At 44.6% G+C, this 288358-nt stretch overlaps 2 protein-coding genes across 2 annotated transcripts in view; both read right to left on the bottom strand.

Moving 5' to 3' along the window:
- Nucleotides 1–10536, bottom strand: part of LOC138671739 (baculoviral IAP repeat-containing protein 5.1-like) — a 24189-nt gene extending 13653 nt beyond the window's left edge. The window contains exons 1-3 of the mRNA XM_069759891.1: nt 10399–10536; nt 9357–9466; nt 6165–6282 (exon numbers count right to left, since the gene is read on the bottom strand). Coding sequence (XP_069615992.1) covers nt 6165–6282; nt 9357–9466; nt 10399–10536 — 366 coding nt within the window. The remainder of the gene's footprint in view (nt 1–6164; nt 6283–9356; nt 9467–10398) is intronic.
- Nucleotides 10537–102691: 92155 nt separating this feature from the next.
- Nucleotides 102692–261131, bottom strand: RAPGEF3 (Rap guanine nucleotide exchange factor 3). Its single transcript, XM_069758690.1, has 28 exons — nt 260901–261131; nt 260080–260740; nt 194133–194186; nt 183869–183975; nt 177878–177999; nt 175177–175354; nt 172959–173043; nt 172196–172256; nt 171025–171101; nt 168462–168608; nt 168237–168352; nt 168054–168142; nt 167669–167747; nt 166105–166255; nt 165602–165684; nt 164493–164532; nt 164240–164321; nt 163088–163234; nt 162853–162950; nt 162474–162599; nt 160532–160713; nt 159059–159149; nt 156669–156719; nt 125163–125250; nt 124071–124135; nt 117874–117928; nt 109824–109895; nt 102692–103475 (listed from the first exon to the last, which is right to left on the bottom strand). Exons 2-28 carry the CDS (start codon nt 260242–260244, stop codon nt 103354–103356), a joined length of 2733 nt encoding a protein of 910 aa, XP_069614791.1. The 5' UTR covers nt 260245–260740; nt 260901–261131; the 3' UTR covers nt 102692–103353.
- Nucleotides 261132–288358: the final 27227 nt, after the last annotated feature.

Genomic DNA, 288358 nt, shown 5'->3' with positions numbered 1-288358 from the left:
GCACCCCTCAAGGTGCTCAAAACCACATTCAAGAAGTTTATTAACCCTTCAGGTGCTACACAGCAGCAGAAGCAACATTGAAGGAAAAAAATTAAAGTTAAATGTTAATTTATTTTTGTCACAAAAATGATCTTTTAATTTACCAAGGGTAAAAAGGAGAAACTGGACCCCGAAAGTTCTTGTCCAATTTGTCCCGAATACGCCGATACCCCATGTGGGGGGAACCAATGTATGGGCGCACGACAGGGCTCGGAAGGGAAGGAGCACATTTTGAATGAAAAGTTGGCTCCAATCTTTAGCGGACACCATGTCGCGTTTGGAGAGCCCCTGTGTGCCAAAAGATTGGAGCTCCCCTACAAGTGACCCCCATTTTGGAAAATAGACCCCCACCCCCCCCAAGGAGCTTATCTAGATGCATAGTGAGCACTTTGAACCCCCAGGTGTGTCACAAATTCTCACAACAAAAGCTCTTTTAGCCTCAATTTTTTCTTTTTCACATGGGCAACAGGAAAAAAAATGGATCATAAAATTTGTTGGGCAATTTCTCGAGTACACCGATACCTCACATGGGGGGATAAACCACTGTTTGGGCACACAGCAAGGCTCCGAAGGGAAGGAGCGCCATTTGGAGCTAATTTTTCATTCAGAAAGTCAATCATTAGTGGACACCATGTCGTGTTTGGAGAGCCCCTGTGGGCCTAAACATAATGGAGCTCACCCACAAGTGACCCCATTTTGGAAACTAGACCCCCCAAGGAACTTATCTAGATGGGGGTTCAAAATGTTCACCATACAAGTGCTTCACAGAAGTTTATAACGCAGAGCCGTGAAAATAAAAAGTCATTTTTCTTTCCTCAAAAGTGATTTTTTTAGCCTGCAATTTTTTATTTTCACAAGGGTAACAGGAGAAATTTGACCCCAAAAGTTGTCCAGTTTGTCCCGAGTACGCCGATACCCAATATGTGGGGGTAAGCCACTGTTTGGGCACACGTCGGGGCTCGGAAGGGAGGGAGTACCATTTGAATTTATGAACTCAAGATTGGCTGGAATCAATGGTGGCGCCATGTTGTGTTTGGAGACCCCTGATGTGCCTAGACAGTGGAAACCTCTCAATTCTAACCCCATCACACCCCTAACCCCAATTTCAAACCCAACCCCATCACACCCCTAACCTTAAGGCGGTGTCCCCATGTTGCGGATTTGTGTGCAGGTTTTTTTCGCACCATTTTTGAAACATCCGCAGGTAAAACGCACTGCGTTTTACTGCAAATTTTCTGTGTTTTTTGTGCGGATTTCACCTGCAGATTCCTATTGAGGAACAGAAGTAAAACGCTGCGGAATCCACACACAAAGAATTAACATGCTGCGGAAAATACCAAGCGGTATTTTCCGCACCATGGGCACAGCGGATTTGGTTTTCCATAGGTTTACATTGTACTGTAAACATGGAAAACTGCTACGAATCCGCAGCGACCAATCCGCATAGTGTGCAGATAGCCCAATTTTAACCCTAACCGCAACCCTAGTGGAAAAATAAAAATAAATATTTTCTTTATTATGTTCCCTACCTATGGAGGTGATAAAGGGGTGTAAAATATATATATATATATATATATATATATATATATATATATATATATATATATATATATATATATATATATAATTTTTAATTTTTTTTCTGGTCACTGTGATAGGTTCTATTACAGTGATCAGAATCTGCTGGCCGATTCGGTGGGCGCTCTGCGCATGCACCCGCCATTTTGGAAGATTGCAGCACCCATAGGAGAAGATGTAGTGACACCGGGACTCTAAGTTGGGGGGGTGGGATCGGACAGCCAATGGGGCAGAGGGCTGGACGGAGGGGTAGGAAACACTGATGTCGGCTGCAGATTGCCACTGTCAGTCGGTGGCGGGGTCAGATCAGGGTCTCCAGCCGTGGCCGATGATATTGCAGCATCGGCCATGGCTGGATTGTAATATATTTCACCAAGTTTCATAGGTGAAATATTAAATTGCTCCGATTGGCTGTTGAAAGTGAAACAGCCAATCAGAGAGTGATCGTAGCCACGTGGGGGCAAAGCCAACCCCCCTGGGCTGAAGTACCACTCCCCCTGTCTCTGCAGGTCGGGTGAAATTTTAGTTAACCTTTCACCCGATCTGCAGGAAAGCGATCCTGCCATGATGCCACAGGTCGGATCGGCACAGACTCATGACGCCTACGTGGCGTTATAGGTCGGGAAGGGGTTAATGATGCGTCCCTTAACACCCAATGTAGTGTACCCAACAGAGTGCATTCAATGCAATAGACAACATGATGGGGCACAGCTGAAGAAATAATCAGTTCTGTGACTGGCACCAAACAAAAATTTAATAAAAAAAAAAAAAACACACTTAAGCTAACTGACATACATTACATTGATTTTCCCCACACTTCGAAAAGCCCTTGAGAGAGCAAGGTGGGGTTAGGAGAACCCTCCTGAAAAAGGCTTGGAGAAAGGGTATCCCCTAAAGATGTTTCACAACATAGCGACATCCATTGTTCAGCATGTCCCTCAGAATATCATCCTGGTTAATAACAGGCAAATATTTAGCAATAATATTTTTAATTTTGTTAAATTGAAGACTAAATGCCATCTACTATATAATAGTCTAAGGGTCACTTCCGTCTGTCTCGGATATTCATTGGTCACGGCCTCTGTCTGGTCATTGGCGTTTTGCCACGACCAATCAGCGAAGGGTGCAGTCCGGCGGCAACATGTCCGCTCCTTCCTCCCCGCAGTCAGCGCACACCATTAACACTGCTATTAACCCTGTGTGACCAACTTTTTTTTTTTTTACTATTGATGCTGCCTATGCAGCATCAATAATAAAAAGATCTAACGTTAAAAGCAATTTAAAAAAAAAAAAAAAAAAAAAAAATCATACTCACCTTCCAGCGCCTTTCCCGCTCCTCACGACGCTTCCGTGACTGGTCCATGCATTGCGATCTTGCGAGATGACGTAGCGGTCTCGCGTTACCGCTACGTCATCATCTCGCAAGACCGCAGTGCATTCGAGACCGGAGCGTGCGAGGAGCGTCGGTAAACCTTTCCTGGATCCAGGGGCCAACAGAAGGTGAGTATATAACTATTTTTTATTTTAATTATTATTATTTTTTTTTTTTTTAACGGGGATATGATGCCCACATTGCTATATACTACGTGGGCTGGGCAATATACTACGTGGACATGCATATTCTAGAATACCCGATGCGTTTGAATCGGGCCACCATCTAGTGGATAATATAATAGGACAAGATGACTGTTGGTATAGAGGCGTTCTTCCCCAGTTCTTTTATTGACTTTAGTTAATGTTGACTGCATTGCAGAATTACTATACTTTATATTTTCTTTCAAGATTTAAAAAGAAATTGTCCCTTTCTAGGTTAAATGCTGCCTCATGTGAACAGGCCTGTTGAGCACAAGCTGAAGGATCTGGTGTTATGGTATGGATGACAGCTTGAGGCTAGCAATATTATAGCCAGATAATTCCTTTAAGTACAGTGCAGCATGCACATTGATCTTTCAAGGGTCGCCATGAATGTACAAAACAAGAAAAGCAGAAAGTCAGAAGGGGGACAGTTTGTGAACCTCAGATTTAAATTGTTGATGTAAGAAACGAATGTCTGCATAAACCAAATGACAAACCTAGACTCTTTAGCGGGGCATAGACAGAATTAACATTAGCCAATGAGAGATTTATGTATGCTAATGCCACCACATATTTAGAGATAAATTGTAAAATTAGAATTGGCTCACATTATGAATACCAATAGACTATAAAGACTGACCAAAATTTGTAATAAAGAGATCGGCTTTGATAATCAGAGTAGCTCTTCCACGCATTTGAAGGTTACAATTTTACTTGGAATAGGCAGAACATCCCACATTATGTGGTGACTACACAGCTTAAGAGGAACCTGTCAGCAGAACTGTGCACAGTGTCAGGTCGGTGCCGTTCTACTGATTAAAATGATACCTTGAATGATGAAATCCGTCTTGTGGTTGTTGTTTAACCTTTATTTTCAGTTTTGAGTTAATGATATGCTGTGTTCCGGCGGCTTGTGGGGGTCTTTATGGAGCGCTCCTGTAGGGCAGTGGGGTACTCTGTACCAGAGCCTTCGGTTCTCAAAGGGGGATGTCACGGTGGCTGACCCGGTCCGTGGCCCTCGGGAGGTCCGATGTAAGAGGGTGAATGTTTGTGACGCCACCTGTGGTAGTCGGTCAGGGTGACCGACGCTGGTTAGGGGTCTGCTGGGGTGATGTTATGGCAGCTAGATGGTATACCTTCCCACAGGTGAGGTTTGTCCCCAGGGCTTCCCAATGTAGTGGTGGTGGATGGTGTGAGGCGCAGTGAATAACGAGAACACAAGGTTGCAGTCTCTTTACCTTTTACTGAAGGCTTCAGCATCCACAGTCCAGAGCACCACATCACAGGGTAGGCAGAGTCCGGACGGTTTGAAGGCAAATCCAGAGTCCCCTTATCCATGTGGAAATCAGTAGCCTTCCTCTAGCCTGGGTGTTGTAGTACCTTATTGCTGAGCCTCTCATAAGGTCCTCACAACTTTTGTAGATGTTATGTCTTTCTCTGCCCCCCAGATGGATAGGACAAACCCATATGACTGGTGGCCTGAGGCTTTTTACAGGGACTCTAGCATGCCCCAGCCCCCACAAGTTGCCACCGTGCCTCCTGGGTATAGGGCGGATCGGTAACTGAAATTAGCTGTCTCTGGAGCAAGGCATAAAGGACTGTTGCTCCCTCGGTTTTCCGGCTACTGGATCCTGCGCCTCAGAAGGAGGCAGCCTGTGCAAGGCAGAACTCCTTCTGGTTTCCTCTCCTTTTGCTAAGACTTCTTCTCACTCTCTACAATACAGTTCGCTGTTCGTGTCTCTTTCTTGGTAACTGCCGCACGTGGGGCAGGCGCAGTTCCGTGTCCTTCTCTCTAGGCCTCTGACAGGATCCCACCCCTGTCAGGGACCAACTACCTGAGCGGAGCCCAGATAGCAACTGTCCTGAGCCGAGCTCAGTCAGCGTCTGCCTGAGCAGAAACCCAGCTAGTATCTGCCTTACTTCCTATCCAGACCACCAATTTACCCAATTGTGAAGAGTGCCCTAAAATAGGAGCATAGCTCCCCCTGGTGGACCGGAGTATGAAGTGTGTTGCATGTTGGTGTTACCTGGTAGTGAGAACTCCTTTATTGCCTCCAAAGGAAACATCACTCCTCCCTAGAGGAGAACGATATTACTGCAACGACCAGGACCCTGGGGCGCTGCATTTATGTGGTGCTCTGGTTATATATTCATAATGAAGACTGCTGACAGGTCACTGATCCCTCAGCCATCTCAGAGCTGCTACTAAGCAGGCGGAGCCATCTTGGAGGAAGAATTTTCTCTTCTACAGCAAGATGGCACCGCCGGCGCATGCGTAGTAGCAGCTATTAGATCACAGCTATAGTGCAAGCGCCATTTTCAAATTGATTTTTTTTTATTCTTTTCCCCCCCTAACTGAATAACATGATTAGAATGTATTATTGGCACATAAAACAGGCGATTATGCTGCATATTATGCTGTATATATATATTCATTATCTAAACTATGGGGGCAGGTCAGTGAGGGATCAGTGACCTGTCAGCAGTCTAGATTATGAATATATAATCAGAGCACCACATGGAGACCACCCCCTTCAGACCCACCTTAGGACACAAGCATATCATTAACTACAAAGTGAAAACAACGATTAAAGAACAACCACAAGATAGATTTCATCAGCCAAGGTATCATTTTAGTCAGTATAACAACGCCGACCTGACACTGTCTAAGTTAATGTGCACAGTCCTGCTGACAGGTTCCCTTTAAGTGTCCCAGGGGGCGACAGATTCCCTATAATACTTTTCGATTTGTTAGAACCTCTCCTGGATCCAAAGAAACTGCCTTCAATAATAATAATAGTATTTATATAGCGCCAACATATTCCACAGCGCTTTACAATTAGCTACAACTTTTTACGTTATTGGTTTCATAATTCCAAGTCTGATGAACAAAGCTCCATATAAAGCTTGTTATGGGAAGCGTCTGGTCACACATTATGCACAGATTTAAAAGGTGTCTCATACTTCCTTACATAGAATGTCTTAATACGAAAAACCTCCAGCCGCAGAAACTCTTCCATGGTCAGGTCATCTATCGTCTTAGTCAGGGACAAGAAGCCACAGGTGACACAACGCTTGGAGTGTTCAGCCCTGTAGAAGACAGTAACATATGCATTCTATTACACAGGGCTAAAAAAGAACCTTTCTCCCCAAGGCAATATAATATACAGGGCTCAAACTAGCTGAAATAAAAGTTTTATGGACTTAAAGGAATCTGTCAGCAGGTTTTTGCTAGTCCATCCGAGAACAGCATGATTTAGGCTCAGAGACCCCAATTATACTGATGTATCACTTAAATTCCTTTTTTTTTTTTTTTTATCAAAACTGCGGTATCTGCTGCAGATCAAGCAGTTGTCTGAATGTCAATCTCTGTATAATGCCATCCACACCACTGATTGAACAGTGCACATGGGCCGCTTTTTGCCTACGACAGCTCTCATTGGCAGGGGTGGGTTATACAGAGCTAATGAATATGGAGGACTACATGGCAGCAGGTTTACTACTCTACAAGTGATAATCTCCTGCTGATTTTATTATTATTATTATTATTTATTATTATAGCGCCATTTATTCCATGGCGCTTTACATGTGAGGAGGGGTATACATAATAAAACAAGTACAATAATCTTGAAAAATACAAGTCACAACTGGTACAGGAGGAGAGAGGACCCTGCCCGCGAGGGCTCACAATCTACAAGGGATGGGTGAGGATACAGTAGGTGAGGGTAGAGCTGGCCGTGCAGCGGTTTGGTCAATCGGTGGTTACTGCAGGTTGTAGGCTTGTCGGAAGAGGTGGGTCTTCAGGTTCTTTTTGAAGGTTTCGATGGTAGGCGAGAGTCTGATATGTTGTGGTAGGGCATTCCAGAGTAGGGGGGATGCACGAGAGAAATCTTGTATGCGATTGTGGGAAGAGGAGATAATAGGGGAGTAGTTATTAGTAGTTAGGGGAGTTAATAGTTATTAAAACTATTTCAAACAGTGAGTCCTGAAATCATGGACTTCCCCTGCACCATGCTGCTGTCGGATGGCAAAACCTTAACGGGAACCGGTCATAAAATATATATATATATATATATATACATACACACACACTATTAACTTGCAGATATGGTGTTACTTGGCAGGTTAGTCGCGTTACTAAGCTGCCCAGCACAAGCATGTAGTGTTAGATAGCGTACTTTATTCTCCCCATCAGCATTTGGGTTCAGTCACCGCTCTGACTGTATTGACCGGTCTTCACTGACATCCAGCCCCCCGTGCAGTGCAGAGTGAGTGCCAGTCAGGGCAGGGAGTGTGATTACATCCTCTATTCTGTACTCTTAGAGTGGTAACTGAAGCAGCGCCTCCTCCATGACTGAAACAGAATGATGCCGTGGAGAAAAAAAAGCTTGTTTTCTCCCTGCAGTGTTCAACCATGTGCAGGTAAGACTAGTTTCACACTAGCATTTTGCTGAGCTGCGGACTTCCTCTGTGAAGCCCCGCCCACACCTCCGCCTACCTATCTTTAACATTAAGTACGCAGGTCTTGCGATGTATCCGCATGCGTCGTTTTGACGATGGGGAAGAAAACATTCCTACCAGCTGCATTCGACGCCGGTCACTGCATCGTCAAAACAACGCATGCGGAGGCATCCACATGACCTGCGTACCTAATGTTAAAGATAGGTACGCAGGCCGCATGCAGGCGTAGGCGGAGCCGAGTGGCGGCGGTGCAGCTTCACGGAGGATGTCCACAGCTCAGCAAAACGCTAGTGTGAAACTAGCCTAAGAATCGCTATTAAAGGGACACTGTCACCTGAATTTGGAGGGAACAATCTTCAGCCATGGAGGTGGGGTTTTTGGGTGTTTGATTCACCCTTTCCTTACCCACTGACTGCAATATTGGATTGAAGTTCATGCTGTGTCCTCCATAGTACATGCCTGCGCAAGGCAACATTGCCTTGTGCAGGCATGTACTACAGAGGACAGAGAATGAACTTCAATCCAATATTGCAGCCAGCGGGTAAGGAAAGGGTGAATCAAACACCCCAAAACCCCGCCTCCATGGCTGAAGATTGTTCCCTCCAAATTCAGGTGACAGTGTCCCTTTAACCTGCAGGTTAACAGCATTTGTTTCGGGTAACCGGCTCCTTTTAAGTTTGTTTGAATCACCCAGTGTGTATAATCCTCAGTTTCAGATTCTCCTAGAGATCAGTGTCTGACCCATAGCCCTGAACAGCTTATTTATATGCAATAAAAAAAAAAAAAAAAAAAAAAAAAAAACACGACATGCATTTCAGCTTCCTACCCACACGCCCATATAGACGGCTTAGGCTACTTTCACACTAGCGTTATTTTCAATACATCGCAATGCGTCGTTTATGGGAAAAAATGCATCCTGCAAAGTTGTCTGCAGGATGCGTTTTTGCCCCATAGACTAACATTAGCGATGCATTGACACGTCGCAACCGTCGTGCAACAGTTGCGCCGTGTTGTTGCGGACCGCCGGGAGTAAAAAACGTTACATGTAACTTTTTTGCTGCCGACGGTCCGCCATTTCCGACCGCGCATGCACGGCCGGAACTCCGCCCCCACCTCCCCGCACCTCACAATGGGGCAGCGGATGCGCTGGAAAAATGCATCCACTGCTAGCGTCGGTACGACGGCCCGACGCTCTGCGATGGGCCGAGTCTGACACTAGTGTGGAAGTAGCCTTAGGAGGGACGATCCTACTGACAGATTCCCTTTAAAGACTGCAGTAAGTTAGAGCTGTGCTAGATTTAGAGTTTAGATTAAGGGAAAAAAAAAAAAAAAACACTGCATCTAATGGAGGTCATATGTCACTTACAGAACAGTATCTAAAGGCAAGATTTTACAGTGTAATTTGTTAGAAGTACGATAAGAGGTGCAATTTTTTACTGTACTGTATTTTCCATTACTGGCTTGTAGAGATGAGCGAATGTATATTATGCCTAAATCCCTGCTGCTGCACAACCTCAACACATGCGAGGTCTAACTCCGATCACACCATTTGCTCATCACTACTGGCTTAGCTTAATGATACAAAGTGCTGCCATGTGAAAACCACCTTACAGCTACAGGATGATAAGACGTTTGCACTTTTTTTCATTACAATTTCCATAATTGCGGCAAAGTATCCATGCGATTGGGAGTTGTGTACTCACAGGGGATCATCATCCGGCTCCCAGCCCTCCAGCTCTTTTAAACAGAAAAAGCAACAAGCCACATCAGGCTCATTCTCAGTCGGGCAATGCACAAAACCAGCTTTGGCCATCTAAAAAACACAAATATTAAGGTTTTTTTTTTTAGTTTCCTTGTGCCCCACTTGTTTTATCACTATATACTAACGTTCCCTGCTAAAACCCTTGTGATTTTAAAGCAATTCCACTAAAATGGGCACAGATCTCAACCAACCATCAGATGTACGATACACTAAGGGTATGTTCACACGATGCGGATTTGGCTGCGGATCCGCAGCAGTTTCCCATGAGTTTACAGTTCAATGTAAACCTATGGGAAACCAAAAACGCTGTGCACATGCTGCGGAAAAAGCCACGCGGAAACACAGCGGTTTACATTCCGCAGCATGTCACTTCTTTCTGCAGATTCCACAGCGGTTTTACAGCTGCCCCTATGGAAAACCGCAATTGTAAAACCACAGTAAATCTGCGAGAAATCTGCAGTAAAAAACGCAGCATTTTTGCCCTGCAGATTTATCAAAACTGCTGCAGAAAAATCCGCAATGGCTAAGAATACGTGTGCACGTAGTCTAAAGAGTGAGAGGAAACATGCAAAATGGGAACAGTAAAGATAGTCAGATGTTATAAGGGGGTGAATAGAGCCAAGATATTTAGGCCAACAAATGGAATCCATCCAGTCAGCTGTTATTAGGTCCCATCGGTCACCACCAGTATTTCAGTCTTATACAATCCCCCTTTAACAAAAAAAAAAAAAAAAAAAAAAAAAAAAAAAAAGAAGTGAGTGATATGGAAAAATTCCACAGCGCAGGGCCTAAAAGCGCAGCGTATGGTGTATAATAACCTGTTTTCTGGGGAATTGATGAACTGGTTTATTTTTATAGCAGTGTGAAGATTTTTGTAAAATCTCATCCACTTCACTGGCATTGCAGTTGACTGTGTACCTAGCACATGTGCCACTTACTCTACCATTGCTAAGCCCTAAGTCACGCCTTAGCCCCACACTTACATTCTCAGGGGTGCACTTGCAGTTTTCTGTGAAGGGCCAGTCTGTAAATGTGCTCAGCCGCTTGTTATAGTCATACATGATTCTGAAGTCCTTCAGGCGCTGCAAGACCCGCATGACCCTTTTCTTTGCCCCATGCATATTTGTAATTACAGTGCTCTGCCTTCTCCTGCACAGACTTTATGGAGCCGGTCACTTGACACACCCATTTTGTGAGCAGCTGTCAATGTGTGGCTCTCTCACACCTCATCACACCCAGGTGCCCATGATCACCCACTCCTGGTTTTGGCTACAAATACTGATGAAAAATCCTGACCAAATCCTGATGCAATCCTGAACGTGTGCACATACCCTTAGACTGCTTTCACACTAGCGTTGTACGACGCACGTCGCAATGCGTTGTTTTGCAGAAAAAAACAGATCCTGCAAAGTTGTTTGCAGGATGCATTTTTTCTCCATAGGCTTGTATTAGCGATGCATTGCCACACGTAGCAACCGTCGTGCGATGGATGCGTCTTGTTGTGACGGACCGTCGGCACCAAGAAACGTTGCTTGTAACATTTTTTGGTGCGTTGTGTCCGCCATTTCCGACCGCGCATGCGCGGCCGGAACTCCGCCCCCTCCTCCCCGCAACTCACAATGGGGCAGCGGATGCATTGTAATAATGCATCTGCTGCCCCCGTTGTGCTGCATTGATACAGGATGCGTCGGTACGTCGGCCCGACGGACTGCGACGGGCCGATGCTAGTGTGAAAGTAGCCTTAGGCTACTTTCACACTAGCGTCATGCTACGCATGTCGCAATGCGTCGTTTTGGTGAAAAAAAGCATCCTGCAAGTTGGCTGCAGGATGCGTTTTTTCCCTATAGACTAACATTAGCGACGCATTGCGACACATTGTGACGCATTGCCACACGTCGCAACCACCGTGCGACGGTTGCGTCGTGTTGTGGTGAACCGTCGGAACAAAAAAAGTTACATGTAACTTTTTTGTGTGTCGTGTCCGCCATTTCCGACCGCGCATGCGCGGCCGGAACTCCGCCCCCTCCTCCCCGCAACTCACAATGGGGCAGCGGATGCATTGTAATAATGCATCCGCTGCCCCCGTTGTCACAGGATGCATCGGTACGTCTGCCCGACGCACTGCGACGGGCCGACGCTAGTGTGAAAGTAGCCTTAGGGTATGTGTCCACGTTCAGGATTGCATCAGGATTTGGTCAGGATTTTTCATCAGTATTTGTAAGCCAAAACCAGGAGTGGAACAATTAGCGGAAAAGTATAATAGAAACATATGCACCACTTCTGTATTTATCACCCACTCCTGGTTTTGGCTACAAAAACTGATGGAAAATCCTGACCAAATCCTGATGCAATCCTGAACGTGGACACATACCCTAAGAGTATGTGTCCATACGCAGTTCCGTCCAAAGCGCTGCCGGCTTTTGTACGTGCGGCAAGTCCACATGTGTTCATTGAACCATGCGGAATCACCATACATAGGATGGTGATATTTATCTTGCAGACACTGAGCATCTCAACAACATAAATTGACATGCTGCAGTCTGGAAAGACGCGCCGTATGTCCGTCTATGCAGGGAAGCCAAAGGCGTCCGTGCATGCATAGTGGAGATTGGATTTGATAAATGCCTATCCACTATGCTGTAACATCTGGCCGCTGTGGATTGGACGCTGTGCGCAGCGTCCAATCCGCAGAGTTTACTGACCGTGGGAATATACACTTAGGGTCTAGTCACACAAAGCTTTCTTTATCTGGCATTTGAAGCAGATTCTGAGCCATAATCCATGTGAAAAAAAAACTATTGAAGGCTATGTTCACACGTTGCGTTTTTAATGCAAATTTTAAGCTGCATTTTACAGTATCAGCAAAAGCTATGAGACTTCAGAAATCTCATGCAGCTTGTTTACCACCCAGGGAGCAAGCAAAAAAAACACAACGTGTGAACATAGCCTAAATTTGCTTTTAGTATGCTTCCTGTTGATTTCAGTGGGAAAACACTTCTATAGTGCACACGGTACTGTACTCTTCCTGTACTCTTCTATGTGGAAAAAGAACCGACATGGCAGCTCTTTAGGCTTTTAAATGCCTCAAATTTCACTATTAAATCAAGTGAAGCTGAAAAAAACACACTCAAAAACGCTTTAAAAAAATACTCCAAAAAACAGTATTTTTTCATGTGGATTATTAAGACAGATAAACTGTGTGATAACATGTAGTGTACACATTTCTTATAGGGTGTATTCACACATAATAGCAAAGCTGAATTCACGCAAGCATATAAAAAATCATCCAATTTTCATCCAGAAAAAATGGTCAATTTTCATCTCAATTGTCATCTGTATGGCATCTGTTTTTAGGGTATGTGCACACGTTGCGGATTTGGCTGCGGATCCGCAGCAGTTTTCCATGCGTTGTACAGTGCCATGTAAGATGTAAACCTATAGAAAACCAAATCCGCAGTGCACATGCTGCGGAAAGTTCTGCGCAGAAACACGGCGGTTTTTTCTCTGCAGCATGTCAATTCTTTGTGCAGATTCCACAGCGTTTCCACCTATTCCATAAAAGGAATTTGCAGGTGTAAGAACGCAGGCGAAATCCGCAGAAAATCCGCAATGGAATCCGCAGTGTGTGCACATACCCTTACACATCATTTATCAAAATTAAGACCAAATACAATTTCCTATGTTAATAGAAGCAATGTGTCCATAACAATCGGATGCGATACGAATACGATGCAATTTTTATTTCACAGACTGATACGATCCGTGGAAAAAAAAACGCTCATCTGAATAACCTGATTAAATAACATTGATTTGAGTGCTGTCCGTGTGATGTCAGTTTTCTATGGACAGCACTCAGGCTAAAAATACAGTCGCGTGAGCTTGTCCAATGGCAGGATTCACACAACAGGTTTTTTTTTCTCATAGTTGAAAAAAGTCCAAGTGTTTCATTGTGCCGGAACCATTTTTGGGCTACGTATTAGTTGTTACAATCCTTGTTGCATCTGATTTTCTCATATTCAAAAAATATATATTTATTTGTCCTACCGTTAAACAATAAAATCTGGACAGTACACAGATTTTTTTTTTCAGGATCATTGACAAGTTTGATCCCAAACATGGATCAAAAGAGGAAATGTCTCTGCTTTTTTGTGTGTACAATCATTCCACAAAAAATATCATGTCAATAGGCACATTGGATTTAATGGGTCAATGAGCTATCCAAGAAAATATCAGAATTCATATGCACCCAAAAAATCGATGGGTGGAACCAGCCTTAGGGCTTGTCTAGACGAGCATATAATACAGATGTTTGTTGGCTGTGTGCACCATGGACCACACATGGATTTATTACAGGCAGTGCTCCAGGTCACATGGTCAATCTCCCATTCGGAGCAACAATCTGCATGGTAAAAATTACAGCATGCATTTGTGGCACCCCTAGGGGTATTTGCCACAAAAATAGTTACTGACAGTAAATACAAATACTAAAATAGCAAGACTGCACTACCACCTCCGGCCAGAAGGGGGAGCTCCAGAGACTCCCCTTGATCCATTCTGGTCTGAGAGAAGAAATGGCAGTTGGGCTAAGGAGCTGAAAGTGAGAGGTCATACAGCTGAATTTCTAACAGCCCTATGACGGTTTCCAGGCCTAAATCACCGGCCTGAGGAGAAGAGGGACAGAGAAAAAGGACATTGTGAGAACCGGGTAGCATTAATCACTACCCAGAACAGGCGCAAAGACGGATACCGGATCCGTGGCTGTATTCATTATATATAATACAGCAACCGGAAAAACGTGAGGTGATATCAGCTTCACTAGGGCCGGACGCAGCAACAGACACAGAGTTCAGCGGTACTCCCGGAGGGGGTAAGCTGATAAAAGGACTCGGGTTGCCCGTCGAACCAGGACCCGGAGGGGACAGATTGGGCCGGCAGCCAGTTCACATACAGCAGCAGGGCCACACAGAAATTGCGTACAATAAGAGGCGAAGACCCCGGCAGGGTCAAAGTAACTCAGAGTTCCCATACAGACTCCGGTGACAGGACTGGTTGTAGATCCCTTTATGTTAAAGTAAACTGGTTAAACGTTTCAGTGCCTCAGTCTTTCATTTGGACAATAGCCAATATCCAGGATCGGGATCATCGCCGCTGGGAGAACCTGCTGCTGATCAAGTAAGTGCCTGCTCCCTCACGATACCCCTTACACTGTGCATTGCCTGAGGCTACAGCACCGGGTCAAGCCACCCGTGATATCCCCCTTAAGAGACAGACCCCATTGGTCCGGGGCTGGGTATCCCGGTCTCCTGGGCGTCACAATTGGCGTCACGAACAGGATCTAGCCAGCCCGTATACCGGGTATTGTGTGCCGTGATTGGAGCCCAAAACTGTGAAAACTTGGATGAAAAATCTTGAAAATTGACTTTATTAAAGAAAAATCCATTCCCCATTGAAAACTATTGAAAGTGACTTTTCCCCATTGGTTATAATGGAGTAAAGATGGCCGCCAACCCCTGAGGTAATCACCTCATAACCGTTAGGCACGAGACTGTTAATTGAGCTACGCCATCACCTGAACCCCAGTCTGACTGAAAAACTTCAGAATCCGCCATTACAGAGCGCGGCGGGCGGGAGCAGCAGGGGGCGTGTCATTGTGGGCGGCACCAAGCTGAGCGCTCTGACGTCAGAGCAAGGGGAAAACTGATCCTGCTGCACAGCGGAACGAATCTACACTATCCCGACGGAAGCGGAGGACCGGAAGGGTCCGGATTAACTAAGGGGGCACAGTATGTCGCAGCACGGAGACGCCGCAGCACCCGGCGACGCTAATGCAGCTGAAAGACAGAGTGTCGATAGAGAGTCCGGTAGCGCAGCGGTGCAAGGAGTGGCGCCCATCATGCCAGTGCTGATGCCATATACCCCGGGTGGCCCGTGGCTTCCAATGTATGAAGGTGAGCCTAATACCCTTGACGATTTCAGAGAAAAGATGCTGGCCCATTTTGACATGTTCCCCGTGGGTGAAGTTCAGCGTGTTAGTCTCCTGATGATGCAGTTAAGTGGCCATGCTAAGCGAGAAGTCACAGCATGGGCAGCTGATCTGAAAGGCACTGTTGAACGCATATTTGCTGGATTAAAAGCTACATTTGAAACCACTGCCAGCAGCAAAGCTAAAGTACGATTCTTTAATTGCAAACAAAACGTTAATGAGGGCGTGAGAGACTTTGCCTTAAACCTGCAGGAAGCCCTTAAATCACTTACACTGGCTGAACCCATTTTTAACACCGGAGCGGATAAACTGCTAAGAGATCAATTTATTGAGGGACTCTACACCCCTTCTCACCGGGGGCATGTGAGCATGCTTGTTTTTAAGAACCCTGAATTGACATTTGCCCAATTAAAGGAGAGCGCTATACGTCTCCAGCTGGCAGAGGCACCTCGGGATCAGGAGCCTGCGCAACCCATGGCAGAGGCTCCTCAACAACAGGGAGTGCCAGTGACATCAGCTATGTCCGGGGCCATTGCTAAGCCCCTGGGGCCCAGTACTAATGAGGCTCTTCAACAAAAGCTTGACTCTTTAACTGATGTTGTTGCTTCAATGGCTAAAACCATGCAGGAGATGAGAGGACCCAAGATGGAGTTGGCAAACCGTAGAGAAGATGTTCCATGGATGAGACCCCGGAGATACCCGACATGGAGAGGACGACCCCGCGACCGCTACCAACCGGATGGACAGCCCATTTGCTGCCGTTGCCAGCAGCCAGGCCACTTTGCACGAGATTATGATTTAAACGGGAATCCCCTGGGAATGCGGGCCGCTTCGCAGGAATGAACTTTCAAGGCCCAACACCCTGGCACGACAGGTACATCGGAGGACGACCCATTATCCCTATCGTGCTGGACGGAATGCCCCTCAACGCTTTGCTGGACACAGGTTCCCAGATTTCATCTATACCATATATCCTTTATAAGAGGTACTGGGCTGATGCAGATATTGATAAAGGGCCCTCTGATGTTGAACTAGATATATGGGCCAGTAATGGTAAGTTGGTACCGAAACTAGGTTTCAGGGAGATGACCATAAAGATTGGTAAAGTAGAATTGAAGAAACAGGGTATAATTGTTGTTGATGTTGACCGGCGGAACTGTGAACCAACTGTATTGATAGGAATGAATGTGTTAGAGAACTGCTTTTCCGAAGTCATTTCTGTCTTACAGCAAATTGCTGAAACTGCCCAATCCTGCCAGCAGAGAGTTCTCCAGATGGAAATAAAAGTATTGATGTTAAGGCAACAGGTAGAAGTTGCAGGTGGAGAAATCGGCAGTGTGAGGGTAAGTGATCCAACATCTATTGTAATCCCACCAAAAACAGAAATGCTGGTATGGTGTAGAGCAGCCATTGGTACTAAGGGACGAGATTATCAAGCCTTAACAGAACCAGTGTACACCGACAGCAGGCCCACTATACTCACAGCACGAGGGATAGTCGAGGTACACCGAGGACGGGTGCCGGTACGACTTTTGAACTGTGGAGAGGAAGAGGTCACTTTGCCAAGGTATGCTACAGTGGCAAAGCTATATACTGTTGACAACAATGCCATCACAACCATTGAGCCCTTAGAACCAACCTGTCAGGTGGAAGGCAACGGCTCAGATGGAGAAATGGAGGATTGGTGCCAACAGCTACACGTGGGCATAAATTCAACACCTACCCATCAAAAACAAGGGGTGTATAGGCTAGTGACGGAATATGAACAAGTCTTCAGTAAACACCCATTGGACTTCGGACGCATAGAAGGGGTAGAACACACAATCCCCACCGGTGACCATCCCCCAATAAAAGAAAGATATAGACCCATACCGCCCGCTCACTATCAATGTGCAAAAGATATGCTGAGGGAGATGAAACAGGCCGGGGTAATAAGAGACAGCTGTAGCCCCTGGGCGGCCCCTCTAGTGATTGTCAAAAAAAAAGACGGAACCATGAGAATGTGCGTAGACTACCGGCAGATTAATAACATCACCCATAAAGACCCCTTGCCTAGGATAGAAGAGTCCTTGACCGCTTTGAAATCTGCTAATTATTTTTCCACCTTAGACTTAACAAGCGGGTATTGGCAAGTCCCTGTGGCTGAGAGAGATAAGGAAAAGACGGCATTCACCACACCAATGGGTCTAAGTGAATTTAATCGCATGCCGTTCGGACTCTGCAATGCATCCGGTACCTTCCAGCGGCTGATGGAATGCTGCCTTGGACACAAGAACTTCGAGACCGTCCTCCTGTACCTAGATGATGTGATCGTCTACTCAAAGACTTATGAACAACACTTAAAAGACCTGGCAGAAGTGTTCGAAGCCTTATCCAGGTATGGCATGAAAATCAAGCCATCCAAATGTCACCTTCTCAAGCCAAAGGTACAGTACCTGGGACACATTGTGAGTTCGGAGGGAGTAGCACCGGATCCCGAGAAAATAACCGCCATAAGGGATTGGCCGAGACCTACCAGCGCAAAAGAAGTGAGGCAATTCCTGGGATTGGTGGGTTACTATCGCAGATTTATAAAAGGATTTACCAAGTTGGCAGCACCATTGCAAGACGCCTTGGTAGGGCAGACGAAGAAACCTTCAAACCGAAACCCTCCTTTCCAGTGGAATGACGAAAGGGAAGACTCCTTTGAACAACTAAAGAAGGCACTAACCGGAGAGGAGGTTCTGGCATACCCAGATTACCATCAGCCTTTCATCCTCTACACCGATGCCAGCAATGTGGGACTAGGAGCGGTGCTGTCACAAAAGCAAGAAGGTCGGGAGAAAGTCATCGCCTTTGCAAGTAGAAAGCTCCGGCCTACTGAAAGAAATCCAGAAAATTATAGCTCCTTCAAATTGGAACTACTGGCAGTAGTTTGGGCTGTGACTGAATGTTTCAAACACTATCTGGCCGCTGCAGAATTTATTGTCTATACTGACAACAATCCGTTGACCCACCTGGACACAGCCAAATTAGGTGCGTTAGAACAGCGATGGATAGCCCGGTTATCTAATTACAACTTCAAGATCAAGTATCGAGCAGGTCGCAAGAATGGAAATGCCGATGCCCTATCCCGGATGCCACACTTGAGAGATGTAGAAGAAGAAACGGGGGAGCTTGAAGAAATTGAACTACCAGCCTTCCATCATCCCAAGACGAAACATCATCAGTCAAGTACCTATCAGAAACAACAAGAGGTGAATTTTAATCCGTTAGCACACCATAGATGGGCTGACACCCAAGACAGCAATCCAGCTGTGAAGTTGGTGAAGGAACTGTTAACTGAGCAAAGTGCATATCCCGATGAGGATGCCCCAGAAGAGACGCATCAACTCTGGAAAGAGAGAGGCAAAATGTTCCTGTATCAAGGGAAGCTCTGTAGAAGGTACACCAATCCGAAAACACATGAATTGGTTTGGCAGATTATCGTGCCTAAACAAGATGTGAAGATGGTCCTCGAAGCTTACCATAATGGTGCTGGTCACTTCGGTTGGAAAAAGTTAGAAGTACTTCTAAGAGAAAGATTTTATTGGGTCGGGATGAGAAAATCAATCGAACAGTGGTGCAGAAATTGTGGCCCGTGCAACCTCAGAAGAAACGATCAAAAGAACCAAAGAGCACCACTGCAGCCCATAATCACCAAACAACCACTTGAACTTGTAGCCATAGACCACGTGAAGTTAATACCAAGCCGGTCCGGCTATGTCTATGCCTTGACCATCGTGGACCATTATTCATGCTTCTTGGTAGTAGTACCCGTAAAAGATCTGACAGCAAAAACAGCAGCCAAAGCGTTCCAAACTTACTTTTGTAGACCCCATGGATATCCGGAACAGGTTCTCACCGACCAAGGTACAGCCTTTGAATCAGAGATCTTCAGAGAATTCTGTAATATGTATGGTTGCAAAAAGATCCGGACGACGGCCTATCATCCACAAACAAACGGCTTATGCGAGAAGATGAACCATATTGTAATAGACCTACTAAAGACTTTACCTGAGACAGAAAGGAATCAATGGCCAGAGAAATTGCCTGACTTGGTGGATCTGTATAATCATGTCCCGGTGAGCTCCACGAACTGCACCCCAGCTTACCTTATGCGTGCAAGACCCGGCCAATTACCAATCGATCTAGAAATGGGAATTCTGAAACCAGACGCAGAAGTTCAAGACTCCAATTGGGATATCATACGGCAAAAGCAGTATCGCCAAGTGCAAGAGAGTGTGGAAAGAAGCCTTCAGCAAACTAGAGAAAGACAAGAGCGAACTTTCAACCAGAATGCTCTAGCGACCCCATTAAGACCGGGTGATCAAGTGCTCAAGAGAAACCGTCGAACCAATAAACTAGATAATCAGTGGGAAGCCGTACCCTACACAGTTTTACCAACAAGAATGGATAATCCTAAAATGTTTCTCATTAGCAAAAACGGAGGCTTAACATCTGTATTAGTGTCAAGAGACAATCTTAAATTGTGTCCGGAAGCATTGAAAGAGCCAGAAGTTGTCCAGCCAGAATCAGAAGTTATTCAACCCATTCACGGTGGACCTGCCAACTCCATAGTCATGGAATTATCTTTAGCAGAGCGGGCAGATACTACATCCGCAGTAGACAGTAGTACACCACATGAAGAGATACCGCTATTACGTAGATCACAGCGTAGTACCCAGGGTCAATTACCGGCCAGGTATGCAGATTACCAATTATAAAACTATAGTCATTGTTATCATTCTGCAACGTTTAAGCCCAGTACCTACAGAGACTTGTCTGTATGAACTTCTTGCATATTCTTGAACTTGTTATCAGCCCGGAGGCACTAAATCAAAGCTCCGGAAAGACTGCTTTTTGAACTTTGCTTTTTGCTCTTTTTGAACTTTCTTTAGACTTTATATTGACAACTTCGTTGGAAAAATGGAACTAAATTCCTGGACACAAAGTGCAGTGCCTTTCCTAGTACCTTCAAGGATAGGACTGTATTAATGGACGCTATTTGAAGTGACTTTTTACAGAACTCTATTTTTGTTTCCTTGAGTGGTTTTTGTAACTTTTCACTTTTAAGACTCTGTACATATTAATTGTTATTTCAAAATGTTATCATCCCACAGTCCCGGAGTACTGTTCTTAACTAAGGGGGAATGTGGCACCCCTAGGGGTATTTGCCACAAAAATAGTTACTGACAGTAAATACAAATACTAAAATAGCAAGACTGCACTACCACCTCCGGCCAGATGGGGGAGCTCCAGAGACTCCCCTTGATCCATTCTGGTCTGAGAGAAGAAATGGCAGTTGGGCTAAGGAGCTGAAAGTGAGAGGTCATACAGCTGAATTTCTAACAGCCCTATGACGGTTTCCAGGCCTAAATCACCGGCCTGAGGAGAAGAGGGACAGAGAAAAAGGACATTGTGAGAACCGGGTAGCATTAATCACTACCCAGAACAGGCGCAAAGACGGATACCGGATCCGTGGCTGTATTCATTATATATAATACAGCAACCGGAAAAACGTGAGGTGATATCAGCTTCACTAGGGCCGGACGCAGCAACAGACAGAGTTCAGCGGTACTCCCGGAGGGGGTAAGCTGATAAAAGGACTCGGGTTGCCTGTCGAACCAGGACCCGGAGGGGACAGATTGGGCCGGCAGCCAGTTCGCATACAGCAGCAGGGCCACACAGAAATTGCGTACAATAAGAGGCGAAGACCCCGGCAGGGTCAAAGTAACTCAGAGTTCCCATACAGACTCCGGTGACAGGACTGGTTGTAAATCCCTTTATGTTAAAGTAAACTGGTTAAACGTTTCAGTGCCTCAGTCTTTCATTTGGACAATAGCCAATATCCAGGATCGGGATCATCGCCGCTGGGAGAACCTGCTGCTGATCAAGTAAGTGCCTGCTCCCTCACGATACCCCTTACACTGTGCATTGCCTGAGGCTACAGCACCGGGTCAAGCCACCCGTGATATCCCCCTTAAGAGACAGACCCCATTGGTCCGGTGCTGGGTATCCCGGTCTCCAGGGCGTCACACATTATTTTAGTCTGATTTACATGTAATAGCAGGCAGCTCCTGCACACATCCGATGTGTGGATGACCACACAGAGCCAGTCAGGTCTGCTATTTTAGGCCGGGGTCACACTTGTGACTGCAATGCGAGAAACTGGCATCAATACCCAGCACTGCTGCAGAAATACATGCAGCCACACGTTTCGGTCCCGAGTGCCGTCGGCAGTGCCGGGTATTGATGCAAGAGACTCGCATTGCACTCGCAAGTGTGACCCCGGCCTTAGTATGACCTTCTGAGCCTGGCCTAAGGCCGAAGTCACACATGCGAGAAACATGTCCGTGTCTCATATGTGAAAAGCAAGCTCTGGCTCCGACACTCCAGAGCGGAGCGTGCGGCCGCATAGCAACACATGGAGCCGCACGCTCCGCTCCCAAGTGCCGGCGCCAGAGCTTGGATTTCACATGCGAGACACGGACGTGTTTCTCGCATGTGTGACTCCGGCCTAAGACTTGAATCACACCAGCACATAGCATCGGATGCGATAAGCTAATGACCCTCGGCTTCTGCTCCGCTGCGAGTGTGAGCCGATCGTCAGTGCTCTGTCCTCCGAACCTCTCATATGAGAGAATCTCAGTACAGGTGCAGAGAAGACCATCTCCTCTATTGTATGTCTCGGCTTATACCGCATGCACTCCGAGTGTAGTCCGATGTTTCACACGCACCCCTAGACTTGTATGGGTGCAAGTGACCTGAGTCTCGCTGCCAATCACAGCATGCTGCGATTGTTCTCTCATGACGGATCAGCATGAAAAAATAATCGCAGATCTGCACTGCCCCATAGAGAAACATTGGTGCCAGTGCAATTGATTGTTTATTGGATTGCACTCATCCGATTGCATCACTAGTGGGAATGAGCCCTTAGGCCGGGTCACACTTGCGAGTTCAGTGCGAGAAACTTGCACGAGTCTCTCTCATCAAGTCCTGTCACTGCCGTCGAAACTCGGGACCAGAGTTTGTGGGTGCATGTATTTCTATTTTATGTTTCTCGCATTTAACTCACAAGTGTGACCCCGGTCTTAGGGCTCATACTCACTTGCGTGAAATACGGCCAAGTCTCGCAGGTTAAAACCTGGCTCTGCCGCCGGCACTCCAGAGCGGAGCGTGTGGCTGCACAGCAATACATGGAGCTGCACGCTCCGCTCCCAAGTGCCAGCAGCAGAGCCGGGTGTTACCATGCGAGACTCGGCCGTATTTCACGCAAGTGAGTATGAGCCCATAGACCGAGGTTCTTTCAACGCAGTAAAAAAATGCACACGACAATTAGCAAACCAAACTCACTTTGGGCAAACATTGTGATTTGTTTGCCCTTGGGTTATTGGCCACTCTGTAATAACTGTGTGCACATGCCAAATGGAATTGCGATATCTTATGTAATTGTGGTATATGGGATAGCATGAAACCACATGCGGTGAGATTGGTTTGTGATATTGTGGCTGCAAAAACTACAACAATTTTAGTTCTTGTTTTTCCATTTTCATACAAAATAAACTGAAGTTTCTCCCCTTTGCTGAAAAGCATAACTGAGGCTATGTGCACACGTTGCGGATTAGGCTTAGGAATTTCTGGTGCGGATTCTGCCTCTCGTGGCAGAAAACGCACCTGCGGATTTGTCTCGTTTTTTGTGCGGTTCCGCAGCGTTTTTTGTGTATTTTTGCTGCAGTTTTCTTGCGGATTTGCTGCATTTTTTACCCCTGCGGTTTTCTATAATGGAATGGGTACAGGTTAGATTCACACTTGTGATAGAACCTCATTCACACAAATGTAATTAAACGTCTGTGTGCTGCCTATATCGCTCTTCTGGGCAGAGGAGGAAGCAAAAGAAAGTATACAGGCAGGACAGGAGCTGCTTTCTGTGCGGTAAAACATGTTTAAAAACAAGCAGCTAAGGCTTTATCTTACAGAAAAAAGTTAACTGTGATCCCAGACTTTAATGTCTGTATAGTTTATTTTGCTTCCTCCCCTGCCCAGGAGCTGTGTTATGATGATCAGACCATGTCCCTGTACGGTCAGACACGGCCATTACACAGTACACAGCAGGGGCACCTTCATAAGATTATCTCAGCACAGGAACATTTTTTTTTTTTTTTAAAGACCTGTGTTGTCTTAAGCTGCTCTACACTGGCTATTCACAGGCGCAATCGACATAGCCCAGTGCAGCCAGCCTCGAACTCTCGGACTCATGCAGTCCACAGGCCTCAGCCTCCCTGGTAACTGGGATTACAGGTGCACGCCACTGCACCTGGCAGGAACATTTTTTTTAACACTTCCAATGCTCATGGATTGTAAGCTTGTGAGCAGGGCACTCACTCCTTTTTAGTATCTGTTGAGTTATGTGTATTCTGTAATGTCTGATATTGTTTGCACAAGTCCAAATTTAAATATGTTTGCACCATAGAAATAAAAATTATTATTATTATTATTATTATTAATTGTGGAACTTTTTTTTATTCCAAGACCTATTCATTAAATTGTACTTTGTTTGTAAGAAAACCCCTGTTATATAGTGTGTATGAACGCCTTTAGGGTCACTACTTGGTGGAGAGTGATGGGGGATAAATTATCCTGTAATTTGATATCCAAATGTTTAGATTTATGGATTTGGAGCAGATCAACAAGTAACTTTGTCATCAGATGTCCAATCCATTTTGGTCTTTTCTAAATTTAAAAAAAGTGTTATTCTAAGCTGTGGACATTTGCTTTCCAATGTTAAGAGGGTAAAGTGATGGTAACTTGAGCCTAAATTGAGCCATCTGGCGAGCAATGGCGCCTCCAGGCCTAACGTCATTGTGCCCTTCCCTCTGTGACCCTGTGGGGTCAGACATATGTCATTCACTAGACAATCTGCCTGCTCCTAGTCCAGGATCTCACTGAGGTGATGTCTGAGGAAAATTATTCATCTGCTCCAAAAAAGATGCTAACAATCGTATATACGTGTGTTTTCTATAGTTTTGTAATATTATATTACATATCTTTCATACAGGAGTCACTGGTCACCTGGACAACCTGACATCTGAAGTAAAGATGTCTGGCAAAAGACAAGGACAAAGAGTAAAGATGTGATCAGCAATGGTAGGTAGGTACTTTTTTAAAATATAAGTTATGTGGTAAAAAATTGTTTTATCCTATGCAATATATAATTAGAAATGAAAGAGCAGGTAAACTTGAAGGATTGCGTTCATTTTGGTGGAGTGCAGACCGACATCAGGACATACCAGTCCGCATGTGTCGTGCAATAGGGCGGCATCTTATTGTTATACAGCACCCGAAAGGGTATAATGGTGTTTTGCAATAAGTTTTTCTTTTTTGTTTGTGGCCTCAATGTAAAAAAATGACATTATACATTATATACATCCATTCACCTGACAAGTGACTTTTCGCCTCTGTCAGGGTGGGATTCATCAGCATATCTTTTCTCAACTATATAAGAAAGTAAAGCAAATTGAGTTTGACTGCTTGGTGAACCCAGAAATGCGACATGACGCCTCAAGTATGTACGTGTATGTATGTGATATATGGCACTTGTATATAACTGCATGCATACAGAGAATATCCAGCTATTTATATAGTATTATTATATTATTGTACAATCCTGTGTGGCTCTTATACACGGCTCCAGGCCGGCTCTTATACACGGCTCCAGGCCGGCTATTATACACGGCTCCAGGCGGGCTCTTATACACGGCTCCAGCCCATCTCTTATACAAGGCTCCAGGCCGGCTCTTATACACGGCTCCAGGTGGGCTCTTTATACACGGCTCCAGGCCGGCTCTTATACACGGCTCCAGGCGGGCTCTTATACACGGCTCCAGGCCGGCTCTTATACACGGCTCCAGGCCGGCTCTTATACACGGCTCCAGGCCGGCTCTTATACACGGCTCCAGGCCGGCTCTTATACACGGCTCCAGGCCGGCTCTTATACACGGCTCCAGGCCGGCTCTTATACACGGCTCCAGGTGGGCTCTTTATACACGGCTCCAGGCCGGCTCTTATACACGGCTCCAGGCCGGCTCTTATACACGGCTCCAGGCCGGCTCTTATACACGGCTCCAGGCGGGCTCTTATACACGGCTCCAGGCCGGCTCTTATACACGGCTCCAGGCCGGCTCTTATACATGGCTCCAGGCCAGCTCTTATACACGGCTCCAGGCCGGCTCTTATACACGGCTCCAGGCCGGCTCTTATACACAGCTCCAGCCCGTCTCTTATACACGGCTCCAGGCCGGCTCTTATACACGGCTCCTGCGCGGCTCTTATACACGGCTCCAGCCCGTCTCTTATACACGGCTCCAGGCCGGCTCTTATACACGGCTCCAGGCCAGCTCTTATACACGGCTCCAGGCCGGCTATTATACACGGCTCCAGGCGGGCTCTTATACACGGCTCCAGCCCATCTCTTATACAAGGCTCCAGGCCGGCTCTTATACACGGCTCCAGGTGGGCTCTTTATACACGGCTCCAGGCCGGCTCTTATACACGGCTCCAGGCGGGCTCTTATACACGGCTCCAGGCCGGCTCTTATACACGGCTCCAGGCCGGCTCTTATACACGGCTCCAGGCCGGCTCTTATACACGGCTCCAGGCCGGCTCTTATACACGGCTCCAGGCCGGCTCTTATACACGGCTCCAGGCCGGCTCTTATACACGGCTCCAGGTGGGCTCTTTATACACGGCTCCAGGCCGGCTCTTATACACGGCTCCAGGCCGGCTCTTATACACGGCTCCAGGCCGGCTCTTATACACGGCTCCAGGCCGGCTCTTATACACGGCTCCAGGCCGGCTCTTATACATGGCTCCAGGCCAGCTCTTATACACGGCTCCAGGCCGGCTCTTATACACGGCTCCAGGCCGGCTCTTATACACAGCTCCAGCCCGTCTCTTATACACGGCTCCAGGCCGGCTCTTATACACGGCTCCTGCGCGGCTCTTATACACGGCTCCAGCCCGTCTCTTATACACGGCTCCAGGCCGGCTCTTATACACGGCTCCAGGCCAGCTCTTATACACGGCTCCAGGCCGGCTATTATACACGGCTCCAGGCGGGCTCTTATACACGGCTCCAGCCCATCTCTTATACAAGGCTCCAGGCCGGCTCTTATACACGGCTCCAGGTGGGCTCTTTATACACGGCTCCAGGCCGGCTCTTATACACGGCTCCAGGCGGGCTCTTATACACGGCTCCAGGCCGGCTCTTATACACGGCTCCAGGCCGGCTCTTATACACGGCTCCAGGCCGGCTCTTATACACGGCTCCAGGCCGGCTCTTATACACGGCTCCAGGCCGGCTCTTATACACGGCTCCAGGCCGGCTCTTATACACGGCTCCAGGTGGGCTCTTTATACACGGCTCCAGGCCGGCTCTTATACACGGCTCCAGGCCGGCTCTTATACACGGCTCCAGGCCGGCTCTTATACACGGCTCCAGGCGGGCTCTTATACACGGCTCCAGGCCGGCTCTTATACACGGCTCCAGGCCGGCTCTTATACATGGCTCCAGGCCAGCTCTTATACACGGCTCCAGGCCGGCTCTTATACACGGCTCCAGGCCGGCTCTTATACACAGCTCCAGCCCGTCTCTTATACACGGCTCCAGGCCGGCTCTTATACACGGCTCCAGGTTAGCTCTAAGGCTAATTTCACACTAGCGTTGGTAAGGGGCCGTCGCCATGCGTCGGCCCGACGTACCGACGCAAACCGTGAAAAAAATGAACAACGGGGGCAGCGGATGCAGTTTTACAATGCATCCGCTGCCCCATTATAAAGTCTGGGGAGGAGGGGGCGGAGTTCCGGCCGCGCATGCGCGGTCAGAAATGGCGGACATGACGCACAAAAAAACGTTACATGCAACTTTTTTTGTGCCGACGGTCCGCCAAAACACATGCATGTAACTTTTTTTGTGCGTCGTGTCCACCATTTCCGACCGCGCATGCGTGGCCGGAACTCCGCCCCCTCCTTCCCGGACCTTATAATGGGGAAGCGGATGCATTGTAAAACTGCATCCGCTGCCCCCGTTGTTCATTTTTTTCGCAGTTTGCGTCAGTACGTCGGGCCGACGCATGGCGACGGCTAATACAAGTCTATTGAAAAAAAAACACATCCTGGGGGCAACTTTGCAGGATGTGTTTTTTCTCCAAAATGACGCATTGCGACGTACGTCACACAACGCTACTGTGAAAGTAGCCTTATACACGGCTCCAGGCCGGCTCCCACAGCTCCAGGCCAGCTCTTATACACGGCTCCAGGCCAGCTCTTATACACGGCTCCAGGCCGGCTCTTATACACAGCTTCTACGTCAGCTAACTAATTCAGCTTGTTTGTGGCAGGAATATCAGTGGCCACCAGACTCCAGTGTTAAGCCCTGTGAAAGGGTGCCACAGGTAGGCATCAATGTGTATGGCCAATCCATACACATTTTTTTCACTTTAACTTCCATGTTAAACTATTCTGAATTTCTGAGTTTTCTCTGAAAGAATTGTATATTGTAATATATCTGTGTGTGTTACTCGAAGAAAATAAAAAAGCTATCAATTCAGACATATGAAGTGTCGGCATCTATTTTGTAGATGACCCAATGTGCATGTTTACACTTATGGTCATTTCCATCTTTAGCCCTTGCTTGTATCATCAATCTAATCAGTTATTGGTGCATTCACACCTAGCAGCTGTTTGCCACCTCAGGCTGTGGTCATACTTTGTGTTTTATGCTTTTTTTTTTTTTGTTACAGTACCAGCAAAAGCTATGAGATTTCAGAAATCTCGTGTACACACGTGTGGGTTTTTTTTTCTTTTTACCAATAGAAAGCAATGAGTAAGTGCAAAAAAAAAATGCAGGTATCATCAGGTTTTGGTGCAAAAACCTAATGAAGTTGCATCATGTGTGGAGTGTTTTTTTTTTTGTTTTTTTTGGGGGTGGGGTGGAGTGGGGGGAAGGCACTAAATCAGCATGAGCAAGAGAAAAGAAAACGCAGCAACTGTTTTTTGCCTGCAGAGAAATACAGTAAGGGTGTGTGCACAGTATGTGTCCGCAGCAGTTTTCCATGAGTTTACAGTACAATGTAAACCTATGGGAAACCAAAAACTCTGTGCCCATGCTGTGGAAAAAAACGCGCTGAAACGCAGCGTTTTATTTTCCGCAGTATGTCAATTCTTTGTGCGGAATCCGCAGCGTTTTTACATCTGCTCCAATAGAAAACTGCAGATGTAAAACTGCAGCGGCATCCGCAATAGAAAATGCAATAAATCCACAGGAAAAGCCGCAGCGATTTTGCGCTGCGGAAAAATCCGCAGAGGAGCTTTTTACATGTGAACATAGCCAAAAGCAGGTATCTAGTTTTTCCTGAATCGCCCTGTTTTTTACTGTAATTTTTGATCAATAGTCACGACGAATTTATCAAGATATTGCCTTTTTCCAGCATTTTATTTAAAAAATAGCTCATCTGTTGTGGGACTTATTTAGGGGGAACCTGTCACCTCTAGAAAAGCTTTTGCAGCAGATGTAGGGGTAAATGGCATATAAATCCTGCCTGCCTTGCTGAAGCAGTGACAACAGCGAGAAAGTAGTTATATTCTTCATGTAGCAGCTCCCTTCCAATCATCAGGGTGGTGCATGGCCTGTAATTGTTACCCCGGCATGTTGAAGGCATGTATGTGCAGTGTAGGCTGCCAGTCAATGTGCTGGGGAATGAATAAATCCCTTTTACTGCGTGTGGTGACTGTTGCAGCCCCTGCACTGCCCCGATGCTTTTAAATGAGCAGCTGCAGGGAGAATATAACTTTTCTTCCTACAGCCTCACATCCAGTTAGGCAGCCAAACATTGTATAAATGCTATTTACCTTCATTTTTAGAATATTATACAGTATGTTTCCATGTGATATTCAAACAAATCATTTGAGCTGTAATTTACCATTTATAGCTAAATTATCTGATAAATTCAGTGTTGCCAAATTTTTTAGCAAATTTTCTTTTGTTTCCACTCTTCCCTGCACAGACTAATAGTTTGGCATGCTCTTCCTATTTAGTAAATTGTTGTTGTTTGGTTTAGCTAAATATTGTTTTATTTGGATGTCATTATATAGGAAAATTCTGGTCAAAAACTACTGCAATGGATCCAGGAAATCACACTGCATACTTGCTGGCTATACTCATCTGCATCCTTCTCCTGCTTCTTGCTGTGTCTGCGATACTCGTATGCTACTTCAGGTAAAGTTGGACAAGGGGGCTTTTGATGAACTTCGACTTCCGATAAATGTGTCATGGGGGTGGGGAGGGAACCTCATAATTCCCATCCCCCTTCTCATTTGTAATGGAATAGCACTGTGTTGGCCTTTTGTTTGAATAGGGACTATACCTGTGTACTAAGCTTCATATGTGCAGCCAAGGAGGTATTGGGGACTGTGTGACAGGTTGTTTAATGAAACAAAGCAACTCTCATTCCAGGTGACTGGTGATGGGCAGTGAATGGCATAAATGGACTAAGGTCGGAGTCACACATGCGAGAAACACGTCTGTGTCTCGCATGTGAAATCCAAGCTCTGGCGCCGGCACTTGGGAGCGGAGCGTGCGGCTCCATGTGTTGCTATGCGGCCGCATGCTCCGCTCCACAGTGCCGGCGCCAGAGCTTGGATTTCACATGCGAGACACGGACGTGTTTCTCGCATGTGTGATCCCAGCCTAAGGCTGGTTTCCCACTTGCGGAGGGCTGCGTAGTTCCTCCATTAAGCCCCACCCACTGCAGCACCTCTTCCATTCAGCTCTACCTACGACTGCATGCATTCTGCATACCTATCCTTAACATTGTGTACGCAGTCCATGAGAATGTATGCGGATACCTCCACGTGCGTTGTTTTGACGCTGCACCGACCGCAACAAAATGCAGCATGTTGCATTCGGAGGAACTATGCAGCCCTCCCCTATGCAAGTGTGAAACCAGAATAATAGGTTTAACTGTAACTGAACAGTCATTTTGGCGAATCTTGGCCTGGTGAAGTCAGAGGTAATCCATCTCTGATATACTGTAAATGGTTGTTGTGCCAAAGGAAATTCATAAAGGTTACCTGATTTTTAGTAATAAGCCTTTCCATAAGAAAAGAGCTGCATTGTGACTATGGCCATTATGTGACTTAAGTTCGCTCGGTGGTGCTGCTGCTCGATCGCAGCACCATAAATGAATGGGGGTCATATTGTGGCACCTACATAATCGCAACAAGCAAGTTGCCCCCCAAAAAATTACTTAGTTAATAATCTTTATTTTATAATCTTTATTTTTATATAGCGCTAACATATTACGCAGCGCTTTACAGTTTGCACACATTTTCATCACTGTCCCCGTTGGGGCTCACAGTCTAAATTCCCTATCAGTATGTCTTTGGAATGTGGGAGGAAACCCACGCAAACGCGGAGAGAACATACAAACTCTTTGCAGATGTTGTCCTTAGTGGGGCTTGAACCCAGGACTCCAGCGCTGCAAGGCTGCTGTGCTAACCACTGCGCCACCGTGCTGCCTTAGTTGGAATTTTTGCAACTTGCTTATCGCAGTAGTATAGGTGTCGCAATGCAACGCCCTCATTCATTTATAGCGCAGCGATGTAGCAGCCGCGGCATGGTTATGGTCTCGCAACGACCAGTGTGACCAAAAGTACGCTGTAGCCTTATACTTGCTGACTCTAGAAGCTCCTGGCCTTGACTAAAACAAAACCATCAAAACTGTACAAATGGCCAACAAATAGTGTTTTCAACTCAGATTTCCAAGTTTAAAATGAATCGATGTAGCAGCCATCATCTTCTAGATCCCAGTCTCCACTACACTGTTCTGTTTGCAATGAAGATGCAAGGGCTCATGGGGTTGAGTGGCACTGCTGCTTGATGCCACTAAACTTTAACTTAAAGGGGTTGTCCAAGATTGGAATAAGTGTCTGGTTTTGTTTCCCATCATTTAAGGGTTATTTCTGGTATTGCACTTTCGTCCCATTTAGGGGAAGGGGGATAATCATTAATACTAAGCAAAAGCTATAGACAAAAGCAGCACTTTTTCTAAAAAATGAATGTGCCTTCTAGTTTAGGACTCCCAAAAATCTAAATCTATTTATGTGATATATGAAGCTCCTCTGCCTACTATAATGATCGCTATCTGCCAATAACTATATTTTATCTAATATTTTTTATTGCTATTCATATATAGTTTGTTACTTTATTACAGGAGAAATGGCTTTAATAAACCAAACAGAAAATCTGCCAAGAGACTTGAAACAGCCTTAAGAGATCAATCAACTTCCATGACCAGTTTTGCTTCGAATTTTATGGACCCAAAGCTTTCTATTGACGGTGACCTCAATGATCCTAGGAAAATGTCATTACCACTTACAGTGGATAAAGGCAAACAACCAACATCTCCCTTATCACTTGATGGTTACACTTTATGCATAAGTAATGATGAGGAAAGTGCTCAAACTTCAAGACTGGGAGGCAAATCTGTGAGGAAGAAAAGTGAGACCTTGGGCCAGTATTCAGCTCTTAAGTATATGTTGTCTTCTGGGGCTTCCATTCTGGGCAGTATGTTGGAGAAGAGTTCAATGTTCAGTCTGAAGGGCAAAAGACGAAGCTCTTCCCTTAAAAGTGGTATTAATTCCGATATATTGATGGTTCCATTGGAGTCTCCAGTGCATGTTTCCTCTATGGCCACTGATGCATATCAAGCAGTAAGTATACCAATAAATCTGAGCAGGAAAAGTACCCTACTTTGTGAGAATTCCAGTGAGCAGCAGTTTACCTGGGACACTTCTTATCTGTCCACTCATAGTGATCATTTAACTGTAAAAGAAAACTGTTTTGTTCACAAATCACCAATTCCTGAAGAAGGGGCTGTCAAACAGGCCCTGGTTCAGTTAAGAAATCCTGACTTCCTGAAGCCAAAGGCTTGGTTTGTATCTTTCGGAAACAGACCAGTATCGGATGGAGTTCCACTTGAAAAGAAGGAACTAAACAATGTGGCAAGCTTAGACTCTGGAGTAGATACCATGGATGTACTATTGAGGCTTGGATCTGGTGGCCTCAGTATTATGCCCAAAGTATTACCAACACATGAAACTGAAATCCAAGTTCCTATTAGCAGTTCCCCAGGACACCTCAAATCAAGTTCGGTTGGAGAAGAAAGGCAAGAGGTAGAGGAGGCTCAGGAAGAGTGTAACAAACTGTATATAACACATCAAGAGGCAGCCAGAAAGCTTAATCCAGGATATCCTGGTAGAACTTTGTGGGAGAAAAGGGAAGAGCGGCCGTTATTGGGTTTTAACTAAAGTTAGTTTTTGTAAAAACTGCAGTTCAGTGTTATGGATTGATTGAACCTGATGTTTGTGTTCTTCTGACTTCGTGTACCAATCCTCTTAAGACTGTTGTAACAAAGTATATGCACTCAGCGCATCATGGCATGGCCAAACATTTCATTGCACCTTCCCACCTACTTGTTTTCCTTCTCTCTGCCTTTCTCTGTCTCTACCAAGCCAGAGCTGCAAATCAAAGAGGGGATTCAGAAGATGGAGATAAATTGGCCCCACCTTGGTGCACCGAACGTCTGTACTTGGTTTGAATAGTCATTCTGCACTGACGGACTCCCTTAAGGTTTTCATTGTCCTATTTCTATTGAGAATTTACATTTTATCTTATTTAATTGTACATTTTAACAACTAACATTTATTTAAAGGGAACCTGTCACCCCGTTTTTTCAGATTGAGATATAAATACTGTTAAATAGGGCCTGCGCTGTGCGTTACTGTAGTGTACCCTGATTCCCCACCTATGCTGAGAAATACATTACCAAAGTCGCCGTTTTCGCCTGTCAATCAGGCTGGTCAGGTCGGGTGGGCGTGGTGACATCGCTCTTTTCTTCCCCAGCTTTCCGTTGGTGGCGTAGTGGTGTGCGCATGTCCAAGTTCCGAATTCCCTGCGCGCACGTGAAGACACAGCGCGCGATCTGCGCTGTCATCCCTTTCATCGGTGGGGCGGCCATCTTCCTGGGGCCGCGCGTGCGCAGATGGAGTGCTCTGCTGCACGGGGCTTCAGGAAAATGGCTGCGGGATGCAGCGCGTGCGCAGAAGAGATCGCGGCGGCCATTTTCCCAAAGCCGAGTTTGCATCTCGGCTTTGGGAAAATGTCCGCCGCGATCTCTTCTGCGCACGCGCGGCATCCCGCAGCCATTTTCCTGAAGCCCCGTGCAGCAGAGCACTCCATCTGCGCACGCGCGGCCCCAGGAAGATGGCCGCCCCCACCGATGAAAGGGATGACAGCGCAGATCGCGCGCTGTGTCTTCACGTGCGTGCAGGGAATTCGGAACTTGGACATGCGCACACCACTACGCCACCAACGGAAAGCTGGGGAAGAAAAGAGCGATGTCACCACGCCCACCCGACCAGACCAGCCTGATTGACAGGCGAAAACGGCGACTTTGGTAATGTATTTCTCAGCATAGGTGGGGAATCGGGGTACACTACATACACTATAGTGACGCACAGCGCAGGCCCTATTTAACAGTATTTATATCTCAATCTGAAAAAACGGGGTGACAGGTTCCCTTTAAAGTGTTTCTGGTCCCTTTTTCTTTTTTTTTTTTTTTTTTTGTGTTGCTTTAGATGCAATGATTGCGTTAGATGGAACAATGGGTATGCTGGCCCTGGTGGAGGTATGCCTACCTGTCACACACTTATGACTCTTTGCTATAATGAAATGTGACTTTTTACAAATACTTGTCATGGTATGCTTTGTTTGTTTGTTTGTTTTTTTGTTATTTATGATAATAAATTTTTATCCCTTACTTTGTTTGTCAGCATATATTATTTTATTTTTTTAAGTTGTTGCAGGCTTTGTGGTTTATGTAAGGAGGTTTTACATGACCATAATTCTAGTATTAGTGCGCTCACTGTAGGGGAGGTGTGTGGGGTTTTTTTTGTTTTTTTTTTTAAACAGCACTCAGACTAATATTGTTAACATGGCAGTTCAGCTGACTGTTTTCCTTTATTCACACGGACTGAAGGCGTGACAAATTTTTACCGTGAACTATCCTCTTCTGTGTTCTGGATGAGACTCAGTTGAGACAAATCATCAGGTTTTTTTTTTTTTTTTCTTTTTCTGGGTGTAAAATTTACTTTTATACACTAGTATGATCTTTGCCTGAGCAGTCAGGAGATGAGCATACAAATCAGGTGTGTGCAATCCAATTTTTTGATCAGATAGTCCACTGACCTATATTATTCAGTAAGGCTGTCTTATGAATGATTCTTTTTGCTCCATCCAACTGTCCTGTGAGTAGAAAATTGCAGCATATATCACTGCAACACTGAAGACGCGTGTAATAGTCAGCAAATACAGAGGTTAAATTTAGGCCGGTTTCACACGTCAGTGGCTCCGGCACGTGAGGTGACAGTTTCCTCACGTACTGGAGCCACTGACACACGTAGACGCATTAAAATCAATGCATCTGTGCAGATGTCATTGATTTTTTGCGGACCGTGTCTCCATGTGCCAAACACGGAGACATGTCAGTGTTCGTGGGAGCGCACGTATTACACGTTGTCCATGTGCAGTCCGTGTGCCGTGCAGGAGACAGCGCTCCAGTAAGCGCTGTCCCCCCCCCCCCCCCCACATGGTGCTGAAGCCGCGATTCATATCTTCTGTGCAGCAGCGTTTGCTGCAGAGAAGATATGAATAATCCTTTTTTTTTTTTTTTTTACGTTTATCGTGTATGAAATAAAGGTCCATGTCCCCACCCCCTGTGCGCCCCCCTGCTGTTCTGAAAATACTCACCCAACTCCCTCATTGGCTGTCGCTGCTTCCTCTCCTGGCCGCACCTTCTACTGTATGCGGTCACGTGGGGCCGCCGATTACAGTCATGAATATGCGGCTCCACCTCCCATAGGGGTGGAGCCACATTCATTACTGTAAATGAGCAGCCCCACGTGACTGCTCATACAGTAGAAGGTGCGGCCAGGACAGGAAGCCGCACCAGCCAGCGAGGGAGCCGGGTGAGTATTTTAATAACAACAGCGGTGGGAGGGGGGTGGGGACATGGAGCTTTATTTTAAACACGATTATTCATATCTTCTCTACAGCAAACGCTGCTGCAGGGAAGATATGAATCGCGGCTTCAGCACCAGATGCAGGGGACAGCGCTAAAGTTTAGCGCTGTCTCCTGCACGGTGCATGTGGTACCCAGTGGGCACACGGGTGGCACACGTGTGAAGGACGTGTGCCACACTGATGTGCCACAAACGCACCGGCACACGGACACGGATAATTCCGGTACCGATTTTTCCGGTACCAGAATTATCTGGACGTGTGAGACTGCCCTAACCATAACCCTAACCGCAAGCCTAATCTTAACCCTATTTCCAACCCTAGTCCTAATTCCAACCCTAACCCTATGTGCCCACGTTGCGGATTCGTGAGACTTTTCCGCACCATTTTTGAAAAATCCGCAGGTAAAAGGCACTGCGTTTTACCTGCAGATTTCCAGTGTTTTTTGTGCGGATTTCACCGCACAATGAATTGACATGCTGCGGAAAATACAACACAGCGTTTCCGCGCAGTATTTTCCGAACGATGGGCACAGCGGATTTGGTTTTCCATAGGTTTACATCAGAGGTGTCAAACTGCATTCCTCGAGGGCCGCAAACAGGTCATGTTTTCAGGATTTCCTTGTATTGCACAAGGTGCTGGAATTATTCTGTGCAGGTGATTAAATTATCACCTGTGCAATACAAGGAAATCCTGAAAACATGACCTGTTTGCGGCCCTCGAGGAATGCAGTTTGACACCTCTGGTTTACTTGGTACTGTAAACCTGATGGAAAACTGCTACGAATCCACAGCGGCCAATCCGCTGCGGATCTGCAGCCAAATCCGCACCGTGTGCACATAGCCTAGTTCTAACCCTAACCCTAGTGGAAAAGAAATATTTTCTTTATTTTATTATTGTCCCTACCTGTGGGGGTGATAAAGGGGGGGGGGTGGGTTCATTTACAATTTTTTTTTTTTTAATAGGTTTTATCACAGTGATCAAAATGTACCTGGAACGAATCTGCCGGCCGGCAGATTCGGTGAGCGTACTGCGCATGCGCCCGCCATTTTGGAAGATGGAGGCACCCATGGAGGAGACGGACGGACACCGGGAGGCTCGGTAAGTATAAGGGGGGGGGAATCGGTGCACGGGGGGGGGATCGGAGCACGGGGGGCAGCAGACAGGACGACAGGGGAGCGGAGCACAGGATGGAGGACTGGGGAGGAGATCGGTGGCGGTTGGGGGGTAGATCAGGGTTTCCAGCCATGGCTGATGATATTGCAGCATCGGCCAAGGCTGGATTGTAATATTTCACCAGTTTTCATAGGTGAAATATTACAAATCGCTCTGATTGGCTGTTCCACTTTCAACAGCCAATCAGAGCGATCATAGCCACGGGGTAGTGAAGCCCTTCCTTTCACCCGATCTGCAGGGATGCGATCCCTCCATGACGCCACAAGTCGGGAAGGGGTTAATGTATGGAGGCTACAGAGAGACGTTACACCACTATCGGGACAAAAGTGGATTGGCGTTTAAAAGGGACATAACCATTACTATTGTATGTGGGACACAAAGGAACATTGCTACAATAACACAGCCCAACAACAACAAAAATCTTTGTTTTTCAGCCAGTTCCTTGGATTTTCTTGGAGTGCTGACTCAGAAAATTGCAGTGGATGGCTAGCATCAGCTCTAGCTTCTTGGGCGTGTGTGTGTGTGTGTGTGTGTGTGTGTGTGTGTGTGTGTGTGTGTGGTTTTTTTTTTTTTTTTTTTTTTTTTTTTTGTTCTTTTACCAAACATAACTTATCATTTCTGCAATATCATCAAAAACCTTCCTGGGACAATTAGTCTTCTGGAATATAACCCAGGTGAGTTGCGTCTTTTCATCGTCACTTCAAACTGTTTGAAATAAAACCACATTGGGCATCATTATTTCAATCTGATACTCCCACCAGAATGAAGAGTACAAGGCTATCTCTTCAGTCTTGGAAATGATAAATTACCAAGAACATTCATGGGTGATTTGTGAAGATGGTTAATTTTCTTCTTGACCAACAAATTGGCTACACAAAGTATCCTTGACTGTTTATACCCTTTGTGAATACTAGAGTCAAACTTGAACATTGGGCAAAAAGATGGAATATATGATGGCTGGATTCAAAATATAAATGAAATCTTTGGTAGCACTAGATGTCATCAGTAGGGTTGAGCGAAACGGGTCGTTCATTTTCAAAAGTCGCCGACTTTTGGCAAAGTCGGGTTTCATGAAACCCGATCCGACCCCTGTGCGGGGTCGGCCATGCGGTACGCGACTTTCACGCCAAAGTCACGTTTCAATGACGCGAAAAGCACCATTTCTCAGCCAATGAAGGTAAACGCAGAGTGTGGGCAGCGTGATGACATAGGTCCTGGTCCCCACCATCTTAGAGAAGGGCATTGCAGTGATTGGCTTGCTGTCTGCGGCGTCACAGGGGCTATAAAGGGGCGTTCCCGCCGACCGCCATCTTACTGCTGCTGATCTGAGCTTAGGGAGAGGTTGCTGCCGCTTCGTCAGAAGCAGGGATAGCGTTAGGCAGGGTCCATTAACCACCAAACCGCTTGTGATGTAGCGATTTGCACTGTCCAACACCACCTTCGGTGTGCAGGGATAGTGGAAGCTACATTTTTTTTTTTTTTCTCAGCGCTGTAGCTCATTGGGCTGCCCTAGAAGGCTCCCTGATAGCTGCATTGCTGTGTGTACGCCGCTGTGCAAACCAACTGCTTTTTTCAAAGCACAAATCCTCTTGTTCCTTCCTTTCTGCACAGCTATCTTGTTTGTCTGTCCACACTTTTTATTTAATTTGTGCATCAGTCCACTCCTTATTGCTGCCTGCCATACCTGGCTGAGATTACTGCAGGGAGATAGTAATTGAAGGACAGTTCCTTTTTTTTTTTTTTTTTTTTTTTTTTGGTGGGAGATTAAGATTGGCATTTCTGCTAGAGTGCCATCCCTGTCTGTGCCATCTCTCAGTCAGTGGGCCATAGAAAGCCTATTTATTTTTTTGCTTGATTTGGGTTCCAAAATCTACCTGAAAAAATCACTACATCAATCAGTGGGAGAAAAATATTGGCCTCAGGGCTTGTGTGCCACTCCTGACTCCTGTGTGCATCATCACTCACTCAGTGGGCCATAGAATGCCTATTTTTTTTTTTTTTGCTTTATTTGGGTTCTAAATTCTACCTGAAAAAATCAATAAATCAATCAGTGGGAGATTAATATTGGCCTTTGGGCTTGTGTGCCAGTCCTAAGCGTGCCATCTCTCTCTCTCAGATAGTGGGCCATAGAAAGCCTATTTATTATTTTTTTTATTGGGTTTATAAATTTTCCCTGAAGAAAAAAAAAAAAAAAAAAAAAAAAAAAAGGGAGATAAATATTGGCCTCTGGGCTTGTGTGCCACTCCTGACTCCTGTGTGCGTCATCTCTCACTCAGTGGGCCATAGAAAGCCTATTTTTTGTTTTATTTTGTTTCTAAAGTCTCCCTGAAAAAAAAAATAAAAAATAAAAAAAAACAGTGGGAGATTAATATTAACATTTGTGCTTCAGTGACAGTCCTGCGTGTGTGGCATCTCTCTCATTTGGTGCCACCAAAAACAGAGTGTGTAACATTGTGCCTGATTTTCGTTGTGGTCTCACCCACCTGTAAAGGGGTAGCTAAATCATACTGAAGTTATAGCTCACCGTGTAAGTTGTGTGACAGCAACAAATACCGTTAGTTTGGTTACGTTTTTAAAACAATGAGGAAGTCTGGTGGAAGAGGTCGTGGCCGGGAGCGTTCATTGTCAGCTGGTAATGAGGGTAGTGGTAGTGGTGGAGCATCAGGTGGTCGTGGGAAAAAAAATATTGCACCTAAGTCTGGAGCTGTGGAGCCAGGTTCGTCGTCTGGCTACACAAGGCCTCGAACGCTCCCTTTTCTGGGAATAGGAAAACCGCTTTTAAAGCCGGAGCAGCAAGAGCAAGTTTTGGCTTATCTTGCTGACTCGGCCTCTAGCTCTTTTGCCTCCTCTCGTGAAACTGGTAAATGTAAAAGCAGCGCGTCGTTAGTGGATGTTCACGGTCATGGACAAGTCGCTTCCTTGTCCTCTTCAGCAAAAACAACAACAGAGAAGAATGCAGCAGGCGACACAACGGGTTACTCCATGGAGCTCTTTACACATACCGTCCCTGGCTTAGAAAGTGAAGCAGTTAACAGTCCATGCCCATTACAAGTTGAATCTGACATGGAGTGCACTGATGCACAGCCACAGCCAGACTACTATGCTGGTCATTTGACTCAGACCACAACATTGCCCTCGCAGGGTAATGATCAAGAATCAGACCCTGATGAGACTATGTTGCCCCATCACGAACGCTATACCACCGACCGACACGGTGACACAGACGAAGTTGCACACGAGCTACAAGAAGAGGTAATAGATGACCCAGTTCTTGACCCCGATTGGCAGCCATTGGGGGAACAGGGTGCAGGCGGCAGCAGTTCTGAAGCGGAGGAGGAGGGGCCGCAGCAGGCATCAACATCGCAACAGGTTCTATCTGCCGGGCCCGTATCTTGCCCAAAACGCGTGGCAAAGCCAAAACCTGTTGGAGGACAGCGTGGCCATCCGGTTAAAGCTCAGTCTGCAATGCCTGAAAAGGTATCCGATGCTAGAAAGAGTGGAGTCTGGCATTTTTTTAAACAACATCCAATTGATCAGCGCAAAGTCATCTGTCAAAAATGTTCAACTACCTTAAGCAGAGGGCAGAATCTTAAAAGTCTCAATACAAGTTGCATGCATAGACATTTAACCACCATGCATTTGCAAGCTTGGACTAACTACCAAACGTCCCTTAAGGTTGTAGCACCCTCGGCCAATGAAGCTAGTCATCAACGCAACATCCCTTCCGGCAGTGTAGGGCCACCATTTTCCGCACCACCTGCAGTATCTGTGCAGGTTTCTTTGCCAGGCCAAAGCAGTCAGGGTCAGGGAATCACCAGTTTCGTAGTAGGAAACACTGCATCTAGGGCACCGGCGGCAACAATACCATCTCCCATCGTCTCTGTCTGCCATGTCCACCGGCACCCCCGCTAGTTCCACGATCTCCAGCTCTCCAGTCCAGCTCACCCTACATGAGACTATGGTTAGAAAAAGGAAGTACTTAGCCTCGCATCCGCGTACACAGGGTTTGAACGCCCACATAGCTAGACTAATCTCGTTAGAGATGATGCCCTACCGGTTAGTTGAAAGCGAAGCTTTCAAAGCCCTGATGGACTACGCTGTACCACGCTACGAGCTACCCAGTCGACACTTTTTTTCCAGAAAAGCCATCCTGTTGTGAATTCTGTGGCTGAGTTCACTTCTGTGGTCACAAGTGGTATTGCAGTCTCTGGGCTTCCTCCCTCAGGTGTTTTGGTGAGCTCGTTGGCTGCCTTGCTATTTAGCTCCACCTGAGTCTGTCTTCCTTGCTCCTTGTCAATGTTCCAGTGTTGGATCTGAGCTACTGCATCTTTCCTTGGGCCTGCTGCTCTGCTAGATAAGTGCTTCTAGTTTGTTTTCTGTTTTTTCTGTCCAGCTTGCTATTAACTTTTGCTGGAAGCTCTGAGAAGCAAAGGGGTGCACCGCCGTGCTGTTAGTTCGGCACGGTGGGTCTTTTTGCCCCTTTGCGTGGTTTTCGTTTTAAGGTTTTTTGTAGACTGCATAGTTCTCTTTGCTATCCTCGCTCTGTCTAGAATATCGGGCCTCACTTTGCTGAATCTATTTCATTCCTACGTTTGTCTTTTCATCTTGCTAACAGTCATTATATGTGGGGGGCTGCCTATTCCTTTGGGGTATTTCTCTGAGGTAAGTCAGGCTTGTATTTCTATCTTCAGGCTAGTCAGCTCCTCAGGCAGTGCCGAGTTGCATAGGTAGTTGATAGGCGCAATCCACTGCTGCTTATAGTTGTGTGAGGATAGATCAGGTACTGCAGTCTACAGAGATTCCACGTCTCAGAGCTCGTCCTATTGTTTTTGGTTATTGCCAGATTTCTGTATGTGCGCTGATTACTGCACGCTGTGTTGCCTGATTGCCAGCCATAACACCATCCCACCCCTCCACCAGCATGTTAAAGAGCGCATCGTCCATGCACTCAGGCAATCTGTGAGCACAAAGGTGCACCTGACAACAGATGCATGGACCAGTAGGCATGGCCAGGGACGTTACGTGTCCATCACGGCACACTGGGTGAATGTTGTGGATGCAGGGTCCACAGGGGACAGCAATTTTGGGACAGTTCTGCCTAGCCCACGGTCTAGGAAACAGTTGGCTGTAGCCGTTCGCACCCCCTCCTCCTCCTCCTCGTCCTCCTGCAGAAGCGAGAGCTCATCCACAGACCGCAGTCGCACAACCACTCCATCCGCAGCTGCCACTGTTGCACACCAGGTCTCCCATTATGGGGCAGCTACTGGCAAACGTCAGCAGGCTGTATTGGCTATGAAGTGTTTGGGCGACAACAGACACACCGCGGAAGTTCTGTCCGAGTTCTTGCAGAAAGAAACGCAGTCGTGGCTGGGCACTGTAGATCTTGAGGCAGGCAAGGTAGTGAGTGATAACGGAAGGAATTTCATGGCTGCCATCTCCCTTTCCCAACTGAAACACATTCCTTGCCTGGCTCACACCTTAAACCTGGTGGTGCAGTGCTTCCTGAAAAGTTATCCGGGGTTATCCGACCTGCTCCTCAAAGTGCGTGGACTTTGCTCACATATCCGCCGTTCGCCCGTACACTCCAGCCGTATGCAGACCTATCCGCGTTCTTTGAACCTTCCCCAGCATCGCCTAATCATAGACGTTGCAACAAGGTGGAACTCAACACTGCACATGCTTCAGAGACTGTGCGAACAGAGGCGGGCTGTTATGTTTTTGTGGGAGGATACACATACACGGGCAGGCAGTAGGATGGCAGACATGGAGTTGTCAGGTGTGCAGTGGTCGAAGATTCAAGACATGTGTCAAGTCCTTCAGTGTTTTGAGGAATGCACACGGCTGGTTAGTGCAGACAACGCCATAATAAGCATGAGCATCCCCCTAATGCGTCTGCTGATGCAAAGTTTGACGCACATAAAGGATCAGGCGTCTGCAGCTGAGGAAGAGGAAAGCCTTGATGACAGTCAGCCATTGTCTGGCCAGGGCAGTGTACAGGACGAGGTAGCGGGCGAAGAGGAGGAGGAGGACGAGGAGGATGATGGGGATGATTATATTTTTAATGAGGAAGCTTTTCCGGGGCCACTGGAAATTGTTGGCGCGGCAAGGCCGGGTTCTGGTTTTTTGAGGGACACAAGTGACGTGGATTTGCCTGAAACTGCCCCTCAACCAAGCACAACCGCAGATTTGAGAACTGGAACTTTGGCCCACATGGCGGATTATGCCTTACGTATCCTCAAAAGGGACACACGCATTACTAAAATGATGAACGATGACGATTACTGGTTGGCCTGCCTCCTTGATCCTCGCTATAAAGGCAAATTGCAAAATATAATGCCACATGAGAACTTGGAACTAATATTAGCAACCAAACAATCAACTCTTGTTGACCGTTTGCTTCTGGCATTCCCTGCACACAGCGCCCGTGATCGTTCTCACACGAGCAGCAGGGGCCAGCAGACCAGAGGTGTTAGAGGGGCAGAAATCAGAAGTGGCATTGGCCAGAGGGGTTTTCTGACCAGGTTGTGGAGTGATTTTGCTATGACCGCAGACAGGACAGGTACTGCAGCATCAATTCAAAGTGACAGGAGACAACATTTGTCCAGTATGGTTACAAACTATTTTTCATCCCTTATCGACGTTCTCCCTCAACCGTCATTCCTATTTGATTACTGGGCATCCAAATTAGACACCTGGCCAGAATTGGCAGAATATGCATTGCAGGAGCTTGCTTGCCCGGCAGCTAGTGTCCTATCAGAAAGAGTATTCAGTGCTGCAGGTTCAATACTAACAGAAAAAAGGACTCGTCTGGCTACCCAAAATGTAGATGATCTAACCTTCATTAAAATGAACCACAACTGGATTTCGAAATCTTTTGCCCCACCTTGTCCGGCTGACACCTAGCTTTCCTATGAAAAGGTCTTGTCAGTGGACTATTATGAATGACTTTTCCAATATCGTAATTTGCTGCACCTGATTGTTTAGCATACGACATGTTTACACCTCCCTAAATGGCCAAACTCCCCACATGGGGCCGTGGTATCGCCACTTGGCGCCAGCACCCGTGAGAGTGCTGTTTTTTTTCTGAAGAGGTGGGTGTGCCCGCTTTTGGTCGACTGCACTGCCACTGGGTCCCTCATAGTACAATAAAGTGTCTCTGGCGGTGTTGGTGCGCACCCAACGTCAGACACACCGTTGTAATATGAGGGGCCCTGGGCCTGTACTGCCGGCCACAAGACAGTTCCCCCCCCCAGCTCAAACAGTGCTCTACCACTTGCAAAATTATCTCTCACAGCTCCACCAATGTTTAGTCTATGCGCTGACATCCTTCAATGCCTGGCACTGACAATACCATTGTCTTGACATTTTTGTTATGTTAGGCCTTCGAAGCCTGTCTGCGGTCCCTCCTTCCACTAGGCCTCCACTGACCATTGTACTGCTGCCCGTGTACCCCTGGAACCAATTTTAAATTGCCAACAGCCCAATTTTGCTATGTTAGGCCTTCGAAGCCTGTCTGCAGTCCCTTCTTTCTACTACTACTACACTGACCAGACCACTGCTGCCCGTGTACCCCTGGAACCAATTGTAAATTGCCAACAGCCCTATTTTTTTATGTTAGGCCTTCGAAGCCTGTCTGCGGTCCCTCCTTCCACTAGGCCTCCACTGACCATTGTACTGCTGCCCGTGTACCCCTGGAACCAATGTAAAAGTGCCTACAGCCTGTCTTTGTTATGTTAGGCCTTCGAAGCCTGTCTGCGGTCCCTTCTTTCTACTACAACTACACTGACCAGACCACTGCCGCCCGTGTACCCCTGTAACCTATTTTAAAGTGCATACAGCCAATTTTTATTCTCTATTTTACAATTATAAAGCCCAGATGGACTACGCTGTACCACGGTAAGAGCTACCCAGTCGTCACTTCTTTTGCGAGAAAAGCCATCCCAGCACTACAGCATCATGTAAAAATCTGCATTGTCCATGCTCTCTGGCTATCTAATAGTAGAAAGGTGCACCTGACAACAGATGAATGGACCAGTAGGCATGTCCACGAAAGGTTAGATGTCCATTACGGCGCACTGGGTTAATGTTGTGGATGCATGGTCCACAGGGGACAGCCTACAATGTCTGTCTGCAGTCCCAAATATAAATTGTCCTCCGCTTACCACACCAATGCTGCCTGTGTACCCCTGGAACATTTCATAAACTCCATTGACCAAAATTTGGGGTTTACAGCCTACTACCAGTGTCTGCTGCTCCAAGGTGTTCCCCGGGTTGCCTTTTCTGAGCTTTGATCTTCAGGCTCTTCTTAAGTAGTTGTTGAAAACTACACTGCATTAGGCCTACAAATTGGGCATGGGGTGTAGAGAGACGGTGTGTTACACTCCAAGGTGTTCCCCAGGTTTCCTCTCCATTGCTTCGATCTTCCTGCTCTCGTTTAGTAGTTTTTGGAAACTACACTGCATTAGGCCTACAAATTGGGTATGGGGTGTAGAGAGATGGTGTGTTCCACTCCAAGGTGTTCCCCAGGTTTCCTCGCCATTGCTGCGATCTTAATGCTCTCGTTTAGTAGTTGTTGGAAACTACAGTGCATTAGGCCTACAAATTGGGTATGGGGTGTAGAGAGATGGTGTGTTCCACTCCAAGGTGTTCCCCAGGTTTCCTCGCCATTGCTGCGATCTTAATGCTCTCGTTTAGTAGTTGTTGGAAACTACACTGCATTAGGCCTACAAATTGGGTATGGGGTGTAGAGAGATGGTGTGTTACACTACAAGGTGTTCTCCAGGTTGCCTTTCCTGAGCTTCTATGTTCAGACTCTCATTAAATTGTGGTTAAATGGAACAACTGCATTTGGCGTACTAGTTGGGTTGGGGCCTACTATCGGTGTCTGCCACTCCTTGCTGTTCTCCTGGTTTCCTGTCCTGAAATTCAATTTTCAGGCTCTCGTTAAGTAGTTGTTAATGTTAGACTGCATTTGGCCTACTAGTTGGGTTGGGGCCTACTATCGGTGTCTGCCACTCCTTGCTGTTCTCCTCCACTGAACAAAGCTGTGCCACCTGTTTACTACGGTTGCCAATTTTGAACTGCATTTCGACTACTTACTGATTTGGGCCTACTCTCTGTGTCAGCCTCTCATTCCAGTTGTCCTCCACTGCAATGCCCCCTGGTTAGTCCTGTGTTACCAATTTTGAACTGCATTTAGCCCACTTTATTCTTTGGGCCTATATCTGTGTTTCCTCCTCATCCTGCCCATTGCCCAGCCAGTGATAGATGAGTCTGCTGGTACATTGACCCATAACACTAAATTCCCCGTGCACGCTACACAGCAAGATTGTGACCCTGCTGAAAGTCAGGTTCCTCTTCCCGTATACCATACCACCTTACACGGGGACAAAGAGCAAGGTGCAGATGAAAGTGCAGGTTCCTTCATCAGGTGGGGGGAGGAATACTAGTTGGCGACGTCACTGGCACAGGGCCTCTCATAGTACGCAAAAGTGTTGCTGCCGGTGGGAGGCGCCTCCGCCGTGCAAACACACCGCTGTACTTTGAGGGGCCCTGTGCCAGTGCCAGTGCCAACGAGTGGGCCCCCCCTGCTTGCTCAGGATCACAGCACTTGCAAAGTTGAAATACTTTCCTCTCCCTGCTCCACTGCCGTGACGCGTTCCAGATTTCCTGGGCCCACTAATTACTTGAACCAGCCCTACCCCCCACAACTTTAGCCAAATGGCCCCCAATTTCAAATGCCTTCCAATTATTATAAGCTAAATTACGATTGACAAGCTTCAGTAAAAAGAATGGATGTTTTTGCCATTAAAATGGGCAGTGTAGGTGTTTTCCTGGCCTCCACTCACTGCCGACTATGCTCCCCCATTGACTTGCATTGGGTTTCGTGTTTTGGGCGATACCCGACTTTTCGCGATAATCGGCCGATTCCACTCGACTCGACTTCTAAGATAGTCAGGTTTCGCGAAACACGACTCGACTCTAAAAAGGTCAAGGTCGCTCAACCCTAGTCATCAGACTGCCACCACTATATTTAAAGATGGGGGCAGGAGTAGGGCGCAGCTAGATGGAGGCCCCCCATGACTGCTTTTGGCCAGGCAGTCTTTTTGAATAATGCTACGGTCGTGATAGGAGGATTGTTGTGGGGGGAGGAGCTATGAGGAGGAGGGAGTTGGTAGAAAAAGTGCGGGGAAAACCGCAATTCCATACCTTAATCCAGGCCGAGGCAAACGTACCTTATGGAGTCTACCGAATCAATGATGTCCCGGCTGCAGGAGATGGCTCGGTCCAGGAGGGGAGGTTGGCTTGAGGCCCAGCTGTCCTCGATCCTTGGAGCTGCAGACAGATCCGGAGTGAGCGCACGGAGCATGAGGACCAGGCCCCCAGAGAGACTTTCCCCCGAAGTCGCGGCGCGTGGCAGGCGCAGGCTCCGGAGACCCTCTAGGGACTCTGAAGGTGATGAGTCCAGCGGCGCTGCCCCCTCCAGGCGCCCCCGCTCCGGCAGGAATCCATCCACCCGGCCTGCAGGCGCCAGGCATCAGACACAGGACACAGCCGCTGCTGGGAGCGCCAGACCGGAAGTGCAGCCTGAGCGAGCCAGGCTGCGCGCAGCCGCCGCTCCCCCTGTTTCCATCCGGTCCCAGGCGCCCAGGGGGCGCCCAGCGGCAGCTAGAAGAGGAGTATAGCAAGGTCGGGCAGTGAGGAGTGTGGACCCTTCACCGGCAGCAGGCACCCCCAGCGCAGCTCCTCCCAGGGTGCCTGCTGGGATCTCCACCAGACGCGCACAAGCAGCAGGCAGGCAGCAGCTGGGAGCCCCCCTGCTGCCTGCATCCAGGGAACGGCGATGTGAGGAGAGAGATGCAGGCAGCAGTGTTGAGCTGCCTGCCGGTCAGTGAGGAACTGTATATGACCGGGCTGTCCCGTCCGGGTCGGCGCATCGGGATCGGTCGAGGTCGCCCGTGAGGTCTCCAGAGTGAAGATCAGCACGCACCCGGAATCCATCGAATGGCGAGGTGGACAGGGATACTGGCCGCGAACAGAATAGTGGGGTGGTCCAGCAGCTTCAGCAGAGAGGGCTAGCGGTGCCAACACGCATGGGTTCCCCCTGGTGACGAGGAGGCCAGGGGCGCGGGCCTGGGGCAGCGACATAGCAAGGAGGCATCGTCATGCGGGAGCGATCGTCACGGAGGGACGGTAGCGACAGAGATCCGGAGGTCTGGCTGGGGGGACACAGCACCCGTGCAGCGGTGTGAGTATAATTCCATGTCTTGTTTGTTACCCACAGAGGCCGGGTTGCAGGAGGCTAGGGGGGCCGGGTGGTAGGGAGTGAGGACCGGCAGAGGGGTGGGCCGATTGTGGCGGAGGTGCCAGGCCTGCAGGATTTATTGCAAGGTATGTCGCAAATTTTGCGCAGACTAGACGTCGGGGCGGCAACTGGGGTCGCTACATCGCCAGTCGGGGCGTGGATGTCAGGGCGGGGGGTGGAACTGCCGTCAGGGAGTCGGTTGTTGAGTCCTGGTCGGGTGTTGGAGGTAGCATCGTCAGGGGTATCAGTTTTGGTTCAGACAGAGAAGGAAAAAGGCGATACGGTTAAGTTGGATGACAGAGCAAAAGGGGAAGTTTATGTGTCCTTTGAAGGCCGTTGGGAGCTCATTTGAAGAAGGAGGTAAAAGAGAAGATTTGGCGGGATGAGTACGTGGAAATTTTTTCCCTGCTTCCTTTGGAAAAGTTTAACTTAGATAAAGGGAAAAAAGACGATAGCAAAAAGGAGGAGGAGGAAAAGCGGAGGTGGAGGTTAATTCTGCAGACATTTGTGAATTGGTTGCAGGCATTTGCAATATTGGCGAGTGTGGTGGGGGAGAAATCGCCTGAGAATTGCTCGGGATTGTTTTGCTATTTAGACTCGATTGGGGAAGCGCATCGTACATATGGCGGGCAGACGTGGCTGTGGTATGATGAGCAGTTTATGCAGAGAAAGGCGGTGAGGCCAGAAATTAGGTGGGACCAGAAGGACATAGGCCTTTGGTTGAAGGTTATGTCCCCAGCTAGGCATGGGCAGTCCTTTCACGGGGCTGGAGGCGGCGGCAACCAGCAAGCGGGACACGGAAGCGGTAGTCAGGGTGCACAGGGATCAAAGGAGAAGTCCGGAACCTGCTGGCAGTTTAATGACGGCCAGTGTAAATACGGGAATACCTGTAAGTTTAAGCATGTGTGTTCCCACTGTAACGGAAGCTCCCATGGGGCTTCAAAATGTTTCAAGAAGGGAAAAGGAAAGCCAGCATTGGGTGCCGGTCAAGGGGGAGAGCCCGGTGAGACTTCACGAGATGGCCCCCTTTCTAAATAGGTATCCTGATAAAGTGAAGGCGGGTATTATTTTTCATGGTTTTGCGGATGGTTTAAGGATTCCTCCCCCGGGTCACGAGGTTCCTTTCTCGATTAAGAATTTGCGGTTGGCAATGTTGCATGCCGAGGTTGTTGATGCTAAGCTCAAAAAAGAAGTGGAGCTGGGTAGGATTTCGGGGCCGTTTTCGCACTCGCAGACGGAAGGGATGGTTGTTTCCCCTTTGGGGGTAATGCCTAAAAAAGAGCCAAATTTCGGTTGATTCAGTATTTGTCATATCCAAAAGGCCGGTCGGTAAATGATGGCATCGCCCAAGAGCTGTGCTCTGTTGAATATACATCGTTTGACGTGGCAGTGCAGTGGGTGAGGAGACACGGCCCCGGGGCTTTGTTGGCAAAGACGGATATTGAATCGGCCTTCCGTTTGCTTCCGGTGCACCCGGACAGTGTTCCGTTGTTAGGTTATTTTTGGAATGGTGGTTACTATTTGGATAGATGTTTACCAATGGGTTGCACCATTTCTTGTTCCTTGTTTGAGACATTCAGTACTTTTTTGGAGTGGGCGGTTAGGGAAGTCGCGGGAGTTCAGTCAGTTATCCATTATTTGGATGTTTTTTTGTTTATTGGTCCACCTGATTCAGCAGTATGCCGGAATGCGTTAACGGCTATGTTTTGGGTTGCGGAGCGTTTTGGGGTTCCGTTAGTGGCGGAAAAAACGGAAGGTCCCAGTACAGTTTTGAGTTTTCTGGGCATTTTAATTGATTCCGAGAGAATGGAGTGTCTGTTGCCGGAGGACAAGCTGGCCTTCCTGCAACAAGAGGTGGATAGAGCTAGGAAGATGCGGAAGCTGACTTTGAAAGAGTTGCAGTCTTTGTTGGGTAGGTTGAATTTCGTGTGCAGGATCATGCCCATGGGTAGGATATTTTGTCATAGGTTGTCGGTCGCGACTGCGGGGGTGAAGGTGCCGCACCATTTTATTTGTTTGAACAAGGAGCACAGGGATGATTTGTTAGTGTGGCAACGTTTTTTGAACAATTACAATGGACGGTCATTGATTCAACAGGAGGTTTTAACCAATTTTGACTGCGAGATATACATGGACGCAGCTGGTTCAGCTGGTTATGGGGCCTATTGCAAGGGTCGGTGGTGTGCTGGACGTTGGCCGGACCATTGGAGGGAGTTGGGCCTTACCAAAAACCTGGCTTTGTTAGTTGTTTCCTATTGTCGTAACGGTTTCCATTTGGAGGGGAATGTTCGCTAACAGGAAGGTTCGTTTTCATTGCGACAATATGAGCGTCATGTCGGTGACTAACAGTTTATCGGCCTAGTCTCCCCCTGTGATTAAGTTGGTGAGGGAGCTGGTTTCAGGTGCTTGGAGCTGAATGCTTGTATTTCGGTGGTTCATGTGCCAGGTGTCCAGAATTCAATTGCGGATGCGCTGTCTCGTTTTCAGTGGGACCGTTTTCGGGAATTGGCGCCGGTCTCGGGAGAGGAATGCCCTTTGCATCTATGGAACGTGATTATGGACGAGCAGGCCAGTTGATTCAGGAGTCTGTTACGAGCCAAACCTGGTCATCATACGAAGCCTCGTGGCGGGTATGGCAAAGTTGGGTGTCTGTTTGGGGCCATTTGGTTTCCAAAGAAGATAGGATGTTGGCGGTTTTATTTTTAATTGGCAAGGCGGCCAAGGTAGGTTGGTCGGTTTCTAAAGTAAATAAATTTGTTGCTGGGCTGGCTTTTGCTTTTAAGTTGCAGGGGTTAGTGGACGCTACAAAACATTTTTGGGTTAGACAGACACTAAGGGGTTTTAGGAGAGGTAATCAGACGCTTGATCGGCGCTGTCCCATTTTTTTTTTAGCCTTTTGGAACGGTTGGGCGGAGTTTTGGAGACTATTTGTTCTAATTTTGAGTCGGCGTTGTTTCGACTTGCTTTTTCTTTAGCATTTTTTGGGGGCAATGCGTGTTGGGGAGCTTGTGTCAAGCTCCAGGGACAGGGCAGGGGGTTTGTTGGCAGAGGATGTGGAATTTTGGATGGGGGGTATCGTTTTTTGGATTCGGCGTTCGAAGACTGACCAGTTTGGGAGAGGACAACGCGTGGTGTTTGGGAGGGTTAACGGGTCATTGATGTGCCCTAGGGGATGTCTGGAACCGTACTGGCGATTGTGGTCAGGCAGAGCAGGCCCTTTGTTGTGTCACGCGGAGGGGTCATTTCGGTCTCGTTTTCAGTTTATTGCGGTATTGAAAAGGGGTTTGCGGGAGTTGGGCCTTTCCCCGGATTTGTTCGGGTCGCATTCCTTTCGGATCGGGGCTGCATCGGAAGCTGATAGTTTGGGTTTGGGCGCGGAGGACATACGGAGAATTGGCAGGTGGACTTCGGATCGCTACTTAAGTTACGTACGTTGTTAATTTTAGGTGGCGTGTTACGATTTTGTATTTGATTTGAGTGTTTTCTTCATGTATCTTGTTGCAGGTGGTTTCCCCTACTTAGCCTGGATCTTCGGACATTCGTTCGTTCATTGGGGGGCGCTGCGCGCTGATGTCAGGCCGGACAGTAGGCAACTGGGTTTTAGTAGGTGGCAAGTGGTCATTCGTTGGCTGAGATATAGGGGGATGGTTTTGAGCAGGGCCCTTTCTGAATTTTCCAGCGCTGTTCGGTTGGATAGGCAGCCTGACATTTTGATTATGCATTTGGGGGGGAATGATTTGGGAGTATGGCCTGTCAGAGAGTTAATCAGGGACATACGGTTCGATTTTTTTTTTTTTTGAGGTTGCGGGTATCGTTTCCTGGTGTGTTGATCGTGTGGTCGGATATTGTGCCTAGGAAGCGGTGGAGGGTAGCTAGATCTTTGAATGGTATTAACAGAGCTAGGGTTAAGTTGGACAGGGCAGTATCAGGTTTCGTTTCCAGAAATGGGGGTATTAGCGTCAGGCATTTTGAATTGGAGTCGGGGGATGGTAACTATTGTTTGGAGGACGGAGTTCACTTAAATGCGATTGGAATTGATTTGTGGACTTTGGCATTACAAGAAGGGGTGGAAAGGGCGTTGGTGTCGTTGGGGCACTCACGAGCCTGAGGTGGTCAGGGCTGTTCGTGTGTGGTTGGGGGGTGGGGGTTCTTGGAGTTGACGCTGATTGGTAGGGGGAAGGAATTGGAACATAATTACAGGCAATTTAAAATGTTGTGGGGTTTGATCTGCCATTTTTTGGTATGGGCTCTGGACGGGGTTTTACCCAGGGAGCTGTTGGTGGTTTTTCTCTTCCCGGAACGGGATGTACGGTGCCCTCGAGCTGGTGATGTACGGCTGAGGGTAATATGGTGGTCGCTCTTCCTTTGTGGGGTTTTGCCAGATCTTTTTAGCTCCAAGAACCCTCCCCTCGAATTGATATATTGTTGTATTACTGTTTATGTTATTTTTGTTAATAAAAAGTTGGCCGCTGTGGCCAAAATATCCAAAAGAATATAATTGTTTGTGTTTTTATTTAAGAAATGGGTTGGGACAGTGGGTCAGAGTTTGGCGGTTTAGGATTACACACGAAGGAAAAGACCGTACTCGGCATACGCGGTCAAGCTAGGCCTAATAAAACAATTTGTAAAGGCTTTGAAAAAAGACAGTTCATGTATTGAATTCAAGGCATGTAAGTTAAATGGACATAACGTTCAAAAACAGAAGGCACAACTTTTCGATGGTCCTCAAATCAGACAACTTATAAATGACACACATTTCACAACATCAATGAATGAAATCAAATCATGTACCTGTTCTTGTCGTGAAAAAAGTTTCTTGGCAACAGGAAGGCTTACAATTAGTAGACATTTTGCCTCTAGTAGTCACCTAAAATCCAACTCTGGAGGTGCTAAGGGGAGCTGCACGGAAATTACAACCTTTACTACAAAAAAGATGCCCGCTTACAATCCATTTTCCCAGAACACTCCCCCCACTACTGTGTTTTAGGTAGCCCCCAAATCTAAGAAGCATCATTATCAAAAGCTCCCTGTCCTCTCCAACAGCTGCAGGTACATTTCCTTGTAATCAGAAAAAAATGTAAAACCTGCCCATTTATAAGGACCACGGACAAGATTAAGAACCCCAATTCACATCAGGACTACAAGATACCAGGTACTTTCAGCTGCGTCACTTCTAATGTGGTGTACCTAATTATTTGTACTAAATGTCCAACTGGGGTCTGTATGTGGGGGAGACAGGGCAAAAACTGAGGACAAGGATGAATTCTCACTGCCATACAATAAGAGAAAAAAGAATGGATCTACCTGTGGCAATACATTTTGGTCTCCCCAATCATAACATTATGGACCTTATGAAATTACTTGTTTTAAAAGGTCACTTCAAATCTCAAAGAGACAGAAGAATATGGGAATATAAACTGATGATGACTAGTGTTGAGCGATACCTTCCGAAATCGGAAAGTATCGGTATCGGATTGGATCGGCCGATATTCAAAAAATATCGGATATCGCCGATACCGATACCCGATACCAATGCAAATCAATGGGACCAAAATATTGGAATTAAAATAAACCCTTTCTTTCCTTGTAGGTTCATTCTACATGAAGGAAAACAACTAAGAATAATGTAGGATGTATTGGGGGAGGTGGCGGAGACATTAAAGGCATAGAGGTTTAGCCCAATCAAATAGAATAGCAGGAATTTTATTATTTTTTTTTAAGACATTCGGAGTTACAAAGATATTGACTATGTTAAGATATTTTTTATTTTGGCAGATATTGATGTTTCACTACTTCCACGCCCTTCACCTTTTTTTTTTTTACTTTTCCCACACTTTCTTCTTCTTCATCATCATCAGCATCTTTGACATCAACTTCTTCTTCACCTTATTCATCTTCTTCTTCATCTTCTACCTATTTTTTTTGTGACATTCTTCATATTCTTTTTATTCAACTATTATTATTCATATTCTATTTCTTCATCATATTCTTATTTGTGACAGGCATTCCCGTAGTTATCTATAAAAGTTTGAAGATTACACCTTCCGTTCTGCCTGTCACAAAAGAGTTACATTTGTCCGCGTTCAGTTTGGCCTGCAGCATCAGGCTTTATCCAGGGACACCACGAGGAGGAACGGACTCACCCCCATACACTGCTTAGTCTTCTTCTGCATATAATTTAGATAATATCTTTTGCTCTGATATTAAGTGTTATGCTTAATGTTCTTCTGCTCTTTGTTCTGCAGCCTCTTGTTCTTCTGCTTCTCGGTCTTCCATGTCGTCGTCTCCAGGGACGTCGTCTCCGGAGTCATCGTCATCGGGGTGGTCTTCAGGGTCGTCGTCTCTAGGTTCTTGAACTTGGAAATGTAGCAGAAGGTACAAGAAGGCTGAGAAAATGCTGAGAACCAGCTGATGGAACTGGAACTCGGATGGCTACCCGAAGGTCCAAGAGCCAATGGAATTACCGAGGACCAGCTGACGTTACTGGAACCCGGTTACTAAGCAGGAGGTACCCGTGCCAGAAAGCCCTACCAAGGACCACCTGACGTTGGTGGAACTCGGATACCCAGAAGGAGGCACCTAAGCCAAAGGCTCTGCCCGGAACCAGCTGACGGTACTGGAACCAGGATGGGGAGCAGAAGGTACAAGAGCAAAAGACAATGCCGAGAACCAGCTGACGGTACTGGAACCCGGATGCGTTGGCCAAGTGTGCAAGAGCCAATGGCACGACCGAGGACCAGCTGACGGTGCTGGAACCCGGTTACTAAGCAGGAGGTACCCATGCTAAAAAGCACTACCAAGGACCGCCTGACGTTAGCGGAACTCGGATACCCAGAAGGAGGCACCAAAGCCAAAGGCTCTGCCCGGAACCAGCTGACGGTGCTGGAACCAGGATGTGGACCAGAAGGTCCAGAGGAGAGGAGAGAACAGCTAGGCCGCAAGGCTGACACAGTTACCGAACACCAACAGTCCTACAGGGGGAGCTTGGCCTACTGGCACTACAGAACCAGCCTTGATTGACAATTCCCGCAGCCCACATAGGAAGCTCCTAAACTGGAAGCACCATGGAGTTGGCTAACCTGACCACAACACGACGGGACAACATATAGGCGTGTAAGTGACCTTGACACTACCCGGAACCAGCTGACGGTGCTGGAACCAGGCTGGGCAGGAGGGAGTACCCATGACAAAGACACTGCTGAGAACCAGCTGACGGTACTGGAACCCGGATGCGTTGCCCAAGTATGCAAGAGCCAATGGCACGACCGATGACCAGCTGACGGTGCTGGAACCCGGTTGCTAAGCAGGAGGTACCCATGCTAAAAAGCACTACCCGAAGGTCCAAGAGCCAATGGAACTACCGAGGACCAGCTGACGTTACTGGAACCCGGGTGCGTTGCCCAAGTATGCAAGAGCCAATGGCACGACCGAGGACCAGCTGACGGTGCTGGAACCCGGTTGCTAAGCAGGAGGTACCCATGCTAAAAAGCGCTACGAAGGACCGCCTGACGTTGGCGGAACTCGGATACCCAGAAGGAGGCACCTAAGCCAAAGGCTCTGCCCAGAACCAGCTGACGGTACTGGAACCAGGATGTGGACCAGAAGGTCCACAGGAGAGGAGAGAACAGCTAGGCCACGAGGCTGCCGCAGTTACCAAACACCAACAGTCCTACAGGGGGAGCTGCAGAACCAGCCTTGATTGCCAATTCCCGCAGCCCACATAGGAAGCTCCTAAACTGGAGGCACCATGGAGTTGGCTAACCCGACCGCAACACGACGGGACAACGTATAGGCGTGTAAGTGACCTTGACACTACCCGGAACCAACTGACGGTGCTGGAACCAGGATGTGGACCTATTGAAGATTGTCTTCCTAGAGCCCCAACTAGCGGTGTTGGAGCAAAGGGTCAGCAGGGGGAGCAGAGTGTAGGCCGAAGCCTGCACTGGAAGCAGCTTTATGTCTGCGTGGCGTTTGCAGGACACGTTGCCAGCTACACAGCAGGGGAACAGCTGGCGTTGCTGAACACCACTAACACATTGGCGGGTGTTTTCCTCTGTGCAGCTAGCACTTCCGGGCACCAACTGGCGGTGTTAGAGCCCAGGGACAGCAGGAGGAGGAGAGGAGCAGAGTGTAGGTCGAAGCCTGCACTGGTGGCAGCTTTAGGTCTGTTGTGCCAGCGTGGCTTGTGCTGGACACGTTGCCAGCTGCACAGCATGGGAACAGCTGGCGTTGCTGAACCCCACTGACACATTGGCTGGTGTTTTTCTCTGTGCAGCTAGCACTTCCGGGCAAAAACTGGCAGTGTTAGAGCCCAGGGTCAGCAGGAGGAGGAGAGACGCAGAGTGTAGGCCGAAGCCTGCACTGGAGGCAGCTTTGTGTCTGCTTGGCGTTTGCAGGACACGTTGCCGGTTACACAGCAGGGGAACAGCTGGCGTTGCTGAACCCCACTGACACATTGGAGGCATTGGAGGTGTTCTTCTCTGTGCAGCCAGCACTTCCGGGCACCAACCAGCAGTGTTAGAGCCCAGGGTATGCAGGAGGAGCAGAATGTAGGCCGAAGCCTAATTGAACCAATTTCAAAGGTAACCTTTAACACACCCTCAGGTGTTACAAACTAGAAGAGCCACACCTTGTGTAGCAGTAATGCTGCACAAGTAAAAGGTTGCTCTTTAAATTTTGCTCATTGCACACGCTGAATGAAACACGTATAAAATTTAGTCCCTTATACAGTCACACTGTCTATGAAGGCGTGACTTGCCTTCTTAATGAGACGCAGCACAGCTGTCACAAATCCCATCTTGGTGCTGGGCGCAGCCTCCTGAGCGTCGTTATTTGCTGTACAGGAGTCTGCGCTGCTGTGTTATCCCTTGGCCATGCGCTGTTAGCGCTGCCCGTCTTCTGACCTCATTTCATGTCGGCCGGTGCGGCTAGCGACGCCAATGAATCCCAGCCCTGCAGTGTCTTGTCATAAATTTACACTGCGGGGCTAGGATTCATGGCCTTGCGCAGTAAATAGGTTCGCTTGTCGCTCATGTCCTTACACCTGCTTCAGACTGGGCTGCCTCTGCTGATCCCTTATCGCATGCCACGGCCATGAGGCCGCACAGTCTGAAGAAGGCAGAAGGAGATGAGTGAAGACAGGCGTAGATATGCACTGCTCATGCCCATCAGTCACACCCTCGCAGTCAAAATAAATAAGACACCGAGGGGCGTTGTGTCGGGCAGGGCAGATGCACAGGCGCAGCCAGACAAACAATGATGTCAGAAGACAGGCAGCGCTACCAAGGGGGTTGCTGCGTGTCATCACAAAGGAAAGTCACACATCAGGGACGGGGGACACATTTTAGACGTGTTGAGTTCGACGTGTGCAAGGAGAATAACTTAATGAGCCACCTTGTACAAATGCAGCATTACTGCTGTACAAGGTGGCTGTTATACAGTGGGGCAAAAAAGTATTTAGTCAGTCAGCAATAGTGCAAGTTCCACCACTTAAAAAGATGAGAGGCGTCTGTAATTTACATCATAGGTAGACCTCAACTATGGGAGACAAACTGAGAAAAAAAAATCCAGAAAATCACATTGTCTGTTTTTTTTAACATTTTATTTGCATATTATGGTGGAAAATAAGTATTTGGTCAGAAACAAAATTTCATCTCAATACTTTGTAATATATCCTTTGTTGGCAATGACAGAGGTCAAACGTTTTCTGTAAGTCTTCACAAGGTTGCCACACACTGTTGTTGGTATGTTGGCCCATTCCTCCATGCAGATCTCCTCTAGAGCAGTGATGTTTTTGGCTTTTCGCTTGGCAACACGGACTTTCAACTCCCTCCAAAGGTTTTCTATAGGGTTGAGATCTGGAGACTGGCTAGGCCACTCCAGGACCTTGAAATGCTTCTTACGAAGCCACTCCTTCGTTGCCCTGGCGGTGTGCTTTGGATCATTGTCATGTTGAAAGACCCAGCCACGTTTCATCTTCAATGCCCTTGCTGATGGAAGGAGGTTTGCACTCAAAATCTCACGATACATGGCCCCATTCATTCTTTCATGTACCCGGATCAGTCGTCCTGGCGCCTTTGCAGAGAAACAGCCCCAAAGCATTATGTTTCCACTACCATGCTTTACAGTAGGTATGGTGTTTGATGGATGCAACTCAGTATTCTTTTTCCTCCAAACACGACAAGTTGTGTTTCTACCAAACAGTTCCAGTTTGGTTTCATCAGACCATAGGACATTCTCCCAAAACTCCTCTGGATCATCCAAATGCTCTCTAGCAAACTTCAGACGGGCCCGGACATGTACTGGCTTAAGCAGTGGGACACGTCTGGCACTGCAGGATCTGAGTCCATGGTGGCGTAGTGTGTTACTTATGGTAGGCCTTGTTACATTGGTCCCAGCTCTCTACAGTTCATTCACTAGGTACACCCGCGTGGTTCTGGGATTTTTGCTCACCGTTCTTGTGATCATTCTGACCCCACGGGGTGGGATTTTGCGTGGAGCCCCAGATCGAGGGAGATTATCAGTGGTCTTGTATGTCTTCCATTTTCTAATTATTGCTCCCACTGTTGATTTCTTCACTCCAAGCTGGTTGGCTATTGCAGATTCAGTCTTCCCAGCCTGGTGCAGGGCTACAATTTTGTTTCTGGTGTCCTTTGACAGCTCTTTGGTCTTCACCATAGTGGAGTTTGGAGTCAGACTGTTTGAGGGTGTGCACAGGTGTCTTTTTATACTGATAACAAGTTTAAACAGGTGCCATTACTACAGGTAATGAGTGGAGGAAAGAGGAGACTCTTAAAGAAGAAGTTACAGGTCTGTGAGAGCCAGAAATCTTGATTGTTTGTTTCTGACCAAATACTTATTTTCCACCATAATATGCAAATAAAATGTTAAAAAAACAGACAATGTGATTTTCTGGATTTTTTTTTCTCAGTTTGTCTCCCATAGTTGAGGTCTACCTATGATGTAAATTACAGACGCCTCTCATCTTTTTGGAACTTGCACTATAGCTGACTGACTAAATACTTTTTTGCCCCACTGTATATTCTAACGCCTGGGGGAGGGGACAGGGGGGACAGGTTCCCTTTAATTTCAGTTCTGGTGTCTGCGTGGTGTTTTTCTCTGTGCAGCTATCACTTCCAGGCAAAAACTGGCGGTGATAGAGCCCAGGGTCAGCAGGAGGAGGAGAGGAGCAGAGTGTAGGCCAAAGCCTGCACTGGAGGCAGCTTTGTGTCTGCGTGGCGTTTGCAGGACACGTTGCCGGCTACACAGCAGGGGAACAGCTGGCATTGCTGAACCCCACTGACACATTGGCTGGTGTTTTTCTCTGTGCAGCTAGCACTTCCGGGCAAAAACTGGTGGTGTTAGAGCCCAGGGTCTGCAGGAGGAGCAGAGTGTAGGCCGAAGCCTGCACTGGAGCAACTTGAAAGGGAACCATTAACCCCCCCCAGGCGTTTGTTGCTGAAAGAGCCATCTTGTACAGCACTAATGCTGCAAAAGGAAAAGGTGGCTCTTTTAATTATGCTCCTTGCAAACACTGAACTAGACACTCATGTAATGTGTCCCCTCACACCGTAAAACCGTGGTGGGACCTTCCTTTGTAATGTGATGCAGCACAGTCGTCATTCCTACCCCCTTGGTGCCATGCAACGCCTCCTCAGCGTTGTTTTAATCTGTCCCGGAGCCTGCGCTGTAATGTTATCCCTTGGCCATGCACACTTAGCGCTGCCCGTCTTCTGACATCATTTGGTGTTGGGCTGGCTGTGCCTGTGCATCCACGCTCCCCTCCTTCCGGCTTCTTCAGACTGTGCGGTGTCACGACCGTGGCATGCTATTAGGGATCTGAAGAGGCCGGAAGGAGGGGAGTGAGAGGCGAGGATATGCACTGCGCATGCCCATGGATCCCAGGCCCGCAGTGAAATTAAATTAGACGACACTGCGAGGTGGGATCTCGGGCAGCGTGGACGCACAGGCGCAGCCAGCCCAACATCAAATGATGTCAGAAGATGGGCAGCGCAAACTGTGCATGGCCAAGGGATAACATAACAGCGCAGGGTCCGTGACAGAGTCAAACAACGCTGAGGAGGCGGCACATGGAGCCAAGGGGGTAGGAATGACGGCTGTGCTGCGTCACATAACAAAGGAAAGTCCCACCTCCCGGACGGTTTAACTGTGTGAGGAGACACATTTCATAAGTGTTAGGTTCAGCGTGTGCAAGGAGCACAATGAAAATAGGCACCTTTTCCTTGTGCAGCATTGCTGCTGCACAAGGTGGCTCTTTCAGTAAAAAACACCTGGGGGGGGGACAGGATCCCTTAAATTTTAGTTGTGCCAGCGTGGCGGTCGCATGACACGTTGCCGGATACACAGCAGGGGAGCAGCAGGCTTGACTGAACCCCACTAACACATTGGCGAGGTGTTTGGCTCTGTGCAAACAGCACTTCCGGGCAGCAACCAGCAGTGTTGGAGCCCAGGGACAGCAGGAGGAGCAGAGTGTAGGCCGAAGCCTGCACTGTAGGCATGTCAATGTCTGTTAGTGTGCCAGCATGGTGGTCGCATGACACGTTGCCGGATACACAGCTGGGAATCAGCTGACGTTACTGAAACCCAATAACATGGCAGCAAGTGTTAACTGTGCAGCCAGCACTTCCAGGCACCAACTGGCGGTGTTAGAGCCCAGGGACAGCAGGAGGAGCAGAGGAACAGAGTGTAGGCTGAAGCCTGATTGGAGAAAGTTGAAAGAGAACCTTTAAACCCCCCCTCCAAGGCGTTTGTAGCTGAAAGTCATCTTGTACAGCACTAAGGATGCAAAAGGAACAGGTTGCTCTTTTAATTATGCTCCTTGCAAACACAGAACTAAACACTTATAAAATGTGTCCCGGAGGTGGGAATTTCCTTTGTAATGGGACGCCGCACAGTCGTCATTCCTACCCCCTTGGTGCTGTGCGCTGCCTCCTCGTCCATTGACTCCTCATCCTCCTCACAAAGTGTCCCCTGCCTACGACTTTGTGAGGAACCACGTGGCGCTGACTGTCCAGAAGCTGATGGAAGTGGTGACTCCTCATCCTCCACCTCTTCCACAACATCATCCCTTAGCGCTTGCAGTGTTTGTTGAAGCAGGCAGATAAGGGGGACAGTCATGCTGACTAGTGCATCATCTGCACTTGCCATCCCCATGGAATAATCGAAGGGACGCAAAACCTGGTAGACGTCCTTCATAGTGGCCCACTCTGTGGTTGTGAAGTCTGAACGGCGCGGAGTGCGACTTCTTTGCGCCTGATGCAGCTGGTACTCCATTACTGCTTGCTGCTGCTCACACAACTGCTCCAACATATGTAACGTGGAATTCCACCTGGTAGGTAGGTCACATATGATGCGATGTTCCGGAAGGCGGAATCGGCGCTGCAGACCTGCAATGCGCGATCTTGCCGTGCTGGAACGCCGCAAGTGAGCACACTCTAGGCGGACCTTGTGCAGCAGTGCATCAAGATCCGGATAGTCCCTCAGAAAACTCTGCACAACCAAATTGAGCACATGTGCTAGACATGGAATGTGAGTGAGGTTGCCAAGAGCCAAAGCTGCCACCAGATTTCGGCCATTGTCACACCATACCATGCCTGGCTGGAGATTCGCTGGCACAAACCACACATCGCTCTCCTGCTTGATGGCATTCCAGAGCTCCTGCGCTGTGTGGCTTCGATTCCCCAAAGAAACTAATTTCAAGACGGCCTGTTGACGTTTGGCCACGGCTGTGCTCATGTCGGTCGTAACAGGTAAACATTCACGGGTCCATGTGGAGGTGGACTGTGATGTGACTGCAGCGATGATTCTGAGGAACTTGTCTATGAGGAGTCAATACGTACAGACTGGATTCCTGCAATCCTTGGAGTGGGCAGGACACTTCCTGCGCCACTCGCACGATCTGTACCCGGCTCAACAACATTAACCCAATGGGCAGTGAGGGAAAGGTATCGCCCCTGTCCATGTTGACTGGTCCACGCATCAGTGGAGAGGTGGACCTTGCTACTGACGGCGTTCAGTAGCGCGTGTTTTATGTGTCCCTCCACATGCTTGTGCAGGGCAGGGACAGCTTGCCTGCTGAAAAAAAAGTGGCTGGGCACATTGTACTGTGGGACTGCCAATGCCATCAAGTCACGGAAGCTGTCAGTCTCCACCAGCCTGAACGAGAGCATTTCCAGTGACAGAAGTTTGGCAATGCCTGCATTCAGAGCCTGTGCTCGGGGGTGGTTTGCTGAGAATGGCCGCCTTTTCTCCCATGCCTGTACTACCGATGGCTGTAGACTGGGCTGGGAGTGTGAGGATGACTGGGAACGTGGTGCTGTGGGTGGAATTACAGTGGGTCTCTGGACAACAGTGCCAGAGGTTCTTCCATGGCGATCCTGGGAGGAAGCCGAACCAGCTGTGTGTGAGCTGGAGGAAGAGGCAACACGAGCTGAAGAGGTGGTAGCTGCCGCTGTTGGTTGGCCTAGGTCTTCAGTGTGTTTTTGTAACTCCACCGCGTGCCTGTTCCGCACATGTTTCCACATATTTGTGGTATTGAGGTTGCTGACACTTTTCCCTCTTTTGACTTTCTGATTACACAGCTTGCATTTTACAAAGCAAATGTCATCTGCAACTGTGTCAAAAAAGGACCAAGCACTGCAAATCTTGGGAGCACCCTTTTTGGCTTTTGGAAGAGACTAGCTCCTAACGGGTGCCAAAGTGGAGGCTACAGGCTCCGCAGTCTTCCCCCTCCCTCTCCCTCTTTGGCCCGTTCGGGGAATCTCTTCCTCAGAGCTGCTCCCACCACCTTCCTGTACCTCACGCCACGATAGGTCAAGGACCTCATCATCTACACTACCCTCTGCCACCAACTGCTCCTCCTGGGTAGTCTCGGCAGCACAGTACGCATCATAAAGCGGCACCTGAGTTTCATCATCAGATGCGTACTGCGCTGTAGTGACCGGAGGCACTGGCCCACCTGCCTCTTCAGAGTCAGAGAGACAAAGCTGTTGGGCATCACTGCACACTGCCTCTTCTTCCATTTCTCCAATGCTGCTTGGCTGGCCACCTGTTTCCAAGCCAAGAGATTCAGAGAACAGAAGTAGAGACGGCTCCTGTCCTGGGCTCTCTGACTGCCTGGCCAATTTGACAGGTGGTGGTGAAGAGACAGATGGCTGCTCTCCAGTGCTCGGTACCTGAGAGGATGTGGCACTAATTGAAGTTGATGCGTTAGCTGCCATCCATCCGACAACGGCTTCAATTTGATCTTCACGCAGCAGCGGTGTACGGCGCTCTCCGACAAAGCTGCGCATGAAGGACTGTTCCCTGCTGAAACTGAGTGATGATGAGTCACCGGTGCCCGCAGCAGGCACAGAATCACCACGTCCTCTCCCTGCTCTGCGCCCACGCCCACGTGCCTTACTCCCTGCCCTCTTCATCTTGGTTGACAGATAAAGATAAGCAGAAAAGTACTAAGGGCTTGGTGTGCTTATTCCTGAACAGCTCCTCCTAACAGGTATAAGAAACACTAATTTTCTAAAGTGTGGACTAGACTTTATTATGAGCTAACGTGGCCTACACAACTGTGAAGTGGTGTGTTTGGTGAACTTTACTTTTTTTTGTTTTTTTTGGGCAGATCTGACTACAGAGCGAGTTTCACTCACACGGAGACTGTGCAGGCAGCCGTAAACGGCGCTGCAAGGCCCAAAAAATCTCCTCTATGTTATCCTATGTAGTGTTTTTCCACTATTTTGCTGTATACGGGTGGAAAGCCACTAATTGGATATATTTGAAAAAATGTGCACCAGGATGCATTATATTAGCAAAAAAGGACAATGTATTTTATGGTATGAGTCAGTAACGCACCCTGAGCTGAATACAACCGGCTGTGGCTGCACACAGACTACAGGGCGAGCTGCACTCACACGGAGACCGTGCAGACAGCCGTAAACGGTGCTGCAAGGCCCAAAAAACCTCCTCTATGTTATCCTATGTAGTGTTTTTCCACTATTTAGCTGGATACGGGTGGAAAGCCACTAATAGGAAATATTTGAAAAAAATGTGCAGCAGGCTGCACTATTAGCAAAAAACGACAATGGATAGAACAGTATGAGGCAGTGTGAACCCCCCTGAGCTGAATACAACCGGCTATGGCTGCACACAGACTACAGAGTGAGCTGCACACACACACACACACACACACACACAGAGACCTTGCAGAACGCTGTTAAAACAGCGCTGCAAGGCAAGAGCAAGGTGAACACACAGCGGTTGCTAAATTAGCCTGGGAAAAGCACAATGAAGCAATTCGCTATCTCAACTGGCCCTCAGTTAGAACACAGCGTCCTGTCCCTAACTGAAATCACAGCAGAGTGAGCGCAAAATGGTGGAAGCGTTTTTTATAGTGCATCATGACATCATTTCAGCAGCCAATCACAGCCTTGCCAGTAGTTACATGCCCACCATGCTGAACAGGATGTGCCCACACTTGCAATCATTCCTCATTGGCTGAATTCGTGCAGTTTGAATTCTGGGGCCTGGGCACTTCCGATTCCGGTATCCAATATGCGGTAAATATCGGAACTCGGTATCGGAATTCTGATACCGCAAATATCGGCCAATACCCGATACTTGCGGTATCGGAATGCTCAACACTAATGATGACATTTGACAGTCTTAGTGCAGGAATGAATGTGTCGCATGGATTTGTCGTTTTACATCAACTAAGGAACCAAGGAATTTGCCCTTCAGACCATGTGGGGTCCTCACAACAGAACCAGACCCCAATCAGAGGACAATAAAACATTCCCTATCTAAGAACTGGTCCAATATTTATGGACATAACTGTTTATCACCCATGGTAATTCTGCTTCATGTCACGTGTCTTATCCATGTTTTTTTGTTTGTTTTTTCTGTGAAGTTTTGTGCATAAATGTGATTCTCCAGAATTTCTTTTAGTCTATGCCTGATGAAGAGACCTGAGTAGTCTTGAAAGCTTGCAATTTGTTACCATCTTTTCAGTTAACCATTAAAAGGTATCAACCACTGAGGACTCTCAATTCTAAATATTTTTCTATCCACTGGCTAACACGGTACCAAGATGTATATCTTTCCTGTATCAAAATGGAGGATACCAGAATGTACGGCATCTTTATGGAACTAAAACCACTTCTGAAGAAACGTGCACAAATGGACAGCGACATTTTTTTCCTATCTGAATGCAAAAAGGAGAATCTAATTCCCAAAGGACTCTGGATTACAAACCCAATTCTTCATACCTACAATACCCAATATGCACAAAACCTGTGTCACAGGACTTCTGAGAGATTAAGGAATCACCTTTTGCATGTCTACTACAGCATAAAGAGTAAAGTCCAAGGGCAATTTGAAACTCAGGGGAAAACACTTATAGAAGACACAGAACAAAAATTACTACAATATTACAACAAACTACGGGCCCTTCTAATAACATAGTAACGTAGTTAGTAAGGCCGAAAAAAGACATTTGTCCATCCAGTTCAGCCTATATTCCATCATAATAAATCCCCAGATCTACGTCCTTCTACAGAACCTAATAATTGTATGATACAATATTGTTATGCTCCAGGAAGACATCCAGGCCTCTCTTGAACCCCTCGACTGAGATTGCCATCACCACCTCCTCAGGCAAGCAATTCCAGATTCTCACTGCCCTAACAGTAAAGAATCCTCTTCTATGTTGGTGGAAAAACCTTCTCTCCTCCAGAAGCAAAGAATGCCCCCTTGTGCCCGTCACCTTCCTTGGTATAAACAGATCCTCAGTGAGATATTTGTATTGTCCCCTTATATACTTATACATGGTTATTAGATCGCCCCTCAGTCGTCTTTTTCTAGACTAAATAGTCCTAATTTCGCTAATCTAACTAGGTATTGTAGTTCTCCCATCCCCTTTATTAATTTTGTTGCCCTCCTTTGTACTCTCTCTAGTTCCATTATATCCTTCCTGAGCACCGGTGCCCAAAACTGGACACAGTACTCCATGTGCGGTCTAACTAGGGATTTGTACAGAGGCAGTATAATGCTCTCATCATGTGTATCCAGATCTCTTTTAATGCATCCCATGATCCTGTTTGCCTTGGCAGCTGCTGCCTGGCACTGGCTGCTCCAGGTAAGTTTATCATTAACTAGGATCCCCAAGTCCTTCTCCCTGTCAGAATTACCCAGTGGTTTCCCGTTCAGTGTGTAATGGTGATATTGATTCCTTCTTCCCATGTGTATAACCTTACATTTATCATTGTTAAACCTCATCTGCCACCTTTCAGCCCAAGTTTCCAACTTATCCAGATCCATCTCCAGCAGAGTACTATCTTCTCATGTATTAACTGCTTTACATAGTTTTGTATCATCTGCAAATATCGATATTTTACTGTGTAAACCTTCTACCAGATCATTAATGAATATTTTGAAGAGAACAGGTCCCAATACCGACCCCTGCGGTACCCCACTGGTCAAAGCGACCCAGTTAGAGACTATACCATTTATAACCACCCTCTGCTTTCTATCACTAAGCCAGTTACTAACCCATTTACACACATTTTCCCCCAGACCAAGCATTCTCATTTTGTGTACCAACCTCTTGTGCGACACGGTATCAAACGCTTTGGAAAAATCGAGATATACCACGTCCAATGACTCTCCGTGGTCCAGCCTATAGCTTACCTCTTCATAAAAACTGATTAGATTGGTTTGACAGGAGCGATTTCTCATAAACCCATGCTGATATGAAATTAAACAGTTATTCTCATTGAGATAATCCAGAATAACATCCCTCAGAAACCCTTCAAATATTTTACCAACAATAGAGGTTAGACTTACTGGCCTATAATTTCCAGGTTCACTTTTAGAGCCCTTTTTGAATATTGGCACCACATTTGCTATGCGCCAGTCCTGCGGAACAGACCCCGTCGCTATAGAGTCCCTAAAAATAAGAAATAATGGTTTATCTATTACATTACTTAGTTCTCTTAGTACTCGTGGGTGTATGCCATCCGGACCCGGAGATTTATCTATTTTGATCTTATTTAGCCGGTTTCGCACCTCTTCTTGGGTTAGATTGGTGACCCTTAATATAGGGTTTTCATTGTTTCTTGGGATTTCACCTAGCATTTCATTTTCCACCGTGAATACCGTAGAGAAGAAGGTGTTTAATATGTTAGCTTTTTCCTCGTCATCTACAACCATTCTTTCCTCACTATTATTTAAGGGGCCTACATTTTCAGTTTTTATTCTTTTACTATTGATATAGTTGAAGAACAGTTTGGGATTAGTTTTACTCTCCTTAGCAATGTGCTTCTCTGTTTCCTTTTTGGCAGCTTTAATTAGTTTTTTAGATAAAGTATTTTTCTCCCTATAGTTTTTTAGAGCTTCAATGGTGCCATCCTGCTTTAGTAGTGAAAATGCTTTCTGATTCATAACAAGAAACTACACAGATTGCGCCTCAATTCAGGACTCTATACAGACAGATACAAAACAAAGCCTGACTACTTGGACAACCACTCCATTCCAGACACAAAAGCATCTAATTGTGTCATTAATCTCTCACATTATACACCCAACAAAGTGGAGCTGGCCGTGCTTTCCAGAGGACTCTCCTACTAAGGCCCTGGATAAAACTGAACTCTGCAGTGATATGGAGCATTTTTTCCCTTCCCCCATGACGGCACACCTGAGAGGAGATCCGCCCAGTCAGGACATGAAACCCTACTGAAAATAAAAGGGTGGTACCTCTCTGTCGCTTCAGTTGGGTTTCCTGTCCTGACAGGAACACTCATTAAGACATGGCGGAGAAGTTTTCACTTACCCAGTACCCATCCTGGCATGGAAGAACAGGCAGCGCCTGTGCGTCGGTGTTCGGGTTCTGGATGCACCGTCCGCAGGTCCTCCGGGGTTCTGTGTCCAAGCGGGCATCCATGCAGCACGGTCGGATGGCCGTGCTTCTTCCGTGGCTGCCACTCCGCCCTCATCTCTCTGCCGACGTCCAGGTGCGGCGGCCGCTTCCGGGTCACCTGTCTTATGTCATGCGCAAGGCACGCGAATGGGCGTGCCCACGTGACGTCGGACGCAGGCGCCGGATCCAAGATGACAGCACCCATGAAGAAAACGCCGCCCAGTGGAAAAGGACTCAGGTGGCGCCGCAGAGAAGGGGAGTGGCCACCATTGGGAACCGGAGTAGGTGGAGAGTGCAGTGGATCCCCCATAAAAGGGGGCATGACCACAGAAGACGCGCTCATGCCCAAAAGCTTCATCATGGAAGTGGAGCAACAGGAGCAGCAGCAGCAGCAGCCACCGTAACAGCAGCATCAGGAGCTCTCGCCAGATGCCTTGCCGAGCCACCAGCATACCAGGAGCAGCCGCCCAAGTGGTAGGAGCAGCAGTCGTCCTGTCCGGCAAGACTCTTCGGCGTCCAGAAGGGACAATGCACATGCATCTGTCCAGCCTCTGAAACGGGTACCCTTGACTGTCAGCGGTGGTGAGTGATCTACGTGAATGTCACCCTTATGGTAACAGGGTCCATTTTTTCTGTTTGATCACTAGGGGTCGAGGAAATCTAGCGGCAAAACAAAGAACCGAGAATGTGCCCTTTGTAAAGATCCGCTTGCAGTTCAGTGGCAGAAGGACCTCTGCGCTGACTGCATTAATAAAACTATACAGGATGAGACCTCTAATTTCACCACTAGCCTTAAAGCCAAAGTACAGGCAGAGATAAAAAGACTCCTTAAAACTGGCCCTTACAAAACAGGGAGGAAAAGCCGCAAGGTGTCTTCAGATTCGGATGCCTCTCAGAAACAGGAGGGTCATAAATCATACCGGTCTCCCTCTACCTCCTCCGCCTCCATCCAGTCTTCAGATTTCTCCTCAGTCAGTGATACAGGGGGTTGACCATGTTTTCCAACTGAGGATGTAGAAAAACTAGTCAAAGCGGTCAGGTCTGCAATGGGTCTTAAAGAGGAAAAGACACCAAGGTCACTTGAGGGTGTCATGTTTGGCGGGTCAGAAGAAAAAAGCAAACGTACGTTTCCGGTCAATGCAAAAATCAAAGCATTGATGGAAAAAACCCGATAAAATGGGTACCTTGCCTTCTTCATCAAAACGGAGATATCCTGTTGAGGAAAAAGACTCAGAATTCTGGGAGAAAATCCTTAAAATTGACGGTGCGGTGGCCAAATCTTTGTAAAAATCGTCCCTTCCATTAGAAGATTCAGGTGTCCTAAAAGACCAGCTTGACAAAAAAGCAGATAGTTTTTTGAGACATATCTGGAAAGCTTTGGCTGGGGGCTTGAAACCAGCAATAGCTGGGACATGTACGGCTTGTGCTCTCATGGTCTGGCTACAGCAGATAGAAGATCAGCTAAAGGTACCTTCACACTCAGCGACGCTGCAGCGATACCGACAACGATGTCGATCGCTGCAGCGTCGCTGTTTGGTCGCTGGAGAGCTGTCACACAGACAGCTCTCCAGCGACCAACGATCCTGAAGTCCCCGGGTAACCAGGGTAAACATCGGGTTACTATGCGCAGGGCCGCGCTTAGTAACCTGATGTTTACCCTGGTTACCAGCGTAAAAGTAAAAAAAACAAACACTACATACTTACCTTCCGCTGTCTGTCCCCGGCGCTGTGCTTTCCTGCACTGACTGTGAGCACAGCGGCCGGAAAGCAGAGCGGTGATGTCACCGCTGTGCTTTACGGCTGGCCGGCGCTCACAGCCAGTGCAGGGAAGCACAGCGCCGGGGACAGACAGCGGAAGGTAAGTATGTAGTGTTTGTTTTTTTTAACTTTTACTCTGGTAACCAGGGTAAACATCGGGTTACTAAGCGCGGCCCTGCGCTTAGTAACCCGATGTTTACCCTGGTTACCAGTGAAGACATCGCTGAATCGGCGTCACACACGCCGATTCAGCGATGTCTGCAGGGAGTCCAGCGACGAAATAAAGTGCTGGACTTTCTGCAGCGACCAACGACATCACAGCAGGATCCTGATCACTGCTGCGTGTCAAACTGAACGATATCGCTAGCCAGGACGCTGCAACGTCACGGATCGCTAGCGATATCATTCAGTGTGACGGTACCTTAAGGGATAAAGTTCCTAGAAGTGATATCCTTGCATATACATCCTTAGTGCAAGGAGCAGCAGCTTTTTTGGCAGATTCCGCTGCGGATTCTGCAAGATTAAAAGCTAGAGCAGCGGGCTTGTCCAATGCGGCAAGGAGAGCCCTATGGCTTAAAGGTTGTCCAGGGGATTTGCCGTCTAAACATAAACTGTGCTCCATCCCATGCGACGGTCAATTCCTCTTTGGCAAAAAGCTAGAAGAGATCTTGGAACATGCAGGATATAAAAAGAAAGCCTTTCCAAGTTTCTCTAGAGATCCCAAAAAACATTTCTTTCGGAGAAGATTTAACAGAGGTCGTCCCCCAGGAGATAGGAGAAATTGGGACTTTAAAGATAAAAGGGGATCGGGCTATATGTTCAAAGGGCCCGCTGCATCAGCAAAAAAATCCCCCCAATGACATTACATCAGAGGTTGGAGGAAGAATCTACCTCTTCTTTCCGGCCTGGATAAACATTTCCCCGAGCCCCTGGGTTTTAAACATTATCAAAGACTGCCTAAAAATAAAATTTATCTGTCCACCCAGGCACAATTTTGTAATAACTCCCCGGAGGAAGTCCCAGCAGGAGCAATCTGCTCTGGAAACAGAAGTCCTCTGATTTGTTCAAAAAATGTCTTGCAGGAAGTCCCGGCTCGGGAGGAAGGAAGGGGGTTTTACTCCCCTTTCTTTCTGATACAAAAACCAGATGGCTCCTGGAGAACCGTAGTCAATCTAAGAAAGCTCAATCAATCAGTAGAGAACTACTCCTTCAACATGAAGTTCATCAACACAACCACAAAACTTCTGTTCCCTCACTGCTTCATGGCAGTAATAGACTTAAAAGATGCATGTTATCATATCCCAATACATCAGGAATATCGGAAATACTTGAGAGTAGAGCTCTACATACAAAACCAAGTGAAGCATTACCAATATACAGCCCTTCCATTCGGCCTGTCTACAGCTCCCAGGGTCTTCACCAAGGTGATGGTAGAGGTAATCTCATACCTCCGATCCCGGGATGTACTGATTGTCCCATACCCGGATGACTTCCTTGTGGTAGGGAGGACAGAGACCCATTGCTCCCATCAAGCAACAGTTGTAACATCAACTCTAATAGAGCTGGGATGGATAATAAATATCCCCAAATCAAAGTTAGTTCCAGTAAAAGTGCAGTTCTTTCTAGGACTAATACTGGACTCCGAGCATCAGCTCTGCCTCCTTCCGGAGAACAAAGTAGCCAGAATAATCAACTTGACCAGTACAGCAATACATCAGCCAGCGATGACCCTAAGAAAAGCAATGTCCCTATTAGGCTCATTAACGTCTTGCATTCCGTCTGTAGGATAAGCACAATTTCACCTGAGACAACTGCAGTGGGAAGTTCTGTCAGCTCATAAACTGTTAAGAGGGCATTTGGAAGGAAATCTATGTCTTTCTCAGGGCATAAGAGATTCCCTAATTTGGTGGAATGTGAGGGAACATCTCACATTGGGGGTCCAGTGGCAGAAACCAGTCGAAGACATCATCACGACCGACGCAAGCGGTATAGGTTGGGGGGCTCATCTGAGGTCTCATTCAGTACAAGGAACCTGGTCCTTCCAAGAAAGGAACCATGGCTCAAACGGAAGAGAACTATGGGCAGTGGAAAAGGCCTTGAAACATTTTCTCCCCTTGCTCCAGGGCCGCCATACTCATCATGACGGACAATCGAGCAGTGGTTGCTTATATCAATCACCAAGGGGGGGACGAGGTCCCGGGGCCTCGTGGAGGTGTCAAATCTACTTTTCCAGTTGGCAGAACAACACCTGTCATCCCTCACAACACTACACATAAGGGGTGTAGAAAACACACAGGCAGACTTCCTGAGTCGCAGAGGTCTGAGACAGGAGGAATGGTCCTTGAACCCCGAGGTGTTCCAACAAATAATACAAGCCTGGGGTACACCAGAAATAGACTTATTTGCCACCTCACACAACAAAAAATGTCAAAAAATTTTGCTCCCTAAGCCCAAGAGAACATCCTTTTGCAGTAGATGCCCTGCTAATACCATGGAGGTTCTCTCTGGCCTACGGATTCCCCACAATAGTGATGATTCCAACAGTAGTCCGAAAGATCAGAGAAGACCGAGCATAAATAATACTCATAGCTCCATTCTGGCCAAGAAAGCCATGGTTCTCCCTTCTAAGGCAGATGTCATTAACAGACCCATGGATTCTGCCAGAAGTTCTGGACCTGTTAACCCAGGGACCAGTGACCCACTCTCAGGTGAAGGGCTTTGGTCTGGCAGCCTGGAATTTGAGAGGACGTTACTGAGTTGCCAAGGATTCTCGCCAGGGTTAGTCTCCACCCTTTTGAAAAGCAGAAAGCCTATAACATCTAGAATCTACGGTAGGATGTGGAAAAAGTTTCTTGACTTCCTGGGTGAACCGTTGGGGAATGTAGCCCCAGTGGGACCCATCCTAGAGTTCCTGCAGGCAGTGTTGCAACTCGGGTTAGCAACTAGCACCCTTAAGGTTCAAGTTTCAGTCTTGGGGGCCCTATACAACTGCAACCTAGCATCAAATAGGTGGTGTCACGCCGTTAACGGCGATAAAGGGGCAGGACGGCGTACTGGGACTCGCACCTGTCCCTGCCACTATAATGGGGCCCTGACTTTCCCTTATCTCAGGGGTACCTATAATGTGTGATGCAGCGATAGGACCATACACAGTGAAACGGCAGTGACCCAAGCAAGTTCAAATAAAACGTTCTTTTATTGTGTTACATCACACAGTCAATATAGTATTTAGCTTCTTCATACAGTCCATTAATAATGCATGGCTATATGACGCAGTCAATACACAGGCCGAACTTCCCTCTGTCCAGTTTCCCTGGGTGACCGCACGCCGGTAACAAGTCTCTGTACTCACTCAGTGCACTGCATTCTTTATCCTCTGGAGTGCAGCCGGGTACACATAAGACAGCCCAAGACGCAGGGTGTCAGTCTCTCCGGTTCCTTTAGCCTCTGTGTTGCTCCACACAGAGAGAGCTCTGCAGACAACTGCCCTGTCTGCTTCCAAGAACACACTGACACCCCCCCACTACTACAGAGCTTTTTAATCAGTCACTGCTTCACTATTCTAAATACAGCCACAGCTGTGTATGTAGTACGCCCTCATGGCTTCACTATGCTTCTTTGCACATTCTGGAGAGCACATACAGCGCCCCCTAGCTGTAACAGGGGTCACTGCCTCACATATCCTCCCCCCTGTTCATACCTGTGGGGTTGAACAATTGTTACCCCGTAAGGGCGAAAGACAGGTCATCCGTATGCCCCCCTGACATCCCCGCTCACTACATTAAGAAACCAAAGTAGGGACCGGAACCATCGCTCAACGCACGCATCCCTCCCCTTTGCGTTTCTCCTCTATATTTCATTACGGGACCACCCACCCTGATCTCCATTGCAGAAGCCAAACCCTCTTTTCTGATTAACCACAGATTTGGGCCAGTTTTGGGTGGTCTTTACTTTGTTTACTTCAGGTTCACTAGCCCCACGGGTCATCCTGTCACCTAAGTATCTGCTTTCGGGCCCCTGGTACCGCTTCCTCTGTACCCGTGCCTCAGGGACTATATCACGCTGAAACGCCACGGACCGCGCTGGCATCTCTGGGCATATATCTGTACTACACCGCACCCAAACTGGAGCCTCCCGACAATGCTGTCTAACGAGCACTATCAAATTTACTCTGACCCCCAGCCCCTTCCTTGACCGGTGCCAGAGGGTTCCTCGTGCGCACGTCCCCAGTCGCCTCTGCGATCGTACACTCTCAGCTCTTCTCATACCTGCGTCTTTTATATCTGCGTCTCCGAAAGAGACCCTGGATCAGAGCTGTCCCAACCTTACCAGGGAACACCTCCAGCTCAGGGTTCAATGGGGTCCCCACAACCTCTACTGCCACAACCTCTAGAGGGAGCCTATCGGGATTATATTCTAATCCTAAATTGGCGACCCCTGTGGCATACATCTTATGATCTTCGGGTTCTACGCCCGAAACATCTTTAGCTTCTCCTACTATTACCTCTAGGGGGAGCCTATCAGGATTACACTCTGTCCCTAGGTTGGCGACCCCTATGGCAGGTATTTCAACATCTTTGGGTTCTGCAGCCAGTATAACTTTTTCCATGAAAGGGTTTACCCTGGTCTCCCACAGGGACCAAAACAGGGGAAAATCTCTTCCCAACACAGTCCCATAGGGAAGGGTCTTTGCCACTCCCACCACATGTCTAATGTCTCCACATGGTGTAGAAACATTGACCTCCACGGTCGGGTACTCTCGGATTTCCCCATGGATACCCATCACCTCCACTTTCTGTCCGTTGGTGTTGTCCACAGCAACAAGGGAACGATGGACCAGAGTCACCTTACTCCCCGTGTCCAGGAGAGCCTCTGTTTGGCATCCATTCACAAGTACCTGGCACAGCTCTGGTTCGCTGCTAGCTGTGCCCCTAGTGGTGATACAGACAGGCTGGGCACACATAGACTCCTGACCAGTTTTCCCACAGTCCATGGGCTTAGATGTTACTGAACAGTTACTAGCCCCATGACCGGGCTCTGGTGCCACGACCTGAGTGGACTTATACCGCTCAATCAATTGTATCAGCAGTTCCAGGTGGCCTAGGTCCCTCAGCCCGACCCAACGCTGCATGGCGACCGGCAGAGCCCTCACCATCCGATCAGCCACGATTCTCTCCATTTCATACGGAGAACACAACTCAGGCTGGAGCCACTCCTCCACCAATTGCAACAAGTCACTTGCTTGAGACCTGGCAGACCGAGTCTCTACATAGGCCCACTGGTCCACCCAATGATCGCCCCTTACCTTTGGGGTCTCTTCAGGACTCTGCTGTTCACCCCTCACATTAGAGGTCTCTACTTTACATCATTGAAGCTCTGCTAGCTCCCTCTGCATTGTCTCCTGCTGCCGCTGCCGCTGCTGCTGCTGGAAAACCTCTTGCTGGGAATGTTGAAACTGCAGCGTCTCTTGTTGAAGCCTTTGCTGACTGAGCACAACCTGCTCCAAAAGTTCCTCCATTTTTCCAGCTGGCTCAAACTGTAGCCTTGCAGGCTTAATCAGTGACATGCAGCACGCTCTGGGTATGCCTCAGTTCACATGGCCCGCATTCTCCATTATATGTGATGCAGCCATAGGACCATACACAGTGAAACGGCAGTGACCCAAGCAAGTTCAAATAAAATGTTCTTTTATTGTGTTACATCACACAGTCAATATAGTATTCAGCTTCTTCATACAGTCCATTAATAATGCATGGCTATATGACGCAGTCAATACACAGGCCGAACTTCCCTCTGTCCAGTTTCCCTGGGTGTCCGCACGCCGGTAACAAGTCTCTGTACTCACTCAGCGCACTGCACTCTTTATCCTCTGGAGTGCAGCCGGGTACACATAAGACAGCCCAAGACGCAGGGTGTCAGTCTCTCCGGTTCCTTTAGCCTCTGTTGCTCCACACAGAGAGAGCTCTGCAGACAACTGCCCTGTCTGCTTCCATGAACACACTGACACCCCCCACTACTACAGGGCTTTTTAATCAGTCACTGCTTCGCTACTCTAATTACAGCCACAGCTGTGTCTGTAGTACGCCCTCATGGCTTCACTACGCTTCCTTGCACATTCTGGAGAGCACATATAGCACCCCCTAGCTGTAACAGGGGTCACTGCCTCACAAATGGTTAGGAGGCCTGAGCCACCAGCGTATCCCTGTCTCCTGTGCAGGCCCTATCAGTGGCCACCTCTCCCCCCCCAAGGGAGGTGGACTGCACCAGTGTATAAATACGACAATTAAACAGGGTATGCAGACAAGGTAACTAAAATCTCAACTCACCAAATGCTCACACAACCACAGAGGAAGCACAGAGAAGGGAAGACAAGGAAAAAACTAGGAAGGAAAACAGGTTTAGCATGCAACTAAAACAGCAGACACCAATCTCTGTAAATAAACTTCAAAGCTCCGAATACCACGCTCCTTCCACTTCAAGCCAGGCAGCAGAACTGATCACTGACAACTAGGGTTGAGCAAAACAGATCGGACAAATTAAAAAATCGCCGACTTTCGGCAAAGTCGGGTTTCATGAAAACCGACCCGATCCTAGTGTGGGATCGGCCATGAGGTCGGCGATCTGCGCGCAAAAGTCACGTTTCGTATGACGCTTTCTGCGCCATTTTTCAGTCAATGAAGGAGGACGAAGAGTGTGGGCAGCGTGATGACATAGTCTCGGTCTCCATCTTAGAGAAGGGCATGACAGTGATTGGCTTGCTTTCTGCGGCGTCACAGGGGCTATAAAGGGGCGTGCACATTGGACGCCATCTTACTTCTGCCGATCTTAGCATAGGGAGAGGTTGCTGCAGCTTCATCAGAAGAAGGGATATAGTTAAGGAGGGATGATTAACCCCCAAACTGCTTGTGCTGCAGCGATTTCCACTGTCCAACACTACCATTTTTTTTGCAGGGACAGTGGAGGCTATATTTTTGTGAATCAGCTCTGTAGCTTATTAGGCTTCCTTATAAGGCTCCCTGAAAGCTGCATTGCTGTTTGCACGCTGCTGTGCAAACCAACTGCTTTTTTAAAAGCAAAAATCCTGTTGCTCCTCTCTCCAGTTATCTTGTTTATTTGTTCACACTTTTGTGTGCAGCAGTCCTTTTTATTGCTGCCTGTTGTGAATTCTGTGGCTGAATTCACTCCTGTGGTCACAAGTGGTACTGCAGCTTCTGAGCTTCCTCCCTCAGGTGTTCTGGTGAGCTCGTTGGCTGCTTTGTTATTTAACTCCGCCTGATTCTGTCTTCCTTGCTCCTTGTCAATGTTCCAGTGTTGGATCTGAGCTTCTGGATCTTTCCTGTGGCCTGCTGCTCTGCTTAGATAAGTGCTTCTTTGCTTTTGTTGCTACTTTTTCTGTCCAGCTTGTCAATTCGTTTTGCTGGAAGCTCTGAGACGCAAAGGGTGTACCGCACGGCACGGTGGGTCTTTTTGCCCCCTTTGCGTGGTTTTTTGCTTTAGGGTTTTTTGTAGACTGCAAAGTTCTCTTTGCTATCCTCGCTCTATCTAGAATATCGGGCCTCACTTTGCTGAATCTATTTCATCCCTACGTCTATCTTTTCATCTTGCTAACAGTCATTATATGTGGGGGGCTGCCTTTTCCTTTGGGGTATTTCCCTGAGGCAAGTCAGGCTTGTTTTTCTATCTTCAGGCTAGTCAGCTCCTCAGGCTGTGCCGAGTTGCATAGGTAGTTTTAGGCGCAATCCACAGCTGCCTTTAGTTGTGTTTAGGATAGGTTCAGGTATTGCGGTCTACAGAGATTCCACGTCTCAGAGCTCGTTCTATTGTTTTTGGGTTATTGTCAGATCACTGTATGTGCTCTGATTGCTGGCACACTGTGTCACTGGATTGCCTTCATAACAGTACAAGGAGCCGACCTAATGATTCTCAATAGAGGGAAAAAAGAAGTTCTGACATCATTTTTTTTTCTCAGCTCTGTGTTCAGTCTTTTTTTTCCCCTAGACATTTGGGTGTTTCAGGACACAGGTGTGGACATGGATATTCAGGGTCTGTGCTCTTCAATGGATAATCTCGTTACAAATGTACAAAGGATTCAAGATACTATTGATCAGAAATCTATATTAGAACCAAGAATTCCTATTCCTGACTTGTTTTTTGGTGATAGAACTAAGTTTCTTAATTTCAAAAATAATTGTAAGCTATTTCTGGCCTTGAAACCTCATTCTTCTGGTAATCCTATTTAACAGGTTTTGATTATTATTTCTTTTTTGCGCGGCGACCCTCAGGACTGGGCATTTTCTCTTGCGCCAGGAGACCCTGCATTGAGTAATGTCAATGCGTTTTTCCTGGCGCTCGGATTGCTGTACGATGAGCCTAATTCAGTGGATCAGGCTGAGAAAAATTTGCTGGCTTTGTGCCAGGGTCAGGATGATATAGAAGTATATTGTCAGAAATTTAGGAAGTGGTCAGTACTCACTCTGTGGAATGAATCTGCGCTGGCAGCTTTGTTCAGAAAGGGTCTCTCTGAGGCTCGTAAGGATGTCATGGTGGGTTTTCCTATGCCTGCTGGTTTGAATGAGTCTATGTCTTTGGCCATTCAGATCGGTCGACGCTTGCGCGAGCGTAGATCTGTGCACCATTTGGCGGTATTGTCTAAGATTAAACCTGAGCCTATGCAGTGCGATAGGACTATGACCAGAGTTGAACGGCAAGAACACAGACGTCTGAATGGTCTGTGTTTCTACTGTGGTGATTCCACTCATGCTATTTCTGATTGTCCTAAGCGCACTAAGCGGTTCGATAGGTCTGCCGTCATTGGTACTGTACAATCCAAATTCCTTCTGTCCATTACCTTGATATGCTCTTTGTCATCGTATTCTGTCATGGCGTTTGTGGATTCAGGCGCTGCCCTGAATCTGATGGATTTGGATTATGCTAAACGTTGTGGGTTTTTCTTGGAGCCTTTGCGGTGTCCTATTCCGTTGAGAGGAATTGATGCTACACCTTTGGCCAAGAATAAACCTCAGTACTGGACCCAGCTGACCATGTGCATGGCTCCTGCACATCAGGAAATTATTCGCTTTCTGGTGCTACATAATCTGCATGATGTGGTCGTGTTGGGGTTGCCATGGCTGCAAACCCATAATCCAGTATTGGATTGGAACTCTATGTCGGTATCCAGCTGGGGTTGTCAGGGGGTACATGGTGATGTTCCATTTTTGTCTATTTCGTCATCCACTCCTTCTGAGGTCCCAGAGTTCTTGTCTGATTATCAGGATGTATTTGAAGAGCCCAAGTCCGATGCCCTACCTCCGCATAGGGATTGTGATTGTGCTATCAATTTGATTCCTGGTAGTAAATTCCCTAAAGGTCGATTATTTAATTTATCCGTGCCTGAACACGCCGCTATGCGCAGTTATGTGAAGGAATCCCTGGAGAAGGGACATATTCGCCCATCGTCATCACCACTGAGAGCAGGGTTCTTTTTTGTAGCAAAGAAGGATGGTTCGCTGAGACCGTGTATTGATTACCGCCTTCTTAATAAGATCACTGTTAAATTTCAGTATCCCTTGCCATTGTTATCTGACTTGTTTGCTCGGATTAAGGGGGCTAGTTGGTTCACTAAGATAGATCTTCGTGGTGCGTATAATCTGGTGAGAATCAGGCAAGGAGATGAATGGAAAACTGCATTTAATACGCCCAAGGGTCATTTTGAGTATCTAGTGATGCCGTTCGGACTTGCCAATGCTCCATCTGTGTTTCAGTCTTTTATGCATGACATCTTCCGTGAGTATCTGGATAAATTCCTGATTGTTTACTTGGATGACATTTTGATCTTCTCAGATGATTGGGACTCTCATGTGAAGCAGGTCAGAATGGTTTTCCAGGTCCTGCGTGCTAATTCTTTGTTTGTGAAGGGATCAAAGTGTCTCTTCGGTGTGCAGAAAGTTTCATTTTTGGGGTTCATCTTTTCCCCTTCTACTATCGAGATGGATCCGGTTAAGGTCCAAGTCATCCAGGATTGGACTCAGCCGACATCTCTGAAAAGTCTGCAAAAATTCCTGGGCTTTGCTAATTTTTATCGTCGCTTCATCTGTAATTTTTCTAGCATTGCCAAACCATTGACCGATTTCACCAAGAAGGGTGCTGATTTGGTTAATTGGTCTTCTGCTGCTGTGGAAGCTTTTCAGGAGTTGAAGCATCGTTTTTGTTCTGCCCCTGTGTTGTGTCAACCAGATGTTTCTCTTCCGTTCCAGGTCGAGGTTGATGCTTCTGAGATTGGAGCAGGGGCGGTTTTGTCACAGAGAGGTTCTGGTTGCTCAGTGTTGAAACCATGTGCTTTCTTTTCCAGGAAGTTTTCGGCTGCTGAGCGTAATTATGATGTGGGCAACCGAGAGTTGCTGGCCATGAAGTGGGCATTCGAGGAATGGCGTCATTGGCTTGAAGGAGCTAAGCATCGCGTGGTGGTATTGACTGATCATAAGAACCTTACTTATCTCGAGTCTGCCAAGCGCTTGAATCCTAGACAGGCCCGTTGGTCGTTATTTTTTGCCCGCTTCGATTTTGTGATTTCGTACCTTCCGGGCTCTAAAAATGTGAAGGCGGATGCTCTGTCTAGGAGTTTTGTGCCCGACTCTCCGGGTTCATCTGAGCCGGCGAGTATCCTCAAGGAAGGAGTCATTGTGTCTGCCATCTCCCCTGATTTGCGGCGAGTGTTGCAAAAATTTCAGGCGAATAAACCTGATCGTTGTCCGGCAGAGAAACTGTTCGTCCCTGATAGGTGGACTAGTAAAGTTATCTCTGAACTTCATTGTTCGGTGTTGGCTGGTCATCCTGGAATCTTTGGTACCAGAGAGTTAGTGGCTAGATCCTTCTGGTGGCCATCTCTGTCACGGGATGTACGTACTTTTGTGCAGTCCTGTGGGATTTGTGCTAGGGCTAAGCCCTGCTGTTCACGTGCCAGTGGGTTGCTTATGCCCTTGCCGGTCCCAAAGAGGCCTTGGACACATATTTCGATGGATTTCATTTCTGACCTTCCCGTTTCTCAAAAGATGTCAGTCATTTGGGTGGTCTGTGATCGCTTTTCTAAAATGGTCCATCTGGTGCCCTTGGTTAAATTGCCTTCCTCCTCTGATTTGGTGCCTTTGTTCTTCCAGCATGTGGTTCGTTTGCATGGCATTCCTGAGAATATTGTTTCTGACAGAGGTTCCCAGTTTGTTTCAAGATTTTGGCGAGCCTTTTGTGGTAGGATGGGCATTGACCTATCTTTTTCCTCGGCTTTCCATCCTCAGACTAATGGCCAGACCGAACGAACCAATCAGACCTTGGAAACATATCTGAGATGTTTTGTTTCTGCAGACCAGGATGATTGGGTGTCATTTTTGCCGTTGGCTGAGTTCGCCCTTAATAATCGGGCCAGCTCGGCTACCTTGGTCTCTCCATTTTTCTGCAATTCTGGGTTCCATCCTCGTTTCTCTTCTGGACAGGTTGAGTCTTCGGACTGTCCTGGTGTGGATTCTGTGGTGGACAGGTTGCAGCAGATCTGGACTCAGGTAGTGGACAATTTGACCTTGTCCCAGGAGAAGGCTCAACTTTTCGCTAATCGCAGACGTCGTGTGGGTCCCCGACTTCGTGTTGGGGATCTGGTTTGGTTATCTTCTCGTCATATTCCTATGAAGGTTTCCTCTCCTAAATTTAAACCTCGTTTTATTGGTCCGTATAGGATTTCTGAGATTCTCAATCCTGTGTCTTTTCGTCTGACCCTCCCAGACTCCTTTTCCATACATAATGTATTCCATAGGTCGTTGTTGCAGAGATACGTGGCACCTATGGTTCCATCTGTTGAGCCTCCTGCCCCGGTTTTGGTGGAGGGGGAATTGGAGTATATTGTGGAGAAAATTTTGGATTCTCGTGTTTCTAGACGGAAACTCCAGTATCTGGTTAAATGGAAGGGTTATGCTCAGGAAGATAATTCCTGGGTTTTTGCCTCTGATGTCCATGCTCCAGATCTTGTTCGTGCCTTTCATGTGGCTCATCCTGGTCGGCCTGGGGGCTCTGGTGAGGGTTCGGTGACCCCTCCTCAAGGGGGGGGTACTGTTGTGAATTCTGTGGCTGAATTCACTCCTGTGGTCACAAGTGGTACTGCAGCTTCTGAGCTTCCTCCCTCAGGTGTTCTGGTGAGCTCGTTGGCTGCTTTGTTATTTAACTCCGCCTGATTCTGTCTTCCTTGCTCCTTGTCAATGTTCCAGTGTTGGATCTGAGCTTCTGGATCTTTCCTGTGGCCTGCTGCTCTGCTTAGATAAGTGCTTCTTTGCTTTTGTTGCTACTTTTTCTGTCCAGCTTGTCAATTCGTTTTGCTGGAAGCTCTGAGACGCAAAGGGTGTACCGCCGTGCCGTTAGTTCGGCACGGTGGGTCTTTTTGCCCCCTTTGCGTGGTTTTTTGCTTTAGGGTTTTTTGTAGACTGCAAAGTTCTCTTTGCTATCCTCGCTCTATCTAGAATATCGGGCCTCACTTTGCTGAATCTATTTCATCCCTACGTTTGTCTTTTCATCTTGCTAACAGTCATTATATGTGGGGGGCTGCCTTTTCCTTTGGGGTATTTCTCTGAGGCAAGTCAGGCTTGTTTTTCTATCTTCAGGCTAGTCAGCTCCTCAGGCTGTGCCGAGTTGCATAGGTAGTTTTAGGTGCAATCCACAGCTGCCTTTAGTTGTGTTTAGGATAGGTTCAGGTATTGCGGTCTACAGAGATTCCACGTCTCAGAGCTCGTTCTATTGTTTTTGGGTTATTGTCAGATCACTGTATGTGCTCTGATTGCTGGCACACTGTGTCACTGGATTGCCTTCATAACAGCTGCCATATTTTTCCTGAGATCATTGTAGGGAGATTGAAATTGTACTACAGTCAGGGCCGCCATCAGGGCATGACGGCCGTGACTGGCGTATGGGGCCCGGTGAGCAGAGGGGGCCCGCATCGGGCCCCCTCTTATCTGCTCACCGGGCCCCTACCGGCAGCCGCAGGCTAACCGGGCCCTTAGCGCCGACGCTGCAGCTGTTTAAAGCTATTGACGTGCGGGCGCGGGCCCGCACGTCAATAGTTAACAGCCGCGGCGCCGCCAGCCAATCTGAGGCTGGCAGGCGCTGACGTCAGCCGCACCGTGCGTGCATGTCGCCGGCGTCTGACATCATTGTCAGTCGCCGGCGAGTGCATGCACGCTGCAGCTGCGTGGAGACTTCGCCCACCGCAGGACCGCGGCAGGTAAGAAGAACTTTTTTTTTTTTTTTTCTTGAGAGCGGCGATCCGGGGGCCCAGGGAAGAACACTGGGGCAGAGTGTGCTGGACGCAGAGGGGGCAGAGTGTGCTGGACGCAGAGGGGGCAGAGTGTGCTGGACGCAGAGGGGGCAGAGTGTGCTGGACGCAGAGGGGGCAGAGTGTGCTGGACGCAGAGGGGGCAGAGTGCTGGACGCAGAGGGGGCAGAGTGTGCTGGACGCAGAGGGGGCAGAGTGTGCTGGACGCAGAGGGGGCAGAGTGTGCTGGACGCAGAGGGGGCAGAGTGTGCTGGACGCAGAGGGGGCAGAGTGTGCTGGACGCAGAGGGGGCAGAGTGTGCTGGACGCAGAGGGGGCAGAGTGTGCTGGACGCAGAGGGGGCAGAGTGTGCTGGACGCAGAGGGGGCAGAGTGCTGGACGCAGAGGGGGCAGAGTGTGCTGGACGCAGAGGGGGCAGAGTGTGCTGGACGCAGAGGGGGCAGAGTGTGCTGGACGCAGAGGGGGCAGAGTGTGCTGGACGCAGAGGGGGCAGAGTGTGCTGGACGCAGAGGGGGCAGAGTGTGCTGGACGCAGAGGGGGCAGAGTGTGCTGGACGCAGAGGGGGCAGAGTGGGCTGGACGCAGAGGGGGCAGAGTGCGCTGGACGCAGAGGGGGCAGAGTGCGCTGGACGCAGAGGGGGCAGAGTGCGCTGGACGCAGAGGGGGCAGAGTGCGCTGGACGCAGAGGGGGCAGAGTGCGCTGGACGCAGAGGGGGCAGAGTGCGCTGGACGCAGAGGGGGCAGAGTGCGCTGGACGCAGAGGGGGCAGGATGGATACGATGGAGACAGATGGGGCAGGATGGGGAGATCATATGGGGCAGAATGGATACTCATGAGGGCAGGATGGGAGAACATATGGCTGGAGCCTGCAATGAGACACACGGGGGTTAGGATGGCGAATATTACCATAGGGGCTAATTAAGGGATATTATTATTGCAGTGATGTATTTATTTTATTTTTTGAGTATACTGTTTTAAATGGGGGGAGGTCCTGTTACTGTGCAGAGTGATACTATGTCACCTTCTTTATGTGGTGTAATGTAGAGGCTGTGAAAATTAAGTAATGTATTCTGCAAGTGGAACTCAAGATAACTGTGTTATTTCTGCAGAGACGAGTCCTGGCTGGCTGGAAGAAATGATGGCGGTCTGTGCTGGATGAAAGATGAAGGACTTCACCTAGAGACGTCACTGGTGAGTCAGTGTTAACTATACACTGACACTATACACTGTATACTATATACAGAGCTCCTGTGTATAATGTCACCGGTGATCACTGTATTACCTGTAGACACTGCTTACTAATTACAGATCTCCTGTGTATAATGGCACTGATGGTGATAGTATTGTGTTTTTTTTTTTTTATTACTGATCAGTATTGTAGTATTCAGTCACTATGTGGTGGTAATATGCGGTCTGGTCATGGTGTTGTGGTATTTGTTCCTTGTGTTTGATATTATTCGGTCACTGTGGTGGTAATATGTCATCTGGTCATAGTGCTGTGGTATTTGTTCCTTGTATGTAGTATTATAGGTCATTTTAAAAATTGAAAAATAAATAAAAATATACCTAAATTGTATTGCATATTTTAACAAATATTTAGTAGGTTACAGTAGAGTAGGAAGAAGAAGAAGACACAAAAGAGAATAGTAAAACCAAAAACACTCAGTTTGAAAAAATGTTGCAGTAATCCGCAAGTGCTAGTAAAAGATGTAAAAAACAGGGTATTTGGTTGATACGTTTTTTGCAAAAAATGTATACTAAGCTGCTCTACCAATCTTCACGGTATACCCTTATCAGAGCAGTCCTAACTAATGTATGCAATCCCTATCTGATGTATTTAAAAACCTGATCATCTGTATATAACCTGTGTGAACAGGGTTCAGAGAGGAAAAATCCATGTGTGCATACAGGGTAGAACAGCTTTTGTGCAGATAGCCCAAGAGGAGTGGTGGAACTCCCCAGTCTTGTAAACACAAGAGAACAATTATGGAAACAGGAACACATGGGCTACAGTAGAGTAGGGCACGGCCAAAAGTGTCTACCGTGTTCTGGTGGCGGCTTAAAAAATCTTTTGGCCAAAACAAAAGCTGCTGGCTATATGTGTGATCTGGTGATGGGAACTGTTAATGTGTGATAGGTGAGAAGTGGAGATTTTCCAAGAGATGGCGGTGGGACTGTGGACAGTTCGAGGGGTGGAGCCTGGAGGCGGGGCTGGGGTGGAGCCTGGGCGGAGTCTCAAGGGGGCCCCGAAAATTTTGCCAGTATGGGGCCCCGAAATTTCTAGTGGCAGCCCTGACTACAGTCCTTGTATTTTTTCATATATCTTCCAGCCACTTTCTGCCACTTACATTGTGTTGTTTTATACACTAGGCCTGAGTTTTGGTTCAGTCTCCCCCCAAAAAAGTGAGATTCAAATTCTCAAAAAGTGGATATACTGCAGTCCTGTTAGTTTGTGGTATGTCAGCCAGCCACTTTCTGCCACTTAGATTGTGTTGTTATATACACTGGGCCTGAGTTTTGGTTCAGTCTCCCCCAAAAAAAGGGAGATTCTAATTCTCACAAAGTGGATATACTTCAGTCCTGTTAGTTTGTCGTATATCAGCCAGCCACTTTCTGCCACTTACATTGTGTTGTTTTATGCACAGGGCCTGAGTTTTGGTTCAGTCTCCCCCCTCCCAAAAAAGGGAGATTTAAATTCTCAACAAGTTTATATACACCTTCTACCTTGTTTTACAGTTCCATATAACGGTTGTTATTTTGGTTAGATTTTCCAAAAAATGAGGAAGTCTGGTAGAAGAGCCCGTGGGCGGTGGTTGCCAGCTTTTACATCTGGTGGTAGTGGCAAAAGCACAATAGCACCTAAGGCTGGAGGTGTTGAGCCAGCGTCATCGCCTGGCTACACAAGGCCTTGAAGGCTCCTTTAACTGGGAGTAGGAAAATAGCTTTTAAAGCCGGATGATCTAACCATCATTAAAATGAACCATTCATGGATTTCAAATTATTTTGCCCCACCTTCCCCTGCTGACACGTAGCTTGCCTGAAAAATGTTTTGCTTTTGGCCTCCTCTTACTGACTTCTCCAATTCCTCTATTTGCAGCTGCTGAATGTCCACCATAGGCCATTTTCATACCTCCCAAAATGGGCTGACTCCCCCCACAGGGCCGTGGTCACCACCTGGTGCAAGCACCCGTGCCGATGCCGTTTGCCTGGACAGGTGGGTGTGCCCAATCTTGGGCGACGGCACTGGCACAGGGTCCCTCATAGTACAATGAAGTGTCTCTGACGGTAGTGGTGCACAACCAACGTCAGACACACCGTCGTAATATGAGGGGCCCTGTGCCAGAACCGCCACCCACGAGAGTGTTCCCCCCAGCTCGAACAGTGCTCTACCACTTGCAATACTTACCTCTCCCTGCTCCACCACTGTGTAGTCTGTGCTGTTAAATCCTTCAATGGCACTGCCAATACAAATTTGTTGAAATGATAGATGATAGTTAAAATATACAGGGGCCCTGGCCTCCATTTAGACCAGTTAATACTTTGTGCCTACTACCACTGTCTGCTACTCAGCAGAGGAACCCACCCCTGTACCTAGCTATGCCACCTGTTTAGTCCTGTTACCAATTTTGAACTGCATTTAGCCTACTTTATTATTTGGGCCTACTAACTGTGTCTGCCACTAGGGTTGAGCGACTTTTACTTTTTTAGGATCGAGTCGGGTTTCACGAAACCCGACTATCTCAAAAGTCAAGTCGAGTGAAATCGGCCGATTATCGCGAAAAGTCGGGGATCGACCGAAACACGAAACCCAATGCAAGTCAATGGGGAAGCATAGTCGGCAGTGAGTGGAGGCCAGGAAAACACCTACAGTGCCCATTTTAATGGCAAAAACATCCATTCTTGTTACTGAAGCTTGTCAATCTTAATTTAGCTTATAATAATAGTTAGGCATTGGAAATTGGGGGTCATTTGGCTAAAGTTGTGGGTGGTAGGGCTGGTTCAAGTATTTAGTGGGCCCAGGAAACGTGGACCACGTCACGACAGTGGAGCAGGGAGAGGTAAGTATTTCAACTTTGCAAGTGCTGTGATCCTGAGCAAGCGTGGGGGGAGGGCACTCGTTCTCATTGGCACTGGCACAGGGCCCCTCAAAGTACGGCGGTGTGTTTGCACGGCGGGGGCGCCTTCCACCAGCAGCGACACTTTTGCGTACTATAAGGGGCCCTGTGGCAGTGATGTCGCCAACGACTATTCCCCTCCACCTGATGAAGGAACCTGCACTTTCATCTGCACCTTCCTCTTTGTCCCCGTGTAAGGTGGTATAGTATGCGGGAAGGGGAACCTGACTTTCAGCAGGGTCAGATTCTGGCTGTGTAGCGTGCAAGGGGAATGTAGTGGTCTGGGTCAATGTACCAGTAGACTCATCTAGCATTGGCTGGGCAATGGGCAGGATGAGGAGGAAACACATATATAGACCCAAATAATAAAGTGGGCTAAATGCATTTCAAAATTGGTAAAAGGACTAACCAGGCGGCATTGCTTTCTTCAGTGGAGGACAACTGTAATGAGAGGCTGACACAGTGAGTAGGCCCAAATCAGTAAGTAGGCTAAATGCAGTTCAAAATTGGTAACAGTAGTAAACAGGCGGCACTGCTTTGTTAGTGGAGAACAGCAAGGAGCGGCAGACACGGTTAGTAGGCCCCAACCAAACTAGTAGGCCAAATGCAGTGTAATCTAAAAACTACTTAATGAAAGCCTGAAGATCGAAGGTCAGGAAAGGAAACCAGGAGAAAACCTTGGAGCGGCAGACACCGTTAGTAGGCCCCAACCAAAATAGTAGGCCAAATGCAGTGTAATCTAAAAACTACTTAATGAAAGCCTGAAGATCGAAGGTCAGGAAAGGAAACCAGGAGAAAACCTTGGAGCGGCAGACACCGTTAGTAGGCCCCATGCAAACTAGTAGGCCAAAAGCAGTTGTCAAATTCCGATAGGCTAAAAACCTGACAATTGAAGCTCAGCTTTTTTAAGATGAGGACAGCTGTATTGAGTGGCGCAGACAGACACAGGTAGTAGGCCTTAAACCAAAAAGTTGGCTCAAAGCAGTTTAAAAAGGGTTCCAGGGGTACACAGGCAGCATTGGTGTGGTCAGCGGAGGACAATTGGAAGGAGGGACCGCAGACAGACTTACTAGGCCTAAAATAAAAAAAGTAGGCTCTATGCACTTTTAAATAGGTTCCAGGGGTACACAGGCAGCATTGGTGTGGTCAGCGGAGGACAATTGGAAGGAGGGACCACAGACAGACTTACTAGGCCTAAAATAAAAAAAGTAGGCTCTATGCACTTTTAAATAGGTTCCAGGGGTACACAAGCAGCATTGGTGTGGTCAGCGGAGGACAATTGGAAGAAGGGACCGCAGACAGACTTACTAGGCCTAAAATAAAAAGTAGGCTCTATGCACTTTTAAATAGGTTCCAGGGGTACACAGGCAGCATTGGTGTGGTCAGCGGTGGACAATTGGAAGGAGGGACCGCAGACAGACTTACTAGACCTAAAATAAAAAAGTAGGCTCTATGCACTTTTAAATAGGTTCCAGGGGAACACAGGCAGTATTGGTGTGGTCAGTGGAGGACAATTGGAAGGAGGGACCGCAGACAGACTTACTAGGCCTAAAATAAAAAAGTAGGCTCCATGCACTTTAAAATAGGTTCCAGGGGTACACAGGCAGCATTGGTGTGGTCAGCGGAGGACAATTGGAAGGAGGGACCGCAGACAGACTTACTAGGCCTAAAATAAAAAAGTAGGCTCTATGCACATTTAAATAGGTTCCAGGGGTACACAGGCAGCATTGGTGTGGTCAGCGGAGGACAATTGGAAGGAGTGTCTGACACAGTTATTAGGCCAAAATAATAAATTGAGGTTAATGTCTGGCAAAAAATTTTTTTAACAAATAAACAGGTGGCATACCTAGGTTCAGGGGTGGGCTCCTCTGCTGACTTGCAGACAGTGGTATTTGGCACAAAGTATTAGCTGGTGTAAATGTAGGACAGAGTCCCTGAATATTTTTACTAGCATCATATATGTAACCAAATTGGTTTTGGCAGTGCCATTGAAGGATTTAACCACATAGACTAAACAGTGGTGCAGTGAGAGATAATTTTGCAAGTGGTAGAGCACTGTTTGAGCTTGGGGGGGGGGAACACTCTCTCGTGGCCGGCAGTACTGGCCCAGGGCCCCTCATGTTACAACGGTGTGTTAAACGTTGGGTGCGCACCACCACCGCCAGAGACACTTCATTGTACTATGAGGGACCCTGTGCCAGTGCCGTCACCCAAAAGTGGGCACACCCACCTCTTCAGACAAACGGCACTCACGGGTGCTTGCGCCAAGTAGTGACCACGGCCCCGTGGGGGAAGTCAGCCCATTTAGGGAGGTGTAAAAATGTCGTATGCTGGACATACAGCAGCTGCAAATGGAGAAATTGGAACAGTCAGTAAGAACAGTTCAAAGGCAAGACCTTTTCACAGGAAAGCTAGGTGTCAGCCGGGAAAGGTGGGGCAAAATAATTAGAAATCCATGATTGGTTCATTTTAATGAAAGTTAGATCATTAACATTTTGGGTAGCCAGATGACTCCTTTTTTCGGTCAGTATTAAACCAGCAGCACTGAAGACTCTTTCTGATAGCACACTAGCTGCTGGGCAAGCAAGCTCCTGCAATGCATATTCTGCCAATTCAGGCCAGGTGTCTATTTTGGATGCCCAGTAATCAAATGGGAATGACAGGTGAGGGAGAACATTAATAAGGGAGGAAAAATAGTTAGTAACCATACTGGACAAATGTTGTCTCCTGTCACTTTGAATTGATGCTGCAGTACCTGTCCTGTCTGCGGTCATTGCGAAATCACTCCACAACCTGGTCATAATACCCCTCTGTCCAACGCCACTTCTGTGGTGATTTGTGCACCTCTAATACCTCTGCCATGTTGCCCCCTGCAGCTCGTGTGAGAACCATCACTGCCGCTGTGTGCTGGGAATGCCTGAATCAAACGGTCTACAAGAGTTGCTTGTTTGGTTGCCAATATTTCCTCAAGGTTCTCATGTGGCATGATATTTTGCAATTTCCATTTATAGCGTGGATCCAGGAGGCAGGCCAACCAGTAATCGTCATCGGTCATCATTTTTATAATGCGGGGGTCCCTTTTTAGGATACGCAAGGCATAATCTGCCATGTGGGCCAATATTCCAGGTGTCAATTCACTGCTTGTGCTGGGTTGAGGAGCACTTTCTGGCAAATCAACGTCACTTGTCTCCCTCAAAAACCCTGAACCTGACCTTGCAACGCCACCAGTTTCTATTGCCCCCTGAGAAGCTTCCTCATCCCAAAAATATTCATCCCCATCATCCTCCTCGTCCTCCTCCTCTTTGCCCGCCACCTCGTCCAGTAGACTTCCCTGACCAGACAATGGCTGACTGTCATCAAGGCTTCCCTCGTCCTCGGCTGCAGACCCCTGCTCCTTTATGTGCGTCAAACTTTGCATCAGCAGACGCATTAGGGGGATGCTCATGCTTATGATGGCGTCGTCTGCACTAACCAAGCGTGTGGATTCCTCAAAACACTGAAGGACTTGACAAAGATCTTGTAGCTTCGACCACTGCACACCTGACAACTCCATGTCTGCCACCCAACTGCCTGCCCGTGTATGTGTATCCTCCCACAAATACATAACAGCATGCCTCTGTTCACACAGCCTCTGAAGCATGTGCAGTGTCGAGTTCCACCTTGCTGCAACGTCGATTATTAGGCGGTGCTGGGGAAGCTTCAAAGATCGCTGATGGTTCTGCATACGGCTGGAGTGTATGGGCGAATAGCGGATGTGCGAGCAAAGTCTGCGCACCTTCAGGAGCAGGTCGAGTAACCCCGGAAAACTTTTCAGGAAGCACTGCACCACCAGGTTCAAGGTGTGAGCCAGGCAAGGAATGTGTTTCAGCTGTGAAAGGGCTATGGCAGCCATAAAATTCCTTCCGTTATCACTCACTACCTTGCCTGCCTCAAGATGTACACTGCCCAGCCATGAGTGAGTTTCTTGCTGCAAGAACTCGGAAAGAACTTCCACAGTGTGTCTGTTGTCGCCCAAACACTTCATTTCTAACACAGCCTGTTGACGCTTGCCACTAGCTGTTCCATAATAGGACACCTCGTGTGCAACAGTGACAGCTGAGGATAGAGTGGTCATGCGACTGCGGTCTGTGGATGAGCTCTCGCTTCTGCTGGAGGACGAGGAGGAGGAGGGGGCCAACACCTACAGCCAACTGTTTCCTAGACCGTGGGCTAGGCAGAACTGTCCCAATATGGCAGTCCCCTGTGGACCCTGCATCCACCACATTAACCCAGTGTGCCGTGATGGACACGTAACGTCCCTGGCCATGCCTACTGGTCCATGCATCTGTTGTGAGGTGCACCTTTCTACTGACAGATTGCCTAAGTGCATGGACAATGCAGTCTTTTACATGCTGGTGGAGGGCTGGGATGGCTTTTCTCACAAAGAAGTGTCGACTGGGTAGGTAGTAGCATGGTACTGCGTAGTCCATCAGGGCTTTGAAAGCTTCGCTTTCAACTAACTGGTAGGGCATCATCTCTAATGAGATTAGTCTAGCAATGTGGGTGTTCAAACCCTGTGTACGTGGATGAGAGGATGAGTACTTCCTTTTCCTAACGAGAGTCTCTTGTAGGGTGAGCTGGACTGGAGAGCTGCAAATGGTGGAACTAGCGGGGGTGGTGGTGGACATGGCAGACTGAGAGAGGGTTGGTGATGGTATTCTTGCAGTTGGCCTACATACAGTGTTTCCTACCATGAACCTGGTGATTCCCTGACTGCTTTGGCCTTGCGACGAAACCTCCACATTTGCTGCAGGTGGTGTCGTAAACGGTGGGCTTACAGTGAGGGAAAGAATGTAGCATTGCTGACTAGCTTCATTGTGAGAGGGTGCAACAACATTACGGGACATTTGGTAGTTAGTCCAGGCTTGCAAGTGCATGGTGGTTAAATGTCTACGCATGCAACTTGTATTTAGATTTTTCACATTCTGACCTCTGCTGAAGGTCCTTGAGCATTTCTTACAAATGACTTTGCACTGATCATTTGGATCTTGGTTAAAAAATTGCCAGACTCCACTCTTCCTACTATCGGATACCTTTTCAGGCATTGCACACTGAGCTACTTTAACCGGATGGCCACGCTGTCCTACAACTGTTTTTGATTGTGACACACATTTTTGGCCAGATACAGGCCTGCCTGATGAAAGCTGTTGCGATGTTGATGCCTGCTGCGGCTCCTCCTCGCTTCAGAGCTACTGCCAGCGGCACCCTGTTCCCTCAATGGCTGCCAATCGGGGTCAACAACTGGGTCATCTATCACCTCCTCTTCTATATCCTGTGCACCTTCCTCTGTGTCACCATGTAAGCCGGTGCTAGAGCATTCGGGACGGGGCCCAATATTCTCATCAGGGTCAGATTCTGGCTCAGTACACTGCAAGGGCAATGTTGTGATCTGAGTCAATGGAACAGCATAATAATCTAGCTGTGGCTGTGCATCTGTGCACTCCATGTCCGATTCATCTTGTAATGGGCATGGCCTGTTAACAATTTCCCTTTCTAACCCAGGCACGGTATGTGTAAAGAGCATCATGGAGTAACCTGTTGTGTCGCCTGACGCATCCTTCTCTGTTGTTCTGGGTAAAGGACACAAGGCATCGACTTGTTCCTGACCGGGAGCATCCACTGACGATGCACTGCTTTTAAATTTTGCACTTTCCGAAGAGGAGGCGAAAGAGCTAGAGGCAGAGTCAGCAAAGAAAGCCAAAACTTGTTACTTCTGCTCTGGCTTTAAAAGCTGTTTTCCTACTCCCAGAAAAGGGAGCGTTCGAGGCCTTGCGTAGCCAGACGATGACGCCCGCTCAACAACTCGAGACTTGGGTGCTATATTGCTTTTCCCACGACCACCTGATGCTCCACCACCACTACCATCATTACCAGCTGGCAATGACCGCCCACGGCCACGACCTCTTCCACCAGACTTCCTCATTCTTGGAAAAATGTAACCAAACTAACAAACGTTATATGGTACTGTAAAACCAGTTATAAGGTGTATGTAAACTTGTTGTGAGTTTAAATCTCCCTTTATAGGTGTGTGATACTGCTAGGAAAATCAGGCCCACTGTATTACACTAAACAGTTTGAGTGGCAGAAAGTGGATGACAGAAGCCAAAAACAGGACTGACGCACTCAGTGGCAATACAAATCTCCCATTTTTATGTGTGGGAGACAGCAGGAAAAAATCAGGCCCACTGTATTACACTACACAGTTTGAGTGGCAGAAAGTGGTTGACAGATATATCAAAAAATACAAGGGCTATAGTAGAATTTCAATCTCTCTACAATGATCAAATGACAAGTATGCCAGCAATAAAAAGGACTGCTGCACACAAGTGTGTGGAGAAAGAAACAAGAGAACTGTGCAGAAAAGGAGGAGCAACAGGATTTTTGCTTTGAAAAAAGCAGTTGGTTTGCACAGCGACATACAAACAGCAATGCAGCTATCAGGGACCTTATAAGGCAGCCTTATAAGCTACAGAGCTGATGCACAGAAATCTAGCCTCCACTGTCCCTGCAAGGAAAAGGTGGTGTTGGACAGTGGAAATCGCTACAGCACAAGCTGTAATATTCCCTTCCTAACAATATCCCTGCTTCAGACGAAGCTACAGCAACCTCTCCCTATGCTCAGATCGGCAGAAGTAAGATGGCGGTCGGCGTGCACGCCACCTTTATAGCCCCTGTGACGCCGCAGAAAGCAAGCCAATCACTGTAATGCCCTTCTCTAAGATGGTGGGGACTGAGACCTATGTCATCACGCTGCCTACACTCTGCGTCCACCTTCATTGGCTGAGAAATGGCGCTGAATGCGTCATATGAAACGCGACTTTGGCGCGAAGATCGCCGACCGCGTGGCCGATCCCACACTGGGATCGGCTCGGGTTTCATGAAACCCGACTTTGCCGAAAGTCGGCGACTTATGAAATTGACCGATCCATTTCGCTTAACCTTTCTGCCACTCATTACAGTTGTCCTCCACTGAACAAAGCAATGCCGCCCGTTTAGTCCTGTTTCCAATTTTGAACTGCATTTAGCCTACTTTATTATTTGGGTCTACTAACTGTGTCTGCCACGCATTACAGTTGTCCTCCACTGAACAAAGCAATGCCGCCCGTTTAGTCCTGTTAACAATTTTGAACTGCATTTAGCCTACTTTAGTATTTGGGCCTACTAACTGTGTCTGCCACTCATTACAGTTGTCCTCCACTGAACAAAGCAATGCCGCCCGTTTAGTCCTGTTAACAATTTTGGACTGCATTTAGCCTACTTTAGTATTTGGGCCTACTAACTGTGTCTGCCACTCATTACAGTTGTCCTCCAATGAACAAAGAAATGCCGCCTGTTTAGTCCTGTTACCAATTTTTCCTCGACCCCCCGAGGAAGCCAACGCGAAACGCGCGTCGGGGCCTCCGGACGGACGCTGGCACCTAACAGTGTAGGTAAGACAGGCAGAGTACCGTTTATATATCTGAACTGGGTTGGATGTCACTGATATAGTATGATATAGCTTTACCGGGTATGTGTAGTCGGCACTATGCACTTTTATGAGAGAGGAAGTTCTTAAGACTGACATATTCCTGGTGGCTTTTGGTTTATGCATTGTCTGTACCCTAGGTGTTATATGCAGCGGTTCCTGTCCGCCGTACATGAACTATATGTGTACACTGTATGTCGAGTCTGTTATTTTTTGTAATCTTGTGTAATCATGTAAGTATGAGATTTAATAAAGTTGTTACTATTTTTACTTCTGGGTGTTTTTATACTCCGTGGTTGGCTTGTAGGATTAATCTAGTAGTGGAGTTTACCCTGTAATTGGCTATGTCCATGATAGGGAATTTCCCTGTATCTGGTTTGCATTAATATGCATCAGTGGTATCTGTATTTTGAACTGTATTTAGCCTACTTTATTATTTGGGCCTATATCTGTGTTTCCTCCTCATCCTGCCCATTGCCCAGCCACTGCTAGATGAGTCTGCTGGTACATTGACCTAGACCACTACATTCTCCTTGTACTCTTCACAGCCTGAATCTGACCCTGCTGAAAGTCAGGTTCCCCTTCCCACATACTATACCACCTTACATGGGGGCAAAGAGGAAGGTGCAGATGAAAGTGCAGTTTCCTTCATTAGGTGGGGGGGCATACTCGTTGGCATAGTCACTGGCACAGGGCCCCTCATAGTATGCAAAAGTGTCTCTGGCAGTGGGAGGCACCACCCACCATCAAACACACCGCCGTACTGTCAGGGGCCCTGTGCCAAGTGCCAACGAGTGGGCCCCCCCTGCTTGCTCAGGATCACAGTACTTGCAAAGTTGAAATACTTACCTCTCCCTGCTCCACCGCCGTGACGTATTCCGCGTTTCCTGGGCCCACGAAAATCTTGAGCCAGCCCTACCTACCCCCCCCCACATCTTTGAGTATTTGTAAGTGCTCGGAGATTTAGTTTTTGTTGATGCAGCTGCATGATTTACAGCTGCTAGCCAGCATAATTACATGTGGGGGTTGCCTGGTCGCTAGGGAATCCCCACATGTAATCAAGCTGGCTAACAGATGTAAATCATTCAGCTGCAGCGATAAAAACTAAATCTCCGAGCACTAACAAATACTCGGAGGACACCCGAAATCTCGAGTAACGAGTATACTCGCTCATCACTAGTAAGGACGTCTGGTGTAACAGAGTGAATAATGTCTGTGATTCTCTGTTTTAAGTAATTAATGCCGCTGATACGTTCAATGTAAACGTTGCTTCACATAACCCCAAAAGTAAAAGTCTAATGACGTCAGATCCGGGAATCGTGGTGGCCATGGCTTGACAGAACCCCTGCCTATCCACCGTCAGGGGAATGTTCTATTCAGAAACTAACGAACAATGGTGGCGTAGTGTGGAGGAGCGCCGTCCTGTTGAAAGATGACACCTTCTGGAAATTGGGGCACTGCATACAATTCCAAGATGTCAAAATACGTGTTTGCTGTCACAGACCGCTCCGCGAAAAAAAAATGGACCTATCACTTTATCATGCATCAGGCCACACCACACGTTCACTTTAGGCATGTTACATTCGTTATAAACGCGCTGATATTCACGTAGCACTTTGGTCACGGATTCAAATTTAGCGAGCCACAGAACACACTGAACTTTCCTCTGTACCGCCCACATCTCAACTGGCATGCAAAACCACACAGTTGGCATAAGCTTGTGGTTGCATGATGTCACAGACCTGGCAGTGTATTAATCAGAGTTCAGTTTATCAGGGGTCAATCTGACTGGGGGCTCAGCAACAACTTAAATAAGTTTGTGTTGTTTGTTTGGTTTTTGTTATCTCTCCTCATGAACAGTGATATGATTGGACCAGAGAAAGGGCACCAAAATGTAAACTATAAATAGATCCTGCGACTGGTCAAAAGTGCACCATGACTTTACGAACACACTGTATAGTCAAGCTTGGAGATGCATTCAGATCTGTTCAAACAAAACAAAAAACAAAAATAAAAACAAAAGGAGCATATAGCCTACAGCAAGTAAATAGTAATGGTACTTACAAACAATATAAAGTACTTAGTTAACACTATTTTAATAAAAAAAGAAGTAAAAGCCAACCCACCATGAAAAGGTGTGCCCATCAGGATAGTCCTAACTTGTCATGATTAGGTTTAATACTAGAGATGTTAACGAAGTACCCTACGTTATTTACGTGCACAATTACTATTTACTTGCTGTCGGCTATATGCTCCTTTTGTTTTTTTCTTGGGTTTTGTCTTCAAAATGGATACAGTGTGAATGTGCTTTTAGTGTTTGCATGTATACCAGCTTACAGTGCGGCTTATTTCTTTGGTTTTGCCGTAATCTTTTGTACTTTCTACAATCATACCCCATTAACTGAGCAGCCCAGAAGATTAAGAGCTGTTCTGTTGATATGAAGCAGCAAAAAACTTCAGCAGGAGCACTCTGTGTTCCTGAGGAAGTTCGAGTGAAACGCGAGTTGGAGTGAGGAGCGGTGCAGTCACATCCTCAGCATGAACCCGGGTCAGTAACTTTTTCTTTGCCTACTTAGGCATTATAATTTTGCATGTTATTTCTCAGTTACTCACTTAGCTTTATACTGTGGTATATCTTTAATCACCCACTACTATTATTGCATATTAGGTTAGGCTATGGTTGCAACATGTTAGGTTAGGCTATTGGTTGAACTAGATGGACTTATAGTCTTCCTTCAACCTTAATAACTATGTAACTATGTAATTAGTCACTTTTTGTGCGCTTGCACTTTATCTGTTACCTGGCATTGTATGCTCTTGTCCGTGCTGCTGATGCTTCTTCGCCTCCTCTTTTTATCCACTTTATGTCATTTTTATCTGATCTTGTATGTATATGTTTTTTATCTTGTTTGTCAAGTGGTGTCTTCAATACAAATATGGATTTATTCTACCTTGATATCTTTATTTTATATTACCCCAAGCAGTTTGTATTTGGATATGTATAATTGTGTCTGCTTGGGTTGCGCTGTCAATTGCACCTCTTATATCCATTTATTTTGGGATATACTCCTTTTATTATAGGTTTAAGATAGTTAGCAACTACCTGCCTGTCCGTTCTTGGCCCAATAGGAAAAAAATTATCTAGTCCCGGAAACCACCTTTAACCCCTTTCTGCCATTAGACGTACTATTGCGTCCATGTGGGGTGGGCTTTACTTCCCAAGGACGCAATAGTACGTCATATGCAATCGGCAGCGCTCACGGGGGGAGCGCCGCCGATCGCGGCCGGGTGTCAGCTGTTTATCGCAGCTGACATCCGGCACTATGTGCCAGGAGCGGTCACGGACCGCCCCCGGCACATTAACCCCCGGCACACCGCGATCAAAGATGATCGCGATGTGCCGGCGGTGCAGGGAAGCACTGCGCAGGGAGGGGGCTCCCTGCGGGCTTCCCTGAGCCCCCCGCAGCAACGCGATGTGATCGCGTTGCTGCGAGGGTCTCACCTCCCTCCCTGCTCCCTCCAGCCCCGGATCCAAGATGGCCGCGGATCCGGGTCCTGCAGGGAGGGAGGTGGCTTCACAGAGCCTGCTCAGAGCAGGCACTGTGAAGGCTGCAGCGCTGCATGTCAGATCAGTGATCTGACAGAGTGCTGTGCAAACTGTCAGATCACTGATCTGTGATGTCCCCCCCTGGGACAAAGTAAAAAAGTTAAAAAAAAAAATTTCAAATGTATAAAAAAAAATATTCCAAAATAATGAAAAAAAAAATAAAAATATTATTCCCATAAATACATTTCTTTATCTAAATAAAAAAAACAAAACAATAAAAGTACACATATTTAGTATCGCCGCGTCCGTAACGGCCCGACCTATAAAACTGGCCCACTAGTTAACCCCTTCAGTAAACACCGTAAGAAAAAAAAAAAAAAACGAGGCAAAAAACAACGCTTTATTATCATACCGCCGAACAAAAAGTGGAATAACACGCGATCAAAAAGACAGATATAACTAACCATGGTACCGCTGAAAACGTCATCTTGTCTCGCAAAAAACGAGCCGCCATACAGCATCATCAGCAAAAAAATAAAAAAGTTATAGTCCTGAGAATAAAGCGATGCAAAAATAATTATTTTTTCTATAAAATAGTTTTTATCGTATAAAAGCGCCAAAACATAAAAAAATTATATAAATGAGGTGTCGCTGTAATCGTACTGACCCGAAGAATAAAACTGCTTCATCAATTTTACCAAACGCAGAACGGTATAAACGCCTCCCCCAAAAGAAATTCATGAATAGCTGGTTTTTGGTCATTCTGCCTCACAAAAATCGGAATAAAAAGCGATCAAAAAATGTCACGTGCCCGAAAATGTTACCAATAAAAACATCAACTCGTCCCGCAAAAAACAAGACCTCACATGACTCTGTGGACCAAAATATAGAAAAACTATAGCTCTCAAAATGTGGTAACGCAAAAAATATTTTTTGCAATAAAAAGCGTCTTTCAGTGTGTGACGGCTGCCAATCATAAAAATCCGCTAAAAAACCCGCTATAAAAGTAAATCAAACCCCCCTTCATCACCCCCTTAGTTAGGGAAAAATTAAAAAAATGTATTTATTTCCATTTTCCCATTAGGGCTAGGGTTAGAGTTAGGGCTAGGGTTAGGGTTAGGGCTAGGGTTAGGGCTAGGGTTAGGGTTAGGGTTAGGGCTAGGGTTAGGGCTAGGGTTAGGGCTAGGGCTAGGGCTAGGGCTAGGGTTAGGGTTAGGGCTAGGATTAGGGCTAGGGTTAGGGCTAGGGTTAGGGCTAGGGTTAGGATTAGGGTTAGGGCTAGGGTTAGGGCTAGGGCTACAGTTTGGGTTGGGGCTAAAGTTACAGTTAGGGTTTAGATTACATTTACGGTTGGGAATAGGGTTGGGATTAGGGTTAGGGGTGTGTCAGGGTTAGAGGTGTGGTTAGGGTTACTGTTGGGATTAGGGTTAGGGATGTGTTTGGATTAGGGTTTCAGTTATAATTGGGGGGTTTCCACTGTTTAGGCACATCAGGGGCTCTCCAAACGCGACATGGCGTCCGATCTCAATTCCAGCCAATTCTGCGTTGAAAAAGTAAAACAGTGCTTCTTCCCTTCCGAGCTCTCCCGTGTGCCCAAACAGGGGTTTACCCCAACATATGGGGTATCAGCGTACTCAGGAGAAATAGGACAACAACTTTTGGGGTCCAATTTCTCCTGCTACCCTTGGGAAAATACAAAACTCGGGGCTAAAACATATTTTTTGTGGGAAAAAAAAAGATTTTTTATTTTCACGGCTCTGCGTTATAAACTGTAGTGAAACACTTGGGGGTTCAAAGCTATCACAACACATCTAGATGAGTTCCTTAGGGGGTCTAGTTTCCAAAATGGTGTCACTTGTGGGAGGTTTCTACTGTTTAGGTACATTAGGGGCTCTGCAAATGCAATGTGACACCTGCAGACCATTCCATCTAAGTCCTCATTCCAAATGGAGCTCCTTCCCTTCCGAGCCCTCCCATGCGCCCAAACAGTGGTTCCCCCCCACATATGGGGTATCAGCGCACTCAGGACAAATTGGACAACAAATTGTGGGGTCGAATTTCTCCTGTTACCCTCGGGAAAATACAAAACTGGGGGCTAAAAAATAATTTTTGTGGGAAAAAATTTTTGTTTTATTTTTACGGCTCTCCATTATAAACTTCTGTGAAGCCCTTGGTGGGTCAAAGCGCTCAGCACACATCTAGATAAGTTCCTAAGGGGGTCTACTTTCCAAAATGGTGTCACTTGTGGGGGGTTTCTACTGTTTAGGTACATTAGGGGCTCTGCAAACGCAATGTGACACCTGCAGACCATTCCATCTAAGTCTGCATTCAAATGGCACTCCTTCCCTTCTGAGCCCTCCCATGTGCCCAAACAGTGGTTCCCCCCACATATGGTGTATCATCGCACTCAGGACAAATTGGGCAACAAATTTTGGGGTCCAATTTCTCCTGTTACCCTCAGGTGCTCACCACACCTCTAGATAAGTTCCTTAGGGGGTCTACTTTCCAAAATGGTGTCACTTGTGGGGGGTTTCAATGTTTAGCCACATCAGGGGCTCTCGAAACGAAACATGGCGTCCCATCTCAATTCCAGTCAATTTTGCATTGAAAAGTCAAATGGTACTCCTTCGCTTCCGAGCTCTGCCATGCGCCCAAACAGTGGTTTACCCCCACATGTGGGGTATTGGCATACTCAGGACAAATTGTACAACAATGTTTGGGGTCCATTTTCTCCTGTTACCCTTGGTAAAATAAAACAAATTGGAGCTGAATTAAATTTTTTGTGAAAAAAAGTTAAATGTTCATTTTTATTTAAACATTCAAAAAATTCCTGTGAAGCACCAGAAGGGTTAATAAACTTCTTGAATATGGTTTTGAGCACCTTGAGGGGTGTAGTTTTTAGAATGGTGTCACACTTCATTATTTTCTATCATATAGACCCCTCAAAATGACTTCAAATGTGATGTGGTCCCTAAAATAAAATGGTGTTGTAGAAATGAGAAATTGCTGGTCAACTTTTAACCCTTATAACTCCCTAACAAAAAAAAATTTTGGTTCCAAAATTGTGCTGATGTAAAGTAGACATGTGGGAAATGTTACTTATTAAGTATTTTGTGTGACATATCTCTGTGATTTAATTGCATAAAAATTCAAAGTTGGAAAATTGCGAAATTTTCATAATTTTCGCCAAATTTCCGTTTTTTTCACAAATAAACGCAGGTACTATCAAATAATTTTTACCATTGTCATGAAGTACAATATGTCACGAGAAAACAATGTCAGAATCACCAGGATCCATTGAAGCGTTCCAGAGTTATAACCTCATAAAGGGACAGTGGTCAGAATTGTAAAAATTGGCCCGGTCATTAACGTGCAAACCACCCTTGGGGGTAAAGGGGTTAACTGTGACTGTCTATAGCACAAAGTGTGTGTGGTACACTTTTTTTTTGCACATTTATTTTGCTAGTCAAGTTTTACATTTCAACTTCCCACACATACAGCACAATTTTGCATATGATGGCCAAAAATAAAATATTTTATTATATGCCCACCAAGTATTTCTTTTAATTTTTGGGAACAGGGTTGAATTTTGTTTAAAAAAAATGTAGACATTTAACTGTGCAAGTCTGCTTTTGCACACATGTTTTACTAGTCCAATTTAACCGTAAATGCTTGCTGCCATATTTTGCTTTCTGTACTTGTACTTACTTAACCTTTTTTTACATCCTTTTTTGACAAGGGTTGAATAAGTGGTTTTGAAAAGATTGTCAAAAGTTAAAGTATAGTATTGTAAAAAAAATTGTTTGATAAAAATAAATGTTTGGTAAAAGTGGTATTGGACAAGGAAATATAAAATAAAAAAATATCATGACTTCTAAGAACGTGGGAGCCACAAACAGCAGCAGAAGCACCACCACCGCTAGCAACAGCTGTCACGACAGTAATATTACCAAACACATATTCATAATTGGGCTTCTTGTCTCCAGGAAGCATTTTAGTTCAGAGGAAGCATCACTCGTCTTAGTCACAGCAGGATGATGTTACCTCTGATAGCGACTCTGTCAGTTTGTGTCAGAGTCCTTAATAAAACTTCCAGCCACTCACAAATAACAAAATGTTAATTATTAACAGTTTTTAATTAAAAACAGTGTGCCTGTAAATAAGTTATTAAATGGGCTGCTAATTAATACATGGTTACCATCCTTATCAATAGTGAGGTCACTTTCACATTGCTAAGGCTGTATATGTGTTAAAAAGATTGAATATAGTCCTACTAGAGTGCTACATATGTCTTTTCGACAATTCGAGGCTTTGCAGTACTTCTTGATTATTTTTTTTAAAATGTGTTGAACCTGGTAAATTTGAATTTCACAAGATTTGATCATATCTATTCATGATAATAATCTAATACATCCATTTATTTATGGGTAATACTTAGTGGTTGTGGAACAGAGATTTTGATGTTCTATGGAATAAGACTGTTTGAAAAGTGATGGCTAAATACAACCTTGTAATTTGAAGTCTTGCTTTTTATGATTGAAATTTATTTTTCATTTTTCCATTAACCAGCATTCTCTACTTACAATATCAGAAAAGTACTGTATGTATTATCTCTCTAAGTAAAATATGTAACAAAATGAATTGCAAATGCTATAGTTCTACTTACGGTAGTCATTAAGACCAGCACAGACAATTCTCCTTTATATACATTCATGCATGAAGCCGAACAAAAGATCAGAAAACTATTCCAATATTAAGTTAACAAGATAAAATATTGTTAAAAAAATACAATAAAATACAGTTTGGCCAAAACAGTTGACCACACATACAATTGTAAAAAGTCAATGAATTCCTTAGTAGAAGTCAAGAATAATTTTTAACATGTGTTCATGTGTACATACTGTATGTTACCCCGATACTTGATATTATGAAGCCTCAAAACTTTGTATCTTGTCTTGTTTTGGAAATCTCGGAGAAATATTGTATACAGTATCATTGGAGTGGAGGGTAGTTTGAGTTAGTGTACACATTCTACATAGGAATAGTCCAAATATTGGACTGGCTGTGGTCCATTGTCAGTCTCTGTCCCTGATACAGGGATTAAGTTATTGTCCAATCTATAGCAGCTCTTCCACACCATTATTAATTCCAGAATTATTGTACTGACATCTCAGGATGGCTCTAAACTCCGAGACAACTCCATTAATTTCTTTTGATTGTCTATCACCTTTAGGTTCTGCACATAGGCCCATGTGGCAGCTGGACTTCTGAAATTAATTGAATATTCTGAACCTAAAAAAACAATATAAACACATTGGTTTTAGCATATATATTATATACGTACAGTCATGTCCGAAAGTGTTGGCACTCTTGAGATTGTTCCATAGAATTAAGTATTTCTCCCAGCAAATTACTACAATTACATATTTTTTTGTTATATACAGTACAGACCAAAAGTTTGGACACACCTTCCCATTTAAAGATGTTTCTATATTTTCATGACTATTTCACACTGAAGGCATCAAAACTATGAATTAACACATGTGGAATTAGATACTTAACAAAAAAGTGTGAAACAACTAAAATTATGTCTAATATTCTAGGTTCTTCAAAGTAGCCACCTTTTGCTTTGATGACTGCTTTGCACACTCTTGGCATTCTCTTGATGAGCTTTGAGAGGTAGTCAAATGAGACCAAGACGCTGAAGCTGGAGCGGCACCGGAACAAAGTCAGGTGAATATTGAAAGTGCTGGTGGCCTGAGCAACGGAGAGGTGAGTATGTGATTTTTTTTTTTTTTTATTGCAGCAAATGGGGCAAGTGTCTGTATGGAGCATCTTGTGGGGCCATAACGTTTGTGCAGCAATATATAGGGCAAGTGTCTGTATGGAGTATCTTATGGGGCCATAACATTTGTGCAGCATTATACGGGGCAAATATATTTATGGAGCATCTTATGGGGCCATAATTAACGTTTGTGGAGCATTATATAGGGCAAGTGTCTGTATGGAGAATCTTATGGGGCCATAATCAAGGTTTGTGCAGCACTATATGGGGCAAATATCTTTATGGAGCATCTTATGTCGCCATAATCAACATTTGTGCAGCATTGTATTGGGCAAATTTGTCTATGGAGCATCTTATGGGGCCATTATTAACCTTTATGCACGATTATATGGGGCATATTTTAATATGGAGCATCTTATGGAGCCTATCATAAACGTTATGGAGCATTATATGGGACTCCTGATTCTATGGATATTCAAAAACACTTAACCTACTGATGTCTCAATTAATTTTACTTTTATTTTTATCTATTTTTATTTTTGACATTTACCAGTAGCTGCTGCATTTCCCACCCTACTAGGCTTATACTCGAGTCATTAAGTTTTCCCAGTTTTTTGTGGCAAAATTAGGGGGGTCGGCTTATACTCGGGTCAGCTTATACTCGAGTATATACGGTATGTGTATAACAAAACGTGTGTAATCGCATTAATTTTCTGGGAGAAATACTTAATTCTCTGGAACAATTTCAAGGGTGCTAACACTTTCATTCATGACTGTATATTTTTTTAATGAATTAAATCCTTGTATGATTTGGGAACATCTTATGTAAAAAGAAAAACTCTATTAATGCAGATATTTGGTTAATTTGCAGCTTAATAGCGTTCTAAGACCTTTGTTGCTGGGAGGAAATTAACCTTATTCCTTGTGGCATCCACCGGCTTAGTTATAGAGGCACGATTTCAGTCACTGCGCAATAAATAGTGAGCAGCAACTGTAACCATACCCTGGCATTATCTGATAGGTGGCTCAGCAATCATGCATCAGTCAGTGTCGGGGTATGGTCAGCGCACCCTCTCACTATGTACTGAGTGGTGACTGAAGCCGTGTCTGCCTACCACTATGATAAGAATCCTAAGGCTACTGGAAGGAAAAAAGTTAATTTCTTCCCAAATGAGGGTCTCTTAGTGAGGGCGCCAGGCAGTTTCTGAATTATATTAAATTGCCGATTAACCCCATATCACCAGGTTAATATTTTTTTTTTTTTACATGACAGGTACCCTTTAAGGCCACATTCACATACTCAGTATTTGATCAGTATTTTACATCAGTATTTTTAAGCCAAAACCAGGAGTGGGACAATTAGAGGAAAAGTATGATAGAAACATATCATAACTTCTGTATTGTTCACCCACTCCTGGCTTTGGCTTATAAATACTGATGTGAAATACTGACCAAATACTGAACATCTGAACATTTGAATGTGACCTTAGAGTGAGTATACAATGCACAGATGTGGTCATACAGTGGGGCAAAAAAGTATTTAGTCAGTCAGCAATAGTGCAAGTTCCACCACTTAAAAAGATGAGAGGCGTCTGTAATTTACATCATAGGTAGACCTCAAATATAGGAGACAAACTGAGAAAAAAAAATCCAGAAAATCACATTGTCTGTTTTTTTATCATTTTTTTTGCATATTATGGTGGAAAATAAGTATTTGGTCAGAAACAAACAATCAAGATTTCTGGCTCTCACAGACCTGTAACTTCTTCTTTAAGAGTCTCCTCTTTCCTCCACTCATTACCTGTAGTAATGGCACCTGTTTAAACTTGTTATCAGTATAAAAAGACACCTGTGCACACCCTCAAACAGTCTGACTCTAAACTCCACTATGGTGAAGACCAAAGAGCTGTCAAAGGACACCAGAAACAAAATTGTAGCCCTGCACCAGGCTGGGAAGACTGAATCTGCAATAGCCAACCAGCTTGGAGTGAAGAAATCAACAGTGGGAGCAATAATTAGAAAATGGAAGACATACAAGACCACTCATAATCTCCCTCGATCTGGGGCTCCACGTAAAATCCCACCCGTGGGGTCAGAATGATCACAAGAACGGTGAGCAAAAATCCCAGAACCACGCGGGGGGACCTTGTGAATGAACTGCAGAGAGCTGGGACCAATGTAACAAGGCCTACCATAAGTAACACACTACGCCACCATGGACTCAGATCCTGCAGTGCCAGACGTGTCCCACTGCTTAAGCCAGTACATGTCCGGGCCCGTCTGAAGTTTGCTAGAGAGCATTTGGATGATCCAGAGGAGTTTTGGGAGAATGTCCTATGGTCTGATGAAACCAAACTGGAACTGTTTGGTAGAAACACAACTTGTCGTGTTTGGAGGAAAAAGAATACTGAGTTGCATCCATCAAACACCATACCTACTGTAAAGCATGGTGGTGGAAACATCATGCTTTTGGGCTGTTTCTCTGCAAAGGGGCCAGGACGACTGATCCGGGTACATGAAAGAATGAATGGGGCCATGTATCGTGAGATTTTGACTGCAAACCTCCTTCCATCAGCAAGGGCATTGAAGATGAAACGTGGCTGGGTCTTTCAACATGACAATGATCCAAAGCACACCGCCAGGGCAACGAAGGAGTGGCTTCGTAAGAAGCATTTCAAGGTCCTGGAGTGGCCTAGCCAGTCTCCAGATCTCAACCCTATAGAAAACCTTTGGAGGGAGTTGAAAGTCCGTGTTGCCAAGCGAAAAGCCAAAAACATCACTGCTCTAGAGGAGATCTGCATGGAGGAATGGGCCAACATACCAACAACAGTGTGTGGCAACCTTGTGAAGACTTACAGAAAACGTTTGACCTCTGTCATTGCCAACAAAGGATATATTACAAAGTATTGAGATAAAATTTTGTTTCTGACCAAATACTTATTTTCCACCATAATATGCAAATAAAATGTTAAAAAACAGACAATGTGATTTTCTGGATTTTTTTTTCTCAGTTTGTCTCCCATAGTTGAGGTCTACCTATGATGTAAATTACAGACGCCTCTCATCTTTTTAAGTGGTGGAACTTGCACTATTGCTGACTGACTAAATACTTTTTTGCCCCACTGTAATTACCGGTACCTCTTTTACTTATTTATTTTACTCACTTATACGGCACCAATAATCTACAGCACTTTACAGATCTTGTCATCCCTAATGGGACTCACTATCTAAACTCCCTATCAGTATGTCTTTGGCATGTGAGAGGAAACCCACATAAACCCCAGAAGAACATACACATTCCTTGCAGATTGTGTCCTTGGTTGGATCTGAACCCAGCACTGCAAAGCGACCGTGCTAGCCGCTAACGTTCTTTGACCAAAGTTTTTAGCGGATATTTATCATTACCTTTATGCCAATTTTCTAAAAATGCACTCCAGAAATCTAAACAAGCTTAGCAAGCGTGCGACTCCTACTAAATTTCCCCAATTATTCCAATGTGATGGGTTAAGCCCTTATGGAAGGACTACAGATAAATTGAATGTTTACTCCCATACTCGCTCTTTGAACCAGACTCCCAGGAGAACATTTTGTAATCAGCCTATTGGAGGGGTGTCAAACTCATTTTCATCAAGGGCCACATCAGCATTATAAGTGACTTCAAAGGGCCACTTGTAGTTGTAAGGGCTCATGCAGACATCCATGCAACACGGTTTGCGCATGGACTGCAATGCACAGAATGGCCAGGGCTAGAAGAAAGCTGTCCCTGAGTAGTAGGGCTATAAGACAGCTGTCCCTAGGTAGCAGGGCTATAAGACAGCTGTGCCTTTGGTAGCAGGACTATAAGAGCACTGTCCCTGGGTAGGGAAGTTACAAGCGCTGTCCCTAAGTAATAGGGCTAAGAGGGCTGCTCCTGGGTAATGAGGATAAGAGTGCTGTTCCTAGTAGGGAAAAGAGAGTTGTTCCTGGGTAGGAGGGCTAATAGAGCTTTCCCTGGGTAGTAGGGCAAAGAAAGCTTTAACTGGGTACTGGGGCAAAGACAGCACCCCCTGGGTAGTAGGGCAAAGAGAGCTTTCCCTGGGTAGTAGGGCAAAGAGCTGTCCCTGGGTAGGAGGCCTAATAGCGCTCTCCCTGGGTAATGGGGCTAAGTGATCTGTCCCTGGGTAGTAAGGCTAAGAGAGCTGTCCATGGGTAGTAAGGCTAACAGAAATGTCCCTGGGTAGTAGAGCTAAAAGTGCTGTCACTGGGTAGTAGAGCTAAGGGAGATGTCCCTGGGTAGTAGAGGTAAAAGAGCTGTTCCTGGGTAGTAGAGCTAAGAGAGCTGTCCATGGATAGTAGGGCTAACAGGGATGCTGGCTGACTGTGATCATTGCATTCACTGTTTATCCAGGCTGACTGTGATCATTGCATTCACCGTTTGTCCAGGCTGACTGTGGTCACTGCATTTACCGTTTGTGCTGGCTGACTGTGATTACTGCGCTCACCGTTTGTGCAGGCTGACTGTGATTACTCCGTACACCGTTTGTGCATGCTGACTGTGATCACTGTGCTCACCATTTGTGCAGGCTTACTGCGTTCACGGTGTACACTGTTCACTCTGACAAAGATTGTACCTGCTTCCTGTGCTGGCGCCGTCCCCTCTTTTTAACTCTCTGCTCAGATTCATAGATCGCATCAGCTTCCTTTGTCATCTCTGCCCCCTCTGCTAAGCACTGGCTGTTTCGACATAGAATGCATCCAGTACTTAGTTGTGGAGGTGCCACCAGCACATTGGGCTCTGCCATCGAAGATTTTGAGCTCCCGTGCACAATGCAACACTGCTCCGACCGGCTCTCTGCTTTCTCTATATTGATAGCTGATCGGAGCAGTGTTAAAGTGCGTCCTGGCTTCTCGGGCCGCACAGAATGACAAGGCCAGTAGGACTTGAGTTTGACACTTAAGGCTTATTGAATAAGGAGCCTTCCAAAATATACATCTCCACTAAATTAACACTAGGAGGTGCAATTACTTCTTGTCCCAAAGCGGAAAAAGAAGAAAAACTCCTTTTCGCGTGATCACTCTCAGAATGTGTGCAAGTCCCAAAAAATGATAAATCATGCCATGCAGTGTTTGACTCAACTTTGAAAGAACTTTCACAGTTTGAGTGGCTGAGGTGGATCATGTAATATAAGCCTGAATCAGAGTCATAATGCTGGATCGCTGAAATTCAAAGTTCATTAGACCAGTGGTTGGGTCTAATTTTCAGCTATATTAGGGCCATATATAAATGAGGCCTTACTATTTTCTTCCACAAAACAGAAAGTGATTCTCTTTAGTTTGTTTACTGTAGATCAATTATCACCTGCCCTGAGGTGAATGTACCAGATGTGACATTACCTGGAAGGGCTTGTGTACTTACTGTAAAAATCTCTGTTAGAATGTTTGTATAATCCTACTATTAAAAACATTTTTTTCAAAATAGAGTGAAAGAGCTCATAAGTCCAAGTGTATTCAGGTATTCAGTCTGTTCACCAAAGATTGACTGACAGCTGCAGCTTATACAGAGCAGTGTGAGATCTTGGAAGTAGATGGACTCTGAGAGTTGGACAAGTCTGCTCTCCTATTAATCAAAACAGTGCAGAAAATATTGTGCCACTGGACACATAATTTAAGTCCAGAGTGTTCATGAGGCTAGCAATGCTGTTTAACTATTTGGCTGTTGTGTAATTCCATACACAGCAGTCCACAAATTACATTAGTGATGTTTCCTATAAAAACATCATCCAGTCCCATGAATGTACAGACAAAATACAGAGAACATGTCTATATTTTACACTTATTCTACATTGCACAATGAAAATCAATAATAGGAGACTTACATGTGGATACCCGAACATGAGTGGCTTCCTCAAGAATATGTAGTGGTCGTGACCGGAGAGGAGAAAGAGGAACTGCAAATAATAAACACTTACATGACAAACTGGTCACAAAGATATAATGTTATGCTCTATTGTTCCTATATTTTTAATCCGTTTTTGCCTCTACCAAATTATGGCTGGATTTACATCTTGTCATGGTTTGTCTGGGTCGGTTCTTCAAGGGGTAATTCCTGTAGCCTCACACTGATCCTGGGTGGACTTTTTATAGCCTCTATCTGCGAGTTTCCTTTGTCAGTGATACTTCCGACCTTGGCTAAGTGTGTTGACCCCTGAGTGTGTTTTGTGCCGTGTGCTGGTTTGCCTGGTTTCTTGGTTTTTGACTCGGTCTGTTCTCTGGATACTGTTTGTTGGATTCCGTCTCTGTACTTTCTCTGTCCATTTGGCATTGACCTCTGCTTGGCCGCCCCTACTATCCCCTCTGTCTGTACCCCTTGGTAGTTCTGTCCTTTAGTTACCTTTCTATGAGTTTTTGTCAGCTCCTATGCCACGCCCCCCCCCCCCAGCAGTCAGGTGATTCGGGTCCTGTCAGGCCTGAAACAATCTCCCTCCAATCTCGCTTGCCCTGCGTTCCTGGGAGCCTGTGGCTCTCTTGAGGTCCTGTCTTCACGAGAGACTGCATCGGTGAGTGTCACTTTCAACTCCCTCTGTGATAGTATCACTGACCACTAAGTTATTTCTGTTTCACTGCTGAGTTAGGGGCACGTGTTGTGGGGAGGGTTATGGATCCCATACAGTCTTTATCTGAACAGATGAAAATGTCACTGAGACTGTGCAGGGGGTTTGTCTTCTGGTCTTTTCATCATCCCAAGAGACCTTTGCGGCCCAGCGGCGGAACTCAGTACAGAACCACTTGGCTAAGTGCTTCCCCTGACAGACACTCATCACCATGTCCTCTGCCAATCGCACTCGGTCAGGCTCATCATATATGTTCCCGAGGGCCTGTCAAAGTGGCTGCAGGATGCCCTGGCATTACACCCCCCACCAAACTCTCTCAAGGAAGCCATGACTCAGGCCGTCCGGATGGACCGCAGGTTGCGAGCCAGGGGGGTGATGCAGGTGGAGACTCAGTTGTTTCCCAGTGGAAAAGAGACTGTTCCTGAGCCCATGGAAGTAGGCGCTCTCACCTGAAAGTAAAAGGAGAGAAAACGCCAGTGGGAAAAGCAGTTATGCTTTTACTGCGGTGTAGCTGGACATTGGAAGGAGTGTCCTTCCTGCCCATCGTCGACCCGTCAGCGGGAAATGACTAGGTCGGGGTAGTTATTGAGGAGACTACTCAGACTCGCAATTACATTTTTCCTCATTTTGTAAGGTGTTGCTTCAGGTGTAACTGTTAGTGGACGGTTTTTTTTTTCTCTACAGCGTTTGTGGACTGCAGGTCATCCATCAATTTGATTGACTCCCAATTGGTCACACGCTGCAAGATAGGGACAGCTAGGCTCTAGACCCCAATCAAGGTGGTGGTCATTGATTCCTCCCCCCTCACGAGAGAGGGAATTCTATTTATGTCTGATTTGTTTTTGCTCAGAGTGGGCGCTGCGCACGAGGAAATTTAAGTTGGTTAGTTCTGGACAATTTGCCAGCGGGGTTGGTGTTGGGCATGCCTTGGATACAACGCCATAACCCAGTTATTAATTGGAAAATAGGGGAGATTGTTCAATGGGGGTCTAATTGTTCTTAATTATGTTATAAATCTGCACTGTTGGTTGAACCTGAAAAATCTGTGTCTGTGCCATCTGTTGAGCTGAAAGGTATTCCAGAGTACCTGATAGACTTCGAAGATGTGTTCTCAGAAAGCGAGGCCGAGATGTTGCCGCCACATAGACCTTTTGATTGCGCCATCGAGTTAGTCTCCGGGGCTAAACTACCTAAAGCCCATCTGTTTAATTTGTCTGGCCCGGAGTGCTTAGCTATGAAAGATTATATTGCAGAAAGTCTTTGCAAGGGACATATATGCAGCGCCCCAGGGTTCTGGTCGTTGCAGTAATATTATTCTCCTCTAGGGGGGAGTGATGTTACGTTTGAAGGTAATAAAGGAGATCTCTTTACCAGGTATCACAAACAGGCAACACAATTCATACTCCAGTCCACCAGGGGGAGCTACAGTATGCTCCTATTTGTTAGGGCACTCTTCGTAATTAGGTAAAACTAATAGTCTGGATAGGAAGTTAGGCAGAAGCTGGCTGGGCTTCACCCAGTTAGCTGCTATCTGAGCTCTGCTCAGGTAGTTGGTCCCTGACAGGGGTGGGATCCTGTCAGAAGCCTAGACAGAAGGCCACGGAGCTGCGCTTGCCCCACATGCGGCAGCTCCAGAGAAAGAGACACGAACAGCAAACTGTATTGTAGAGGGTGAGAAACGAAGTCTTAGCAAAAGGAGTGGAAACCAGAAGGAGTTCTTCCCTACATAGGCTGCCTCCTTCTGAGGTGCAGGATCCGGTAGGTGGAACACCGAGGGAGAAACAGTCCTTTATGCCTTGCTCCAGAGACCGGCAGGACAGCTAATTTCAAGTTACTGATCCGCACTATACCCAGGAGGCACGGTGGCAACTTGTGGGGGCTGGGGCGTGCTAGAGTCACTGTAAAAAGCCTCAGGCCACCAGTCATATGGGTTTGTCCTATCCAACTGGGGGACAGAGAGAGACAACATCTAGAACATCTACAATAGTTGTGAGGACCTTATGAGATGCTCTGCAGTAAGGTACTACAACACCCAGGCGCTAGAGGAAGGCTACTGATTTCCACCTGGATAAGGGGACTCTGGATTTGCATCCAAACTGACTGGACTCTGCCTGCTCTGTGATCTGTGCTCTGGACTGTGGATGCTGAAGCTTTCAGTAAAAGGTAAAGAGACTGCAACCTTGTGTCCTTGTTCTTCACTGCGCCTCACACCATCCACCATCTACACTCTGGGAAGCCCTGGGGACACACTTCACCTGTGGGAAGGTATACCATCTAGCTGCCATAACATCACCCCAGCGGACCCCTAAGCAGCGTTGGTCATCCTGACCGAATACCACAGGTGGCGTCACGAACCTTTCCCCTTTAAAGACCTTTCCCTTTTACAACGGACTTCCCGAGGGCCATGGACCGGGTCAGCCACCATGACATCCCCCTTGAGAACCGAAGGACCTGGTACCGAGTACCCCACTGCCCTACGGGGACGCTCCATATACGTCCCTCTGTCTCACTTGTGGCAGTGAGGTTCTGTTTTGAAAAAAAAAGCTGGCGGTTTACGTCCCTGTTTCATCTTTCATGAACTTAATAAAGATAACAGTTCGGAATATGTATCCCCTTCCGTTGATTCCTGATTTATGTAACCAACTATCAGGGGCTGAATGGTTCGCCAAACTGAATCTTCCAGGAGCATATAATTTGATAAGGGTCTGGGAGGGGGACGAATGGAAAACTGCGTACCTCATGTCCGAGGGACTTTTTTAAAATGTAGTCATGCCATTTGGGTTGATTGTGTCCTGTGAGGGTTTTTGGATGGACCCCAAGAAGGTGCAGGCTATTGCTGATTGGGTGCAACCCCGAGATCTTAAAGGGCTCCAGAGCTTCTTGGGGTTTGCCAATTATTGCCATAAATTTATTCTGGGGTTTTCGCAGGTGGTCAAACCTCTAACAGATTTAACATGAAAAGGTGCAGATGTGAAAAATTGGTCCTCGCCCGCAAAAGAGGCCTTTACTGCTCTAAAGAAATGCTTTACTACCGCCCCAGTTTTGGTACAGCCAGATCCGTCCAAACCATTTATTGTGGAAGTGGACGCCTCTGAGGTGGGGGTGGGTGCTGTGCTGTCCCATGGGACTGTCACTCTAACTAACCTCAGGCCGTGTGGATTTTTTCCAGGAAGTTCTCTGCTGCCGAAAGGAATTACGATGTAGGCAATAGAGAGCTTCTTGCGGTCAAATTGGAGTTTGAAGAATGGAGGCACTTTTTGGAGGGGGCCAGTCCCCTGGTCACCGTAATTACCGACCATAAAAATTTATCTTATATCTAGTCTGCTAAAAGACTAATGCCCAGACAGGCCTGTTGGTTGCTTTTTTTCTCCCGTTTTCAGTTTACTATTACGTTTCGTCCAGGGTCAAAGAATATCAAGGCGGATGCCTTATCTCACAGTTTTCATCCGGTGTCTCCCCCTGAGCCACCGTCCTTCATTCCTGAGGTGGTGTTGGTAGGGGTCTCGTCTGAGTTGGAACGGGAGATTGAGGGGGCCCAGTTTCTGGCTCCTGCTGCCAAGCCAGGGGGTAATTTGTTTGTCCCATTGCAGCTTCGGCTTAAACTCCTGCTGGAGTTTCATGAAATCAAGCTTAGGGCTCACCCTGGTATCTCGGCCACGCGCCTGGCGGTGGCTAAGATCTTTTGGTGGCCTACTCTAAGTTCTGATATTAAAAGGTTCATTTCTGGTGTGGGGTCTGCACTAGTTCTAAAAACTCACACAGCCAGCCGGCTGGGGAACTTATGCCCTTGGCAGTTCCCGAAAAGCCATAGACTCACTTGTCCATAGACTTTATTACCAGTCTTCCCCTGTCTAGGGGCAGTATGGTGATATGTAGGCTTGAGCGAAACGGATCGGACAAATTCAAAAGTCGCCGACTTTTGGCAAAGTCGGGTTTCATGAAACCCGACCCGATCCTAGTGTGGGATCGGCCATGCGGTCGGCGATCTTCGCGCCAAAATCGCGTTTCGTGTGACGCGTTTGGCGCCATTTTTTCAGCCAATGAAGGAGTGTGGGCAGAGTGATGACTTAGGTCTTAGGGGCGTGGACGCCTATCGCCATGTTGTCGCTTGTGCGCTGTAGCGATTTGCAATGTGTAAAACCAGCTTTTCTGTTCGGGGATGGAGGGGAGAGAGAGACTGACTTTGCATTGGGTTTCGGTCGATCCCCGACTTTTCGCCATAATCGTCCGATTTCACTCGACTCGACTTTTGAAATAGTCGGGTTTCGCGAAACCCGACTCGACCCTAAAAAAGTAAAAGTCGCTCAATCCTAGTGATATGGGTAGTGGTGGACAGGTTCTCGAAGGAGGCTCATTTTGTACCCTTTACCGAACTACCCTTAGCTGAGACTTTGTCCAGATTGTTTGTGCAGTATGTGATCCGGTTGCATGGGGCACCTCTAAATATGGTGTCTGATTGTGGGATGCAGTTTGTGGCAACGTTTTGGCATGCTTCCGGTAAGAAATTTGGATTTCTCTGTCCTTTTTGTCTGCATACCACCCAGAGAGCAATGGTGAGACGGAACGCAGTAATCATTCTCTGGAGCAGATCCTCAGATGTCTCACTTCTGCGAGACAGAATGACTGGTGTGATGTACTGCCATTGGCGGACTTCGCCTTCAATAGTCGGGTGAGCCTTTTATGATCAATTATGGATTCATTCCACATTTCGGTGAGTTTTCCCATTTGGATTCTGGGTGTCCTGGGGCTGAGGGTTCTGTTCAGCGTTTAAAGAATACGTGGGCAGAGGTCCAGCGGAATATCTCCGGGTCGCAAACGAGATATAAGTTTTTCGCTGACAGGAAAAGAACCCAGGTCCTGTGTTTCGGGTTGAGGAGAAAGTTTTGCTCTCCAAGTGAAACATTAAGTTCAAGGTTCCATCAGCCAAGTTGGGCCCCGAGTTTATTGGCCCCTATAAGATTGTGGAAAAGATCAATACAGTAGCATACAGGTTGTGTCTATGAGTCTCATTCAAGATCCCTAACGTCTTCTATAAATCACTACTAAAACCTTTAGAGGCTGTTCGGGGGGAGTCCAGGTCCGCTGCTCCTCCTGTTTTGGTTGAGGGACATATGGAATATGAGATTGATCACATCGCCGGAGGACAGGTCCTGGGTTACGGCCCGTTTGGTGCATGCAGATCGCTTGGTTCATGCATTTCATTCTAGGTATCCTGGTAAGCCTGGGGGTCCAGTGGCTCCTTGTTGAGAGGGGGTACTGTCATGGCTTGTCTGGGTCGGTTCTTCTAGGGTTAATTCCTGTAGCCTCACATTGATCCTGGGTGGACTTTTATAGCCTCCATCTGGGATATTCCTTTGTCAGTGATACTTCTGCCCTTTGCTAAGTGTGTTGACCCCTGAGTATGTTTTGTGCTGTGTGCTGGTTTGCCTGATTTCTTGGTTTTTGACTCTGTCTGCTCTCTGGATACTGTTTGTTGAATTCCGTCTCTGTACTTTCTCTGTCCATTTAGTATTGACCTCTGCTTGGCCCCTACAATCCTTACTGTCTAGTCCCTTGGTACTGTTACGCTATCCCTTGCTCTGACCCCGACATGATCTGTTTATGTCTCTGTCTGTGCCCCTTGATAGCTCTGTCCTTTAGCTACCTTTCTAGGAGTTTTCCTTCATCTCCTAGCTCCCTGGAGCTTAGGCCATGCCTCCATCAGTCAGGTGATTAAGGTCCTGTCAGGCCTGAAGCAATCTCTCTCCAGTCTCGCTTGCCCTGCGTTCCTAGGAGCCTGTGGCTCTCTCCAGGTCCTGTCTTCCCGGGAGATTGCATCAGTGAGTGTCACTTTAAACTCCCACCGTGATACATCTGATATGTTCAGTAAAGTGTCAGTCAAATAAAAGTTAACATACAGCACTGTTTGTATTATAAATTATTCAAAGCATTTTACTAAAACACTTGCAGTCCTCTTTCATTATATTCATTGTACCCAAATACAGTACACAAAAAATATGGGGGGCAAATTGGTTTCTATAAAACGCTCTCCATGCATGTGTTGTGACTGTCACATAACCACGACACATGCTTCTTTGGCGCTGAACAGCTGATAAACAGGAGCGCTCAAGGTATCCGGGTTCCCGATGCAGCTATACAGTAAGCGCTATAGCTATTCGAATAAGGAGTTATCCGAAGCTATTTGCTCATCCCTAATTGTTACCCAAACAGTTTCTATAGAGCTACCAGTCTCTGAAGCTTGGATCTCTGTGGAGATATATGTTTTCTTAACATACAATGCATCACCTCCTCTCCTTGTTATTCCTGTTTCTAATAAATAAGTTGTAGCCTTCAAGATTTGTATTCCTATCATTTGTATCATCCCACCAAATTACAGTGATGCTTATGACATCATATCTCTCTTCCTATGTTAGCAGCTCCAATTCTCCTTATTTGTCTCCCATGCTCTGTATAGACACATTTTAGTTTATAGTCAGTTTGTCTTGCTCCTCTATTCAGAATTTGTGGTCATGCAGGTCATAGGAAGCTGAATAAATTGAAACCTTTATATCTGCGATCTGATGTTTTATTTCAAAGAAATACATGTTTTCCTGTCTGTAAATGACCTCTTCCAGACTCTGGGGAGGATACTGCCTGGAAGATAACTCTGCCTCCAGTGCTTATTTTACATAGTATGTGGAAACGTTAAGTATCTGCAGCAGAAATTTTTGCACCAAAACTGTTGCAGTTTACAGTACCATCAAAATGAATTAGACTTCTGAAATCTGAAGCACACACGGCTTATTTTATCTTTGCAGCTTTGAAGCAGTTTCAAATCTGCAGCATGTCATTTCTTTCAATGTTTTTGCAACATTTTTAACCCATTCAAATGATTGGTCTAAAAATCATCAATAGTGCTTGCAAAAACGTGTCAAAAATGCATGTATTTTATGCACTATTTTCCTGCCAAGAGGATTGTTTTTGGTGCAGAACTTTCTGCTACAAATAACGTGTGCACTTACCCTTAGCCTCTGGTGGATACTATGGGACCAGGTATTACATAACTATCTATTCATCTGAATTTGAGCCATATAACATCCCATTTTCACTGCATGAACTGTAGAATGAAAAATGTCCTTTCAAAAAACACCATTGATCCCCAGCAGATCCTTTAATGCCGCGATCACCCATCGTGTCTGCTTAAAGCTTTTTTAATATCTGCCATATGTCCTCATCACATAATCCTCCCGTGTATGTATTGTCTACTAATAACAAGTCCTACAGGAAAAGATTACTGTATATGAATAGTTAATAGTATGTGAATAAATGCACGTACTGTAGCTCTGGCTGCGATAAGTGTGAAACATCTGGATAGTCTTTGCAATCATCCGCTGTGAAAATAAAATCAACAGATAAAAATACAAGTTATGTAACATACAAACAATATGCTATGACATAAGACCTATATGTATTTCCTTCAATCTTTTACTCATATCACAAGAGTAACGGCTCCACCCCTCAGTGTGTTTAGGATACTGTTATTAACGGCTCAGCCATCCAATCTGGTACAGGGGTGTGCTGAGCTGTCAGTGTGTTGATTGAGAGCTCAACTATACAATTTTAGACTGGGAGGCGCTGGCTGTCTCCAGGTGTTCACTGTCCTAGGTGATTGCCATGTTGCTTAACTGAGCTGTTTTTCCCAGACATCTTCCAGATGTACATTCAGCTACTGTGTGGTTTGTTTCCTTCGTGCCTTAAGTTCTGTTTGTAGGTCTTTCATTTCCTGACCTTGGACCTTGTTTTGACCATCTGTCTGTTTAACCCCTTCTGCTCTGATCCGCTATCCTCCTGGTATTCTGACCTCGGAACATTTCCCGACTACACTTTTTTCTCTTCCTTCTGTTTATAACATGCCCTCCTGGCTTCTGACCTTGGACTCCTTGACTATTCTGACTCACAGCTTGGCCATCATTATCAACTATAGGGATCGTGCTCATGATCGTAAGAGAATCGGGCCAAATATGCAATTGACACTCTGTTCAGAGTTTGATCATAATGTGATCCGATTCTGCTGAATGAGGAGAAAATGGTGAAAACATTTTTTAAATCTTCTCAATTCTGCTAATCTGTGGAAAGTGGACTGCACTAAGATGTCATCCAAGTGCAGTCCGATGATTTCCATGCACTCATTCAATATATATGTAAAGAGGGGTGCACTAATTGAGAAAAAATAAAGAAAGAAGAGGGGTGTGCTCTACCTAGTCTACAGTATATATGGCAAATACATGAGCAAGAGAAAAAAGATATACTAAATGGGGTAGGCACAGCCACAAATATATGAGTGAGTATCAAAAGATCCTTTATTATCACCTCACAAAATACCATAAAAACATTTAAAATACATGAAAAAAGCAAGAATTCACACCCCCACTCATGGGTTAAGGTCAAACCCTGAGCCCTGGAACAATCATAACAACAATGCCATTTATGGGATTTTATTGTATTGTTAAACATTTATTCATGCTTTCCACATTTATATACTTTCTATTGGATAAAACATATTAACATGCATACCTTTTTCTTCAGTTTGGGACCCTCTACGCAAACAAAGTCTTATTTAATATATTCCACCTGTTGTTTCTGTGGATTTTACATATTCTTTATCCCCCATCCACTTACTCTGGGCACATGCCTGCATATACTTATCCTTTATTCATTTCCCTTCCTCCCTTTGGCTGGTACCAGCACTCGTGATCTTTCCCTCCCCTACTCTTCTCGCCGTCCACAACAGCGCATGCGCAACGCGACTTTGGATTGAATCGCGGTGTTAGCACGTGCAGTCACCACCATGCACACTTCCGCTTTTGTATTGAATCATGCAGACAGTGTACCCTCCTCCATTCCTGGTGCATCTGATCTCTGACATAGCGGTATGTAATTAAGACTATTCTCTGGGATATTTAATCCTGATGTATCTACCTCCAGGCCACTTCCCCTGACGAAGCTGCTGCGGCAGCGATATGGGTGGGGCCTGTCCTTCACACCCCCCTCTCCTTAGGGCTATCATACCTGGGTTTCCCATTTGGGAACTTTATCCCTTTGAGCCTTGTTTTGGATCATTCTCTTGTGCACATCTCTGGGTCGTTCGACTTATTCAGCAGTCGCAAGCACATGCGACTCTGGACTATGACTTTACCACTCAGTAACATCCAGGTCGTATTTTTGCTGGATCATATTGTGTGTCTTTTTGGCTATTTATCTTACAATATACAGTGCCTACAAGTAGTATTCAACCCCCTGCAGATTTAGCAGGTTTAATAAGATGCAAATAAGTTAGAGCCTTCAAACTTCAAACAAGAGCAGGATTTATTAACAGATGCATAAATCTTACAAACCAAAAAGTTTTGTTGCTCAGTTAAATTTTTATAAATTTTAAACATAAAAGTGTGGGTCAATTATTATTCAACCCCTAGGTTTAATATTTTGTGCAATAACCTTTGCTTGCAATTACAGCTAATAATCGTCTTTTATAAGACCTGATCAGGCCGGCACAGGTCTCTGGAGTTATCTTGGCCCACTCCTCCATGCAGATCTTCTCCAAGTTATCTAGGTTCTTTGGGTGTCTCATGTGGACTTTAATCTTGAGCTCCTTTCACAAGTTTTCAATTGGGTTAAGGTCAGGAGACTGACTAGGCCACTGCAACACCTTGATTTTTTGCCTCTTGAACCAGGTCTTGGTTTTCTTGGCTGTGTGCTTTGGGTCATTGTCTTGTTGGAAGATGAAATGATGACCCATCTTAAGATCCTTGATGGAGGAGCGGAGCTTCTTGGCCAAAATCTCCAGGTAGGCCGTGCTATCCATCTTCCCATGGATGCGGACCAGATGGCCAGGCCCCTTGGCTGAGAAACAGCCCCACAGCATGATGCTGCCACCACCATGCTTGACTGTAGGGATGGTATTCTTGGGGTCGTATGCAGTGCCATCCAGTCTCCAAACGTCACGTGTGTGGTTGGCACCAAAGATCCCGATCTTGGTCTCATCAGACCAGAGAACCTTAAACCAGTCAGTCTCAGAGTCCTCCAAGTGATCATGAGCAAACTGTAGACGAGCCTTGACATGACGCTTTGAAAGTAAAGGTACCTTACGGGCTCATCTGGAACGGAGACCATTGCGGTGGAGTACGTTACTTATGGTATTGACTGAAACCAATGTCCCCACTGCCATGAGATCTTCCCGGAGCTCCTTCCTTGTTGTCCTTGGGTTAGCCTTGACTCTTCGAACAAGCCTGGCCTCGGCACGGGAGGAAACTTTCAAAGGCTGTCCAGGCCGTGGAAGGCTAACAGTAGTTCCATAAGCCTTCCACTTCCAGATGGTGCTCCCAACAGTGGAGACAGGAAGGCCCAACTCCTTGGAAAGGGTTTTGTACCCCTTGCTAGCCTTGTAACCCTCCACGATCTTGTCTCTGATGGCCTTGGAATGCTCCTTTGTCTTTCCCATGTTGACCATGTATGAGTGCTGTTCACAAGTTTGGGGAGGGTCTTAAATAGTCAGAAAAGGCTGGAAAAAGAGATAATTAATCCAAACATGTGAAGCTCATTGTTCTTTGTGCCTGAACTACTTCTTAATACTTTAGGGGAACCAAACAGAATTCTGGTGGGTTGAGGGGTTGAATAATAAATGACCCTCTGAAAAGACTTTTCACAATTTAAAAAAAAAAATAAACAAAGAAATAACATTCTTTTTTGCTGCAGTGCATTTCACACTTCCAGGCTGATCTACAGTCCAAATGTCACAATGCCAAGTTAATTCCAAATGTGTAAACCTGCTAAATCTGCAGGGGGTTGAATACTACTTGTAGGCACTGTATACTAGTAGGGGTATTTAATCCCCATGGGCCGTTGATATACAAATCTCTGTTAGGGCTGAATACTTATACTACTTGGATTAATATGTTGGTGCACATAGGGATCTAGCATGTAACTGCATACACAATATTGTTCATGTTATTTACATTGTTGTTATGATTGTTCCAGGCCTCAGGGTTTTACCTTAACCTATGAGTGGGGGTGTGAGTTCTTGCTTTTTTCATGTATATTAAAGGGAACCTGTCACCTGAATTTGGCGGGATCAGTTTTCGGTCATATGGGCGAAGTTTTCGGGTGTTTGATTCCTTACCCGCTGGCTGCATGCTGGCCACAATATTGGATTGAAGTTCATTCTCTGTCCTCCGTAGTACACGTCTGCGCAAGACAATCTTGCCTTGCGCACACGCAGTATGCTTTGCCCAACTGCGGGCAAAGCTGAAAAGCATTAGCGCGCATGCGCCGGCGTACTATGTCCCGGAACACAGCAAAATACTTCTGGGACATAGTGCACCGGCGCATGCGCACTAATGCTTTTCGGCTTTGCCCGCAGTTGGGCAAAGTATACTGCGTGTATGCAAGGCAAGATTGTCTTGCGCAGGTGTGTACTACGGAGGACAGAGAATGAACTTCAATCCAATATTGTGGCCAGCATCCAGCCAGTGGGTAAGGAAAGGGTGAATCAAACACCCGAAAACTCCGCCCATATGACCGAAAACCGGTCCCGCAAAATTCAGGTGACAGGTTCCCTTTAAATGTTTTTATGGTATTTTGTGAGGTGATAATAACGGATCTTTTGATACTCATATATTTGTGGTTGTGCCTACCACATTTAGTCTATCTTTTTTCTCTTCCATGCACTCATTGATTTGCATGGCCAAGTAGGATAAGAATATAGAAATATATGAAAAATAAAATGTAAACGTTGCAAAAAAACATACTGTATATGTAACAAACAAAACAGTAGGTCATTTTCCGATCATACATTCCTTTTTATTTATTTTTTATATGTGCTATATACAGTTAGGTTCATATATTTTTGGACAGAGACAACATTTTTCTAATTTTGGTTATAGACATTACCACAGTGAATTTTAAACAAAACAATTCAGATGCAGTTGAAGTTCAGACTTTCAGCTTTCATTTGAGGGTATCCACATTAAAATTGGATGAAGGGTTTAGGAGTTTCAGCTCCTTAACATGTGCCACCCTGTTTTAAAAGGGGCCAAAAGTAATTGGACAATTGACTCCAAGGCTATTTCATGGACAGGTTTGGGCAATCCCTTCGTTGTGTCATTCTCAATTAAGCAGATAAAAGGCCTGGGGTTGATTTGAGGTGTGGTGCTTGCATTTGGAAGGTTTTGCTGTGAAGTAAACATGCGGTCAAAGGAGCTCTCCATGCTGGTGAGATAAGCCATCCTTAAGCTGTGAAAACAAAAAAAAACCATCCGAGAAATTGCTACAATATTAGGAGTGGCAAAATCTACAATTTGGTACATCCTGAGAAAGAAACAAAGTACTGGTGAACTCATCAACGCAAAAAGACCTGGGCGCCCACGGAAGATAGCAGTGGTGGATGATCGCAGAATAATCTCCATGGTGAAGAGAAACCCCTTCAAAACAGCCAACCAAGTGAACAACACTCTCCAGGAGGTCGGCGTATCAATATTCAAATCTACCATAAAGAGAAGACTGCATGAAAGTAAATACAGGAGGTTCACTGCACGGTGCAAGCCACTCATAAGCATCAAGAATAAAAAGGCTAGACTGGACTTTGCTAAAAAACATCTAAAAAAGCCAGCACAGCTCTAGAAGAACATTCTTTGGACAGATGAAACCAAGATCAACCTCTACCAGAATGATGGAAAGAGAAAAGTATGGCGAAGGTGTAGTGCTGCTCATGATCCAAAGCATACCACATCATCTGTAAAACACGGCGGAGGCAGTGTGATGGCTTGGGCATGCATGGCTGCCAGTGGCACTGGGTCACTAGTGTTTATTGATGATGTGACACAGGACAGAAGCAGCCGAATGCTCAGTTCCAGACAAATGCAGCCAAACTGATTGGTCGTCGTTTCATACTACAGATGGGCAATTACCCAAAACATAAAGCCAAAGCAACCCAGGTGTTTATTAAAGCAAAGAAGTGGAATATTCTTGAATGGCCAAGTCAGTCACCTGATCTCAACCCAATTGAGCATGCATTTCACTTGTTAAAGACTAAACTTCAGACAGAAAGGCCCACAAACAAACAGTAACTGAAAACCACCGCAGTGAAGGCCTGGCAGAGCATCAAAAAGGAGGAAACACAGCGTCTGGTGATGACCATGATTCAAGACTTCAGGCAGTCATTGCCAACAAAGGGTTTTCAACCAAGTACTAAAAATGAACATTTTATTTAAAATTATTTAATCTGTCCAATTACTTTTGGTCCCTTTAAAAACAGGGCGGCACATGTTAAGGAGCTGAAACTCCTAAACCCTTCATCCAATTTTAATGTGGATACCCTGAAATGAAAGCTGAAAGTTGGAACTTCAACTGCATCTGAATTGTTTTGTTTAAAATTCATTGTAGTAATGTCTATAACCAAAATTAGAAAAATATTGTCTCTGTCCAAATATATATGGACCTAACTGTATGTGAATTGTTTAGAATTGATTACTAACTTACCATCTTTTCAAAGTTCACTAGGTTGTCCAAAGTGCTTCTATTACCCTCATGGATAAATGTAAGGTCTGTAAAATAATCAACAATAACCATAATGTATTCTAGTGCACGGGTATGCTCACACGCATTTTTGCTGTGTATTTTACATCGCACATTTGATGCGTAAAATACACCGCATTTTACAGTCCCAAATTATTCAATTACATTTCTGAAATCTCAGATATGCACTATGTGTATTTTTAACCTTGCTGTGTCCTTGCCAGGACACAGCAAATAAATTATTCAGTGCTTTTCACCCATTCAAAGGAAAGGTTGAAAAATGGAAGTAAAAACGTTTTAAAAAAATGCAATGTGTGAACAGTCCCCTACACTTTTGCGGAAGTATGGCCATAACAAAAATGTTCAGGGAAAGCAGGGACAGATCCCGCGTTGCAGTCAGTATTTTTCTGGGTGCTGCTGATTGTATCAGAAACTGAAGCAGAGCTTTTATGGGGCAATATCATCTAGTATATGACATAGCACTGGTGAAAGAAAACAGTTCACCACCAGCATGCAGCATATCGTCACATGAAGGTCACGCTTTATTTCGGTTTGCATGCAATATGGATCACAAGTATGCCTGGTCCCAGATCTATTGCTGTGCCCATATTATTCTGCAAAATAGTATGGGAAATTATCACTCCTGTACTGTAGTCTCCAGGATGTAAAGAGAGTGACTCAGTACATCTTACTCTGGTCGTAAGAACACGTGACCACTGCAGCCAATCACTGCACTGATAAGCTGCGAGAAATCACATGTCCGTCCACTGGAAGAGGAAGTACAGAAACTGAACAGGAACCTGGGCAGCATCTTAGGAAGAGCAGAGAAGGATCAGCTAGGTGAGTGTGAATTATGTTTTAAAGATTGGTGGATAGTTTAAAAAACAAGGGTTAAAACCCCTTTAACTATAATATTTTTACACACATTTTATATATATATATATATATATATATATATATATACTGTATATATATATATATTTTTTTTTATTTATTTTTTTTTAAGTATGCATTATTTAGTTATTGGCCACTTTAAGTCAAGACTTCTCATAATACCTTTCAAAATAAGAGGAAGAAAAGGAATGAGAGGAGGGCTGAGCTTGGCTACTGCCAGTCTGTAGGCTCTATGATTCCAAGACGGGTCCTGCAACAAGAAATACACAGTATTAATTGAAACTTAGTTTTATAAGATTATTAATTCATTGGTTTTATATAGAAGTGATCTATGTGATATAAGGCTATGCTCACACGTTGCATTTTTGATGCATTTATTTAATGCAAATTTTCAGCTGCTTTTTAGGGTATGTGTCCACGTGCAGGAAACGCTGCGTGTCTGACGCTGCATAGAGCCGCAGCGTCAGACACGCAGCGTCCAGATGTTACAGCATAGTGGAGGGGATTTCACGAAATCCCGTCTCCACTATGCGTGGTAACACGCACGCGGCGGCCCTGCGACTCCGGACATGCTGCACGTCTTTTCAGATCGCAGCATGTCCGTATATCTTGCGGCGACGCTGCGTCGCCGCAAGATATAGCACAGGGCCCTATGGTGGGGAGCGATGATCCCGGATGTGTGCTATGAACACATCCGGCATCATCGCGTCCCAGAAAGGGGGCGGGGCTTACCGCAGAACGGCTAAGCCGCTCCGGCGATACCGCCGGCCATCCTGAAAGTGGACACATACCCTTACAGTCCCAGCAAAGTCTATGAGATTTCCAAAATCTCATGCACACACCTTTGGTTTTTTTGTTCACAGTATTTTGTGCAATACCTTGGTTTCTGCGAAATGCAGCTTGATACTTCTTTCAGCGTTTTTCACCCATTGAAAGCAATGGTTAATACAAAAAAAAGCTGAAAAAAACACTGCAAAAACGCAGGTATCAGTTTTTGCTGTGTTTTTTTTTTTAGCTAAAACCTGATGAAGTAGAATCAGATTTTTTTTTTATGCACTAAACTTTATCAGCATGCAGAATAAACAAATGTATCATGAGTCATGACCGAAACGCAGAAAAAAACACCAAAAACGCAGCAAAAAACGGAACAAAGGCTATGCAAAACCTGCTTTTTTGAAACAATTTTCTTACTGCCAAGAGAGCAGGTTTTGCCAACATACATGTTAAAAAACAGACATACTTTATCATGCATACATTTCCTTCAGATTTTTTTGTTAACAATGTTAAAAAGTGCAGTTGTCCAAAATGGCAAAAAATGTGATGTGAAACAGGCCTTTAACCCCTTCATGACCCAGCCTATTTTGACCTTAAAGACCTTGCCGTTTTTTGCAATTCTGACCAGTGTCCCTTTATGAGGTAATAACTCAGGAACGCTTCAACGGATCCTAGCGGTTCTGAGATTGTTTTTTCGTGACATATTGGGCTTCATGTTAGTGGTAAATTTAGGTCAATAAATTCTGCGTTTATTTGTGATAAAAACGGAAATTTGGCGAAAATTTAGAAAATTTCGCAATTTTCACAATTTGAATTTTTATTCTGTTAAACCAGAGAGTTATGTGACTCAAAATAGTTAATAAATAATATTTCCCACATGTATACTTTACATCAGCACAATTTTGGAAACAAAATTTTTTTTTGCTAGGAAGTTATAAGGGTTTAAATTTGACCAGCGATTTCTCATTTTTACAACGAAATTTACAAAACCATTTTTTTTAGGGACCACCTCACATTTGAAGTCAGTTTGAGGGGTCTATATGGCTGAAAATACCCAAAAGTGACACCATTCTAAAAAATGCACCCCTCAAGGTACTCAAAACCACATTCAAGAAGTTTATTAACCCTTCAGGTACTTCACAGCAGCAGAAGCAACATGGAAGGAAAAAATGAACATTTAACATTTTAGTCACAAAAATTATCTTTTAGCAACAATTTTTTTATTTTTCCAATGGTAAAAGGAGAAACTGAACCACGAAAGTTGTTGTCCAATTTGTCCTGAGTACTCTGATACCTCATACAGTGGGGCAAAAAAGTATTTAGTCAGTCAGCAATAGTGCAAGTTCCACCACTTAAAAAGATGAGAGGCGTCTGTAATTTACATCATAGGTAGACCTCAACTATGGGAGACAAACTGAGAAAAAAAAATCCAGAAAATCACATTGTCTGTTTTTTTAACAATTTATTTGCATATTATGGTGGAAAATAAGTATTTGGTCAGAAACAAAATTTCATCTCAATACTTTGTAATATATCCTTTGTTGGCAATGACAGAGGTCAAACGTTTTCTGTAAGTCTTCACAAGGTTGCCACACACTGTTGTTGGTATGTTGGCCCATTCCTCCATGCAGATCTCCTCTAGAGCAGTGATGATTTTGGCTTTTCGCTTGGCAACACGGACTTTCAACTCCCTCCAAAGGTTTTCTATAGGGTTGAGATCTGGAGACTGGCTAGGCCACTCCAGGACCTTGAAATGCTTCTTACGAAGCCACTCCTTCGTTGCCCTGGCGGTGTGCTTTGGATCATTGTCATGTTGAAAGACCCAGCCACGTTTCATCTTCAATGCCCTTGCTGATGGAAGGAGGTTTGCACTCAAAATCTCACAATACATGGCCCCATTCATTCTTTCATGTACCCGGATCAGTCGTTCTGGCTTCTTTGCAGAGAAACAGCCCCAAAGCATGATGTTTCCAACACCATGCTTTACAGTAGGTATGGTGTTTGATGGATGCAACTCAGTATTCTTTTTCCTCCAAACACGACAAGTTGTGTTTCTACCAAACAGTTCCAGTTTGGTTTCATCAGACCATAGGACATTCTCCCAAAACTCCTCTGGATCATCCAAATGCTCTCTAGCAAACTTCAGACGGGCCCGGACATGTACTGGCTTAAGCAGTGGGACACGTCTGGCACTGCAGGATCTGAGTCCATGGTGGCGTAGTGTGTTACTTATGGTAGGCCTTGTTACTTTGGTCCCAGCTCCCTGCAGTTCATTCACTAGGTCCCCCCGCGTGGTTCTGGGATTTTTGCTCACCGTTCTTGTGATCATTCTGACCCCACGGGGTGGGATTTTGCGTGGAGCCCCAGATCGAGGGAGATTATCAGTGGTCTTGCATGTCTTCCATTTTCTAATTATTGCTCCCACTGTTGATTTCTTCACTCCAAGCTGGTTGGCTATTGCAGATTCAGTCTTCCCAGCCTGGTGCAGGGCTACAATTTTGTTTCTGGTGTCCTTTGACAGCTCTTTGGTCTTCACCATAGTGGAGTTTGGAGTCAGACTGTTTGAGGGTGTGCACAGGTGTCTTTTTATACTGATAACAAGTTTAAACAGGTGCCATTACTACAGGTAATGAGTGGAGGAAAGAGGAGACTCTTAAAGAAGAAGTTACAGGTCTGTGAGAGCCAGAAATCTTGATTGTTTGTTTCTGACCAAATACTTATTTTCCACCATAATATGCAAATAAATTGTTAAAAAAAACAGACAATGTGATTTTCTGGATTTTTTTTTCTCAGTTTGTCTCCCATAGTTGAGGTCTACCTATGATGTAAATTACAGACGCCTCTCATCTTTTTAAGTGGTGGAACTTGCACTATTGCTGACTGACTAAATACTTTTTTGCCCCACTGTATGTGGGGGTAAACCACTGTTTGGGTGCACGGCAGGGCTTGGAAGGGAAGGAGCGCCATTTGACTTTTTGAATGAAAAATTGGCTCCAATCTTTAGCGGACACCATGTCGCGTTTGGAGAGCCCCTGTGTGCCTAAACATTGAAGCTCCCCCACAAGTGACCCTATTTTGGAAACTAGACCCCCCAGTGAACATATCTAGATGCCTAGTGAGCACTTTAAACGCTCAGGTGCTTCACAAATTGATCTGTAAAAATGAAAAAGTACTTTTTTTTTCACAAAAAAATTCTTTTCGCCTCAATTTTTTCATTTTCACATAGGCAATAGGATAAAATGGATCATAAAATTTGTTAAGCAATTTCTCCCAAGTACGCTGATACCTCATATGTGGGGGAAACCACTGTTTGGGCACACGGCAGGGCTCGGAAGGGAAGGCGCGCCATTTGACTTTTTGAATGGATAATTAGCTCCAATTGTTAGCGGACACCATGTCGCGTTTGGAGAGCCCCTGTGTGCCTAAACATTGGACCTCCCCCACAAGTGACCCCATTTTGGAAACTAGACCCCCCAAGGAACTTATCTAGATGCATATTGAGCACTTTAAACCCCCAGGTGCTTCACAGAAGTTTATAACGCAGAGCCATGAAAATAAAAAATAATTTTTCTTTCCTCAAAAATGATATTTTAGCCTGGAATTTCCTATTTTGCCAAGGGTAAAAGGAGAAATTGGACCCCAAATGTTGTTGTCCAGTTTGTCCTGAGTACGCTGATACCTCATATGTGGGGGTAAACCACTGTTTGGGAGCATGGCAGGGCTCGGAAGGGAAGGCACGCCATTTGGCTTTTTAAATGGAAAATTAGCTCCAATCATTAGCGGACACCATGTCACGTTTGGAGAGCCCCTGTGTGCCTAAACATTGGAGATCCCCCACTAATGACCCCATTTTGAAAACTAGACCCCCAAATGAACTAATCTAGATGTGTGGTGAGGACTTTGAACCCCCAAGTGCTTCACAGAAGTTTATAACGCAGAGCCATGAAAATAAAAATAAAAATTATTTTCTCAAAAATGATTTTTTAGCCTGCAATTTTTTATTTTCCCAAGGGTAACAGGAGAAATTTGACCCCAAAAGTTGTTGTCCAGTTTCTCCTGAGTACGGTGATACCCAATATGTGGGGGTAAACCACTGTTTGGGCACATGCCGAGGGGCTCGGAAGTGAAGTAGTGACGTTTTGAAATGCAGACTTTGATGGAATGCTCTGCGGGCATCACGTTGCGTTTGCAGAGCCCCTGATGTGGCTAAACAGTAGAAACCCCCCACAAGTGACCCCATTTTGGAAACTAGACCCCGAAAGGAACTTATCTAGATGTGTGGTGAGCACTTTGAACCCCCAAGTGCTTCATAGAAGTTTATAATGCAGAGCCGTGAAAATAATAAATACGTTTTCTTTCCTCAAAAATAATTATTTAGCCCAGAATTTTTTAATTTTCCCAAGGGTAACAGGAGAAATTTGACCCCAATATTTGTTGTGCAGTTTCTCCTGAGTATGGTGATACCCCATATGTGGGTGTAAACTACTGTTTGGGCATATGCCGGGGCTCAGAAGGGAAGTAGTGACTTTTGAAATGCAGACTTTGATGGAATGGTCTGCGGGCATCACGTTGCGTTTGCAGAACCCCTGGTGTGTCTAATCAGTAGAAACCCCCCACAAGTGACCCCATTTTAGAAACTAGACCCCCCAAGGAACTTATCTAGATATGTGGTGAGCACTTTGAACTCCCAAGTGCTTCACAGACGTTTACAACGCAGAGCCGTGAAAATAAAAAATCATTTTTCTTTCCTCAAAAATGATGTTTTAGCAAGCAATTTTTTATTTTCCCAAGGGTAACAGGAGAAATTTGACCCCAATATTTGTTGTCCAGTTTCTCCTGAGTACGGTGATACCCCATATGTGGGGGTAAACTACTGTTTGGGCACATGCCGGGGCTCGGAATTGAAGTAGTGACGTTTTGAAATGCAGACTTTGATGGAATGCTCTGCGGGCGTCACGTTGCGTTTGCAGAGCCCCTGATGTGGCTAAACAGTAGAAACCCCACACAAGTGACCCCATTTTGGAAACTAGACCCCGAAAGGAACTTATCTAGATGTGTGGTGAGCACTTTGAACCCCCAAGTGTTGTGAGTTCTGTTTTTGGGCTCCCTCTGGTGGTTACTGATGGTACTGGGTGATTTGTGTTCTGCTGTCTCTGGTGTCCACCTGTTCTATTAGGATTTGGGAGTTTCCTATTTAACCGGGCTTTCTTGTCATTTCCCCGCCGGCTATCAAGGTTATCAGAGTGTTTTGTTACCTCAGCTTCTGGCTTCAGTAATCTTCAGGACAAGCTAAGTTTTTGATTTTCTTGTTCCACGTTTTGCTTTATTTTTGTCTTGTCCAGCTTGCATGTAATTCTTTCTTTGCTGCTGGTTGCTCTAGTGGGCTGTAATTGCTCCTCATGTTCCATGAGTTGGAACATGAGTTCAAGTAATTACAGGATGGTTTTTTGAAGGGTTTTTTGCTGACCGCGCAGTTTACTTTTGTATCCTCTGCTATCTAGTTTTAGCGGGCCTCATTTTGCTGAATCTGTTTTCATACTGTGTATGTGCCTTCCTCTCATTTCACCGTCATTATATGTGGGGGGCTGCTATTTCTGTGGGGTATTTCTCTGGAGGCAAGAGAGGTCTGTGTTTCTTCTAATAGGGGAAGTTAGATCTTCGGCTTGTGCGAGACGTCTAGGATCAACGTAGGCACGTTCCCCGGCTATTGTTATTTGTGTGTTCAGGTTCAGGGTCGCGGTCAGCTCAGGTTCCATCACCCTAGAGCTCGTTGGTGCTTGTCCTTTTGTGATTCCCTGCCATTGGAATCATGACAGTATAGCCGGCCTAAAATGTTTGGGCTGAAGTAGGAGGAAAAGTAGTCTGAGGAAGTTTTTTTTTTTTTTTTTCCTCTGAGGTTGCTGCCTAGCCTTAATTGCAGCCTGGCTGAATTTCTTTTTTTTTTTCTCCTCTTAATCCTTGAATGGCTCTGACCTTAGCTGTTTATCATGGACGTCCAGAGTTTAGCTTCCAGCTTGAATAATCTTGCTGCTAAGGTTCAAAATATACAAGATTTTGTTGTACATGCTCCTATGTCTGAACCTAGAATTCCTATTCCAGAGTTCTTTGCTGGAGATAGATCTAGTTTTCTGAATTTTAGGAACAATTGCAAGCTGTTCCTTTCTTTGAAATCTCGCTCTTCTGGAGACCCTGCTCAGCAGGTTAAGATTACTATATCTTTCCTGCGGGGTGACCCTCAAAATTGGGCATTTGCATTGGCACCAGGGGATCCTGCGTTGCTTAATGTGGATGCGTTTTTTCTGGCATTGGGTTTGCTCTATGAGGAACCTAACCAGGAGATTCAGGCTGAAAAAGCTTTATTAGCTCTCTCTCAGGGGCAAGATGAAGCAGAAATATATTGTCAAAAATTTCGGAAATGGTCGGTGCTTACTCAGTGGAATGAGTGCGCCCTGGCTGCAAAGTTCAGAGATGGCCTTTCTGAGGCCATTAAAGATGTTATGGTGGGGTTCCCTGCGCCTACGGGTCTGAATGAGTCCATGACTATGGCTATTCAGATTGATCGGCGTTTACGGGAGCGCAAACCTGTGCACCATTTGGCGGTGTCTTCTGAACAGGCACTTGAGACAATGCAATGTGATAGAGTTCAGTCTAGAAGTGAACGGCAAAACTATAGGCGAAAAAATGGGTTGTGCTTTTATTGTGGTGATTCAGCTCATGTTATATCAGCATGCTCTAAACGCACAAAAAAGGTTGATAAGTCTGTTGCCATTAGTACGTTACAGTCTAAGTTCATTCTGTCTGTGACTCTGATTTGCTCATTATCATCCATTTCCGTCGATGCCTATGTAGATTCAGGCGCTGCCCTGAGTCTTATGGATTGGTCATTTGCCAAGCGATGTGGGTTTAGTCTTGAGCCTCTGGAAGTCCCTATTCCTTTGAAGGGAATTGACTCTACACCTTTGGCTATGAATAAACCTCAGTACTGGACACAAGTGACCATGCGTATGACTCCCGTTCATCAGGAGGTGATTCGCTTCCTGGTATTGTATAATTTACATGATGTTCTAGAACTTGGTCTGCCATGGTTACAAACTCATAATCCAGTCCTTGACTGGAAAACAATGTCTGTGTTAAGCTGGGGATGTCAGGGGGTTCATGATGATGCACCTCCGATTTCTATCGCTTCATCTACTCCTTCTGAGGTTCCTGTATTTTTGTCTGATTATCGGGATGTTTTTGAGGAGCCTAAGCTCAGTTCGCTTCCTCCTCACAGGGATTGCGATTGTGCTATAGATTTAATTCCTGGTAGTAAATTTCCTAAAGGTCGTTTGTTCAATCTGTCAGTGCCAGAGCATACTGCTATGCGGGATTATGTTAAGGAGTCCTTGGAAAAGGGACATATCCGTCCATCTTCGTCCCCTTTGGGAGCAGGTTTTTTTTTCATGGCCAAAAAAGATGGGTCCTTGAGGCCTTGTATAGATTATCGTCTTTTGAATAAGATTACCGTAAAATATCAGTATCCTTTGCCATTGTTGACTGATTTGTTTGCTCGCATTAAGGGGGCTAAATGGTTCACTAAGATTGATCTTCGGGGTGCGTATAATCTTATACGAATAAAGCAAGGTGATGAGTGGAAAACCGCATTTAATACACCTGAGGGCCATTTTGAGTATTTGGTAATGCCTTTCGGACTTTCTAATGCTCCTTCAGTCTTCCAGTCCTTTATGCACGATATTTTCCGTGAATATCTGGATAAATTTATGATTGTGTATTTGGATGATATTTTGGTTTTTTCTGATGACTGGGAGTCTCATGTTCAGCAGGTCAGGAAGGTGTTTCAGGTCCTGCGGGCTAATTCCTTGTTTGTAAAGGGCTCAAAGTGTCTCTTTGGAGTCCAGAAGATTTCTTTCTTGGGATATATTTTTTCCCCTTCTACTATTGAGATGGATCCCGTCAAGGATCGGGCTATTTGTGACTGGACGCAGCCTGCATCTCTTAAGAGTCTGCAGAAGTTCTTGGGCTTTGCTAATTTCTATCGTCGTTTTATAACTAATTTTTCTAGTGTTGTTAAGCCTTTGACGGATTTGACTAAGAAGGGTGCTGATGTTGCTGATTGGTCTCCTGCGGCTGTGGAGGCCTTTCAGGAACTTAAACGCCGGTTTTCTTCTGCTCCTGTGTTGCGTCAGCCTGATGTTTTGCTTCCTTTCCAAGTTGAGGTTGATGCTTCCGAGATTGGAGCAGGGGCGGTTTTGTCACAGAGAAGCTCCGATTGCTCGGTGATGAAGCCATGTGCGTTCTTTTCTAGAAAATTTTCGCCCGCTGAGCGGAATTATGATGTGGGTAATCGGGAACTTTTGGCCATGAAGTGGGCATTTGAGGAGTGGCGTCATTGGCTGGAGGGTGCTAGACATCGTGTGGTGGTCTTGACTGATCACAAAAATCTGATTTACCTTGAGTCTGCCAGGCGTCTGAATCCTAGACAGGCTCGTTGGTCACTGTTTTTCTCTCGTTTCAATTTTGTGGTTTCGTACCTGCCGGGTTCAAAGAATGTGAAGGCGGATGCTCTTTCTAGGAGTTTTGTGCCTGACTCCCCTGGAAATTCTGAGCCCACTGGTATCCTTAGGGATGGGGTGATTTTGTCAGCCGTCTTCCCAGACTTGCGACGTGCTTTGCAGGAGTTTCAGGCGGGTAAACCTGATCGTTGTCCGCCTGAGAGACTGTTTGTTCCGGATAGTTGGACCAGTAGAGTCATCTCCGAGGTCCATTCTTCTGCGTTGGCAGGTCATCCTGGAATATTTGGTACTAGAGACTTGGTGGCCAGGTTTTTTTGGTGGCCTTCCTTGTCGAGGGATGTGCGTTCTTTTGTGCAGTCTTGTGAGGTTTGTGCTCGGGCTAAGCCTTGCTGTTCTCGAGCCAGTGGATTGTTGTCACCTTTGCCTATCCCGAAGAGGCCTTGGACGCACATTTCCATGGACTTTATTTCGGATCTCCCTGTCTCTCAAAAAATGTCCGTCATCTGGGTTGTGTGTGACCGCTTTTCTAAAATGGTTCATCTTGTACCCTTGCCTAAGTTGCCTTCCTCCTCTGAGTTGGTCCCTCTGTTTTTCCAGAACGTGGTTCGTTTGCATGGGATTCCGGAGAACATCGTTTCTGACAGGGGATCCCAGTTTGTGTCTAGATTTTGGCGGACGTTCTGTGCTAAGATGGGCATTGATTTGTCCTTTTCGTCTGCATTCCACCCTCAGACGAATGGCCAGACGGAGCGAACTAATCAGACCTTGGAAACTTATTTGAGGTGTTTTGTTTCTGCTGATCAGGATGACTGGGTTACCTTTTTGCCGCTGGCCGAGTTTGCCCTTAATAATCGTCTGCTACCTTGGTTTCTCCTTTCTTTTGTAATTCGGGGTTTCATCCTCGTTTTTCCTCTGGTCAGGTGGAGCCTTCTGATTGTCCTGGAGTGGACATGGTGGTGGATGGGTTGCATCGGATTTGGAGTCATGTGGTGGACAATTTGAAGTTGTCCCAGGAGAAGGCTCAGCAGTTTGCTAATCGCCGTCGCCGCGTGGGTCCTCGACTTCGTGTTGGGGACTTGGTGTGGTTGTCTTCTCGTTTTGTTCCTATGAAGGTCTCTTCTCCTAAGTTCAAGTCTCGGTTCATCGGTCCTTATAGGATCTTGGAAATTCTTAACCCTGTGTCGTTTCGTTTGGATCTCCCGGCATCGTTTGCTATTCATAATGTGTTCCATCGGTCGTTGTTGCGGAGGTATGAGGTACCTGTTGTTCCTTCGCTTGAGCCTCCTGCTCCGGTGCTGGTGGAGGGAGAATTGGAGTATGTTGTGGAGAAGATCTTGGATTCTCGTGTTTCCAGACGGAAACTCCAGTATTTGGTCAAGTGGAAGGGTTATGGTCAGGAGGATAATTCTTGGGTGGTTGCCTCTGATGTTCATGCTGATGATTTGGTCCGCGCTTTTCATAGGGCTCATCCTGGTCGCCCTGGTGGTTCTCGTGAGGGTTCGGTGACCCCTCCTCAAGGGGGGGGGTACTGTTGTGAGTTCTGTTTTTGGGCTCCCTCTGGTGGTTACTGATGGTACTGGGTGATTTGTGTTCTGCTGTCTCTGGTGTCCACCTGTTCTATTAGGATTTGGGAGTTTCCTACTTAACCGGGCTTTCTTGTCATTTCCCCGCCGGCTATCAAGGTTATGAGAGTGTTTTGTTACCTCAGCTTCTGGCTTCAGTAATCTTCAGGACAAGCTAAGTTCTTGATTTTCTTGTTCCACGTTTTGCTTTATTTTTGTCTTGTCCAGCTTGCATGTAATTCTTTCTTTGCTGCTGGTTGCTCTAGTGGGCTGTAATTGCTCCTCATGTTCCATGAGTTGGAACATGAGTTCAAGTAATTACAGGATGGTTTTTTGAAGGGTTTTTTGCTGACCGCGCAGTTTACTTTTGTATCCTCTGCTATCTAGTTTTAGCGGGCCTCATTTTGCTGAATCTGTTTTCATACTGTGTATGTGCCTTCCTCTCATTTCACCGTCATTATATGTGGGGGGCTGCTATTTCTGTGGGGTATTTCTCTGGAGGCAAGAGAGGTCTGTGTTTCTTCTAATAGGGGAAGTTAGATCTTCGGCTGGTGCGAGACGTCTAGGATCAACGTAGGCACGTTCCCCGGCTATTGTTATTTGTGTGTTCAGGTTTAGGGTCGCGGTCAGCTCAGGTTCCATCACCCTAGAGCTCATTGGTGCTTGTCCTTTTGTGATTCCCTGCCATTGGAATCATGACACCCAAGTGCTTCACAGACGTTTACAACGCAGAGCCGTGAAAATAAAAAATCATTTTTCTTTCCTCAAAAATGATGTTTTAGCAAGCAATTTTTTATTTTCACAAGGGTAACAGGAGAAATTGGACCCCAGGAATTGTTGCGCAGTTTGTCCTGAGTACACTGATACCCCATATGTGGGGGTAAACCACTGTTTGGGCGCACGTCGGGGCTCGGAAGTGAGGGAGCACCATTTGACTTTTTGAATACAAGATTGGCTGGAATCAATGGTGGCGCCATGTTGCGTTTGGAGACCCCTGATGTGCCTAAACAGTGGAAACCCCTCAATTCTACCTCCAACACTAACCCCAACACACCCCTAATCCTAATCCCAACTGTAGCCATAACCCTAATCACAACCCTAACCACAACCCTAATTCCAACCCTAACCCTAAGGCTATGTGCCCACGTTGCGGATTCGTGTGAGATTTTACAGCATTATTTTTGAAAAATCCGCGGGTAAAAGGCACTGCGTTTTACCTGCGGATTTCCAGTGTTTTTTGTGCGGATTTCACCTGTGGATTCCTATTGAGGAACAGGTGTAAAACGCTGTGGAATCTGCACAAAGAATTGACATGCTGCGGAAAATACAACGTAGCGTTTCCGCGCGGTATTTTCCGCACCATGGGCACAGCGGATTTGGTTTTCCATAGGTTTACATGGAACTGTAAACCTGATGGAACTCTGCTGCGAATCCGCAGCGGCCAATCCGCTGCGGATCCGCAGCCAAATCCGTACCGTGTGCACATAGCCTAATTCTAAAGGTATGTGCACACGCTGCGGAAAACGCTGCGGATCCGCAGCAGTTTCCCATGAGTTTACAGTTCAATGTAAACCTATGGGAAACAAAAATCGCTGTACACATGCTGCAGAAAAACTGCACGGAAACGCAGCGGTTTACATTCTGCAGCATGTCACTTCTTTCTGCAGATTCCGCAGCGGTTTTACAACTGCTCCAATAGAAAATCGCAGTTGTAAAACCGTAGTGAAATGCGCAGAAAAACCGCGATAAATCTGCCATAAATCCGCAGCGGTTTAGCACTGCGGATTTATCAAATCCGCAGCGGAAAAATCTGCAGAGGAACAGAATACGTGTGCACATACCCTAACCCTAACCCTAACCCTATTCTAACCTTAGTGGAAAAAAAAAAAAAATCTTTATTTTTTTATTGTCCCTACCTATGGGGGTGACAAAGGGGGGGGGTCATTTATTATTTTTTTTTATTTTGATCACTGTGATAGATTATATCTCAGTGATCAAAATGCACTTTGGAACGAATCTGCCGGCCGGCAGATTCGGCGGGTGCAATGCGCATGCGCCCGCCATTTTGGAAGATGGCGGCTACCAGGGAGAAGACGGACGGACCCCGGCAGGATCGGTAAGTATGATGGGGTGGGGGGAGCACGGGAGGGGGGATCGGAGCATGGGGGGTGGATCGGAGCGCGGGGGGTGGAACAGAGCAAGGGGGGGTGGAACGGAGCACAGGGGGGTGGATCAGAGCATGGGGGGGTGGATCGGAGCACGGGGGGTGGATCGGAGTGCAGGGGGGTTGGATCAGAGCACGGGGGGGTGATTGGAGCACGGGGGGAGCGGACAAGAGCACGGGGGAGCGGAGCACATGACGGAGGGGAGCCGGAGCAGTGTACCGGACAGATCGGTGGCTTGGGGGGGCGATCGGTGGGGTGGGCTGGGGGCACATTAGTGTTTCCAGCCATGGCCGATGATATTGCAGCATCGGCCATGGCTGGATTGTAATATTTCACCAGTTTTAATAGGTGAAATATTACAAATCGCTCTGATTAACTGTTGAAAGTGAAACTGCCAATCAGAGCGATCGTAGCCACTGGGGGGTGAAGCCACCCCCCCTGGGCTAAACTACCACTCCCCCTGTCCCTGCAGATCGAGTGAAATGGGAGTTAACCCTTTCACCCGATCTGCAGGGACGCGATCTTTCCATGACGCCACAGAGGCGTCATTGGTCGGATTGGCACCGACTTTCATGACGCCTACGTGGCGTCATGGGTCGGGAAGGGGTTAAGATTTTATAATATGCTGTATGTGTTTTAGAAGTTCAGTTGAAACATTAACCCCTTCACTCCAAAACCTGTTTTCAACTTCCTGACCAGGCCATTTTTTTCAATTCTGACCACTGTTACTTTATGAGGTCATAACTCTGAAACGCTTCAACGGATCCTGGTGATTCTGAGACTGTTTTCTCGTGACATATTGTACTTTATGACAGTGTTAAAATTTATTTGATATGACTTGCGCTTATTTGTGAAAAAACTGAAATTTTGAAAATTTTGCAATTTATAGGGTATGTGCACACGTAGGTTGGATCTCTGCAGATTTTTCCGCACCTGTTTTTGTAAATCCGCAGGTAAACTGCACTGCGGATTAACTGCGGATTTACTGCAGACTTAACGCGGATTTACCGCGGCTTTTGTGTCGATTCCACCTGTGGATTCCTATTATGGAGCAGGTGTGAACCGCTGCGGAATCCGCACAAAGAATTGAAATGCTGCGGAATAAACAACGCAGCAATTCCGCGCGTTTTTTTCCGCTGCATGTGCACTGCGGATTTTGTTTTCCATAGGTTTACATGGTACTGTAAACGCATGAAGAACAGCTGCGAATCCACAGAATCAAAACCGCTGAGGATCAGCAGCAAAATCCGCAGAGTGTGCACATAGCCTTAAACTTTTCATTTTCATGCCCTTAAATTAGAGAGTCCTATCATACAAAATAGTTAATAAATAACATTACCCACATGTCTGCTTTACATTACCACAATTTTTGAAACATAATTTTTTTTGCTAGGAAGTTATAAGGGTTAAAAGTTGACCAGAGATTTCTCATTTTTACAACAAAATTTGCAAAACCATTTTTTTTAAGGACCACCTCACACTTGGGCTGCTGTCACACTAGCAGTATTTGGTCAGTATTTTACATTAGTATTTATAAGCCAAAACCAGGAGTGGGTGATAAATACAGAAGTGGTGCATACGTTTCTATTATACTTTTCCTCTGATTGTTCCACTCCTGCTTTTGGCTACAAATACTGATGTAAAATACTGACCAAATACTGAACGTGTGATGGCAGCGTCAAAGTGACTTTGAGGGGCCTATATGACAGAAAATACCCAAAAGTGACACCATTCTAAAAACTGCACCCCTCAAGGTACTCAAAACCACATTCAAGAAGTTCATTAACCCTTCAGGTGCTTCACAGGAATTTTTGGAATGTTTAAAAAAAATAGAACATTTACGGTAACTTTTTTTCACAAAATTTTTATTTCAGATCCAATTTGTTTTATTTTACCAAGGGTAACAGGAGAAGTTGAACCACAAAAGTCGTTGTACAATTTGTCCTGAGTACGTCGATACCCCATATGTGGGGGTAAACCACTGTTTCAGCGCATGGCAGGGCTCGGAAGGGAAGGAGCGCTGTTTGACTTTTCAATGCAAAATTGGCTGGAATTGAGATCGGACACCATGTCGTGTTTGGAGAGCCCCTGATGTGCTTAAACAGTGGAAACCCCCACAAGTGACCCCATTTTGGAAAGTAGACCCCCTAAGGAACTTATCTAGATGTGTGGTGACCATTTTGAACCCCCAATTGTTTCACTAAAGTTTAGAATGTAGAGCCGTGTAAATAAAAAAAAATCATTTTTTTTCCACAAAATGATCTTTTAGCCCACAATTTTTTATTTTCCCAAGGGTAACAGCAGAAATTGGACCCCAAAAAGTTGTTGTACAATTTGTTCTGAGTACGCAGATACCCCATGTGTGGGGGGGACCACCGTTTAGGCGCATTGGCAGAGCTCGGAATGGAAGGAGCGCTGTTTTGGAATGCAGACTTTGATGGAATGATCTGCGGGCGTCACGTTGCGTTTACAGAGCCCCTAATGTACCCAAGCAGTAGAAATTCCCACAAGTGACCCCATATTGGAAACTTGACCCCCCAGGAACTTATCTAGATGTGTTGTGAGAACTTTGAACCCCCAAGTGTTTCGCTAAAGTTTATAACGCAGAGCCGTGAAAATAAAAAATATTTTTTTTTCCACGAAAATGATATTTTAGCTTCCAAATTTTTATTTTCACAAGGGTAACAGCAGAAATTGGACTGCAAAAGTTGTTTTCCAATATGTCCTGAGTACGCTGATACCCCATATGTGGGGGGGGGGGGACACCACTGTTTGGGCGTACGGCAGAGCTTGGAAGGGAGGGGGGCACAATTTTACTTTTTCAATGCAGAATTTGCTGGAACTGAGATAGGATGTCATGTCGCATTTGGATAGCCTCTCATGTGCCTAAACAGTGGAAACCCCCCCAATTCTGACTCCAACCCTGACCCCAATGCACCCCTAAGCCTAATCCCAACCATAACTCTAACCACACCCCTAACTCGACACACCCCTAACCCTAATCCCAACCCTAACCATAACCCTGACCACATCCTTAACCCCAACACACCCCTAACCTTAATACCAGTCCTAATCTCAACCCCAACCATAACCCTAACCACACCCCTAACCCTGACACACCCCTAACCCTAATCCCAACCCTAACGCCAACTGTAAACATGATCCAAACCCTAACGTTAGCCCTAACCCTAATGGGAAAATGGAAATAAATACATTTTTTTTAATTTTAGTATTTTTCCCCTAACTAAGGGGGTGATAAAGGGGGGTTTGATTTACTATTTATAGCGGGTTTTTGTTTGGCAGCTGTCACACGCTAAGAGACGCTTTTTATTGCAGAAACCACATTGCATCACCACATTTTGAGAGCTATATTTTATCCACATTTCGGCCCACAGAGTCATGTGAGGTCTTGTTTCTTGCGGGACGAGTTGACGTTTTTATTCGTACCATTTTTGGGCACATGACATTTTTTGATCGCTTTTTGTTCTGATTTTTGGGAGGCAGAATGAACAAAAACGAGCAATTCCTGAATTTATTTTAGGGGGGCGTTTATACCGTTCCGCGTGTGGTAAAATTGATAAAGCAGTTTTATTCTCCGGGTCAGTACAATTACAGCAATACCTCATTTATGTCATTTTTTAATGTTTTGCCTCTTTTACACAATAAAATCTATTTTATATAAAAAATAATTGTTTTTGCATCGTTTCATTCTGAGGACTATAACTTTTTTATTTTTTGCTGATGACGCTGTATGGCAGCTTTTATTTTGCGGGACAAGATGATGTTTTTAGCGGTACCATGTTTATTTACAGTATATCTGTCTTTTTGATCACATTTTATTGCACTTTTTGTTCTGCAGTATGATGATATAGCATTGTTTTCTGGCTCGTTTTTTTTTTTTGCGGTGTTCACTGAAGGGGTTAACTAGTGGAATAGTTTTATAGAGCGGGTCGTTATGGACGCGGTGATACCAAATATGTACTCTTATTGTTTTTTTTTATTTACATGGATAAATGGATTTATTGGAAAATATTTATTTATTTTTTTCTTTATTTGGGGATTTTTTATATTTTTTTTTTACTTTCTAACATTGTCCCAGGGTGGGACATCACTATATTACATCACTATATGACACTTTGCATAACACTGTGTCAGATCAGCGATCTGACAGGCAGTGCCGGAAGCTTTCCGCCGCCTGTTCTCAGCAGGTGCCGGGAAGCCACCTCACTTCAGGACCCAGAAGGAGCCCCACAGCCATTTTGGATTCGGGAACTCCTTTGGAACACCGGAACAACACGATCGCATCACATTGTTCCGGTGGGAGAGGGCAGGGAGCCCCCGTCCCTGCGCGATGCCCCTCTATGTCGCTGTCACTATTGACAGCAGCATCAGAGGGGTTAAATGCTCACGATCGGCGCTAGCGCCGATCATGGGCATTGCTGCGGGGTGTCAGCTGTCACATACAGCTGTCACCCGAACGAGATTGCCGCGGTGCTCACCGTGAGACTGCGCGATCGTGCCGCCGTACTAGTACTGCGGTTTGCGGGAACTCAGTTCTCGTAGATCAGTACTAGTACAGCGCATGCCGGGAAGGGGTTAAGGATGTTTGTCAATGCACCATTCAATTATAATGCAGGTTTTAACTCTTAGACTTGATGAGACTAGTGTACTTACTTTGAAAATCCATGTCAAAATGGATGTCGTTCTGTCCAGCCAAATAATTGCTGTCTAGAAAGTTTAGACATATTTTTTTATGTCTCCGTTATTACAGACATTGTATTTTTATGTGTAGTAATCCTTCCTATATTTCATATTGTAAGGTAACAGCACCATCTGCTGGCCGTTTAATGCGTAGATTCTAGTTTAATTTGCAATGTGTTCTGGGAAGTTCCTAGGGCATTGTGAGATTATTCCTGTTGCATTGTGGTCTTAATATGGTACTGTGAAGGGAACAGCAGCCATTGTTCCTCCGTGCGTCTTAGGAGAAACCACACCATTTGTTTTCTTCATGCTCCTTAACCCCTTCATGACCCAGCCTATTTTGACCTTAAAGACCTTGCCGTTTTTTGCAATTCTGACCAGTGTCCCTTTATGAGGTAATAACTCAGGAACGCTTCAACGGATCCTAGCGGTTCTGAAATTGTTTTTTCGTGACATATTGAGCTTCATGTTAGTGGTAAATTTAGGTCAATAAATTCTGCGTTTATTTGTGATAAAAACGGAAATTTGGCGAAAATTTTGAAAATTTCGCAATTTTCACAATTTGAATTTTTATTCTGTTAAACCAGAGAGATATGTGACACAAAATAGTTAATAAATAACATTTCCCACATGTTTACTTTACATCAGCACAATTTTGGAAACAAAAAATTTTTTTGTTAGGAAGTTATAAGGGTTAAAATTTGACCAGCGATTTGTCATTTTTACAACGAAATTTACAAAACCATTTTTTTTAGGGACCACCTCACATTTGAAGTCAGTTTGAGGGGTCTATATGGCTGAAAATACCCAAAAGTGACACTATTCTAAAAACTGCACCCCTCAAGGTACTCAAAACCACATTCAAGAAGTTTATTAACCCTTCAGGTGCTTCACAGCAGCAGAAGCAACATGGAAGGAAAAAATGAACATTTAACTTTTTAGTCACAAAAATTATCTTTTAGCAACAATTTTTTTATTTTCCCAATGGTAAAAGGAGAAACTGAACCACGAAAGTTGTTGTCCAATTTGTCCTGAGTACGCTGATACCTCATATGTGGGGGTAAACCACTGTTTGGGCACACGGCAGGGCTTGGAAGGGAAGGAGCGCCATTTGACTTTTTGAATCAAAAATTGGCTCCACTCTTTAGCGGACACCATGTCACGTTTGGAGAGCCCCCGTGTGCCTAAAAATTGGAGCTCCCCCACAAGTGACCCCATTTTGGAAACAAGATGCCCCAAGGAACTTATCTAGATGCATAGTGAGCACTTTGAACCCCCAGGTGCTTCACAAATTGATCCGTAAAAATGAAAAAGTACTTTTTTTTCACAAAAAAATTATTTTAGCCTCAATTTTTTCATTTTCACATGGGCAACAGGATAAAATGGATCCTAAAATGTGTTGGGCAATTTCTCCTGAGTACACTGATACCTCACATGTGGGGGTAAACCACTGTTTGGGCACATGGTAAGGCTCGGAAGGGAAGGAGCGCCATTTGACTTTTTGAATGAAAAATTATTTCCATCGTTAGCGGACACCATGTCGCGTTTGGATAGCTCCTGTGTGCCTAAACATTGGCGCTCCCCCACAAGTGACCCCATTTTGGAAACTAGACCCCCCAAGGAACTTATTTAGATGCCTAGTGAGCACTTTAAACCCTCAGGTGCTTCACAAATTGATCTGTAAAAATGAAAAAGTACTTTTTTTTCACAAAAAAAATTCTTTTTGCCTCAATTTTTTCATTTTCACATGGGCAGTAGGATAAAATGGATCATAAAATTTGTTGGGCAATTTCTCCCGAGTACGCCGATACCTCATATGTGGGGGTAAACCACTGTTTGGGCACTCGGCAGGGCTCGGAAGGGAAGGCGCGCCATTTGACTTTTTGAATGGAAAATTAGCTCCAATTGTTAGCGGACACCATGTCGCGTTTGGAGAGCCCCTGTGTGCCTAAACATTGGAGATCCCCCACAAGTGACCCCATTTTGGAAACTAGACCCCCCAAGGAACTTATCTAAATGCATATTGAGCACTTTAAACCCCCAGGTGCTTCACAGAAGTTTATAACGCAGAGCCATGAAAATAAAAATAAAAAATTATTTTCTCAAAAATGATCTTTTAGCCTGCAATTTTTTATTTTCCCAAGAGTAACAGGAGAAATTTGACCCCAAAAGTTGTTGTCCAGTTTCTCCTGAGTACGCTGATACCCCATATGTGGGGGTAAATCACTGTTTGGGCACATGCCGGGGCTCGGAAGTGAAGTAGTGACGTTTTGAAATGCAGACTTTGATGGAATGCTCTGTGGGCGTCACGTTGCGTTTGCAGAGCCCCTGATGTGGCTTAACAGTAGAAACCCCCCACAAGTGACCCCATTTTGGAAACTAGACCCCGAAAGGAACTTATCTAGATGTGTGGTGAGCACTTTGAACCCCCAGGTGCTTCATAGAAGTTTATAATGCAGAGCCGTGAAAATAATAAATACGTTTTCTTTCCTCAAAAATAATTATTTAGCCCAGAATTTTTTAATTTTCCCAAGGGTAACAGGAGAAATTTGACCCCAATATTTGTTGTCCAGTTTCTCCTGAGTACGGTGATACCCCATATGTGGGGGTAAACTACTGTTTGGGCACATGCCGGGGCTCGGAATTGAAGTAGTGACGTTTTGAAATGCAGACTTTGATGGAATGCTCTGCGGGCGTCACGTTGCGTTTGCAGAGCCCCTGATGTGCCTAAACAGTAGAAACCCCCCACAAGTGACCCCATTTTGGAAACTAGACCCCGAAAGGAACTTATCTAGATGTGTGGTGAGCACTTTGAACCCCCAAGTGCTTCATAGAAGTTTATAATGCAGAGCCGTGAAAATAATAAATACGTTTTCTTTCCTCAAAAATAATTATTTAGCCCAGAATTTTTTATTTTCCCAAGGGTTACAGGAGAAATTGGACCCCAAAAGTTGTTGTACAGTTTCTCCTGAGTACGCTGATACCCCATGTGTGGGGGTAAACCACTGTTTGGGCACACGTTGGGGCTCAGAAGGGAAGTAGTGACTTTTGAAATGCAGACTTTGATGGAATGGTCTGCGGGCGTCACATTGCGTTTGCAGAGCCCCTGGTGTGCCTAAACAGTAGAAACCCCCCACAAGTGACCCCATTTTAGAAACTAGACCCCCCAAGGAACTTATCTAGATATGTGGTGAGAACTTTGAACCCCCAAGTGCTTCACAGACGTTTACAACGCAGAGCCGTGAAAATAAAAAATCATTTTTCTTTCCTCAAAAATTTAGTTTTAGCAAGCATTTTTTTAGATTTACAAGGGTAACAGGAGAAATTGGACCCCAGTAATTGTTGCGCAGTTTATCCTGAGTATGCTGGTACCCCATATGTGGGGGTAAACCACTGTTTGGGCACACGTCAGGGCTCGGAAGTGAGGGAGCACCATTTGACTTTTTGAATACGAGATTGGCTGGAATCAATGGTGGCGCCATGTTGCGTTTGGAGACCCCTGATGTGCCTAAACAGTGGTAACCCCTCAATTCTACCTCCAACACTAACCCCCCCCACACCCCTAACCCTAATCCCAACTGTAGCCATAACCCTAATCACAACCCTAACCACAACCCTAATTCCAACCCTAACCCTAAGGCTATGTGCCCACGTTGCGGATTCATGTGAGATATTTCCGCATCATTTTTGAAAAATCCGCGGGTAAAAGGCACTGCGTTTTACCTGCGGATTTTCCGCGGATTTCCAGTGTTTTTTGTGCGGATTTCACCTGCGGATTCCTATTGAGGAACAGGTGTAAAACGCTGCGGAATCCGCACAAAGAATTGACATGCTGCGGAAAATACAACGCAGCGTTTCCGCGCGGTATTTTCCGCACCATGGGCACAGCGGATTTGGTTTTTCATATGTTTACATGGTACTGTAAACCTGATGGAACACTGCTGCGGATCCGCAGCGGCCAATCCGCAGCCAAATCCGCACCGTGTGCACATGTGTTGTGAATTCTGTGGCTGAATTCACTCCTGTGGTCACAAGTGGTATTGCAGCCTCTGGGCTTCCTCCCTCAGGTGTTTTGGTGAGCTCGTTGGCTGCCTTGCTATTTAACTCCACCTGAGTCTGTCTTCCTTGCTCCTTGTCAATGTTCCAGTGTTGGATCTGAGCTACTGCATCTTTCCTGTGGCCTGCTGCTCTGCTAGATAAGTGTTACTTTGTTTTTGTTTCCGTTTTTTCTGTCCAGCTGTCCTATTCTCTTTTGCTGGAAGCTCTGAGACGCAAAGGGTGCACCGCCGTGCCGTTAGTTCGGCACGGTGGGTCTTTTTGCCCCCCTTTGCGTGGTTCTGCTTTAGGGTTTTTTGTAGACTGCATAGTTCTCTTTGCTATCCTCGCTCTGTCTAGAATATCGGGCCTCACTTTGCTGAATCTATTTCATTCCTACGTTTTGTCTTTTCATCTTGCTAACAGTCATTATATGTGGGGGGCTGTCCTATTCCTTTGGGGTATTTCTCTGAGGCAAGTCAGGCTTGTATTTCTATCTTCAGGCTAGTCAGCTCCTCAGGCAGTGCCGAGTTGCATAGGTAGTGTTAGGCGCAATCCACTGCTGCTTTTAGTTGTGTGAGGATAGGTTCAGGTATTGCAGTCTGCAGAGATTCCACGTCTCAGAGCTTGTTCTATTGTTTTTGGGTTATTGCCATATCACTGTATGTGCGCTGATTACTGCACACTGTGTTGCCTGATAGCACAGCACAACAGTACAAGGAGCCCAAACCAATGATTCTCAATAGAGGGAAAAAAGAAGTCCTGACATCATTTTTTTTTCCTCAGCTCTGTCTTCAGTTTTTGTTTTTTTTTTTCCCCTAGACATTAGAGTGCTTCAGGACACAGCTGTGGACATGGATATTCAGGCTCTGTGCTCCTCAATGGATAATCTCGGTATAAATGTACAAAAGATTCAAGATACAATTGATCAGAAATCTGTGCTAGAACCAAGAATTCCTATTCCTGATTTGTTTTTTGGTGACAGAACTAAGTTCCTGAGCTTCAAAAATAATTGTAAGCTATTTCTGGCCTTGAAACCTCATTCTTCTGGTAATCCTATTCAACAGGTTTTGATTATTATTTCTTTTTTGCGCGGCGACCCACAGGACTGGGCGTTTTCTCTTGCGCCAGGAGACCCTGCATTGAGTAATGTTGATGCGTTTTTCCAGGCGCTTGGATTGCTTTACGATGAGCCTAATTCAGTGGATCAGGCTGAGAAAAATTTGCTGGCTTTATGCCAGGGTCAGGATGATGTAGAAGTATATTGTCAGAAATTTAGGAAGTGGTCAGTACTCACTCTGTGGAATGAATCTGCACTGGCGGCTTGGTTCAGAAAGGGTCTCTCTGAAGCTCTTAAGGATGTCATGGTGGGATTTCCTATGCCTGCTGGTTTGACTGAGTCTATGTCCTTGGCCATTCAGATCGGTCGTCGCTTGCACGAGCGTAAATCTGTGCACCATCTGGCGGTATTGTCTGAGAGTAAACCTGAGCCTATGCAGTGCAACAGGACTATGACTAAAGTTGAACGGCAAGAACACAGACGTCTGAACAGGCTGTGTTTCTACTGTGGTGATTCCACTCATGCTATTTCTAATTGTCCTAAGCGCACTAGGCGGTTCGATAGCTCTGCCGTCATTGGTACTGTACAGTCCAAATTCCTTCTGTCCATTACCTTGATATGCTCTTTGTCATCGTATTCTGTCATGGCGTTTGTGGATTCAGGCGCTGCCCTGAATCTGATGGATTTGGATTATGCTAAACGTTGTGGATTTTTCTTGGAGCCTTTGCGGTGTCCTATTCCGTTGAGAGGAATTGATGCTACACCTTTGGCCAAGAATAAGCCTCAGTACTGGGCCCAGCTGACCATGTGCATGGCTCCTGCACATCAGGAAGTTATTCGCTTTCTGGTACTGCATAATCTGCATGATGTGGTCGTGTTGGGGTTGCCATGGCTACAAACCCATAATCCAGTATTAGATTGGAACTCTATGTCGGTAACCAGCTGGGGTTGTCAGGGAGTACATGGTGATGTTCCATTTTTGTCTATTTCGTCATCCATTCCTTCTGACATCCCAGAGTTCTTGTCTGACTTTCAGGATGTATTTGAAGAGCCCAAGTCTGATGCCCTACCTCCGCATAGGAATTGTGATTGTGCTATCAATTTGATTCCTGGTAGTAAATTCCCTAAGGGTCGTTTATTTAATTTGTCCGTGCCTGAACACACCGCTATGCGCAGTTATGTGAAAGAATCCCTGGAGAAGGGACATATTCGCCCATCGTCATCACCATTGGGAGCAGGGTTCTTTTTTGTAGCCAAAAAGGATGGTTCGCTAAGACCGTGTATTGATTACCGCCTTCTTAATAAGATCACTGTTAAGTTTCAGTATCCCTTGCCATTGATATCTGACTTGTTTGCTCGGATTAAGGGGGCTAGTTGATTTACTAAGATTGATCTTCGTGGTGCGTATAATCTGGTGAGAATCGGGCAGGGAGATGAATGGAAAACGGCATTTAATACGCCCGAGGGTCATTTTGAGTATCTGGTGATGCCGTTCGGACTTGCCAATGCTCCATCTGTTTTTCAGTCTTTTATGCATGACATTTTCCGTGAGTATCTGGATAAATTCCTGATTGTTTACTTGGATGACATTTTGATCTTCTCTGATGATTGGGAGTCTCATGTGAAGCAAGTTAGAATGGTTTTCCAGGTACTGCGTGCTAATTCCTTGTTCGTGAAGGGATCAAAGTGTCTCTTCGGTGTGCAGAAAGTTTCATTTTTGGGGTTCATCTTTTCCCCTTCTACTATCGAGATGGATCCGGTTAAGGTCCAGGCCATCCAGGATTGGACTCAGCCGACATCTCTGAAAAGTCTGCAGAAATTCCTGGGCTTTGCTAATTTTTATCGTCGCTTCATCTGTAATTTTTCTAGCATTGCCAGACCATTGACCGATTTGACCAAGAAGGGTGCTGATTTGGTTAATTGGTCTTCTGCTGCCGTGGAAGCTTTTCAGGAGTTGAAGCGTCGTTTTTGCTGTGCCCCTGTGTTGTGTCAACCAGATGTTTCTCTTCCGTTCCAGGTCGAGGTTGATGCTTCTGAGATTGGAGCAGGGGCGGTTTTGACACAGAGAGGTTCTGGTTGCTCAGTGTTGAAACCATGTGCTTTCTTTTCCAGGAAATTTTCTGCTGCTGAGCGTAATTATGATGTGGGCAACCGAGAGTTGCTGGCCATGAAGTGGGCATTCGAGGAGTGGCGTCATTGGCTTGAGGGAGCTAAGCATCGCGTGGTGGTATTGACTGATCATAAGAATCTTACTTATCTCGAGTCTGCCAAGCGCTTGAATCCTAGACAGGCCCGTTGGTCGTTATTTTTTGCTCGTTTTGATTTTGTGATTTCGTACCTTGCGGGCTCTAAGAATGTGAAGGCGGATGCTCTGTCTAGGAGTTTTGTGCCCGACTCTCCGGGGTTATCTGAGCCGGCGAGTATCCTCAAGGAAGGAGTCATTGTGTCTGCCATGTCTCCTGATTTGCGGAGAGTGTTGCAGAAATTTCAGGCTAATAAACCTGATCGTTGTCCGGCCGAGAAACTGTTCGTCCCTGATAGGTGGACTAGTAAAGTTATCTCTGAACTTCATTGTTCGGTGCTGGCTGGTCATCCAGGAATCTTTGGTACCAGAGAGTTAGTGGCTAGATCCTTCTGGTGGCCATCTCTGTCACGGGATGTGCGTGCTTTTGTGCAGTCCTGTGGGATTTGTGCTAGGGCTAAGCCCTGCTGTTCACGTGCCAGTGGGTTGCTTTTGCCCTTGCCGGTCCCGAAGAGGCCTTGGACACATATTTCGATGGATTTCATTTCTGACCTTCCCGTTTCTCAAAAGATGTCAGTCATTTGGGTGGTCTGTGATCGCTTTTCTAAAATGGTCCATCTGGTGCCCTTGGTTAAATTGCCTTCCTCCTCTGATTTGGTGCCTTTGTTCTTCCAGCATGTGGTTCGTTTGCATGGCATTCCTGAGAATATTGTTTCTGACAGAGGTTCCCAGTTTGTCTCGAGGTTCTGGCGAGCCTTTTGTGGTAGGATGGGCATTGACCTATCTTTTTCCTCGGCCTTCCATCCTCAGACTAATGGCCAGACCGAACGAACCAATCAGACCTTGGAAACATATCTGAGATGTTTTGTTTCTGCTGACCAGGATGATTGGGTGTCATTTTTGCCGTTGGCTGAGTTCGCCCTTAATAATCGGGCCAGCTCGGCTACCTTGGTCTCTCCATTTTTCTGCAATTCTGGGTTCCATCCTCGTTTCTCTTCAGGACAGGTTGAGTCTTCGGACTGTCCTGGTGTGGATTCTGTGGTGGACAGGTTGCAGCAGATCTGGACTCAGGTAGTGGACAATTTGACCTTGTCCCAGGAGAAGGCTCAGCTTTTCGCTAATCGTAGACGCCGTGTGGGTCCCCGACTTCGTGTTGGGGATCTGGTTTGGTTATCTTCTTGTCATATTCCTATGAAGGTTTCCTCTCCTAAATTTAAACCTCGTTTTATTGGTCCGTATAGGATTTCTGAGATTCTCAATCCGGTGTCTTTTCGTCTGACCCTCCCAGACTCCTTTTCCATACATAATGTATTCCATAGGTCGTTGTTGAGAAGATACGTGGCACCTATGGTTCCATCTGTGGAGCCTCCTGCCCCTGTTTTGGTGGAGGGGGAATTGGAGTATATTGTGGAGAAAATTTTGGATTCTCGTGTCTCTAGACGGAAACTCCAGTATCTGGTCAAATGGAAGGGTTATGCTCAGGAGGATAATTCCTGGGTTTTTGCCTCTGATGTCCATGCCCCAGATCTTGTTTGTGCCTTTCATGTGGCTCATCCTGGTCGGCCTGGGGGTTCTGGTGAGGGTTCAGTGACCCCTCCTCAAGGGGGGGGTACTGTTGTGAATTCTGTGGCTGAATTCACTCCTGTGGTCACAAGTGGTATTGCAGCCTCTGGGCTTCCTCCCTCAGGTGTTTTGGTGAGCTCGTTGGCTGCCTTGCTATTTAACTCCACCTGAGTCTGTCTTCCTTGCTCCTTGTCAATGTTCCAGTGTTGGATCTGAGCTACTGCATCTTTCCTGTGGCCTGCTGCTCTGCTAGATAAGTGTTACTTTGTTTTTGTTTCCGTTTTTTCTGTCCAGCTGTGCTATTCTCTTTTGCTGGAAGCTCTGAGACGCAAAGGGTGCACCGCCGTGCCGTTAGTTCGGCACGGTGGGTCTTTTTGCCCCCCTTTGCGTGGTTCTGCTTTAGGGTTTTTTGTAGACTGCATAGTTCTCTTTGCTATCCTCGCTCTGTCTAGAATATCGGGCCTCACTTTGCTGAATCTATTTCATTCCTACGTTTTGTCTTTTCATCTTGCTAACAGTCATTATATGTGGGGGGCTGCCTATTCCTTTGGGGTATTTCTCTGAGGCAAGTCAGGCTTGTATTTCTATCTTCAGGCTAGTCAGCTCCTCAGGCAGTGCCGAGTTGCATAGGTAGTGTTAGGCGCAATCCACTGCTGCTTTTAGTTGTGTGAGGATAGGTTCAGGTATTGCAGTCTGCAGAGATTCCACGTCTCAGAGCTTGTTCTATTGTTTTTGGGTTATTGCCATATCACTGTATGTGCGCTGATTACTGCACACTGTGTTGCCTGATAGCACAGCACAACACACATGGCTTAATTCTAAAGGTATGTGCACATGCTGCGGATCCGCAGCAGTTTCCCATGAGCTTACAGTTCAATGTAAACCTACGGGAAACAAAAATCGCTGCACCCATGCTGCGTAAAAACTGCACGGAAACGCAGCGGTTTACATTCCGCAGCATGTCACTTCTTTGTGCGGATTCCGCAGCGGTTTTACAACTGCTCCAATAGAAAATCGCAATTGTAAAAGTGCAGTGAAATGTGCAGAAAAAACGCGGTAAATCCGCCATAAATCCGCAGCGGTTTAGCACTGCGGATTTATCAAATCCGCAGCGGAAAAATCTGCAGGGGACCAGAATACGTGTGCACATACCGAAACCCTAACCCTAGCCCTAACCCTACCCCTAACCCTACCCCTAGCCCTAACCCTACCCCTAACCCTAACCCTAACCCTACCCCTAACCCTACCCCTAACCCTATTCTAACATTAGTGGAAAAGATAAAATTTCTTAATTTTTTTATTGTCCCTACCTATGGGGGTGACAAAGGGGGGGGGGTCATTTATTATTTTTTTTATTTTGATCACTGAGATATAATCTATCTCAGTGATCAAAATGCACTTTGGAACGAATCTGCCGGCCGGCAGATTCGGCGGGCGCACTGCGCATGCGCCCGCCATTTTGGAAGATGGCGGCGCCCAGGGAGAAGACGGACGGGACCCCGGCAGGATCGGTAAGTATGATGGGGTGGGGGGGACCACGGGAGGGGGGATCGGAGCACAGGGGGGGGGATTGGAGCGCGGCAGGCGTGGAACGGAGCACGGGGGGGCTGGAACGGAGCACGGGGGGGCTGGAACGGAGCACGGGGGGGTGGAACGGAGCACGGGGGGGGTGGATCGGAGTGCAGGGGGGGTGATTGGAGCACGGGGGGGTGATTGGAGCACGGGGGGAGCGGACAAGAGCACGGGGGGAGCGGAGCACTGGACGGAGGGGAGCCGGAGCAGTGTACCGGCCAGATCGGGGGGCTGGGGGGGCGATCGGTGGGGTGGGGGCACACTAGTATTTCCAGCCATGGCCGATGATATTGCAGCATCGGCCATGGCTGGATTGTAATATTTCACCCGTTATAATGGGTGAAATATTACAAATCGCTCTGATTGGCAGTTTCACTTTCAACAGCCAATCAGAGCGATCGTAGCCACGAGGGGGTGAAGCCACCCCCCCTGGGCTAAACTACCACTCCCCCTGTCCCTGCAGATCGGGTGAAATGGGAGTTAACCCTTTCACCCGGCCTGCAGGGACGCGATCTTTCCATGACGCCACAGAGGCGTCATGGGTCGGATTGGCACCGACTTTCATGACGCCTACGTGGCGTCATGGGTCGGGAAGGGGTTAAAGGGAACCTGTCACCCCCAAAATCGAAGATGAGCTAAGCCCACCAGCATCAGGGGCTTATCTACAACATTCTGGAATGCTGTAGATAAGCCCCCGATGTATCCTGAAAGATTAGAAAAAGAGGTTAGATTATACTCACCTGGGTGGGCGGTCCGATCGGTTCGGTCCGGGGCCTCCCATCTTCATAGGAAGATGGCTTCTTCTTGTATTCACGCTGCGGCTCTGGCGCAGGCGTACTTTGTCTGCCCTGTTCAGGAGCTGGGCCTCTCTGACCTTTCCCGGCGCCTGCGCACTGCAGTACTTTGCTCTGCCATCAACAGGGCAGACAAAGTACGCCTGCGCCGGAGCCACAGCGTGAATACAAGAAGAGGACGTCATCGTAAGAAGATGGGAGGCCCCAGACCAGACCGTGACGCCCATCGGACCGGACCGCAGCGGGACCGCCCCTGGGTGAGTATAATATAACCTCTTTTTCTTTCTTTCAGGACACATCGGGGGCTTATCTACAGCAGCATTACAGAATGCCCCTGTTGTCGGTGGGCTTAGATCAGCTTCGATTTTGGGGGTTACAGGTTCCCTTTAAACAGCCTGCTCTAAGCATAGTTGATAAGCACTATCTATGTGTTACAATTCTATGTTTATCAATACGTTTGCTGTACTAGGTAGGTAATCATCAGTTTGTATTACCTCATGTTACCTGTGTATTACCTCAGGTTACCTGTGTATTACCTCATATTACCTATGTATTACCTCGTGTTACCTGTGTATTACCTCATATTACCTGTGTATTACCTCGTGTTACCTGTGTATTACCTCGTGTTACCTGTGTATTACCTCAGGTTACCTGTGTATCCCCTCATGTTACCTGTATATTGCCTCGTGTTACCTGTGTATTACCTCATATTACCTGTGTATTACCTCGTGTTACCTGTGTATTACCTCATATTACCTGTGTATTACCTCGTGTTACCTGTGTATTGCCTCGTGTTACTTGTGTATTACCTCGTGTTACCTGTGTATTACCTCGTGTTACCTGTGTATTACCTCGTGTTACCTGTGTATTGCCTCGTGTTACCTGTGTATTACCTCGTGTTACCTGTGTATTGCCTCGTGTTACCTGTGTATTGCCTCGTGTTACCTGTGTATCCCCTCATGTTACCTGTATGTTGCCTCGTGTTACCTGTGTATTACCTCATATTACCTGTGTATTGCCTCGTGTTACCTGTGTATTACCTCGTGTTACCTGTGTATTACCTCGTGTTACCTGTGTATTACCTCGTGTTACCTGTGTATTGCCTCGTGTTACCTGTGTATCCCCTCGTGTTACCTGTATATTGCCTCGTGTTACCTGTGTATTACCTCATATTACCTGTGTATTACCTCGTGTTACCTGTGTATTACCTCATGCTACCTGTGTATTGCAGACTATATGTGTTTATGCTCTGTGCAGTTATATATTCTGAAATGCTCCTGTTATTGCATCCTATAGTTCCACCCTTTCCTGTCACATCTGCAATCAATAAAAGAACTTACAACTTTACAGCCTCTTTTTTCTTAAAGAAGACGGAGGTTTAGCTACATGTCTTATTGCACACCCTGCTAACGTGTCTGAGGACAGTATAGCTGTATACATGAAGATGAGCATTTTATGAGTCCAGTTATGGAATTTAATATTTACTGAGTCCCCACTCACAAGGCCTGACTGACAGCTGCAGCTTGTCCTGAACAGTGTGAGATCTCAGCCGCAGCAGGGAAGGTGGACAGATTAAATTCCACTTTCATAAAGAGTTATTCAGCCATTCTGACATGGAGCAGCCTCATCAGGTTTTAGATCTGAAAAATCCTCTTTAGTTCACAAGCAGAGAAGATAAGCCATAATATATGTATCTAATATATAACTGCCTAGAATACTACTTCCTGCAATTTGTGCCAACTTCCGTGGCTTTGTCCGGAGCTAATGTCCGGAGCTAATGTCCGGAGCTAATGTCCGGAGCTAATGTGCGGAGCTAATGTCCGGAGCTAATGTCCGGAGATAAGTGACGTCAACAGTGTCCAGTGTCTGATTGGTTGCCGCCTGCTGCGAGCGACCAATCAGAAACGTGCCGTACTGTGACACACTCCGCCCGCCATTTTGGTGTGATTTTTGAATTTTTACCTCACAGCAAGTTTCTACTGCGTGGAGGCGGCCCAGTGACGTTGCTCTTCAAGCTCCTGCCGAATTTCGTCAAAAAAATGATAATACCATTTACCAAAACTATATATATTTAGTTGTGAAGTGGTTCAGTGACATTTTCACACCAATTTTAAACTTTTGTTTGGTGTTTTCTCCATATACTGCCTATTATTCACTGACTGTTATACTGAGAGACTGCCGTTTATTAACCTCTTCTTTGCCACATTGGGTATATTGCTCTATTATTTGCCACATAAGGACATTGTCCATTATTGCCCAGCAATTTCTCTGCAATATAAACTGCCTATTTATTAATATCTGCATTCCTGCAAAGAACTATTGCCTATTATTGACTGGCTATTTTCCTACTACCTGACACTGCCCACAACACGCAAAGTTGTCGTCTGATGTCTTTCATCCCTCCCCTCATAAGCATGTTCATGGATCCTGTGTAACTGTACCTTAAATAACAAGAATTGTCAAGAGCTGGTGAGTGCAGCCATTTTTTGTTCTTTCTTACTATTATTTATTAATTGTATTATTCTTACATTTGAATAAATAAAGTATATATGGATTCTAGACTCCCGATTCTTTAGAATCGGGCTGCCATCTAGTAAATAATAAACTTATTATTTATGTTAAATAAATATGTTATTATACTTGTTAAATATGTGATTAAATGTGAACATAAGAACGGTGATACTTACCATGAGTCTTTCAAAGATGGAATATAGCTTTCTGGTTTTGCTGGGCAACCTCTAAAAGAAGCAAAAATAAGATTCATTTACCTTTTTGAGCATTATGTGGAAATAATTGGAATAGACCTTACATAAATAAAATGTCACGTCAGGTAACTGCTTCATCATTATTACCCATTCTTCCTGCTAGGAACTAGTAAAAAACGTTTCCAAAACAAACTATGTTCACAAGCCGTGCATTTGCTCCTTTTTTTTCTGCAGTAAAACTCTGCTTTCCAAATGCAGGGTTTTTTTTTTTTGCATATGGTGTTTATTTGGTGTGGAATACATGTGTCATTTGTCTATTGTACAAAAAGTTATTAAAGTCACCAAAAACGCAGGCAGCACAGTGGCTCAGTGGTTAGCACTGTTGCTTTGTAGCACCGGGGTCCTGGGTTAGAATCACACCATGGACAACATCTGCAAGGAGTTTGTATGTTCTCCCCGTGTTTGTGTGAGTGTCCTCCAGTTTCATCTCACACTCCAAACACATACTGATAGGGAATTTAAATTGTTAGCCCCAATGGGACAGCGATGATCATGTCTGTAAAGCGCTGCGGAATATGATGGGGCTATACAAGCCGTCATAATAAATAAACCAGCAAAAAATGCTGCAAAGACGCAGCAAAACCTGTTGAAAAGAATTGACATTCTGCAGTTCTCACATTCAGTCAGGAAAATAAAACAGAGTGTGTTGAGAAAATTTCTAAAATTACATAGCTTTTAGGCCGGGATCACACATGCGAGAAATACGTCCGAGTCTCGCATGGTAATACCCGGCACTGCCGCCGTCACTCAGGAGTGGAGAGTGCAGCCGCATAGCAATACATGGAGCCGCACGCTCCGCTCCAGAGACGGCGGCAGTGCCGGGTATTACCATGCGTGACTCGGACGTATTTCTCGCATGTGTGATACCGGCCTTACTGGTACTGTAAAATGCAGCTTTCTTTCAATTTGCATTGAAAAATAGCAACAAAAACGCTCTATATGAACATAGCCTTAACCCCTTTTGGACCCCGGGCATAAAAGTATGCCGATGTCGGACTTCCTCCCTTTGATGTGGCTCCGGCACTGAGCCCACATATTTCTGGCACATGTCAGCTGTTTTGAACAGCTGACATATGCCGCTAACAGCCATGGGAGGAATCGCGATCCTCCCACAGCTGTTAACCTGTTAAATGCCGCTGTCAATCTCTGAAAGCGGCATTTAACGCTCACTTCCGGTGAGCACGCCAGAGATCCGCCCACCAGTGACCCCCGTCACGTGATTGTGGGTCACCGATGGGTTGGCATGACAACCAGAGGTCTCCTGCAGGCCTCTATCGTTATCACTGCCGGATTGCTATGAGCGCCGCTCGGTGGTCGGTGCTCATAGCAAGTGAGTAATTCTGCTACATGCAGACTATCTGATTATCGCCTGTATGTAGCACAAGCGATTGGGTTATGGCAGCTGCAGCTTCTAGTCTCCCATGGAGACTATTGAAGCATGCAAAAAGTAAAAAAAAATGTTTTTACAAATATAAAACAAATAAAAAATATATAAAAGTTCAAATCACTTCCCTTTCGCCCCATTCAAAATAAAACCATAAAAAAAATAATCAAACCTACACATATTTTGGTATCGCTGAGTTCAGAATCGCCCGATCAATAAAAAGAAAAAAATTAACCTGATCACTAAATGGCATAGCGAGAAAAAAAGTCAAAACGCCAGAATTATGTTTTTATGGTCGCCTCAACATTGTATTAAAATGCAATAATGGGCGATCAAAGATCGTATCTGCACCAAAATGGAATCATTAAAAACATCAGCTCGGCACACAGAAAATAAGCCCTCACCCGACCCCAGATTATGAAAAATGGAGACGCTACGGGCATCGGAAAATGTCGCAATTTTATTTTTTTTTAACAAAGTTTGGAATTTTCACCACTTAGATAAAAAAGAACCTAGACATGTTTGGTGTCTATGAACTTGTAATGACCTGGAGAATCATAATGACAGGTCAGTTTTAGCATTTTTAGTGAAATGGCAAAATAAAAAACAACTGTGGGATTGTACTTTTTTTTGCAATTTCACAGCACTTTTAATTTTTTGCCTGTTTTCCGGTACAAGATATGTTAAAACTAATGGTGTCGTTCAAAAGTACAACTCGTCTCACACGGCCATATTGACGGAAAAATAAAAAAAATTATGGCTCTTAGAAGAAGGGGAGCAAAAAATCGAAAACGCAAAAACGAAAATACCTCTGGCCATGAAGGTGTTTAAACTTGTATTTTCCATATTGGCTCTTCTTCCATACTCAATGTATAAATATACAGTGCTAAATGCACAATAAAGTGACATTGCTTGGTCAGTCTCTCACCTGCCATGTCCTGGACATACGGCTCACCGCTGTGTTACTGAGGCCAAACATAACAGCAAAGAAAGAATTCAGATTTTTCTGCTCCTTGAGCCTGCAGACAAAGAAATAGGATTAAAATTCAGAAAATTGTAATCCAAACTAGAACATCCTATGAGAATATGAATCATTGTCATTACTGGTCATGAGTGTTAATAAGAAAGGTAGCCTTTCCAATCTGCCTCCTATTTACCTATAGGTATAGTTCCAGTGCTATCAGTTTTTTGAATAAAGATTATGGCTAAATACTTTGTGTACTGGTACTGTACGTGTGTGTTGTAATAGTGTGCCTAGCACTACGGTATTATGCACACAGACTTCCTACAGGTCCATATTACAGAATTGTAGGTGCGCTGTGTGCTGCTTTAGGCCTCTTTCACACGTCAGTGTCTCTGGTACGTGTAGTGACAATTTTCTCACGTACCGGAGACACTGACACACGTAGACCCATTTCAAATGAATGGGTCTATGCACATGTCTCACGGACCGTGTGTCCATGTTGAAAACACGGAGACATGTCGCTTTCCTCCGGCAGCACGGTCCGCAAAGCGTCCCGCACACGTGCACACGGAGAACAGTGTGCACTCTCCTCCGTGTGCACGTATCGTGGTAGGAGAGACAGCGCTACAGTAAGTGCTGTCCCCCCTGCGTGTGGTGCTGAAGGCGGCATTCATCTCCTCTCTTGCAGGAGAGAAGAGATGAAAAATCAAGTTTTTTTTTGTTTAAAATAAAGTTTGGGGGTCACCTCCCACCTCCCATCCCCCGTGCGCCCGCCCGCTTGCCGAGAAATACTCACCCAGCTACTGCGATGTCTGATCTCAGCGCCGGCAGCCTGTCTTGTGTGAGTAGTCACGCGGTACCGCTCATTACAGTGATGAATTTGTGCATATCATCACTGTAATGAGCGGTACTACGTGACCACTCACACAGGACAGGCTGCCGGCACTGAGAGCAGACATCGCAGGAGCTGGGTGAGTATTTTTCGGCAAGCAGGGGGGGGGGGACGGGTTGGGAGGCGGGAGGTGACCCCAAACTTTATTTTTAACAAAAAAAAAAAAACTTGATATTTCATTCCTTCTCTCCAGCAAACGCTGCTGGGGAGAAGGAATGAATGCCGGCTTCAGCACCAAAAGCAGGGGACAGCGCTTAACTCTAGTGCTGTCTCCTGCACGGTCCGTGTGGTCCTCAGTCGGCACACAGGCGGCACACGGCTGCCGCACGTGTGCCACACTGATGTGCCACGTGAGCATACGGACACAGATAACTCCGGTACCGATTTCTCCGGTACCGAAATTATCTGGACGTGTGAAACCGGCCCTACAGGGTCTTTGCTATGTACATGAGTGTTTACAACCGATGTGGTCTATTACACCTCCTGATAATAAGAAATGGTTCAGAAGAAAGAAGAAGAGCACAATGATTATACTGGCAACTTACTGTGCAGCCAGCTTGATGAATTTGCGCAATAGCAGCGTCCTCCTATCATCGTCTTGGCACAGACAGACTTCCGTTGCCACCCAGAACTGCACCTCATTGAATCGCCTTATAAACCTCTCCAGATTAGCAGTTGTGCTGTTACGGAACCGCTGTTTTCCGAATGTGTGATACAGCAACTCCCCCTAAGTAGATAGGTTAGGCACCATAATGAGATGTCTGCACATTATGCTCCATGGTTCTTGGAGACATAATTACCATAAACCTTAAGACACTCTCTGAATTACAATTCTAGTGAATGGGGCATGCAATATTGAAATAATTTACCCATAAGGAGTCCTTGCTATCTGCAGTAAAGCCAAGGGCATTATGCTGAAAGTGTGCAATGATCTGATGACCCTCAGCGTCTCTGATGAAACTCAGCATCTCTGATGACCCTCAGTGTCTCTGATGAACTGCAGCCTCTCTGATGACCCTCAGTGTCTCTGATGAAGCTCAGCGTCTCTGATAAAACTCAGCGTCTCTGATGACCCTCAGCATCTCTGATGAACCGCAGCATCTCTGATGACCCTCAGCACCTCTGATGACCCTCAGCACCTCTGATGACCCTCAGCGTCTGTGATGAACCTCTGCTTCTCTGATGAATGAATGCGTCTCTGATGACCCTCAGTGTCTCTGAGGACCCTCAGTGTCTCTGATGACCCTCAGCGTCTCTGATGACCCTCAGCGTCTCTGATGACCCTCAGCGTCTCTGATGACCCTCAGCATCTGTGATGAACCTCTGCTTCTCTGATGAATCTCAGCATCTCTGATTACCTTCAGCGTCTCTAGGGAATCTTTTCTACACTTATTGTGGTACACCCATCTGGGTAAAAATCACATTCTATGAAAAGTCTGACTGTGGTAGGGATTTGTCACGGTCTTAGAAGACATCCTGTATACCTCAAACTGTAAATTGGGAACCACATGTATCTCCTGGGTTTTTCTCTGTTCCTACCTGCTGTGGCCAAATGTAAAACTATTGAGCTCAATGGCTGTCACAGCACTGCAGAAAACTGGTACAAGTGTCAAAACTTATACAAAAAGTTGAAACCCACTTCCCTAGAGTTTTTGGTTGATGGGACCCATGAAAGTAATAGACTATGCCGACACAATTAACAAAGTCATGATGTGATCAAAAAGTCCATGTAATAGCTGCGGTTTTTTTGCATGTTATCAGGGTCGTTACTAATTGTGATCTGTCACCAGGTATTTGCTACCCTATCTGAGAGCAGCATGATGTAGGAAAGGAGACCCTGATGCCAGTAATGTGTCACTTACTGAAATGCATGTTTTATTTTTGATAAAAATCACTATTTTATCTGCTGCAGATCTTGCAGTTCTCTGAATGCTGAGCTCTGCATAACCCCACCCAAACCACTGATTGGTAGCTTTCTGCCTCTGCAGAGTGTACACAGAAAGCTACCAATCAGTGGTGAGGCGTGACTGTAATACATGGCAGCAGGTTTATTAGTCCCTTAGTGATAAATCTCCTTCTGATGCTGATAAAACAAAGTTTTGTTTTAAAAACTATTCTAAGAAGTCCACTGGCACATTGCTAGAATCAGGGTCTCTGCCTCTAAGTTATGCTGCTTTCATATTAGGTGGCGAAAACTGGATGACAGGTTCTCTTTAAATTGGTTGAATAAATGTATGTCATGTATTATAAAATATACTGTGAAGACAGGTTTGTCTACACAAAAACATACAGTCAACTGCAGGAATTTTGCATTCATTACCATGTCGCAACCATTCTGTCTGGCCTTACCCTAAATTATTCACATATTAGGCCTAGCAGATTTAGCCAATATGATAAAGAAACTGTATTTAATTCTACAACAATTTGGTAAGCAGAATTGGTGTATATGTCTGAAAACTAGATGCACCAAACAGATGTGTACTGTACCTGGTGAACGCTCTTAAAGAGATTCCAGTCGTTTTCCGTCATGTGGAGTGCAAGTTCCTTGGAGCTGATGAGATCCAGAACATCATAGCTACTGCTGCTCGGCCCCATCTGCTCTGGTAGAGGAGTCTTGGAGAATGCGAAAAACAAAAGATATTATATTTTGCATAATACAGAAAGTTGAAATCAAGGACTGTGAGCAGTATAGTGGATTAGGGTTTGGCTTTGCTGCCTGTTGATGCTTGTGATATAGTGGTGATTCATGACCAGAAGATGACAGCCTACCTAGTGCTAATAGTGTCATCTTCAGTTCAATGTCTCCAAGTCCTAAACTGAAAATGTATCCACAGCTAAAGGATCATAACAGGTAAGACATACTCACCAGAGAGCTCATGTCTGGAGAACCGCAGATAAAAAGGCGCTCATTTATTCCGAGAGAAGTGAAGACCCCCGTGTCCTCATGTTTCAGACATACTCTTTCTGCCAAACAGACAAAAATGACACAATAAATGTAATTGATAATAATCCTTAAACACGACCTTAAAAAAGAAATCCAATCAGTGGACCAACAAAGGGCACACTTAACAGGCGTAAAATTCAGCACGAGGTTTCCTTACCTCCACAAGAGTTTAGTTTAACTAAGACTAGGTCCTTGTGGCAGCCATTCTTTTTAGCCAGCGAGGAGATCACTTCTTGAACACTTGCATTCACTGTAAACGTGGGGGTGATGAAGGAATGGTCTGGTAGATATATGTCATAAGGCACTGGAAGATCAAATCATAGATAGATTTAAGAGCTCAATCTAAGAGTGACCTTTGAGTTTGCTGGCACATAACAGGTTTGCATTACTTAAAGGGAAGCGGTCATCAGGAAACTAGATCATCAGGAAACTAGACCCCTAACTAAAGTATGTTATGGCCCTTTATTGCTTATTAAATGCATTCCTTTCTTGTAGTACTTAGTTTGGAAATTGTAGGGCAATCCATCTCTGAAGTTTTAATCGCAAGCACAGTGGGTGAACAGTGCACTCCCGGCCCTCATTCCTGTCTCCTTATTTCCCTGCCCACCGGTGGTCTTCAGTCTTTGAAAGGTCACCGTTCTCTTTTACCCCATAAGATGGGGCAGCGCACACGTAGATCACTGATTGAGAGCTGACCTATCGATCTTCACATGCACCACCTCCTCTGATGACATGACCTCAGATAGTGATTATACGCAGGTGCTGAATCATCATCTAGAATGATCTCAAATGAAGGTCCACCACATGAAGAGATTGTTAGGCTAGCTCACAGAGGAGCTTACTATGTGTGTGCTGTCCCATCTGATGACATGAACCCAAATGATTTGGCGCCTTTGCTGAATCTCAGGTGGAGAAAGAGAGATAAGTGACCTGTTAGTCAAAGAGTGAAGGCCGACGGCAGGTAGGGAAATAAGGAGACCGGCATGAGAGCTGGAAGTGTCCGCCCACTGATGGATTGCTCTACAATTTCCAAAACTAAATACTACAAGAAAGTTATGCATTTAAAAAGCAATTAAAAATTACTTTAATTTGGGGTATAATTTCCTGAAGACAACTTCTCTTTAAAAAGATTTTTCCAGGACTACTGTATGGTTTCACCTGAAACATATTGCAGATCCGTCCTCCATGCTTGAGCGAAGTTGAACCTCACTGGTCCAACCAGACTGATTTCGTAATGAACTAACAATAGCAAGGTTTTCCACACAACTGTTATAGTTATATATTGATAAGCCAAATCTGTATATTATACCTTTATCGTTGGCTTGGATAGTGTATGAGTTACCAGGCTGATCTTCATCATGAATGGACAGAAGGCTCCCATAGTTGGAAATCTAGTAAAATAGGGATTGTGTATTTGACTAGTCCATATCGAGGTTTTAATGCTTTTATACAGTAAATGTAAGTTATTGCACACAGCTATGTACAATCCAATGAAGTATTATGGACGCTCAAAATTAATAGGATAATCCTACAATAATACTAAATATACACTATAGAAATACCTTTATTTGAGGAGAGATGTTTCCACTACTTATCTCCATTCTGCAATGACATAGAATATTTTTCATTAAAATCAAGGTCCATTACCTATTTACCTATGACAGTCCGGTTTCTGACTCTGTCCCTTTTTGCCTAGTAGTACCAGCAAGGGGATAGGATTATAAGAGGGGGATAAAAAGGTAAGCAAGGGGGTTGGTACCTTCTCTGGCATCTCAGAAACCAGCAACCCACCCACCCAACCTTTGTTTTAGGGATAGGTTTGGTTCAGAGGCTGGTTAGTTGGTCATGTCCTTCGGTGGGTAAGAACTAGTGGAGAATAATGACTTATGATACAGTCCAAGTTAATTAGCGGGTGTAGGTCCTCCGAAGGTTAGGGGAATTACCATAATTATTACTAATATCTCTCTCTCTGGGTGGGTTGGTGCGGTGCAGTGCAGCCAGGGAGATTCATAAGATTATCGGGTTTGCCTCTGGACCAGACCTATTAGATGTTTATAGTCATTATATATTTATATTTATATCGTTTATACTATTGTGGGGTCGTCATTATGGTCGATGCCCCGGGTTTTGTGTGAAATATTTAATAAAAGATTGTTGTGGCCATTTTACCCAAGTCGTAGCAGTCATGTGTCAATTTTGCATACACCATGGGGGAGTAGGTGACATGTTGGGTCAGTAAGCGGAAAACAACCAAACCTCCTCTTAAATTGTAATATTTAGGTATAGCACTTGCACTTTATTATATGACTTTTCATCTTTACACACTTCTGACTTAAATCATGCATTTTGCTTTCTTTGTGGGTATTTGATCTGTGCATAATCGCTTGTGGCAACTTATTTTATCTACTCTAGTACATTACTAACAGTTAGAAGTTTTGGTTAATCATAAGCTTATTGCAGAGTCGGCGTTAGGGGCAGGCAATCTAGGTATTTCACAGGGCCCGTGAGTCAGGGGGCCCGGTGCCGCTCCCCTCTCGCATTCAACTGTATCCGTATTGTAGATGCCAATACACTTCAAATCGTGGCTTACCGCATTTACATAGGAGACTACATGCTTTTACATAATAATGTCACCTTATAATAATAAATGTTAGGCTTAAAAGCTACTTACGTTCTAGTCTTTCTTCGATCCTGAAAATTTTCCTTCACACATGGAAGCAAACGAGGATCTCTGCTGACATATTCTGAGATCTTCTAAGAAATAAAAAGCAGAATAAATGTTAGAATTGACAGAATGTTTTTACCTGTCAGCGCAATTGAGCCTAAGTATATTGACTTACAGATGAGATATACTGTAAGATATCATAAGACATGCGGCTTCTATTGGTCCCTGTATTGCTATGGGAGCAGTCTTAGGCCAGGTTTACATTGTGTTTAGCTGGAATATGCTATTGTGGCCAACTAAAAAGATGGACATCTCAGGACAGAAGGCAATATGGAGCCCAAACATGCAACCTTTGGTATCCCTTTGCCTCATTGTAATCAATGGCTCGGTCAGATGAACATCTGAGACCTGTTTTTGGGCTTCAGATGGAGAACCAGGAAGTCTAAATGTAGTATGAACCCCGCCTCACCCACAACGTATTGTATTCATTCTTTGACACAAGTTTTTACCTCTAGAAAACTTTTTGCACTTGGTTCTGCCTCCAGTAGCCGACCATAAAGCTCTACCCAGAGATGGACAAGTCTCACGATATTCTGCCTCTTGTGGAGAGAGTATATGACCTTCTCAGGCTCATTCACTTCAGATGGCTCCACGTTAAATCTGAGGTGCTGTTAAGGGTCAACAGGAAAAAAGTAGATGTTCTCTAAAACATGGTCCAATTTTTTAACTCTAGGTCATTTTTAATAAATGCAGCGGGATCATATTGATTGGTTCCAGTTAACTATACATATATAGGAAAAAAACATTGAGTCGTAGAGTGCTAGGACTACTAACTAAAATGTTTAGGACTTCTTTTTTTTAGGGGCATCACAAAATGTATACCACCTAATCTGAGAGCAGCATAATTTAGAGACATTATCCTGATTCGAGTGATGTGTCCCTTACTGGGCTGCCTGCTGTAGTTTCAATAAACTCACAGTTTTATCAGCAGGAGATTATCTCTTTCTAGTCCTTCATATTCATGAGCTCTGTATAACACCGCCCTATTGCTGATTGGCAGCTTTCTGCCTATGTAGAGGGTCCACAGAAAGCTGCCAATCAGTGGTGTGGGTGGGGTTATAAAGAGCTCTGCATTCAGTGAACTGCTAGATAGATCTACAGCTGATAAAACAGTGCTTTTATCATAAATAAAATAAGCAGACCAGTAAGTGGCACAATGCAGGAATAAGGATCTCTGCCCCTATATCATGCTGCCCTCAGACGGAGCAGCAAAAGTCTGGTGACAGATTTCCTTAAAGGGCATTCTTCAGTAATTAATTTCAAAGGTCTTGACTTCTTTGGGTGCTATTTCTCAATTATAGTCTTCATGCCTGATAGGAACCATGTAGGAAATTTGTGATAAGCTATAGGTATAAGGTGGAAAAACTCTCAAAAAAGCACTGTACCATTTTAATTCTGATCACCTTCCCTCTCCTTAGGTGAGAAATTAAGCGACAGAGTTCAAGAATGTTTCGGCCTCTTTATTTCAACAATCAGTGGAGATTTCATTACCCGGATTCCACTGATCAAAACGTCTTTCATGTCCCATTGATATATCAAACATTTTTCTTACTACCCTTTAAAACTACATGGTTCTTCAATTGACTTTATATTTATTTAGCACTGTATTCACATTGTATCTAGAGTATAATGATTCATTTATATCGAGTGCATAATATTCAAGTACTTTTCCATTTTTTTTCTCCTGATGTAGGAGAAACCTTGCTCGAATATTTTCACTGTTGATTTTCATCTTAGTCATGTGTTAAAAGCATCTCCCTTAGAAAACCTGTACCATACTCTGCACTGAAGAGAAGCAAGAGCTTGAAACAGTTGTCTACAGATCGATGTCTCCGGTTTTGTGGATATTCCTAGTTATGTTGGAATAATTCTTTGATGGGTCAAACATCAACTTACAACAAAGCTACCTATGGTTGGCACTATGGGGGCAGTTTTACTTCTGGGGGTGGGCTAATTTAGATGTATTTGAGTTCCCCATTCAATTAAAGTGATAACCTAGTGGTACAAGGATACTGATGGAGCAATGCTTGGCACAGTTGATTTGTTGGCATGAATACGCTGTGTGTCAGAAGGAATTCACCAGCAAATGAATCTGGGGAAATAAAACATGACATGCAAAGTTAGTGGATTACGAAGAACTCCGTGAAGCATTGTTTCGACTACTAGAAATCATTTCTGCTGGCTGTCATCAATATTGTACTAATTAGATCTATATGGATATACAGTTATATGTAATTGCTCATTTATTTCTTATACGTGAGGATAGAAAGTACGACATTTCTCTCCATTACCCGTAGTGACTACTTGTAGTAAATACCCTTCTATATCATACATTTCTAGTTGGTTCTCTACATAATCGCTGTTTTCATGTTATTTGAAAAAACAGATATGAAGTTACCTTCTGGATTATTAAGAGATGAATCCAACCTCATTGTCTCCAGCAAATGCTCCAGAATCTTATCGGCTGTTCCAGACATAACTGTGTATCTTAAGACATGGTCGATTACATTAATATTAGCTGAAATAATAAGGAACCCCAAATAATTCCTCACTCTGTGGGATAAATCTGATAGGTACTTACTTATGATTTCCAGGCACTGAGGTCGGTAAGTTATTCCCAGATAGCTGAGAACTTTTCTCCAGGACTAATACCACTTTGCCGTGCTCTTTCAGACGCACCGTGTTGGCTTCTACGTCCTACGGACAAGACCGTAAGCTTGTGGTCATGCTCAGAGCATATTACACTTAGGAGAACAAAAAATTAAAGGACATAACAACTATTTATTATCAAATTAGGTTTACTGACCCTAAGAATCCGGTTGAAGTCATGTTTGTCAACACGTAGGAAGTGGCAGTTGTCCTCTCGCAGTACTATGGTTGCAGCTCTTGGGGCATCATTGACAAGAGCAAGTTGTCCAAAGTCATCTCCTTCATGAAGTGTGGTGACCAAACCCTGCCATAAAATATTACTGTGAGCGCAAGCATTAGCATGAGACCAGACCGGAGTTTGTGGGATTTTTCAGACTCCTTTGTTTCAGCAGAATAATAAAGCTCAATACAATATAATATTTCTATTTCTTTTTTTACACTAATAATCAAAGCACTGTACATAACATGAGACTTGCAGAGATAAATAAGTAGTTGTCAGGTTGAATTTGATGGGCACGTTTCTTCCTTCAACTGTATTAAAAGTGTTTTCTCAGGGACAAAGTTAATTTTCATCAACATTTCAATCAATAGATCTTTGAATAATAATAATTTCCACAATTGGATGTGTTTAAATAAAATGTTCCTGTGCTGAGAATCTAATGAATGTGCCCCTGCTGTGTACTGTGTAATGGCTGTGTCTGACCGTACAGGAACATGGTCTGATCATCACACAGCTCCTGGGCAGAGGAGATAGCAAAACAGAGTATGTGGACAGGACAGAAGCTGATTCTTTCAATTAAAACATTGCTTAAAAACAGGCAGTGAAATGTTTTGCCACACAAAAAGAATCAGCTGTGATCCCATTCTGTTCTGTCTGTGTATACTCTCTTTTGCTCCTCCCCTGCCCAGGATATGTGGTATGATCAAACCATGTTCTGGCCTGGTCAGACACAGCTATTACACAGTACACAGCAGGGGCACATTGATAAGATTAGCTCAGCACAGGAACATTTTTTTTAACACATCCAATTGTGGAAAGTATTTTTATTACAAGATCTACTAATTAAAATGTACTTTGTTTGTTGGAAAACGGTTACTATATACCTCTGTGGCATATTAGTGTATACAGTGTACACCATAGAGAAGGACATCCTACTCGGGTCCCCTCTCCATGAACCAAAATAGTAAATTTCCCCCTCAGCATATGCAACACAAAAGTAAATGTACCTTCACACTCAGCGACGCTGCAGCGATACCGACAACGATCCGGATCGCTGCAGCGTCGCTGTTTGGTCGCTGGAGAGCTGTCACACAGACAGCTCTCCAGCGACCAACGATGCCGGTAACCAGGGTAAACATCGGGTTACTAAGCGCAGGGCCGCGCTTAGTAACCCGATGTTTACCCTGGTTACCATCGTTAAAGTAAAAAAAACAACCACTACATACTTACCTACCGCTGTCTGTCCCCGGCGCTGTGCTTGTCTGCTCTGGCTGTGAGCGCCGGGCAGCCGGAAAGCAGAGCGGTGACGACACCGCTCTGCTTTCCGGCCGCTGTGCTCACAGCCAGTACAGGAGGAGTGCAGAGAAGCAGAGCGCCGGGGACAGACAGCGGTAGGTAAGTATGTAGTGTTTGTTTTTTTTACTTTTACACTGGTAACCAGGGTAAACATCGGGTTACTAAGCGCGGCCCTGCGCTTAGTAACCCGATGTTTACCCTGGTTACCAGCGAAGACATCGCTGAATTGGCGTCACACGCGCCGATTCAGCGATGTCAGCGGGAGATCCAGCGACGAAACAAAGTTCTGGACTTTCTTCCCCGACCAGCGACATCACAGCAGGGGCCTGATCGCTGCTGCCTGTCACACTGGACGATATCGCTAGCCAGGACGCTGCAACGTCACGGATCGCTAGCGATATCGTCTAGTGTGACTGTACCTTAACACATTCATTTAAATGAGCAGACACAGAGAGCTTGCCTGGCAATCCCAAATCATAGTGGGAGATAAAAAAGCCGGTCCTGGGGAAATCAGCTGAGCAATTTAATTCTAAAAAATGGTTAACCAGATAGAATAACCTCTTTACGGTAAAGCGTGAACTCAGTGTCGGACTGGGGTGACAAGGGCCCACCAGTAACATTGACTTTGGGGGGGACCGCAGTGAACTAGGGAAGGGATTCTGTCCATCACATCCATCCAGGTAATGTAAAACTAAATTTTATTAAGTAAACATTAAAACCTATTGAAACAGAAACATGACGTGTTGTGGCGCACCCAGGCACCATAGGTACCCCCAACACCGATGCATAACCTTTTGTTGCTACATACAATACTCCAAATTCAGAAGTAAAGCCTAAAGGCTCATGAAATGACTGCTGATCGGCTATATACAAACCAATGTGCAGTCATTTACCTCTCTGTATAGAAAGATTGCTGTAAATGATGGGGACAGAACGATCTCTAATACCATCATTCTGTCCCCATACAGTATCAGGTTATCGACAGCACATCTTATTTATATGGGGTGATGTGCTGCTGATAAAATCATCCCATCGAACAAACAAGCATTTTCCTTTTTCACCGGGCGATTCCATCCTGTTTGGATGGGTCGATAATTGGGAGTAAAGGTTTCTACAAACTATCGTTCGCCAATTACTCCCTCCTCTAAATGGGTCATAAGAAATGCATTAACATGTTCCAGACATGTAAAATAGTGACACTGACCTTGCCATGGGTGACCACATTCACAGAACCCTTCCATATAATATACCAAGAAGTGCCTTTATCACCTTGGCTAAACACTGCAAGGCAAGACAGACAGTGAAAAAAAATCTTACATTTCTAGGGCTAAAAGACAATTGTAGAAAATCACCGTCAATAAAGACAATTCTAAGCACTTGAGGCCCCTATATGGATTAAGCTAATGCTAGCCAAATCCCATGATATCCACAGGTTTGGCAGACAGTCTGATTTTCATGGGGACGCCTAAAGACTGATTATCAGGAGATATGTCGTTTGGGCATGTCCAATTTTGGACTGACGATTATCATGCACCGCCCAACGTATCAGCCAGCGGTTTTCTCATACAGAACATAGGAACGCTTGGCCAAACTAACACTTGGTTGAGCTGGATGTCGGCTAAATAATTGTCCAAGCAGTACGGAAGCATGTCTTGGGTCTGGTAGGTGATTTTTTTTTGTTTTATTGTGTTTTTTTTTAAATTTTAGAACTGCTATGGGATGATTTTTGAAGTAGGGGACAACCCTTTTTAATATCTACCATAGACCTGATAATTTACACAATATTATCCAATGCAAATATTCTTATGCTAATGACAGTAATCAGATGATGATGTGTAACGTTTAGATAAGTCTTCGAAATTAATGGCAACCATAATTAGAAAAAAAACAGAATGAATTTTCAGAAGATAAACTGATTGTTGGTGGATTCAAGGTAGGAACAAATATTTTAAGAAGTGTAAAATGTAGAATAAAGGTAAACCACAAGATAAATTAAGATATATTACAAAAATTATTTTACGTCGGGGAACTTTTAGTCACATTATGGCAGAAATCTCACGAATTAATTGATGATTTGATGACCTATTTTTTGGGGTAATCCATCAATATTTCATCTGTCGGGTCCAACTCTCAGCACCCCCTGGTACTACAGCTAAATACAGTGCATGCCATAGCGCTATAATAATAGATTCAGCCACTGCTAATGGTACAGAGATTTGCCTGTCAAACAATGGAGACACAATGCTTTCAGGAACATCACGGCCCCTTGTAAAGTGGCGAACGATGGACCACCATCGATTTTTGAAGTTTGAGATAAAACCTTTAAAACCAGCATGATTCCACTTCAGATAATGGATACACTCTTTGACACTTACACACTGTTCCAGCTTTTGCGTGAGATTCGAACACCAACACTGATGCCAACTCCTTCTTTACCTGGAAGAAGAACAGAGCATGGTGGGATTTTTTCTAAGTATTTTAGTTCAGCTATATTCATCTAGATTAAGCTTCGCCAAGATGTCTGGATAGATAAGGTCAGTGAACTGAATTAACAATTAAATTTTCATGGGTTAAAAACAAACTAAACACAGAAAACTGCACAATCCTTATCAAACATACGGTATTATCTGGCAAAATTCAGTCAGTCCGCTTGGACATTCCAGTATTAACTACAGCCAAAGTATTAGTCAAGGCCAGAGGCAAAGCCTGGCAGTATTTGGGCATCATTACTATTAGTCTTCTTGGTCTTATGCTGCAAACCAGCTGACACCATGGCACTACTGGATGATTCCTTTAGCTATTATAGTGGTTGACCAATTTCTAATAATTTTTTGCAAATGTGTTGAAAGCTTCCATTGAATCATGTCACTAATATATGGTAATGTTATTTTGAGAGCGAAGCCAAAGTCTTCATTTTAAAAGTGCTGGCACATCACAGCATGGCGGCTTCATTCCGATTCCTGGCCACTGACGAACGACATGGGATCAAACCCAAACCTCCACTAAATAACCCTGCGAATGCTCTAGTTTCTAAGGCTGTGTGCAGTTATTGGGGTTTATTGATGGCTGGGCCGACACTTTTAATAATTATTTTGATTTCAATTCAGTAAATTCTGTGAAACAATAGTGAATACTTACTGAGTTAGAAAGATGTGAAACTGCCTTTATATGGAGTAACTCTTCGAATATGACCTCCAGTTCTTCTTCAGTGCGCTGACCAGGACTGGAATCAGTAAAAAAAAAATCCAGTAAGTAGGTTTAGTCTTATAAAAACTTCAGTCCATCAGGTTTCTGTTGAGATTTCCATATTTTTATGATATTGATAATTTACTCTTCAGCATTATTCTTGCCATCAAATATTCCAGAGCTCTGACAGTCCTCAATTATGAATTTGTTGGGATTTTTCAGGATTTGTTAGGACCCACTTAAACATTGATCATCATAGCTGTACATTGTAAAATAGTACATACAAACAGGGAGAGGAAGGGGATGTAGCTGCAGTTTTCCAATTAAAGAGCTTGAGAGAGAGAGCAGTAGGAGCAGGGATTATCAGAGTGCACAGCACAGTTCTTATATCAGCATAGCACAGTTCTTACATCAGCATAGTACAGTTCTTACATCAGCATAGCACAGTTCTTACATCAGCACAGCACAGTTCTTACATCAGCACAGCGCAGTTCTTACATCAGCACAGCACAGCTCTTACATCAGCACAGCACAGTTCTTACATCAGCACAGCGCAGCTCTTACATCAGCACAGCACAGTTCTTACATCAGCACAGCACAGCTCTTACATCAGCACAGCACAGCTCTTACATCAGCACAGCACAGTTCTTACATCAGCATAGCACAGCTCTTGCATCAGCACAGCACAGCTCTTACATCAGCACAGTACAGCTCTTACATCAGCATAGCACAGTTCTTACATCAGCATAGCACAGCTCTTACATCAGCATAGCACAGTTCTTACATCAGCATAGCACAGCTCTTACATCAGCACAGCACAGTTCTTACATCAGCACAGCACAGCTCTTACATCAGCACAGCACAGTTCTTACATCAGCACAGTACAGCTCTTACATCAGCATAGCACAGTTCTTACATCAGCATAGCACAGCTCTTACATCAGCATAGCACAGTTCTTACATCAGCATAGCACAGCTCTTACATCAGCATAGCACAGTTCTTACATCAGCATAGCACAGCTCTTACATGAGCATAGCACAGTTCTTACATCAGCATAGCACAGCTCTTACATGAGCACAGCACAGTTCTTACATCAGCATAGCACAGCTCTTACATGAGCATAGTACAGCTCTTACATCAGCATAGCACAGCTCTTACATCAGCATAGCACAGCTCTTACATCAGCATAGCACAGCTCTTACATCAGCATAGCACAGCTCTTACATCAGCATAGCACAGTTGTTACATGAGCATAGCACAGCTCTTACATCAGCATAGCACAGCTCTTACATCAGCATAGCACAACTCTTGCATCAGCACAGCACAGCACAGCTCTTGCATCAGCACAGCACAGCTCTTATATCAGCATAGCACAGCTCTTATATCAGCATAGCACAGCTCTTACATCAGCATAGTACAGCTCTTGCATCAGCACAGCACAGCCCTGACATCAGCACAGCACAGCACAGCTCTTACATCAGCATAGCACAGCTCTGACATCAGCACAACACAGCTCTGACATCAGCACAGCTCTTACATCAGCACATCTCTTACATCAGCACAGCACAGCTCTGATATCAGCACAGCACATCTCTTACATCAGCACAGCACAGCTCTGACATCAGCACAGCACAGCTCTTACATCAGCATAGCACAGTTCTGACATCAGCATAGCACAGCTCTGACATCAGCACAGCACAGCTCTTACATCAGCACATCTCTTACATCAGCACAGCACAGCTCTGACATCAGCACAGCACAGCTCTGACATCAGCACAGCACAGCTCTCACATCACAGCATGAAGTTGACTCTCCTTGAGTTAACTTTCAAACTCGTACTAAATGACACCAAACCACAAATATATAATCCCATTGTTAGATCTGGTATTTTCTAATAGAGGAAGAATTTATTTTGACAGTGTGTGGAGTAAACTATACCATTACTTCCTCCAGTTGCCCAACTCCGAAGATCTCTCTATTCTATGTATATAATATTTTAAGTCGCCCTATATTATACAAAGCAATTTAATAGTTACAGAGGTCTATAAAATCCAAAAAGTGTACCATGGCTAATTATTGCACTTTATTGCCATTTTGGTTTGACCTGCATTAGCAGAGACTTTTTTTTACAATCTCAAGCTATCTTTTGGCATCTGTACTTTGAACTTACGGTTTGCGAAGAATCATTGTAAGTAAAGCTGCAGGTCCGAGCTGTGCAAGAAATACCAGAGATTCTTGTAGCTCATCCTCAGTATCTCGGTCACTGGTAGATGTGTCTATAAGTGGCTCATCTTTATAGAATCTGTAAAATTGGGAATCCTTGTCTTGGAAATTTGGCTCTTGTCTCACTGCAAAAATATGATGGATTTTTTGATAAGTGATGTACTTGTGCTGGATTAACCACTAATCTCAAAAAGACCAAGACACTAAATGATTTGATGAAACAAAACCAATTAAAAGGACTATATAAACGTCCAGTAAAGCCTCCTATATTATATTTTTCATGATCTAAGGAAGCATTAAAGAGGATCTGTCAACAAATTTCACAATAAGGACAGCAAATATTAAATGGATCTCTTAGCCCAGATGAGGCTGACGTACTTACTTTGATAATGTCTGAATGGCTGTATAATCCTTTCTACTTCCTAGCATGATTGACAGCTCCTCAGTTTCCCTCCTGCTGTTGAGATCTCACACAGCTCGGTACAAGCTGCAGATGTCAAGTTGGCTGAGCAGAGACTGAATACACTTGTACTCATGAGCTCTCACATTTAAACTGGAGCCACAAAATGCCAAAAGCAGAAGTTTAATCTACCGCATGAAATAGACTCCATGGACCCAATTTATTATTGCATCTGTGCCTGTTTTTGTCTAGTTTTTGGTGTTTTTCATTTGGTCCTAATACTTTTAACTTCTGGCTTTTTTTAAAGGGAACCTGTCACCTCAAATTGGCGGGATATGTAAATGCCTTTTTTCCGGTCCAGTTGTTGCATTACTGCGCATCCAGAACACAGCGAAATACTTCCGGGACATAGTGCGTGGGCGCATGCGCTGTAATGCTTTTCGGCTTTGCCCGCAGTCGGGCAAAGCATACTGCGCGTGCGCAAGCGAACATTGCATTGCGCACGCGTGAACTATGGAGGACAAGTACTCTAATACTCCAACATATTGTGGACAACAGGGACTCATGGGGTGGAGAAATGAAGACGAAATGCCGCCCATCGGACCAGAAAAAAGGCATTTACATATCCCGCCAATTTAAGGTGACAGGTTCCCTTTAAGTCTATTTAACGGTATATGGGTTTGGCTTTTTGTTTCTTATGTTTGCCATTGTGGGCAGTGTTACGGGTTTCTGGATGTTTTTCGCTGATTCATCAATTGTGATTTCTTAAAAGTTATAAAAAATTTTAGAAATGAACTTCAGTTACCCCCTATAGTCATTTTTTGTACCGTACGTCAGATATTTTTGGTACAATTTCTGCCTTATTTTGCAAGATGTGTGAATTTTTACACTAAAAAAAAAATCACAAAACAGAGCAAAGACAAAAATAAAGACTTTTATTTTCTTTGCAAAATTCAGAAATTTTTGAAGAATTTGGTACAAAAAAGACAATGAATACCGCAAGACAAAAATAGAAAAAACGGCTTAAGAGAAAACGCAAATGATTAATCCAGACCTAAGAGCTCAACCAGGGCCGGCGTCAGCACCCGGCGCACCGGGCAAATACCGGGGCCCTGGGGAGAGAGGGGAACCCACTCACGCTGTCATAGATACAGCTGGGAGAGCAGAGCAGGAGAACATGCTCTCTCCGCCCACAAAGTCACTGCTGGCTGCGTTCTCTTAACCCCTATGTGCCAGCTCTGACACAAGCATCTTCTCACTCAGTCAGTGCAGCCAGGCAGGCACACATAGGGGTTAAGAGAAGGCAGCCAGTGTGACATTGTTTGTGGGCGGAGAGAGCACATTCTCCTGCTCTGATCTCCGCCCCTGGCTGGCTGCCGTGCTGCTGAAGTTATGAGGCAGATTCAGGAGGAGCTCCTAGTCCTACCAGTGCCTGAGTGAGTGGCACTGCTATATACTACGTGGGCTGCGCTGCTATATACTACGTGGGCTGCGCTGCTATATACTACGTGGGCTGCGCTGCTATATACTACGTGGGCTGTGCTGCTATATACTACGTGGGCTGCGCTGCTATATACTACGTGGGCTGCGCTGCTATATACTATGTGGGCTGCTATATACTACGTGGGCTGCGCTGCTATATACTACGTGGGCTGCGCTGCTATATACTACGTGGGCTGCGCTGCTATATACTACGTGTGGGCTGCGCTGCTATATACTACGTGGGCTGCGCTGCTATATACTACGTGGGCTGCTATATACTACGTGGGCTGCGCTGCTATATACTACGTGGGCTGCGCTGCTATATACTACGTGTGGGCTGCGCTGCTATATACTACGTGGGCTGCGCTGCTATATACTACGTGGGCTGCTATATACTACGTGGGCTGCTATATACTACGTGGGCTGTGCTATATACTACATGGGCTGCTATATACTACGTGGGCACTGGGCAGTGTTATATACTACATGGCTGTGTTTATATGCGATCATGAATCGGGGTATGTGTTAAAGGGGGGCCCACTGAGACTTTCGCCCGGGGCCCTCAAAAACCTGCAGCCGGCCCTGAGCTCAACACACATGTTTATAGGGAGTAATCCCACCTTTCTTGTATTTTCCTTATCCCTCTAAAACATTTCCCATTCACCACTTTTCAGATGGAAAACGATGAATCCCAACTGGTGATTAAGAAAATTCTTGATGACATCAGAGAGATAGATAGATAAATCTTTCTGAAAACATTGCTTACCATGCACCAGAGCTCCCTCATCCACTAGCACCTGCCATATTCCTACAGCTTGGCTGCGTGACTGTGGCCCTGGGCTAAGGCCAATTAACCAGTCCACAAGCTCTTTCCCTGAACAGCACTGCCTGTGGGTAAGAAATGACGGGATAATTTTTAGGCAAACACCAGTGTAATCTGAGCTGGAAAACAAAGCAAGCAACACATTAACATTGTACAATTGCCAGGAACCTGATGAAGAGCAAGAAGATATCATCAAAGCATCATATCTATGGTCTGAAACATGGGCGAACACTGACAGTGAAGGGCCCCTGGGTGGGACTTGTGTCTTGGGTCCCCATCCATCCAGCCCCATCACCATACACATACATTAGGCACACATATATAAAATATTCACATGTTATTACATTAGACACTCATTTACACATATCGCTGTATACAGTATAAACATGCACACAAGCATATACAGGGGCTTCTCCCAAAATTAGAATATCATCAAAAAGTTAATTTATTTCAGTTCTTCAATACAAAAAGTGAAACTCATATTATATAGAGTCATTACAGAGTGATCTACTCTAAGTGTTCATTTCTGTTAATGTTGATGATTATTTCTTACAGCCAATGAAAACCCAAAAGTCATTATCTCAGTAAATTAGCTTGAAAAATGGTGGTAGTGGGTTACCTGGTAGCATCAATGGAGCCTGTGTCATCAGGGCATGTGTGTAATGTCTACGTAGTGTATCCTCCACAGAGAACCTACACAAATGTCCTGATGACACAGGCTCCATTGATGCTACCAGGTAACCCACTACCACCAATGTATTAACTTACATACTTGTCTTCTCATCTGAAGTTCACTGCCTTATGCGAGGTACCAGCTCATCTTCAGCTTATCTCTACCACTACTCACACTTGCGAATTTGAGAAAGACACGGGCTTGGGGCGAAACGATAAAGAATTCGCTTGGATATATTTTGTCACTGTTTTGTCACTTACCACTGTGGTGAACTTTTGTGCAGAATAATAAAAATATATACTCTGAAGGAACCCTCGCGAGTGCGACTGTATACTATACTCTGGAATAAGATTTGTGGCGAGGCACAAGGAGGCGCACGTCACTTATCAGACATGGCGGGGTCATTAAGAGGCATCACTTAATGAATCTGGAGCGTCTGACTCCAACAAACCCCTTCATCAAAACTGGCGTTGTTCACACTGGTCTTGATGAATTGGGGCAAGAGAAATTACACCTTCATATATATAATGATGTTTTTGTGACACACTTATTCATATTTGTAGCAGTCATAATTTTTGTATTATCTAAGCTGCTCTATACAAGGTCATGGTCTTTTGCGAGTGGCTCTGTAGCTTTTTTTTAAGTGCCATTTTGTTAAACACGTATATAAGCATTACATTTCTGTTCATTATTATGGGTTTAATGGAGTTAAAAAAAAAAAAACAATGACTGCATTGTTTTTTTGATATTTACTAAATCACCATATATAATTTGCTCACTGGATTATATGGGTTGTTATAATTACAGGGATACCAAATATATCCATGTTATTTACTGGTTTGTGACACTCATTTTTAAAAATGTATTTAAAAAAATTGGGTAATAAAATTAGTTGAAATTTTTATATTTTTTTAGAAAACAAAAATCAGTTTACCCCAATATTCAGTTAAATAAAGAGGTACTGGTATATAGAGATAGATCTCTATGTAGTACAATATGCCTGTAAAAAAGAAGAATCTTATTTAGATCTTTAGACCACGGGCTAAAATGTAGTGTATCTGCCCCTGGAGTGGTATTACTTAAAAGACGGCCATTTTACCAAATCATCCTTTACCAATTTAACAAATTTCCATCCTAATATTAGAAATTACACTTATAGAATACCGTAAGGTAATTCTGCTGACCATCTGACCCATAATAACCTATTTATATAGTCTTCATCCCAACCCTAACATATCTCTTCAACCTTTCACTTGCAAATGGTGTCTTCCCCTCATCCTTCAAACATGCCTCAATCACACCAATCCTCAAAAAGCCCTCCCTCGACCCATCCTCTGTGTCTAGCTATCGCCCGATATCACTTCTCCTTTATGCCTCAAAGCTACTGGAAAAGCATGCACATCTTGAACTGTCCTCCCACCTCTCCTCCTGCTCCCTCTTTGACCGTTTACAATCAGGCTTCCGATCCCATCACTCAACTGAAACTGCCCTAACTAAAGTCACCAATGACCTACTAACCGCCAAAACCAAGTGACACTACTCTATCCTCCTTCTCCTGTCTTCTGCCTTTGACACTGTGGACCACTCCCTCTTGTTACAGATTCTCTCATCCCTTGGCATCACAGATTTGGCCATATCCTGGATCTCATCATATCTAACAGACCGGACATTCAGTGTCTCCCACACCACCTCCTCATCTCGCCCCCTGTCTGTTGGTGTTCCCCAAGGCTCACTTCTAGGACCCTTACTCTTCTCCATCTACACCTTCGGCCTGGAACAGCTCATAGAATCCCACGGTTTGCAGTATCATCTCTACGCCGATGACACGCAGATCTACCTATCCGGACCGGACCTCACCTCCTTACTGACCAAAATCCCACAATGTCTGTCCGCAATTTCATCTTTCTTTTCAGCTCACTTTCTAAAACTGAACATGGACAAAACAGAATACATCATCTTTCTCCCATCTCACTCTAACCCTCCACCCGACCTATCCATCAATGTCAATGGCAGCTCACTATCCCCAGTCCCACATGATCGGTGCTTTGGGGTGATCCTCGACTCTGCCCTCTCTTTCAAGCCAGATATCCAAGCCCTTGCCTCTTCCTTCCGACTCCAGCTCAAAAACATTTCCTGGATCCGTACATTCCTTGACCAAGAAACTGCAAAAATGCTCGTGCACACCCTCATCATCTCCCGCTTTGACTATTGCAACCTCCTACTCTCTGGCCTCCCCTCTTGCACCCCTCCAATCTATCCTAAACTCTGCTGCCTGACTAATCCACCTGTCTCCCCGTTACTCCCCAGCCTCTCCTCTCTACCAAGCCCTTCACTGGCTTCCAATTGTCCAGAGGCTCCAGTTCTTCAAAACTCTAGCTATGACATACAAAGCCTTCCACAACCTGTCTCCTCCATACATCTGTGACATGGTCTCCCGGTACCTACCTACACACAACCTCCGATCCTCTCAAGATCTCCTTCTCTACTCCCCTCTTATCTCCTCTTCCCACAACCGCATACAAGACTTCTCCCGTGCATCCCCCATACTCTGGAACTCTCTACCTCAACACATCAGACTATCGCCTACCACGGAAAACTTCAAAAGGAACCTGAAGACTCAACTCTTCCGACAAGCCTACAACCTGCAGTGATCCTTAGTCTGCTGAACCACCGCACGACCAGCTCTACCCTCACCTAGTGTATACTCACCCATCCCCTGTAGACTGAGCCCTCGCGGGCAGGGTCCTCTCTCCTTCTGTACTTGTGTGTGCCTTGTATTGCTCATGTTTTTGTACTTGTCTATGTATGCCCCTTTTTTCACATGTAAAGCGCCATGGAATAAATGGAGCTATAAAAATGAATGATAATAATAATTTATATATGGTGGGACATACAATTGATGCAACATGTGTAGCTACAAATGGGTGCAAAAGTAAGGTGGGAACCTGAAGGAAACCCTAGAAAATATGGGAAAAATATGCAAACTCAGTAATAAAGATCTTCATTTAAAAACTGCATTTTGTGTTTACAAACATGCCAAAGAGTAGGAAATCAGGAAGGGGCAAACACTTTTCACACAACTGTATTTTTTTTATTATTATTTATCTGCATTTTGAGACTTTGTTATTACTGTTCTTGCAATGTGAGGTCTTGCTTTTTGCATTTTTAAGTGTATAAAATCTTGAAGAATTGTTTACATGCAGCAGTTATTCTATGTATTTTTAAGTGGGATTTCCATTTTTTTTTATGACTTTTACTTAATAAAAAAAACTTTTACAAAAACAAAATTCCTTGAATTAATTTTGTTATTCCATAAGTGGATTTTTACTATTAAATGGTTTTTCATTGTAATACATTGGAGTATCAATATCATTTTCAGATCGCAAATGTTTCTTACTCCTAAGCATAGCCTAAACAAATCTCCAAAATAATAATTCATCAATCTAATGATTAGATTGTTGTGAGGAAATGACCTATGCATTCTTTGGCCACTAGATGGAGCCCTTTTCACAACCAATGAAAGGATATAAATCTCACGTATATTAGAAAATTACTATGATAGGGTTAAAAATTGAAGTTTGCTTATGAAAATATGGTTACTAATAATGATAACAGGCAACATTATTATTTATTCCCTTCAATCTCTAGACATTTTCTTGTTTCAATGTGTAGCAATGAATTAAATTGAATTTATTATATTTGAGGGAATTTGTAACAATTTACTATAAAAACATGGGGAATGTATTCCAGCTCCTGATAAAAAAAAATGTTTTCTTTATTCCAATAAATTTTAAAAATGCATCCTAGGCAAATGAATAGAAAGTGAGACTTTTCGATCATACCGCGGTGTTCTTTGTCAAAGCTTGACTTAAATGGAATCTGTCAACAGATTTTACCTATGGAATTTGAAAGCAGCATAATAAAGGGACAGAGACCCTGATTTGTCACTTATCGGGCTGCTTGGTGCAGTTTCGCTACAATCCCTGTTTTCTATGTTATAAAATGTAGTAGAGGTCAAAGTGCTGAGCTTTGTATATCCCGCCCACACCCCTGATTGGCAGCTTCCTGTGTGCACTGTACATTGTTAGCAAGCGGTTAATCAGTGGTGAGGGCGGAGTTATATAGATTAGCTGGACTACCCTGCACATGAGACCTAGTCCTGCAGTGATAATCTCTTGCTGATAAAACACTGATTGTATGGAAACTACAGCACACAGTCTTGTAAGTGACACATCCTTAGAATCAGGGTCTCAATGCCTACATTATACTGCTCTCAGATTAAATAGCAAAAACCTGTTGTTTCCCCTTAAAAGGGTCACCAGTACTTTAATATTGATGTCTTATCCTTAAGATTTGTAATCGATACCAGATCGGAGTGGAGGGGTGGGGGGGTGACACCTGATACTCCCACGGATCTGCTCTTCCTATTGCTAGTGGTATCCGGATGTGATCAATTGCAGAGCGGAACAGCACAGCTCCACCACCTGCATAGTGGCCGCGGCAGGGTACTGCAGATTCACCATTATTGATTTGAAAATGGATATATTACTATTTTAAAATATTAAATATGAACTATATGATATCATGTGCCCATGAATATGAACTTAGATTGAAGGAAATAGTTAACTTCCAAAACGTGTAGGCTCCTTCTTTGGTCTCTCTGGTTCACCATATGGACAGATGTTGAACTTGTAAAACACATGGTGAGGACTGTCTATATATTTACCCACAATCTGCTGAGTTCACATATTATATCCCTTATTTAGTCTGTTTATACAGAGAACTATTGACAATCATGTATGTAGATCTTTATAAGTAGTTGCCGTTAACATACTTCTTGTGCAGAGATTTTTCGGTATGCCTTATATTTGTGTGATGGCGAACGTTGGCTACAGTATGTGTGCCATCAGGCTATAAGATGGAAATTGCCCCTTATGGTTACTATTGAGAATAGTGAGATGCTGACACTTTTTCTCCACTCTGTTCATTCATCAGTACAAGAAATACATATATAAATCAACCATTAATGTAACGCGCCGGTGATACCACATGAAATACATAAATAAATCAACCATTAATGTAACGCGCCGGTGATGCCAGAACAGACCCTTGTTAGTGTATGTAAGGCCTCATGCATGTATGATAGAATGGCTGATAATGTCTGTACAGCGCAGTGAGAGAAGCCGTAAGAAATAAATAGGAGACAAGCGAATAATACAAAAAATGTTTTAGTCCGTAGTTTCGGGTTATTAGGACTATACCTGTGATTCCGAAAATGGTGTTTTCTATCACGCATCAATGCTGGTGACATGGCAAGAACATAGGTATGCAGGACTTTAGCGGCTCTCCAAACTTTGTGTGACACCACCTAGAGGAACAGAAGGGTACAACGTCTTCAGGACATGCCAAGCCACATTCTAAAGACCTGGAGGATTGATTAATAACATTGCTGTGCAGTAAATACAAACTCAGGCTTTTGTTGGAAGCGCACAACGAAATGACGAATATTGATACTAATGACGATGATTCTTACCGATTTTCCAAAAATGATGTAAAATCTATTGATTTTTACTACATATTTTTGGAAACCCTCGATGCAAAAAAAGGTATTGTGAATGCATCGAGCACACATAGCCTTAAAACGTAGCCATGGTTTTTTTTTTTATCAATAGTGAACATCAAAATAATATTAACTGTCATTTTTTATCATTTGTATGTGATGTATCAGCACTTAATAGCCTAACTTGATGAAGTGAGAAAAATATAGGCATAAATTGAATTTATGGGATCTGTGGTAGATAGACTCACTTGGCTGCACATAGATGTAGACACAGGAACACTGTATCTTTAAATCTTCCACTGATTTATTAAGAGTACTGCATAAACCAGGTAAACTATAGCAAAATAAATAAACACGGCCTTCCTGGCCTAACAGGAAAACAAAAACATAGCCTATGGTATAGTCCTTGTCACTCCGGGTATCCATCCGCTTCAGGAACAAACAGCACAAGGTTCAGCTTTCCTTAACATGAAACCTTAGCTCCAGATTGTACCTCCAGGTCCACCCCACCTGAATGCTCTAGAAGGCTGGGTATTTATACTCTTGACTCCTCCACTCTACACCTGTTCAATCAACCCAGAACTAAGCATGGCCGATTAACCCCTCTGAGCACTTAGTGTGCTGGAGATTTTTTTATATATATTACTAGAGCTAAAAACCTCAGTGCTACATATCTCCCCTCCAGTACTTTGCCAGTGACTTTGTCACAGATCAAGTACCTAAAAATTGTCATGTGCATATGGATTCACCCCTATTGCGACGAAGCCCCCAAAATTTCTGATGCAACCAATTACATAAGTCATGTAAGTCATGAGCATGTGTTCAGGCTGTCCAACAGCCACAAATCATGCAGCCACGGGGACTCAAACATAATATACGAGCACTCCCAGACACTCAGATAACACACAAGCATACTCGGATAAGTCGTTATCTCAGCACGTTCGCTCATCACTAATACACACCTTTTCTGAAAGTCAACAGACTGCAACACCATTAAGCAATAGGCATCACTAACCAAACATCACCATGAAAACCAAGGAGATCTTCAAACAAGTCAGTGACAAAGTTGTTGAGAAGTACAAGTCAGGGTTAGGTTATAAAAAAAAAATATGCCAATCTCTTATGATCCCCCGGAGCTCCATCAAATCCATTATCATCAAACGGAAAGAATGTGGTACCACAACAGAGAGGGCTGTCCACCAAAATTCTCAGCCTGAGCAAGGAGGATATTAATCAGAGAGGCAGCACAGAGACCAAAGGTAACAATGAAGGAGCTGCAGAATTCCCAAGCAGAGACTGGAGTATCTGTTGATATGACCACATTAAGTCATACACTCCATAGAGGTGGCCTTTATGGAAGAGTGGGCAGAAAAAAGCCTTTACTTACACAAAAATTGTAAGGTTCGTTTTGAGTTTGCCAAAAGACGTGTGGGAGACTTTCCAAATGTATGGGGGAAAGTGTTGTGGTCAGATGAGACTAAAATTTTACTTTTGGCTACCAAGAGAAACGCTATGTCTGGCACCAAACTATCGCAGCTCATCACCTCAAGAACACCTTCCCCACAGTGAAACATGGTAGTGGCAGCATCATGCTGTGGGCATGTGTTTTGGCAGCAAAGATAAGGAAAGTGGTCGTTTTCGAGAGAAAGATGGAAGGTGCCAAATACAGGGATATTTTTGAGCAAAACCTGATTCCATATGTCAGTGATTTGAGACTACAAAGGAGGTTCATCTTCCAACAAGACAATGACCCAAAGCATACTGCTAAAGCAACACTCGAGTGGTTTAAGGGAAAACGTGTAAATGTTTTGGAGTGGCCTAGTCAAAATCCACACCTTAATCCAACAAACAGGCTCTCCATGCATGTATGTGTTGTGACAGTGAAACAGCCATGACACATGCAGCCGCGGCACCGGACAGCAGATCAGCAGGAGCAATCCAGGTATCCGGCTTCCCTCTGCAGCTAATTCGGTAAGCGCTATAGCTGGCCGGATAAGCAGGGACTAACTATGACTAAGGGTGCATGTGGACATGTTTTAGTTATATACAAATAAAGTTGAAGATTTTATACCAGTGGATGCCTTTTATTATATTCTGATCATTACTGTCAGTGGCAGCAAGATTTAGAACATGAATAATGCACCTGCGGCAAGCAGGCTTTTTTACTTTTCTAATCATCAGAAAATTACTTATTGTTTTAATGAAGAATAAAGGGAAATGACAGCTGATACATGCTGCCCGATGCAGGGGCAATATTTATCAGATCGTGACTGAATGATTTCAGCCATATACTGTCATGGCCGAAAGTTTTGGCATCCTTAAAATTGTTCCAGAAAATGAAGTATTTTCCCCCCCAAAATTATTGCAAATACATATGTTTTGTTATACACATGTTTATTTCCTTTGTGTGTATAGGAACAACATAAAAAAGTGAGAAAATAGGCAAATTGGACATAATTTCACACAAAACCCCAAAAATGGGCCAGACAAAATTGTTGGCACCTTTCTAAAATTATGGCTAAACAACTTTATTCCAAGCATTTGATGCTTGTGCAAACTCACTTGTAGCAAGTAACAGGTGTGGGCAATATGAAAAGCCAACCTGAAACCAGATAAAAAGAAGTAGACTAAATCTTTGGCTTGTGTGTCTGTGCGTACCACACTAAGCATGAAGAACAGAAAGAGGAGAAAATAACTGTCTGATGAACCAAAATTTTAATGAAAACTATCAACAATCCCCAGGTTACAAGTCCATTTCCAGAGATATTGAAGTTCCTTTTTCCACGGTGCAAAACATAATCAAGACGTTTACAACCCCATAGAGCTATAGTTAATTTTCCTGGACAGCAGAAAAAAGTTGATGAATGGTTTCAAGGCAGGATAGTCCAGATGGTGGATAAGCAACCTCAATCAAGTTCCAAAGAAATTCAAGCTGTCCTGCAGGATTGTGGTGCATCAGTGTCAGCACACCCTTTCTGTCAACATTTGAATGAAATGAAACACTATGGCAGGAGACCCAGGAAGACCCCACTGCTGACGCAGAGACATAAAGAAGCTAGAGTGCAGTTTGCCAAAACATACATGACTAAGCAAAAATTCTTCCAGGAAAGCGTTTTGTGGACAGATGAGACCAAGATAGAGCTTTTTGGTAAAGCACATTATTCTACTGTTTACCAAAATTGGAATGAAGCCTACAAAGAAAAGATCACAGTACCTACAGTCAAAGATGTGTTGGGGTTGTTTTGCTGCCTCTGGCACTGAGTGTCTTGTCTGGGTGCAAGGCATCATGAAATCTGAAGATTACCAAAGGATTTTGGGTCACAATGTAGTGCCCCGTATCAGAAAACTTGATTTGTGTCCAGCAGGACAATGACCAGAAACTTACTTTAAGAATCACCCAGGAATGAATGGAAACAAAGCGCTTGAGAGTTCTGAAGTTGTCAGCAATGAGTCCAAACCTAAATTCCATTGAACACCTGTGGAGAGATATTAAAAATTGCTGATGGGACAAGGTGCCTTCAAACATGAGAGAACTGGAGCAGTTTGCCAAAGAAAGTGATCCAAAATTCCAGTTGAGAGATGTAAGAAGCTTGTTGATGGTTATACGAAGCGATTGATTGCAGTTAGTTATTCCAAAGGGTGTGCAACCAAATATTAAAGTGAGGGTGCCAGCAATTTTACCCCGTCTATTTGGGGGTTTTGTGTGAAATGATGTCCAATTTGCCTTTTCTGTGCTTATTTTGCGTTGTTACAATAAAGACAAAGGAAATAAACATGTGTATAAGAAAACATGTGTAATTGCAATAATTCTCTGGGAGAAATAGTTCACTTTATGGAATAATTTCATGGGTGCTAACTAGTGTTGAGCATTCCGATACTGCAAGTATTGGGTATCGGCCGATATTTGCTGTATCGGAATTCCGATACCGAGTTCCAATATTTTTGCGATATCGGAAATCGGAATCGGCGTGTGCGGTGCATATGGTTCCAAGGGTCTGGAGGAGAGGAGACTCTCCTTCAGGCCCTGGGATCCATATTCATGTAAAAAATAAAGAATAAAAATAAAAAATATGGATATACTCACCCCTCCGGCAAACCCTGGCTGTCACCGCTGCAAGCGTCTGCCTCCATTCCTAAGAATGCAGTGAGTGAAGGACCTTCGATGATGTCACGGTCACGTGAGCGGTCAGGTGACCGGTCACCTGACCGCGACGTCATCGAAGGTCCTTCACTCTCTGCATTCTTAGGGACGGAGGCAGACGCTCGCAGCGGTGACAGCCAGGGTCCTTCGGAGGGGTGAGTATATCCATATTTTTTATTTTTATTCTTTATTTTTTACATGAATATGGATCCCAGGGCCTGAAGGAGAGTTTCCTCTCCTTCAGACCCTGGGAACCATCCAGGATACCTTCCGATATTTGTGTCCCATTGACTTGCATTGGTATCGGGTATCGGTATCGGCGATATCCGATATTTTTTGGATATCGGCCGATACCATCCGATACCGATACCTTTGAATATCGGAAGGTATCGCTCAACACTAATGCTAACACTTTCAGCCATGACTGTACGTTTAACTCTGAAATGCTGCAGATTTCAAACAAAAACAAGGTTTAAAGGCCGTCAGGGGCTGACCCACACAAGATACTACTCATCCAGGTGGGACCTCCCCCTGCCCATTCCCCTAGAGTGACTGGCTTTACCCTACAAACACACTCGAAGAGAGATTGGTCAGTTTGATAAATGCGACCCATGGATTGGGCAGCATGTCTCTGCTGTCACGTTCTCTTTAATATATTTTTTGAATAAAATTTGGTGATATGTTTCTGATATTCTGTATTATTATCTATATTATAAAATAATCCTTTTTACACTGTCCACTGAGCCTTATTTGTATATACAGATAATTAGTCCTTTTATTATCATCACCGGCAGGATAACCTGAAAAGTAATGCTTATATATGGATAGCAAAGCATCCACCATTCACTATAGGTGATTGTGACAGCTCACCTCCTCCTTCCTGCATATTGACTTCTCAGATGACAGAGAAGGCCTAGAAATATCTCCCAAAAAGTCACGTCCAGTCAAAAGTTCCCTAAATAGTGACTGATGTAAAATAAATCTCGACACTGCTTTGAACAAAGCAGAGCAGCAGTTTAGGTAAGATTGTCGAACCACAATAATTTACAGAAAACAATATTAGGTGTGCAAATGCACTAAACAAATAATTAGATCTATGCGTGACTGTATCAATAAAGCTTTGTCAAAGCCAAATACCAGGATGTATCAAAAACAAACATGCTTTATTTAAAACATAACATAACAAAACGAGAAAAAAATCACTTTGTCAAAATGTGATACAAATATATGTACAAAAATCTCATGTAACCTAATCTGTAACATCAAAAACTCACCAATACACATCACAGGGATGTAGCTTTAAATTATCCAAGTATTAAAAATCTTCAATCAGGGCAATGTTCCCTGTGAGAAAGTATGAAAATAGTTTACTCCCAAAAGAAATAATACCACTCAGAGGTGGCTACTAGTGATGAGCGAGTATACTCATTGCTCGAGTGATCTCCGAGTATTTGGATGTGCTCGGAGAATTAGTTTTCCTAGCCTCAGCTGCATGATTTACAGCTGCTAGACAGGCTGAATACACGGGAGGCATGCCTGTTTGTTAGGGAATCCCCACATGTATTCAGGCTGTCCAGAAGCCAAAAATCATGCAGCTGAGGCGACGAAAACTAAATCTCGGAGCACATCCAAATATTCGGAGACCACCCGAGCATGCAACAATACTATTCGCTCATCACTAGTGGCTACCCTATAAATAGGTGCCAGTTTAGATGCCTATTAGTTGGAGACTCTGGAATAAACCAGATTTGACAGTGAGAAAAATATATTGCATGATATGTATATATGTACATACAAATATACTCTATAAATATATATCTGGTCATAACTTCAATATATTTCGCCTCACTGTGCACTGAATGTAGTCTCTAATGCTATGTTCAGATGAAATGACAGATTTTACCCAGGGGGCAATAACTAGTTCATCACGTCTTATCCAGCAGAAGAGCTGCTATACCTCAAATTGTTGAGAAAGTTCGTGGCTGTGTAAAGTCATCAGATTATATGTGAGGTTGCACTTTGCTGTGTATGGGCTTGTATAGCCGCAGACTGGTTAGAATGTCCATGCTGACCCCTGCCTGCTGCCTTGGAGCACCTACACTAGTCCATGTAGCAATGTAAAACTGTGGTCTGATCTTTCCTGGAGAATAGATGACGGCAGAACACACTATGGGAAGAAGGCAAGCTGGTGGATAGTAAGTGTGATGCCCTGGGCAACGTTCTCATGGGAAATGTTGGTTCTTGGCATTTATGAACATGTACCATCTGCCTAAACATAGCTGTAGACCAAGTACATTTCTTCATGGCAATGGTATTTCTCAGTAGTGGTGGCCTTTTTCAGCAGAATATTGATCCCTGGCACACTGCATAATTGTTCCAATCTTGATAATTTTTACATTTACCAGGTCAATCTATAATTGAGAATCTGTGGGATGTGCTGTAAACAAATCACTGAAAGTTCAGTTAGAAGACTTAGGGTATATGCACAATAAGACAACGTCTTATTGCTGAGGTTTTGGAGCAGGAACTGAGCAGAAACTCCAAGTTTTGGAGAAGAATTTGGAGCGTTTCCGCTCATTTTTTACTTTAAAAACACCTAAAAATATCAGTGTGCACATACCCTTAGAAATGTAATTTGGAGTATTTACAGCATCTGCTTCTCAAGTCTTTGGGCCAGATATCACAACACATCTTCAGAGGTTTTGTGGAGTTGAAGGATCAGGGCTGTATTAGAGGCTTAATGGGGAACTACCTAATATTAGTTATTGTTATGGTTGATAGTTGCATACGGTATCTTTACAGAGCATGAGACGCTTTGTGTTTGAAACAGGTGTGGTTTCTCGCCTTTGGGGATAACAAGCCTGAAAAGCTCGAGTATACTTTCCTTCACATGTTATCCAACTCCGCACCACGTAGGATCTTTGCAACACTCATCGTTTTACAGGAAGCCTCTACAATAAAAAGTACTTACTGCAGCACAAAGCAATAATGATTGTATGAATTTAGACACACACAATTTTACATTATGACGATTATCATAATTTTTTGTATTAAACACTGGAACAGTTATGAAACTCATACTGTAAAATATACAGGCAATGTGTGCCTGTGTGGAGATGCTCCAATGCTAATACTATATAACATATCCCATGATACTTAAATGCTATAAACTGTCAAACTGTGTAGAAAAAATAAATTTGTAAACCTGGACTAGGACCAAGTCAATTAGCAACCTACTTCATTACAAAAAAAACTGCTCAAGCAAGTCTGCATGGGGATTAAAACCCCTAAAGAAGCTCAGTGGTTAGCACTGTTCCTTTGCAATCATAGCATCTTGTATGTTCTCCCTGTGTTTGAGTGAGTTTTCTCTGGATTCCCCGGTTTCCTCAAACACTCCAAACACATATTGATCTATAAGCCGGACACATCTCCCCGAGAATCTGCCTCCAGAGATTATTTATAATGAAAGACTGACAGTCTGCTCTCCTACACAGATTTCCCCGAGAATCTGCCTCCAGAGATTACGGTATTTATAATGAAAGACTGACAGTCTGCTCTCCTACACAGATCTCCCCAAGAATCTCCCTCCAGAGATTATTTATAATGAAAGACTGACAGTCTGCTCTCCTACACAGATCTCGCCAAGAATCTCCCTCCAGAGATTATTTATAATGAAAGACTGACAGTCTGCTCTCCTACACAGATCTCCTCGAGAATCTCCCTCCAGAGATTATTTATAATGAAACACTGTCAGTCTGCTCTCCTACACAGATCTCCCCGAGAATCTGCCTCCAGAGATTATTTATAATGTAAGACTGACAATCTGCTCTCCTACACAGATCTCGCCGAGAATCTCCCTCCAGAGATTATTTATAATGAAACACTGTCAGTCTGCTCTCCTACACAGATCTCCCCGAGAATCTCCCTCCAGAGATTATTTATAATGAAAGACTGACAGTCTGCTCTCCTACACAGATCTCCCCGAGAATCTCCCTCCAGAGATTATTTATAATGAAAGATTGTCAGTCTGCTCTTCTGATATAAATGTCTCACACTGATAACACCCACTTTCATTTCCAGTAAGCTCTGGAGGCAGATTCTCCAGTCTAGTCCATAGATCTTAACAGCTCTTTTACATATTAAGAAAAATGTGGATTTATCGTGAATAAGACATCGAATTGCAGATATCAAGGTATCATTGTATTCAAGTTCCTATGACCTGCATGCCCATATAGACAGCTTAGGAGGTCTGGTCCTACTGACAGATTCCCTTTAAATTTCTTTTTCATTATTCCAAGATTTAAAGTAATGTGTTCTTCTGCCATGCTGAGCATCACTTTGCTTTACAGTGCTACAATTCTCCTTTACCACATCTCTCCTCCTGTTACTAATGTTTTGTTATTTAAAGTGAACCATTTTACTCTTCTTTACCGAATCAATCACACCACAATAAGACTGCCTCATTTGTCAGCCGTGGCTAGAAGTCCATGTTTGCCAACATCTATTTCCCTGCCAAAGTAAGAGTATGATCAAACAATGCAGCCATTTTTAGATTTTTACTGTAAAATTTAAGATTTTTTAATACAATTTCGAGGATGTTCTACCTAAATCCAGGCTGTATTCAATGTATTTTATCCCTGCTTGTTGTCATATAACCAATAATGAATTCAGAGTCTAGGACCACAAGGTAGTATAAATTATTAAATTAGGGTAAAGTCTTTCTCTGGAATATATCATTTAAGGCTGTAAAACGTACAATACTGCAATCTCCCATTGGAAACCTGTGGATTATTTCCTGCATGTAGCTTTACATAAGTGACTGGTACTTTGGCTACTATATCTTAACTATAGAGGACTAAGATTGATCTATGAGGACCAAATCCTGATGTTTTTGTGAATCAGTCGTAATTTACAAAAAAAAAAACTGTAAATCTTTTTATATGTTATTACATAATATGAAAAGATTAATTTTTAATTATGTTTACACCTCTTTTTCTTCTCTTTGCTTATACTTATGATTTCTGCTCTTAAGCGCACCTGTATAGCAAATGTTATACCAGAATAGCGTAAAGCACAAATAATGAGAAAGTTAAATTGAATATCAATTAATTAACAGGTAACTATGCTTTCATGGGACGTTTCAGAATAAGCTGTCCAGTGTGTACATGATGAGTGAAACTATCTTTGACCATTATTTGCGTAGATGTGAATCTAGCTCCATAGTGAGGAAAAAGACTTGCTAGAAAGCTCAGCACAATCTTTCTGTGCCTCACTGTTTACTGCTAAGCTGGTGAGAGCACACTATCATTGCGCACATCGGCCAGTGCTCATCGCACAGGGACTAGCCCAGTCCCTGAAAGGGAAGTCACTGATAACACTTCATTTCAGGACTAGGCAGAGTCTGCAGCAGTAACCACGGCCTCTGCCTGCTGATGAGGCTCTATTTGAATATCCCAGTATGGACTGGGATTTTCAAACGAAGGTCAGAGTTTTGGTTTTAACATGAAGACATTGGAATGAGAGGAAGGCTGTTTTGTTCATTGCAATTTTTCTTTTTTGTTTCTAGATGTGATCGGTAATTCTTTAATGAAGAGGAACAGAGACCTGTAATATTTAAAGTCTGATATTCTTAGGTTTACTGGCTAAGCTGAATTCATTCCAAGGAAATTCTACTACTAGTTGGCATCAATGCATTTTTTCATAGGAATGTGTAGATGAATAATCAGGAGGTACAGTAGGCCTATCCATTTCTCGTAGTCATCCCTAGCAGAATACAATTATTTAGACAGAGGAAGCTTTTGTGTAGAAATGTACTCTGTGTTACCTGTTTCACGGTTTGGCTGTACTCCTCTTGAGTTTCACTATCAGGAAGTGGGGTCTGGAAAAAAAACGAAAATAATCTCCATTATATTAAAGAAAAGGCAAATAAAAGACTACTGTATCTAAAAAGGGCAAAGAGGACTATTTCATCTCCTCCGGGACGTTCTTAAGGGTAAAACTGATTGTTAACTTGTGTTAACTTGTATCACATATACAAGCACAAAGGTGAAACAAATATCTCCTTACATTACCAGAAAACATGACGCATTCTGAATGTACAAGTACAGTAAAAAAAAAGAAAAAAAGAAGAGTTAAAGTAAAACCAAAAATGTGCATCCTGGGTCTGGTCAGCAGCCACTATACTCTGCCACTCTGTGAACTTGTTCACACATGTTGCTATGAATGACTTTCAGGTTAGGGAACCACAATATTTATTTTCTTCTTCTCGTTTTTAGAAGTATGATCATCACACATTGCACATGTTTTTTGCTGAATGTTTTTCTTCAACAAAAAATTAACGTTTCACAGTACTAACAAAGTAAATGAGATTTTTAAAATCTCATGCACACACTTGTTTATTTTACCTTGTGTTTTTTGAGCTGCTCTGCGATTTTTTTGAAATATGCAGCATGTCAAATCTTTCAGTGTTTTTGCAGTGTTTTACACTTAATCTAATAAATGGGAAAAAGCATAAAAAATACACACAAAAAAAGCACCTATTTTATACAGCGTTATTCCTGAAAAAAAACACACTGAAGAAACACCTTGTGCAAACATACTCTTAATATGTCTGACTGCTAACCCCATAACTGCACAGGAGTTGGCTCTACATTATCTGTGCGCTTATTACTCATAGTTAGTGATGGGCAAAGCTGTGGATGTTTGGGTCCAGCGGGTTCAGCTGAACATTAACAAAATATTTGGTTCGCATACCAGAACGGTACCATAACCTGAACCCAAAGCCGGACCCCATTCAAATGATTGGGGGGCCCGAACATCCAGAGTTTCCCATGCTGTCATCTGTGTAAGGGCGCCAGAAACACCGGTGGCTCTGATTGATGGTAACTTTGCATGAGCCAGCAGCTCTGACCAGCGGTAAAAAGGTTACTGCCGGTCACAGGTGCTGATAGCAGTGAGAGCAGGCGAGGCTGATGAGAATATTCATCAGCCGGCGCCTGTGCGATAAATAATTAAATGATGTGGGGTCACAAGTCTTTTTGTATGTTCTCCTCGTGTTTGTGTGGGTTTCCTCCGGGTTCTCCGGTTTCCTCCCACATTCCAAAGACATCCTGATATGGAATGTAGATTGTGAGCCTCAATGGGGACAGTGATGATAATGTCTGTAAGTGTTGTGGAATTAATGGCACTATATGAAATATTTTATTGTAAAAATCTTTTGCATCCAAAAAAAATGTATGTATGGCTTTGTAAAAACTCCTAAAATTTGTCAAGTATGCCCTCTCTACCAGTTTTTTCTTATTTATTTTACTTAATAAATAAGAAAAAAAATGGGAGAGAGGGCATACTTGACAAATTTTAGTTTTTACAAAGCCATACATACATTTTTTGGATGCAAAAGATTTTTACAATAAAATATTTCATCTTTTTTTAAACAGGACCATCAACATCATCCAATCTATAAAGAATTCTTCCGGCTGTGACCGACCATATGTTTTAGACATGTTGTAATACTTCTACACCCATCACAAACAGAGCTCTGCTGGAGCAAAGAGAAGGGTAAAATGCCTGTGCTGGATATGCCACGCACCCAACACCTTAGACCTCTCATCTGTGCCCATTTCCCAATGTCTGCCTGTATCTCTTTAGTCTGCTGTAGATTTGTGATCTTTGTGAGACCTGGGGTCAGGTAATCCATAGATAATTGTATGAACGCTCTGACAGGGGTAATTTTCATTGAAGAAAAAGAAAAGTTGATTCCAGATTCTTGTTCGGTAAAATATTTTTCCAAGTTCATTGAAAAGATTAAAAAATCCACGTGCATGCAAACAGGGGCAGGGAAACAACATGGCGACGCATTTCAGACGCAAACAGCGTTCCTCCTCAAGGCCTGATGGAAATTAACTACCCATGAGCCTTATATACAAAGGGAAGTAATTCCAATTGGACATAAAAGAATCACATGACATTTATAACAGACATAAAACGTGTCTATTACCGCTGAACGTCTGTTTTAAATGTCATGTGACTTTTTATGTCCAAATGGAATCACTTCCATGTGTATATAGCCCATGGTAATTCATTCCCATCAGGCCTTGAGGAAGAACGCTATTTGCATTCAAAGCGCATCACCGTGTTGTTTTCTTGTCCCGTGTTTCAATCCATGGAAAAATATTTTATTGAACAAGAAGCTGGAATCATCTTTTTTTCTTCAGTGAATGATTAAAGCTTGATAAAATGTATTAATAAAAATGTCACATTGAGTATTTGGTGAGTTTTTTTTACCTCAGTATTTGCAAGCCAAAACCAGGAGTGGGTGATAAATTCAGAAGTGGTGATGATAATGTGTGCAAACTGTAAAGCGCTGCGGAATATGTTAGCGCTATATACAAATAAAGATTATTATTATTAAGTGGTGACATGTATTGATATAAATGTCACATTGAGTATTTGGTGAGTTTTTTACCTCAGTATTTGTAAGCCAAAACCAGGAGTGGGTGATAAATACAGAAGTGGTGATGATAATGTGTGCAAACTGTAAAGCTCTGCGGGATATGTTAGTGCTATATAAAAATAAAGATTATTATTATTAAGTGGTGCATATGTTTCTATTATACTTTTCCTCTGATTGTTCCACTCCTGGTTTTTGCTTACAAATACTGACAGAAAATACTGACCGAATACTGAATGTGTGAATGTGGTCTTACTGGGTTCTCATACATACACTGAAGAGAAAAAGGGTAACAATGTCTTGAACTTTTGACTTTCAGGCTCCACATCTCACCATCCCCTACAGCTTAGAATGTGAGACTACCATCATTTTATAGACAATCATCTTGGCTATCTCATACATAAATTTGACTTGCAACTGTTTAGCATATGATTAGTTATGCAGATTCTCGTCAGGTCACTGCATTGTTGTAGCAAGAAAAGAGAAACAACATCAACCAGCTCAATAGCGGTCTCAAGAAAATTGCCAAACCGCATCATGTGAGTGCCATGATAGTTGGAAGAATATGAAAGGATGTCTGTCCATCCATTCAAAAGTCAAGAAGGGAACGTCCAGGCAAATACCTGAGTCAACAAGTCGGCTCATCACAATATCTCCACAGGTCCTATTTTTTGTATTGACGCATCTAATGAGCGTGTGCAAAAGTCATTATGAAAGAAGGTGGAGCAGCTATTGTGATTAGTGGATCAGCTTTCATTGTAATACTGACTTTGATGATAAAGAGCCTGCAGAAAACTCTTCCTGAAAGAAAAGGAAGTTTGAGTCTAGCAAAGCCCCAGTGGCCAGTGGAGAAATTGCAAGATTACAATTTTTTATTTTATACAGAATTGTGTTATGAAAAAAAGTTCCAGTTTTTTTTTATAAAAGACATGTAACAAAAAAAAAAACCTTATAGGTTATTTTCTGATGACACGTTCCCTGTAAATAGTAAGTTACAAGTAATATTCTACGTGAATAAATATAAGCTGCTGCATCTTTGCAGAGACTATCTTTGGGTTTTTTGCATTTCCCTACAAGGTCACTGATGAACCTTTCCCCTTTTACCAGCTGTCATGTGCAGATTGACTTCTACCTGAGTGACTGTGTTTGCAGGACAAACATGTAAACTTCTTTATCATGGAAGATATCGCAAAGCTATTATACTCCAATTTACTTTTAAAAGAATGCTGCCTCAGAAGATACCGCCTGTCTGCCACAACTACAGTTAGGCCCATATATATTTGGACAGAGACAACATTTTTCTAATTTTGGTTATAGACATTACCACAATGAATTTGAAACAAAACGATTCAGATGCAGTTGAAGTTCAGACTTTCAGCTTTCATTTGAGGGTATCCACATTAAAATTGGATGAAGGGTTTAGGAGTTTCAGCTCCTTAACATGTGCCACCCTGTTTTTAAAAGGGACCAAAAGTAATTGGACAATTGACTCCAAGGCTATTTCATGGACAGGTGTGGGCAGTCCCTTTGTTATGTCATTCTCAATTAAGCAGATAAAAGGCCTGGAGTTGATTTGGGGTGTGGTGCTTGCATTTGGAAGGTTTAGCTGTGAAGTAAACATGCGGTCAAAGGAGATCTCCATGCAGGTGAAACAAGCCATCCTTAAGCTGCGAAAACAGAAAAAACACATCCGAGAAATTGCTACAATATTAGGAGTGGAAAAATCTACAGTTTGGTACATCCTGAGAAAGAAAGAAAGGACTGGTGAACTCATCAATGCAAAAAGACCTGGGTGTCCACGGAAGACAACTGTGGTGAATGATAGCAGAATAATCTCCATGGTGAAGAGAAACCGATTCACAACAGCCAACCAAGTGAACAACACTCTCCAGGAGGTAGGCGTATCAATATCCAAATCTACCATAAAGAGAAGACTGCATGAAAGTAAATACAGAGGGTTCACTGCACGATGCAAGCCACTCATAAGCATCAAGAATCAAAAGGCTAGACTGGACTTTGCTAAAAAACATCTAAAAAAGCCAGCACAGTTCTGGAAGAACATTCTTTGGACAGATGAAACCAATATCAACCTCTACCAGAATGATGGAAAGAGAAAAGTATGGCGAAGGCGTGGTACAGCTCATGATCCAAAGCATACCACATCATCTGTAAAACACGGCAGAGGCAGTGTGATGGCTTGGGCATGCATGGCTGCCAGTGGCACTGGGTCACTAGTGTTTATTGATGATGTGACACAGGACAGAAGCAGCCGAATGAATTCTGAGGTATTCAGAGCCATACTGTGTGCTCAGATCCAGCCAAATGCAGCAAAACTGATTGGTCGTCGTTTCATACTACAGATGGACAATGACCCAAAACATAAAGCCAAAGCAATCCAGGATTTTATTAAAGCAAAGAAGTGGAATATTCTTGAATGGCCAAGTCAGTCACCTGATCTCAACCCAATTGAGCATGCAATTCACTTGTTAAAGACTAAACTTCAGACAGAAAGGCCCACAAACAAACAGCAACTGAAAACCACCGCAGTGAAGGCCTGGCAGAGCATCAAAAAAGAGGAAACACAGCGTCTGGTGATGTCCATGAGTTCAAGACTTCAGGCAGTCATTGCCAACAAAGGGTTTTCAACCAAGTACTAAAAATGAACATTTTATTTAAAATTATTGAATCTTTCCAATTACTTTTGGTCCCTTTAAAAACAGGGTGGCACATATTAAGGAGCTGAAACTCCTAAACCCTTCATCCAATGTTAATGTAGATACCCTCAAATGAAAGCTGAAAGTCGGAACTTCAACTGAATCTGAATCGTTTTGTTTAAAATTCATTGTGGTAATGTCTATAACCAAAATTAGAAAAATGTTGTCTCTGTCCAAATATATATGGACCTAACTGTATGTGGCGCTCCAACTCTCATCCATGTATTTCTCACCAACATTAGTTGACATAATTAAATCCAGGAATTCCCTGGCACAACACAATACACAGCCTTTTATATTCAGTGCCTTGAAAGAGTATTCATACCCTACAAATGTTTTCACACTGTACCCTCAAAACTTAAGTGCATTTTATGGGGATTTTATCTGATATACCAACACAAAGAAGCAAGTATTTGTGAAGTGTAAAGGAAATGATGCATGGTTTTTGAAATACCTAAAAAAAATATAGATCTGAATATTTTGACATGCATTTGTATTCAGCCCCCTAAGTCTGACACCCAGTTGTCAAAAGGTTAATTTGCATATGAAAAACAGACTTTGCTAAAATGTGTTTAGTTGTCAAACACTATAAAGGGCTGGTTAGGCAGGGTATTTAGCAATAATATACAAATGCTGGAGGGGTGCAGGGCATGGGGGATCTGTTAGGGTATGTGCACACGTTGCAGATTTGCCTGTGGAATTTTCTGCGCAGATTCTACATCTCTTGGCAGAAAACGTCAGTAAAATTCCCCGCGGATTTGATGTGTTTTTGATGCGGATTTGCATGCGTTTTTGTAAGCTAAATAAAGATTTTTTATTTAACAAAAAACAAAGAATTGGGGGTCATCTATTACACCGGGTGTTATCTTACATGGCGTGTACAGGGAGCGGTCCTGGATGGTTCCCAGGGTCTGGAGGAGAGGAGACTCTGCTTCAGGCCCTGGGATCCATATTCGTGTAAAAAGAAAAGAATAAAAATAGAGCTCCCGGCTCTCAGCGATGCATGCGGCGGCTTCCGTTCCCAGGGATGAATTGCGCGCCGCGAGGGACCTCAGAGCTCCACACAATGCTGTACCTGGAGTATAAGGTGACCCCCGACTTTTGAGAAGATTTTCAGGGGTTAAAAAGTAATCTTATACGCCGTAAAATACAGTAGATAGATAGATAGATAGATAGATAGATAGATAGAGAGTTAATAGAGAGATAGATACATCTATAGATAGATGGATAGATAGATCTATAGATAGATGTATAGACAGATCTATAGATAGATGGATGATAGATAGATCTATAGATAGATGGATAGATAGATCTATAGATAGATGGATAGATATATCTATAGATAGATGGTTAAATATATCTATAGATAGATAGATAATACCAAGCCTGATTTTTAGTAATAAACATAATAAAATGGTACATAAAGAGTTAAATAAAAACATACACACACACAAAATGTGCATTAGGCCGGGGTCACACTTGCGAGAAACTCGCACGAGTCTCGCACCACAATACCCGGGACTGCCGGTGGCACTCGGAACGGAGCGTTCAGCTGCACAGAAATACATGCATCCGCACACTCTGGTCCTGAGTGCCGGCGGCAGTGCCTGGTATTGAGGTGCGAGACTCGTGCAAGTTTCTCGCAAGTGTAACCCGGGTCTTAGGCTTCTTTCACACTTCCGTCGGCAGGCGGCCTTCAGAATGTGTCGCTGCAACGTATCGACGGATGTCTTAAAAATAGTGGAAAACGGATGTAACGTATCAGTTTTCTGACGGATGCATAGAATTATGCGCTGCCTGAATTTTAATGTAGAAAATTCTGGAGAGAGAGAGAGAGAGAGAGAGAGAGTGAATCCTTCCAGGCATGCTCAGAATAGAAAAACAGGATACGTCACTGGATTCCTGTTTTTGACGGTCAGCGACGGATCCTGCGTCCATAGGCTTCCATTATAGCCGACGACGGGCAGCGCAGGACCCGTTGATGAGCGATTTTCCGACGTCCAGAAAAAACGTTCCTCTGAACGTTTTCTCCGTCCGACGGACAGCAATTTTCCGACGGATCCAGTGCACGACGGATGAAACGGATGGCCATCCGTCACAATCCGTCGCTAATACAAGTCTATGGGAAAAAACAGGATCCTGCAGAAAAATTTGCAAGATCCTGTTTTTTGAAATATCGACGGATTTTGATGGGAGCTAAAAGACGGAAGTGTGAAAGAGGCCTTAAACGCAATATCTGTTTGATTTTAAAAAAAAAAATGGCATGGGCTCCTGCGCAATTTTCTCGGCCAGAGAGGGAAAGCCAGTGACTGTGGGCAGATGTTTATAGCCTAGGAAGGGGTTAATACTCATGGATCTTCCCAGGCTATGAATATCAGCCCACAGCTGTATTATTAGCCTTTACTGGCTGTTAAAATAGGGGGACCCCCGCAAAAAATTATGTGGGGTCCCCCTATAATTAGTAGCCAAAAAAAGCTATGCACCCACGAGAGGCCGGGGCATGATAGAGTCCCTGTAAAAAGCCTCAAGCCACCGGTCATACGGGTTTGTCCTATCCATCTGGGGGACAGAGCGAGAGAGACATAACATCTACGACATCTGTGAGGACCTTATGAGAGGCTCAGCAGTAAGGTACTACAACATCCAGGCGCTAGAGGAAGGCTACTGATTTCTACCTGGATAAGGGGACTCTGGATTTGCCTCCAAACCGGCCGGACTCTGCCTGCCCTGTGGTCTGGTGCTCTGGACTGTGGATGCTAAAGCCTTCAGTAAAAAGGTAAAGAGACTGAACCTTGTGTCCTCGTTCTTCACTGTGCCTTACACCATCCACCATCTACACACTGGGAAGCCCTGGTGACACACTTCACCTGTGGGAAGGTACACCATCTAGCTGCCATAACATCACCCCACCGGACCCCTTAAAGCAGCGTCGGTCACCCTGACCGAATACCACAGGTGGCGTCACAAACATTTCTCCTTTAAAGACCTTTCCCTTTTTCACGGACATCCCAAGGGCCACGGGCCTGATCCACTGAATTAGGTTCATCGTACAGTAATCCGAGCGCCAGAAAAAACGCATCAATATTACATAATGCAGGATCTCCTGGCGCAAGGGAAAATGCCCAGTCTTGAGGGTCGCCACGTAATAAAGAAATAATGATCTTAACTTGTTGAACTGGGTCACCAGAGGAGCGAGGTTTCAACGCCAGAAACAGTTTGCAATTATTTTTGAAACTCAGAAATTTAGCTCTATCTCCAGAAAACAAATCAGGAATAGGAATTCTTGGTTCTAACATAGAATTCTGAGCCACAAAGTCTTGAATATTTTGTATTCTTGCAGTGAGAAGATCCACACATGAAGACAGACCTTTAATGTCCATCACCACACCTGTGTCCTGAACCACCCAAATGTCTAGGGGAAAAAAAAGGCAAAACACAGTGCAAAGAAAAAAAATGGTCTCAGAACTTCTTTTTTCCCTCTATTGAAAAGCATAGTACTTTTGGTCCTCCAGTACTGTTATGAAAAGGTAATTCAGAACCACAATGGACCTTGAAGTTCAGAGCACACAAGTGACCTGACAAAAACCACAAAACATAGGACGAGCTCTGAGACGTGGGAACTCTGCTGACCGCAATCCCTAAACCTATCAAACCACACTAGAGGTAGCCGTGGATTGCGCCTAACGCTCCCTATGCAACTCGGCACAGCCTGAGAAACTAGCTAGCCTGAAGATAGAAAATAAGCCTACCTTGCCTCAGAGAAATACCCCAAAGGAAAAGGCAGCCTCCACATATAATGACTGTGAGTTAAGATGAAAAGACAAACACAGAGATGAAATAGATTTAGCAAAGTGAGGCCCGACTTACTGAATAGACCGAGGATAGGAAAGATAGCTTTGCGGTCAACACAAAAACCTACAAACAACCACGCAGAGGGGCAAAAAGACCCTCCGCACCGACTAACGGTACGAAGGTGCTCCCTCTGCGTCTCAGAGCTTCCAGCAAGCAAGCAAAACCAAAAAAGCAAGCTGGACAGAAAATATAGCAACAAAAGTAACACAAGCAGAACTTAGCTTATGCTGAGCAGACAGGCCACAGGAACGATCCAGGAGGAAGCAAGACCAATACTAGAACATTGACTGGAGGCCAGGATCAAAGCACTAGGTGGAGTTAAATAGAGCAGCACCCAACGACTTAACCTCATCACCTGAGGAAGGAAACTCAGAAGCCGCAGTACCACTCGTGACCACAGGAGGGAGCTTGATCACAGAATTCACAACAGTACCCCCCCCCCTTGAGGAGGGGTCACCGAACCCTCACCAGAGCCCCCAGGCCGACCAGGATGAGCCATATGAAAGGCACGAACAAGATCGGCAGCATGGACATCAGAGGCAAAGACCCAGGAATTATCTTCCTGACCATAACCCTTCCACTTAACCAGATACTGGAGTTTCCGTCTCGAAACACGAGAATCCAAAATCTTCTCCACTATATACTCCAACTCCCCCTCCACCAAAACCGGGGCAGGAGGATCAACAGATGGAACCACAGGCGCCACGTATCTCCGCAACAATGACCTATGGAATACGTTATGGATGGAAAAAGAATCTGGAAGGGTTAAACGAAAAGACACAGGATTAAGAACCTCAGAAATCCTATATGGACCAATGAAACGAGGCTTAAACTTAGGAGAGGAAACCTTCATAGGAATATAACGAGATGACAACCAAACCAAATCCCCAACACGAAGTCGGGGACCCACACAGCGTCTGCGATTAGCAAAACGTTGAGCCTTCTCCTGGGACAAGGTCAAATTGTCCACTACATGAGTCCAAATCCGCTGCAACCTGTCCACCACAGTATCCACACCAGGACAGTCCAAAGACTCAACCTGCCCTGAAGAGAAACGAGGATGGAACCCAGAATTGCAGAAAAACAGTGAAACCAAGGTAGCCGAGCTGGCCCGATCATTAAGAGCGAACTCAGCCAACGGCAAAAAGGACACCCAATCATCCTGATCAGCAGAAACAAAACATCTCAGATATGTTTCCAAGGTCTGATTGGTTCGTTCAGTCTGGCCATTTGTCTGAGGATGGAAAGCCTAGGAAAAAGACAAATCAATGCCCATCCTAGCACAAAAGGCTCGCCAAAACCTTGAAACAAACTGGGAACCTCTGTCAGAAACGATGTTCTCTGGAATGCCATGTAAACGAACCACATGCTGGAAGAACAATGGCACCAAATCAGAGGAGGAAGGTAATTTAGACAAGGGTACCAAATGGATCATCTTAGAGAAGCGATCACAAACTACCCAAATGACCGACATTTTTTGAGAGACGGGGAGATCCGAATTAAAATCCATAGAGATATGTGTCCAAGGCCTCTTCGGAATCGGCAAGGGCAAAAGCAACCCACTGGCACGAGAACAGCAGGGCTTAGCCCGAGCACAAATCCCACAGGACTGCACAAAAGAACGCACATCCCGCGACAGAGACGGCCACCAAAAGGATCTAGCCACCAAATCTCTGGTACCAAAGATTCCAGGATGACCAGCCAACACCGAACAATGAACCTCAGAGATAACTTTATTCGTCCACCTATCAGGGACAAACAGTTTCTCTGCTGGGCAACGATCAGGTTTATTAGCCTGAAATTTTTGCAGCACCCGCCGCAAATCAGGGGAGATGGCAGACACAATTACTCCCTCTTTGAGAATACCCGCCGGCTCAGCCAAACCCGGAGAGTCGGGCACAAAACTCCTAGACAGGGCATCCGCCTTCACATTTTTAGAGCCCGGAAGGTACGAAACCACAAAGTCAAAACGGGAGAAAAACAGTGACCAACGAGCCTGTCTAGGATTCAACCATTTGGCAGACTCGAGATAAGTCAAGTTCTTGTGATCAGTCAAGACCACCACGCGATACTTAGCTCCTTCAAGCCAATGAAGCCACTCCTCGAATGCCCACTTCATAGCCAGCAACTCTCGATTGCCAACATCATAATTTCGCTCAGCAGGCGAAAACTTCCTGGAAAAGAAGGCGCATGGCTTCATCACCGAGCAATCAGCACCTCTTTGCGACAAAACAGCCCCCGCTCCAATTTCAGAAGCATCAACCTCAACCTGGAACGGAAGCGAAACATCTGGTTGACACAACACAGGGGCAGAAGAAAAACAACGCTTTAACTCTTGAAAAGCTTCCACAGCAGCAGAAGACCAATTGACCACATCAGCACCCTTCTTGGTCAAATCGGTCAATGGTTTAGCAATACTGGAAAAATTACAGATGAAGCGACGATAAAAATTAGCAAAGCCAAGGAACTTTTGCAGACTCTTCAGAGATGTCGGCTGAGTCCAATCATAAATGGCCTGGACCTTAACAGGGTCCATCTCGATGGTAGAAGGGGAAAAAATGAACCCCAAAAATGAAACCTTCTGAACACCAAAGAGACATTTTGATCCCTTCACAAACAAAGAATTAGCACGCAGGACCTGGAACACCATTCTGACCTGCTTCACATGAGACTCCCAATCATCCGAGAAGACCAAAATATCATCCAAGTATACAATCAGGAATTTATCCAGGTACTCTCGGAAGATGTCATGCATAAAGGACTGAAATACTGATGGAGCATTGGCAAGTCCGAATGGCATAACTAGGTACTCAAAATGGCCCTCGGGCGTATTAAATGCAATTTTCCATTCATCGCCCCGCTTAATACGCACAAGATTATATGCACCACGAAGATCTATCTTGGTGAACCAACTAGCCCCCTTAATCCGAGCAAACAAATCAGATAGCAGCGGCAAGGGGTACTGAAATTTGACCGGGATTTTATTTAGAAGGTGGTAATCAATACAAGGTCTCAGCGAACCATCCTTCTTGGCCACAAAAAAGAACCCTGCTCCCAATGGCGATGACGACGGCCGAATATGACCCTTCTCCAAGGATTCTTTTACGTAACTCCGCATAGCAGCGTGCTCAGGTACAGATAAATTAAACAGTCGACCCTTAGGAAACTTACTACCAGGAATCAACTCGATAGCACAATCACAATCCCTATGCGGAGGTAGGGCATTGGACTTGGGCTCATCGAATACATCCCGGTAATCAGACAAGAACTCTGGGATCTCAGAAGGGGTGGATGATGAGATAGACAGAAATGGAACATCACCATGTACCCCCTGACAACCCCAGCTGGACACAGACATTGATTTCCAATCTAATACTGGGTTATGGACTTGTAGCCATGGCAACCCCAACACGACCACATCATGCAGATTTTGCAACACCAGAAAGCGAATATCCTCCTGGTGCGCAGGAGCCATGCACATGGTCAGCTGGGTCCAATACTGAGGCTTATTCTTGGCCAAAGGCGTAGCATCAATTCCTCTCAATGGAATAAGACACTGCAAGGGCTCCAAGACAAACGCACAGCGCCTAGCAAACTCCAAGTCCATCAAATTCAGGGCAGCGCCTGAATCCACAAATGCAATGACAGAATAGGAAGACAAAGAGCAGATCAAAGTAACGGACAAAAGAAATTTCGACTGTACCATACCAATGGTGGCAGACTTAGCGAACCGCTTAGTGCGCTTAGGACAATCGGAGATAGCATGAGTGGAATCACCACAGTAGAAACACAGCCCATTCTGACGTCTGTGTTCTTGCCTTTCAGCTCTGGTCAAAGTCCTATCGCACTGCATAGGCTCAGGTTTATGCTCAGATAATACCGCCAAATGGTGCACAGATTTACGCTCACGCAAGCGTCGACCGATCTGAATGGCCAAAGACATAGACTCATTCAGACCAGCAGGCATAGGAAATCCCACCATGACATCCTTAAGGGCTTCAGAGAGACCCTTTCTGAAGATTGCTGCCAAAGCACATTCATTCCATTGAGTGAGCACAGACCACTTTCTAAACTTCTGACAATAAATCTCTATCTCATCCTGACCCTGACACAGAGCCAGCAAATTTTTCTCTGCCTGATCCACTGAATTAGGTTCATCGTACAGTAATCCGAGCGCCAGAAAAAACGCATCAATATTACATAATGCAGGATCTCCTGGCGCAAGGGAAAATGCCCAGTCTTGAGGGTCGCCACGTAATAAAGAAATAATGATCTTAACTTGTTTAACTGGGTCACCAGAGGAGCGAGGTTTCAACGCCAGAAACAGTTTGCAATTATTTTTGAAACTCAGAAATTTAGCTCTATCTCCAGAAAACAAATCAGGAATAGGAATTCTTGGTTCTAACATAGAATTCTGAGCCACAAAGTCTTGAATATTTTGTATTCTTGCAGTGAGAAGATCCACACATGAAGACAGACCTTTAATGTCCATCACCACACCTGTGTCCTGAACCACCCAAATGTCTAGGGGAAAAAAAAGGCAAAACACAGTGCAAAGAAAAAAAATGGTCTCAGAACTTCTTTTTTCCCTCTATTGAGAAGCATAGTACTTTTGGTCCTCCAGTACTGTTATGAATAGGTAATTCAGAACCACAATGGACCTTGAAGTTCAGAGCACACAAGTGACCTGACAAAAACCACAAAACATAGGACGAGCTCTGAGACGTGGGAACTCTGCTGACCGCAATCCCTAAACCTATCAAACCACACTAGAGGTAGCCGTGGATTGCGCCTAACGCTCCCTATGCAACTCGGCACAGCCTGAGGAATTAGCTAGCCTGAAGATAGAAAAATAAGCCTACCTTGCCTCAGAGAAATTCCCCAAAGGAAAAGGCAGCCCCCCACATATAATGACTGTGAGTTAAGATGAAAAGACAAACACAGAGATGAAATAGATTTAGCAAAGTGAGGCCCGACTTACTGAATAGACCGAGGATAGGAAAGATAGCTTTGCGGTCAACACAAAAACCTACAAACAACCACGCAGAGGGGCAAAAAGACCCTCCGCACCGACTAACGGTACGGAGGTGCTCCCTCTGCGTCTCAGAGCTTCCAGCAAGCAAGCAAAACCAAAAAAGCAAGCTGGACAGAAAATATAGCAACAAAAGTAACACAAGCAGAACTTAGCTTATGCTTAGCAGACAGGCCACAGGAACGATCCAGGAGGAAGCAAGACCAATACTAGAACATTGACTGGAGGCCAGGATCAAAGCACTAGGTGGAGTTAAATAGAGCACTACTGCTACCCATCATTGGCTAGCTATCACTGTAGCAGGCATAGACGGATGTGACTAGTAGTCCCATCGGACGATGCCTGTCTACACAAGACCCACACACACACAGCCCGGCACACACACACAGCCCCGCGCACACACACACAGCCCCGCACACACACACAGACTCACGCACACACACACGCTCATTTTAATCAATAGATAATGGAATAATAATAATTTCCACAATTGGATGTGTTTATATAAAATGTTCCTGTGCTGAGATAATCTTATAAATGTGCCCCTGCTGTGTACTGTGTAATGGCCGTGTCTGACCGTACAGGAACATGGTCTGATCATACCACATCTCCTGGGCAGAGGGGAAGAAGAAGAGTATACAGACAGGGCAGCACAGGATCACAGATGATTGTTTCTGAGAGGTTAAACATTTCCCTGCCCGTTTTTAAAAAATGTTTGACTTCAAATAAAGAATTAGCTGTCATCCCATGCTGTCCTGTCTGTATACTCTTTTTTCTTCCTCCCCTGCTCAGGAGCTGTGGCATGATCCAACCATGTTCCTGTACGGTCAGACACGGCTATTACACAGTACACAGCAGGGACACATTTATAAGATTATCTCAACACAGGAACATTTTATATAAACACATCCAATTGTGGAATTTATTATTATTCCAAAATCTATTGATTAAAAATAAACATTTGTTCATGGGAATCCCCTTTAATGACAGTATATTAGATAAGTTTATATTTCATTGACAACTAACGTTAATTTTAAACAATCTATTTGCTCCTGGAGAATCCCTTTAAACTTACTCTGGATTAGAGCAGGCTTATCTGCTTAACCATATTATTTGATAGAAATACGACTTAAGTCGCATCACCGCTTTCCATTTTCTCCTTCTTTGTGAATTATCATATCAACAGTTGTTTGAGGTCAATGGCATATCTATTACATTATCTAATGAAATACTGTGACGTGAATGCCTGTGGGAGTTCCGAAAAGCACCTAACAAGCAGCTCGAGTTGAGAACACCCAGTTAAATTAATTTTTTTACAAGTCAGTAAAACACGTTTATAAAAGGTGAATATATCCTTAAATGTACTTCAATGTTATCTGTAAATCAATAAAAGGTCTGCCATTGGTGTGCCCTTGTAATAGTGGAATGCCGCAGTAGGTAATAGCTATGTAATGTACCTGTTGTACCAGATGTTTGGGTTTAGTATGCGATTACCTGCTGTAATCAGGCGTACAGCAGAATAATCAGGAAAGAGCAATACAAACATGCACTCAGGTATTTGAGAACACACCCTGCCCCTGATGTAATGTAATTGCCACAGGGTTATGTCACCTTCCTTAGGCTTCTAAATATATATATATATATATATATATATGTATATATATATATATATATATATATATATATCGTACGGCTGCTCCTTCGGGTCAATACTTTATTATTCAGTTATTTTTGTTCCTTTTACGACATTTTCAGTTTTGATGGTGGCAAAGTCAAGGTAGCACATCTTTTGCAACTGAGGGTGTACTTAGAAAAAAGGTGTACAAACAGTTTTAGATATGATAAAGTATGTCACAATCTTTGTCTATGACCTACAGTCTATAGGCTATTAGACTAGGAACATTGCACTTTATTTTTATTTATTTTTTTTATATGCATTTTACCTTAACCTATTAACCTTAACCTATTAGTTATTTTCCCTGTTGGAATCTGTCCTCAAACGGAAACAAAAAAAAATGATCCAAAATGGCTGCACCGTCCTTAAACATTTCTTCCTTATAGCGGATGTTCAGAGTTGAAAATCAAAGCTGCGTTGTCTTCCGAAAGCAGTAGGACACGTGTCTTTGGGTGTGTCTGATATTTCAGTTCAGACCTATTGAATTTAATCTTGTTGCTCTGCAATACCACTCACAACCTGCAGGCAAGTTTGATGCTGTTTCCAGAAGACAATAGACAGACATGTTTTCCTAATTTTGGACAACACCTGAAAGGTGAAACTGTGGTCAAAACTCAATAGCTAAATATACAGCAGACGTTTAACACATCAGGGCCAATAAACTTTTATTCTCTTCCCTCAAATGTAAGTGTCAAAGCTGCTCTGTATAAAATAGATCAGCAATGGCGAACCTATGGCACAGGGGCTAGAGAGGGCACGCAGAGCCCTTCCTGTGGGCATACGCGCCATCGCCGTTCCACATCAGCGGGCGAGGAGCCCCGCGACACCAGCCCTTACTTAAGTTCCTCACAAACTTGCCGGGCCCGTGCCCCGTAATGCACACTGCTGGCCAACCAGACGCCAGCAGGTGACGTCAGCATACATGTAACTGGGCGCATGGCAGTGACGTCAAGCGTGACACTAAAATCAGCTGCTAACTTCAGAAGACGATGTGGCGGGTGAGAGGGAGGAAGGAAGGATGAGGGTAGCATATGCAATGATGAAGGGCCTACAAATGGATTGGGGGATCATATACAAGAATGAGGGAACATATACCAGGATGAAGGACATATACCGTAAATGGATTGGGGGAGCATATACAAGGATGGGAGAACATATACGAGGATGGGAGGCATATAGAAGAATGGGGGTGCATATGTACCATGCTGCATGATGAGCATATATATACCAGGATGAAGGGCATATACCAGGATGGGGGAGCATATACAAAGATGAGGGAGCTTATACCAGGATGGGGCATACACATGGATTGGGGGAGCATATACAAGTATGGGGGCATCATATCCAAGAACGAGGGAGCACATACAAGTATAGAGGAGCATATACATGAATTGGGTCAGCATGTACAAGGATAAGGGAGCATATACAAGGATGGGGGAGCACATACCAGGATGTGAGCATATCCATAGTTTGAGGGGCATATACATGGATTGGGGAAGCATATACCAGGATGGGGGGCATATACAGCAGGATGTGGGTGCATCTACCAGGAAGAGGGTGCATATACCAGGAAGGGGAGAGCATATTCCTTTATATCTTCAGTCTGGTACCCTTACTCCTGTCTGTGGCTCCTCTCTGTTGCCCCTGCCTGCTTTCTGATGCCCCCACCTGCCCTCTGCATGAGTTGTTTTTTCTAAACTAAAATCTTTAACAAAAAAGGCAAATGAAAAGTAGTGTTTGTTATTGTGGTGTACACCCTGGTTGAATTCTTTGTTTTAGTATCAGGATATAATACAAAAACATATGGTCATTAGAAAATCTTAAATTTAGGTAAATACAATTTCAAATGAACAATTAGACTTAACAAATTACACTGTGCCATTAGATTCTTAACAAAAACTAGGCCAAAATGCAGAGGTAATGTATGAAAAATGAAATACACCCCTTGAATCAATAACTCCTTCTACAACATCCTTTAGCAGCAATATCTTGAAGTAATGATTTTCTGTATAACGTTATCAGTCTGTAGAAATGTTGGCCCCCTTTTCTGTGCAATGTTTCTGAAGTTCCTTGAGGTTTCTGGGCATTTGTTAATGCACAACAGATTTCAATTGTGTAGAAGTCTGGACTCTGGGATATAGCAACACCTTGATTCTTTTCTTTTTCCGCCACTTGAATGTAGATTTGCTTCGGATCATTGTCCTGTTTTATGACCCATTTTTGACCAAGCTTTAGCTTTTACATTGATGGCCTCATATTTCATATTCTAATACTTTAATATATAGAGGAGATCATGCTCAACCCAATGACTACAAAGTCCTACGGATGCAAAGTAAGCCCAAATCATCACCCCTCCACCACTGTGCTTGATAATATGAGATATTTATGCTGATATGCTGTGTTATGTTTGTGCAGGGCATTATGGCCAAACACTACTTTAGTCTTGTTTGTCTAAAATACATTGTTACAGAAGTCTTGTGATTTATAGAGATAAAACTTTGCAAACTTTAGCCATGCTTTTATGTTCTTTTTAGAAAGAACAACCTTTTTAAACAAACCATATTTTTCCAGTCTTTTTTTCTAATTGTACTGACATGAATTTGAACTTTTAACATGCTAAGGCCTTTAGAGTTTGAGCTGTAGCTCTTGGGTTTTTTGCATTTTCTCTAAGCCTTGCACAGTTCAACCTTGAGGTGAATTTGCTAGCATGTCCACTCCTGAGAAGACCGTTAACAGTGTTACGGCAAGGATATCATATATTTTTATTTAGTCACATTAGGTATAACTTTTTCCTTAGGTTTTATAAGTCTTGTTCAAAAAAGTAGTGAGACAGCATTGTTTCATAGTAAACTGCTTGAAGGCTTAGAACTGCCACGTAAACAGAAATTAGTTGCTATTTTTCTCTAAGCAATAATTTTTTTTCATCTTCTGTTTAGTCTTCTTTTGATCATATGATACTTCCTCTTCTTTTAGCTACTCAATAAAAACCTTCACCTCTGTCAGCCAGATAGACAAGTCTTGTATACTTATTTAGGCTGCTGTGTATTTCTTGTCTCAGAAGCATCATTCTCTAATTTGATCAGTATCGGCAGACTGAGAGTCTCCTGTCTCCCCCAAAAACTGTCGCAAAAAGGGGTTTTCACAACAACTGTCTTGATTATTTTCTATTTGTGAATAATCTTTCTCACTGTAGAGTGATGGATTACAAAATGATGGAAATGGCCTTATAAGGCTATGTTCACACGTTGCGTTTTTGCTGCGTTTTTTTTTTTGCAGGCAAAACCTGCTCTTTTGGCAGTAAAGAAGCTGCTTACAGAAAGCAGGTTTTGCTGCGTTTTTGCTGATGAAGTTTAGTACCCCCAAAAAACCATGATGCAACTTCCTTAGGTTTTTGCACTAAAAACACAGCAATACCTGATACCTGCATTTTTTGGTATGTTTTTGCTGCATTTTTGCACTTACTCATTTCTTTCCATGGTTGAAAAAACTCTCCAAAAAACGCTGAAATAAGTCACATGCTGCAGTTTTAAAAAACGCAGCAGCTTTCCAATTCAGTCAGGAAAAAAAACAATGTGTGTTCATGAGATTTCTGAAATCTCATTGCTTTTGCTGGTGCTGTAAAACGCAGCTTAAAATTTGCATAAAAAATGCAGCAAAGAAAAAAAACGCAGCAAAAACGCAACGTGTTACATCTAACCCTTCTCTTATTGATGAGCAGCAGCCAAGGCGTCTCCAAGAACACTGCTGATGTCTTTCCTCATTGTCAATGTGTTAACACACAGCTAAATGCTCCAGACCAGCAAACTGGCAATACTTCTGCTTTTATAGAGTTAGTTACAATTGCTGATGTACAGTACAATAAATTCATCAGTGGCATTTAATTAGCAGCATCTGTCTGCTACTTACCCTTTTGATTCATATGAACTTAATGTGTCACATGCTGCTTCTGCGCCTTGGCCTAGTTTTTTGTTAAATATTGACATGGTGCAAACTGTTATGTGTTGTAGTTCATCTGAGATGGTTGTATTTCCAAAATTTTAAGACCTTCTAAAGTCCACATTTTTTAATTTTATTATGTCAGGTTAACATAGAATTCAAAGCTTAGTTTTTTAATGATTGTATATAATACTACTAATAGTAAGTTGGCTCATCCTGTATTTGGACTATGAAATTGAGTGTAAATCCTCATATCTACAAACATTCCACATTCACGTGAATCAAGTTTTTGTAATCCATTTACCTGACAAAGGGTATTGTCGAGTCATACGTGATGTCACCTCCAACAACCACTCACCCCAATATCATTTCCCAAAAATAAACCAGCTGCAAACCAGGATGATTTAAATTGGCCACAGCAACCTTTATTATAACAAACTATAACGGATGAAAATAGGAAACTGGTCCTTGAAGCCAGTGACCTGTGTCAGGCAGTATATACATAACCAACTGCTCAGGCTGTATTTCTTACCTCTAGCCATTTTATCATCAGCCCAGAGGCACCTATTAACCAACCTGGTTTTCTTAATATAGTCCACTACCTTTGGGCCCTTCTAGCCCTTAACACAGGGGTTCCACTACCTGCTACAACTTGATAGACTTCAATTGGGGGTCCAGAACCTTACCACATCCACCAATTTTGAGGATCCCTCCCTTTTTCACCAACATGTTTTGCACCACTCAAACATTTGTCTCTCCACATCCTCAACCAAGATCAATGCCTTCTTGGATGACTTAACACCACATATCTAGCCCCACTACATTCAGATGCACTCAGTTCTGCCTCCAGAATTCCTGCCCTATTGACTTTTATACTCTCCATATTGATTTTGACCACAGATCTCACCCCCACACACACCTTTCTATGGATAATGTCCAACCATACCGTGGTTAACCTGGCAAATATTGTCCATAACCTTAAGAGATCAAATTTGATGTCCCGTATCAATTCTCTAAAAGGCCTCCTCCCAAGATCATTGCTCCTGAAATGCAACAGCAATATTTCCGGAGCTTATTCTAGCCTCACAAAATGGTGGAATTCCAGAAGAAACTGACTCCAAATCATGCCTTGATTACCAATCCACCAGGGTATGGCATCCTCCATTGAAATTCCTTGCTGCCTGCCCGTACGCCGAACTGAAGCTCATAACGCCCCCAGAATACAAAGGAGTGACCCATAATTCACACTAGCTGGGGCCAAGCGCCTGTGAAAATATAAAACAACTAAATAATCAGTCTTCCTCCAAACCCCTCTTTTTTTAAACCTTCAACCACAGAAATTTACCACTGGGTTGGTCGTACATAAGACCTTAATCTTGATTATTCCCACTGTGAGGTAGTGACAGGTATTATATGCGAGGGTCACTATGTATCTCCCAGGATGCACATACAAGAGTATTACACCCGCTGAAGTGCATTGCAGTCGCAGTCATAGCTGTGGCTGCAGTGCAAAATAAAAGGAAGTGTGGACCTGGTTGAGTTATTTGACCAAGGCAATGTTCAGGAAAATACATTAAGGACTTTTATTTTTGGAGTGAATTACAGGATGATAGTGGGGCAGTTGACTTCCTCCGGACTGGGTCTTACAAGTGGCCTATGGCCACAGTCATACCGCAACCACCATTGACCCCATATACCCTATATGCCTCCCCGATAGCGTCCATGTAGTAAAACTGCGCCAAACAATTTTCAGTGCTTTTTCTCCTATCACACTAGCTAAGAAGGCAAATACCTGCAACCAATTTGAGAAGGTATGTGGAATTAAACGATACCTCCTTTTTGCTTCATCCTCTTTTTTTAGTGTCATCCTATTTAACTCTATATACTGTAGGCTAAAAAGTTGCAAAGGCAAAAGTGAAAAAATATCAACATATTCATTTTTCCATATTTTATCTCTTAATTCCTGTTTTAAATTAGCCCCTAGCAGCTCCTCAGAAGCACACATAGATCTCCCTTTTAGTTGAATCATCAAGCCTAATCATATCCTCTTTTTCTTTCTCCTTTTCTACTGCCAATGGCACCTAGGCTACAGAGCTGTCCCCAGTGGCATTCTCCGCTGTAACCACTGATCCCAATACATCTGTCCCATGACCCCTAAAACCTAAACTCCCAACACACAGCACCCCACTCCAAAACTTGGTGTGCCCGTCCATGCAACTGCCGGTGATACTCCTCTTTGTACCTCCCCAGACCCCAGAACTGCTGCCAATTCCTATAACCTGTATAACAATATACTCTTGCCTCTGCTGACCCCCCTAAAAAAAAACCTAACCCTTTGTATCCAGGAGCTGGTAGCGGAGCTCTGTAAGTAAAGTTTTGCGGGTTCTCACCCAGCTGCTTGGGTGCTGTGTCACCCTGGTGAGTGATGAGTAACGGAGATAGCTCTTTCCTCACGGATGTGCATTAAATGGCTGCCTTCTTCCCTGTCATCCATTTACATACCCCGTTATCCCCTTCCGCTAAAGTCCACCCCCAACAGGTGACTCACATTAACCTCCTCCACTACTTTAATCCTTTCTGCTCCTAATCCATCTTTTCCTCTTAATATTCTGTCCTAAACCTGTCATGTCAGCCTCCCTTTTATGCCTTGCCCAGTACGGCCTCACTTGCTCCAGAAAAAATCCATTTGTGGAAATAATGAGCATTATTTCTCTGAATTTTGCATTAAGTAATGGGACCAAACAACATGAAGATTCACGATATAGATCCATTACGTAAATCCAAGAGTCATCCTTAGATTTCTGATGCAGATTTTTCAATAAAATAAATGTTGGATCTGTCATAGGCTGCAAAATAATTCTACATTTTCCTTGAAGGCTAAATGCCTGGCCATGTGATTTCTCTTTTGGAGGGTAAGGCACGTTTATCAAAATTATCTAAAAGAAACCTGTTTGTTGATCTTACCAACCAATCACAGAGCAGAATTTCATTTCACTTGAACTGTGTACAAAATGAAAGCTGAGTTCTGATTGGTTGCTTTGGGTCATAGTTATACATAGGACAACAACAAACAACATTGGGCACCCCATAGCGCTGGTATGAGATTGCAATGCAACACCGGCCATCACAGCTAGACAGCAAACAAAACTGTGCTTGGAGGCGACAGTAAGCCTTGACCCAAGAACATTGCTGACTATTGTCTAGCAGATCTAAAGTTCTGCAGCTGGGAAAATATCTGACCACATACTGGAAATAAAAGAAATACACTTACAGGCATCTGAACTGAAATTCCATACATAATTAAATTATATTTTGGACTTTTTTTTAACTTTTATATAGAAATGCAATGAGAAATATGTGGCATTTCACAGTGAAAGATTAATTTGTCCCCTGCACTCATCATTTTAAAGTTTGATTGTAGTTGCAGAAAACATCCAACATCATTGGCTTTTCTCATATGCAAAAAAACTGATTGATTTTCTTCATTGTTTTGGATCAGAATTTTTCCATTGTCAGTTTTTGACCTTCAGAGATTCATCAGTTTTGATTTTCCATATGAAAAGATTTTTCAAATTTCTCCTATCAAACATGAGAATCGGACAGCACACAGATGCAACTAGGATGGCATGAACGCGCCATCCAATTCTTTCAGTGGCCCAAAGGCGTGGCTGCTGATTAATATTTTGGCCCTATACAAATAATACTATTGTGATTGTGATTATTATTTGCTAGTTTCCTTTTTTTTGCAGACAACATAAAAGAGCAATCTGAGATGTGAACATGTTTATAGACAATAATAGATACCGTATGTGTTGTATCCCTAAAAATTCACAGACAGAACTCGTACAAATATTACGAACGTCTAAATGAGCCCCATAACTGGACATCTGGTCCTAAAGTAGCAAACTGTGGTTTGCACTGCACTGTTGGGACAAAAAAAAAATTGGCTCCAGCAAAATGGCAGCGGCGTTTGCGCAGTAGCATCTATCGGAAAGCTACTGCGCATGCGCCGTTACTTTTTGCTGCAGTTACTTTTTTTTAAAGACCACAATATTAAGTATTTGAAATAGGATGTTAATATACGAGCCCCTGTTGCAAGAGAAAGAAGATTGAAATAAAAATATTTCAATATGTAAATGCCCCTCCAAGGTTTTTTATGAACCTTTGAGCACAATGTGTAAAACAAATGAGTTAAAAATAGCAGATAAATAAATAAAAAAATGCATAAAAATGTCACGGTCAATCCAAATCGCTATTGACAGCCCTGCCCCCATAGAAAAAAATTACTGCAGCTCCCAGAATTCTGTTATCTAGCCTACCTTATGCATTTTTATCTAAGATACACAATTAGATGAAAAATATCTATGTAAAGAATACCACGTGATTAAGTACAAAAAATTACACAACACTTAAAACCACCCAGCAGGGAACTGTATACTGACTTGTGGTTAATTATTACTGATTTAATTGTCAATATTATTCTTAAAGTGTACAATGGCGTCATAGGACAATCTGATCTGTGACATTCTGAATGATACACATCTTTGGACAGGTTGCTGCTTTTCAGCTGGCATGCAATAAACTATGCCAATGTGCGTTTTGTTTGGTCAGTCTGGTGTGGTTTTACTAGCTGTGATGTAATGGTGGAACTAAGGTTCAGCTGAGGACAAGGAGCTGGTGGTATTCAGGTGGGGAATGGAACTTAAATTTAGATTTTCTTCTCAACCAATGTAAATGTTTGTCAGGTCCACTAGAGCATCAGAGTCAGTTGGAACAGTGATATAGGAAAAAACTAGCCAACCCCTGTGAAGGTTACTGTGAGATTCTCGGCATGGAGAACGCCATTCCTGCCTGGTATGGCACAATGAGGATCCAAAGAAGAAAGTTCTTTAGACACATTCTAGATTAAATAGTAAGCTTTATTCCAATATATTAAGAGTGAGACATCTTCCAAATATATATTTTCCTTTATACGAATTTCAGACAGTACTGTAACTCAGTCCTTATTTATGGGTCTGAGTTACTGTCTGAAACGCGTGGGTAAAGGAAAATATATATTTGGGTATACTTGAATATGTCTTGCTCTTTAACACATTGAAATAAAACTTATTATTTTAGCTGGAATACGCTGTAGAACTTTCTTCTTGGCATGAGAGTGCGTTGCCAACATGTCTTCCATTTCTGGAAGTAAAATACTTAGGCTAGCTGACACATAAATTACATATGTAGCTGTAGTTGGTACAGTATTCTATATCCATGTAAGCACTGATTGGTCATCTTTTACCAATCTCTCTCTGATTTGTCCACACATGCTCAGTCACTACCCAATCTATGCTCAGTCATCATGTGTTTACTGCTGAGCAACCAATAGAATTAGCTTGCCGGGCAGATGGTTATTTCTATTGGCTGCTCTAGAGTAGACCTAGACATAGATTTGGGGATAGTGACTGAGCATGTGTGTCCTGCAGTATTCAGCTCATTAGATGCAAGTGCACATTGCTCTGCACTGTAAGCACCAGATGCTTCAGAGAAAATGTCACAAGTCTTCACTGCATTGTTACTTAACACCATGTAAATGGCAAATATTATACATCATATAGGATCTATATCTAATATGTAATAGTGAACCAGCTCTTTTAACCTCTAGATGCCCACACCTTGTAAACTCATGAGTAGAGTTGAGCGAAAATGTTGGGAATCGGTCGCTGAATCTGAATTTCCCTTATTCGTGCCATATTGGTAAACTATTCGTGCCAAATTTATGTTTGATGATAGGTTCCGAACATATTCGGTCATTTCTACTCCCATTGACTCCAATGGCGTTCGGCTGTGTTCAGCGAATATTGCAAAACCAATATTCGCCCACGATCATAATCGGAACCAAATTTCTTGAAAAATTCACTCAACTCAAATGGCATGGACCCCTATACATTTATCCCGTGAAAGCACTTGACTTGCTTCACATCAGTGTTCTTTTGCTAAAACTCAAATACGGTAACTCAATTCTTGGTTTGGTTGAACCAATAAAAAAAAAACTACAACAAAAATATTTACGGTTAGTAGATTTACACTATTTATCACTGTTAAGTGACTGCAAATCGAATACATAGAAGCAACTGCCGGTCGAACGCATGGAAAACTGCTGCAGATCTGCAAGGTGTGCACATAGCCTAATAGCCTGTTTAGCCAGGCCAGCTGCACTTCCACCTTCACAGAACAGCCAGTTATAGATCAGTCTGTGCACGTAGGCTGTCATTGTTCTCAGTGTGCTGCAGAGTATAAAGATTTTTAAAGCAAGCTAGAAATCATTGGGAGCAATGAATGCTCATTAACGATAGAGTAAATGCATCCTAATAAATCAAAAGTAAAAATGCAATATTAAAAAAAAAAAAAAAAAAAGATTTTGCTCTCGGCATCAAAGGCCTTTGTAATATTCCTAAGCCCCCAAAACATGGTAGGCCATTTGATCTAATAATTTATTCCCAGTGTGTTTAATAATAATAATAATCTTTATTTTTCATATAGTGCTAACATATTCCGCAGCGCTTTACAGTTTTGCACACATTTGATTACAATTTACAGATAATGGGGATTTGTATTAATATAGGTACACCTCCAAGACGCTGGTTTCTCTGTCTGACCGGCAGTAACTCATCACTACTTGTTTGGTTGTCATATTACATTGTGATGAGAATATAAACCAATATGCCATTATTTTATAATAGTGTTGCAAAAAAAGTACCGTAAATAAGGCTTAGTAAATATGGCATACAATCTGAAAATCATACTTTCCACTAAATTCTATGTACAAGACTGTGAGTGGGATATATCAGTGCTAAATACTGTACACAACAGAGAATACATGTATGAAATTCCATTTATTTTGTATGATTGATAGCAATGTATAGCTTTATACAGTCCAGCTGTGCTTACAGTGCTCTTAGTAACTTGGAGAGTCCTTACAATTTCCCATTGAAAGTATTCCTCCCTGCTGGTCAGAATTTTTTTGCTGCAATTGGTTTCCAGGAATTTGATATATACCGTGTTCAAAGAATTAGAAATATGCAGCAATTATAAGAAAATGATCAAAGGTATAGAGCAATATTTTACTCAACTGACATACCTAAATGTGAAGTGTTTATATTAATGTTATATTAGCACTCCTCTCATTCCTGAAATGTCTTTTATATTGACTTTGCACCATATAAATCATTCTACAAAGGAAGTAGAGAGCAAAGCAATCTAAAAATTACGCCATTTCTCTGGGTTTTTGCTTTTATCAAAAGTCATGTGATAAGGCGCGTTAAAGCAGGGGTCCCCAACTCCAGTCTTCAAGGCCCACCAACAGGTCATGTTTTCAGGATTTCCTTTGCATTGCACAGGTGATGCAATTATTACCTGGGCAAGACTAAGGAAATCCTGAAAACATGACATGTTGGTGGGCCTTGAGGACTGGAGTTGGGGACCCCCTGCGTTAAAGGATCGATATTGACTTTTAGAATTGCTACTTCCAATGGGTGGTGCAGGAGTTCTGGTCCTCTTCCTCTCTGAAGAGACAATTTGCACCATTACTTTATTCAAATGAAGCCTGATACAGCACTATTGGATTCTGATTATAGATTTCTAATCAATGTTGTTCTTCTTTTCATTCATTGACAGCAACAAATACAGTGATAAAAATGTGTAACCAGAAGGGGAACCTATTGTCATCAGAGTCTTGCAGTAGTGCAGCCACAAACTTTAAAGGGAACCTGTCACCCCCAAAATCGATGGTGAGGTAAGCTCACCGTTATCAGGGGCTTATCTACAGCATTCTGTAATGCTGTAGATAAGCCGCTGATGTTACCTGAAAGAGGAGAAAAAGAGGTTAGATTATACTCACCCAGGGGCGGTCCCACTGCGGTCTGGTCAAATGGGTGTCTCAGGTCCGCTCCGGCGCCTCTCATCTTCATTCCATGACGTCCTCTTCTGGTCTTCACGCCACGGCTCCGGCGCAGGCATACTTTGTCTGCCCTGTTGAGAGCAGAGCAAAGTACTGCAGTGTGCAGGGCCTCTCTGACCTTTCCGGCGCCTGCGCACTGCAGTACTTTCCTCTGCCCTCAACAGGGCAGACAAAGTACGCCTGCGCCGGAGCCACGGCTTGAAGACCAGAAGAGGATGTCATGGAATGAAGATGGGAGGCGCCGGAGTGGACCTGGGACACCCATTTGACCAGACGGCAGCGGGACCGCCCCTGGGTGAGTATAATCTAACGTCTTTTTCTCCTCTTTCAGGTAACATCGGTGGCTTATCTACAGCATTACAGAATGCTGTAGATAAGCCCCTGATGCCGGTGGGCTTACCTCACCCGTAATTTTCGGGGTGACAGGTTCCCTTTAAGCTGTCATGTAAAGTGACTGTATCTCAACATGAAAGAGAGATATTAGAAAAGAGTGTTCACATATTTAATGGAGGTAATTGTATTTATTTAAGCCTAGCATATCTAATTTAACATTATTCTTATCTGTAATTAAAAAGAACATCATCATACTTACCCATTTGTAGATAAATATAGCTACACTGTTTATTTTAAGCTGCACTGCTGAATTATTTATTACTGACATTATTTTTATTTATAATTATTATTTTGTCACATGGTCTGTGAAATCTTTTGATTACTGTAACTTGTTATTCTAGCCACACTCAACTACCAAATACTTAACAGGAGTTTCAAGGGAAGATTAAAGGGGATCTTGAAGAATGCGATAAAAATGGCCACCGTCACAAATTTCAAACTGCAAACTGTCCTAGTCATGTGTCAGAACTCTGCTTAAAGAAACACTGCTCAAGAGGAGCAACATCGTGAACAAGCATGGAAAGCAATAGTGGATTGGTAATCCAGCAACCGCAGTAGTAGTGGATAAAACTTCACATTAATTTGGAAAAAAATGAAAATGAGTTAAAATATAAATACCATGAAAGATGTCAGGGAGATAGTGGGTCTATGCAGTTCCAACCTGGTGTCTCCCTGACATTTTTCACTACCGTTCCTCTATTGCAGTGTTCCCCAACTTCGATCCTCAAGAGCCACCAACAGGTCCTGTTTTGAGGTTTTCCTTAGTATTGCACAGGTCAATGAATGCTTGCCTGTCCAAGTGATGCAATTATCACCTGTGCAATACTAAGGAAATCCTGAAAACATGACCTGTTGGTGGCTGAGGACCGGACTTGGGGAACACTGCTCTATTGCTTTCCGAATTGCCCCATAACCGGTCTGGTGTTTATCCGTGCACCGCACCCTGAATATTTTGGAAACTCTGCCTTGGTGAGCTGATGATAAGTTTTCCGTCCTTTTTGTGAATTAACTTATATCTGATCTGCCCACTCAGTCACTGAGCAGGATTGTAGAAGGAGAACTAAAAACAACTGAGCACAAGGTTTTTTTTTTATCTCCAGCTTCAGTCCTGCTGTATGCTCAGTCAGTCTCCGTGTCCTGGTCTAAAGCTGTCAGACAGACTTGGCAATATGGCTTTACAAATGATCATGGAGCTAGTTTCCTCAGGCTGCAACCTATCATGACAGGTGACTAGGAAGTGTTGCAGCTTGAAATGTGTGATGGTGGTGCATTCACATGTTGCAGCCATATCTATTAGCCACAATTTTCCAATATCCCTGAAAACATTTCAATTCTATTGCCAAAAAAAGGCACGGTGGCCACAACGTGTGAATGACAGCCACAGAAAATATCTTAAGTTGTGTTTAAAGTACAATACAAACATTTTCTTCTGAAGAGCAGTGAGTCTTAGGGTATGTGCACACGTCCGGATTTTTAGCGGTTTTTTTTGCGGAATTTCGCTATAAAAACGCTATAATTCTGCATCAAAAACGCTAAAAATATGCATCCTATCATTTAGAATGCATTCCGGATTTTTTGTTCAGATGGATGCGTTTTTTACCGCAAAAAAAAACGCATTCCGCAAAAAAAATGGACATGCTCATTCTTTTTGCTGATTTTTTGCGGATTTCTTAGCCAAAATGACTTTCAGAAAAAAAAAAAATTCCGCAAAAAATCTGCGCAAAAAACGCGCAAAAACCGCGAAAAATCCGCGCGGAAAAAAACGCGATTTTCTGGCAGAAATCTCCGGATTTTGTCAGGAAAAAAACCTGACGTGTGCACATACCCTTAGGCCTCTCCAAAGATGTAGAACTAAACAAACAGAAAAGACTACTAATACCTAATGTGATTAAAGTATTGTTCCAAAATTATTATTCCAATGTATGGAAAATTATTCTATTCTGAAAGCATTTAGCAAATCTGTTCCAAAATATATTTTTGTATTTTATTTCTTAAATGGATGTTCTAGTTGCCATTGCCAGTATACTTGTTGCTTCAATCCCCTTTGGTTCCTGAATCTATGATTGTTGTCATACACTAGTAAAGGACCAATTAACCCCTTTCTGCCATTAGACGTACTATTGCGTCCATGTGGGGTGGGCTTTACTTCCCAAGGACGCAATAGTATGTCATATGCGATCGGCAGCGTTCACGGGGGGAGCGCCGCCGATCGCGGCCGGGTGTCAGCTGTTTATCGCAGCTGACATCCGGCACTATGTGCCAGGAGCGGTCACGGACCGCCCCCGGCACATTAACCCCTGGCACACCGCGATCAAAGATGATCGCGATGTGCCGGCGGTACAGGGAAGCACCGCGCAGGGAGGGGGCTCCCTGCGGGCTTCCCTGAGCCCCCCGCAGCAACGCGATGTGATCGCGTTGCTGCGAGGGTCTCACCTCCCTCCCTGCTCCCTCCAGCCCCGGATCCAAGATGGCCGCGGATCCGGGTCCTGCAGGGAGGGAGGTGGCTTCACAGAGCCTGCTCAGAGCAGGCACTGTGAAGGCTGCAGCGCTGCATGTCAGATCAGTGATCTGACAGAGTGCTGTGCAAACTGTCAGATCACTGATCTGTGATGTCCCCCCCTGGGACAAAGTAAAAAAGTAAAAAAAAAAAATTTCAAATGTGTAAAAAAAATTAAAAAAAATATTCCAAAATAATGAAAAAAAAAAAAAAATTATTCCCATAAATACATTTCTTTATCTAAATAAAAAAAAAAAAACAATAAAAGTACACATATTTAGTATCGCCGCGTCCGTAACGGCCCGACCTATAAAACTGGCCCACTAGTTAACCCCTTCAGTAAACACCGTAAGAAAAAAAAAAAAAACGAGGCAAAAAACAACGCTTTATTATCATACCGCCGAACAAAAAGTGGAATAACACGCGATCAAAAAGACAGATATAACTAACCATGGTACCACTGAAAACGTCATCTTGTCCCGCAAAAAAAGAGCCGCCATACAGCATCATCAGCAAAAAAGTAAAAAAGTTATAGTCCTGAGAATAAAGTGATGCAAAAATAATTATTTTTTCTATAAAATAGTTTTTATCGTATAAAAGCGCCAAAACATAAAAAAATGATATAAATGAGGTATCGCTGTAATCGTACTGACCCGAAGAATAAAACTGCTTCATCAATTTTACCAAACGCGGAACGGTATAAACGCCTCCCCCAAAAGAAATTCATGAATAGCTGGTTTTTGGTCATTCTGCCTCACAAAAATCGGAATAAAAAGCGATCAAAAAATGTCACGTGCCCGAAAATGTTACCAATAAAAACATCAACTCGTCCCGCAAAAAACAAGACCTCACATGACTCTGTGGACCAAAATATAGAAAAATTATAGCTCTCAAAATGTGGTAACGCAAAAAATATTTTTTGCAATAAAAAGCGTCTTTCAGTGTGTGACGGCTGCCAATCATAAAAATCCGCTAAAAAACCCGCTATAAAAGTAAATCAAACCCCCCTTCATCACCCCCTTAGTTAGGGAAAAATTTAAAAAATGTATTTATTTCCATTTTCCCATTAGGGCTAGGGTTAGAGTTAGGGCTAGGGTTAGGGCTAGGGTTAGGGCTAGGGTTAGGTTTAGGGCTAGGGTTAGGGTTAGGGCTAGGGTTAGGGCTAGGGTTAGGGTTAGGGCTAGGGTTAGGGTTAGGGCTAGGGTTAGGGTTAGGGCTAGGGTTAGGGCTAGGGTTAGGGCTAGGGTTAGGGCTAGGGCTAGGGTTAGGGTTAGGGTTAGGGCTAGGGTTAGGGCTAGGGTTAGGATTAGGGCTAGGGTTAGGGCTAGGGCTACAGTTTGGGTTGGGGCTAAAGTTACAGTTAGGGTTTAGATTACATTTACGGTTGGGAATAGGGTTGGGATTAGGGTTAGGGGTGTGTCAGGGTTAGAGGTGTGGTTAGGGTTACTGTTGGGATTAGGGTTAGGGATGTGTTTGGATTAGGGTTTCAGTTATAATTGGGGGGTTTCCACTGTTTAGGCACATCAGGGGCTCTCCAAACGCGACATGGCGTCCGATCTCAATTCCAGCCAATTCTGCGTTGAAAAAGTAAAACAGTGCTTCTTCCCTTCCGAGCTCTCCCGTGTGCCCAAACAGGGGTTTACCCCAACATATGGGGTATCAGCGTACTCAGGACAAATAGGACAACAACTTTTGGGGTCCAATGTCTCCTGTTACCCTAGGGAAAATACAAAACTCGGGGCTAAAACATATTTTTTGTGGGAAAAAAAAAGATTTTTTATTTTCACGGCTCTGCGTTATAAACTGTAGTGAAACACTTGGGGGTTCAAAGTTCTCACAACACATCTAGATTAGTTCCCTGGGGGGTCTAGTTTCCAATATGGGGTCACTTGAGGGGGGTTTCTACTGTTTAGGTACATTAGGGGTTCTGCAAACGCAATGTGACGTCTGCAGACCATTCCATCTAAGTCTGCATTCCAAATGGCGCTCCTTCCCTTCCGAGCTCTGCCATGCGCTCAAACGGTGGTTTCCCCCAACATACGGGGTATCAGCGTACTCAGGACAAATTGGACAACAACTTTTGGGGTCGAATTTCTCCTCTTACCCTCGGGAAAATACAAAACTGGGGGCTAAAAAATAATTTGGGGGGGAAAGATTTTTTTTTTTAATTTTCACGGCTCTGCGTTACAAACTGTAGTGAAACACTTGGGGGTTCAAAGCTATCACAACACATCTAGATGAGTTCCTTAGGGGGTCTAGTTTCCAAAATGGTGTCACTTGTGGGAGGTTTCTACTGTTTAGGTACATTAGGGGCTCTGCAAATGCAATGTGCCACCTGCAGACCATTCCATCTAAGTCCTCATTCCAAATGGAGCTCCTTCCCTTCCGAGCCCTCCCATGCGCCCAAACAGTGGTTCCCCCCCACATATGGGGTATCAGCGCACTCAGGACAAATTGGACAACAAATTGTGGGGTCGAATTTCTCCTGTTACCCTCGGGAAAATACAAAACTGGGGGCTAAAAAATAATTTTTGTGGGAAAAAAGTTTTGTTATTTTTACGGCTCTCCATTATAAACTTCTGTGAAGCCCTTGGTGGGTCAAAGCGCTCAGCACACATCTAGATAAGTTCCTAAGGGGGTCTACTTTCCAAAATGGTGTCACTTGTGGGGGGTTTCTACTGTTTAGGTACATTAGGGGCTCTGCAAACGCAATGTGACACCTGCAGACCATTCCATCTAAGTCTGCATTCAAATGGCACTCCTTCCCTTCTGAGCCCTCCCATGTGCCCAAACAGTGGTTCCCCCCACATATGGTGTATCATCGCACTCAGGACAAATTGGGCAACAAATTTTGGGGTCCAATTTCTCCTGTTACCCTCAGGAAAATACAAAACTGGGGGCTAAAAAAATAATTTTTGTGGGAAAAAATTTTTTTTTTATTTTTACGGCTCTGCATTATAAACTTCTGTGAAGCACTTGGTGGGTCAAAGTGCTCACCACACCTCTAGATAAGTTCCTTAGGGGGTCTACTTTCCAAAATGGTGTCACTTGTGGGGGGTTTCAATGTTTAGGCACATCAGTGGCTCTTCAAACGCAACATGAGGTCCCATCTCAATTACTGTCAATTTTGCATTGAAAAGTCAAACGGCGCTCCTTCCCTTCCGAGCTCTCCCATCCGCCCAAACAGTGCTTTACCCCCACATATGGGCTATCAGCGTACTCAGGACAAATTGTACAACAACTTTTGGGGTCCAATTTCTTCTCTTACCCTTGGGAAAATAAAAAATTGGGGGTGAAAAGATAATTTTTGTGAAAAAATATGATTTTTTATTTTTACGGTTCTACATTATAAACTTCTGTGAAGCACTTGTTGGGTCAAAGTGCTCACCACACCTCTAGATAAGTTCCTTAGGGGGTCTACTTTCCAAAATGGTGTCACTTGTGGGGGGTTTCAATGTTTAGCCACATCAGGGGCTCTCCAAACGAAACATGGCGTCCCATCTCAATTCCAGTCAATTTTGCATTGAAAGTCAAATGGCACTCCTTCGCTTCCGAGCTCTGCCATGCGCCCAAACAGTGGTTTACCCCCACATGTGGGGTATTGGCATACTCAGGACAAATTGTACAACAATGTTTGGGGTCCATTTTCTCCTGTTACCCTTGGTAAAATAAAACAAATTGGAGCTGAATTAAATTTTTTGTGAAAAAAAGTTAAATGTTCATTTTTATTTAAACATTCAAAAAATTCCTGTGAAGCACCAGAAGGGTTAATAAACTTCTTGAATATGGTTTTGAGCACCTTGAGGGGTGTAGTTTTTAGAATGGTGTCACACTTGGGTATTTTCTATCATATAGACCCCTCAAAATGACTTCAAATGAGATGTGGTCCCTAAAATAAAATGGTGTTGTAGAAATGAGAAATTGCTGGTCAACTTTTAACCCTTATAACTCCCTAACAAAAAAAAATGTTGTTTCCAAAATTGTGCTGATGTAAAGTAGACATGTGGGAAATGTTATTTTTTAAGTATTTTGTGTGACATATCTCTGTGATTTAATTGCATAAAAATTCAAAGTTGGAAAATTGCGAAATTTTCATAATTTTCGCCAAATTTCCGTTTTTTTCACAAATAAACGCAGGTACTATCAAATAATTTTTACCATTGTCATGAAGTACAATATGTCACGAGAAAACAATGTCAGAATCACCAGGATCCATTGAAGCGTTCCAGAGTTATAACCTCATAAAGGGACAGTGGTCAGAATTGTAAAAATTGGCCCGGTCATTAACGTGCAAACCACCCTTGGGGGTAAAGGGGTTAAACAGCAAAATTATAGTGAATAAGTGTTCCTAGGAACATTTGTTTCATGATAATCGTGCAGTCTAATCAAGCTGTCAATCCCCTGTTGAACCAGCAAAATGCTTGATGAAATGGTCTTTTGCGTTGCCCAAAAAGTCATCGTTCTCGGCAGCACATCCTTCTGCGTAAACAGGACTCAAGTTGCTTAGAACAACATGCGGTCTTTATTTTCCTAAAGAAGAGGTTCTTGTAACTTCGAAACGTGTAGAATAAAAACCACAATAAATTTATTAAATTCAATCTTGGACTGATGTATTTTCAACCATTCAGCAGCGCAGAGGATCTCAACCAACATTTCTTCTGAACATAGATCATTTACAATTTAACATTTAATCATCGTAACTATTTACACCAATGGCGTAGCTGAGCAGTTCAGTACACTTTTACACTTTCCCACCTACTTATTTTCCATCTGTCTACACCTCCCTTGTCTTTTATTGACATCTCTGGCTTTATAGGACCCAGAGAACGGCATAGATAGATTAAAAAAAACAAGTAGGTGGGAAGGTGCACTCGAACTGCTAGTTTCAATAATAATTTTGTGCTTACAGATTCCCTGAAAATGTTCTTATATCTTTACTTGGGCTTTGTGTTACTCAGATTGAGGTCTTGTTACAGCTGATGACTTTAACAAACATCTTCTGCCCCCTTATACAATAGAACAGTTACTCTTGAATGCAGTTAATCTGACATAACTTAAAAAGAATTTACAGATCATTAATTTAATGTAGAACGACAAGTTTGAAATGTTTCCTCTAGGTCATACCACATAAGAGGTAATTACCGGTACTACTCATTAGTCATTACATCAAAATTAACGTGTACATAATTAAGGATGATACACCTCAAACCAGAGGGATAAAATCTTCGAGTTCGGCTACATTCACACATCGGTTTAATCTGTGGGACTAGTGTCCTTGAGACTCAGAGCATGTCCAATTCTCGTCAATTTTGTGAATCAGACTCAGTCGTAAAAGTCTATGGGGGACCATATAAAATGGATGACACAGGAAAGGCATACTTTAAACTAAAGAACTCCATCCTAATTGCCTCCATTTTTAACCCATTACTTGCCAAATTAAAATTTTTACGGATTTTTCAGAAAAGGGCGTCCCAATATTCAATTACAAATGACAACGACATGATTTCCTATTTTGAAAACATTCATTTTACAAACAGAACACAAAATATTGGACCTAATTATAAAAATAATAAAATCTTAGTTGCTAGAAGCTAAAGATTAGGCGTCCCAAAAAAAAGGACATTAGTAGATAAAGGGTTAAGGGAAGCACATCTCCCATCAACATTTTATCCTGCTAATATATTGCAGTTATCATATTATACAGCACTGTGAACTTACAATTGCTCATTTTGCCTTTCTACCAAGGTAATTCTTCTCTTTTCCATTAGGTCTATGACATCACATGATTAAGCACAGACTGGCTGAATCCTTCTAAGCTCCATGTAGAAACAGGGAGTCTTTTTTTCCCTGCATTAGTCATCATTAGAACTACAATTCTATATCACTTTCATAATAGTTGCATCCAACTTGCTTTTAGATTTTTTTCTCATCCTTTTTTTTTAATGAAGAAGACAGACCTTTTGAATTATTTTTATTCATTGACTCTTAACAATGTAAAATCAAATGACTCAGATGGACCTCCGAAGCACCTATTTTCATCCATGTCTTAGTTTACCCTAGACTTTAATGGTCGTGTTTGATCAACAAAATGGATGAGAATAGGACATGCTGGGAATCTCATGGACCAGAGACACAGATCCAGCTTTACAACTGATGTGTGTATGGATCGATATACCGTATATACTCATGTATAAGCTGAGATTTTCAGCACAGTTTTTTGTGCTGAAAATGCCCCCCTCGGCTTATACACGACTCGCGGTCCAGAAAGCCGACAGGGAGGGGGAGCCGGCGGCTGTAGCACAGTGAGCCGGCTTCCAGTAGACATCAATACTCACCCTCTGTCACTGCATCCCCTTCCCTGCATGTCTGTCCCAGCGCCGGCAGCTCTTCCACTTCCTGTGCTCAGTGGTCACGTGGTACCGCTCATTAAAGTTATGAATATGGACGCGACTCCCCTCCCAAAAGCATGGAGCGCATATTCATGACCTTAATGAGAGGTACCACGTGACCACTCAGCACAGGAACAAGCTGCCGTGCTGGGACAATGGAGATGCAGGGACGGTCAGCGATGGCGCGAGGAGGGTGAGTATGATGGGGGAGGACAGGGGAGCCCAGCCATGCATACAAGATGGGACGGGGGAGCCATGCATGCAAGGATTGGACGGGGGAATCCATCCATGGATACAAGATGGGATGGGTCGAGCCGAGCCATGCATACAAGATGGGAGGGGGGAGTCATGCATATAATGAGGGGACTGGGAGAGCCATGCATACAACAGGGGGAGCCACACAGAGCAGGACAGAATGGGGGGAACCACACATACTGGAATAGGAATGAGGGGACAATACATACCTGGCTTATACTCGAGTCAATAAGCTTACCCAGTTTTCCGTGGCAAAATTAGGTGCCTCTGCTTATACTCGGGTCGACTTATACTCGAGTATACAGTACAGACCAAAAGTTTGGACACACCTTCTCATTTAAAGCTTTTTCTGTATTTTCATGACTATGAAAATTGTACATTCACACTGAAGGCATCAAAACTATGAATTAACACATAGGCAAGAAATAGCACTTATTAAACCTGACAGGGCACACCTGTGAAGTGAAAACCATTCCTGGTGACTACCTCTTGAAGCTCATCAAGAGAATGTCAAGAGTGTGCAAAGCAGTCATCAAAGCAAAAAGGTGGCTACTTTGAAGAACCTAGAATATTAGACATAATTTCAGTTGTTTCACACTTTTTTGTTAAGTATATAATTCCACATGTGTTAATTCATAGTATTGATACCTTCAGTGTGAATGTACAATTTTCATAGTCATGAAAATACAGAAAAAATTTTTAAATGAGAAGGTGTGTCCAAACTTTTGGTCTGTACTGTATACGGTAACTCTATGAGTCAACGTGCTGTTCAAGAAAAAAACAACTGCACTAGGATATGTCACATGGATGTGTGAACGTAGCCTAAAATGTACACAAAGGATACAGTGATGCATGTGATGCAGAATGTATTTACATAAGGACATAATGATTTGCAAATTTTAAGTCTCAGACTATCCACTAAATATAGAACGTTAAGCTGATGTGAGAATCAGTCAGCAATCAGACCTCTTTATATAAAGGCTAATGGGTGTATTAAAGGATTAGACCACCTATGCATGGGCTGTGCTGTGCAATACTTGGTCTGACTGCAGGGTCTCCTCACCTGAGCTACGGTAATTGATACATATACTGAATGCCATACATCAGTAAACCTAGTGGTTGTGTAAGAGATGTGGGCTGGACTGTCGCTTTCCTACCCCTGAAGACACCAATCATGTAATGTGAATAATGTCCTGCATCTTTTGTATATATTGTGATGTTTACCTATGTAATGTGTAGCAATGTATAATGTAGGATGTGAAAATGTAAGATAAGTATAGGGTAAGACATAGGTTAGGACTTAGGAAATAAGATAGGTAGGATAAGATAGTGACTGTAGTTAGATAGTGACATTATGGTAAGGATAGAGTTAATGTTCAGGACTAGCCCATAGTGGAAGGGGCTTAGTGTTAGGGAAAGAGACCACTTTCTGTAGTTAGTCAGATAGGGACAAGTTCAAATTGAAGTAGGAAGTGTTTGTGAGCAGTGCTGCCATTTGGGTGAACTACTAAAGAATGGAGACTAAGGGACAAGGGAGTAGCGGGACCTGGAACTGACCAAAGACAAGATACAGGGGCTTTCCAACCTAAAGGGATCCTTGGATAGGACAACGTGTTATGAGAAACCTTGAGCTTACTAAGTGCCGTAGATAAAGGACCTAAACAGGACTGATATTGTGGTACTAGTGGGAGTCCCAAGCAGTCGATCTAGGACACCAGTAGTGGAATAATTAGGATACAGAACCGCTGAGCAGGTAGAAAGACTTGCTGATGATGACTGTTCTGTCTCCGCCATCTAATATTGTTACCCTGATTATCTGTTTGCGTAATTACAGGTTTCTCAGTATGGATGTTCATATCTTTATTTGTTTTTAGTGCTTTGGCTCCCTCTAGCGGTCAGAGTTATGTTGACAGTTCAATCTTCTGTGTTTGTATTATCCATGTCTGATTCTCCTCCTCCTTTGCAATGCATTATGGTAGCTCAGCCTCCATTTCCCTCCATTTTTCCTTTCACTTTCTTCAGTTTGCCCTCAAGGAAAGACGCTTCACTTCATCCCCCTTGCGATTGCATTGCCGGTATGTCTTTATGCTTTCCGTAGATATTTCTGCTCCATATTAGCCTAGCCTAGCCAGTTGTACTCCTAGTTTAGTCACTAGCTTTCTAAATGTTATGCATAATGTATATCATGTGTATTATGTATCTGTTCTATACCATGCACTGATTCTATGTATATCATTGTTCACAGTTTCACCGCATCAATATACCACTACGTTTAACCTTCGTCAGGCTGCATAATTTTACAACGTTAACAGGCTGCAGAGGTACAATTGTACCTTCATATATATTTTATTGAAATTTGGCCAATATATTCTGGACCAAAACTGCAGAGATGTCACGAAATTTCAGCCCTCTACGGCTTTTCGAAAAAAAAAGTTATTGCAATTTTAAAACGGAATAGTTACAATTGTACCTACTCAGCCGGACGAAGGTTAATAAAGCACAGACTCAACCACAGTCTCCTTGTTGGACTCCGGTATAGCGGTTTAGCTGACTGTATAGCTACGTATGAGCCTGCCTCAGCTAGTGAGGACAGAACAATGACTGTAGTGACAAGCTAGGCTATGACGAAGTAGGGTGAAACAGTGTGCTTCGCCGGCCCTGCAGTACACTGGTGTTGAAGGATACTCTGTGTGTGAAAATGTTTTGCATTGTAAAAGAAATGTCTATTAGACTTTGTACCCGCTACCCCTTGAATATAACGCTTACCAAGCTACCGTTCAGTAAAGGCTGTGCTTTAGAACGGAAGGCTCCTTCATTGAACTCAGAAACCTATGGTCCTGGCCAGCCAACACCATCGGCTAAGGGCAAGCTGCACGGGCGCAAGGCCCTCACAGCACCAACACCCGGCGAGGACCCATTCTTTCATGTGGCGCGCCTGGGCTTGACAGGAGAAGACGAGTGCCTCGCCCACGGCTGCCGCCCCACGCTGCATGTGGACAGAGCATTGCGATCCCAGCACAGTACATGAACCTGTGAAAATGGATAACAAATGCATGACTGCATCGTGGGCATCTCATTTAATGCTGATTTGTGGTCCAAGAAGGAAGAATGCTTGGATGATTCAGAACAGTCCTGTCAATCATCTACTGACCTCCAATCAGTGAAAACAGCCAGTGTATATGTCATATCTATTTCATATTATATTACATTATTAATATTGCTTTAGTGTGATGTATAGTATCGTCCTGCCCCTTCCCATGTAGTATTGTATCCAGAATATTTGGATATTAGTGCTAGCTTAGTAAAAATCGACCATTCTGCTCCAGGAGAGCTTCCTCTCCCCACACAATAGCATGCACCCCTCCTTTCCTCCTGTCTCGTTGCACAGGCTTTCCTGCCCTATTCTGATCCAGAAATCCTGAATTACAGGACACATCCGGCAGGAGCTTGGCCTTCCTCCAGGCCTCACCGCTCTGGTCCCGAGTGGATTTGGCAACAGTTTGCTGTTGCTATGGATACGCACAGTGTACTTTAGGGCACCCCGCCTTGCCCTTCGTTCTAAGGGAATATTTGCCAAGCTTTTCCCATTATATATCATTTCAAGCTCTGACGTGCTCTATTAACCATTTGCCCAGAAGCTCCTCAGATCTTACAATTATATATGTTAAAATAGGTTTAATGGCAGTGGGTTTCTACTAAGGCTGGTTCCTGCCTACTGGGATGGAAGGCATCTGCTTTCCAACCAAAGAGTTCATCAACCTAAGAGCCTGCTGTGTGCCAGTCACAAACAATGGGCATCTCAGCAGGTTATGCCGCCCTGTGTGGGCCAACTGAAGCTTCTATACTTCCTAGAAGAACTAGAATAGCCACAGAGCACATGTATATGCCCGAGATGAGCCTATTTGACTTCTGTAATAAGTATACTAAAGGGGTTGCCCAAATTTAGGAAAACATAACTGCTTTCTTCTAGAAACAGCGCCTCCTCTGCTCAGAGTTTGTGCCTGGTATTGCAGCATAGCTTTATCGACGTGAATGGGGCTGAGCCACATTACAACACACAACGTGTGGACGGTGTACTATTATTTCTGGAATTAAGCAGCTATATTCTCCTAACCCAGTAGAACCATGTTACAGGGAATATGTCAGCACATAATGACTGTTCAAACCAAGCACCGGTGCGCGGGGAAGCCTTGGCGTGCCGCAGCTGTCCAGTGCGCCGTCCCACCTTCTCTGCCCTCCTCTACCTTGATTGGCGGCTCTGGCTTTACACAGGGATGGTGGAGATAGACGTGAAGGAGCACGGGACTGCTCGGCCGCTCCATTGATGCACCGAGCACCTGGTTGATTTGAACAGACATTTTGTGCTTATAAACTCCATTCTGATGTAAAAATGAGTGGTGTCTAGTCATGGGTGTCAAGATCAACAGGCAAAGTACAGGCTGAGTATAAGTCATTTGTAGCAGCAGTAAACGATCAGGCAAAGATTGAACAACTTACAGTCAACCTGTCAACATAATAAGGGTGGTTTACATTTGAGGATCCGCCTAATTCTCTGTGTAAGAAGAAACAGCTTAACTCTTACCACTAAATGGATCTTTAAAGAGTGTCAAGTGGAAGGACAAGTCTTACATAGAATTTGTCAATTTGCTACCTTATCTGAAAGCCTGATTCCAGTTTTTATAAAATCAAAGTTATATCAGCACACCACTGATTGGCAGCTTTCTGCCTATGCACAGTATACACAGAAAGCTGCCAATCAGTGGTGTGGGCGGGGTTATGCAGCAGAGAGCAGCATTCAGAAAACTGGTAGATCCGCAGAAGAGAAAAAATAATGTAATCAAATAAGCAGCACTCAGCAAAGTAAGTGATACATCGCTGGAATCAGGGTATATGCCTCTACATTATGCTTTTCTCAGATGGGATAGCAAAACCACAGTGACAGATTCCCTTTAAAGGTTTAAATGATTGATATATACACATACAAGGGGTTTATATATATTGGCCCCACAGTGTATTTGTGCGCCAGTACATTAATTTACGGTAATACTAAAGGTGTGGGGCCCTATTTTTTTCTTTTAAAAGATTGTCTGGGATCTTCTGAAAATTCTAAAAAAAACATTAAATACTCTAAAATCAAAATAATTATTACTGTTATTAAAGTGAATCTGTCGTCATCAGATTTTTGCCACCTATTCTGAGAGCAGCATATTGTCGAGACACAGACCCTGATTCCAGCAATCTGTCACTTATGGTGCTGCTTGCTATAGCTTTGATAAAATCTCTGTTTTATCAGAGGGAGATTATCACTAGATGACTAGTATACCTGCTGCCGGGTAGTCCTCCATATGCCTGACCTCTCGATAATCCCGCCCCCACCACTGATTGGCAGCTTTCTGCTTATGCACAGTGTACACAGAAACTGCCAATCAGTTAAGTGGGCGGATTTATACAGGACTCAGTATTCAGAGAACTGGTAGATCTGCCGCAGATAAAACAGTGATTTTACCAAAACTGTAGCAAGCAGCCCAGTAAGTGACACTTTGCTGAAAGCAGTGTCTTGGTCTCTACGTTATGCGGCTCTTATAATAGCTGGCAAAAATATGGCAACACTTTAATTCCTGCAATTCATGTGCTGCCATAAGGGTGGTCTTCAATGATCCCCAGCTCAATCTTCCCAGAGTTGGAAGGGACCTCCAGGGTCATCGTGTCCAACCCCCTGCTCAATGCAGGATTGACTAAACTTTCTCAGATAGATGTCTGTCCAGCCTCTGTCGGAAGACTTCCATTGAAGGAGAACTCACCACCTCTCGCTGCAGCCTGTTCCACTCATTGATCACTCGTCTCTTCTTTGCAATTATTTTCAAAGTAGATACTGTGATGTGGAATATATGGCATCTACTGTTTTTCCTAGACTGTGTAGGCCCTGAAGCTCAGGGTGTAGTTTGCAGCCCTCTAACCCCGCCATGCTTGGGTATGAGACATTTGTTCGCTCCTCCTTCCCTCTCCATAGGCCCACACCAGTGACAGTGCCTGATCTGATGGGAAATGCAGGGGACCCTAATGACCACAGTAATTACACATCTATTTTTGATTTAGTTAGGAGACCTCAATAGTGACGAAAAATATATACATGTAATGTGGAAGGTATTGAGCTCAACCTGCACGTAATATGTCTGGATGGCATATGTTCTCCCTAGGTTCAGATATGGACAGTCCTGGTTCTTGGCCAAGGTTATGTCAATACATTTTAATCTGTGGCTTTTGGAGCGGTGTGAGCTCGGTTCCTGTGGTTTATGACACCTAGAAAGCTAATAATAATCTCACACTTCCTACGGAGGTAAAAATAACTCGAACATTTCATTGTGCAGACGCTCACAATGGAACAGCACATACCGCAGTGTATTTTTATATACATAGTGTTTATATATAAAAGCTAATTAGGGAGCGCCAATCGACTGCTCGGGGCTGTAACCTCGCCATTATGACAGCTTAATCCGCAGCAATTCCGTCCTTCTACTATTTTCAAAGCAATTATTATTTAACATAAGATCTTACATAATCTGTTCCCTTTCAGATTAAAGGAATGGAATGAAACTGAAATAAGAAGCTACAGATTAGATATTAGAAAAAACTTGTTGATATTGAGGGTGATCGATGAGTGGAGCAGGCTGCCACAAGAGGTGGTGAGTTCTCCTTCAATGGAAGTCATCAAACAGAGGCCGGACAGACATCTGCCTGAGATGGTTTAGTGACTCCTACATTGAGCAGGGGGTCGGACACGATGACCCAGGAGGTCCCTTCCAACTCATTCTATGATTCTATGAATGCCGTCTACCGTCCCTCCTTGGAAAATGCTTGTTCTTGTTAGACATGCAATTATGTCAGGTGAAAATCCTGATATATATGCTAAGCCCAATAATAAAAAAATATTATTAAAGGTACAATAAACATAGGTAATACTCAGAAAAATCAGATAGCTACTTGCAATTCCTTCTTTAATCTCCTTCTTTCTAATACTCTGACTCCTACTATAATCTATAATATAATCTCTCCTGTATGTATCCAAGAAAATCATTCAGCTGGCCGCAGAAGGACCCCAACCCCGCAGACACACACTGCACTGCTGGCAATATGGGGTAAAGACAACACCCAAATGGTCATGTATAGAAGTGACCAGAAACTTGCAAAATTACTTCAAGGTTGTGGGAAAGTTTATCTACTGCAAACCTTTATCATTAAATTAAAAGCTTTGTGTTTTACGCATTTGTATATATTCATAACGTCTGCATTTTCTACATCTTTGAGCCTTTTAGAGATAAGAAATCTATTGGTAGGCCAATTGTATTCACTACTACCTTACAGAGGGGGGGCTGTATGGGGCGCAGCTAAAAGGAGGCCCCCACATGACTGCGTTGCCATGGGAGCAGTGCAGTAGGTTTTCTTTTAAAAAATAAAGGTGTTATTGAGTAAAGGAGCCCGGGGATTGGAAGAGTAGGATTTGGGGTGGGGATTTATGCAAAAAGGGAGGTGGGGGCTTGGGAAAGTGCGGGAAAAGGGGAGATCAGTTACCTTAGACGGGCGAAGTGAGTGGACCTGCTGCCACATCCCTCTCACCATGTCTTCTGTGGACAGCCTGGTAGCTCAGCTTCGTCGGGAGGCCAGTTCCAGGAGGGCCGGATGGCTGGAGGAGCAGCTCACAGGGCTGCTCGGAGGCAGTGGGAGCCAGGACAGCGGGAGCCGGGGCAGCAGAACCAGGCGGTCTAGGCCGCCAGACAGGCTGTCCCCCGACACTACACCGCGCGGCAGGCGCAGGCCGCGGAGCCCCTCCAGGGACCCTGCGGGGGCTGGGGGACGCGGCCGATCCACCTTGCCCGCCCCCTCCCCCGGCAGGAATCCACCTGGCGGCCCTGCCGGCGCGAGGCGGCGCGGTGCTGGGCGAGCGGTGCAGACGCGGCAGGACGCCGGCGCTGCACAGGATGTCAGGGCCGCACTTCCGGTGCGGCCTAGCAGAGGGCGCGGCGGCGCCGCAGCACCGATAGCAGCAGCTTCTACCCGCCGGGGAGCACCTCCCGCGGTGGCGGCAACACGAGCAGGGGGACGGGGAAGGAGCCCAGCGGCGGCGGCAGCATCCACCAGGCAGGAGCCGGGGAGTATCGCGGCGGGCGCAATTGCGGCGGGGGCACCCGGATCCCATCCCCCCAGTGCGCCTGGCTCTGCGACAGGACGGCAGAGCAGACTATCGGGCAGGACAGCGGCGGCATCACGGCAAGGAGCGGGTCGCGGTCGGGCCGCAGGAGCGGCGTCCAGAGGAGACAGTCCAGCGGCTGGAGGCAGAGGAATCACGGAGCCGGACAGATCCAGATCCAGCAGGAGGTCGAGGGACCGGTCGCCTTCGCCAGTCTCGGTCCCCCCTGGTGACGTGGAGGCCAGGGGCGCGGGCCTGGGGCAGATGAGCGGCAGCGATGATTCCGGGAACGAACATCGCGACGAAATGGACCAGCAGGATTCAGGAAGCACGGCTGGTGGGGACACAGCACCTGCGCAGCCACGTGAGTACATGTCCAGTCTTTCCCCAGTGCCGGGTGTTTCGGGTGTGGTGGAGCGGGGTGGGGGCTGTAATGAGGTCCCGGGGGTCAGAGAACTTCTAGCGGGTATGTCGCAGATTTTGCGTAGATTGGATGGGGGCGGGGGTAGCTCAGTTGCTAACAGTGTGGGATCGTCGCCCGCTGGTGCCTGGGTGTCAGTTGCCGGGGGCGTAGCAGGGGGTTCGAACGAGATTGCGAGCTCGGGTAGCGGGACACCTGTTTCTGTGGCGGGGGTGTCGGTGTCGGTACAAACGGAAACGGGAAAAGGTGATACCGTTAAGTTAGACGACAGGGCAAAAGGCGAGGTATATGTGTGTTTTGAGGGTCCGCTGGGGGCCCATTTGAAGAAAGAAGTCAAGGAAAAGATTTGGAAAGATGAATACGTAGAGATTTTCTCTCTCCTTCCTTTAGAAAAATTTAACTTGGATAAAGGAAAGAAAGACGACAGCAAAAAGGAAGAGGAAGAAAAGAGGCGTTGGCGCCTTATTCCTCAGACGTTCGTTAACTGGCAGCAGGCCTTTGCCATTCTAGCGAGTGTTATAGGGGAGAAATTCCCCGAGAATTGCTCGGGCCTGTTTTGTTATTTGGATGCTATTAGTGAGGCGCATCGTACCTACGGGGGCCAGGCTTGGCTGAGATACGATGAACAGTTCAGGCAGCGAAAAGCAGTGAGGCCGGAGATAAGGTGGGACCAAAAAGACATCGGGTTGTGGCTGAAGGTGATGGCTCCGGTGCGTTATGGGCAGTCCTTTCAGGGGGGAGGGGGGGTAGCAGTCAGCAGTCAGGACAAAGTGGAGGACACGGGTCTCAGGGTTCAAAGGAAAAATCTGGGACATGCTGGCAGTTTAATGAGGGCCAGTGCAAGTATGGCACCACTTGTAAATTTAAACAAGTGTGCTCCCATTGCAACGGGGCCTCTCACGGAGCCGCTAAGTGTTTCAAGAAATCACGTGGTAAGCCATCAGTGGGTGGCGGTCAAGGGGGTGACTCCGGTGAGGGTTCAAAAGATGGCCCCCTATCTAAGTAGATACCCGGATGTTAAAAAGGCGGAGGTTATTAGGGACGGTTTTCTTGAGGGGTTTAAGATCCCTCACCCGATGCATGTTGTTCCTTTTTCTACAAAAAATTTGAGATCAGCTGGCTTGCATGCGGAGGTGGTTTCGGCTAAATTGGCAAAAGAGGTTGAGCTGGGAAGAATGGCGGGGCCTTTTAGTTCGTTGCCCATGGCGGGTGTAATTGTTTCCCCGCTTGGGGTGGTGCCCAAGAAGGAGCCGAACAAGTTCCGGCTAATTCAGCATCTTTCATATCCCAAAGGATCCTCGGTTAATGACGGGATTGCGGAGGAGTTGTGCTCCGTTGTTTACACATCGTTTGATGCGGCTGTTCGGTGGGTGCGAATGCACGGGCCTGGAGCATTGCTGGCAAAAACGGACATCGAGTCGGCATTTAGGCTCTTGCCGGTGCACCCGCAGAGCATTCCTTTGTTAGGTTGTTGGTGGGAGGGTGGTTTTTACTTGGATAGGTGTTTGCCTATGGGATGTTCTATTTCCTGTGCATTGTTTGAGACTTTCAGTACCTTTTTAGAGTGGGTAGTGAGAGATGTATCGGCCGTTCCTTCTGTCATTCACTATTTGGATGATTTTTTGTTTGTTGGTCCACCGGATTCAGCAGTGTGCTGTCATTTACTTGGGACCATGGAATGGGTGGCCGGACAGTTTGGTGTTCCTTTGGCACAGGGAAAAACGGAGGGCCCCTGCACGGTCTTGAGTTTCTTAGGGATTCTCATTGATTCTGAGAAAATGGAGTGTAGGTTGCCTGATGATAAGTTGGAGTTGCTTAAGCGAGAGGTGAGTCGGATTGGAAAATTGCGGAAGACTTCATTGAAGGAGTTGCAGTCGCTGCTGGGCCGCCTGAATTTTGCTTGTCGTATTATGCCAATGGGCAGGATATTTTGCCGCAGATTGTCTAGGGCGACGGCTGGAGTTCGGTCGGCTCATCATTTTATTCGTTTGGGTAGAGAGCATAAGGAGGACCTTCTTGTTTGGCAACGTTTTTTGGAAGGCTATAATGGCAGGTCGCTTATTCAGCAGGAGGATCTGAATGCTTTTGATTGCGAGATCTACACAGACGCAGCAGGTGGAGTTGGTTATGGGGCCTACTGTGGAGGAAAATGGAGCGTCGGGGTGTGGCCAGAGGATTGGCGAAAGAAGGGGCTCACCAAGAATTTGGCATTGTTGGAGTTATTCCCGATTGTGGTGTCAGTGTTTGTTTGGGGTGACAGCTTTCGTGATCGGCGAGTACGTTTCCATTGCGATAACTCGAGCGTGGTGGCCGTGATTAACAGCTTATCTTCTTCTTCCCCTCCAGTAATTAGGTTGGTCAGGGAGTTGGTACTGAGATGCTTGGAGTTGAATGCATGGATTACGGCGGTGCACGTGCCAGGAGTTCAGAACAATATAGCTGATGCTTTGTCTCGTTTGCAGTGGGACCGATTCCGGGATTTGGCTCCAGATTCGGAGGCGGCAGGAGCAGCATGTCCTTTGCATCTGTGGCAGGTGGTTACGGAAGGGGAGGCCGATTGATCCAAGCCTCGGTGTCAAACAGGACATGGTCAGATTATGCGGCGTCATGGGCCATGTGGGAAAGTTGGTTGTTTCAATGCGGCTCGGCTGAGTCAGATAGCGACAGGGCAATGGCGTTATTGGCACTGGTAGGTAAGGTCGTGGAGTGGGGTTGGTCCGTGTCTAGGTTAAACAAGTTTATAGCAGGTTTGGCTTTTGGTTTTCAGTTGCAAGGATTGAGGGACGTCACAAAGGACTTTGTTATACGGCAGGTGTTGAAAGGTTTTCGTAAGGGTAATTCGACTTTTGATAAGCGCAGGCCCATTTCTTTTGGGTTGTTGCAGCGGTTAGGGGAGGCCTTGGGCGTAATTTGTTCATCTCAGTTTGAGGTGGTACTGTTTCAATTGGCCTTTTCTCTAGCGTTTTTTGGTGCTTTGCGTCTGGGTGAATTGGTTTCCCCGAGCAAGGACAGGTCAGGTGGTCTTTTGGCGGAAGATGTGGTTTTTTGGGAAGGGGGAGTTGCCTTTTGGATAAGGCGTTCAAAGACGGATCAGCTAGGTAGGGGAAAGAAAGTAGTGCTAGGAAGGGTGGCGGGTAGCGGGATGTGTCCGCAACGCTGCTTAGAGGCATATTGGAATTTGTCATCAGTCAGGTCAGGCCCTCTGTTGCAACACCAAGAGGGGGATTTCTTGTCACGTTTCCAGTTTGTAGCCATTTTGAAGAAGGGCTTGGGTTTGCTGGGTGTTAACCCGGAAAATTTCGGCTCGCATTCTTTTAGGATTGGGGCCGCATCTGAGGCCGATGGTTTGGGCCTTGGGCCGGAGGTGATCAAGAAAATAGGCAGATGGAGTTCTAATCGTTACCTGTCTTATGTGCGGCATTAAATCAACAATGCGGGGTGAAGAGGGACGTCTTTGCGGATTGTTAATTATGGTTGTGTTTTTCAGGTCGTACCCCTCTTTTGGCGTGGATTGTCGGACACTCTTTCGTTTATTGGGGCGCCCTCCGGGCCGATGCGCGCGCGAATGGTAGGCAACTGGGTTTCGGCCGAGAGGCAGTGATCATCCGTTGGATGGGGACTCGTGGTATGTCGTGGCGTAGTTTTTTGCCGGAATTCTCCCGCGCCGCCCGTCTGGATCGCCCTCCGGATATTTTAGTGGTTCACTTGGGGGGTAATGATTTGGGGGCAAAACCCGTGAGGGAACTCATTCGGGATATCCGTTATGACTTGTTGAGGCTGTGGGTATCTTTTCCCGGTATGCTGACTGTGTGGTCAGACATTGTGCCGCGGAAGACGTGGCGGGAGGCCCGTTCCCATAAAGGGATTAACAGAGCCAGGGTAAAATTGAACAGGATGGTGGCGAGTTTTGTGTCCCGGAATGGGGGTATTGCCGTGAGGCATTTCGAGCTGGAGGCCGGGGTCGGTAATTTTTGGAGGGATGATGGAGTGCATCTTAACGAGATCGGGATGGATTTATGGGCGCTCGGTCTACAGGAAGGAGTTGAAAGAGCTTTGGCGGTGGTGGGGCACTCACGAGCCTGAGGTGGTCAGGGCTGTTCGTGTGTGGCGGGGGGTGGGGTTCTTGGAGTTGGTGATGATGCTGATAGGGTTGATCTGGCTTTTGGTACGGGCTCTGGACGGGGTGTTTACCTCGGGAGCTTTGTGGTTGGTTTGCCCGAAAAGGGTTACATGGTGCCCTCGAGCTGGTGGTTACGGCTGAGGGTAAATACGTGTTTTTTGTAAAAATTTTGGGTAGGCTCTCTGCCTATTATGAGCCAGATTTTTTAGCTCCAAGAGCCCCCCCCTCGAGGTTTTATATATTTACTGTTTACATGTTGTTATTTATGTATTTGTTTGTTAATAAAATGGCCGCTGTGGCCAAATTATCCAAAAAGAAATTAACGTGGTGGTGTGTTTTCCTGGGTAATAGATGGAGGGGTTAAGAGGGGCAAGGTAGTTGGGGGTGGGGGATGCTTTACGGAAAGGATCCTTTATTGGCCATACGCGGTCAAGAGGGGGGGCTGTATGGGGCGCAGCTAAAAGGAGGCCCCCACATGACTGCGTTGCCATGGGAGCAGTGCAGTAGGTTTTCTTTTAAAAAATAAAGGTGTTATTGAGTAAAGGAGCCCGGGGATTGGAAGAGTAGGATTTGGGGTGGGGATTTATGCAAAAAGGGAGGTGGGGGCTTGGGAAAGTGCGGGAAAAGGGGAGATCAGTTACCTTAGACGGGCGAAGTGAGTCCCTCCCACCCTCCCTGTTTTAGCGGTTCTATGAGGCAACGTAGCTTTAGGCAAGATCGGCGAGTTCGTCAATTCTTAAGGTAAAAAAAAAAAAAAAAAAAAAAAAAAAGGGGTCTTTTGAATTATATTTCTTTTCTGTTGATTTATTGAAGGCAAGCATTCTGTATTATTGTCACAGTGGCGTTGGCGGGGGGTGGGGTTCTTGGAGTTGGTGATGATGCTGATAGGGTTGATCTGGCTTTTGGTACGGGCTCTGGACGGGGTGTTTACCTCGGGAGCTTTGTGGTTGGTTTGCCCGAAATGGGTTACATGGTGCCCTCGAGCTGGTGGTTACGGCTGAGGGTAAATACGTGTTTTTTGTAAAAATTTTGGGTAGGCTCTCTGCCTATTATGAGCCAGATTTTTTAGCTCCAAGAGCCCCCCCCTCGAGGTTTTATATATTTACTGTTTACATGTTGTTATTTATGTATTTGTTTGTTAATAAAATGGCCGCTGTGGCCAAATTATCCAAAAAGAAATTAACGTGGTGGTGTGTTTTCCTGGGTAATAGATGGAGGGGTTAAGAGGGGCAAGGTAGTTGGGGGTGGGGGATGCTTTACGGAAAGGATCCTTTATTGGCCATACGCGGTCATGACACCAGCACCATTCACACTAGCATTAGAGGGAGAAACATACTTTAAAAGTCGACAGGCAGGCCCCGACATCTTCCCCCTGCCCACTGCCATGGAGTGGCAAGTTTCTTCCTGCATGCATCTATAGGGAGAAGCCTGTCACTTAAAGGGAGTGGGTGGGCAGAGCCACCAGGGACCTTCCTATCCATCTAGCCCCCGTACGACTCGGTCCGCAGTGGCTATTACATTTTCTCTGAACTACCACAGCATTTCAAAGTTAAACATATATGGTTGAAATCATGCAGCCAGTTTCTGATACATGCTGACTGTGCATAAGGCAGCATGTATCAGCTGTCAGGTTCCATTTAAATATGCTAATAAGGGAGCTTGGCGCACTGTCAGTGTGGCATAAATTCTCAGTGCACTGCCCCACCCACTAGTCTTGCATGGCTCCACCTCCCTGGCTGATGATTGACAGCGCTGGCCTACCTAGAGCAAGCACAGTCTCTGGAGAAAGCTCAGGCAAGACGGCATTGTTAAGGTACCGTCACACTAGACGACATCGCTAGCGATCCGTGACGTTGCAGCGTCCTGGCTAGCGATATCGTCCAGTGTGACAGGCAGCAGCGATCTGGATCCTGCTGTGATATCGCTGGTCGGGGAAGAAAGTCCAGAACTTTGTTTAGTCGCTGGACTCCCCGCAGACATCGCTGAATCGGCGTGTGTGACACCGATTCAGCGATGTCTTCGCTAGTAACCAGGGTAAACATCGGGTTACTAAGCGCAGGGCCGCGCTTAGTAACCCGATGTTTACCCTGGTTACCATCCTAAAAGTAAAAAAAACAAACGCTTCATACTTACCTTCCGCTGTCTGTCCCCGGCGCTGTGCTTTCCTGCACTCACTGTGAGCACAGCGGCCGGAAAGCAGAGCGGTGACGTCACCGCTCTGCTTTCCGGCTGCCCGGCGCTCACAGCCAGAGCAGAGAAGCACAGCGCCGAGGACAGACAGCGGTAGGTAAGTATGAAGCGTTTGTTTTTTTACTTTTAGGATGGTAACCAGGGTAAACATCGGGTTACTAAGCGCGGCCCTGCGCTTAGTTACCCGATGTTTACCCTGGTTACCGGGGACCTCGGGATCGTTGGTCGCTGGAGAGCTGTCTGTGTGACAGCTCTCCAGCGACCAAACAGCGACGCTGCAGCGATCCGGATCGTTGTCGGTATCGCTGCAGCGTCGCTTAGTGTGACGGTACCTTTACCCAACGAGAGAGGCAAAACCAGAGAGTGAAACTGTGCCCTGAGACTCTTGGCCACACCAAGGGTGCACTGAGCAATCTAGCTAGCATACCTCAGTATCTCTGGAAAGAAGACAGTGATGAGAACACTAATGATAAGACTTTTATAGGGGCAATATTCCCTACAAAGCGATGTGTATACTGTCAGTTTGGGCCGACAGGTCCAACTCCATTGCATTAGGATTCCATTGCACTCTGGCCACAATAGGAGAGACTGCTGCATTATTAAAAAAAACAAAAGCATGGGAACTAATTATCATACTACGAAATCAAGTCTTGAAATGCACAGCGAATTTTGAACATGGGCTGAACGACAACAGGAACCACACAAAATCTGTCATAATGTCTTACCGTACATATTTTTGGCAAATTCCCAAATACTCTTGTAGAATTATACTTTTATCCTATTTTTTAACAAGTTCTCCCACATAGGATCATTTTCTTTATTATCTTAACAATAATCTTGAATAAAAAATTTATAAAGTATGTGAAAGAGATATAAATCTGCAAACTGAAGAATGTGACCACTGGATTACCTCCCACAGTTCCTCTGCAGTTAGCTTGTTGACCCACTTCTGTTAATGTAACCTCTCAATCGTAGGAGTGTAAGCTCTTGTGAACAGCTTCCTCTTTACTGTTTTTCTGCCTTAATGTGTTATTAGTAGGGTTGAGTGAAACGGATCGTTCATTTTCAAAAGTTGCCGACTTTTGGCAAAGTCGGGTTTCATGAAACCCGACACGATCCCTGTGTGGGGTCGGCCATGCGGTACGCGACTTTCGCGCCAAAGTCGCGTTCCGTATGACGCGCTTGGCGCCATTTTTTCAGCCAATGAAGGAGCGTGGGCAGAGTGATGACATAGGTCTTAGGGGCGTGGACATCTTGTCGATTGTACGCAGTAGCGATTTGCAATGTTGCAATGAACAGCTTTTCTGTTCAGGGACGGAGGGGAGAGAGAGAGGGAGAGGGAGAGGGAGAAGGAGAAGGAGAGGGAGAGGGAGAGGGGGAGAAAAAAATGAAATAAATAAAACAAAAATAAAAAAAATAAAAAAATCCCATTGACTTTGCATTGGGTTTCGTGTTTCGGTCGATCCCCGACTTTTCGCCATAATCGGCCGATTTCACTCGACTCGACTTTAGAGATAGTCGGGTTTCGCGAAACCCAACTCGACCCTCAAAAAGTAAAAGTCGCTCAACCCTAGTTATTAGCATAACAAATAGCTGTGATAAAGTATGGCACATAAAGGGTAATTCTCCTCAATATAATGCTTACAATTGCAAAATGCTTGTAAAAGTAAGCAGAATTGTGATTTATTTTTTTATTAAACTTCCTCTCTGCTCTCAAGGATGGATTGGTTTTTAATTCTATTGTTTACAGCTTGTTGCCTAGGTTACCATCCACTGCTGCAGTCTAGCAGCAGTGACTACTCTCATATTCCAGGAGTGAAGAGCTTACAAACTCTTTGCAATAGAGCTTGCAAGCACTGCTCTGAAAATAGCTAGATGGCTGGGCCCGGCCACCTTCATTGCTTCTGTACTCCCCTGATACTTTGCCTCGGTTACCTGTATCAGAGTGCACAGTAGCCGTGTGATAATGCCACAAGTCCAAACTGTCAGTCATTCAGCACCACTCTGCCTCAAGAAAGCAGGAACCCAGGGGGCTAGGGAGTGGTTTGCACCTCAAGATCAATCACAACTGTTTAATAATTTAACAATTAAAGAAGCACCATCAAAGATTTTATCCTCTTAATATATTCCAATCATCATATTATATGACACTGTATACTTACAATTGCTCATTTTGCCCTCATAGCCAGTTAATGTTTCTCTTTTCTCTGCTCATCCCTCTTTTCAACTCCTGACCCAGCAGCACCCTCCTCCCCCATGGCAGGGACTATTACTGTGATGACTTATGCAGAGAAAAGGGGTTTCTTGTTACTACATAGAGCTTAGAAGGATTCAGATAGTCTATTTTTGAACCCGTGAAGTCATAGTCCTAATGGACAAGAGAAGAATTTGCAGAATGTAGAAAGGCAAAATGAGCAATTGTAAGTGCACAGTGCTATATAATAATATAATTGCAATAAATTAAGAGGATACAAACTTTAATGGGAGGAGGAGTGCTCCTTTAAGTAGATGTCCAGCTCCACTGTATTATCAAGTAAAAGGTTTCCATACTTCTCGCAGATGTGGCCCCTATAAGCAAATGAAAATGTCACTGGCATACCAAGAAACAATTTTCTGATCTTGAAAACAAAATGAGATGTATCATAAGATTTGCCTTGCTTGAAAAATATATTTCATATTGCTGGACCCCCTCAGGCAGCCATAGTGGATAAAGACCCCATGATCACCTATTATGTGGGCAATAGGAAGTTAGGTAGGTTTTCACTGGAGTGACATAACAAGGTAAATAATTACTGTATTTGCAAAGTCTGACAGATCCACCAAAATTCGAGAAGATCCTTAGGTCAGGACAGGCACATGAAAAGATGTATCATGAAGCTCCTGAGCCCTAAAGTAAAATTACTAACCTCTCCTTCCACCTACCAAGCACCACTTATAACACCATATCCTCTTATGAAGAAGAGAGGCCAAAGCCTTAGCGATACTGCAACCCCTGCAGCCCTACAAACATGGGCCTCAAAGCTCTAGTTGATCACAAGCTCACTGCACTTGGAGCTATTTCTTATAGGTTGATTTACAAATACCCTATTAGAACTTTTTTGAATTTATGTCCTATTTTTGTAGTAACTTTGCCCCAGTGATGACATTACAGCAGAGATCTGAGACTCGTCATGACTCAGTGGTTACGGGGAGAGAAGTGTTGTGCGCTTAATATTTACCTGGTTTGGCTCCTTATGTCACGGTTCCTTTACCTATGAACGTCAGCAGCACCTTGAACAAATATTTCCACTCTGCTAGCTCCTTCCACGCTGACACACTCTTAACTCTCTTCACTCTTCAATTAATATGCTCTTCCAAATATTTGACATTGCCACATAGCATAGCCCGTGACTTTTATATCACCTCATATGCCATATAAATATAACCAGCACCGACTGCTACTTTATCAGATTAAACACAGGACTTGAGATTTACAACAGAACGTAATGCAACAGAGAAATTCCAAAAATATCTTCACTTTGCTAACATTTAATGCCCTTCTTCCCTGTCCTACATCTCCATGCACGTCTTCCCTGTCCTACATCTCCAATGATTTCTTCCCTGCCCTATATCTCCATGCACTTCTTCCCTGTTCTACATCTCCATGCACGTCTTCCCTGTCCTACATCTCCATGCACGTCTTCCTTGTCCTACATCTCCATGCACGTCTTCCCTGTCCTACATCTCCAATGATTTCTTCCCTGCCCTATATCTCCATGCACTTCTTCCCTATTCTACATCTCCATGCACTTCTTCCCTGTTCTACATCTCCATGCACGTCTTCCCTGTCCTACATCTCCATGCACTTTTTCCATGTCCTACATCTCCATGCATTTCTTCCCTGTCCTACATATCCATACACTTTTTCCCTGTCCTACATCTCCATTGATTTCTTCCCTGTCATATATCTCCATGCACTTCTTCCCTATTCTACATCTCCATGCACTTCTACCCAGTCCTACTTATCCATGCACTTCTTCCCTGTCCTACATATCCATGCAGTTCTTCTCTGTCCTATATCATCATGCACTTCTTCTGTCCTACATCTCCATCCACGTCTTCCCTGTCCTACATCTCCATGCACTTCTTCCCTGTCCTACATCTCCATGCACTTCTTCTGTCCTACATCTCCATGCACTTCTTCCCTGTCCTACATCTCCATGCACTTCTTCCCTGTCCTACATCTCCATGCACTTCTTCCCTGTCCTACATCTCCATGCACTTCTTCCCTGTCCTACATCTCCATGCACTTCTTCCCTGTCCTACATCTCCATGCACATCTTCCCTGTCCTCATCTCCATGCACTTCTTCCCTATTCTACATCTCCATGCACTTCTACCCAGTCCTACTTATCCATGCACTTCTTCCCTGTTCTACATCTCCATGCACTTCTTCTCTGTCCTACATCTCCATGCACTTCTTCCCTGTCCTACATCTCCATGCACATCTTCCCTGTCCTACATATCCATGCACATCTTCCCTGTCCTCATCTCCATGCACTTCTTCCCTATTCTACATCTCCATGCACTTCTACCCAGTCCTACTTATCCATGCACTTCTTCCCTGTCCTACATATCCATGCAGTTCTTCTCTGTCCTATATCATCATGCACTTCTTCTGTCCTACATCTCCATCCACGTCTTCCCTGTCCTACATCTCCATGCACTTCTTCCCTGTCCTACATCTCCATGCACTTCTTCTGTCCTACATCTCTATCCACGTCTTCCCTGTCCTACATCTCCATGCACTTCTTCCCTGTCCTACATCTCCATGCACTTCTTCCCTGTCCTACATCTCCATGCACTTCTTCCCTGTCCTACATCTCCATGCACTTCTTCCCTGTTCTACATCTCCATGCACTTCTTCACTGTCCTACATATCCATGCACTTCTTCCCTGTCCTACATCTCCATGCACTTCTTCTCTGTCCTACATCTCCATGCACTTCTTCCCTGTCCTACATCTCCATGCACATCTTCCCTGTCCTCATCTCCATGCACTTCTTCCTTGTCCTACATCTCCATGTGCTTCTTCCCTGGCGTACATATCCATTCACTTCTTCCATGTCCTACATCTCCATGCACTTCTTCCCTGTCCTACATCTCCATGCACTTCTTCTCTGTCCTACATATCCATGCACTTCTTCCCTGTCCTACATTTCCATGCACTTTTTCTCTGTCCTACATCTCCATTCACTTGTTCTCTTTCCTACATCTCCATACACTTCTTCCCTGTCCTACATCTCCATGCACTTCTGCTCTGTCCTACATCTCCATGCACTTCTTCCCTGTCCTCATCTCCATGCATCTTCCCTGTCCTACATATCAATGCACGTCTTCCCTGTCCTCATCTCCATGCACTTCTTCCGTGTCCTACATCTCCATGTGCTTCTTTTCTGTCCTACATCTCCATGCACTTCTTCCCTGGCGTACATATCCATTCACTTCTTCCCTGTCCTACATCTCCATGCACTTCTTCCCTGTCCTCATCTCCATGCACTTCTTCCTTGTCCTACATCTTCATGTGCTTCTTCCCTGGCGTACATATCCATTCACTTCTTCCATGTCCTACATCTCCATGCACTTCTTCCCTGTCCTACATCTCCATGCACTTTTTCTCTGTCCTACATCTCCATTCACTTGTTCTCTTTCCTACATCTCCATACACTTCTTCCCTGTCCTACATCTCCATGCACTTCTTCTCTGTCCTACATCTCCATGCACTTCTTCCCTGTCCTCATCTCCATGCATCTTCCCTGTCCTACATATCAATGCACGTCTTCCCTGTCCTCATCTCCATGCACTTCTTCCGTGTCCTACATCTCCATGTGCTTCTTTTCTGTCCTACATCTCCATGCACTTCTTCCCTGGCGTACATATCCATTCACTTCTTCCCTGTCCTCATCTCCATGCATCTTCCCTGTCCTACATATCAATGCACGTCTTCCCTGTCCTCATCTCCATGCACTTCTTCCTTGTCCTACATCTCCATGTGCTTCTTTTCTGTCCTACATCTCCATGCACTTCTTCCCTGGCGTACATATCCATTCACTTCTTCCCTGTCCTACATCTCCATGCACTTCTTCCCTGTCCTACATCTCCATGCACTTCTTCTCTGTCCTACATCTCCATTCACTTGTTCTCTTTCCTACATCTCCATACACTTCTTCCCTGTCCTACATCTCCATGCACTTCTTCCCTGTCCTCATCTCCATGCACTTCTTCCTTGTCCTACATCTTCATGCACTTGTTCTCTGTCCTACATCTCTATACACTTCTTCCCTGTCCTACATCTCCATGCATTTCTTCCCTTTCCTACATATCCATGCACGTCTTCCCTGTCCTCATCTCCATGCGCTTCTTCCCTGTCCTACATCTCCATGCACTTCTTCCCTGTCCTACATCTCCATGCACCATATCTAATCTGCCCTATTGGAGGAATTTATCACATTATTATTTTTTCTGATGATCCTGCTTCATAAATATAATGGCATTATTTCACTGCTACTAGAAATACTGTTGACACAAACCCACAAGCAATGGTGAATAATGTAATTGTGTGTAAGAACTGAGATTTTTTTTTTGCTTATCAGAGTTGGTTTCCATACTTTAGTTGCACATTTCTAATTAATGATTTTGTATACAGAGAATATAGGAGGTGTATGGTAGGTAGAGGATATATAAAGTACTGTATATAGAGAATGTACAGTACTGCTTAGGAGTTTGAACGCTCTTATTTATACAATGATTTTCGTTGTTCTTTTTAGAACATAGATTCAGACTCAAGCCTTATAACTAGTTGGGTGCTCACAACCCACCAAGGTGAGAGTTATCACGCATATCTTTCTATAGTATTACCCTGATAAGACCCTATTTGATCTTTGTCTCCTCTCCAGTTTCTTAGATTGTGCCATAGTCTGGCATCATATCTTTTTGCTTAGCAAGATTAACCAACCCGCACCACATAACAACTGCAAAGTGAAAATGATTCTTCGTTATTCTGAATATTTAGTTTTGGAGTTTTAAAAGGATCCTGTCCATGCTGTCCAAATCACAGGCTGCATGAAACAGATCCCAGTTGCACCACTTCAGAGAAATCACAGCTTGAAAACGCCAGCCGGAGACTGTAGTCAGGCGCGGACTGGCCCATAGGGGAACAGGGAAATCACCCAGTGGGACCCTATGCAGATCTCTGTACGGGCAGCACTTGGCATAAGTCACTTGATGGCTGGAGATCAGTGCCTCACAAGCTCAATTAGGAACTCATTTAGGAATTTCTGCACTCGGTTCTTTTAAAGTCTTATTTGGACATCAGAGATTTTTGACTCTGTGCTGTCTGTGCTTCCCATTGACAGCACATGGTCACAATATACTTTTTGTGGATCAATATTTCACATTTGTTCCAATATGCAGACTAACTCATCCATTCAAATCAATTCTTTAGTGGAAAAAGAAACAAACAGCAAATCGACGGCATCCACGTTTTAAACGTTTTCACCAAGGAGATGTTTCGGTAACCCCTCTTTATTTTTAGCCTAAGAGAAAAACTAATAACACATGGATAAAAAAAGATGGACATGAGGAGTGCAAGGGGAAGAAAAAAGGATAATCACATACGGTAGATGTTTTTATGCAGACACAAAACAAACAGGAACGTATGTATAAAACCTTTTTTTTATTTTTACTGGATAACAGATTAAAAGTTAATTGATGACAGAACTGCTTAAACAGTGAAACACTGCGATCTGTCAGCAACAAAATAACTCACTGAATCACCAGTGTCCAAGATGTTCTACTGAACCTCACATTAAGAGTTGTCTGTAAATTGTTATTGTCCAGAGGACCACAGCTACCAGCATTTCATACATTTTGTAAAAATATTTATGTGAAAAATATCATTGGGTTTTGTTCTTAACTTAGAAATAGTAGATTGACATGGAGTGGTAGCTTGTGCTGTGTATAAGGACCAGGGTAGGAGATGTGAAGAACAGCTACCTCTTTATACAAGTAACGTGCGGTTAGGTAATGTTTGGGCAGATAAAAGGTGAATGCAGAAGTATGGGAGATATGGGAAAGGAAGAAAAGTCAATTAGGAGAGAGCAAGACTGGGAGGAAGACCAAAATAATCTCTGCTTTTCTCATTTTGAACTCACTTTGCTGCTGATGGTGGTCATTTACAAGTTAGCCACACTATAAATTTTGTCCTACGGCCCCAAGATGAACTTGTTACACCACTGTAACTTGTGTTGTGTCCAAATCAAAGCAAACATATTATCATTCACAAGTTTCAACAAATGCTGTTCACTATATCAATAAAAGGGGTAGTCCAACATATAAGACTTAGGACCATAGGTGTTGTGAATTCTGTGGTCAAGCTCCCTCCTGTGGTCATGAGTGGTACTTCGGCTGGTTCTGTCTATGAGCTTCCTCTGGTGGATGTGAGTGGGGCTGCGGCTTCTGAGTTTCCTTCCTCAACTGACGAGGTTAAGTCGTTAGGTGCTGCTCTATTTAACTCCACCTAGTTCTTTTTTCCTTGCCTCCAGTCAATGTTCCAGTATTGGTCTTGCTCTCTCCTGGATCGTTCTTGTGGCCTGTCTGCCCTGCATAAGCTAAGTTTTGCTGGTGTTACTTTTGTTTGCTATTTTTTCTGTCCAGCTTGCTGTATTGGTTTTTCTTGCTTGCTGGAAGCTCTGAGACGCAGAGGGAGCACCTCCGTACCGTTAGTCGGTGCGGAGGGTCTTTTTGCGCCCTCTGCGTGGTTGTTTGTAGGTTTTTGTGCTGACCGCAAAGCTATCTTTCCTATCCTCGGTCTATTCAGTAAGTAGGGCCTCACTTTGCTAAAATCTATTTCATCTCTGTGTTTGTATTTTCATCTTTACTCACAGTCATTATATGTGGGGGGCTGCCTTTTCCTTTGGGGAATTTCTCTGAGGCAAGGTAGGCTTATTTTTCTATCTTCAGGGCTAGCTAGTTTCTCAGGCTGTGCCCGAGGCGCCTAGGTCTGGTCAGGAGCGCTCCACGGCTACCTCTAGTGTGGTATGATAGGATTAGGGATTGCGGTCAGCAGAGTTCCCACGTGTCAGAGCTCGTCCTATGTTATAAGTAACTATCAGGTCACTTTGTGTGCTCTTAACCACTAGGTCCATTGTGGTTCTGAATCACCAGTTCATAACACATAGGATAGGTGATTAATATAATTGGGGGTCTGACAACCGGCACCTCCATCAAGCATTTTCTTATAAACATTGATACTTGAAGTGCCAAGCTTCCTAATACCACTGCAAGATGTGTGGCCTGGACCGTCAGAACATGTTATAAGTACATAGGGAAATAAGAACCAGATTACTATGGCCCAGATGTAAGGGTTTGTCTATAGTTGTATAAATAAAGCCAAATCATCATATAATATATCAATATTATTTACTTGCTGTCATTGAGAAAATTTCTCCATTGTGTCAGTCCGATGGTTTCCATGGACTCATTGACTTGTATGGTGGAGTGTGAACCAAATATCAGATCAAACTCGGGCATGGTGCACTTTATTTAACAGACCGACTAGGTCCAAAGGAGAAATCAGACATGTATACGGCCCCATAGAATAACATTGGTCCGAGTGTGATACGATGTTTTGCCAGACCAAAAATATGGCCATCCGCACAAGGCGATAGACTGATAAATTACAAGAAATCCTAATTGAGCAGCTCTAGTTCAGCTTCCAAAAATGGTTTCATTTTACAGACTGCAATCAGAGATGTGGAAATTGTTAGAAGCATTTTATTAAGTTGTGATCTACAAAATATGTGATCAATTATTTAGAAATGTCCTATGTCAGGTTCTTGACACGTGTTCATAGAGTAGACGATAATGGAGGGGGAGAAAAAACTAGGTTAAATGAAGAAATACCTGTAGTTTGGCTATCCTGTAAGTAAAGGGTGGTATATAATCATGTGATGAGTTTATAGAATAACCTCTATCATTAGAAATCACAGAACTGGGTCAAAACTTGATAAATTATATGATACTATATATTTAGGAATGTGTGTTACGTATGTGCACATGCCAAACAGAAAGTCATCACAGGAATTATTTAAACATATATGAATCAATAAAACTCAGCTACAGCCGGGAAGAAGCAGAATAAAGTATGTCAGGGGGTATTGTACATTATTGTTCCACATTAAAAAGAAGCACACGCATCAAAGTTGTTATCCTCTTATTCTATTGCAGTCGTCATATTATATAGCACTGTGCACTTACTATTGCTCATTTTGCCTTTCTACCCAGCTAATTCCTCTCTTTTCCATTAGGTCTATCAAAAAAACACTAGGGAGAAAATATCGCAGACAAATCAAAATGATCTTTATCAGATTGTGCTAATCTGCTCTATGATTTTTAAATCAATGTGCAGCTGCTGCGGATCCACGGGCTGTCATACCGATGGGAATGAAGATAAGGACAATTTGGGGACATCCTTCGCTGCCGTGTATAGAAGATGTCTATTTTCAAAGGTTTAGTTAACTTGCGGTTTTATTCAACGCGTTTTGAAGCCACATATGCTTCTTCTTCAGGACGACAACCAAAAATCAAAAAAATGATGTGGTTGTCTTCCTGAAGAAGTATCTGTCACTTTGAAACCGCATGTTAAATAAACCTTTGAAAATAGACGTCTTCTATACACGGCAGCGTGGGAGATACTCACAAATTCTCTTTATCTTCATTCCCATTAGGTGTAGGACATCATGAGATTAAAAAGTGACTAGCAAGAGCGCAGGAGTGGCATAGCTGTGACATATCAGAGAGGCAGTGGCCTCAGTAGGCAATATGTGACCTCTGCAATCAGCAGTGGACTGGAGCGATCATGTCCTGATAAAGCATGTTACAGATTCAGTATATGGGGGGAGAAGTGGTATGGTGGTTGATGAAAAGGTAAAAATGGGATTTTTTAAATTAAGCTATCACAATTAAAATGTTTTTTTTGTAAAGTCTAAAAAATCCCTTTAAGAGTGGGAATCTAATTTTACATGAGTGATAACTAGTATTCGTGAGTGATAATCTGTAAATCTTTGCTATTACTACCTATGGAATGAGGTGTGTCTCTATTGTTGCAAATTGAGTTTCAGTTAGAGGGTTATTCCCAAGATTGCAAGTTATCCCCTGTCCATTGGAAAGGAAATACCTTACCGATCACTGGAGGTCTGCCTGCTGGGACCCTCAGTGAGCCCGATAGAGGAGCAGAGCACTGTACTCGACTACTTCTCTCAGTTTCTTAGATAATGAATGGAGCAGAAGTCGGACATGGGCATGTCCGATTCATTCAAAACGGGGTCTACACTGGATTCCAGTGTTCATGAGATTATAGGGGGTCCCAGATATCAATAAATTACCCCTAATCTATAGATAGTTTATTATTTTTAGGAATACCCTTTTAACAAAGCCTTTGGCCTTATGCACACAACTTATCTGATCCATATATCTGCTCAGACTTGATCTTCAGATGCCTCTAGCTTCATACAGAGACACACTTAAGGCCCCTTCACATTAAGCGACGCTGCAGCGATACCGACAACGATCCGGATCGCTGCAGCGTCGCTGTTTGGTCGCTGGAGAGCTGTCACACAGACCGCTCTCCAGCGACCAACGATGCCGGTAACCAGGGTAAACATCGGGTAACTAAGTGCAGGGCCGCGCTTAGTAACCCGATGTTTACACTGGTTACCATCCTAAAAGTAAAAAAAACAAACACTACATACTTACCTAACGCTGTCTGTCCTCGGCGCTCAGCTTCTCTGCACTCCTCCTGTACTGGCTGTGAGCACAGCGGCCGGAAAGCAGAGCGGTGACGTCACCGCTCTGCTTTCCGGCTGACCGACGCTCACAGCCAGTACAGGAGGAGTGCAGAGCACAGCGCCGGGGACAGACAGCGGTAGGTAAGTATGTAGTGTTTGTTTTTTTTACTTTTAGGATGGTAACCAGGGTAAACATCGGGTTACTAAGCGCGGCCCTGCGCTTAGTTACCCGATGTTTACCCTGGTTACCAGTGAAGACATCGCTGGATCGGTGTCACACACGCCGATCCAGCGATGTCAGCAGGAGATCCAGCGACGAAATAAAGTTCTGGACTTTGTTCAGCGACCAACGATCTCCCAGCAGGGGCCTGATCATTGGTCGCTGTCACACATAGCGATTTCCTTAACGATATCGTTGCAACGTCACCAAAAGCAACGATATCGTTAACGATATCGTTATGTGTGAAGGTACCTTTAGGTTAGGGGAAATAAGGTCCCACCTCCACTACACCTCCGGACCTTGGGTCATATCGAGCTGTACCGGTCTGATACAGCATTTCTGTGTAGTGCCAGAAAATGAAAATCCATGTCCAACACCAATATCTCATCAACCTCTATCTATGTCTCCCTCATGGACAATGTAAAAACATTTTTTGCCTTCTTATCCCTGTAGGCTAACTCAGTATGATGATCCTTGAAAATAAATAATCATATATGAGCTTACTGTACTTGTCAGAGGTGGTCAGTGAGAAATTGAGGCTAAATGGAATCTGGCATATTGAATATTCAGTCTGATCGGTCAAAAGAACGTTACCGTGCAGATTCATATACGGTATATAGATTTGTGGGAAAATATTCAGGTTCATGGTGGTCAGTGATTGAGAGCTGTGTCTGTGCATGCTTACACAGAACTGTCTATCACTTATGAGAACCGCCCACTGGACCCAAACCCAGAATGAGCATAGATTTCAAAGGGGTTGCACATTACTTCTATATTGATGGCCCAGCCTTAGCATAGGTTATCAATATCTGATCACTGGAAGAGCAAGATGATCAGCTGTGCCAGTGGCAGCCGGATGTGCTTGGTTGTGGAGCCTCACAGCTCTATCAACGGTCTAGTGGCCACAGCTGGGTACTGCAAATTCGTCCCCTTATTCAAATCAATAGAGGGCGGATGTGCAGTACCCGGCCCTGGCCACTATGCAGTTGATGGAACTCTGTAATTCCACTCCACAATTGAGCATACTTAGCTGCTGCCGGCATCGAGAACAGCTGATCGGTGGGGGTGCCGGGTGTTACACCCTTACTGATCAGATATTGATGACCTATCCTAAGGATAGGCCATCTATATTAAAGTCCCGTACAACCCCTTTAAATGAGTAAAATGCAGGCTCTTCTGATTTGCTTTTCACAAAACTATATATCAGTTTGCTCATATCCTGTTGTCTAACATGGTGCAGGTAGATTAGACACCAGGAGGTTCCCTTTAGTTGCTGTTTCATATTAGCTTTTAGTATTAAGGAAAATACAGCGTATCCGGAAAGATACCATTACAACGTACATTGTTCTCGGAAACAATTCTTTTTTTAAAGCACATTGCCCAGTGAATAAAAAAAAAAGTTTCAAGTTTCAGACATTACTGGCATATCAATCATATGCTGTGTAGAAATGTCACCACAACATGATCTGACATGAACGAATAATCTGTTGCATTCTTGGAAAACAAATCATAATTGTACTTTCCTGATATAGACCAAACCAAAGCACATAATGAAGGTGTAGCTGTGGTACAATGAAGGATAACAATTAGCAAATACGCGTCTTATTATGACGACCGATTATCCAGGGACACTAAATCTCACGGCAAACATTTCAATGGCCACAGAAAACATACATACCCATCTGATCCCTTGTATGCTGCTGGCAATGACCTCCGTTTTCTGGTCCACTTGAATCTCGTAGGAAGCACTCCTGAAAAAATGCATCTTGCTCCTGTGCCTCATGTCACATAAATGTAAAATCTGATGTGGAACCAACGAGACCCCCGTGGTCAAGTCAATCATGAGACAATCGCCTTATTTCCCTGTCTTCAGTATGCCAGCACCTTAATGTTCCTCCAAATCCTTGAAGCCTCCACGTTGACTTATTTAAATGTTGTTTTCTTTGGACGGAAAATTGAATTTGACACAGCTAAACCAATAGGATTAGGTTAAAATAACATGTATAAGGAGTGGAATGTTAGTTCCTGGAGGGTGCAGAAGATATCTGATCATCTTCATGCAAGGTGGACATGGCATGCCAAAAGTTCACATCCAACGGAGAAGGTTTTGTAAGTAGTAAATGACAGAAATTATATTACTGTTGCCTTGAAGATGGGTTTAGTTATAAGTTCCTGTTGTACATTTTTTGGAGATTGTGTTCAGAAATTCCATCTTCTTCCCAAAGTTCTGATATAGAGTCTGGACTCAACCCTCATGGAATCTGTTCCTCAAACTTGTCAACCAGGTCTTGAAGTGTCTCTCTTCCCTTAGCACAGGAGCTGTCTTATGTGAAGATGCCCTAAAACATAAAATGTTAAACCTGTTGTAAGACTTCTCTTTCCATAAACATATAGATGACTCCGTAAGGCTTAGGTTTAGGTCTACATGATTTAACTCTTTCACTTTCCAGATTAACTACAGTTTGTTGCTATACAAACTTCTTAAAAGCGTGCACCTACCACAACAAAGCCTGGGGCACCTGTATAGAAGCAGTCAGGCAGGTTACCAGAGAAGTAATCGGTCTCTTCTGTAGGAACAGGTGTGAAATGTTCTTGGTCCCTTATGTCCAGGTAATGACATTCAGTCCGAGGAGAGCTGGTGTGACAATGAGAGCAGTGGAGAGGAAGCAGTGTCTGGTGCTCAGCTCACTGCTACAACCACACAAACACTTGGCAAGTCACCTAAGACTCTGAGAAGACATGAACACTCCCAAGAAAGCAGAAAAAAGGAGGGACATGAGCTGGGAGGGAGATAAAGCACAAGTGCTGGGGAATGGAGGCAGATTGTGGGAGGTAGAAGATAAAAAAGCAGAAGCCACACTGAGACTGTGCTCTAAGGAATAGAAATGGTTTTATCAATGTCATTGCTGTTCAACCAGAATATAAAATAGAAGGTTTCATTTATGATTTATGTTGCAAAGCAGAATTAGGATAATGGCCCTAAGGACTCGTTCAGAGGTGCGTTTTTCATATTCATATATATATATATATATAATAGAAAAAAATGGAACAGCACAAATCCTATACTTATCTTCGGGTGCAAAGCCCAGACAACCCGTCCACCGATTACCAGTCCATATGCATTCAAAAAAGAGGGCAGCACTCCATATTCTGTGAGATAATGTGTAGGTGTTTATTCAAGCCCACATCTCCTTGCAACGTTTCGGCTCCAAATGAGCCTTTCTCAAGCTGAGAAAGGCTCATTTGGAGCCGAAACATTGCAAGGAGATGTGGGCTTGAATAAACACCTACACATTATCTCACAGAATATGGAGTGCTGCCCTCTTTTTTGAATGTATATATATATATATATATATATATATATATATATATATATATATATATATATATATATATATATTTTGTTGTTTTCTTTTTTTTTTCTTTTTCAGCTGGCCAAACATCAGTGTGAAAAAAAAGTCACAGCATGCAGTAATCTCTCCCGTATTTCGGATGGGACTCGTCTATTCAAGTCTATGGCTGTGTGCACACGATGCGGATTTGCTGCGGATCCGCAGCGGATTTTTCCACGCAGAAACGCTGCAGATCCGCACTGTGATTTACAGTACAATGTAAATCAATGGGTAAAAAAAACAATTGTGCACATGGTGCGGAAAAATCAGTGCGGAATTGCTGAAGATTTAAAAGCAGTGCATGTCACTTCTTTTGTGCGGATCTGCAGCGTTTCTGCACCCCTCCTTGATAGAAATCCGCAGTGGCAAAAACTGCTCAAAATCTGCATCAATTCCGCGGCAAATCCGCACAAAATTTGCATAAAAACCGCAGCTGCGGATTCTGCCAGGAGACGCAGATTCTGTGCAGACAATTCTGCACCACATTTCCTACGTGTGCACATATCCTATAGGTGTGAAAAAAATAAGATCCCATATGGATGCATCTGATTTTTATGGATACATTGCAATTATCAGCATAAGAAACAGTTTTGCTGAACGAATGCCACACAAATGACACATGGATGGCGATAAAGGTGAAAAATTGTCCGATTTTTTTCTGGATGTATTTATTTTTATTTTTATATGTACATGTGAGCAGATAGATCAAGAGCCCCAGAGGAGAAAATACTGATAATATAACTGCAATCCAGGCAGCCTATCTTGTTATTTCCACAGATTACTGCAGCTTCAGTGAAGGAGCGGACTGCAGATTTGTCAAGGTGCAAAAAATAAGCAAAATTTAAAACGCCAAGCTGAAAAAATAATAATCCAAATGATTTGTTGATCCCTGACCAAATCCATTTAAAGTACAAATGACCAGATAGAAATAGTTTTTGGACATTGGAGAAAAAAGACTCTTCTTTCTGGAGAAAGACAATTATCCTTGAAACAGTAGAAGAAACAAGAAAAAGAAGGTGAATAAAAATATTGGATTCTACAGATGTTGGAAATAACAAACATACCATGGAGTACTATAATGACCCAAAAGAAGAAATTATATTCTAAAGATATACAGTGCCTTGAAAAAGTATTCATACACCATGTATATTTCCACATTTTTTCATGTTACATCCACAAACTTAAATGTAATTTATTGGGATTTAATGTGATATACCAACACAAAGTAGCAATTATTTGTGAAGTGTAAAGTAAATGATACAGAATTTTATAAATATTTTAAAAATAATCTAAATCTATAATCTGCATTTCTAATCAGCCCCCTGTAGTCTGATACTCCTAGATAAAATCCTGATTGATCACTTGCCTCCAGAAGTCACATAATACACAAATTGAGGGCACCTGAGTGTAATTTATTCTCAGTATAACAGTTGTTCTGTGAAGGCCTTGGAGGTTTATTTGAGAACATTAGAGATCAAACAGCATCATGAAAAGTAACACACCAGACAGGTCAGGGAAAAAGTGTAAAGCGGGGTTCGGAGCGTTCAGCTACATAGAAATACATGCAGCCGCATGCTACGGTCCCGAGTGTCGGCTGCAGTGCCGGGTATTTATGTGAGAGACTCGTGTGAGTTTCTCGCATCACACTCGCAAGTGTGACCAGGCCTAAAATGGAGATTCAACTGTGCAGAGATCTGGACACCTTTATATAAGTGTTTACAGGATTCTATTAACCCCTTCACCCTGAAGCCTGTTTTCACCTTCCTGACTGTAAGGGTTGGTGGATTGCACTAAAATAAAAAATAAATAAAGTGCAATCGCATCCCGGGGTCCACCATACACGGATGAACGCTACTGCTAGTGTGAACAATGACGGAACTAAACAGCAAGCGTTACCTTGAACACACTGAGTTAACGCCACTCTCTGAGTACCAAGCTCAGTTATTTCACCGAGAGGTACGGCACGAGAATACGATGTGCTATACCCTGTTACTTTCACCGAGAAGTATATCATAAGTGTTGAGCTTGCTCTGTAACTGAACTGTGCCAATCGCGCACATGAACAAAACAGATGCTAAGCCAAGCGGCTAGTTACCCCAGTCCTGGTTTTGCTGAACCTGTGCCTGACTAGCACCCTAAGCATGTAGCAGACTAAAGACTCAGGCGTTGAGCCATAGGTACGAAACCGCATAAGTGTTCAACCTGCCTGCCAGTGTGTACAGTCTAAGAGCAAAGACTCACAAATGTGCAGACAGAGTGGTAGAGTATCTGCAGCACTCCAGGTGGCCGATTGCTGCACTGATGTTGCCTGTTGTGAATTCTGTGGCAGAGTTCACTCCTGTGGTCACAAGTGGTACTTTGGCTGATTCTCTCTGGGAGCTTCCGTTTGTGGAGGAAAGTGGTACTGCAGCTTCTGAGTTTCCTCCCTCAGGTGATCTGGTGAGGTCGTTAGCTGCTTCTCTACTTAACTCCACCTGATGCTTTGATCCATGCTTCCTGTCAATGTTCCAGTAATGGACTTGTGTTTCTCTGGATCATTCCTGTGGCCTGCTGCTCTGCATAGCTAAGTGCTTCTTTGCTATTTGTTGCTATTTTTTCTGTCCAGCTTGTCTATTTGTTTTGCTGGAAGCTCTGGGACGCAAAGGGTGTACCTCCGTGCCGTTAGTTCGGTACGGAGGGTCTTTTTGCCCCCTTTGCGTGGTTTTCTTTAGGGTTTTGTGTAGACCGCAAAGTTATCTTTCCTATCCTCGTTCTGTCTAGAATATCGGGCCTCACTTTGCTGAATCTATTTCATCCCTACATTTGTCTTTTCATCTTACTCACAGTCATTATATGTGGGGGGCTGCCTTTTCCTTTGGGGTATTTCTCTGAGGCAAGGTAGGCTTCTTTTTCTATCTTCAGGCTAGTTAGTTTCTCAGGCTGTGCCGAGTTGCATAGGGAGCGTTAGGCGCAATCCACAGCTGCCTCTAGTTGTGTTTGGAGAGGATCAGGAATTGCGGTCTACAGAGTTTCCACGTCTCAGAGCTCGTTCTATTTTTTTTGGGGTTATTGTCAGATCACTGTATGTGCTCTGATCGCTATGTACATTGTGTTACTGAATTGGCTATCAAAACAGTACAGGAAGCCACAAGTACTAATGATTCTCAATAGAGGGAAAAAAGAAGTTCTGAGACCATTTTTTTTCCTTTGCACTGTGATTTGTCTTTTTTTTTCCCCTAGACATTTGGGTGGTTCAGGACACAGGTGTTACAATGGACATTAAAGGTCTGTCTTCATGTGTAGATCAGCTCACGGCAAGAGTTCAAGATATTCAAAATTTTGTGGTTCAGAATTCTTTGTTAGAACCGAGAATTCCTATTCCAGATTTGTTTTTTGGAGATAGAACTAAATTTCTGAGTTTCAAGAATAATTGTAAACTGTTTCTGGCTTTGAAACCTCGCTCCTCTGGTGACCCAGCGCAACAGGTTAGGATCGTCATTTCTTTTTTGCGTGGCGACCCTCAGGACTGGGCATTTTCTCTTGCGTCAGGAGATCCTGCATTGAGTGATATCGATGCGTTTTTCCTGGCGCTTGGATTGCTGTACGATGAGCCTAATTCAGTAGATCAGGCAGAAAAAAATTTGCTGGCTCTTTGTCAGGCTCAGGATGAGATAGAGCTATATTGCCAGAAATTTAGAAAATGGTCCGTACTCACTCAATGGAATGAATCTGCGCTTGCAGCCATTTTCAGAAAGGGTCTCTCTGAAGCCATTAAGGATGTCATGGTGGGATTTCCTATGCCCGCTGGTTTGAATGAGTCTATGTCTTTGGCCATTCAGATCGGTCGATGCTTGCGTGAGCGTAAATCTGTGTACCATTTGGCGGTATTACCTGAGATTAAACCTGAGCCTATGCAGTGCGATAGGACTATGACCAGAGTTGAACGGCAAGAACACAGACGTCTGAATGGGCTGTGTTTCTACTGTGGTGATTCCACTCATGCTATCTCTGATTGTCCTAAGCGCACTAAGCGGTTCGCTAGGTCTGCCACCATTGGTACTGTACAGTCAAAATTTCTTCTGTCCGTTACCTTGATATGCTCCTTGTCGTCGTATTCTGTCATGGCGTTTGTGGATTCAGGCGCTGCCCTGAATTTGATGGACTTGGATTATGCTAAACATTGTGGGTTTTTATTGGAGCCCTTGCAGTGTCCTATTCCATTGAGAGGAATTGATGCTACACCTTTGGCCAAGAATAAGCCTCAATACTGGACCCAGCTGACCATGTGCATGGCTCCTGCACATCAGGAGGTTATTCGCTTTCTGGTGTTGCATAATCTGCATGATGTGGTCGTGTTGGGGTTGCCATGGCTACAAGCCCATAATCCAGTATTGGATTGGAATTCCATGTTGGTGTCCAGCTGGGGTTGTCAGGGGGTACATGGTGATGTTCCATTTCTGTCAATTTCGTCATCCACCCCTTCTGAGGTTCCAGAGTTCTTGTCTGATTACCGGGATGTATTTGATGAGCCCAAGTCCGATGCCCTGCCTCCGCATAGGGATTGTGATTGTGCTATCAATTTGATTCCTGGTAGTAAATTCCCAAAAGGTCGACTGTTTAATTTATCCGTGCCTGAGCACACCGCTATGCGCAGTTATGTGAAGGAATCCCTGGAGAAGGGGCATATTCGCCCGTCATCGTCGCCATTAGGAGCAGGGTTCTTTTTTGTAGCCAAGAAGGATGGTTCGCTGAGACCGTGTATAGATTACCGCCTTCTAAGATCACTGTTAAATTTCAGTACCCCTTGCCATTGTTATCTGATTTGTTTGCTCGGATTAAGGGGGCTAGTTGGTTCACTAAGATAGATCTTCGTGGTGCATATAATCTGGTGAGAATCAGGCAAGGCGTTGAATGGAAAACTGCATTTAATACGCCCGAGGGTCATTTTGAGTATCTAGTGATGCCGTTCGGACTTGCCAATGCTCCATCAGTGTTTCAATCCTTTATGCATGACATCTTCCGTGAGTACCTGGATAAATTCCTGATTGTGTACTTGGATGAAATTTTGATCTTCTCGGATGATTGGGAGTCTCATGTGAAGCAGGTCAGAACGGTTTTTCAGGTCCTGCGTGCTAATTCTTTGTTTGTGAAGGGATCAAAGTGTCTCTTTGGTGTGCAGAAGGTTTCATTTTTGGGGTTCATCTTTTCCCCTTCTACTATCGAGATGGATCCTGTTAAGGTCCAAGCCATCCATGATTGGACTCAGCCGACATCTCTGAAAAGTCTGCAAAAGTTCCTGGGCTTTGCTAATTTTTATCGTCGCTTCATCTGCAATTTTTCTAGTGTTGCCAAACCATTGACCGATTTGACCAAGAAGGGTGCTGATTTGGTCAATTGGTCTTCTGCTGCTGTGGAAGCTTTTCAAGAGTTAAAGCGTCGTTTTTCTTCTGCCCCTGTGTTGTGTCAACCAGATGTTTCTCTTCCGTTCCAGGTCGAGGTTGATGTTTCTGAGATTGGAGCAGGGGCTGTTTTGTCACAGAGAGTTTCTGGTTGCTCAGTGATGAAACCATGCGCTTTCTTTTCCAGGAAGTTTTCGCCTGCTGAGCGAAATTATGATGTGGGCAACCGAGAGTTGCTGGCCATGAAGTGGGCATTCGAGGAGTGGCGTCATTGGCTTGAAGGAGCTAAGCATCGCGTGGTGGTATTGACTGATCATAAGAACTTGACTTATCTCGAGTCTGCCAAGCGCTTGAATCCTAGACAAGCTTGTTGGTCGTTGTTTTTTGCCCGTTTTGACTTTGTGATTTCGTAACTTCCGGGCTCTAAAAATGTGAAGGCGGATGCTCTGTCTAGGAGTTTTGTGCCCGACTCTCCGGGTTTATCTGAGCCGGCGGGTATCCTCAAGGAAGGAGTAATTGTGTCTGCCATCTCCCCTGATTTGCGGCGGGTGCTGCAAAAATTTCAGGCTAATAAACCTGATCGTTGCCCAGCGGAGAAACTGTTTGTCCCTGATAGGTGGACGAATAGAGTTATCTCTGAACTTCATTGTTCGGTGTTGGCTGGTCATCCTGGAATCTTTGGTACCAGAGAGTTAGTGGCTAGATCCTTTTGGTGGCCCTCTCTGTCGCGGGATGTGCGTACTTTTGTGCAGTCCTGTGGGATTTGTGCTCGGGCTAAGCCCTGCTGTTCTCGTGCCAGTGGGTTGCTTTTGCCCTTGCCGGTCCCGAAGAGGCCTTGGACACATATCTCTATGGATTTTATTTCTGACCTTCCCGTTTCTCAAAAGATGTCAGTCATTTGGGTGGTCTGTGATCGCTTTTCTAAGATGGTCCATTTGGTACCCTTGTCTAAATTGCCTTCCTCTTCTGATTTGGTGCCTTTGTTCTTCCAGCATGTGGTTCGTTTGCATGGCATTCCAGAGAATATTGTTTCTGACAGAGGTTCCCAGTTTGTTTCGAGGTTTTGGCGAGCCTTTTGTGGTAGGATGGGCATTGACTTGTCTTTTTCTTCGGCTTTCCATCCTCAGACTAATGGCCAGACCGAACGAACCAATCAGACCTTGGAAACATATCTGAGATGCTTTGTTTCTGCTGATCAGGATGACTGGGTGTCCTTTTTGCCTTTGGCTGAGTTCGCCCTTAATAATCGGGCCAGCTCGGCTACCTTGGTTTCGCCGTTTTTCTGCAATTCTGGGTTCCATCCTCGTTTCTCTTCAGGACAGGTTGAGTCTTCGGACTGTCCTGGTGTGGATACTGTGGTGGACAGGTTGCAGCAGATTTGGACTCAGGTAGTGGACAATTTGACCTTGTCCCAGGAGAAGGCTCAACTTTTCGCTAATCGCAGACGCCGTGTGGGTCCCCGACTTCGTGTTGGGGATCTGGTTTGGTTATCTTCTCGTCATATTCCTATGAAGGATTCCTCTCCTAAGTTTAAACCTCATTTTATTGGTCCGTATAGGATTTCTGAGGTTCTTAATCCTGTGTCTTTTCGTCTGACCCTTCCAGATTCTTTTTCCATACATAACGTATTCCATAGGTCATTGTTGCGGAGATACGTGGCACCTATGGTCCCATCTGTTGAGCCTCCTGCCCCGGTTTTGGTGGAGGGGGAATTGGAGTATATTGTGGAGAAGATTTTGGATTCTCGTGTTTCAAGACGGAAACTCCAGTATCTGGTTAAATGGAAGGGTTATGCTCAGGAAGATAATTCCTGGGTTTTTGCCTCTGATGTCCATGCTCCCAATCTTGTTCGTGCCATTCATGTGGCTCATCCTGGTTGGCCTGGGGGCTCTGGTGAGGGTTCGGTGACCCCTCCTCAAGGGGGGGGTACTGTTGTGAATTCTGTGGCAGAGTTCACTCCTGTGGTCACAAGTGGTACTTTGGCTGATTCTCTCTGGTAGCTTCCGTTTGTGGAGGAAAGTGGTACTGCAGCTTCTGAGTTTCCTCCCTCAGGTGATCTGGTGAGGTCGTTAGCTGCTTCTCTACTTAACTCCACCTGATGCTTTGATCCATGCTTCCTGTCAATGCTCCAGTGTTGGACTTGTGTTTCTCTGGATCATTCCTGTGGCCTGCTGCTCTGCATAGCTAAGTGCTTCTTTGCTATTTGTTGCTATTTTTTCTGTCCAGCTTGTCTATTTGTTTTGCTGGAAGCTCTGGGACGCAAAGGGTGTACCTCCGTGCCGTTAGTTCGGTACGGAGGGTCTTTTTGCCCCCTTTGCGTGGTTTTCTTTAGGGTTTTGTGTAGACCGCAAAGTTATCTTTCCTATCCTCGTTCTGTCTAGAATATCGGGCCTCACTTTGCTGAATCTATTTCATCCCTACGTTTGTCCTTTCATCTTACTCACAGTCATTATATGTGGGGGGCTGCCTTTTCCTTTGGGGTATTTCTCTGAGGCAAGGTAGGCTTCTTTTTCTATCTTCAGGCTAGTTAGTTTCTCAGGCTGTGCCGAGTTGCATAGGGAGCGTTAGGCGCAATCCACAGCTGCCTCTAGTTGTGTTTGGAGAGGATCAGGAATTGCGGTCTACAGAGTTTCCATGTCTCAGAGCTCGTTCTATTATTTTGGGTTATTGTCAGATCACTGTATGTGCTCTGATTGCTATGTACATTGTGTTACTGAATTGCCTATCATAACAGTTGCCTTCCCTTCGAGGAGGGTCATGTCCCGATTGGAGGCAAGGGGGATTCTATCTATCAGGTAAGGCACTTACATTCAACACATCTGAATCTATGCCAGGAGGGTGAGCACTGAACCTGGATTCAGGGGAGCGTCCCTTAGCTATATGGATCCTGGTCTGGAGGAGGAGCCAGCCACTTATAGAGGAGTGAGTCTAGAAGAGACAGAGGGGCTACACAGCCAAGTGGGAGCTGTGGCCTCTAGAAAGCGTGAGAACTTGAAGGAGTTGAATAGTGAGGAGCTTAGAGGGAAGAAGCACAGTGGAGGAAGAGGCTCAGCAGGGGAATAGTGGAAGGACAGCCTCAGAGCCAGAGCGCAGAAGCCGAGTACTGGAGCAAGAGGTCGTGTTGTTCTCCAGGACGCGCAATAGAACCGGAGGGCATAGGACTATATGTCAATTGCCTGTAACAAGTCTGAGGTGAAGGAGTAACCTTAAGAGCCGGGTCATCTAAGAGATTCTATAAACAGGCTCAAACTGCCTATCGTACAGACATCTGTCTTAGGACAGGAGAGAGGGGACCCTGCCATCAAGCTTTAAGCACCGGGGATTCTGTCATCTAGCGCAAGTAGGAAAGGCTTATGGACCTCACCTGAAGTGGGATCCCTTATTGCCTCCAAGCCGGCCAAACTACAACGAGCCTACATCTGGTACCCTGGACTGAGGACTGCTACCATCAGTAAACCAGGTAAAAGACTGCAAACTCTGTCTCCTCCACTTATTTGTCATCACACACCATCTTTGCCACACACCTTGTGGCCCTGGGGACCCCGCTTCACCAGTGGGAAGCGTTACCATCTTGCTGCAACATCTCCACAGAGGACCCCTTTAAGCAGCGTTGGTCCCTACTGACAGGTGGCGTCACAAACAATAGATTTTATTTTTCCTTTAAAGACCTTTCCCATTTAATTGAGCGCCCAGGGCTGCGGACCAGGTCGCAGCCACCGTGATATCCCCTTTAAGAGACACCGGACCCGGTACCGAGTACCCCACAGCTCAGGTGGGGCGACTTATATCCACCCACACACACAAAACATAAATGACACTAGAGCACCCGCGTGTGCCACTGAGAGCCTCTTATATGCTTGGCTCCACCCCAAACAATCATGCCCAGTCGGTCGAGACTTCACACGTCGGCCAATCTGGTGCTGCCACATCATCAGAGCAGCTAACGTCCGACCACCAATGAGAAGCCGCCACATCGCTGGCATGCTCAGTAAGGTGATCTCTGGATTTAGACTCCAAAGCGCAAGGCTGCACCTGTATTTCACTGGTTACCATAGACTTGACTGGACAGTAGTAACCAAACGTATACCACGAGCCTGAGCAAAGCGCTGGGACCGATGTCTGTGCTGAGCAGCACCCGCAGTGGCCGGACCTAATTGGGAGACCGCAGTACCAGATGATGCTTGGGATCTATCCTACGCAGCAGCAGGAGAATCCCGACGCCTAACACTGACTAGGCCAATTTTTACAATTCTGACCACTGTCCCTTTATGAGGTCATAACTCTAGAACGCTTCAATGGATCTCACTGATTCTGAGTTTGTTTTCTCATGACATATTGTACTTCATGATTGTGGTAAAATTTCTTTGATATTACCTGCGTTTATTTGTGGAAAAAACGGAAATCTGGCAAAAATTTAGAAAATTCGCAATTTTCAAACTTTGTATTTTTATGCCCTTAAATCAGAGAGTCATATCACAAAATAGTTAATAACATTTCCCACATGTCTACTTTACATCAGCACAATTTTTGAAAGATATTTTTTTTGTTAGGAAGTTAGAAGGCTTAAAAGTTAACCAGTGATTTCTCATTTTTACAACAAAATTTGCAAAACCATTTTTTAGGAATCATCTCACATGTGAAGTGACTCTGAGGGCCCTATATGACAGAAAATACCCAAAAGTGACATCATTCTAAAAACTGCACCCCTCAAGGTACTCAAAACCACATTCAAGAAGTTTATTAACCCTTCACAGGGATTTTTGGAATGTGGAAGGAAAATATAAACATTTACTTTTCTTTCACAAAAATTTTCCTTTAGATCTAATGTTTTATACTTTCACAAGGGTAACTGTAGAAAATACACCATACAATTTGTTGTGCAATTTCTCCTGAGCCTGCCGATACCCTATATGTGGGGGAAATCTACTGTTTGGGCACAGGGCAGGTCTCAGAAGGGAAGGGGCACCATTTGACTTTTTGAATGTAAAACTTGCTGGAATAATTAGCAGATGCCATGTCGCATATGGAGAGCCCCTGATGTGCCTAAACTGTGGACAACGCCCATAAGTGACACCATTTTGGAAACTAGACTTGTTGCGTTCCTGTTCGGTCAGCGGGCACATCAAAACAACGCATCCGCATACATCCGCATACATCCGCATACATCCTCATGTCCCAATGTTAAAGATAGGTACGCAGGACACATGCAGAAGTATGCGGAAGTAGGTGGGGCTTAACAGGAAGTACGCAGCCCTCCGCAAAGCCCCAGAACTCTAATGTGAACCTAGCCTAACAGCTGCAAAACATGCAGTTGTAGAGACTCGAACATAATATCCGAGCACGTCCAAGTTACCCGAGCACATTCGCACATCACTAATATCTAATCATTGAGGGTCTAACCACTTGAATGTCCATTCATACTGAGAAAGAGGTTTTTAAAATCCCTTGATTAAATAAAGTAGCATTGTGCATGTGTGAACACTGTTCCAACTACATCTATTGGGCTGATGAAGATAGCCATTAGAAGTTAATAGAGTGGTAGTCACAGGTGAGAGCTATCATTCTATTCACATAGGAGATTTGGGAACATAAATTCTCAGGAATAGTGGTTCCCAGTGGTGGGCAGCAGCGTATCTAGAGGGGGCAGCCGACAGGGGGGCGCCATCGGGCCGCCTGATGCGCGATCCAAGGAGGAGGCTCCCCGTCGGCGGCATTCTGCCGCCCCCACACTGAGATTCTGCTGTTCTCTGAGCCGGCTGTCAAACTGACAGCTGGCTCACAGAAGGTGCTGCGCGTCAATTCCCGGTGATTTGTACTGGGTGGCGTCTTCAGACGCGAGTACACTTGAACAAAGTCCTGACCGCCCCTGGCACTTCCTGCTTAGTGAAACGCCAGCAGCGTAATCATCAGGTCATATGATCACGCACACTGCTGACGTCACTTGCAGGCTCTTCATAGGTGATAACACAAGACATAGCGTTGTGGTTGGTGGTAAGTGCTCCAGATGGGGTAATGGAGCTGAAGACACCAAAAAATGGGGGCAGAAAGCTGAGGACAGCATGGGGGCAGAAAGCTGAGGACAGTATGGGGGGGAGAAAGCTGAGGACAGCATGGGGACAGAAGTCTGAGGACAGCATGGGGCAGAAAGCTGAGGACAGTATGGGGGGCAGAAAGCTGAGGACAGCATGGGGCCGAAAGCTGAGGACACAGCATGGGGGCAGAAAGCGGAGGACACTGCATGGGGGCAGAAAGCGGAGGACACTGCATGGGGGCAGAAAGCTGAGGACACTGCATGGGGGCAGAAAGCTGAGGACAGTATGAGGGCAGAAAGCTGAGGACACTGCATGGGGCAGAAAGCTGAGGACAGTATGGGGGCAGAAAGCTGAGGACAGCTGAGGGCAGAAAGCTGAGGACAGTATGAGGCAGAAAACTGAGGACAGCATGAGGGCAGAAAGCTGAGGACAGCATGGGGGCAGAAAGCTGAGGACACTGCATGGGGGGTGAAAGCTGAGGACACTGCATGGGGGCAGAAAGCTGAGGACAGTATGGGGGCAGAAAGCTGAGGACACTGCATGGGGGCAGAAAGCTGAGGACAGTATGGGGGCAGAAAGCTGAGGACAGTATGAGGGGGAGAAAGCTGAGGACAGTATGGGGCAGAAAGCTGAGGACAGCATGGGGGCAGAAAGCTGAGGACAGTATGGGGCAGAAAGCTGAGGACAGCATGAGGGCAGAAAGCTGAGGACAGCATGGGGGCAGAAAGCGGAGGACACTGCATGGGGGGAGAAAGCTGAGGACACTGCATGGGGGGAGAAAGTTGAGGACAATGCATGGGGGGAGAAAGCTGATGATAGTATGGGGGGAGAAAAGTGAGTGGGCACAGAATAGAAACTGAGTAGTGGGGGCGTAGCATGGGGGACAGTGTAAGGGCACAGCCAGGAGGAAACAGTATACCAAGGAGGGGGAGTGTGATGAGAGAGTACAGTATAAATACTGGGCCCAATAGGGGGGACACAGTGTGAGAGGACAGTGTGAAGAGGGGACCGGTATGAAAAGGAGAGGTCAGTGTGAAGAGCATGTACCATAAGAGGGACAGTGTGGGGTCATATTTTGTGCAGACAATATAGTGAGGGGTAATTTTTTATTCAGAAGCATTATAATGACACTTGTATCTTTAAGGGCATCATGTGGAGATTTGCTGCAGAAGAGCGAAAAAGATGGAAGTCTGCAGAGACGGCTGTGGATGAGAAAACTCATAATGGGGTCTGGACAAGATGAAGAAAAGAAGGAGAACGACTCCAGAGACGACGCCATCTATAAGGTACCTGGATGTAAATGTTATTTGTGATACTAACTAACTCTCATGTTTTTATTTAGGTTAGGAGCATTAAAGGGAATGTCCAGGTTTGTAATGAGTCTGCAGTCATTCTTTGTGACTGCAGACTTCTGAATTCTCACAGTGCGCACTGCACGCTGTCAGGATTCTCTTGTGCTGGCGATTTACATTCATGCAGTCATGTGCTGACTAGACATGTGTGGCCTCACTCAATGAAAATGAACTGAGTGAGGCCGGGCACGTCTAGTCGGAATGTGGTCAGAAGTATACAAATCACATGCTTGTGCTGACATGACTGTCCACCAGCAAGGGAGAATCCTAAAAGTGTGCATTGCATTCGCTGTGAGAATTCAGAAGCCTGCGATGTCAGGATTCAGCTCTGCAGGTTCCAGTAGTCGTCACTTGGACACTTCACTCATATGCGATTTTCATACTCATGGTCAGAACACCTAGATACGCCTCTGGTGGTGGGTTCCCCAATGCTTAGTGTGAATAGTGAGGAACCTGCTAAGCGTATGCTTGTTGTCATTGAGGACATGTATCAGAAAATGCTTATTTATATTTACACAGGACAAAGAAGAGTAAAGCAATGTGTAACCTCCATGTGAGCAGTACTTATCTCTGTGTCCTCCAAACTTCATGTCCTGACTAATCTTGTTTTCTTACGGCTTTCCATATGACCTGTTGCAAACTGATGCTTAGGCACAGTGCCATTTACAATACACACTTCCATAATGCACGCCTTATTTGTGCAGTGTCTGGTAACCCAGTTTAGAACAAGCTTATGCTCTATATGTGATATAAATGGGTGTACAAGACTGTACAAGAGCCAAGTAATGAGGCGTGGCACTGAGGCACCACATTGGAGCTGAGTTGAAGCATATTCAAAGCTTCTGATTTTGTGTAAACAGTGCTAGCCACCTATATTGCCTTCCCCGTCGTGGACATTCTCTGTCCTCTGATGTGATCACACATCAGAGGACAGAGAAATAGGGGGATTCGGGGACCCTACTATACTTACCGGTGTTCCTGTGTCCTCTTGCGTCCCCTCCTGTCCGCCGGCTTCTTCATCCGGCAAGAAAATGGAGGGCGCATGCGCAGTGCGCCCGCCATGATCTGCCGGCCGGCAGCTGGTGGAGTTGGGGCTAAATTTAGGGTTAGAGTTGAGGCAAAATTTAGGGTTAGGGTTGGGGCTAAATTTAGGGTTAGGGTTGGGGCTATATTTAGGGTTAGGGTTAGGGTTGGGGCTAAATTTAGGGTTAGGGTTGGGGCTAAATTTAGGGTTAGGGTTGGGGCTAAATTTAGGGCTAGGGTTGGGGCTAAATTTAGGGTTAGGGCTAGGGTTGGGGCTAAATTTAGGGTTGGGGCTAAATTTAGGGCTAGGGTTGTGGCTAAGTTTAGGGTTAGGGCTAGGGTTAGGGCTAGGGTTAGGCTTCTTTCACAATTGCGTCGGTACGGGGCCGTCACAATGCATCTGCCTGACGTACCGACGCATGTTGTGAAAATCGTGCACAACGTGGGCAGCGGATGCAGTTTTTCAATGCATCCGCTGCCCAGTTTATGTCCTGGGGAGGAGCGGGCGGAGTTATGGCCACGCATGCGCGGTCGGAAATGGCGGATGCGACGTATAAAAAAGTTACATTGAACTTTTTTTGTGACAATGGTCTGCCAAAACACAACGGATCCAGTGCACGACGGACGCAACGTGTGGCCATCCGTCACGATCCTTTGGCAATACAAGTCTATGGGCAAAAAACGCATCCTGCGGGCACATTTTCAGGATCCGTTTTTTGTCCAAAATGACAGATTGTGACGAATGCCACACAACGCAAGGGTGAAAGTAGCCTTAGGGCTAGGGTTAGGGTTAGAGTTGGGGCTAAAGTTAGGGCTAGGGTTAGGGTTGGGCTAGGGTTAGGCTTGGGGCTAAAGTTAGGGCTAGGGTTAGGGTTGGGGCTAAATTTAGGGCTAGGGTTAGGGCTAGGGTTGGGCTAAAGTTAGGGTTAGGGTTGGGGCTAAAGTTAGGGCTAGGGTTGTGGCTAAAGTTAGGGTTAGAGTTGGGATTAGGGTTAGGGTTTGGATTAGGGTTGGTATTAGGGTTAGAGTTGGCATTAGGGTAACGTTTGGGATTAGGGTTAGGTTTGAAATTTGGGTTAAGCTTAGGGTTGGGATTAGGGGTGTATTGGGATTAGGGTTAGGTTTGAGGTTAGGGTTGAGATTAGGATTAGGGGTGTGTTGGATTTAGGGTTTTGATTAGGGTTATGGTTAGGGTTGAGATTAGGGTTGTTTTGGGGTTAGGGTTGTGATTATCATTAGGGTTGTGATTAGGATTATGGATCGGGTTGGAATTAGGGTTAGGGGTGTGAAGGGGTTAGGGTTGGAGTTAGAATTGGGTTGTTTCCACTGTTTAGGTACATCAGGGAGTCTCCAAACATGACAGCCAATTTTGCGCTCAAAAAGTAAAATGGTGCTCCCTCCCTTCTGAGCTCTGCCGTGTGCCCAAACAGTGGTTTACCCCCACATATTGGGCATCAGCGTACTTGGGATAAATTGAACAACAACTTTTGGTGTCCAATTTCTCCTGTTACCCTTGTGAAAATAAAAACTAGGGGGCTACAATATCTTTTTTTGTGGAAGAAAAAATATTTTTTACTATCACGACTCTGCATTATAAACTTCTGTGAAGCACTTGGGCATTCAAAGTTCTCACCACACAGCTAGATAAGTTCCTTGGGGGGTCTAGTTTCCAAAATGGGGTCACTTGTGGGGGGGTACTACTGTTTAGGTACATCAGGGGCTCTGCAAACGCAACATAACGCCCGCAGACCATTCTATGAAAGTCTGCATTCCAAAACGGCGCTCCTTCCCTTCCGAACTCTGCCATGCGCCCAAACAGTGGTCCCCCCACGTATGGAATATCAGCGTACTCAGGACAAATTGCACAACAACTTTGGGGTCCAATTTCTCTTGTTACCCTTGTGAAAATAAAAACTTGGGGGCTAAAAAATCTTTTTTGTGGAAAAAAAATATTTTTTATTTTCACGACTCAGCATTATAATCTTCTGTGAAGCACTTGAGCATTCAAAGTTCTCACCACACATCTAAATAAGTTCAATTGGGGGTCTAGTTCCCAAAATAGGGTCACTTGTGTTTTTTTTTTAACTGTTTAGGTATATCAGGGGCTCTGCAAACGCAACATAACGCCCGCAGACCATTCTATCAAAGCCTGCATTCCAATACGGCGCTCCTTCCCTTCCGAGCTCTGCCAATGCGCCCAAACAGTGGTCCTCCCCACATATGGGGTATCAGCCTACTCAGCATAAATTGCACAATACATTTTGGGGTCCAATTTCTCCTGTTACCCTTGTGAAAGTAAAAATTTGGGGGTGAAAAGATCATTTTTGAGAAAAAAATATGATTTTTTTTATTTTTATGGCTCTACATTATAAACTTCTGTGAAGCAGTTGGGGGTTCATAGTGCTTACCACACATCTAGATATGCTCTTTGGGGGGTCTAGTTTCCAAAATAGGGTCACTTATGGGTGGTTTCTACTGTTTAGGTACATCAGGAGCTCTGCAAATGCAACATGACGCCCGCAGACCATCCCATCAAAGTCTGCATTCCAAGCGGTGCTCCTTCCCTGATGGGTGCCCAAGCAGTGCCCCCCCCCCACATATGGGGTATCAGCATACTCAGGACAAACTGGTCAACAGATTTTGGGGTCCAATTTCTCCTGTTACCCTTGAGAAAATAACAAATTGCAGGCTAAAAAATCATTTTTGAGGGAAAAAAAAGGATTTTTTATTTTCACGGCTCTACTTTATAAATTTCTGTGAAGCACTTGGGGGTTTAAAGTGCTCACCGCACATCTAGATAAGTATTATACTTGTGCCTTGTGCAGGCATGTACTACGGAGGACAGAGAATGAACTTCAATCCAATATTGCAGCCAGCATGCAGCCAGCGGGTAAAGAAAGGGTGAATCAAACACCCGAAAACCCCGCCTCTATGGCTGAAAATTGTTCCCTCCAAATTCAGGTGACAGAGTCCCTTTAAAGACTAGATAGCTCCAATTAAAAACAGCCTTCGAAAGATGAGAACAGTGTGTAGCCAATATGGAGGTAATCGCTTACCTCGAAATGTACACTGAAAAGAAAACTATATTGACAAGCACCTCCAAGCAAAATGAAAATTAGGTACAGTACAGGCGCATGTTGCTGTGACTGCATTGCTATTGGATTCAAACAAATACAATTGGATCCCATCCACCCTTTAAATTTGTAGTCTTCAGCCCAGGAGAGGTAAATTTGATGGTGTAGATTGTCATGTACACGGGTTACCTTCTGATTGGCAGATAGGTCCATACCATTGACCAACCTGTGCACTAAGTTACTCAACTTTATAAGTGTAGTCTATACAGTAGTAAAGGAGTTCCAATTCACATATTCAATGTTCACATATACCTTAGCTGTATGCTATAGCAATGTTGCTGCAGCAACCTGTACTGTACATTCATTTCAGTTTGCTAGGACCCACTTGCCCATTTAGTTTTTTACAATATATAAATATATTTATATAAATTAATGATGAATGCGATTCAAAAATAATCCTTGTTTCCCATCCTCGTTAGTCTGTCAGTGAATTGGTTTCATCCTCTAAAATAAACAGATGATTACGTAATGACCTAGTGTTAAGAAGTTCTATTTATCTGCCTCATCCCAGCCCAGTAATTTTCTATCATCATGTTGACTTGTGTTTGATCATCTGTGAGAGGTTGTTTCCCAATGACTCTTAAGCAGTTTGAAACACGTTGGGTGTGATAATTGTGCCGCTGCTGCTCCCTGCTCTGTATACACACTTTCGGCTTTCATTTATCAAGATGGCACATCAAACATACTGGCAAGTTGTTGGGCTGAAAGGGGAATTGTTAGACTGCTGAGACCCACTAACCATATTTATCCAAAGACTTCCCATATAATTAAGACAAGACACAATGTTATCGAAACTCTTTCTTTTAACGGATGAAGGTCGGTAATGGCCAAGAAGAATTGCTCAGCATGTGGATACTACAAAATCTCAAATAAAAGGCAAGATTGGCCAACTGAACAAGTACGAATGGTTATGCCCTGCTGGACTCCCGGCACAATACATAAAGAAAGGCTGACAGCACTCACTGAATTGGGGTGTCCGTTCCAAGTCCAAGGAACCCTCTTGGATGGTCCAGACAATCAAAAAATAGAAGAACAGCGCTTCATCCAGGTGTAGTAATAAAAAAAGGACTTTATTCCGCCTTAATGCAAACGACTTTTCGACCACCAATAGGTCTTGACAAAGACCTATTAGTGGTCGAAACGTCATTTACATTAAGGCGGAATAAAGTCCTTTTTTTATTACTACACCTGGATGGAGCGCTGGACTCCCGGCACAAGTCAGACTTCATGCAGTAAAACACTATCATGGTATAACAATTGACCGAGACTGTGACTTATATACAAATCACAATACCAACCAAAAGAAGCTGAAGAGAAAAGAATGGAGGGAGGGTGGGACAACGCAGTCACCGGGTCCCACTGCTGTGAGGAGAGAGACAGGAAGAGGCAGAGTTAGCCTTTATAAAGAGGAGATGTGAGGAGAAAATGGACAATTGGGTGAAAACCAGGAGAGAAGGAGATAACAACATTGGACAATAAAACCTTGACCCATTAAACGGGGCATGCAATAAAAGATTGAAGGGCCCTTCAAAATCATCATTTCATAATGGATTTTCTTTACATACTGTATAGTATATGAAAAGGGTTGTGACAAGGTGAAAGCCCCTGGCCAAATGCTGTACTTACCAAGTTTCAGAATTAGTTTTTAGAGAGGCTCAAGTGTGTTGCATCCAAAGCGCAGTGCCTTGTTTTTTTTCACAAAACACCTTTTCATTAACCATGCCCCCTTTTGTTAGGTTACCTCATCTCGGCATCAATGAATATAATTGCACCAAAGAAACAACATATAAAATTTGGGGTGGCTGAACCAGCTGTAAGACTGTTCCCAAATTGTTAGCCATGGGTGGCAGCATCCTGATCCCATTGACAGTAAACCTTCATGGAATTTTGCTTTCCAAAAAGTTTTTGGATATCCTAGAAGGCTTGACAACTTTTTTGTGCACCCTGAAGGTTTTTTCTTTTCCCCAAATACAGATTAAAGGTGGGGATAGATTCCCTCTGGCTCGCCATTAACTTCAATGGTGCTAGTACAAGCAAAATATAGGTGCAGTCTAAGGCATGTGAAAGATATTAACCCTACATCAGGTGCATACAAAATTAGATGCAAAAAAGAACTAGTTTAATAACCATAAATGTAATAAAACAATAAGTTCCCAAATTTTGCAACCAACACCAAATAGCCTCTACTTTTCAGGACATAACTATTAATAAACATTAAAATTAGGAAAAAAAACATAATTGTAAGGCACTTAGATGCTACTGGAGAGAATTTCACTCAGATTCCGACTCAGCAGAAGAAACACAGGCAGAGAAAAACAAGGTTGGCAGATCATAATATCATATCATATCAGAGATTATTATTATTACGTGTTGGGGCGCAATGTGCCTGAGTGGCCATTTCTAAGAAGACCCTCTTATTTCTAAGAAAACCATACTTATTTCTACGAAATATCCACAAACTTTGTATTATTTATTCATAACGCGCAAAATAAACAAATGTGATGAAAAAAAACAAAGTACAAACTTTCAAAAGTGAGAACCTGCAGGCGCAATGAGCCTGAGAGGCCATGGAGGTCATACCTCCTCTCCGCAAGGACGTGCGAGTTTCTAAAAGTACTTAAAGATAGGAAAGTACTGGGAGGGGCAGAATCCCTTGCCAACTTAGAGAGGAGGAGAAAACAAAAACATGTGAGCTGTGCCTGTCAGGCATATTGCGCCTGACGCAGGATTAATCAAATTTTAGTAAAGAAATTATCTGGAGATGACAGTAAACACCACTTTTCATGACAAAGGGTATACGTGAGTTCCGTGACCTGGAAAAAATTCCCCCAACCCTCTTAAACAGGCCCCTTTTTATACATAACAACCTAAAGAATAAACTTCTATCATACGCAAATCAACAGACTGAGACATATGTTGGATTTAATTGGCCACAGCAGCCATTTTATTAAAATAAATGATAACAGAACTTTTATAACAACCCAGAATAGGAGGGGCGGTCCTCGAAGCCCCAAAGTTATAAACCTCAGCATCCCAGATTCTGCAATGTTCAGCCCAGGATAAGTCTTACCCCCAGCCGTAAAGCACCAGCTCAGGGATAGATAGCAACCAATCCTGGTCCACCGAACCCAACCCCATGCCAGGGGCCCATAAATCCACCTCACGCGGGATAACCGTACCGTGCCTTGTTAAATTCTCTCATGGGGGGTTCAGGACCTCTTAAGATCCCCCCCATTGAACCGCCATTTACCATTTCCACCGACTTCGAGGACCTCCACCCCCGCCAAACTGCCGTGACAATACCCTAACAGTATACACAGACCAAAAAACAAGTACATCTAGGTACCTCTTTAAACAATACCCAAAAACCCTTGTGGGCCGAATTCACCCCCTTTACCCTAGCCAAAAAGGGAGGGCGGGTGGGAGATTCCTCACTTGTCACACAAGCACCTAAAATGGATGCCTGCATGAGGAGTGTGCCCCCTTTTATGTGCCCCCTCCCCACAGTCCCTTAGTCCCACCTCCTCACATTCAAAAAATACCATTAACCCTACCCTCATATCCTGATTAACCCTTACCTCACTACCTTGTCTAAACTGCTCCAGCTCCCCAGGTCCCACGTAACCCCGTCATGGCGGCCTCCCCTTAAGTGCCGTGGGCCCCCCAGTACGGCCTTTCTTACATTCTTTCACATGTTTTATAGTCACCTGATAACAAAAAAAGAGCAAAAGAACAGTAAACCCAAATATACCGGTATATACATTGGACGAAATAGGTATTGAACACATCATGAATTTAGTAAGTTAAAAAAAAGTGTATGCTGAAATTATGTTTTTTCCACTTCCAGATTATGGCCCCTCTCTGGAGAGTTCAGTAGTTTCTAAATTCTTCTGTAACCAATGCCATCTGCATGTTTTTCAACAATAAGGTTGCGAAAGTCTTAGACAGCTGAATGTTTTTACCCACCATGACATGTTTCTTGTGTGGCATTTTCTCTGTGTAATTTCTCTGCCTATGTGGATTGGATGGGTTTGTTACCAACATCTGGTGAGAATATAATGTCAATAACACCTTTTAAAATATATTTACTTAGAAAATTGGTGACTTGTTCAATACTTATTTCACCTGCTATATAGATGTTCCAGTGTAATCTGCCACAAAACGAGAACAGCAATTTGTAGATGTCTAGAAAAGTTCAGCTATCAGACCGCATGATAATATTGTATTATAAATCATTCCTCAAGGAACTATCTTATAGTTATCTTATATGGATTTCTTTGCTAAGAGTAAAAAGTGCGCCATCGTGGGCGGGAGCTAGAAGTGTGGTGCAAAAATAATGGCCGCCCATTCCAGATACTTTTGCACCCTGAGGATATGCCTGTCAGCCAGCAAGATCCGCCTCCTGATCCTGAATGGCGGAAGAAAGAAGAAGAAGCTCCGCCCCTAAGGAGAGAGCAGGAACCAGATGAGGAAACAGGAAGGAACATGGAGGACGAGATGACGAGCAGTCCGGACCCGGATCGTGGGGTGGAAGCCGAGGACTCCCCCAGCTACCAGGATGGAAGCCGCAGCGAGCCATCACCAGAGGTCCCAGAGTTCCTGAAAGCAGAGGTGGAAGAGATGAGCGACCAACTCCTGCAGACGCAGTGCCATGACCAAGAGGAAGGCGGTGCTGGGAGTGAAACTGCAGGAGCAGCGTCCTATCTGGCGGCCCCTGATGTCAGCTGAGGAGACCAGCACTGGAGACACCGCAGTGGCAGAGACCTGAAGAAAAACCCGTTTGGCGTGGCAGAAGACAGGGTCTGAATATATGCCTTGCAGCCCGCCCAAGCCTACGTTAGGGGTTGGCGAAAATGGGTCCCTCGTATCGTTGCTGCTGTTTAAGTGATTGACTTGAATGATAAATTGCATAATTTAAAGCACTACCTCAGTTTATATAGTTAATAAGAAAGATATGCAGAAGAAAGAATAGCAAAATGTTGAATTGGTTGCACTTTGTTCAATAAAGTGATAGTGTTTAATGTAGTCAGAATAGAAAGGAAAAGTAAACAGAAAGTGTTGAATGACTTGAAAGATGGTTGCACTTTAAATATATTAAGGGAATGTTCAGATTTGTTGCACTTTGAGAAAGTGATTAGTGAGTTAGTATAATAATATGCAGACAGTGGTGAAGATTATAGAGTGAGAGCTAGTGAAAGAGAGATAAAATTGATGATTGATTTGCACTTTAAATAAAGAAAGCCTTAAAGTAGTATACCCGTATGGGTAGTTGCCATTTATAGGATAAGTTATATTTTTGAAAGTATGCATACTATGTATATATGTTCTTGTAACATTCAAGTATCAATTCCTCCCATAAAGGGAAGCCAAAGTTATACTAATTAACCTGTTTACCTGCATAACAAAAGTGTTTGCATGTCTCCTAATAACCTGTAACAACTGTTGTTTTCCTTTCCCAGTCCAGGAGTACTGGATTTAACAGGGGGGGGGGGAGTGTGATGCCCCAGGGTCCTGGTGGCCACAGTGGTATTGCTTTCCTCGCGGGGAGAGTGATGGCACGCTTGGAAGCGATGAAAGATCTCTTATCAGGTAATCACATACACACAACATGTTCATACTCCAGGCCAGAAGGGGGAGCTCTGGTACCCAGATTACCAGAACTTCCCTATATTCTGGTCTGAAGAAAAAGCAAGTCAGTCAGTCTGTCAGAGGACAGAGAAGAGAGCAGTTAAAACTTGAGTGTCAGAAAGACTGAAGGAGCCGTGTAGCTAGAGTTGCTACAGCTCCTGGAGAAAGAGAGAGAATACGAAAGGAAGAATATTGTTTAGTGAGTATGCAGGAAGAGCGAAGCACAGAAGAGTGACATTTGGGGAGGACAGCTGCGATTGAGCTATCTCCCTAGAGAGCACAGATTACCGGTAGCCGGAAGACCGAGGTTGTGAGGGACTCTAAGATTTACAGCAGAAACCGGCAGGACAGCTGGATTACACATCACCTGTCTGCCCTAATACCCAGGAGGCACAGAGGCACATGGGCCCGGGTCATGATAGAGACTTTATAACAAGGCTCAAGCCACCTGTCATATGGGGTTGCGTCCCACCTTTATCTAGGACAGAGAGGAACTGTGAGGACCTTATCTGAAGCCATAGGCAGTAAGGGACTACAACACCACTGCACTATGAGGAAGGCTTTTAACTCCACCTGGTAAAGGGGACTCTGAATTCGCTTCCAAGCCGGCTGGACCCTGCCTGTACCTGTGATCTGGTGCCCTGGACTGTGGCTGCCTGAAGTCTTCAGTAAACCAGGTAAAGAGACTGCAAACCTGTGTCCTCCGTCTTTTACTGCACCACTCACCATCCTCATCCATATACCAGGAGCCCTGGGGACATAATTCACCTGTGGGAAGTTATACCATCTCAGCTGCCTTTACATCACCTCAGTGGACCCCTTTAATCACTGACCGACTACCACAGGTGGCGTCACGAACAAACTTTATTCTCAAAACCCCTTTAAAGACCTTTCCCTTTAATTGGGCACCCAGGGCCACGGACCGGGTCACAGCCACCGTGACATCCCCCTTAAGTACCGGACCCAGTACCGAGTACCCCACGGCCCTGGCGAGCGACTCATATATATATATATACAGTCATGGCCAAAAGTATTTACACCCCTGCAATTCTGTCAGATAATACTCATTTTCTTCCTGAAAAAGATTGCAAACAAAAATTATTTGGTATTATTATCTTCATTTAATTTATCTTAATTGAAAAAACACAAAAAGAATTGTCCTAAAGCCAAATTGGATATAATTCCACACCTAAACATAAAAAAGGGGGTAGACAAAAGTATTGGCACTGTTCGAAAAATCATGTGATGCTTCTCTAATTTGTGTAATTAACAGCACCTGTAACTTACCTGTGGCACCTAACAGGTGTTGGCAATAACTAAATCACACTTGCAGCCAGTTGACATGGATAAAAGTTGACTCAACCTCTGTCCTGTGTCCTTGTGTGTACCACATTGAGCATGGAGAAAAGAAAGAAGACCAAAGAACTGTCTGAGGACTTGAGAAACCAAATTGTGAGGAAGCATGAGCAATCTCAAGGCTACAAGTCCATCTCCAAAGACCTGAATGTTCCTGTGTCTACCGTGCGCAGTGTCATCAAGAAGTTTAAAGCCCACGGCACTGTGGCTAACCTCACTAGATGTGGATGGAAAAGAAAAATTGACAAGAGATTTCAACGCAAGATTGTGCGGATATTGGATAAAGAACCTCGACTAACATCCAAACAAGTTCAAGCTGCCCTGCAATCCGAGGTTACAACAGTGTCAACCCGTACTATCCGCAGCATCTGAATGAAAAGGGACTGTATGGTAGGAGACCCAGGAAGACCCCACTTCTTACCCTGAGACATAAAAAAGCCAGGCTGGAGTTTGCCAAAACTTACCTGAAAAAGCCTAAAACGTTTTGGAAGAATGTTCTCTGGTCAGATGAGACAAAAGTAGAGCTTTTGGGGCAAAGGCATCAACATAGAGTTTACAGGAGAAAAAAAGAGGCATTCAAAGAAAAGAACACGGTCCCTACAGTCAAAGATGGCGGAGGTTCCCTGATGTTTTGGGGTTGCTTTGCTGCCTCTGGCACTGGACTGCTTGACCATGTGCATGGCATTATGAAGTCTGAAGACTACCAACAAATTTTGCAGCATAATGTAGGGCCCAGTGTGAGAAAGCTGGGTCTCCCTCAGAGGTCATGGGTCTTCCAGCAGGACAATGACCCAAAACACACTTCAAAAAGCACTAGAAAATGGTTTGAGAGAAAGCACTGGAGACTTCTAAGGTGGCCAGCAATGAGTCCAGACCTGAATCCCATAGAACACCTGTGGAGAGATCTAAAAATGGCAGTTTGGAGAAGGCACCCTTCAAATATCAGGGACCTGGAGCAGTTTGCCAAAGAAGAATGGTCTAAAATTCCAGCAGAGCATTGTAAGAAACTCATTGATGGTTACCGGAAGCGGTTGGTCGCAGTTATTTTGGCTAAAGGTTGTGCAACCAAGTATTAGGCTGAGGGTGCCAATACTTTTGTTTGCCGTATTTTTGGAGTTTTGTGTGAAATGATCAATGTTTTGCTTTTTGCTTCATTCTCTTTTGTGTTTTTTCATTTAAGACAAATTAAATTAAGATAATAATACCAAATAATGTGTGTTTGCAATCATTTTCAGGAAGAAACTGAGTATTATCTGACAGAATTGCAGGGGTGTCAATACTTTTGGCCATGACTGTATATATATATATATATATATATATATATATATAGTAAGATTGCTCTCACTAAGTGTATTGGGGGACGCTCGCTTGGCACGGGATTAACGTAGTCAGGCACAATTTTTGAACACAAAACAGTCCATACGGTTTATTAAATTGTCATAAACTGGGTTATGCACAGTTCATATTATACATTCCATAGAACACAATAGGCACCAACTGGTGATATTAACTTGCAGCTTTGTCTTAACACTTCATTTACAGCTTTGACTGACGGACACTAAACATGCTGGACCTCTCACTTCGCCCAGTTACCATGGGTGTCCGTACGCCTTACACTTCACCAATGTCCCAAGTCATATACAGCGCATATGACACTGGGTCGCGGTCTCTAAACACGCCGAACCTCACTCCGTTCAGTCATCGTGGGAGACCACACAGTTCATAGAACATTACAAGCACCAACAGTCTGTATAGGTACCTGACGGAACTCCTGCTCCACCTGCTGACTCCTTGTCAGTCCACTCCTCTGGGAAAGCTGCCTCACAGGGATCACCAACTTGGCTGGGCAGCGTATCTTAGTCAGTCCAGACCCACCGAAGGACGGTAGCTTCCCCACATAGACCATCCAGAATCATAGTCTTTCTGTGTGCTATTCAGGGATCCGGTCCTACTTCCAGGACCTCCCAACACACCAGCATGAGCTCTTCAGGATTCCTACTCACATGAACCGCACATGTGACCTGTCCAGGTGCTATTCAGGACCTCGTCCAACACCCCAGGCATATGACCTGTCCAGGTACTATTCAGGACCTCGTACAACACCCCAGGCATACAACCTGTCCAGGTGCTATTCAGGACATCAGTCCAATACCCCAGGCTTTTGACCTGTCCAGTTGCTATTCAGGACATCAGACCAACACCCCAGGCCACCAACAAGTCCAAAGCCCCACCATGTGCTCTTCAGGACTCCTACTCCCAGGAAATCCAACACAGGCTGTTCAGTGTGCTATTCAGGACTCCTACTCCCAGGAAATCCAACACACCAGCATGTGCTCTTCAAAATTCCTACTCCCAGGAAATCCAACACACCAGCATGCGACCTGTCCAGGTGCTATTCAGGACCACTGTCCAACACCCAGGCCACCAGGTCGGTCCAAAGCCCCACCATGTGCTCTTCAGGACTCCTACTCCCAGGAAATCCAACACAGGTAGTTCAGTGTGCTATTCAGCGATCCGGTCCTACTCCCAGGACCTCCCAACTCACAGGCTCTCTAGGACCTTCCACTGGAACCACACGGGAACCCACACAGGAACATGTGACCCACACCCTGGTCATATTATATACCCTTAACCACTCCCCTGGATGGGACTGTGGATGTGT

The sequence above is a fragment of the Ranitomeya imitator genome, chromosome 3 (genome assembly GCF_032444005.1).
Source record: "Ranitomeya imitator isolate aRanImi1 chromosome 3, aRanImi1.pri, whole genome shotgun sequence".
In the NCBI taxonomy this organism is placed as follows: domain Eukaryota; kingdom Metazoa; phylum Chordata; class Amphibia; order Anura; family Dendrobatidae; genus Ranitomeya; species Ranitomeya imitator.
This window is presented reverse-complemented; position numbering and strand designations above follow the sequence as displayed.

Excerpts from the sequence above, each read along its gene's own strand:
- RAPGEF3 (XM_069758690.1), bottom strand. The coding sequence starts at position 260,244 with ATGATTGACTTGACCACGGGGGTCTCGTTGGTTCCACATCAGATTTTA. Across the intron at positions 164,322-164,492 it reads ACATCTCTCCTCAAATAAAG|ATTTCCAACTATGGGAGCCT; the intron begins GTATTTCTATAG and ends CTATTTTACTAG. Across the intron at positions 162,600-162,852 it reads CTCCAGACATGAGCTCTCTG|ACTCCTCTACCAGAGCAGAT; the intron begins GTGAGTATGTCT and ends GCATTCTCCAAG.